Consider the following 288,358-nt stretch of genomic DNA (forward strand, 5'->3'; position numbering starts at 1 on the left):
ATAATGACCATAACTTGGTCTACTTAACTCGGATTGACCTGAAATTTTGCCCCGCGTGCAATAAGACATAGATCTACAAGTTTGTAGTTTTGATCGAAACCCGAAAACCGAGGGAACTAGGCCGTCCGGCTAGGTCAAACTAGTATCCCGAAATCCAGCAATTTACAATGAAATGCAAGAAAACGCAATATACATAGAAATGAGTTTGGTAACACGTACCAACCCTAAAATCCTATCGAATGTGACATATAAAGGACACTAAAACCTAATTTACCTAGAAAACGCATCGAGGGTCGGTATATTAGGTAATTAAGCAAATAAAGGTATTCAAAGGAATTGTTTATCGAACATTATCGTTAGAGGCAAATTAATTTAGCATCAAACACTTCAAATTGTGTTTCTCGATTAACAAGGACTCAAAGAAAAGGGAGAAATACCGAGTCAAGACCAGGAGACAATTATCGAGGTTTGTGAACAAATAGTTTTTAACTGATTTTACTTTGAATATTTCATATGATTAAATGACATATTTTTCTTATGTATTATGTTTAACAAGTATTGGATTTAATTCAATGATTATTGAAAATTGTTATAGTATGTATGAATTCAGCTTTGTGAAATGGTATTTCCACAAGTATTAAGCATTGTTATGGATTGAACAAATTATGTTTTGGAAAATTGTGACAGAACATGTTTTGAATTGTGAAGGTAATTTTCATGGAAAAATGCAAATTTATGATTTGAATTGTGATGAGCATAAAAATTATTGGATATTAGAATTGACTTTGAATCGAATTATATTGTGATTTATGCTCACTAAATAGATTGTAATATTGTTTTATATCTCACTATAGATGCTTGACTAGGTTATTACCCGTCTCTCTCATTTGTTGAGAAGACAATGGAGTTAGTTGTGTTTTGATTACCATGGTACGTGCACAGGCTTAGATTTTCCTCTGATTTGAGGTTAGATCTAAGTTTATTTTATCGTTATGGCCCTTGCAGAAGATTCATTATTGTGATGGTACTGTGCACGATGATTCGACCTCCCTGACCATAGGGAGTTAGAATCTGATTCGACCTCCCCGACCATATGGAGTTAGAATCACATCGAATATGGCCCTTTCGGATTAGTCTTGTGACACCCCTTACCCGTGTACAGTATACCCAAGTAAGTAATGCCACACGGTGTACTAGCACACTCTAATATACCTTACTTAATTTGTGTCATGCTTTTGAAGTTAATTTATGAAATTTGATTTATTTTAACCATTTATCAAAAGTATTATTCATTTGAGGTTCCGAAGATTTTAAAGAAAATCCGGTGGAGTACCGGCTAAAAATGGAGAAAACTGTTCTTCGGAACCTGTTAAAAACACTTCCAATAAACAAATTCATTCGTTCTCAACTTCGATGTCATCACAAAACTCAATATCAAGATTTCAACAATTTTTCAGTTTCAGGTTTCAACAACCTTTTCTCATATACAAGCAATAAATACATGCTCAAATCTTGCATTCATAGTCATAACTTTCATTATTTACATAAACATCAAAATATATTACATGAGTTCAAATACATATGAGAAAATACAAATCTGCTACAAAATATCAAAATGACAAAATGACACCTAGTGCCCTACCGATGCAATCGCAGTAGTGAGGTGACACGGACATCGAGCGTAATCCGATGGACTCACCCACCGTGGTCTACTGGGCTCACGATCGGGATCTCCAGTACCTACGCGTGGCAAAAGCAACGCGCTAAGCAATAATGCTTAGTGGTGCAATAATATAATAGAAGAAAATAGCAAGAATATAAATGTGTATACAATGTGTATGCTTTCTTTATTTGATCTTGGTATATTCATTAATTCATTAACTTTGTTCACTTTTATTCATTTGGTTGCCCCAAGTAACCTACACTAGACGCATCTGGATCGGATAACGTAAATCGGGCTGGGTACCTAGTACCTCGGGCCGTCACACCATCGGTCACATATGCATCTCCCGGTGTGCAACAGAACAGCTAACAAGCTGTAACTAATATCAGGCACAAGGCCAAGTCTCAATACAAAGTCAGAATAGCTAAAAGCCATGAAATCACAGAATGGCATTTTTGCCATGTGCAGTACTGCTAACTGAACCCTATTGGCATGCCAAACTATCCAAACCAATCTTGTTAGGTATACTAGGGCATTTGAAACTCTTAAATTTGTCAACTTGTGAATTTCAACTTTTTTGGTGTCACTATTCATCATTGGTCAACAAAAATGTTGACTTTTAGAATAAAAATGTGTACATCAACTTTGGCACTCCCAACATACCACATTTGGTGTTTAAAACTTGTTGGCATTAAGTGTTTTTACCATTTCTAAACATTAAACCAAAGGAGCAGATTTTTCAGATTTTGTACCATAACTTCACTGTTCCATTGGACACTGTTACTGTTGGAATTTGAAGAAATGTAAAACATAAAAGTTGTTCCTTATTTTGTCTAGTTGAATTTCCTTTTTTGAATCACTCCATTTGGAGTTTTGTAGCTCCAGATATGGCTCAAAAACCCAAGCTGTCCGGATATGCAGTCTGCAGAAATTTACCATATCTACAGTGCATGAACAGTGACTTGAGTCACTTAGTTGAATGGGTTCTGGCCATAATTTGGGGTAGGTTCCTTCATGAAAGTTGTTTGTCTATGTCTTAACTTGTTGCTGTAAAAATTTCAGACCAATTGACCAAATCTACAGTGACTTATGGCCAAATGAACAGTTACTGTTCATTTGGTCAAATTCTGCAGAGGCAGTTTTAGGGTTCCGGATTGTGGCTGAGTTTTGACCCTTTTGCTTTGGTCTTTTGGGCATGGTTTCTTCAGTAAAAATGTGCCATTATAAGCCTAGTTTCATGTCCAATTGGCCAAACATCAATTGGACAAGCACAGCCCAAGTTATGGCAGTGCAAAGGGACTGAAATTTCAGTCCCTACGCTGCTGTCCATAGGGCAGCTTGCAACCTCAATTTGCAACCTCATTTTTCAGTCCATTTGTTAGTCAAATTACCTAAAATGGTCACTAATTGACCATTACAATGTCCTCTAACAATTTCCTAAGCAAACCCTAATTTTTGTTCAAGTCTCCAAGTTCTCAAAATTCAATTTATACATTAACTTACAATTTCAACTTAAATCATGTCCTTAAACATAAATTGAGTGAGAGAGAGTATAAATTAGGCACTAACCTTGTTTGGGCAGATTTTTTCAAAGCCCTAAACCTCACTTTTCTTCCTTTCCTTGGCTGCCAAAAGACTATGCAAGGTACTAGAACAAATTTTAGTGAAAGGGTACTAGGGTTTTAGGGTGAAATGAAGGAGAAATTGAAGTTTTGGAGTGAACATCAATGGAGGGTGTTGAAGAGGGATTTCGGCTGCACTAAGGGGAGGAGGATGGCTGCTGGTTTCTTTGTTGAATTTGGTCTTCATTTGTCTTTTTAATTGTTAGTCAAAGGATGGCTTAAATGTGATTGGTCCACATTTTTAAATGATGTCATTTTTGCCTTATTTTTGCATTTTCTTTTCTTTTCTTTCACTACTCATTTCAATTTTCCTTTCTAGTAATATTTATTCATATTTTATGTCATATTAATTATTTACTCAACTGGACAAGTCGGCCAAAAATCACCTCGGAAGGCGAAATGACCAAAATGCCCTCCGTTTGGCTTAACGGGTCAAAATCGCCTGTACCGATTGAAAAATTTTTCTAGGTATTTTCTTGGCATTCTAATGCCATGGGAACCTCAATTACCCTTTCTGGAGTCCCAAAAATTATTTTATAATTTTTCCCCCGGGTCTAGGGCTCCTCGTTGCGAGAACCGCAACTTCCCTTCGGTTACCCATCGCTTGGGCACCTACTGCTTAACTCGGTTGTATTTTATTTCTAAAATTTTTACTAAATTTTTCTTGTTAATATTTGAGTTAATTATGGTTCCTGACTTTAGTTTGAATATTTTTCCGGACGTTCTAGCTGTCCGGACCGACACCGGTCACCGGAACAGTAGGATGTACGGAGTGATTACCGGGAGGGTGTTACAACTCTTCCCCTCTAATTTAAATTTCGTCCTCGAAATTTACCTGATGCAAACAGTTGAGGGAACTGTTGCCTCATCGTCTCTTCACTTTCCCAAGTTGCCTCCTCGTTGTTATGGTGCCTCCAAAGCACTTTCACCAATGGAATTTGCTTGTTCCTCAACTCTTTTACTTCTCGAGCCAGGATCCGTAGAGGTTCTTCTTCATATGTCAAATCCATTGTATTTCAATTTCTTCTCCGAGATGACATGTGAAGGATCCGAGCGGTATCTTACGAGCATAGACACGTGGAACACATTGTGGATCTTGTCCAGCTCTGGTGGTAAAGCTAGCCTATAGGCCACTGGACCCACACGTTCAATGACTTCATATGGGCCAATGAACCTAGGGCTTAACTTACCTTTCTTTCCAAACCTCAATACTTTCTTCCATGGTGACACCTTGAGGAACACTTTGTCGCCAACCACATATTCTATTTCTTTCCTCTTCAGGTCGGCATAAGATTTCTGTCTGTCCAAGGTAACCTTCAAGTTGGCTTTGATTAGTTTCACTTTCTCCTCACTGCTTTCACTGTGTCCGCCCTACCGCTTGTTCGCCAATTCAGTCCAAAGACACCTGGAGTTCTACATTTTCTCCCATACGATTGCTTCATATGGGGCCATTTGGATACTAGCTTGGTAGCTATTGTTGTATGCAAATTCGCCATCGGGAGGTATCTATCCCAACTTCCTCAAACTCAATGACACAACTCCTCAAAGATATCCTCAAGGACTCGACAAGTATTTCACGTTATTGTTATCATTTCAATTCAATATTTGTATCAATTTCATTGGTTTCAATTATTTACCGATTACTCTTTCGCATTGCCCATCCGTTCGAGGATGGAAAGTCAGGCTTTGAAATGGAGTTGTGTACCCAAGGATTCATGCAACTTCTTCCAAAATCTCGATGTAAACCTTGGGTCTCGATCAGATATGATGAAAAGTGGGATTCCACGCAGTCTAACTATCTCACTGATATACAATTCTGCTAACTTCTCCAAAGGAGTAGTCACCCTAATCGCGTAAAGTGTGCCGACTTTGTCAATCTATCAACTATCACCCATGCCGCATCATGCTTCTTCCGGTGAGAGGTAGACCACTTACAAAATCCATGGTGACCGATCCCATTTCCATTCGTATGCGATAGTCAGAGCAAACCCGATGGAACTTGATGTTCTGCCTTGACTTGCTGACATGTCAAGCATTTAGTCACATAGTCACCTATATCCCTCTTCATACCAGGCCACCAATACTGGAGTTTCAGATCATGGTACATCTTTGTACTTCCTGGATGCATAGCATATACACTAGTGTGTGCCTCTTTTAGAATACTGGCTTTCAATTCACCATTATCTGGTACACACGCCTTCCTTTGTAATACAGACACCCAGTTGTTTTCACCTCAAAGTCAGTTGCTTTTCCTTCTGGGATTTTGCTCATAATGGCCATTAGCTTTTCATCTGCCTTTTGCCCATCTAGAATCTGCTGTAGCAGGTTTGGCCTCACTTGCAACTCATCCAAAATAGCTCCATCTCGAATCAAAGATAGACGGGCATTCAATGATCTCAAGGCTGTCATGGATTTTCTGCTCAAGGCATCAAGAACTACATTTGCCTTCCTGTGGTGGTAGTCAACTACACACCATAATCCTTCAGAACTCAATCCATCGCCTCGCTCTAAGGTTGAGCTCTTTGCAGGTTAGCAAATATTTCGTGCTCTTGTGGTCCGTGTAAATGTAGCACTTTTCACCATACAAGTAATGCCTCCATATCTTGATCGAAGATAATTGCCGCAAGCTCTAGATCATGGGTAGGGTAGTTCGTTCGTGTGGCCTCAATCGCTCGGAGGCATAGGCGACCACTTTCCCCTCTTGCATCAATACACACCCTAACCCATTATGTGAGGCATCATCAGAGACCACAAAGTCCTTTCTCGACCTCGGGCCGTTAGCACACTGGTGCCTCTGTCAACATAGCCTTCAATTTCTCAAAACTGGTCTGACACTTGTCATTCCAGTTAAATCTGACATTCTTGTGTAACAACTTGGTCATTGGAGCAGCTATTAGGGAAAATCCCTTCACAAATCTCCTGTAATACCCAGCTAGCCCCAAGAAGCTTCTGACCTCAGTTGTATTTCTGGGAGGCTTCCATTCCATCACTGCTTCTATTTTCTTGGGATCCACCCTAATCCCATCAGCTGACACTATGTGTCCAAGGAATGCAATCTCATTCAGCCAAAAGTCACACTTGGACAACTTAGCATACAGCTTCTTTTCTCTCAGGGTTTGCAGAACAATCCTCAAATGCTCATCATGTTCTTCCCTGGTCTTGGAATATACCAAAATATCATCAATAAAGACCACTACGAACCGATCTAGGTGTGGGTGGAAGATACGGTTCATAAGGTCCATGAATGCCGCTGGTGCATTTGTTAAGCCAAAGGGCATCACCAGGAACTCATAATGCCCATACCGGGTCCTGAATGCAGTCTTGGGCACATCTACATCTTTCACCCTCAGCTGATGATACCCTGATCTGAGATCAATCTTAGAAAATACTCCTGCTCCCTTCAACTGATCAAACAGATCATCAATCCTGGGCAACGGATATTTGTTCTTCACAATCACTTTATTCAACTGCCGGTAATCAATACAAAGCCTCAAAGTCCCATCCTTCTTTTTCACAAACAGCACTGGAGCTCCCCATGGTGACACACTGGGGCGTATGAACCCCTTATCAAGCAACTCTTGCAACTGAGTTTTCAACTCTCTCAATTCAGTAGGTGCCATCCTATAAGGAGCAATGGAAATGGGTGTCAGACCGCAGTTGTCTCAATAGCAAATTCGACTTCCCTTTCTAGTGGCAAACTGTGCAACTCTTCAGAAATACTGGGAAGTCTCTCACTGTTGGTATGTCACTGTTGTTTTGCTTAGCCTGCCTAGTATCCACCACATGTGCTAGGTAGGCTTCACAGCCTTTTCTCATCATTCTTCTTGCAACTGTGGCTGAGATGACATTGGACAAGAAATCTGTCCTTTCCCCCACAACTGTAATTTCATTACCCTCAGGGGTTTTCAAAGAAATTCTCTTCAATTTGCAATCAACTATTACTTGATGACGTGACAACCAGTCCATTCCCAAAATCACGTCAAACTCATGGAAGGGCAACTCAATCAAGTCTGCCAAGAATTCATACCCCTGAATCCTCAACGGGCAACCTTTGTATACTTTGTTCACCACTACACTGTGGCCTAATGGATTAGTGACCAGAATGTCTTTGTCACTCTCCCCTACCAGTATCTCCCTTTCTACGGGTAGATTGATGCAAATGTATGAGTCAGTGGATCCTGGATCCACCAATGCATGCACAGGAGTAGTGTAGAGGGAGAACGTACCCCTGATGACGTCCGGGGCATCTTGCTCCTCCTGAGCTCTCAAGGCATAATTTCTGGCAGGTGGTCTATTATCTGGCCTCTCTGCTGGCTCAGATGCAGGCCTCTGAGATGGTCCCACAGCTGATTTACGGCACCTTCTACCCTTGGTGGTGCAGAGCAGTCCGCTCGCTTGTGTTGGAGCAGCTGTAGTAGTTCTGCGTGGGCAGTTCCTCAGTTGATGTTCTATTGACCCACACCTCAAGCAGGCACCAGTCACTCTCCAACACTCCCCCTTATGCCATTTCTGACAGTGTGGACATGCAGGAAATGCTGGGGCTGGTCCCCTGAACCCCATCCCTGGAGAGCTGCCCACTGATGGTGTGGACTGACCTCTCCTAGGGGTGAACTGTGGCCTGGGCCCCTGAGACTGACCCTGGCCCTGTGGCTGACCCGAACTCTGTGCTGGAGGACCCTTAAACTTCTTCCCAAATGCAGGGGCTGAACTAGACTGACCCGGTCCCCTCTTCTGCTGTCTCTCCCTTCTGGTCTGTTCATTGATTCTCACTTTTTCAACCCTTATTGCAGCTTCCACTAGCTTGCTAAATTCTGTGATTCCCAAGGCAGTGAGCTGTATCTTGATATTGTCATTCAGTCCCTCTTCAAATCTCTTGCATCTTTCAGCTTCATTTGGGACTATCTCCCTTCCGTAGCGACTTAATCGGACGAATTCTTTCTCATACTCAGCCACTGACAATTGTCTCTGCCTCAGGTTAATAAATTCTCTTCTTCTCTCTTCCCGATATCCAGGACCCACATACGTCGTCTTGAACTCAGAGAGAAAGAAATCCCAAGTTACACTTTCCGTCGCACTTCATCGGACACGTTGTCCCACCATCCATAGGCATCATCTTGCAAAGAAAGAGATGGCAGCTTCTGTGTTTGCTCGAGTACAGTGGAGCCGTTTTAGGACTCGCCTGCCTGCTCAACCAATTCTACCGCAATGCAGTCATCTTCTCTCTTGCCATAGAAATCCACTGCCCCAAATTTTCTTAGTCTCTCCAAGTGTGTTTTCTGCTGTGGAGCGGGTGGTGGTGGTGGTGCTGCTAGCATTACCCGAGCCATCTGTCTAAAGAAGTCGGCGATTTGTTGGAACATGGCTCGTGGAGGCCGAAAGGTGCTCGCTTGAGCCGGGAGTGCATTCTCTCATGCCCCAGCCTCATTTGCTGCAGTGGAGCATGACTCTCCACTTCCTCCTCAACGGCTCTCTGAGATGAAGGATCCATATCCTATTCAAAATAAGAAAGATAAACAGATCTGCGTTAGTGTCACCTCGACTCTTACAAATGCAATGCATGGTATGGACTCAATCTAGGCCCTAAACGCCTAAACCGTGCTCGATACCACTAAATGTGACACCCCTTACCCGTACAAGATACCCGAGTAAGTAATGCCACATGGTGTACTGGCACACTCTAATATACCTTACTTAATTTGTGTCAAGCTTTTGAAGTTAATTTATGAAATTTGATTTATTTTAACCATTTATCAAAAGTATTATTCATTTGAGGTTCCGAAGATTTTAAAGAAAATCCGGTGGAGTACCGGCTAAAAATGGAGAAAACCGTTCTTCGGAACCTGTTAAAAACACTTCCAATAAACAAATTCATTCATTCTCAACTTCAATGTCATCACAAAACTCAATATCAAGATTTCAACAATTTTTCAGTTTCAGGTTTCAACAACCTTTTCTCATATACAAGCAATAAATACATGCTCAAATCTTGCATTCATAGTCATAACTTTCATTATTTACATAAACATCAAAATATATTACATGAGTTCAAATACATATGAGAAAATACAAATCTGCTACAAAATATCAAAATGACAAAATGACACCTAGTGCCCTACCGATGCAATCGCAGTAGTGAGGTGACACGGACATCGAGCGTAATCGGATGGACTCACCCACCGTGGTCTACTGGGCTCACGATCGGGATCTCCAGTACCTCTGGCGTGGCAAAAGCAACGCGCTAAGCAATAATGCTTAGTGGTGCAATAATATAATAGAAGAAAATAGCAAGAATATAAATGTGTATACAATGTGTATGCTTTCTTTATTTGATCTTGGTATATTCATTAATTCATTAACTTTGTTCACTTTTATTCATTTGGTTGCCCCAAGTAACCTACACTAGACGACTGGACTGGATAACGGGTAAACTGGCGCTAGGTACCTAGTACCTCGGGCCGTCACACCATCGGTCACATATGCATCTCCCGGTGCAATGTAACAGCTAACAAGTCAGAATAATATCGTGCACAAGGCCAAGTCTCAATACAAAGTCGAATGGCTAAAAGCCATGAAATCACAGAATGGCATTTTTGCCATGTGCGATCGCTAATCGAACCCTATTGGCATGCCAAACTATCCAAACCAATCTTGTTAGGTATACTAGGGCATTTGAAACTCTTAAATTTGTCAACTTGTGAATTTCAACTTTTTTTGGTGTCACTATTCATCATTGGTCAACAAAAATGTTGACTTTTAGAATAAAAATGTGTACATCAACTTTGGCACTCCCAACATACCACATTTGGTGTTTAAAAATTGTTGGCATTAAGTGTTTTTACCATTTCTAAACATTAAACCAAAGGAGCAGATTTTTCAGATTTTGTACCATAACTTCACTGTTCCATTGGACACTGTTACTGTTGGAATTTGAAGAAATGTAAAACATAAAAGTTGTTCCTTATTTTGTCTAGTTGAATTTCCTTTTTTGAATCACTCCATTTGGAGTTTTGTAGCTCCAGATATGGCTCAAAAATCCAAGCTGTCCGGATATGCAGTCTGCAGAAATTTACCATATCTACAGTGCATGAACAGTGACTTGAGTCACTTAGTTGAATGGGTTCTGGCCATAATTTGGGGTAGGTTCCTTCATGAAAGTTGTTTGTCTATGTCTTAACTTGTTGCTGTAAAAATTTCAGACCAATTGACCAAATCTACAGTGACTTATGGCTAAATGAACAGTTACTGTTCATTTGGTCAAATTCTGCAGAGGCAGTTTCAGGGTTCCGGATTGTGGCTGAGTTTTGACCCTTTTGCTTTGGTCTTTTGGGCATGGTTTCTTCAGCAAAAATGTGCCATTATAAGCCTAGTTTCATGTCCAATTGGCCAAACATCAATTGGACAAGCACAGCCCAAGTTATGGCAGTGCAAAGGGACTGAAATTTCAGTCCCTACGCTGCTGTCCATAGGGCAGCTTGCAACCTCAATTTGTAACCTCATTTTTCAGTCCATTTGTTAGTCAAATTACCTAAAATGGTCACTAATTGACCATTACAATGTCCTCTAACAATTTCCTAAGCAAACCCTAATTTTTGTTCAAGTCTCCAAGTTCTCAAAATTCAATTTATACATTAACTTACAATTTCAACTTAAATCATGTCCTTAAACATAAATTGAGTGAGAGAGAGTATAAATTAGGCACTAACCTTGTTTGGGCAGATTTTTCCAAAGCCCTAAACCTCACTTTTCTTCCTTTCCTTGGCTGCCAAAAGACTATGCAAGGTACTAGAACAAATTTTAGTGAAAGGGTACTAGGGTTTTAGGGTGAAATGAAGGAGAAATTGAAGTTTTGGAGTGAACATCAATGGAGGGTGTTGAAGAGGGATTTCGGCTGCACTAAGGGGAGGAGGATGGCTGCTGGTTTCTTTGTTGAATTTGGTCTTCATTTGTCTTTTTAATTGTTAGTCAAAGGATGGCTTAAATGTGATTGGTCCACATTTTTAAATGATGTCATTTTTGCCTTATTTTTGCATTTTCTTTTCTTTTCTTTCACTACTCATTTCAATTTTCATTTCTAGTAATATTTATTCATATTTTATGTCATATTAATTATTTACTCAACTGGACAAGTCGGCCAAAAATCACCTCGGAAGGCGAAATGACCAAAATGCCCTCCGTTTGGCTTAACGGGTCAAAATCGTCTGTACCGATTGAAAATTTTTTCTATGTATTTTCTTGGCATTCTAATGCCATGGGAACCTCAATTACCCTTTTCTGGAGTCCCAAAAATTATTTTATAATTTTTCCCCCGGGTCTAGGGCTCCTCGTTGCGAGAACCGCAACTTCCCTTCGGTTACCCATCGCTTGGGCACCGGCTCGTTTAACTCGGTTGTATTTTATTTCTAAAATTTTTACTAAATTTTTCTTGTTAATATTTGAGTTAATTATGGTTCCTGACTTTAGTTTGAATATTTTTCCGGACGTTCTAGCTGTCCGGACCGACACCGGTCACCGGAACAGTAGGATGTACGGAGTGATTACCGGGAGGGTGTTACAAGTCTTGCATGGTTAGTGAGATAAAGAATGATTTTTGAGATAAAGAATGAGTTTTGAGATACAGTATGATTTTTGAAATACATAATGATTTTGAGATACAGAATGGCTTTTGAATGGTAAGAAATTGTGATTTCAATTATGGTTTATGTATAATTGATTTTGTGGAATTACTTAAATGGTTAGTCATGGTTTGATAAATTGAATTTTGTGATCAAAGTCATTTATACAAATGATTTACATTATTGGCAACGAATATTTTGAGTTTTGAAATTTGATGAGTATTCAGATTCCTAATTTATTTACTATAAATTTTGTCAATGTATATTGTACTATGTTTTAAATTATAGTTGTGCACCACTGAGTTCACCACTCAGCGATAGCTTTGTATGCTGTCGCAGGTAAGAAGAGCATAGAGCAGTAAGTAAATTTCCTTGAAGATATATTCAGATCGACTCGGGTATATCATAGGTATACCCATGTACATAGGTTTTGATGTATGCATGTAATAATATGTATGTAAATTATTTGAGCAGTTGTATAGAAACTCTTGTAAAATATTTTGGTATGTAATTAAATGTAAATTATTGTAAATGTAAATTTGAGATTTCATTTACTTGAATAGTTTTGTATTATATTTCTTGTATCTCAGTCTTTGAAAAATCACTGCGGATTTGAGTTGAGAAAAATGTTGGAGTTGAGATTTGCAAATACATATTGAAGTGCTTTTTTTTACAGGTTTTCTGAAGAACTGTTTTATCCAAAATACAGAGGGCACTCTGCCAAAATTTTTACAGAAATTCCAAATAATTCAAATGTGTCAATTCTATCACTTCAGTTCAAAAAGGTTTTAACACCTGTAAATAGTGCTCACCACTGTAAAAGAAGTAAGAAAAGTTTTGAAAATCCCTTGTAGTGTATTTAATGGGTTATCAGTAGACGGAGTTGGTAATTCATTAGGCATACTACGGGATCATGTTATGCCTTACAGAGGGGTAGGGTGTGACACCAGGAGTGTTACCAGGACCCCTACCTCTGCCTCTACCTCTACCAGTTGGCTGTGATCCTCTAGGTGCAGAGACTTGGGCTGATCCCTCAGATGTAGCAGAAGGTCTAGACTGGCGCGGATTAGTACAATCCTTAGTGAAATGTCCGCTCCCTCCACAGTTAAAACATGCACCGGTGGCCTTGAAATAAACCCCACCATGTGTTCTACCACAAGTTTCACACTGCCATATCGATAGAGCTCCTCGGGGTGCTTGCTGGGTCTGCTGACCAGACCAAGGTGGTCTTTGGCCAGAGAATCTGCCTCTGCCAGATCTGCGAGAGCTAGATCCTCCAAACTGTTTCCTTTTCCCAGTACCACTCTCAGATGCTTGTCCAGTAGTCTTTTCGGTCTTCTCTTTCTCTTGTGTACCCTTCTTCACTGCCCCTTCTGATTCTATCCTTTCCAATTTCAGGGCCTGTGAGATCAACTCAGAGAAATTCTGATTTCAAAAACCCACAACTTGCATTCTCAGATTCGGCCTTAACCAGGACTCAAACCTCTTACATCTATCTCTGGGGGTGGAGACTAAGCTTCCAGCATAGTGGCTCAGTCGAGAGAAGTCTCTTTCATATTATGCTATGGTTCTGTCCCCTTATTTCAAACTTAGGAATTCTTGTAACTTCATATCCACATATGCATCGGGGACCCACTTCTGTCGAAACTCCCTCAAAAAGTTTGACCATGTCAACACAGGTGGCTCGACTAGGTTGTGGGGGATGGTCTTCCGCCATTCATATGCATCCCCTTGGAGAAGAGATACTGAATATTCAAATTTTAATTCTTCAGTACGCTGCAGCTTTCTCAAAACCCATTCCATTCTTTCCAACCACTGTTCTGCCTCCAGTGGATCCACAGTGCCCTTAAACTCAGTGGCCCCAAATTTCATCAATTTTTTATATTGCCGAGCTGAGGGCTGTGGTTGTGCTATAGGTGCTTGCATCTAAGCTTGGGGTGGCACATTTCCCGCAATTTGCTAGAAAAACGTAGCAATCTGCTGTGCAAACTGATCAGGGAACTGCGGTGCTAGAGTAGGAGCTTGAGTGGCTGACCCACTCACGTTCTGGAGTGCTGGGGCTTCCCCTTGAACCTCAACCTCAACAGATTGTTCCACGGAATGATCTCTTTCTTCCATTACGTTTTCCCAAAATTTCTACTTCCTGAGATCAAACACAAAGAGGTTGACCTTCGTTAGTGCATATTCATGATGTAAATATGTTATATGTATCAATTAAAGACACTTGAGCAGTTGTACTTATCAAAGAAATATTCACATGCATAGTCAAAATTTATTGCAAAACCATGCTCTGATACCACTAAAACATGTCACACCTTACCCCTCTGTAAGGCATGACATGATCTCGTAGAATACCTAATGAACCACCGAACTTCACCTATCGATAATTCATTAAGTACACTACAAGGGATTTTAAAACCATTTTCTTACATTTTGGAAGTGGTGAGCGTTTTATTATGAATTAAAATCATTTATTCAAATCTTAAAAACTAATAAAAATTTTTGTCCATTTTTATTTTTTCACAAATTTTATAAAAATTTCAGTAGAGTGCCGTCTGTATTTGGAGAAAACAGTTCTTCAAAAACCTGTAAAAACACTTCCAATAATTGTTTTCTCAACTCCCAACCCAAATCAGCTCAAAATTCTCAATTCAACATAACTCAAATCAATTCCATTTCACAATTCAACCAAAAATTTATCAACTCAAAATATTTCATTACTTCATTCACAGTGTATATACTATGAAATTCACAAATACAAATCTTAATTTACAAAAAGAAAATCCAAAAAAAAAATATTATTATAATTTATTATACAATTGCTCAACTTTACATTGATACATAAAACATTACAATATTTACATCAAAATTAACTACAAGGGTATAAAATAAAACCCGTACAAAAAGATCAGTGTAGTTCTCGATATCAATAGCAGCGCACTCTGCTGCTTTCTCCTTGCTCTTATCTGCGACAGCAAAATAAGCTATCGCTCAGTATAAAAATACTCAGTGGTGTACAATAAAAATTTACAATACAATACATAAATCATTCATTGACATAACACAATTTAAATATTTCTCAATCACATTTCACAAATTATCAAAACTCATAATAACACAATTTGGTTAAATAATTTAATAAACACAGTGTTGCCAAATCATACACAACTTAAGCCATGACACAAAATTTTCGATCAATGCCGTGTTGTACACCAAGACAAAGCAATCTACAAGCCCACTAATCGAAATCAATGAGGGAGGTGGCTAGCTAGCTAATGAGTACTCATCCGATCTACAACCTCAACTGGTAAACTAGAGAGGGAGGAAAATAATCAATCTCACCCCATAAATGGAGGAGGAATAATAAGGCACTGTCATGCTAAGTGTAAACACAAAATCAATTTAAAACAATTTAATCAAATAATTTGTGAGAAATCTAATCAATTCCCAAAGTCATATTTGCGATCACAAAATGGCAACACAATACATAATTAACACAGAAGTCAAATTTTCAAGAATAAAATATTTAAACAAGAATTATTTTGCACAGACCTGACGTGAGTCGCCTCTAGGCCTTGACTCAGTCTTTTAGATTTTTCGAACCTTTTTCAGCTGAAACACACAGTTTCACAGTGTTTCAGTACCATAACTTAGCATAAATCCAAAAATAAATTCAAATTCACTTTTATCTAGCTTATATATGCTAAACTTGACGTTCTTTAAAATTTGTGCTTTGGGGTTACTATTCACTACACTATTCAAGTCAATTTGTTGACTTTATAAGGCTTAACAGGTATGGGAATTCCAACTTCACCCACATATCACATTTTGGTTACCAAACTTGTTGGTTTTGGTCATTTACTCAAATTCTAAGTCTTTTAGGCAAAATTGCCAATTTTCAGTTTTGGTGTCTTAGGTTTCACTATTCAATTGGTCATTTTATGTTAGAATTGGGCTATGGTTTCTTCATAGAAAATGTTCCCTATTGTCTTAAGTTTATTCTCCTTTTTGAATTACTCCAATTGGAGTTTCGTAGCTCAAGTTATAGACATTTGAACCATGGCTACCAGATTGGACTTAACCCAGAATTTCTGGGGAAATTTTGGTTCTGGCAGTTTTAGGTCACCAAATTTGGGTGGCCAAATGACTTGGTTAATGGCATAATTTGGGATTGTTTTCTTCATAAAAGTTTTAGGTCTATACCTCAACTATCCACTGGTAAAATTTCAGGTCATTTAGACCTGCCTAGCTCAAGTTATGGCCAAATGAACACTGTTCATTTGGTCAGTTTGTACAGGGCAGACTGAGATTTTCCGGATTTGGTGAATTTGCTCACTAGGTTTTGGTCACTTTTTGGGCATGCTTCCTAAATAAAAATTGTGTCATTTAGTGTCTATTTTCATTCCCAATTGGTCTCATACCAATTGGAGTTGTAAATTTTCAGTTTTGGTCCCTCAATGGGACCTTGGTCCTGCTGCCAGCAACATGACCACATTGAATCCGAATTTGCTTTTGGTTCAACCACTTCTAACACACTTCATTTGCTCACAAATGACCATTTTTCACTTCAAACTAGGTCAAAGACATCATTTTCCAATTTCTCACATTTTTGTCTCTAAACCCTAAATGTCCAAACCCTAGTTCACACTAATTGTTGTATTTAACCAATTCAATGCCTTTAACCATAATCATTTAACTAATTGAGGTTCATATACCCATCCAAATCAATCAAACCATGCAAATCACACTCCCTACCATGCTAGCCGAATTTCAGCTTGGCCTTCAATAATTTATTTCATTTCATTTGAAGTTTATTTCTAAGTTAATTAGGCTATAAACACAACTAATAAACTTATTTTGCAACTTAAATCACTAACCTCAATATTTGATGTCCAATTCTTCAATTCTCTTCTTTTTTCTTTTTCTTTGCTCTTTCAATCTTCTTCTTAGGTTGAGGTAACAAGCTTTGATGAACTGTTTATGGAAAATGTTTAGGTTAAGTGAGGAAATTCAAGCTTGAGTGCAAGCTTCAATGGAGGTTTAAAAATGGAGAGGGAGAGAGAGAGTGAGGGCGGCACTTAGGGAAGAAGAAGACCTTTGTTTAATTTTTTTTTTTCTTTTCTTTTCTTTTCCTTTTTTATGTCTTAGGAAGACCATAAATCAATTTAAGTAAATTTTTTAATTATAAACTTTATGGCAACATGCATGATGTCATCTTCCTTCACTTTTTCATTTTCCTTTTTTTTTATTTATTTTTCTATTAGTTCTTTAATTTAATTCTCGACTCCAAAATTTTCTTTTCTCTGATTTTATTTGACAGTTAGGTCAGGAGTCAGTTCTCGGGGTCAATTGACCAAATTGCCCCTTACCGGTTTAACCCGGTTTGCAAATAATTCAATATTTCTTCTGGCTCCCTGACCTAATTATTTGACTAGCTTAACAATTCTTTTTCATGATTTTCTCTTTTCCACTATATTTTTAATAGTCCTAAGGACCGCAGCGTCACATTTTACGATTCAAAATTTGAGTTTAAATCGACTTCACAGTCGTTCCCGAGAAGGTCATCCATCGCTGTGACTCTTGACTCGTTTAACTTCTTATGTTCTGTTTTTCTTATTTATACTTAACTAATTGGAAATTACTAATTATTTGTATTTATGGCTTCCCTAGTTGTCTTAAGTGTGGTTCTAATCCCCTTAATTGTCCAGACCGACTCCGATCACCGAAACAGTGAAATATACCAGGCTATGCAAATAGAGTTGTTACAAAGCTGGAGGGGCAGGCCTAACAGTTGATACCGGAGTAAATGTAGCAGTTCTGTGCGGACAATCTCAGATTAGGTGGTCTATAGACCCACACCATAAATAAGCACCTATCATTCTCCAACATTCCCCCTTATGCCATTTTTGGCAATGTGGGCAAGCAACAGATATTGTTCGGGTTGGTCCCCTGAACCCTGTCCCTAGAGAGCTAGCCATTAAAGGTGTGGACTAGCCTCTCCTCAGTGTAAACTGAGATTTAGGCCTTTGTGACTGACCCTGACTTAGTACTCTACTGAAACTCTGAGTAAGCGAACCTCTGAATTTCTTACTAGGGGTAGAAGATGTACTGGTCTGACCCTGAACTCTTTTTTGATGTCTGTCCCTTCTACTCTGCTCATTTATTCTAACTTTTTCGACCTTCAGTGCAGCTTCCACTAAATTGGCAAACTCTATAATCCCCAAGGCTATAATCATTACTTTAATGTTATCATTGAGTCCTTCCTCAAATCTCTTACATCTCTTGGCCTCATTAGGGACTATTTCCCGCCTATAGCAGCTTAGTCTGACAAATTCTCTTTCATATTCAGCCACTGTCAGCTGTCTCTGGCGTAGGGTAATAAATTCCCTTCTCCTTTCTTCCAGGTATACACTGCCCACATACTTCTTTCTGAACACAGTGAGAAAGAAATCCCAAGTTATTTGTTCTAGTGGCACCTCACTAGTCACTGTATCCCACCATTGGTATGCATCATCTTATAGTAATGATACAACAGCTTCCGAATTCTGCTCTGGAGTATAGTGAAGTTGTTTCAAGACTTTTCGGTTCTGTCCAACCAGTTTTCAGCCGTGACTGAATGATCTTCCCTTTTGCCCAGAAAATCCACTGCATCAAACTTTCTAAGTTTCTCCATATGAGATTTTTGATGTGCAGGAGGTGGTGGTGGCATAACTCTTGCCATTTGTCTAAATAACTCAGCCATTTACTGAAATGTGACTGGCGCCTCTAGTACAGGTGGAGCAGGTTCCCTCCTGTCTCCTGGCTCAGTCATAGATGGAGCATGACTCTCCACCTCCTCATCGACCACTCTCTACGATGTGGAGTCCATATTCTGATCAAAATAACAAATCAAAAGATCTGCATTAGAGTCATCTTAACACTTACAATGCAATGCATGATATGCAATCTATCTAGGTCCAGAAATGCCTAAACCGTGCTCTGATACCACTAAATGTAACACCCCTCACCCGTCTACAGTGTAGTCGAGCAAGGCGTGCTACACGGCATGCCGGAGCACCTAGTCTGTAATTATCTTATTTTCTGAACTCAATTTGATTTAAGAAGCCTTTATGTGATATTCATAACATACTGGTTCTATTTTCATATTTTAATAAAATTAGTGCTTCAAAAATGGTAACAAAAATTTGGTAAGGTATTGTCGGTATTTCGGACAAACTGTCCTTCTAAACCTGTTAAAAACAGTTCAATATGATAATCTCAACCTTGCAACTAATTTTTCAGTCTCAAAATTTCATAGTATCAAAATACAATCCATCATAATTTACATTCATCCAAATACTCTCCATAGGAGTTTAATATGTACAAATTATTACAAACCTAAAGTTTTATGATATACATATTACATAACAAAGTGTCAAAATATAACTGATAGTCATTGCACAAGATCCTAAGTCCTACCATGTATGCAGTGTAGTGCAGATGAGTCTGGACTCCTGTGCAGATCTGATGTCTCACCCGGTCGTAGGTCTGCTGGGCTCCCCAGCTGTGTCTCCAATATCTACGCATAGCGAAAGCAACGCGCTAAGCAGTTCTGCTTAGTGGTTCCAATTATAAAGAAATATACACTAAAATAAAATAAATGAATTGGTTATGAATTTATGACATCGATATTCTTTGCAGTTCCTTATTCTACTTTTATTTGCTAACCTTTTATTTTTGCTAATTTTAGTGGTGTTGTATGTCAATAAACTGAATTTAGCTATTTGAATTTAATAATGCTTAAATTAACTGCCCGTGTAGCCTATACACTGACTAAACTGGATAAACGGATATACTAGAACTGGGTACCTAGTACCTCGGGCCGTCACAACATCGATCACAAAGTATCTCCCGGTGTGCAAATAGTGTGGCTAAAAAGCCATATAGTCAATCAGGCGATAAGCCAAGTATAATAACACAATCTGTATAGTCGTAGGCTATTAAAATCACAATGCGGCATAATAAGCCGTAAAAACACAGTATGGCGTAAAGCCATTTACAGAACAGCTGTCAGAATCCTATTGCATGCCAACCTATCCAAACTAGTCAACTAGGCAAACTAGGGCACATTACAAATTAATTGTTTAATTCTTCATTTTTAGAGTTTACTAGTTATTATGTAATTCACTAGTCAATGCAAATGTTAACCTTTTTAGATATCATGGATAAGTTGATTCTAGTATCAACATGTTACAATTTGTAATTCAATATGCTGCCAATATAGTGCAATTTACCCTTTTCACAACTTGGCATTTATTGCCAAATTACTTCAAAGCTTTATTGTATGTTAATGTTAAATTTTCAGTTTTAGTTTGCTAGATTGGTCTAGCTTAATGTCCTATTTCTCTTGCTTTTTAACTTCTGGTCAAAGAAGCAAAATTGTAGCTCTATGTCTTATTGAACTTTTGGCATAAATTTCAGGTCATTCTGGGTTATATGGACCAAGATATGGTCAATTTACTAAAGCTGGATAGATTGCATTTTTAATGCAAATTTAGGTCATTTTTAAGTCAAGTTCAATTCTGGCAGTTTTTGTACCCTAACTTGGGCAATCAATTTGACTTGGTTCTGGTCATTTCTGGGCTTTGGTGTCTTCATAAGAGTTGTAGCTCTATGTCTAAGCTTTCCATGGTATAAATTTCAGGTCATTTGGACCTGTTTTGAGTGAGTTATGGTCATTTTAGTGACTACTATTCATGCAGTTAAAAATCTGAGTTTGCACATTACTAATTCCATATTAGGTCATTTTTAAGTCAGTTTCTAGGCTGAATTTTGGCAACATTTCTACATGAAAGTTGGCCTATTTTGTGTCTATTTTCACCTCCCATTGGCCTCATACCATTTGGGATCCTCAATTTTCACTTATGATTCAATTTACCTACTGCCTTCAACACACACAACCTGCACATAAACGAACACTCCCAATTGACATTTCTCCTCCTCCCAAAACTTACAATTATACATTCATAGCACTTCTATACCATTCATCATATCTCAATCATGTCCATTTGGGCAGGATATACAAGTGCTCTATGTACATTATACAACCCTAATTCACAAAGTTAAATTCAACATAACATATACATGAAATCACTTAATTATTGCATATACTTTCCAACCATTACTTTACATTCACTGCCCTCTATTCATCTTCACCATAATTCATTAAGAAAATTCATGAAACCAAACATTAATTCATGAATTTAAAGGCTACCAAAAGTGGCAGTTTGCTAAGGTATCCAATTTGCTTTCCAAACCCTTAAATTCAAGTACTCAATGTACATATACATGAAAATTAATTTACTACAACTTTAAAATGACTAAATCAACATTAATTTCCATCCATTAGAGGTAAGAAAAACTCAAGAAACTTAGGTTCTCATGGCTACCGAAATTGAATAATTTAATAACTCAATAAATTCTTCCATTCTCTTCACCATTCAACTCACCTCAACCTAAACATGAAGTTTACTAAAGAAAGGGAGGGAATTTGGACACTTACCCCTTGAGAGCTTTCCTAAAACTTCGCCAAATCTTCTTTTTCTTATTCTCAATATCTTCCTCAAGTTGATTCGGCAAGCTTTAATGAAGGAATTATGTGTGAAAGATGGCTTGAAGTGGAGTGCATGGAGCTTGAAGTGAGCTACGGCAATGGAGTTCTTCCATGGTGAGAGCTACGGCAATTGATGTCCAAATTTGTTCGTTTTTCACCATTAGCCTCCAAATACCATTAATAAGATACCCCCAAGCCTGTTTTGTCATTGGTTCACTCCTCATTAAAAATCACAGCTCCTTTGCCTTAAAATGCTTGATTTGTGTTTTGCTTCTTTTCGTACTCAATTCACCCTTTTATGCTTCATAAGCTCTTCCATGCTCTTATAAACACAAAAAAACATGAAAACAAGCATTAACAAGCTAATTAAACAAGAATAAAACTCAAAAGAATGAGAATGCAATGATAAAGATATGACATTTTATGTAACTATTAATCATACCCAATGAGGTATCTTTAACACCCCTATATTCGGTAGTGCGTTCTACTGTTTTGGTGACCGGTGTCTATCCGGACAACTAGAATGCCTGGAATTATACTTAAATATTAGTGAGGAGATATGAAATAATGAAATACAATAGAGGAAAATACAAGAAAAACAAAGGAAAAATAATAGCAATGAAATGTAACTAACTTAAATGAGCCAAAAATCGTAGCGATGGGTGACCGCACTAGGAAGTTACGGCGTCGATCGTTGACTAACCCTGGACCGCGGGGAACCCTAGGAAATATTTTTAAGACTTAAATAAATATTTATTGAGGTATAATTGACTTAGAAAATATCAAAGAAAATTTAATTAATTAGTACAAAGAAAAAGAGAAATCGAGAAACCGACAAAAATCGGTGTTAATGAAAAATCGAAAATACAAACTGAATAGGGGCATTTTGGTCAATTAACACCCCGAGTTGCCTTTTGACCTAAATTTTCATTAAAAATAAATGATATTAAACTTTAAAAATGTCATGAAAATTAAAATTGTAGTACATTATAGGAATAGTAAAAAAATTGAGATAAAATGTGTGAATTGTGAAACTTTGATTTATTAAATCTTAAAACTAAGTTAGTGCTCCACTAAAGGGAATTAATGGACATTAAAATACAACATTTGGGACAGAAGATACCATCATCTTCAACCTCTCACCATTCAGCCGAAACCAATCCTCCATGGAAGCTCCATAGCCAAACCTCACGCAAGCCACATGCACTCCCATTCCAAACTTCATTTCACCATAGTTCCTTCACTAAAAGTGATCACTACACCTTGGGTAGCATTTAGGGAGCAAGAAAGATAGGTTTTGATGAGTTTTTAACAAGCTTCAAATTGAGTAAGTGCTCATTTCCTCTCCCTTTCTTCATTAAAGTTTGTGTGGGTGTTGTGGTGAGTTGATTTATGGAAGAAATGTTGAGGTTTGATGAGTTAGGGTGATGTTCCATTTTTGACAGCCATGGAAGTTCAAAATGTTTAGCTTGTTTTTATATGTAAATCGTGATCTGAGGTGTTGAATTAAGTGCTTAAATATATAGGAGTGATTTACCATGTATATAGTTTGAATTGTAAGTTTGAAAATTGAAAATGGAAGTTTGGTGCTTTAAAAATATGTTAAGGGCAGTATGTGTTTCAGGCTATAAATGGAATTGTGTGACTCCAATTGATATGAGGCCAATTGGAGGTGAAACTAGGCACAAAATGTGCCAACTTTCATGTTCGAAGCCTACCTAAATTCTATCCAGAAAGTGACATGAAAATTGACCAAATCCGGATTGGTGACTTTGCAAACCTGAAAATTGACCATTTGAACAGCAGTTAGTATTTTGGCCATAACTCACTCAAAACAGGTCCAAATAACCTGAAATTTATATGGTTGGAAAGCTTAGACATAGGGCTACATCTTTTGTAGAGATCACAAAACCCAAAAATGACCGTAAGCAAGTTAAAATTCATGCACAATTTCGGGTATAAAAACTGCCAGAATCGAAAATGACCTAAAAATGACCTAAGTTTGCCATTTTAGTGCAATCTGTCTGGCAATAGTAACATGACCATAACATGGACTAGTAAACTACAAATGACCTAAAATTTGTGGCAAAAGTTCACTAAGACATATACTTATAAGTTTGTAATTCTGATCAGAACACGAAAATCGAGGGAACTAGGTCATCTGGCTAGGTCAAAACAACATACCAAAATCCGATAAATTGCAATAAAATGCAATACACTTGAAAATGAAATTGGTAACATATACCAATACTAAAGGACTATAAAATGTGACATATTGGTAACATTAAAATTTATTCCCCTGGAGTGCATCAAAGGTCAACATTATAGGTTGACTGATGAAAGCAATAGTATTAAATAAATTTAATTATTGAACCTTATTGTTAGAGATAATTTAATTGAGTACTGAAATACTTTAAATTGTGTGTTTCATTTAGCAAAGACTTAGAAAAGGGGAAAGAAACACTGAGTCAAGGTCAAGAGGCTACTCATCAGAGGTTTGTGCACAACAGTTATTTCTTTTGAATTTTCAATTAAAATAAATTATGACAATTTGTATATTATTGCCTAAATTGTGGAAAATTTGTTTGAATGGAATTTGATGGATACTTATTGGTTGAAAAGTATTGTAAATGGTTTGAAACCACAGCTATCATGTATTTTTGATTGAATTCCTCGCTAGCTTTTCTAGTGGGACGAATTGGCTTTGAATTCTCTCTCTAGCTGAAGTGTTGAGGTGTGTGTCAGTTGAGGACGAACAGGATGAGTACACATATAATTGCTAGCTAGCTATGTTATTCCTTATTAGCCATTAGCTTTTGGGATGAATTGGACTTTGGAATCATGATTAAGCTGTGTGTGATTTATTGATATTCATTGAGACATTGTGAAATGGAGTTTAATTCATTATGACAGTCTCTGTCTTTTGAATTTAACTATAATTTTAAGTACCCACAATTTATTTGATTTATGGTTTATAGTTTAAAATTGCATTTTCTTAATGTTGTGCACCACTGAGACATTAGCTCAGCGATAACATTTTCATTACCGTCGCAGGTTGACAAACAGACAGAGCAGCAGAATAGGCTGCTTGTACTACATTTTGAGATTCTGCCAGGTATAATGAGTATAACACTTTTTTGTAATTTTTGTTGTAATATATGTGCGCTGTATGTATTGTACTTGGCCTTGAGCAGTTGTAAACTAAAGTTATAATATATTTATTTTTTATCTCAGCTTTTGAACTGCTCAGTCATTTTGTAGTCTATCTTTGGAAATATTAAAAATTGATGTTGAATTGAGTTTGACAAATGTTGAGAAAATTGATTTGTGTTGAGCCATACTAGAGTTTGGGATTGAACAAATATATTGGAAGTGTTTTTTACAGGTTTTTGAAGAATTATTTTATTCAAAATACTGATGGCACTCTACCAAAATTTTTACAGAAATTACTGATACTTCATATTTGTTATTTGGGTTCACTTCAGTTAAAAAAAAAAAAAAATTCTAACACCTGTCTAAAGTGCTTACCACTGTAAAAAGAAATAAGAAAAAGGTTTAAAATCCTTTGTAGTATATTTAATGGGTTATCAGTAGACGAAGTTTGGTAATTCATTATATACTACGGAATCATGTTATGCCTTACGGAGGGGTAAGGTGTGACATGTTTTAGTGATATCAGAGCTAGTTTTCAAATTCTATTTTGACCTATAATTTGAATATTCTTTCTTCATAGTACAACTGCTCAATGTCATAGTTTGACACATACAGTACATTACATTATAAATATGCACTAACGGGAGGAAATCTCCTTGTGTTATTCGTTCAGGAGGTATAATATCCTCTAATTGACTATGGAAAAAGGGGACTGTTCAGTCGATCAATCAATAGAGGCTGAGGTACAAGGGGAAACCCCAGCCCTTCATAATGTGAGTGCATCAGCTACACCAGCTCGCTTAGTACCGTAGTTCCCTGCTTAATTTGCACAACAGATGGCTGTAATGTTCCAACAAATGGCTGGTAACATGCCTACTCAAGCCCCACTGTAGACACCAGTGATACAACCATAGCCTTCAGCTAGGCAATATGACAAGCTGATTAAATATAGGGCTACTGACTTCAAGGGGACAGTAGATCCACTATAAGCAGAACAATGATTAGAGAGAATGGATAGAGTGTTCAAGAAACTACACTGCACAGAAGAGCTAAGATTTGAGTATTCAGTGTCACTATTATAGGGGGATGCATATGACTGGTGGAAAACCATTCCCCATAGTTTGGTGGAACCTCCAGTGCTAACCTGGAATGATTTTCTTCGAGAGTTCAGATAAAAATATGTCCCAGATGCCTACGTGGACCAAAAGTTATAGAAGTTCTTAAGTCTGAAACAGGGAAGTAAATCAGTGGCAGAATATGAAAGGGAGTTTTCCCGCCTGAGCCACTATGCAGGAAGTCTCCTTTATACTAGCAGAGAAAGATGTAAAAGGTTTGAAATCGGCTTGAAGCCTAGTCTCAGACTACAAGTGGTTGGATTCAAACATAATAACTTCTCTGAGCTTATTTCTTAAGCACTTGAATTAGAAAGAATTAAGTCAGAAGCAGCCCCAGAGAAAAAGAAATCAGAGAAGACAAAAAAAAAGAAAGAGGGGAAGTCAGTAGATTAGAGTTCCAATGATCCTCCTGGAAAGAGAAAGAACTTTAGGGGACATAACAAGGGTGATAAAAAGTCTGGTAAGGGAACATATTCTGGACAGAGACCTCCTCTCTCTGGTCAGCAGACTACCAGAAGTTCCTACCCTCCCCGTCAATGTGAAACTTGTGGAAGAAATCATGGTGGGGTGTGCTACAAGGCCACAAGAGCCTGTTATAACTACGAGGGTATAGGACACTTTGCCAAAAACTGCACCAGTACCCGTAGAGTTAGGCTAACTCCTACTACTGTAGAAGGGTCAATTCAGAATCCTGCCACCAGACGTTCACAACCACCTAGCAGAGGTAGAGGCAGGGGTAGAGGTAGTTCATCTGGCAGCCAAGGCACAGTGAATCAGTTAGAACAAGGCAATGCTTCAGTCAGAGTCTACGCAATGAGACAGAGAAAAGAGGCTGAGACATCTGATATTATGGCTAGTACCTTCTCAACTTTAAATCAAGATGTGTTTTATTATTTGATCTGGGTTCTACCCACTTCTATGTGAGTGCTAGCATCATTGATTGCATAGTTGTTCCGTGTACAAAAATGAACTTTGAGGTGCCAGTAACAAGTCCGCTAGGACAAGAGGTCAGGGTCAATATAATGTATAGGGATTGTCCTTTGGTTATCCAAGGACATACTTTTTTGTCTGATCTCATTGAAATGCCCTTCAGAGATTATGATATCATCTTGGGCATGGATTGGTTAGCCAGGCATCACGCCATGATTGATTGTAGACTGAACACAATCACTTTTGGTCTCCCTCAGTACAGTGATGTGGTAATAATGGGGAGAGGCAGCTATTGCCATCAAACATCATTTCGGCTGCACTAGCCAGAAAAATGATTAGAAAGGGGCGTGAAGCACACTTGGCACATGTGGTAGACACCCAAGTGGGGAGCCCAACATTGAGGGACATACCTACAGTATGTGATTTTCCAGATGTGTTTCCTGATGAGTTGCCAAGATTACCTCCGAAAAGAGAAGTGCAGTTTGATATTGATGTTATGCCTGGTGTAAATTCAATCTCCATAACACCATACAGAATGGCACTAGCAGAATTGAAGGAGTTAAATGTACAGTTGCAAAAACTACTTGAAAAGGGCTTCATCCGCCCTAGTATGTCACCTTGGGGAGCACCAGTATTGTTTGTTAAGAAGAAAGATGGCACTTTCCGCTTATGTATTGACTACCGGCAGTTGAATAAGGTGATAACAAAGAATAGATATCCATTGCCTCGCATTGATGATCTGTTTGATCAGTTGAAGGGTGCAGCTGTGTTCTCTAAAATTAATTTACAATCTAGTTATTATCAGTTGAAAGTGCAAGAGCAGATTCCAAAAACTTCTTTCAGAACTCGATGTGGCCACTATGAGTTTCTGGTAATGCCATTCGGGTTAACTAATGCTCTAGCTACTTTTATGGATCTGATGAACACTATCTTCAGACCATACCTCGACCAATTTGTGGTGGTGTTTATTGATGATATTTTGATATATTCAAGGAATGTAAAGGAGAATGACAGACATCTGCAGATTGTACTACAGACCTTAAGGGAGAAACAGCTATGCGCTAAATTGCTGAAATGTGAATTTTGGCTGAAAGAAATCTCTTTCTTGGGACATGTTGTGTCAGCTGAAGGGATCAAGGTAGATTCTAGCAAGGTAGAAGCTATCCTTAATTGGAAGCCACCCAGGAATATCACAGAAATTCGCAGTTTTTTGGGTTTAGCTGGATACTATCGTCGATTTGTGAAAGGGTTTTCTATGTTAGCTTCTCCACTGACCAAGCTGCTTTGGAAAGATGTAAAATTTCAGTGGATGGATAAATGCTAGCAGAGTTTTGATGAGTTAAAGAGGTATTTGACTTAAGTTCCAGTCCTTACTTTACCTACACCGGGTAAAGAATACACAGTTTACAGTGATACTTCTCACAACGGGTTAGGCTGTGTACTGATGCAAGATCGGAATGTCATTGCTTATGCATCACGCTAGCTGAAACTGCATGAGAAGAACTATCTGACACATGACTTGGAGCTAGCAGTTATTGTATTTGGTCTGAAGATCTAGAGACATTACTTATATGGGGAGAAGTGTTATATATACATAGATCACAAGAGCTTGAAGTACTTGGGCACCCAGATGGAATTGAATTTAAGATAGAGGAGATGGTTAGAACTTATTAAAAATTATGATTGCTTAATAGACTATCAGCCAGGGAAAGTAAATGTGGTGGCTGATGCTTTAAGTCACAAAATTATAGCAAGTCTCAGAGTTTCTCCTTTGTCCATGGTACATGAGTTGAAAGCACAGCATGCCAGTTTGGAGATTGATGATGAGGGATAAATAGTAGTTGCATGGAATGTGCAGCCAGTGTTGATTGATCATATCAGAATGGCTACTCATAATGATGAAAAATATCAGAAGCTACTAAAAGAAGTCTGACAAGGCAAGAAACGTAAATTTTCTGTGAGAGATGATGGTTTACTACTACATCAATGAAGAATGTGCATTCCTAATGATGTGGAATTGAGAGAGATCATTATGAAGGAAGCACATGAGTCTCCTTTTGCTATGCACCCTAGTGGAACTAAAATGTACAAAGGGCTAAAAGAGCATTACTGGTGGATGGGTATGAAAAGGGATGTAGCTGATTTTGTCTCCAAATGCCTAACTTGTCAGCAAGTGAAGGCAGAACATCAAGTACCAGCTGGTTTGTTACATCCATTGCCAGTACCAAAGTGGAAATGGGAATGGATAACTATGGTTTTTGTTATGGGACTTCCGAGGACACAAAATAGTCATGATGCAGTATGGGTTATAGTTGATAGACTGACCAAGTCTGCTCACTTTCTGCCAGTCTGGATGGATTATAGCCTGGAAATATTGGCCAGATTGTACATAAATGAGATTGTAAGGCTGCATGGAGTGCCAGTATCGATTGTATCTAACAGAGATCCTAGGTTCACTTCTAGATTCTGGGGTAGTGTAACACCCCTCACCCGTCTACAGTATAGCCAAGCAAAGCATGCTACACGGCGTGCCGGAGCACCTAGTCTGTGATTATCTCATTTCCTGAACTCAATTTGATTTTAAGAAGTCTTTTATGTAAAATTCATATCATGCTGGTTCTATTTTCATACTTTAATAAAATCAGTATTTCAAAAATGGTAATAAAAATCCGGCAAGGTGCTGTCTGTATTTCGGATAAACTGTCCTTTTAAACCTGTTCAAAAGAGTTCAATATAATAATATCAACCTTCCAAATAATTTTTCAGTCTCAAAATTTCATAGTTTTAAAATACAATCCATCATAATTTACATTTATCCAAACACTCTCCAAAAGAGTTTAATATGTATAAATTATTACAAACCTTAAAGTTTTAGAATATACAAAATTACATAACAAAATGTCAAAATACAACTGATAATCATTACACAAGATCCTAAGTCCTACCATGTATGCAGTGTAGTGCAGATGACTTTAGACTCCTATGCAGATCTAATGTCTCACCCGGTCGTAGGTCTGCTGGGTTCCCCAACTATGTCTCCAGTACCTACGCGTAACAAAGGCAACGAGCTAAGCAATTCTGCTTAGTGGTGCCAAATATAAATAAATATACACTAAAATAAAATAAATGAAATGTTTATGAATTTATGACATCGATATTCTTTGCAGTTGTTGTTTCTACTTTTATTTGCTAACATTTCATTTTTGCTAATTTTTGGTGGTGCAATATGTCAATAGACTGGATTAGCTATTTGAATTTAATAGTAATTAAATTAACTGCCCGTGTAGCCTATACACTGACCAGACTGGATAAATGGATTTACTAGTACTGGGTACCTAATACCTCGGGCCATCATACAATCAGTCACAAAGTGTCTCTCAGTGTGTAAACAGTGTGGCTAAAAATCCAAATAGTCAATCCAGCGATAAGCCAAGTATAATAACACAATCCGTATAGCCGTAGGCTATTAAAGTCACAGCGCAGCATAATATGCCGTAAAAACACAGTATGGCATAAAGCCATTTACAGAACAGCTGTCAGAATCCTATTGGCATGCCAACCTATCCAAACTAGTCAACTAGGCAAACTAGGGCACATTACAAATTAATTATTTAATTCTTCATTTTTAGAGTTTACCAGCTATTATGTAATTTACAAGTTAATGCAAATGTTGACATTTTTAGATATCATGGATAAGTTGATTCTCATATCAACATGTCACAATTTGTAATTCAATATGCTGCCAATATAGTGCAATTTACCCTTTTTACAAGTTGGCATTCATTGCCAAATTACTTCAAGCTTCACTATATGTAAATGTCAAATTTTTAGTTTTAGTGTGCTAGATTGGTCTAGCTTAATGTCCTATTTCTCTTGGTTTTTAGCTTATGGTCAAAGAAGAAAAATTGTAGCTCTATGTCTTATTGAACTTTTGGCACAAATTTCAGGTCATTCTGAGTTGTATAGACCAAGATATGGTCAATTTACTAAAGCTGGACAGATTGCATTTTCAATGCAAATTTAAGTCATTTTTAGGTCAAGTTCAATTCTGGCAGTTTTGGTACCTAAACTTGGGCAAGTAATTTGACTTGGTTCTGGCCATTTTTGGGCTTTGGTATCTTTCATAAGAATTGTAGCTCTATGTCTAAGATTTTCATGGTAAAAATTTTAGGTCATTTAGACCTCTTTTGAGTGAGTTATGGTCATCTTAGTGACCACTGTTTATATGGTCAAAAATCTGGGCTGCACTTACCAATTCCAGATTAGGTCATTTTTAAGGTCAGTTTCTAGGCAGAATTTTGGCAATATTTCTACATGAAAGTTGGCCTATTTTGTGTCTAGTTTCACCTCTCATTGGCCTCATACCAATTGGGTTCAAAATTTTGTACTTATAACCTAATTTAGGCACTGCCAACAACACACAACCTGCATATGAAAATCACACTTTAAATTTGACAATCCTCCTCCTCCCAATACTTCAATATTCAATCATGGCACTTCTATATATATTGAACACAATTCCAGCTAAGCATTTTGGGCAAAACACTCAAGTGCTCAATGCACACAATACACCATTAAAGTTCAACATTTACTTCCACTGAAATTCAATATACCTCAACACCTATATTTCACATACACTTTCATGGCAATTACACATGCCGCCCACAATTCAACACCAACATATTTCATTAATAAATTTCATAAACTCACACAAATTCATGAGATTTAAGGCTGCCAAACATGGCAGTTTACTAAAGCATCAAAGTCCCATTTTTAAACCCTTAATTCAACCACTAACATATACATACTTGGACATTAACTTACTACAACTTCCATTTGAGTTAATCAACCTTAATTCCCATCCATTAGAGGTAAGAAAAACTCAAACACATCAAACTTTCATGGCTGCCAAAAATGAATAAATTCATAACTCAATAGTTTCTTCCATTCTCTTTACCAATTTACTCACCTCAGCCTAAATATAAAGTTTACTAAAGCAAGGGAGAGGATTTGGACACGTACTGTCACACCCTACCCCTCTGTAAGGCATAACACGATCATGTAGTATACCTAATGAATTATCAACTTCGTCTACTGATAACCCATTAAATACACTACAAGGGATTTTAAAACTTTTCTTACTTGTTTTTACAGTTGTGAGCACTATTTACACGTGTTAAAAAAAAATTTTGAACTGAAGTGAAACAGCTAACACATTTGAATTATTAGTAATTTTTGTAAAAATTTTGGTAGAGTGCCATCTGTATTTTGAATAAAACAATTCTTCAAAAACCTGTAAAAAGCACTTCAAATATATTTCTCAATCTCAAACTCCAACATTCAATCAATACAATATGTTTCTCAACTCAAATCCACAATAATTTTTCAGTATTTTCAAAGGCTGAGATAAAAGAAATATATCACAATATTTACAAACCAAAATAATTTACAATTTATTTTACAACTTCAATGTATAATTTTAATTTACAACTACTCAAAACCAAAAACACTATATACATACAGTGAACATACATTACAATACAAAATGCAAAATATGGTATACTCAATATACCCGATGATCTCTCAGTGTAGTACTAGCAGCCTAGTCTGCTGTCCTGTCAGTCTGTCTACCTGCGACAGCAATGAAAAGCTATCGCTGAGACAATGTCTCAGTGGTGCACAACATTAACCAAATACAACTTTAAATCACAAATCATAAGTCATATAAATAGTGGACACTTAAAACATAGATAAATTCAAAGACAGTGAATGTCAATAAGAATTTAAACTCCATTTCACAATATCACAATAATTATCAATAAATCACACACACACAGCTTAATCATGTTCCAAAGTTCAATTCGTCCCAAAAGCCGATGGCTAATGAGGATTTCAATTCATCCCAAAAGTAGATGGCTAATGAGGAATAACATAGCTAGCTAGCAATAATATGAGTACTCATTCTATTCGTCCTCAATAGGCACACACCTCAACACTTTAGCCAGAGAGGGAATTCAATTCGTCCCACTAGACAAGCTAGCGAGGAATTCAATCAATGTATATGATAGCTATGGTTTTAAACCGTTTACAATGCTTTTCAATCAATAAGTATCCATCAAATATCATTCAAACAATTTTTCATAATTTAAAATAATAATATATAAATAGTCATAATTTATTTCAATTGAAAAATTCAAAAGAAATAACTGTTGTGCACAAACCTCTGATAACTGTCTCTTGGCTCTGATTCAGTGTTTCGTTCCTTTTCCATGAGTCTTTGCTAACTAAAAAATACAATTTGAAGTGTTTTAGTACTCATTTAAACCGTCTCTAACAATAAGGCTTAATACTTAATTTATTGAATTATATTATTTTCTTAGTCAACCTAAGATGTTGACCCTCGAAGCAGTCTAGGTGAATTAGGTTTTAATGTTACCAATATGTCATATTTAATAGCCTTTTAGTATTGGTACATGTTACCAAATTCATTTCCATATATATTGCATTTATTGCAATTTGTTGGATTTCAGTATACTAATTTAACCTAACCGGATGACCTAGTTTCCTCGGTTTTCGAGTTTTGGTCAAAATTACAAACTTGTAGGTCTTTGTCTTATTGCACGTGGGGCAAAATTTCAGGTCATTCTGAGTTGTGTAGACCAAGTTATGGTCAATTTACCAATGCTGGTCAAAATGCATCAAAATGGTCACTTTAGGTCATTTTTAGGTCACTTTTCGTTTGGCCAGTTTTTGGACCCGAAATTATGCAAGCTATTTGACTTGCTTATGGTCATTTCTGGGCTTTGGTGTCTTCATAAGAATTGTAGATATATGTCTCAACTATTCATGGGAAAAATGTCAGGTCAATTGGACCTGTTTTGAGTGAGTTATGGCCAAAATACCAACTGCTGCCTAAATGGTCAATTTTCAGGTTTTAAATGTACTAATCCGGATTTGGTGATTTTTCAAGTCACCTTCCAAGCAGAATTTTGGTAAGCTTCCTTCATGAAATTTGGCACTTTTTGTGCCTAGTTTCACCTCCAATTGGTCTCATACCAATTGGAGTCACACACTTAAGGTTCTAAGTCAAAACACACACTACCCTGCAACATACTCTTCATCACATACCAAAGGACACATTCAACACTTACCAAGTCACTTCCTTCATGCCATTTTTGTTTCGTACCATAACATAAACACATTTAGCAACTCATTTTTGGTCATTTTGGCAGCTTATAACAACACTAAATATGCACATTATAGTTCAGAATTTTCCAAGTCCAATTACAAACAATTTAACCACATAACATAGCTCATTTACATGTCCATACTCAAACCTTTATACACATATACATGCTACTATAACAAGCACCATAATTCAGCAATATAATTCCATAAACCAAACCATGAAACAACACATTTTGGTTCACACTTCAAGTTTTCCGAATTGTACATCCCTTTCAATTAACTTCCAAGCTTCCAAAATCAAGTGTACTATCACATACATCTAGTATACATTATCCAATTTATTCCTACACACATAAATACTTACATCAACACTTTAATCTACCATTTACATGCAAGGATAAACTGCTCTCATTGAAGTTCCATGGCTGCCAAAAATGTACCTCTCCCTTAACTCATCAAACTTCAAAAATCCTTCCACAATTCAACTACCCATAACATCCATGCAAGGTTTACTGAAACAATAATAAAAAATACATACTTACCACTTTTGAAATTCTTCAAAACCTCACCAAAACTTGATTTCCTTGCTGCCTATCTACTGCTCATGTTGTGTAGAACAACTTTAGTGAAGGAATCAAGTGGAATGGAGGTGGAATTCATGGTTGCATGAAGGTTCTTCAAATTCGGCCATGGAGGAATTTCTTTGAGAAATTTCGGCTGGTTTTTGGGAGGTTGAAGAAGGTGAATTATTTGTCCAAAATGTGCTTAGTGGTCCACTTAAGTGGAGTTAGTGGAGCACCATCACCATTTTAATGTTTCTTTATTCTAGTAGTTTCCAAAATCCACATTTAACTCCTAATTTTTGCTATTTAAACTATGTACCACCAATTTAATTTTTCATGATATTTTCCAAGTGTAATATCATTTATTTTTAATGGAAAATCAAAAGACAACTCGGGATGCCAAATGACCACAATGCCCCAGTTCGGGTTGCATTCCCAATTTTTCGGTAACACCGAGTTTTGCCGTTTTCTCCATTTCTCGTTTTTCTTTGTACTAATTAATTAATTTTTCTTTGATATTTCTAATGATATTTATGCTTCAATAGGTCTTTAATTATGTCTTAAAAATATTTTCTAGGGTTCCCCACGGTTTAGGGCTAGTCAACGGTCCACGCCACAACTTCCCAGTGCGGTCACCCATCACTAGGGTTCTCGGCTCGTTTAACTTGGTTACTGTAACACTCCTATGTTCGGTAGTGCGTTCTACTGTTCTGGTGACCAGTGTTGTCCGGACAGCTATGATGCCTAGAACTACACTTCGATATGAGTGAGGAGACATAAAATAATGAAATACAAGAAAAGAAAATACAAGAAAAATAAAGGAAAAATAATAGCAAATAAATGTAACCAAGTTAAGCGAGCCGAGAACACTAGAGATGGGTGACCGCACCGGGAAGTCACGGCGTGGACCGTTGACTAGCCCTGGACCGTGGGGAACCTTGGAAAATATTTTTAGGACTTAAAGAGACATCAATTGAAGTATAAATACCACAAGAAATATTAAATAAAAATTAAATAGTTAGTACAGAGAAAAGTGAGAAATCGAAAAATGGACAAAACCCGATGTTACTGAAAAATCGAGAATGCAACCTGAACAGGGGCATTGTGGTCATTTGACACCCCGAGTTATCTTTTGACCTAAATGTCCATTAAAAAATAAATAATATTACACTTGAAAAATATAATGAAGAATTAAATTAGGGGTACCTAATGTAAATAGCAAAAATGGGATTCAAATTGAGTAATTAACACATTTAACATATAATATTAATTAAATAAAGTTTAGTGGAGAGTTAGTGGGAATTATCTACACCAAAGTGGACAGCCACATCATTCAGCACCTTCATCTTCCTCATTCACTCACCATTGCCGAAATTCAAAAGCTTTCAACTCTCCCATTGCCGCCCAAATGCATGGCTCACTCCACCCCATTTTCAAGCTGGTTTTCTTTACTTGTCTTAATTAAATTTGATCCCCACCTCACAAGGAAGAAGTAGATACCAAAATCAAGGGAGTTTAGTGAAGATTTGACAAAGCCCAACAATAGGTAAGTTGTGTTTTTTATTGTTGTTTTATTAAAGTTTGTAAGGATGTTATGGGTACTGGATTTATGGAGAAATTTTTGAGGTTTGATGTTTAAAGGGGATGTGTACTTTTGGCAGCCATGGAAACACTTTGAGGACAGCTTATTCTTGCTTCTAAATGGTAGATTAAAGGATTGATTAAATATATATGTGTGTAGGAAATTATTTGGGTGATGTATACTTAGTATATGTGGATGTGTATTTGAAATTTGAAGCTTGGGAATTAATGGAATGTAATGCATGAATTGGCAGCCTAGTTGGGTGAACCATAAGGATGTTATTTCATGTTTGGATGATGGAATATTAATGTTGAATTGTGTTAGTTGTGATGGCAGTTTGGGTATATGTGTGATGGTGTGAAGTTAGACATGTAAATGAGCATGAATAGGTAGTTAAATTATTATAATTGAATTTGACAAATTCTGCACTTTGTGGTGTATGTTGAATGTGATTGTAAGCTGCCAAAATGATCAACAATATGTGGTAAAATATGTTTAGGTTATGGTACAAACCAGATTGGGTAAGAATGTGTGAATTGGTAAATGCTAAAAGTGATATTTGATGAGTAATAAAGGAAGTGCAATAGGGCAGTATACATTTTGGCCTAGAACCTTAAGAGTGTGGTTCCAATTGGTATGAGACCAATTGGAGGCGAAACTAGGCACAAAATGTGCCAACTTTCATGGAGGAAGCTTGCCAAAATTCTGCTTGCAATGTAACTTGAAAAGTGACCAAATCCGGATTAAGTGCAAATAAGGCCTCAAAATTGACCATTTGGGCAGCAGTTAGTATTTAGGCCATAACTCACTCAAAACAGGTCCAATTGACCTGACATTTTGACCATGAATATTTAAGACCTATATCTACAAGTCTTATGAAGACACCAAAACCCAGAAATGACCATAAGCAAGTCAAACAGCTTGCACACGTTCGGGTCCAAAAACTGGCCGAACCAAAATTGACCTAAAATGACCTAAAGTGACCAATTTTGATGCATTTTGACCAGCAATAGTAAAATGACCATAACTTGGTCTACATCACTCAGAATGACCTGAAATTTTATCCCGCGTGCAATAAGACATAGATCTACAAGTTTGTAGTTTGACCAAAACCCAAAAACCAAGGAAACTAGGTCATCCGATTAGGTCAAACTAGTATCCCGGAATCCAGCAAATTGCAAGAAAATGCAAGATACATGGAAATGAGTTTGGTAACATGTACCAACCCTAAGAGACTATTGAATGTGACATATTAGTAACATTAAAACCTAATGTACCTAGAATGCATCGAGGGTGAACATATTAGGTTGACTAAGCAAGTAATAGAATTCAGTGAATTAATTATCAAGCATTATCGTTAGAGACAGTTTAAATGAGTACTGAAACACCTCAAATTGTATTTCTCAGTTAGCAAAGACTCAGGGAAAGGGAAGGAAACACCGAGTCAAGGCCAGAAGATAGTTATCAGAGGTTTGTGCACAATAGTTATTTCTTTTGAATTTTTCAATTGAAATAAATTATGATTATTTGTACGTTATTGTTTTAAATTGTGTTTGTCCACAATAATTTTGACTTCTTATTTTCTGCTTAAAAATTTATTTGAACATTATTGTTTAAATTGTGTCCGTGCACAATACTTTCATATTCACTACTTTTACTAGAAAATTTATTTGGACAAATGAGTTATGAATAATTTTTTATTATTTTGGCTTTAAGAATCTTATTTGGAAATTATTGTGTTGCCAACTGTGCAAATGGAAATTTTGAGATAAAATGTGATTTATGGTTTGTATGAAATGTTGTGATTTAAAATTGTTTTGATTCACACTTGGCATGACACTGTTACTATCTTCCTCCTTCATTTTATGGGGTGAGTGTGATATATTCCTCCTTCTTTGACTTATCAGTATGGGGTGAGTGTGATAATGTTCCTCCCTCTTTGACTTCCCAGTCTGAGGTGAGTGTGGATGAGTACTCATTATATAGCTAGCTTCCTCCCTCATTGATTTCAATTATTAGGGTGAGTGTGTCTTGTCGTGGTGTACAACACGGCATGTGTGGAAAAATTGTGTCGTGGCCTAAATTGTGATATTGATCGGCAACACTGTATTATTCAATTATTTGATCAAATTGTGTTATTGATTGGCAAAACTGCATTATTCAGTTACTTGATAAAATTGTGTAATTGATGGGCAAAACTGTGTTATTCAGTTATTTGATCAAATTGTGTTATTGATTGGCAAAACTGTGTTACTCAGTTATTGGATCAAATTTGTATTATATGAACTTTGTAAATTTTGTGAACTATTTGATTTGTGAATTGTCAATAAAAGATTTATATATTGCATTTCAAATTGTTATTGTGCACCACTGAGTAAATTTTACTCAGCGATAGCTTTTCATTCTTTGTCGCAGTGTAGATCGACTAGGCTGCTAGTACTACATTGAAAGATGATCGAGTATATTGAGTATACCATAGTTTGCATTTTGTATTGTAATGTATGTTCATTGTATGTATATAGTGTCCTTGGTTTTGAGCAGTTGTAAATTAAAATTGTACCTTAAAGTTGTAAAATAACATGTGAGTTATTTTGGCTTGTAAAATTTGTACTATATTTCTTTAATCTCAGCTTTGAAAATACTGAAAGATTACTGTGAATTGAGTTGAGGAACATATTGAGTTGTTCAAATATTGGAGTTGAGATTGAGAAATATATTGAAGTGCTTTTTTACAGGTTTTCTGAAGAACTGTTTTATCCAAAATACAGATGGCACTCTGCCAAAATTTTTACAGAAATTCCTAATAGTTCAAATGTGTTAGTTCTATCACTTCAGTTCAAAAAAAAGTTTTTTAACACCTGTAAATAGTGCTCACCACTGTAAAAAGAAGTAAGAAAAGTTTTAAAATCCCTTGTAGTGTATTTAATGGGTTATCAGTAGACGAAGTTGGTAATTCATTAGGTATACTACGGGATCATGTTATGCCTTACAGAGGGGTAGGGTGTGACATGTTTAAGTGGTATCAGAGCTAGTTTCTAAATTCTGTTTTCACATGTTATTTGAATATTCTTTCTTCATAGTACAACTGCTCAATATCATTGTTTGATACATACAGTACATTACATTATAAATATGCACTAACGGGAGGAAATCTCCTCATGTTATTTGTTTAGGAGGTTTAAAATCCTCGCATTGACTATGGAAGAGGGTGATCGTTTAGTCGATCAATCTATAGAGGCTGAGGTACAAGGGGATGCCCCAAACCTACACAATATCAGTGGATCAGCCACACCAGCCTCCTCAGTACCGCAGTTTCCTGCTCAGTTCGCTCAGTAGATGGCTGCAATGTTCTAACAAATGGCTGGTAATGTGCCTACTCAAGTCCCAATATAGACACCAGTGGTACAAGCACAGTCTCCTACTAGGCAGTATGACAAATTGATGAAATATGGGGCTATTGAGTTCAAGGGGACAGTAAATCCTCTAGAGGCAGAACAGTGGTTAGAGAGAATGGATAGGGTGTTCAAGAAGCTACATTGTCTGTAAGAGCTCAGTTTGAATATTGATATCTTTGCTCTGGGGATGCATATGACTGGTGGAAAACCATTCCCCATAGTCTGGTAGAACCTTCAGTGCTAACATGGAATGATTTCCTTCGGGAATTCAGACAAAAATATGTCCCCGATGCTTATGTAGACCAGAAGCTACAAGAGTTCCTAAGTCTGAAACAAGGGAGTAGATCGGTGGCTGAATATGAAAAGGAATTTTCCCGCCTAAGCCATTATGCAGTAAGTCTACTTTCTACCAGTAGGGAAAGATGTAAGAGGTTTGAAACTGGCTTGAAGTCTGGTATCAGATTACAAGTGGTCGGATTCAAACATAACAACTTTTCTGAACTTATTTCTCAAGCACTAGAATTAGAAAGAATTGAATCTGAAGTGGCCCCTAAGAAAAAGAAATCAGAGAAGACAGAAAAAGAGGGAAAGTCAGTAGAACAGAGTTCTAGTGGTCCTATTGGAAAGAGAAAAAACTTTGGGGGATACAACAGAGGTAGTAAGAAGTCCGGTAGAGATAGATCTTCTGGACAGAAACCACCTCGATCCGATTAGCAAACTCAACAGAAACCCAGAAATGCGCTGTTAGATCGACTTTGTGAAACTTGTGGTAAACCACATAGTGGGGTATGTTATAGAGCCATACGAGCATGTTTTAATTGTGGAGAGACTGGTCATTTTGCTAGGGATTGTGTAAATCCATGTTGTTTTGGATCATTTACTACACCAAGGGTATCAACCCAAGTTTCTACCCCAAAGAGTTCACCATCAATTAGTAGAGGCAGAGGTAGAGGTAGGGGTAGTACACCTAGAAGTCAGAGTACTGTGAATTACCCGGAACAGGGTGATGCTCCAGTTGGAATATACGCTATACGGCAGAGAGAAGAGGCTTAGACTTTTGACATTATTGCTAGTACTTTCTCAATTAGTAACTAAGATATATATATGTATTGTTTGACCTGGGGTCTGCATACTTTTATGTTAGTGTTAGAACTATATGTTCTATTGTTATTCCTTTACAGGGGGAATAAATTTTAATGCATTAGTGATTAGTCCTTTAAGATAAGGATTGTGATAATAAGTGAAATTAGTTTTGAAAGAGTTTAGCGGCGAAAAGTATCTTCTAACACACCATAAATTATAAAGCTAAATGGCAAGCCTACTTAATGTAAGGCAAAAGGACGTAAAAGTAAGATGCAGCAATGGAATTGCTCTAGATGAGGGCAAGGATGTTACTGTTAGTAATTGCTAATGGATATTGTAATCAGAATAAGATTTGAATATCAGTAAATTCGAAAAGGATAAAATATCAGAAAATTTGATCTATTGGGATGTATCGTAGTAACTATGCAATATTCTTGATGTTTATACTGTAAGCTGTAGATTACAGTACTGACTTGAGATTATTGTGTAGAGCTATGTACTACCCGATAGTACACCAAGATGAGAATAGTTGCCAACGGCATCTGTTTTGGTATAAATATGCCAGGACAGAATTTTGTTGTTGGAAATAAAATTGAAAATCCTACTTAGGGATTTAAAACTCAAAATTTAGAATATCAAAAGGTTATAGTTTAGTAGAAAAGGGAAGTAACTTATAGAATATTGACAGATAAAAAGAGTTAAGGAAGTAAAAATTCGAACAGTTGGTTCAGATATAACAAAGAAATGTTACGAATGTGAGGAAGACTATTGACTAGAATGATCAGAGGACCAACGACTAGATAAATCATTCTAACATGACCTCAAGGGTCATCCAAGAAGGAACATGAACTGAAATATTGGACAGCACAATAGCAAGAGAAGATTGGTGTTATACAAATAAATTAAATATTGTATTAGATTGTTAAAAGTCTTATATAAATTTGAGAGAAAGAAGATTATACGATCATATAGAAAGGAGAAAATAAACGTATGACTATTGTAAGATGGCTATTGGGTAAAATTTCTTGGATGAAATTTATTTAAGGGGGGGGGGGGTGGGAGAATTGTAACACCCTTATGTTCAGTAGTGCGTTCTACTATTCCAGTGACCAGTGTTATCCGGACAGCTAGGATGCCTAGAACTACACTTCGATATGAGTGAGGAGACATAAAATAATGAAATACAAGAAAAGAAAATACAAGAAAAACAAAGAAAAAATAATAGTAAAGAAATGTAACCAAGTTAAGCGAGCCGAGAACCCTAGCGATGGGTGACCGCATCGGGAAGTCACGGCGTGGACCGTTGACTAGCCCTGGACCGCAGGGAACCCTGAAAAATATTTTTAGGACTTAAAGAGACATCAATTGAAGTATAAATACCATAAAAAATATTAAATAAAAAATAAATAGTTAGTACAAAAAAAAAGTGAGAAATCGAAAAACGGACAAAACCCGGTGTTACCAAAAAATCGGGAATGCAACCCGAATAGGGGCATTATAGTCATTTGACACCTCGAGTTGTCTTTTGACCTGAATGTCCATTAAAAAATAAATAATATTACACTTGAAAAATATAATGAAGAATTAAATTAGGGGTACCTAATGTAAATAGCAAAAATGGGATTCAAATTGAGTGATTAACACATTTAACGTATAATACTAATTAAATAAAGTTTAGTGGAGAGTTAGTGGGAATTATCTACACCAAAGTGGACAGCCACATCATTTAGCACCTTCATCTTCCTCATTCACTCACCATTGCCAAAATTCAAAAGCTTTCAACTCTCCCATGGCCGCCCAAATGCATGGCTCACTCCACCCCATATTCAAGCTGATTTTCTTTACTTGTCTTAATTAAATTTGATCCCCACCTCACAAGAAGAAGTAGATACCAAAATCAAGGGAGTTTAGTGAAGATTTGACAAACACCAACAATAGGTAAGTTGTGTTTTTTATTGTTGTTTTATTAAAGTTTGTAAGGATGTTATGGGTACTCGATTTATGGAGAAATTTTTGAGGTTTAATGTTTAAAGGGGATGTGTACTTTTGGCAGCCATGGAAACACTTTGAGGACAGCTTATTCTTGCTTCTAAATGGTAGATTAAAGGATTGATTAAATGTATATGTGTGTAGGAAATTATTTGGGTGATGTATACTTAGTATATGTGGATCTGTATTTGAAATTTGAAGTTTGGGAATTAATGGAATGTAATGCATGAATTGGCAGCCTGGTTGGGTGAACCATAAGGATGTTATTTCATGTTTGGATGATGGAATATTAATGTTAAATTGTGTTAATTGTGATGGCAGTTTGGGTATATGTGTGACGGTGTGAAGTTGGACATGTAAATGAGCATGAATAGGTAGTTAAATTGTTGTAATTGAATTTGACAAATTCTGCACTTTGTGGTGTATGTTGAATGTGATTGTAAGCTGCCAAAATGATCAACAATATGTGGTAAAATATGTTTAGGTTATGGTACAAACTAGATTGGGTAAGAATGTGTGAATTGGTAAATGCTAAAAGTGATATTTGATGAGTAATAAAGGAAGTGCAATAGGGCAGTATGCATTTTGGCCTAGAACCTTAAGAGTGTGGCTCCAATTGGTATGAGACCAATTGGATGTGAAACTAGGCACAAAATGTGCCAACTTTCATGAAGGAAGCTTGCCAAAATTCTGCTTGCAAGGTAACTTGAAAAGTGATCAAATCCGGATTAAGTGCAAATAAGGCCTGAAAATTGACCATTTGGGCAGCAATTAGTGTTTAGGTCATAACTCACTCAAAAAAGGTCCAATTGACCTGAAATTTTGACCATGAATTTAAGACCTATATCTACAAGTCTTATGAAGACACCAAAACCCAGAAATGACCATAAGCAAGTCAAACAGCTTGCATAAGTTCGGGTCCAAAAACTGGCCGAACCAAAATTGACCTAAAATGACCTAAAGTGACCAATTTTGATGCATTTTGACCAGCAATAGTAAAATGACCATAACTTGGTCTACATAACTCATAATGACCTGAAATTTTTCCCCGCGTGCAATAAGACATAGATCTACAAGTTTGTAGTTTTGACCAAAACCCGAAAACCAAGGGAACTAGGTCATCCGGTTAGATCAAACTAGTATCCCGGAATCCAACAAATTGCAAGAAAATGCAAGATACATGGAAATGAGTTTGGTAACATGTACCAACCCTAAGAGACTATTGAATGTGACATATTAGTAACATTAAAACCTAATGTACCTAGAATGCATCGAGGGTCAACATATTAGGTTGACTAAGAAAGTAATAGAATTCAGTGAATTAATTATCAAGCATTATCGTTAGAGACAGTTTAAATGAGTACTAAAACACCTCAAATTGTATTTCTCAGTTAGCAAAGACTCAGGGACAGGGAAGGAAACACCGAGTCAAGGCCAGGAGACAGTTATCAGAGGTTTGTGCACAATAGTTATTTCTTTTGAATTTTTCAATTGAAATAAATTATGATTATTTGTACGTTATTGTTTTAAATTGTGTTTGTGCACAATAATTTTGACTTCTCATTTTCAGCTTAAAAATTTATTTGAACATTATAGTTTAAATTGTGTCCGTGCACAATACTTTCATATTCACTGCTTTTACTAGAAAATTTATTTGGAGAAATGAGTTATGAATAATTTTTTATTGTTTTGGCTTTAAGAATCTTATTTGGAAATTATTGTGTTGCCAACTTTGCAAATGGAAATTTTGAGATAAAATGTGATTTATGATTTGTATGAAATATTGTGATTTAAAATTGTTTTGATTCACACTTGGCATGACACTGTTACTATCTTCCTCCTCCATTTATGGGGTGAGTGTGATATATTCCTCCCTCTTTGACTTATCAGTCTGGGGTGAGTGTGATTATGTTCCTCCCTCTTTGACTTCCCAGTCTGAGGTGAGTGTGGATGAGTACTCATTATATAGCTAGCTTCCTCCCTCATTGATTTCGATTATTGGGGTGAGTGTGTCTTGTCGTGGTGTACAACACGGCATGTGTGGAAAAATTGTGTCATGGCCTAAATTGTGATATTGATCGGCAACACTGTATTATTCAATTATTTGATCAAATTGTGTTATTGATTGGCAAAACTGTATTGTTCAGCTACTTGATCAAATTGTGTTATTGATGGGCGAAACTGTGTTATTCAGTTATTTGATCAAATTGTGTTTTTGATTGGCAAAACTGTGTTACTCAGTTATTTGATCAAATTTGTATTATATGAACTTTGTAAATTTTGTGAACTATTTGATTTGTGAATTGTCAATAAAAGATTTATATATCGCATTTCAAATTGTTATTGTGCATCACTGAGTAAATTTTACTCAGCGATAGCTTTTCATTGCTGTCGCAGGTAGACTGACTGACAGGGCAGCACACTAGGCTACTAGTACTACACTAAAAGATCATCGGGTATATTGAGTATACCATAGTTTGCATTTTGTATTGTAATGTATGTTCATTGTATGTATATAGTGTCCTTGGTTTTGAGCAGTTGTAAATTAAAATTATACCTTGAAGTTGTAAAATAACATGTGAGTTATTTTGGCTTGTAAAATTTGTACTATATTTCTTTAATCTCAGCTTTGAAAATACTGAAAAATTACTGTGAATTGAGTTGAGGAACATATTGAGTTGTTCAAATATTGGAGTTGAGATTGAGAAATATATTGAAGTGCTTTTTTACAGGTTTTCTGAAGAACTGTTTTATCCAAAATATAGGTGGTACTCTGCCAAAATTTTTACAGAAATTCTTAATAGTTCAAATGTGTTAGTTCTATCACTTCAGTTCAAAAAAAAGTTTTTAACACCTGTAAATAGTGCTCACCACTGTAAAAAGAAGTAAGAAAAGTTTTAAAATCCCTTGTAATGTATTTAATGGGTTATCAGTAGACGAAGTTGGTAATTCATTAGGTATACTACGGGATCATGTTATGCCTTACAGAGGGGTAGGGTGTGATAGTTACATTTCATTACTATTATTTTTTCTTTGTTTTTCTTGTATTTTCTTTTCTTGTATTTCATTATTTTATGTCTTCTCACTCATATCTAAGTGTAGTTCTAGGCATCCTAGCTGTCCGGACAACACTGGCCACAGGAACAGTAAAACGCACTACCAAACATAGGGGTGTTGCACTTACCTCTTGAGAGCTTCCCTTAAACTTCACCAAATCTTCCTTTTCTTATTCCCAATATCTTCCCTAAGGTGAGTAGGCAAGCTTTAATGAAGGAATTATGTGTGAAAGATGGATTAAGGATGGAGAGAGAAAGCTTCATGCATGGGAGGCCATGGAGGTTTTGGTTGGGAGCTTCATTTTGGCAAGATGAAGATTGTAGAAGAAGAAGATGACAATGAGTGGAATTTTCTATCCCAAGGTCCCATATGTCTCCCAATTTAGGAGTTAGTGGAGCACTAAACTTATTTTTAATGTTTAATTATTCCAAGTTTCATTATTTGTACATTTATCTCCTTTCTTTCACTAGTTACATAATGTATCACAGTTTAATTTTTCATGACATTTTCAAAGTATAATATCATTTATTTTTAATGGACATTGAGGTCAAAAGGCAACTCTAGATGTCAAATGACCAAAATGCCCCACTTTCAGTTATATTCCTGATTTTTCGATAACACCGATTTTTGTCAGTTTCTTGATTTTTAATTTTTCTTTATTCTAATTTATTAATTTTTCTTTGATATTTCTAGTATCAATTATATTTCAATAAACATTTAATTATGTCTTAAAATTTAATTTTGAGGGTTACCCGCAGTCCTAGGGTCAACAGTTGCCTTCGCCTTAACTTCCCGGTGTGGTTAACTTATTTTCATTTTCTCTCTTTCATTTTTCTTTAATTTTTCTTTTATTTTCTTTTTATTTATTTCATTAATTTATATCTATTCACTATTACTGAAGTGTTGTTCCAGACATCCTAACTTGCCCGGACCGACATTAGGTCACCGGAGCAACAAAACGTACAGAACACGTACAGGGAGGATGTTACAACTCTTTCCATCTAAATAAAAATTTCGTCCTTGAAATTTACCTGATGTGAAGAGCTGAGGGAACTGTTGCCTCATTGTCTCCTCACTCTCCCATGTTGCCTCTTCCGTGTTGTGGTGCCTCTATAGGATTTTCACTAATGGAATTGTCTTGTTTCTGAGCTCTTTTACCTCTCGTGCCAAGATTTTAATCGGTTCTTCTTCATATATTAGGTCAGGTTGTACAGCAATTTCTTCTGCTGATATGACATGTGAAGTATCTGATCTATATCTTCTGAGCATTGAGACATGAAACACATTATGTATCTTGTCCAGCTTAGGTGGTAAGGCTAATCTGTAGGCTACTGGTCTCACACGTTCAATAACTTCATATGGGCCAATGAACCTAGGACTTAATTTTTCCTTTTTCCTGAATCTCGACACTTTCTTCCACAGTGATACTTTGAGAAATACCTTCTCACCAACTTCATACTCAATGTCCTTTCTTTTCAAGTTAGCATAAGATTTTTGTCAGTCTGAGGCAACTTTCAAATTGGTCTTTATCAGTTTCACCTTTTCCTCTGTCTATTTTACCAGGTCTAGCCCCACTAACTTATCTTAACCCAATTTAGTCCAACATGCAGGTGTTTTGCATTTTCTCCCATACAGTGCTTCATAAGGTGCCATTTGTATGCTAGCTTGATAGCTATTGTTGTATGCAAATTCTGCCAGTGGAAGATATCTGTCCCAGCTTCCCTCAAACTCAATGACATAACTCCTCAACATATCCTCGAGGACCTATCACATATATTTGGTTATTATTATCATTATCAGTTTATTGTTTGCAATAACTCAATGAGTTTCAAAATTTATCTAGATTATTCTTTCTAATTGTCCATCCGTCTGAGGATGAAAAGCCATACTAAAATGGAGTTGTGTGCCCAAGGATTCTTGTAATTTCTTCTAAAATCTAGATGTAAACCTCGGGTCTCTATCAGATATAATGGAAAGCGAAATTCCATGTAGTCTAACTATCTCACTGATATACAATTCTGCTAGCTTTTCCAGTGAGTAGCCAGTTCTGACTAGCAGAAAATGTGCTGATTTGATCAACCTATCCTGTAACATCCCCACTGTATGTATTCTGTACGTTCTATTGCTCCAGTGGCCAAATATCAGTCCAGGCAAGTCAGGATGTCTGGAACTACACTTCGGTGATAGTGAATAGACATATGATGATGAATTAACTAAAAGGAAAATATAAGAAAAATCAAAGAAAAGTGAAAGAGAGAAAATGAAGCTAAGTTAAATGAGTCGACACCGCAGCGATGGGTGACCGCACTGGGAAGGCTGTTGCCGACCCCAGGACCGCGGGGAACCCTCGGAATTTAATTTTGAGACATAAATAAAGGTTTATTGAAATCTAATTGACACTAGAAATGTCACACCCTACCCCTCTATAAGGCATGACATGATCCTGTAGTATACCTAATGAATTACCAACTTTGTCTACTAATAACTCATTAAATACACTACAAGGGATTTTAAAACTTTTCTTCCTTCTTTTTACAGTGGTGAGCACTATTTACAGGTGTTAAAAAAAATTTTGAACTGAAATGAAACAGCTAACACATTTGAAGAAATAATAATTTCTGTAAAAATTTTGGCAGAGTGCCATTTGTATTTTGAATAAAGTAGTTCTTCAAAAACCTATAAAAAGCACTTTAAATATATTTTTTAATCTCAAACTCCAACCTTTAATCAATGCAATATGTTTGACAACTCAAATCCACAATAATTTTTTAATATTTCCAAAGGCTGAGATAAAAGAAATATAGGTCAATTTTTACAAGCCAAAATAATTCACAATTTACTTTATAACTTCAATGTACAATTTTAATTTATAACTGCTCAAAACTAAGAATACTACATACATATAGTGAACATACATTATAATACAAAATGCAAAATATGGTATACTCAATATACCCGATGATCTCTCACTGAAGCACTAGTAGCCTAGCCTGCTACCCTGTCAGTCTTTCTACCTGCGACAGCAATGAAAAGCTATCGCTGAGTAAAATTTACTCAGTAGTGCACAATAACAATTTGAAATGCGATACATAAATCCTTTATTGACAATTCACAAATCAAATAGTTCACAATTCCATTTAACAATTTACAAAGTTCATATAACACAAATTTGATCAAATAACTGAATAATACAGTTTTGCCAATCAATAATACCATTTGATCAAATAACTGAATAATACAGTTTTGCCAATCAATAACACAATTTGATCAAATAACTAAATAATACCATTTTGCAAATCAAGAACACAATTTAAAAGCTGCACAATTACATTTCACAAATTATCAAAGCTCATTATAGAAAAATTTTGGGTCAAATAATTTAATAAACACAGTGTTGCCAATTCATACACAACTTAAGCTATGACACAAAATTTCCGATCAATGCCATGTTGTACACCACGACAAAGCAATCTACAACCCCCACTAATCGAAATCAGTGAGAGAGGTGGCTAGCTAGCTAATGAGTACTCATCCACACTCACCTCAGACTGGCAAGTCAAAGAGGGAGGAACATAATCACACTCACCCCAGACTGATAAGTCAAAGAGGGAGAAATATAATCACACTCACCCCATAAATGGAGGAGGAACATCGTAACAGTGTCATGCCAAGTGTGAATCAAAACAATTCCAAATCACAATATTTCATACAATTCCCAAATCATATTTTATCTCAAAATTTCCATTTGCAAAGTAGGCAACACAATAATTTCCAAATAAGATTCTTAAAGCCAAAATAATAAAAAATTATTCATAACTCATTTCTCCAAATAAATTTTCTAGTAAAAGCTATGAATATAAAAAATATTAAGCACAGACACAATTTAAAACTATAATGTTCAAATAAATTTTTAAGTAGAAAATAAGAAATCAAAATTATTGTGCACAAACACAATTTAAAACAATAACATACAAATAATCATAATTTATTTCAATTGAAAAATTCAAAAGAAATAACTATTGTGCACAAACCTCTGATAACTGTCTCTTGGCTCTAACTCAGTGTTTCCTTCCCTTTCCCTGAGTCTTTGCTAACTGAGAAACACAATTTGAAGTGTTTCAGTACTCATTTAAACTATTTCTAATGATAATGCTTAATAATTAATTCATTGAGTTCTATTATTTCCTTAGTCAACCTAAGATGTCAACCCTCGATGCATTCTAGGTGAATTAGGTTTTAATGTTACCAATATGTCACATTTGTAGCCTTTTAGAGTTGGTACATGTTACCCAATTCATTTCCATGTATATTGCATTTTATTGCAATTTGCCGGATCCCGGTATACTAATTTGACCTAGTCGGATGACCTAGTTTCCTCAGTTTTCGGGTTTTAGTCAAAACTAAAAACTTGTAGATCTATGTCTTATTGCACGCAGCGCAAAATTTCAGATCATTCTGAGTTTACTAGACCAAGTTATGGTCATTTTACTATTGCTGGTCAGAATGTACCAAAATTGGTCACTTTAAGTCATTTTAGGTCAATTTTGGTTCGGCCAATTTTTGGACCCTAACTTGTGCAAGCTATTTGACTTACTTATGGTCATTTTTGGGCTTTGGTATCTTCATAAGACTTGTAGATATATATCTCAACTATTCATGGTAAAACTTTTAGGTCAATTGGACCTTTTTTGAGTGAGTTATGGCCAAAACACTAACTACTGCACAAATGGTCAATTTTCAGGCCTTAAATGCACTAATCTGAATTTGGTCATTTTTCAAGTTATCTTACAAGCAGAATTTTGGTAAGCTTCCTTTATGAAAGTTGGCACATTTTGTGCCTAGTTTCACCTCCAATTGATTTCATACCAATTGGAGCCACACACTTAAAGTTCTAGGCCAAAATGCACACTGCCCTATTGCACATTGTCCATCATTCATCAAGGATACATTTAACACCTACCAAATTACACATTCATGCCATTTCTAGTTTGTAGCATAACCTAAACACATTTTACTTCACATTATTGGTCATTTTGGCAGCTTATAATCACACTCAATATGTACCTTATAGTACAAAATTTTTCAAGTTCAAATTACAAACAATTCAATCACCTAACCTAGCTCATTTACATGTCCAACCTCACATCTTCATACACATGCACAAGCTGCCATAACAAGTACCACAATTTAGCAATAATATTCCATAAACCAAACCATGAAACAACATTTTTATGGTCCACAATTCAAGCTGCCAATTTGTACCTCACTTTGAATAAAGTTCCAAGCTTCCAAATTCAAGTATACATTCACATATACTTAGTATACATCACCCAATTTATTCCTACACATATAAACACTTAATCAACCCTTTAATCTATCATTTACAAGCAAGAATAAACTACCTTTAAGGAGTTTCCATGGCTGCCAAAAATAAATATCTCCCTTTAAACATCAAACTCCAAAAATCTCTCCACAATTAAAGTACCCATAACATCCACACAATCTTTAATGAAGCAAGCATCAAAAACACCTACTTACCACTTTGGAAACTCTTCAAAATCTCACCAAAAATTTATCTTCTTGCTGCCTATCTACTGCACATGGTGTGAGGATTAACTTTAATGAAGACAACTTATGAAGATCATGGCTTGAAGGTGGTGCTTTTGCCCTTGCATGGTGGATGCCATGGATGTTTCCATGGAAGAAAGATTTTGGCTGGAATTTTGAGAGGTGAGGAAGAAGAAGATCTGCTGTCCAAATGAAGAGGTAGTGGTCCACTTAGGTGAGTGAGTGGAGCACTAAGTGAGGTTTAACATTTGTTTAATCTTAATTTCCAAATTCCCACATTTAACTCCCTATTTTTGCTATTTACATCAGGTACCACCAATTTAATTTTTCATGATATTTTCCAAGTGTAATATCATTTATTTTTAATGGAAATTTAGGTCAAAAGACAACTCGGGGTGTCAAATGACCACAATGCCCCTATTCGGGTTGCATTCCCAATTTTTCGGTAACACTGGGTTTTGTCATTTTCTCGATTTCTCATTTTTCTTTGTACTAATTAATAAATTTTTTTTTTATATTTCTAATGGTATTTATACTTCAATAGACATTTATTTAAGTCCTAAAAATATTTTTCAGGGTTCCTCGCGGTCCAGGGATAGTCAACGGTCCACACCGCAACTTTCCAGTGCGGTCACCCATCGCTAGGGTTCTCGGCTCGTTTAACTTGGTTACATTTCATTGCTATTATTTTTTTCTTTGTTTTTCTTGTATTTTCTTTTCTGGTATTTCATTATTTTATGTCTCCACATCAATATTTAAATGTAGTTCTAGGCATCCTAGCTGTCCAGACAACACTGGTCATCGAAATAGTAGAACGCACTACCAAACATAGGGGTGTTACAAGAAATATAAAAAAAAAATTAATAAATTAGTACAAAGAAAAATGAAAAATAGAGAAACAGACAAAAATCGGTGTTACCGAAAAATCGATAATATAAACCGAAGTGAAGCATTTTGGTCATTTGATACCTAGAGTTGCCTTTTGACCTCAATGTCCATTAAAAATAAATGATATTGCACTTAGGAAATATCATGAAAAATTAAAATGGGATACAATATGTAAATAGTAAAAGAATTTAGCTAAATGTGCAAATAGTAAAACTTTAACTAATTAACCATTAAGCTATTACCTAGTGCTCCACTAACTCCTAATTTGGAATAGCTGTACAAGTCATTTGTGGACAGAAACCATCATCTTCAACCTTGAGAAATAACCAGCTGAGAGAAATGAAGTTCACCATGGAAATCACCATTGCCGCCCCACATGCAACCTCCATGGGTGCATGATCAAGCCACCATTTCTACTTGGTTCCTTCATTCAAGCTTGCCTACTTACCTTGGGGAAGATATTGGCAACAAGAAAAACAAGATTTGGTGAAGTTTTGATAAGCTTCAAAAGTGGTAAGTGTCCAAAACCTCTCCCTTGCTTTAGTAAACCTTGTGTTTAGGTTGAGGTGAGTATTTTGGTGAAGAGAAATGAAGAGAATAGTGAGAAATGAAATGGTCCATTTTTGGCAGCCATGAATATGTGTTGTATTTGAGTTTTTCTTACCTCTAATGGATGGAAATTAAGGTTGATTAACTCAAATGGAGGATGTAGTAAGTTAAGATCTAAGTATGTGCATGTAATGCTTGAATTAAGGGTGTGAAATGGAACCTTAATGCTTTGGGCAAACTGCCATGTTTCGCAGCCTATTAAATCATGAATTTGTGTGTGAATATGTAGTTTATTAATGAAATATGCTAGTGTTAAATTGTGGGCAGCATGTGTAAGTGATATTGAAGTATGATTATGTTGAAGTGTATATGTAATATTGATATTGAGATATGTTGAATTTTGGTGGATGTGAATGTTGAACTTAATGGTGAATTGTGTGCATTAAGCACTTGAATGTTCTGCCCAAAATTATTGTTGGAATTGTGTACAATATATATATGGAAGTGTCATTCATTGAATATTGAAGTAATGAGGAGGAGAAGGAATATCAAATTGGAAGTGTATGTGCTTTGTGCAGGTTGTGTATTGAAGGCAGTACTTAAATTAGGTCATCAGTGCCAAACTGTGAACCCAATTGGTATAAGGCCAATGGAAGGTGAAACTAGACACCAAATAGGCCAACTTTCACGTAGAAATGTTGCCAAAATTTTGCATAGAAACTAACCTTAAAAATGACCAAATCCGGAATAGCAACCTTGCAACCCAGATTTTTGACCATATGAACTGTAATCATTAGGATTACCATAACTCACTCAAAATAGGTCCAATTGACTTGAAATTTTTACCATGGATTAGATATAGAGCTACATTTCTTATGAAGACACCAAAGCCCAGAAATGACCAGAACAAAGTCAAATAGCTTGCAGAAGTTCGTGTCACACCCTACCCCTCTGTAAGGCATAACATGATCCCGTAGTATGCCTAATGAATTACCAACTCCGTCTACTGATAACCCATTAAATATACTACAAGGGATTTTAAAAACTTTTCTTACTTCTTTTACAGTGGTGAGCACTATTTACAGGTGTTAAAAACCTTTTTGATCTGAAGTGATAGAACTAACACATTTGATTTATTTGGAATTACTGTAAAAATTTTGGCAGAATGCCATCTGTATTTTGGATAAAACAGTTCTTTAGAAAACCTGTAAAAAGCACTTCAATTATTTTCCAAATCTCAACTCCAACATTTTTCTCAATACAACATATTTCTCAACTCAAATCCACAGTGATTTTTCAAAAGCTAAGATATAGGAAATATAATACAATTTTTATACAAGTCAAAATAACTCATAATTATTTTACAACCTCAAGTTACAATTTGAATTTACAACTGCTCAAACCAAAACAATATGTACATACAGTGGTCATACATTACAGTACAAAATGCAAAAAGCGGTATACTCGTTATACCCGAAAAATCTCTCGCTGGAGGTACTAGCAGCTTACTCTGCTGCCCGGTCTGTCTGTCTACCTGCGACAGCAATAAAAAGCTATCGCTGAGACAATGTCTCAGTGGTGCACAACATTAACCAAATACAACTTTAAATCACAACTCATAAACCATATAAATAGTGGATACGTAAAACCATAGTTAAATTCAAGACAATGAATGTCATAAGGAATTTAAACTCCCATTCACAAATTATCAAAATTCATAATAACACAATTTAGTCAAATAGTTTAAGAATACCGTATTTCCAATTCATACACAATTTGATCAAATTACTGAATAACACAGTGTTGCCGATCAATATCACAATTTGATCAAATAACTGAATAATATCGTTTTGCAAATCAATAACACAATTCGATCAAATAACTGAATAATATCGTTTTGCAAATCAATAACACAATTCGATCAAATAACTGAATAATATCGTTTTGCAAATCAATAACAGAATTCGATCAAATAACTGAATAATATCGTTTTGCAAATCAATAACACAATTTGATCAAATAATTGAATAATATCGTTTTGCAAATCAATAATACAATTCGATCAAATAACTGAATAATACAGTGTTGCCAATTAATATCACAATTCGATCAAATAATTGAAGAATACAGTGTTGCCAATTAATATCACAATTTAAGCCATGACACAATTTTTCCGTACATGCCGTGTTGTACACCACGACAAGACATACTCACCCCAATAATCGAAATCAATGAGGGAGGAAGCTAGCTATATAATGAGAACTCATCCACACTCACCTCAGACTGGTAAGTCAAGGAGGGAGGAACATAATCATACTCACCCCAGACTGATAAGTCAAAGAGGGAGGAATAATCACACTCACCCCATTAATGGAGGAGGAACATAGTATCAGTGTCATGCCAATTGTGAGTCAAAACAATTCCAAACATTTTATTCAAATGATCCGTAAGAATTCAATAAATTTCCAAAGTTATAATTTCATTCACAAAGTGGCAACACAATTCGTAATTCACTTCAATTTCCACAAAAACCATTTACAGTGCTTTTCAATCAATAAGTATCCATCAATATCATTCAAACAATTTTTCACAGTTTCAAACCATTCACCATGTTTTTCAATCAATAAGTGTTCATCAAACACATTTCCACAATTTAAAACAATAATATACAAATAGTCAATATTTATTTCAATTGAAAAATTCAAGAGAAATAGTTGTTGTGCACAAACCTCTGATATTTGTCTCTGGTCGACTCGATTTCTTTCCCTTTTCTTTGAGTCCTTGTTAACTGAGAAACACAATTTGAAGTGTTTCAGTGCTAAATTAATTTGCCTCTAACGATAATGTTCGCTAAACAATTCACTGAATACCTTTATTTGCTAAATCACCTAATATACCGACCCTTAATGTTTTCTAGGTAAATTAGGTTTTAGTGTCATTAATATGTCACACTCGATAGGGTTTTAGGTTTGGTACGTTTTGCCAAACTCGTTTCCTTGTTTAGTGCATTTTAATGCAACTTGCTGGATTCCGGAAGACTAGTTTGACCTAGCCGGACGACCTAGTTCCCTCGATTTTCGGGTTTCGGTCAAAACTACAAACTTGTAGATCTTTGTCTTATGGACCGCGGTGCAAAAGTTTAGGTCAATTCGAGTTAAGTAGACCAAGTTATGGTCATTATACTATTGCTGGTCAAATGGTATCAAATTAGGTCATTTTTAGGTCAATTTGGTCAACTTTGGTTCGGCCAGTTTTTGGACCCGAACTTGTGCAAGCTTTTTGACTTGCTTATGGTCATTTCTGGGCTTTGATGTCTTCATAAGACTTGTAGGTATGGGTCTTAACTATTCATGGTTAAAATTTCAGGTCAATTGGACTTGTTTTGAGTGAGTTATGGCCTAAACACTCACTGCTGCCCAATTGGTCATTTTTCAGGTCCTAATTGCACCTAATCCGAATTGGTCATTTTCTTAGGTCACCTTGCAAGCAGAATTTTGGTATGCTTTCTCAATGAAAGTTGGCACATTTTGTGCCTAGTTCCACCTCCAATTGGTCTCATACCAATTGAGGTTACACATTTAAACTTATTGGCTAAAATGTACACTGCCCTTGGTTACTTTGCTTAACACACATCAATTACACACATTTACCTTGCAATATGTTTACTTCCCTACCAAATCTGTTTTGGTACATTACCAAAAACACATTCCCCTTTACATTAACATCATTTTGGGCAGATTACAATTATCCTCAATACACCAATTAACACTCAATTTACAAGTTCTAAGTACAATCACATACACACCTAACCATTACAAATTTTTGCATATACTTTACACAACAAGTTCATATACATATCCATCAATCCTTCTATGTCAATATTCTGCCAACACTTCCATGAATACATACATTTATTCAAGTGTCCCCAAGCTGCCGAAAATCTTCTTCAACACCAAATTGTCCTACAATTCATCAATTCCCATCCAAGTGCCAAAAATCACCATATAAATATGAAGTAATTCACTAGGTTTATTAAATCATCATAACTAACATAATTCTCATCAAATATATGTACAATTACTTCATCAATACATGATTACATGGCTGCCCAAAAATGGATATCTCAATACTCTTCAAACTTAAAAATTTCCTTCACAAAACCAACACCCATAACATGTATACAAAGTTTATCAAAGAAATCTTCAAAAATGCTAACTTACCTTATGGTTGGAGCTTGTTAAACCTTGCTTAAACTTCTTAAATTTGGTATCAAACTCTTCCTTGTGATGTGTAGACAAACTTTAATGAATAACCCTAGGTGATTGGAGTTGAAATGGAGGAGTGCATGGAGCTTGATTGAAAAATGGCCATGGAGGATTTTGGGGAGTTTTTCATTCACGGCAAATGGAGGTTTCAATGTTGAAGATGATCTTTTAGTGGAGCAATCTGCCCACTTATGCTTATTTTTAATTCATTTTATGATTCTTAGTGGTCCACTTACTTACTTTAAATCATATAATATGTTGAATTTCCACTTATTCCACATTAAACCCTTCATTTTTGCTATTTACTTTAGGTACCACTAAACTAATTTTTCATTTTATTTTCTAAGTGTAATATTATTTATTTTTAATGGACATTCAGGTCAAAAGACAATTCGGGATGTCAAATGACCATAATGCCCCTGTTCGGGTTGCATTCCCGATTTTTCGGTAATACCAGGTTTTGTCTGTTTTTCGATTTCTCACTTTTCTTTGTACTAATTATTTAATTTTTCTTTGATATTTCTAATGATATTTATTCTTCAACAAGGGCCTATTTAAGTCCCAAAAAATGTTTTCCAGGGTTCCCCGCAGTCCAGGGCTAGTCAACGATCCACGCCGTGGCTTCCCGGTGCGGTCACCCATAGCTAGGGTTTTCGGCTTGCTTAACTTGGTTACATTTCTTTGCTATGATTTTTCCTTTGTTTTTCTTGTATTTTCTTTTCTTGTATTTCATTATTTATGTCTCCTCATTCATATTGAAGTGTGGTTCTAGGCATCCTAGCTGTCCGGACAAAGATCGGTCACCTAATGAGCACTCATCGAACTTAGGGGTGTTACAGTTCGGGTACCAAAACTGCCAGAACTAAAAGTGACCTAAAATTGACCAAATTTTGCACTAAAGGTGCAATCTGTCCAGCTTTAGTAAATTGACCATATATTGGTCTATACAACTCAGAATAACCTGAAATTTTACCCCACATGCAATAAGACATAGGGCTACAATTTTTCTTCTTTGACCAGAAGCTAAAATCCAAGGGAAATAGAACTTTAAGCTAGACCAATCTAGCACACCAAAATTTGAGAATTTGACATTTACATACAATGATGCTTGAAGCACTTTGGCAATGAATGCCAACTTGTAAAAATGGTAAATTGCACTATATTGGCAACATATTGAATTACAATATGCGACATGTTAATGTTAGAAACAACTTATCCATAGTACCTAAAAAGGTCAACATATGCATTAACTTATGAATTACATAATAGTTAGTAAAATCTAAAAATTGAAGAATTAAACATTTAATTTATTATGTGCCCTAGTTTGCCTAGTTGACTAGTTTTGTAACACCCTCACTGTAACAATTCTGCATATTCTACTGTTCCTGTGACCGGTGACGGTCCGGACAGCTAGAACGTCTGGAAAAATAATTAGACTAGAGTGAGGAGTCTTAAATAACTCAAATATTAATAAGAAAAATTTAGTAAAAATTTTAGAAATAAAATACAACCAAGTCAAATGAGCCGGTGCCCAAGCGATGGGTAACCAGAGGGAAGTTGCGGTTCTCGCAACTAGGAGCCCTAAACCCGAGAGAAAATTCATAAAATAATTTTTGGGACTACAGAAAAGGGTCATTGAGGTTCCTATGGCATTAGAATGCCAAGAAAATATTTAGAAAAATTTTTCAATCGGTACGGACAATTTTGACCCGTTAAGCCAAACGGAGGGCATTTTGGTCATTTCGCCTTCAAAGACGATTTTTGGCCGACTTGTCCAGTTGAGTAAATAATTATTATGACATAAAATGTGAATAAATATTACTAAAAATTGAATTGAAAATGAGTAGCAAAGAAAAGAAAAGAAAATGAATTAAAATTGCAATTTTGACCTCATGCTTATGTCACTAAGCACTCTCACCAAATCACCTTGTGACACAAGTCCATAAACCAATTAAAATGAGTCAAATGGGTAGAAAATTGAAGTGAAAAAAACAGCAGCCCTTTTCCTTCTTCTTCAAAATGTTTTACACCTCCTCCCTCACTCCTCCATTAACAAACTTTCTAAAGCTTCAATTTCCATGCTTTCCTCACCCCAAAACCCTAAGTCACCTTCACTAAAACTTATCCACACACCCTAAGGAAGCTCTAGGCAGCCACAAAGAGGAGAAATTCTAAGGAGAATACAAGTCCAAGAAGTGCCACTTAAATGTTAGTGCACATATATACTTAGAACTCTTTATTTTCATGTTAAAGACTTAAAAGGGAATAAGAATTTGAAAGCAAAATGAATGAAATTTATGTGTATGCATGCCCTGAATTTTGGCAGCCCTAAGGAAGGGATAAGAGTGATTGTTTTAATGGACTTAAAGTGGACTAAAGATCATGATTAAAGAATATATACATGTGGATAATGAATTAGTGAGTTAAACTAAGGTAATATGGGTGAACCTTGAATTTGGGCTAGGGTTTGGGGGTGAAAATTTGACTTGGCTTATGAAATTGTTAAAGAACATTCTAATGGTCAATTAGTGACCATTTGAGGAAATTTGACCATAATTTGGACTGAAATATAGCATGGCAAAGTGAATGAGTATGCTGCCTAGTGAGTGCAGCAGGATGGCTGTGATTCCAGCCCACTTGGACTGCCATATCTTTGGCTGTGTTGGTCTAATTGGTGTTTGGCCAATTGGAAATGAAACTAGACTTATAATGGCACATTTTTGCTGAAGAAACCATGCCCAAAAGACCAAAGCAAGAGGACCAAAAATTGGCCCCAATCCGGGTACCCTGCAAGCCAATTCTGCAGAATGACCAAATGAACAGTAACTGTTCATTTGGCCATAACTCACTGTAGATATGGTCAATTGACCTGAAATTTTTACAGAAACAAGTTAAGACATAGAAAAACAACTTTTATGAAGAAACCTACCCCAAATTATGACCAGAACCTAACCCAAATGGCAGTCATAGTCACTGTTCATGGTACTGTAGATTTGGTAAATTCTGCAGATTTGCAATCCGGCCAGCTGTGGTTTTTGGACCATATCTGGAGCTACAAAACTCCAAATGGAGTGATTCAAAAAAGAAAATTCAACTAGACAGAATAAGGAACAACTTTCATACCATTTTCTCAAATTCCCACTGTAACAGTCACTAATGGAACAGTGAAGTTTAGGTACAAAAACTGAAAATTCTACTCCCTTTGTTTTAAACTTGGAAATGGTATTTGCAACCAATACCAACAAATTTTAAATGCAAAATGTGGTATCTTGGAGAACTTAGGTTCAATAAAATTATTATGTACTAAAAAGTCAACATTTTGGTTGACTAGTAAGGTGAATAGTAATCAAAATGATTAGCAAACTAAGATAAAGACTTAGAATCAATTCTAAGCTTAAATGCTTAGAATTGTATGACAAATGTGGACTATGCATCCTAGTCAAAATTGTTAAAAGGAAATTAAGGCCATAAATTTGAAATCCATGAAATATTCATGGATTACTTGAAACATAAAAAATAAGTCACCTAATTGATGTGAATAGATAGTTAGGGCTTATATGCCTATCATAAATGGAATTCATAAAATATTAGTAACTCAACTTGAAATATAAATTTGTAATTACATAAGTAGATTCTTGAATGTATAAATGAGAAAGGAAAAATGTTTTGAATACAATGGTAAATGTGAACCATTGTTTAGAATTGTGATCAATATGAATAACATAATGAATGAATAAATGAACCATATTAATGTATGAATGAGACATTAGTTCTCATTATTGTAGAGAGGAGAAGTATTTTGAGTACAATGGTATAAAAGGATAATTGATGTGAATTATAATCATATAAATGATCAAATGAATGTATGAATTATAATTGAAATTTATCACGAAATAATGAAGTCATAAAACACAATATATTAACATTTAATGATATTATGTGCCCTTGTATTGCCTAGACATGTGTGTCAGATTGGATAGTTTGGCATGCCAATAGGGTATTGTTTTAGCAGTACTGCGAAAGGCTTTATGCCTGTATTCATGGCTTTATGCCCGTATTCATGACTTTATGCCAACATTCATGGCTTTTATGCCCGATTATGTGTTATCATGGCTTTTTAGCCATACTGACTGCATACGTGGTTGACGTTCTGCGTCCCATGGTATGACGGCCCGATGCACTGCGGTGTCCAGTGCCAACGACCCGTTATCTAGTTTAGTCAGCCTGTCATAGGTTACTTGGGCAGTGAAATTTATTGAGATAAGTTAAGAATATTAGCAATTAAAAATATTAGAAAATAAATAAAATAAATGAGTAAGATGTGTCTTAAAATAAATTAGAATAGTTATTTATTTGAAAGAATCGAAATGAACTGGACCGATATCAAAATTTACTTATTATGAAACAATCTGAGACAACCTAACAAGTATAGAGGAAATGCTAAAAGATTAGCAAAGAAAATTATAACATAAATAAATATTGCAAATGTGACTTATATAATAATATAAGCATAAATTTATTATTTTTAGATCATTTTTCTTTGTACATTATTACTGTACATTGGTGAAATAAACACTTTCAAAGAAGATTAAATTAGGATAAAACATATTAAATTTTAGAAACCGTATGTGAAGTATAAATAAATCTTAATTATTTGAATTTTGTTTTATTTCTATCTTTATTTGTATATTATTTCCTTGTTATATTATTGCACCACTAAGCAGCAATGCTTAGCACGATGGAATTGTTTCCTCGCGCAGGTACTGAAGCTAGAAGCCAATGGACGTTTGACTGGGAATTTTGGGAGTTTTGATCTGCAGAGTGTCAAAGTTGGTCACCTCCTCAGCAATGCATGTAGATAGGGCCCATATAGATCATATTTTATATTTTGTATAAAATGCTTAGATATTATATTGTAATGTATATTATGAACAGGTAATTAATAGGAATGCGATGTAAATTAATTAATTAGCTTTTTCATATGTAATTAATTTATATATCATGTAAATTATGAAATTTTGTAATTATTTTGTAAATTATGTAAATTAAGGAAATTTGAAAATTTTGCTTATGTAATTTGAGAATGTTTACACATGAATTGAGTATGAATGGAAATGATTATGAAATTGAAATGTATGGATGAGATTTGAAATATGAGAAAATTATGAGAATGATTAATGAGATAATTATGATTAGCATGGATAAGATTGTATCTTAGAAATATTGTTGAATTTCAAACAGGTGAATATTGAAATACGCCAAACGATAATAAAATAGGGAAAACTCCGCTGGTTTCTCCATCGAAAACTAATTGATATTAAATTAAATGAATTCAAAATTATTTAAAAAAAAAATAAAGTAAGATAAGTTATGGTGCTCCGACACCGATTGTAGCATGCCTTGCTAGGCTACACTGTAGTCGGGTGAGGGGTGTTACAAGTTTGGATAGGTTGGCATGCCAATAGGATTTTGACAGCTGTTCTGTAAATGGCTTCATGCCATACTGTGTTTTTACAGCTTACTGTGCCACACTGTGACTTTAATAGCCTACGGCTATACATATTGTGTATTTATTATTGGCTTATCGCTAGATTGACTATATGGCTTTTTAGCCACGCTATTTGCACACTGGGAGACACTTTGTGACCGATAGTGTGACAACCCGAGGTACTAGGTACCCAGTGCCAGTATATCCGTTTATCTAGTCTGGTCAGTATATAGGCTACACGGGCAGTAATTTAAGTACTATTAAACTCAAATACCTAAATCCAGTCTACTGACATACAGCACTACCAAAAATTCGTAAACACTTTATTTACTTTATTTTAGTATATATTTCTTTACATTTGGCACCACTAAGCAAAATTGCTTAGCGCGTTGCTTTTGTAACGCGTAGTTATTGGAGACACAGCTGGGGAGCCTAGCAGACCTACGACCGGGTGAGACATCAGATCTGCACAAGAGTCCAGAGTCATCTGCACTACATTGCATATGTGGTAGGACTTAGGATATCTTGTATTTTGTACTTTTGTTGTATTTTTGAAATTCGGCCTTGCATTTGGTAATGTTATGAAACCTCTAAAGTTTGTAATATTTTGTACATATTAAATAAAATGGAGATTTTCTGGATATATTTGAATTATTATGGACTGTATTATGGAACTGTTTAATGACTGTAAAAGTCTATTGACTTTATTAAGGAATAGAGACTGTGAAATATTTAAGATTTTGATATTATCATACTAAACTGTTTTCAACAGGTTTGGAAGGACAGTTTGTCCGAAATACAGACGACACCTTGCCAAATTTTTATTACCATTTTTGAAACACTGATTTTATTCAAGTATGAAAATAGTATCAGCATAATATGAATATTACATAAAATACTTTTTAAAATCAAATTGAGCTTAGGAAATGAAATAATCATAGACTAGATGTTTCGGCACGCCGTGTAGCATGCCTTGCTCGGCTATTCTGTAGACGGGTGAGGGGTGTTATATATCCACAATCACCCATACTGCATCATGCTTCTTCTGAGTGAGAGGCAGACCATTGACAAAGTCCATAGTGACTCGGTCCCATTTCCATTCAGGTTGTTTATGGGCTGTAACAACCCAGATGGAACTTGATGTTTTGTTTTGACTTGCTAACATGTCAAGCATCTAATTACATAGTCAGCTATGTCCTTCATACCTGGCCACCAGTATCAAAGTTTCAGGTCATGGTACATTTTTGTGCTTCCTGGGTGAATAGCATACACATTGTTATGTGCCTCTCTCAGAATATTGATTTTCAACTCTTTATCATCTGGTACACATACTCTTTCTTTATAGTACAGGCACCCATTTTCTTTCACTTCATATTTAGTTTCCTTTCCCTCATTAATTTCTCATCTGTCTTCTGCCCATCCTGTATCTATTGTAATAGATTCGGCTTCACTAGCAACTCAACCAAAATAACTCCGTTATGAGTTAAGGACAGTTGGGCATTCAGAGATCTTAATGCTACAATAGATTTTTTGCTTAAGGCATCAGCGATTATGTTTGCCTTCCCAGGGTGGTAGTCAATCACAGAATCATAATCTTTCAGGAATTCAATCCATCGCATTTGTCTCAAATTAAGTTCCTTCTGGGTTGACAGATACTTCAGACTCTTATGGTCTGTGTATATGTAGCTTTTTTCTCCATATAAGTATTGCCTCCATAACTTCAATGCAAAGATAATTGCTGCTAACTCCAAATCATGAGTAGGGTAATTCCTTTCATGTGGCCTTAACTGCCTGGAAGTATATGCGACCAGTTCCCTTCTTGCATGAATACACACCCTAACCCATTATGTGAGGCATCACTGTAGACTACGAAGTCTTTTCTTGACACTGGCTGTGTTAACGCTGGTGCCTTTATCAACATAGCTTTTAGCCTTTTAAAACTGGCTTGACACTTGTTATTCCAGTCAAATTTCATATTCTTGTGTAGTAATTTGGTCATTGGAGCAGCTATCAGGGAAAATCCCTTTATAAATCTTCTATAATATCCAGCTAACCCCAAAAAACTTCTGATCTCAGTTGTATTTCTGGGAGGCTTCCATTCCATCACTGCTTCAATCTTCTTGGGATCCACTCTAATCCCTTCAGCTGATACTACATGTCTAAGGAATGCAATCTCATTCAACTAGAACTCACACTTGGACAATTTAGCATACAGTTTCTTCTCTTTTAGAGTCAGCAAAACATGAACAATTCTCAAATGCTCATCATGTTCTGCTTTATCCTTGGAATACACCAGGATGTCATCAATGAAGACCACTACGAACTGATCTAAGTATGGATGGAAGATACGGTTCATAAAGTCCATGAATACTGCTGGAGCATTTGTTAACCCAAATGGCATCACTAGGAATTTATAATGCCCATACTGGGTTCTGAATGCAGCCTTAGGCACATCTGCATCCCTAACCCTTAGCTGATGATACCCTAATCTGAGATCAATCTTAAAAAACACACCGGCTCCCTTCAACTGATCAAACAGATCATCAATTCTAGGCAACGGATACTTGTTTTTCACTGTTACTTTGTTTAACCGCCGGTAGTCAACACATAACTTCAGTGTCCCATCTTTCTTCTTAACAAACAGTACCAGAGCTCCTTATGGTGACACACTGGGGCATATGAACCCCTTGTTTAGTAATTTTTGCAGCTGGATTTTTAACTCTTTCAATTCAGCAGGTGCCATCCTATACGAAGTAATTGAAATCAGAGCTGTACTAGGCATAATCTCAATAGCGAATCCAACTTCCCTTTCTGGTGGCAAACTAGGCAATTCCTCAGGAAATACCTCAGAGAAATCCCTTACTGTGGGTATGTCAGACAAGTTAAGTTTACCCTACCTAGTGTCAACCACGTGTGCCATGTAATACCCCTCACCCGACTACAGTGTAGCCGAGCAAAGTGTGCTACATTCGGTGCCGGAGCACCCTATCTTATCTTACTTTATTCCTTTCATAATTTGATCTCATTATATTTTAATATTAATTATTTTTTTGACGGAGAAACCAGCGGAGTTTCCCCTATTTTATTACCAGTTGACGTGTTTTACTATTTACCTGTTTGAAAGTTTCGACAATATTTTAAGAATAAAGTCTTATCCATGCTAATCATAATTATCTCATCAATCATTCTCATAATTTTCTCATATTTCAAATCTCATTCATACATTTCAATTTCATAATCATTTCCATGCATACTCAATTCGTATGTAAACATTCTCAAATTACATAAGCAAAATTTTCAAATTTCCTTAATTTGCATAATTTACAAAATAATTACAAAATTTCATAATTTACATGATATACAAATTAATTACAATTTGCTAATTTATATTACAATGTAAGAAATAATTAACATACACAAAATACATGATATGCTCAATGTGAGCCCTATCTACATGCATTGCTGAGGAGGTGACAACCTTTGACACTCTGCAGATCTGAACTCTCAAAATTTCCAGTCAAACGTCCAGTGGGTTCTAGCTTTAGTACCTGCGCGAGGAAACAATTCCATCGCGCTAAGCATTGCTGCTTAGTGGTGCAACAATATAACAAGGAAATAATATACAAATAAAGATAGACATAAAACATAATTCAAATAATCAAGATTTATTTATACTTCACATGCGGTTTCTAAAATTTAATGTGTTATATCCTAATTTAGTCTTCTTTGAAAGTGTTTATTTGCTAATGTACAGTAATAATGTACAAAGAAAAATGATTTGAAAATAATAAATTTATGCTTATATTGTTATATAAGCACATTTGCAATATTTATTTATGTTATAATTTTCTTTGCTAATCTTTTAGCATTTTCTCTATACTTGCTAGGTTGTCTCAGATTATTTCATAATAAGTAAATTTTGATATCTGTCCAGTTCATTTCGATTCTTTCTAATAAATAACTATCCTAATTTATTTTAGTTCATCTTACTCATTTATTTTATTTAATTTCTAATATTTTTAATTGCTAATATTCTTAACTTATCGCAATAAATTACACTGCCCAAGTAACCTACGACAGGCTGACTAAACTGGATAACGGGTCGTTGGCACTGGACACCACGGTGCCTCGGGCCGTCATACCATAGGACGCAGAACGTCAACCACGTATGCAGTCAGTATGGCTAAAAAGCCATGATAACACATAATCGGGCATAAAAAGCCATGAATGTTGGCATAAAGCCATGAATACGGGCATAAAGCCATGAATACAGGCATAAAGCCTTTCGCAGTACTGCTAAAACAATACCCTATTGGCATGCCAATCTATCCAATCTGACACACGTGTCTAGGCAATACAAGGGCACATAATATCATTAAATATTAATATATTGTGTTTTATGAATTCATTATTTCATGAGAAATTTCAATTATAATTCATACATTCATTTGATCATTTATATGATCACAATTCACATCAATTATCCTTTTATACCATTGTACTCAAAATACTTCTCCTTTCTATAATAATGAGAACTAATGTCTCATTCATACATTAATATAGTTCATTTATTCATTCATTATGTTATTCATATTGATCACAATTCTAAACAATGGTTCACCTGTACCATTGTATTCAAAACATTTTCCTTTCTCATTTATACATTTAAGAATCTACTTATGTAATTACAAATTTTATATTTCAAGTTGAGTTACTAATATTTTATGAATTCCACTTGTGATGGGCATATAAGCCCTAATTATCTATTCACATCAATTAGGTGACTTATTTATCATGTTTCAAGTAATCCATGAAAATTTCATGGATTTCAAATTTATGCTCTTAATTTCCTTTTAACAGTTTTGACTAAGATGCATAATCCACATTTGTCATACAATTCTAAGCATTTAAGCTTAGAATTGGTTCTAGGTCTTCATCTTAGTTTGTTACTCATTTTGATTACTATTCACCTTACTAGTCAACTAAAATGTTGACTTTTTCATACTTAAGGGATATGTTAATTCTAATTACACCAAGATCCCACATTTTGAGTTTTACATTTGCTAGTATTAATTGCCAATTGCAATTTAAAGACCCTATATGCATTTCTAATTTCAAATTTTGAATTTCAAGTTTTGGTGTCACTATTCACTTCATTGGTCAACAAAAATGTTGACTTTTGGATAGAAAATAGGTGTATTGGTTTTAACACCCCAAACATACCACATTTTGTATTTAAAACTTATTGGAATTGATTGCCATTACCATTTCTATGCTTAAAACCAAAAGGGCAGAATTTTCAGTTTTTGAAGCCTAACTTTACTGTTCCATTAAGCCCTGTTGTAATGGGAATTTGAGGAAATGGTAAACATGAAAGTTGTTCCTTATTTTGTGTAGTTGAATTTACTTTTTTGAATCACTCCATTTGGAGTTTTGTACCTCCAGATATGGTCCAAAAACCATAGCTGGCCGGATTGCCAAAACTGCAGAATTACCAAATCTACAGTAACATGAACAGTGACTGTGACTGCCATTTGGGTTAGGTTCTGGCCATAATTTGGGGTAGGTTTCTTCATGAAAGTTGTATGTATATGTCTTAACTTGTTGCTGTAAAAATTTCAGGTCAATTGACCATTTCTACAGTAAGTTATGGCCAAATGAACAGTTATTGTTCATTTGGTCATTTCTGCAGGTGCTGTTGCAGGGTATCCGGATTGGGGCTAACTTTTGGTCCTCTTGCTTTGGTCTTTTGGGCATGGTTTCTTCAGAAAAAATGTGCCATTATAAGCCTAGTTGCATGTCCAATTGGCCAAACACCAATTGGACCTACACAGCCAAAGTTATGGCTGTCTAAGTGGACTGAAATTTCAGTCACCCTGCTACTGTCCCTAGGCAGCATACTCATTCACTTTGCCATGCTACATTTCGGTCCAAATTATGGTCAACTTACCTAAAATGGTCACTAATTGACCCTTAAAATGTTCTCTAACAATTTCCTAAGCCAAGTCAAATTTTCACTTCTCAAAACCCTAATTCCCATCTCCATTTCACACTAGTTACCCTAGTTAACTAGCTAAGTCATTATCCACATAATTATGTACTTCAAACATGATCTCTAGTCCACTTTAAGTCCATCAAAAACACTCAATCTTGTTCCTTCCTTAGGGCAGCCGAAATCCATGGTATGTATACACATGAATTTAGTCCATTTAGTTTACAAATTCCTAATAAATTCAAGTCCCTAACATGGAAATAAAGAAATCTTTGCATAAGTAAGCACTAACCTCTTGTAGGGCAGAATTTTCTAAGCTTCAACTCCACTTTCTTTGCTTTTCTAGGCTGCCAAACACTTCCCCAAGTTGTATGGACAAGTTTTAATGAAAGGTGTCTAGGGTTTTATAGTGGAAATTCATGGGAAATGGAGGAAATGAAAGAAAATTTTCATGGAGGGAGGAAGAAGAGAGGGTCACGTTTTGAGGAAGAAGACGAAGAAGATGACAAGAATTTTTGGTCTTTCTTTGTCTCTTTTAAGTGATTTAAGAAAGCTTGTTGAATGGTGATTGATTGCAAGAAAGTAAATGACATCATCATATGTCATAAATGGGCATTTTTCTCATTTTCTATTCTTTTCTTCTCTACTTATTTTCAATTTAATTTTTAGCAATATTTATTCATATTTTGAATCATAATAATTATTTACTTAACTGGACAAGTCGGCCAAAAATACCCCTGAAGGCGAAATGACCAAAATGCCCTCCGTTTGGCTTAACGGGTCAAAATTGTTTGTACCGATTGAAAAATTTTTCTAAATATTTTCTTAGCATTCTAATGCCATAGGAACCTCAATGACCCTTCTCTGGAGTTCCAAAAATTATTTTATGAATTTTTCCCCAGGTCTAGGGCTCCTCGTTGCAAGAACCGCAACTTCACTCTGGTTACCCATCGCTTGGGCACCGGCTCGTTTAACTTGGTTGTATTTTATTTCAAAAATTTTTCCTAAATTTTTCTTATTAATATTTGAGTTAATTATGGTTCCTGACTTTAGTTTAAATATTTTTCCAAACGTTCTAGCTGTCCGGACTGACACCGGTCACCGGAACAGTAGAATGTACGTAATTGCTACAATGAGGGTGTTACATGCCAGATAGGCTTCACACCCTTTTCTCAACCATATCTTTGCAACTGTAGCTGAGATGACATTGGATAAGAAATCTGTCCTTTCACCCACAACTAGTACTTCTTCGTTGTCAATAGTTTTCAGAGAGATTCCCTTTAATTTACAATCTACTATTGCCTGATGATGGGATAACTAATCCATTGCCAAAATCACATCAAACTCATAGAAAGGCAATTCAATTAAGTCTGCCAAGAACTCTTTCCCTTGAATCTTTAATGGACAGCCCTTATATACCCTGTTTACTACCACACTGTGGCCTAGCGGATTTGTGACCAAGATGTCTTGGCCACTTTCCTCTACTTGTATTCCCTTTTCTACGGGCAGCTTGATACAAATATATGAATGAGTAGATCCGGGATCCACTAATGCGTGGACAGAAGTATTATAGAGAAGGAACGTACCTTTGATGACATCTGGAGCATCCTGTTCCTCCTGTGCCCTTATAGCATAGGCTCTTGCTGGTTTTCTACCTTCTGCTCTCTCCACAGACTTTGATACTGGTTTTTGTGAAGTACTGGCCGCCTCAGCCTTACCTGGCTTTTTACCCCTTAGAGCTGGAGGGGCAGGCCTATCAGTTGATACCGGAGTAGATGTAGCAGTTCTACGCGAACAATCTCGGATTAGGTTCTCTGTAGACCCACACCATAAACAAGTACCTATCATCCTCCAACATTCCCTCTTATGCCATTTTTGGCAATGTGGGCAAGCAACAGATACTGTTGGGGCTGGTCCCGTGAACCTTGTCCCTAGAGCGCTAGCCACTAAAGGGGTGGACTGCCCTCTCCTTAGTGCAAACTGAGATTTGGGCCTCTGTGACTGACCCTGACTTAGTGCTCTACTGAAACTCTGTGTAGGCGAACCTCTGAATTTCTTACTAGGGGCAGAAGATGTACTGGTATAACCCTGACCTCTTTTTTGGTGTCTGTCCCTTCTGTTTTGCTCATTTATTCTAACTTTTTCGACCTTCAGTATGGCTTCTACTAACTTGGCAAACTTTGTAATTCCCAAGGCTATAATCATTACTTTAATGTTATCATTGAGTCCTTCCTAAAATCTCTTGCATCTCTCGGCCTCATTAGAGACTGTTTCCTGCCCATAGCGGCTCAGTCTGACAAATTCTCTTTCATATTCAGCCCCTGTCAGCTCTCTCTGGCGTAGGGTAATAAATTCCCTTCTCTTCTCTTCCAGGTATACACTGCCCACATACTTCTTTCTGAACTCAGTGAGAAAGAAATCCCAAGTATTTTGTTCTGGTGGCACCTCACTAGTTACTGTATCCCACCATTGGTATGCATCATCTTGCAGTAGTGATACAGCAGCTTCCAAATTCTGCTCTAGAGTACAATGAAGTTGTTTTAAGACTCTTCCAGTTCTATCCAATCAATTTTTAGCTATGATAGAATCATCTTCCTTTTTTCCTAGAAAATCCACTGCTCCGAACTTCCTGAGTTTCTCCATATGAGATTTTTGATCTAAAGGTGGTGGTGGTGGCATAACTCCTGCCATCTCTCTAAAGAACTCAGCCATTTGCTAAAATGTGGCTGTTGCATCTAGTACTGGTGGAGCAGGTGCCCTCCTGTCTCCTGGTTCAGTCATAGATGGAGCATGACTCTCTACCTCCTTATCGACTGCTCTCTGCGAAGTGAAGTCCATATTCTAATCAAAATAACAAATCAAAATATCTACATCAGAGTCATCTTAACACTTACAATACAATGCATGATATGCAAACTATCTAGGTCCAGAAACGCCTAAACCATGCTCTGACACCACTAAATGTAACACCCCTCACCCATCTACAATATAACCGAGCAAGGCGTGCTACACAGCGTGTCGGAGTACCTAGTCTGTGATTATCTCATTTCCTGAACTCAATTTGATTTTAAGAAGTCTTTTAAGTAAAATTCATATCATGTTGGTTCTATTTTCATACTTTAATAAAATCAGTATTTCAAAAATGATAATAAAAATCCAGCAAGGTGTCGTCTGTTTTTCGGATAAACTGTCCTTCTAAACCTGTTAAAAACAGTTCAATATAATAATATCAACCTTCCAAATAATTTTTCACTCTCAAAATTTCATAGTTTCAAAATACAATCCATCATAATTTACATTTATCCAAACACTCTCCATAAGAGTTTAATATGTACAAATTATTACAAACCTTAAAGTTTTAGAATATGTAAAATTACATAACAAAATGTCAAAATACAACTGATAATCATTACAAAAGATCCTAAGTCCTAACATGTATGCAGTGTAGTGTAGATGACTCTAGACTCCTTTGCAGATCTGATGTCTCACTCGGTCGTAGGTCTGCTAGGCTCCCCAGCTGTGTCTCCAGTACCTATGCGTAGCAAAAGCAACACGCTAAGCAATTCTGCTTAGTGGTGCCAAATATAAAGAAATATACACTAAAATAAAATAAATGAATTGTTTATGAATTTATGACATCGATCTTCTTTACAATTGGCTTTTCTACTTTTATTTGGTAACATTTCATTTTTGCTAATTTTTGGTGGTGCAGTATGTCAGTAAACTGGATTTAGCTATTTGAATTTAATAGTGCTTAAATTAACTGCCCGTGTAGCCTATACACTGACCAGACTAGATAAACGAATATACTAGCACTGGGTACCTAGTACCTAGGGCCGTCACACCATCGGTCACAAAGTGTCTCCCGGTGTGCAAACAGTGTGGCTAAAAATCCATATAGTCAATCCGACGATAAGCCAAGTATAATAACACAATCTGCATAGCCGTCGGCTATTAAAGTCATAGTGCGGCATAATATGCCATAAAAAAACAGTATGGCATAAAGCCATTTATAGAACAACTGTTAAAATCCTATTGGCATGCCAACCTATCCAAACTAGTCAACTAGGCAAACTAGAGCAACTTACAAATTAATTATTTAATTCTTCATTTTTAGAGTTTACTAGTTATTATGTAATTTACAAGTCAATGCAAATGTTGGCCTTTTTAGATATCATGGATAAGTTGATTCTTATATCAACATGTCACAATTTGTAATTCAATATGCTACCAATATAGTGCAATTTACCCTTTTCCCAAGTTGGCATTCATTACCAAATTACTTCAAGCTTCATTGTATGTAAATGTTAAATTTTCAGTTTTAGTGTGCTAGATTGGTCTAGCTTAATGTCCTATTTCTCTTGGTTTTTAGCTTCTGGTCAAAGAAGAAAAATTGTAGCTCTATGTCTTATTGAACTTTTGGCAGAAATTTCAGGTCATTCTTAGTTGTATAGACCAAGATATGGTCAATTTACTAAAGCTAGGCAGATTGCATCTTTAGTGCAAGATTTGTTCAATTTTAGGTCAAATTCAGTTCTGGAAGTTTTGGAACTCGAAATTAGGCAAGTAATTTGACTTGGTTCTGGCCATTTCTGGGCTTTGGTGTCTCCATAAGAATTGTAGCTCTATATCTAAGCTTTCCATGTAAAAATTTCAGGTCATTTGGACCAATTTTGAGTGAGTTATGGTCATCTTAGTGACTACTGTTCATATGGTCAAAAATCTGGGCCTGCACTTACCAATTCCGGATTAGGTCATTTTTAAGGTCAGTTTTTAGGCAGCATTTTGGCAACATTTCAGCATGAAAGTTGGCCTATTTTATGTCTAGTTTCACCTCCCATTGGCCTCATACCAATTGGGTTCACAATTTTACACTTATAACCTAATTTAAGTACTGCCAACAACACATAACCTGCACATGAAAATCACACTTCCAATTTGATAATCCTCCTCCTCCCAATACTTCAATATTCAATCATGGCACTTCTATATATATTGAACACAATTCCAGCAAAGCATTTTGGGCAAAACACTCAAGTGCTCAATGCACACAATATACCATTAAAGTTCAACATTTACTTCCACCGAAATTCAATATACCTCAACACCTATATTACACATACACTTCCATGGAAACTACACATACTGCCTATAATTCAACACCATCATATTTCATCAATAAATTTCATAAACTCACACACAAATTCATGAAATTTAAGGCTGCCAAACATGGCAATTTACTAAAGCATCAAAGTCCCATTTTTAAACCCTTAATTCAACCACTAACATACACATACTTGGACAATAACTTACTACTACTTCCATTTGAGTTAATCAACCTTAATTCCCATCCGTTAGAGGTAAGAAAAACTCAAACACATCAAACTTTCATGGATGCCAAAAATGAATAAATTCATAACTCAATATTTTCTTCCATTCTCTTCACCAATTTACTCATCTCAACCTAAACATAAAGTTTACTAAAGTAAGGGAGGGGATTTGGACACTTACCTCTTGAGAGCTTCCCTTAAACTTCACCAAATCTTCTTTTTCTTGTTCCCAATATCTTCCCCAAGGTGAGTAGGCAAGCTTTAATGAAGGAATTATGTGTGAAAGATGGCTTGATGATGGAGAGAGGAAGCTTCATGCATGGGTGGCCATGGAGGTTTTGGTTGGGAGCTTCATTTCAGCAAGATGAAGATTGTAGAAGAAGAAGATGACAATGAGTGGAATTTGCTATCCCAAGGTCCCATATGTCTCCCAATTTAGGAGTTAGTGGAGCACTAAACTTATTTTTAATGTTTAATTATTCCAAGTTTCATTATTTGTACATTTATCTCCTTTCTTCCACTAGTTACATAATGTATCACAGTTTAATTTTTCATTACATCTTCAAAGTATAATATCATTTATTTTTAATGGACATTGAGGTCAAAAGGTAACTCTAGATGTCAAATGACCAAAATGCCCCACTTCGGGTTATATTCTCGATTTTTCGGTAACACCGATTTTTGTCTGTTTCTTAATTTTTCGTTTTTTCTTTATACTAACTTATTAATTTTTCTTTGATATTTCTAGTGTCAATTACATTTCAATAAATATTTAATTATGTCTCAAAATTTAATTCCCAAGGTTCCCCACAGTCCTGGGGCCGGCAATTGCGTTCGCCATAACTTCCCGGTGCGGTTACCCATATCTACTGTGCCAGCTCGTTTAACTTAGTTTCATTTTCTCTCTTTCATTTTTCTTTAATTTTTCTTATATTTTCTTTTTATTTATTTCATCAATTTATGTCTGTTTACTATCACTGAAGTGTAGTTCTAGACATCTTGACTTGCCCGGACTGACATTAGGTCACCGAAGCAACAGAACGTACAGAACACATACAGGGAGGATGTTACAGGTAGTCTTCAGAGAGCCCTAGGAAGTAGATTGAACTTCAGCATGGCATTTCACCCACAGACAGATGGCCAATCTGAGAGGGTAATTCAGATCTTGGAGGATATGCTATGAGCTTGTGTGATTGAGTTTGAAGGTAGTTGGGAGACACACTTGCCTTTGATTGAGTTTGCTTATAACAACAACTACCAATCAAGCATTGGGATACCTCCATATGAAGCTTTGTATGGCAAAAAGTGCAAAACTCTCCAATGTTGGAATGAAGTAGGTGAAAGAAAGATGATTGGCCCAGAAATTATTCAGCAAACAGAGGAAAAGGTCAGATTGATCAGAGATCGACTCCAGGCTGCATCAGACTATCAGAAGTCCTATATTGATATGAAGAGAAGAGATATTGAATATGTAGTGGGTGATAAGGTATTCCTCAAAGTTTCTCCTTGGAAGAGGATTATGAGATTTGGCAGAAAGGGGAAATTGAGTCCTCGTTTCATCGGACCATATAAGGTTCTGGAAAGAGTGGGTCCTTTGGCATATCGATTGGCATTATCTCCAGAGCTAGAAAGGATACACAGTGTCTTCCATGTGTCTATGTTAAGGAGGTACAGATCTGACCCATCTCATGTTTTATCAGTTGAAGAGATTAAGGTAAATCCAGACCTTTCATATGAAGAAGAATAATTTGGCAAGGTACCGTCTGTATTTCGGAAATTTGGGCCTCTGTGACTGACCCTGACTTGGTGCTCTACTGAAACTCTGAGTAGGTGAACCTCTGAATTTCTTACTTAGGGTAGAAGATGTACCGGTCTGACCCTGACCTCTTTTCTGCTATCTGTCCCTTCTGTTCTGCTCATTCATTCTAACCTTTTCAACCTTCAGTGCAGCTTCCACTAGCTTGGCAAACTCTGTAATCCCCAAGGTTGTAAGCATTACTTTAATGTTATCATTGAGTCCTTCCTCAAATCTCTTGCATCTCTCTGCCTCATTAGGGACTGTTTCCCGCCCATAGCGGCTCAGTCTGACAAATTCTCTTTCATATTCATCCACTATCAGCTGTCTCTGGCGTAGGGTAATAAACTTCCTTCTCTTCTCTTCCAGGTATACACCGCCCACATACTTATTTCTAAACTCAGTGAGAAAGAAATCCCAAGTTATTTATTCTGGTGGCACCTCAATAGCTACTGTATCCCATCATTGGTATGCATCATCTTGCAGTAGTGATACAGCAGCTTCCAAATTCTGCTTTGGAGTATAATGAAGTTGTTTCAAGACTCTTCCAATTCTGTCCAACCAGTTTTCAGCTGTGACAGAATCATCTTCCCTTTTGCGCAGAAAATCCACTGCTCCAAACTTCCTGAGTCTCTCCATATGAGATTTTTGATGTGGAGGTGGTGGTGGTGGCATAACTCCTACCATCTGTCTAAAGAACTCAGCCATTTGCTGAAATGTGGCCGGTGCACCTGGTACTAGTGGAGCAGGTTCCCTCCTGTCTCCTAGTTCAGTCATAGATGGAGCATGACTTTTCACTTCCTCATCGACCACTCTCTGTGATGTGGAGTCCATATTTTGATCAAAATAACAAATCAAATCAAAAGATCTGCATTAGAGTCATCTTAACAGTTACAATTCAATGCATGATATTCAAACTATCTAGGTTCAGAAACGCCTAAACCGTGCTCTGATACCACTAAATGTAACACCCCTCACCCGTCTACAGAATAGCCGAGCAAGGCGTGCTACACGGCGTGCCAGAACACCTAGTCTATGATTATTTCATTTCCTGAACTCAATTTGATTTTAAGAAGTCTTTTATGTAATATTCATATCATGCTGATACTATTTTTATACTTTGATAAAATCAGTGTTTCAAGATTGGCAATAAAAAATTTGGCAAGGTGCCATCTGTATTTCAGACAATGTCTTTCCAAACCTGTTGAAAACAGTTTAATATGATAATATCAAAATCTTAGTAAAGTTAATAGACTTTTACAGTCATTAAACAGTTCCATAATACAGTCCATAATAATTCAAATATATCTAGAAAATCTCCATGTTATTTAATATGTACAAAATATGAAAAACTTTAGAGCTTTCATAACATTACCAAATACAAGGCCGAATTTCAAAAATACAACAAAAGTACAAAATACAAGATATCCTAAGTCCTACCATGTATGCAATGCAGTGCAGATGACTCTGGACTCCTATGCAGATCTGATGTCTCACCTAGTCGTAGGTCTGCTGGGCTCACCAACTGTGTCTCCAATACCTACGTGTTACAAAAGTAACGCACTAAGCAATTTTGCTTAGTGGTGCCAAATGTAAAGAAATATACACTAAAATAAAGTAAATAAAGTGTTTACGAATTTTTGGTGGTGCTGTATGTCAGTAGACTGACTTTAGCTATTTGAATTTAATAGTACTTGAATTACTGCCCGTGTAGCCTATCTCGATCGGTGCATAAGCGGATATCGCGGCTTTGGGTACCTAGTACCTCAGGCCGTCACACCATCGGTCACAAAGTGTCTCTCGGTGTGCAAATAGCATGGCTAAAAAGCCATAGTCAATCTGACGATAAGCCAATAATAAATACACAATATGCATAGCCGTAGGCTATTAAAGTCACAGTGCGGCATAAATAAGCCGTAAAAACACAGTATGGCATGAAGCCATTTACAGAACAGCTGTCAGAATCCTATTGGCATGCCAACCTATCCAAACTAGTCAACTAGGCAAACTTGGGCACATTATAAATTAATTGTTTAATTCTTCAATTTTTAGAGTTTACTAAATATTATGTAATTCATAAGTCAATGCATATGTTGACCTTTTTAGGTACTATGGATAAGTTGTTTCTAGCATCAACATGGCACATATTTTAATTCAATATGCTGCCAATATAGTGCAATTTACCATTTTTACAAGTTAGCATTCATTGCCAAATTGCTTCAAGCATCATTGTATGTAAATGTCAAATTCTTAATTTTTGGTGTGCTAGATTGGTCTAGCTTAAAGTCCTATTTCTCTTGGTTTTTAGCTTCTGGTCAAAGAAGAAAAATTGTAGCTCTATGTCTTATTGCAAGTGGAGAAAAATTTCAGGTTGTTCTGAGTTGTATAGACGAAGATATGATCAATTTACTAAAACTGGACAAATTGCACCTTTAGTGCAAAATTTGGTCACTTTTAGTTCTGGCAGTTTTGGTACTCGAACTTGTGCAAGCTATTTGACTTGGTTCTGGTCATTTCTGGGCTTTGGTGTCTTCATAAGAAATGTAGCTCTATATCTAATCCATGGTAAAAATTTCAGGTCAATTGGACCTGTTTTGAGTGAGTTATGGTCATCTTAATGATTACTATTCATATGGTCAAAAATCTGGGTTGCAAGGTTGCTATTCCGGATTTGGTCATTTTTAAGGTCAGTTTCTAGGCTGAATTTTGGCAACATTTCTACATGAAAGTTTGCCTATTTGGTGTCTAGTTTCACCCCCCATTGGCCTCATACCAATTGGGTTTACAGTTTGGCACTTATGACTTAATTTAGGCACTGCCATCAATACACAACCTGCACAAAACACTTACACTTCCAATTTGATATTCCTTCTCCTTCTCATTACTTCAATATTCAATCAATGGCACTTACATATTCATATTGTACACAATTCCAGTAAACAATTTTGCGCAGAACATTCAAGTGCTCAATGCACACAATTCATCATTAAGTTCAACATTCACTTCCACCAAAATTCAACATATCTCCATATCAATATTACACATACACTTCAATATACTCATACTTCAATATCAATTGCACATGCTGCCCACAATTTAACACTAGCATATTTCATTAATAAACTTCATATTTACACACAAATTCATGATTTAATAGGCTGCCAAACATGGCAGTTTGCTCAAAGCATTAAGGTTCCATTTCACACCCTTAATTCAAGCATTACATGCACATACTTAGATTTTAACTTACTATATCCTCCATTTGAGTTAATCATCCTTAATTTCCATCCATTAGAGGTAAAAAAAACTCAAATACAACACATATTCATGGCTGCCAAAAATGGACCATTTCATTTCTCACTATTCTCTTCATTTCTCTTCACCAAAATACTCACATCAACCTAAACACAAGGTTTACTAAAGCAAGGGAGAGGTTTTGGATACTTACCTCTTGAGAGCTTTCTCAAAACCTGATCAAATCATTCCTTTCTTGCTCCCAAAAGCTTCCTCAAGTTGAGTGTGCAAGCTTTAATGAAGAAATTATGGTGAAAGATGGCTTGAAGATGGTTGCATGGTGGTTGAACAAACTTCGGCTATGGAGGATTCATGGAGTTTTCCATTCAGCTGGTTCTTATCTTTGAGGTTGAAGATGGTAGTTTCAGTCCACTAAAGCTTAATATGGGTCCCTTAAGATGTTACTAGTAGAGCACTAACTTGGTTAAATAATTCATTAATATTAATTTCCTTAATTTTGCTCATTTGCCACTAATCTTTTACTATTTACATAATGTATTTCATTTTAATTTTTCATGATATTTCTAAAGTGTAATATCATTTATTTTTAATGGACATTGAGGTCAGAAGGTAGCTTTTGGTGTCAAATGACCAAAATACCCCACTTCGGGTTATTCCCGATTTTTCAGTAACACTAATTTTTTATCTGTTTCTCGATTTTTTATTTTTCTTTGTCCTAATTTATTAATTTTTATTTGATAATTCTAGTGTCAATTAAATTTCAATAAACCTTTATTTATGTCACAAAATTAAATTCTGAGGGTTCCCCGTGACCACAGTCGACAACGACCTTTAGGTCAGGTCACCAATCATGATCATGGCTTATTTAACTTAGCTTCATTTTCTCTCTTTCACTTTTCTTTGATTTTTCTTGTATTTTCTTTTTATTTATTTCATCATTATATGTCTATTCACTCTCATCGAAGTGTAGTTCCACACATCCTGACTTGCCTGGACTGTTATTTGGCCACTGGAACAACAGAACATACAGAATACATACGGTGGGGATGTTACAGTTTTGGTGACCGGTGTCTATCCGGACAGCTAGAATGCCTAGAAGTATACTTAATTATTAGTGAGGAGATATGAAATAATGAAATACAATAGAGGAAAATACAAGAAAAACAAAGGAAAAATAATTGCAATGAAATGTAACTAAGTTAAACGAGCCAAAAACCGTAGCGATGGGTGACCGCACTAGGAAGTTGCAGCGTGGACCGTTGACTAACCCTGGACCGCGGGGAACCTTGGAAAATATTTTTAAGACTTAAATAAACATTTATTGAGGTATAATTGACTTAGAAAATGTCAAAGAAAAATTAATTAATTAGTATAAAAAAAATGAGAAATCGAGAAACCGATAAAAATCGATGTTACCGAAAAATCAGAAATATAAACCGAATAGGGGCATTTTGATCAATTGATACTCCAAGTTACTTTTTGACCTAAATGTCCATTAAAAATAAATGATATTAAATTTTAAAAATGTCATGAAAATTAAAATTATAGTACATTATAGGAATGGTAAAAGAATTGAGGTAAAATGTGTGAATTGTGAAACTTTGATTTATTAAATCTCAAAACTAAGTTAGTGCTCCACTAAGGGAATTAATGGACATTAAAATACAACATTTGGGACAGAAGATATCATCATCTTCAACCTCTCAGCATTCAGTTGAAACCAATCCTCCATGGAAGCTCCATAGCCAAACCTCACGTAAGCCACATGCACTCCCATTCCAAGCTTCATTTCACCATAGTTCCTTCACTAAAAGTGATCACCACACCTTGGGCAGCAATTAGGGAGCAAGAAAGATAGGTTTTGATGAGTTTTTAATAAGCTTCAAATTGAGTAAGTGCTCATTTCCTCTCCCTTTCTTCATTAAAGTTTGTGTGGGTGTTGTGGTGAGTTGATTTATGAAAGAAATATTGAGGTTTGATGAGTTAGGGTGATGTTCCATTTTCGGTAGCCATGGAAGTTCAATATGTTTAGCTTGTTTTTACATGTAAATGGTGATTTGAGGTGTTGAATTAAGTGCTTAAATGTATAGGAGTGATTTACCATGTATATAGTTTGAATTGTAAGTTTTAAAATTGAAAATGAAAGTTTGGTGCTTTAAAAATGTGTTAAGGGCAGTATGTGTTTTAGGCTATAAATGGAATTGTGTGACTCCAATTGGTATGAGGCCAACTGGAGGTGAAACTAGGCATAAAATGTGCCAACTTTCATGTTGGAAGCCTACCTAAATTCTATCCATAAAGTGACATGAAAATTGACCAAATCTGGATTGGTGACTTTGTAAACCTGAAAATTGACCATTTGAACAGCAGTTAGTATTTTGGCCATTACTCACTCAAAACAGGTCCAAATGACCTGAAATTTATATGGTTGGAAAGCTTATACATAGGGCTACATCTTTTGTAGAGATCACAAAACCCAAAAATGAGCATAAGCAAGTCAAAATGCTTGCATAAGTTTGGGTATAAAAGCTGCCAGAATCGGAAATGACCTAAGTTTGCCATTTTAGTGCAATCTGTCCAGCAATAGTAAAATGACCATAACTTGGTCTAGTAAACTCCAAATGATCTAAAATTTGTGGCAAAAGTTCACTAAGACATAGACCTACAAGTTTGTAATTCTAACCAGAACCCGAAAACTGAGGAAACTAGGTCATCCGACTAGGTCAAAATAGCATACCAAAATCTGATAAATTCAATAAAATGCAATACACTTGAAAATGAAATTGGTAACACATACCAATACTAAAGGACTATAAAATGTGACATATTGGTAATAATAAAATTTATTCCCCTAGAGTGCATCAAAGGTCAACATTATAGATTGACTAATGAAAGCAATAGTATTAAATAAATTTAATTATTGAACCTTATTGTTAGAGACAATTTAACTGAGTACTGAAACACTTTAAATTGTGTGTTTTAGTTAGCAAAGACTTAGGGAAGGGGAAAAAAACACTGAGTCAAGGCCAAGAGGCTACTCATAAGAGGTTTGTGCACAACAGTTATTTCTTTTGAATTTTCAATTGAAATAAATTATGACAATTTGTATATTATTGCTTAAATTGTGGAAAATGTCACACCCTACCCTTCTGTAAGGCATAACATGATATCGTAGTATACCTAATGAATTACCAACTTCGTCTACTAATAACCCATTAAATACACTATAAGAGATTTTAAAACTTTTCTTACTTCTTTTTACAGTTGTGAGCACTATTTACAGGTGTTAAAAACTTTTTGAACCGAAGTGATAGAACTAACACATTTGAATTATCTGGAATTTCTGTAAAAATTTTGGCAGAGTGCCATCTATATTTTGGATAAAACAGTTCTTCAAGAAACCTGAAAAAAAACACTTCAATATATTTCTCAATCTCAACTCCAACAGTTAAACAACACAATATTTTCCTCAACTCAATTCCACAATAATTTTTCAAAGTCTGAGATTAAAGAGATACAGTACAAATTTTAAAAGTTAAAATAACTCATAATTTATTTTACAACTTCAAAGTACAATGAAATCAGATAGAAAAGTGTCCTTGGATCACCAAAGGACAATCTCTATATATTCTATTAACCCTGACCTCTTGTCCTAGCGGACTTGTTACTAGCACCTCAAAGTCCATTTTTGCACATGGAACAGCAATGCAATCGATGATGCTAGCACTCACATAAGAATGGGTATAACCCAGATCAAATAACACAAACACATCTTGATTAAAAGTTGAGAAGGCACCAACCACAACATCGGATATCTCGGCCTCTTCTCTCTGTCTCATTGCATAGATTCTGACTGGAGCACTATCTTGCTCTGAATGTTTCACTGTGCCTTGGCTGCCTGCTGGGCTACCTCTACCTCTGCTAGGTGGTTGTGAACTTCTAGTGACAGGGCTCTGAACTGACCCTTCTGCAGTAGTAGGAGGTGGTCCAACTCTGCGACTACTGGTGCAGTCCTTGGCAAAGTGTCCTGTGCCTCCACAGTTTTAACAGGCTCCAATAGCCTTATAGCATATCCCACCATGATTTCTTCCACAAGTTTCACATTGGCGGGGAGGGTAGGAACCTCTGGTACTCTGCTGACCAGATAGAGGAGGCTTCTGTCCTAAATATCTTCCTCTACCAGACTTCTTGCCACCTTTGCTGTGTCCCCCATGGTTCTTCCTCTTTCCAGTAGGACCACTGGAACTCTGTTCTACTGATTTTCCCTCTTTCTCTATCTTCTCTGATTTCTTTTTCTCAGAAGCTGCTTCAGACTCAATTCTTTCCAACTCTAGGGCTTGAGAAACAAGTTCAGAAAAGTTAGTGTGTTTGAATTCGAGTACTTGTAATTTGATACTGGGCTTCAAGCCGGTTTCAAACCTCTTGCATCTCTCCCTGCTGGTAGAAAGCAGACTTACTGCATAATGGCTTAGGCGGGAAAATTCTCTTTCATACTTAGCCACTGATTTGCTTCCCTGTTTCAGACTTAGGAACTCTTGTAGCTTCTGGTCTACATAAGCATCAGGGACATATTTTTGTCTGAATTCCCTGGGAAAGTCATTCCATGTTAGCACTGCAGGTTCTACCAGACTGTGGGGAATGGTTTTCCACTAGTCATAAGCATCCCCCTGTAACAAAGATACTGAGTATTCAAATCTGAGTTCCTTCGTGCAATGCAGTTTCTTGAATACCCTATCCATCCTCTCTAACCACTATTCAGCCTCTAAAGGATCTACTGTCCTCTTGAACTCTGCAGCCCCATATTTTATCAATTTTTCATGCTGCCTAGCAGGAGACTGTGGTTGTATCACTGGTGTCTGTATTGAGACTTGAGTAGGCACATTACCTGCCATTTGTTGGAACATTGCAGCCATCTGCTGAGCGAAGCGAGAAAGCTGCGATGCTGCGGGTGGTCTTCTTGAACCACGGACATTGTGTAGGGCTGGGGCATCCCCTTGCACCTTAGCCTCTATAGGTTGATCGACTGAACGATCACCCTCTTCCATAGTCAATGCGTGGATCTTAGATCTCCTGAACAAATAACACAAGGAGATTTCCTCCCGTTAGTGCATATTTATAATGTAATGTACTGTATGTATCAAATAATGATATTGAGCAGTTGTACTATGAAGAAAGAATATTCAAGTAACAGGTGAAAACAAAATTTAAAAACTAGCTCTGATACCGCTAAAACATGTCACACCCTGCCCTTCTGTAAGGCATAACATGATCCTGTAGTATACCTAATGAATTACCAACTTCGTCTACTAATAACCCATTAAATACACTACAAGGGATTTTAAAACTTTTTTACTTCTTTTTACAGTGGTGAGCACTATTTACAGGTGTTAAAAACTTTTTGAACTGAAGTGATAGAACTAACACATTGGAATTATTAGGAATTTCTGTAAAAATTTTGGCAGAGTGCCATCTGTATTTTGGATAAAATAGTTCTTCAGGGAACCTGAAAAAAAACACTTCAATATATTTCTAAATCTCAACTCCAACAGTTGAACAACACAATATTTTCCTCAACTCAATTCCACAATAATTTTTCAAAGACTGAGATTAAAGAGATACAGTACAAATTTTAAAAGTCAAAATAACTCATAATTTATTTTACAACTTCAAGGTATAATTTTATTTTACAACTGCTCAAATCAAGAACAAAATATACATACAGTGAATATACATTACAGTACAAAATGCAAAATGGAGTATACTCAATATACCTGATGCTCTCTCGCTGAATGCTCTAGCAACCTAGTCTACTGCCCTATCCGTCTGTCTACCTACGACAGCAATGAAAAGCTATCGCTGAGACAATATCTCAGTGGTGCACAACATTTACCAAATACAACTTAAAATCACAAACCATAAATTACATAAATAGTGGATACGTAAAACCATAGTTAGATTCAAGGCAATAAATGTCATAAGGAATTTAAACTCTATTTTACAATATCACAATAAATCTCAGAAATCAAAACATAGTTAAAATCAAAAGACACTGAATGTCAATAAGAATTTAAACTCCATTTCACAATCTTACAATACATATCAATAAATCACACACAGCTTAATCATGTTCCAAAGTTCAATTCGTCCTAAAAGCCGATGGCTAATGAGGTATTCAATTCGTCCCAAAAGCCGATGGCTAATGAGGAATAACATAGCTAGCTAGCAAAAATATGAGTACTCATTCTATTCATCCTCAACAGGTACACACCTCAACACTTCAGCCAGAGAGGGAATTCAATTCGTCCCACTAGACAAGCTAGCGAGGAATACAATCAATATACATGATAGCTGTGGTTTCAAACCATTTCAAATGCTTTTCAATCAATAAGTATCCATCAACATCATTCAAATAATTTTTCACAGTTTCAAACCATTTACAATACTTTTCAATCAGTAAGTATCCATTCAAACACATTTCCACAATTTAAAACAATAATGTACAAATAGTCATAATTCATTTCAATTGAAAAATTCAAAAGAAATAGTTGTTGTGCACAAACCTCGATAATCGCTCTCTGCCTTGACTCAGTGTTTCCTTCCCTTTCTCTGAGTCTTTGCTAACTGAGAAACACAATTTGAAGTGTTTCAGTATTCATTTAAACTGTCTCTAACGATAATGCTCAATAATTAATTCACTGAATTCTATTATTTGCTTAGTCAACCTAATATGTTGACCCTAAATGCATTCTAGGTAAATTAGGTTTTAATGTTACTAATTTGTCACATTCAATAGTCTTTTAGGGTTGGTACATGTTACCAAATTCATTTCCTTGTATATTGCATTTTCTTGCAATTTGCTGGATTCCGGGATACTAGTTTGACCTAGCCGGACAACCTAGTTCCTTCAGTTTTCGGGTTTCGGTCAAAACTACAAACTTGTAGATCTATGTCTTATTGCATGCGGGGCAAAATTTCAGGTTATTCTGAGTTATGTAGACCAAGTTATGGTCATTTTACTATTGCTGGTCAAAATGCATCAAAATTGGTCACTTTAGGTCATTTTAGGTCAATTTTGGTTCGGCCAGTTTTTGGACCCGAACTTGTGCAAGCTTTTTGACTTTCTTATGGTCATTTCTGGGTTTTGGTGTCTTCATAAGACTTGTAGATATGGGTCTTAACTATTCGTGGTCAAAATTTCAGGTCAATTGGACCTGTTTTGAGTGAGTTATGGCCTAAACACTAACTGCTGCCCAAATGGTAAATTTTCAGGCCTTAATTGCACTAATCCGGATTTGGTCATTTTTCAAGCTACCTTACAAGCAGAATTTTGGCAAGCTTCCTTCATGAAAGTTGCCACATTTTGTGTCTAGTTTCACCTCCAATTGGTCTCATACCAATTCGAGCCACACACTTAAAGTTCTAGGCCCAAAACACAAACTGCCTTATTGCATTTCTTTCATACACATCAAGGATCACTTTTAACACTTACCAACTCAACATTCAAGCCAATTCTGGTTGAACCATAACCTAAACATAATTCACAACATATTATAGGTCATTTTGGCAGCTTACAATTACATTCAATGTGCACCAGTTAGTACAGAATGTTTCAAACCCAATTTACAATAATTCAATCACCTAACCATAACACTTTTACATATCCAACCTCACACCATCATACATACACTCAAACTGCCATAACCACTATCACAATTCAACATTATTATTCCATAAACCAAGCATGAATTACAGCATTCTTCAAGAGTTAACAAACTTCCGCAATGGTATACCTCCATAATTGCCTTCAAACTCTAATTTTTTCACTTGGTCACCATTCCATATACATGAAGTTAACTTACCAAAACTTTGAATCACATTAGTCAAAGTTAATTCTCCACAATAAATATAATAATATTTCATTTAGTGTACAATCCCATGGCTGTCCATTTAGACAATCACGCATACAATTCCAAATTCAACAAAAATTTCCAATTCAAGTGTTCAATTTAACATACATCAATAATTAACCTACTAAATTTTGATTTACTTTAATCAACACTAATACCCATCAAATGCATGTGAAAATAATTCAAGCTCTTAAATTGCCATGGCTGCCTAAACTAGTGCATAATAACAATTCACCAAAATCTCAAAATTTCTTCATCAATTCAATGATCTCAAGCTTCCCATAAACTTTACTTAAGAAATAAATCAATTTAAACACTTACCTATTGTTGGGGCTTGTTAAATCTTCACCAAACTCCCTTGAATTTAGTATCTACTTCTTCCTTGTGAGGTGGGGATCAAAATTTGTGAAGTGACTTAGGTGTTTGGGTTGGAAATAGAGGAGATTAGGAAGCTTTCAACAATGCGGCCATGGAGGATTTTGGAATCTTTTCATTTCAGCAATGGTGGTTTTGAAAGGTTGAAGATGAAGTATAATGGGTATACATCTGCCCACTTAGTGAATATTTTAATCCATAGTGCTCCACTCACCCTAATTTAACTATATTATATGTTTTAAATGTTAATTACCCAATTTGAACTCCATTTTTGCTATTTACATTAGGTACCACTAAATTAATTTTTCATTATATTTTCCAGATGTAATATTATTTATTTTTAATGGAAATTTAGGTCAAAAGACAACTCGGGGTGTCAAATGACCACAATGCCCCTGTTCGGGTTGCATTCCCGATTTTTCGGTAACACCGGATTTTGTCCGTTTTTCGATTTCTCACTTTTCTTTGTACTAATTAATTAATTTTTGTTTGATATTTCTAATGGTATTTATACTTCAATTGATGTCTCTTTAAGTCCTAAAAATATTTTTCAGGGTTCCCCGCAGTCCAAGGCTAGTCAACGGTCCATGCCGTGACTTCCCGGTGCGGTCACCCATCGCTAAGGTTCTCGGCTCGCTTAACTTGGTTACATTTCTTTACTATTATTTTTCCTTTGTTTTTCTTATATTTCATTATTTTATGTCTCCTCACTCATATCGAAGTGTAGTTCTAGGCATCCTAGCAGTCCGGACAACATTGGTCACAGGAACAGTAGAACGCACTACTGAACTTAGGGGTGTTACAGAAAAATTGTTTGAATGGAATTTGATGGATACTTATTTCTTGAAAAATATTGTAAATGGTTTGAAACCACATTTATCATGTATATTTGATTGAATTCCTCGCTAGCTTGTCTAGTGGGACGAATTGGCTTTGAATTCTCTCTCTAGCTAAAGTGTTGAGGTGTGTGTCAATTGAAAACGAATAGGATGAGTACTCATATAATTGCTAGCTAGCTATGTTATTCCTCATTAGCCATTGGCTTTTGGGACAAATTGGACTTTGGAATCATGATTAAGCTGTGTGTGTGATTTATTGATATTCATTGAGACATTGTGAAATGGAGTTTAATTCTTTATGACATTCTCTGTCTTTTGAATTTAACTATGATTTTAAGTATCCATAGTTTATATGATTTATGATTTATGGTTTAAAATTGCATTTTCTTAATGTTGTGCACCACTGAGACATTGGCTCAGCGATAGCTTTTTCATTACTGTCGAGGTAGACAGACAGACAGAGCAGCAGAGTAGGCTGTTTGTACTATATTTTAAGATTCTACTGAGTATAATGAGTATACCACTTTTTTGTAATTTTTGTTGTAATGTTTCTATCTTTGGAAATATTGAAAATTAATGTTGAATTGAGTTTGACAAATGTTGAGAAAATTAATTTGTGTTGAGCCATACTGGAGTTTGGGATTGAACAAATATATTGGAAGTGCTTTTACAGGTTTTTGAAGAACTGTTTTATTCAAAATACAGATGGTACTCTGCCAAAATTTTTACAGAAATACTGATACTTCATATTTGTTATTTGGGTTCACTTCAATTAAAAAAAAAAAAATTCTAACACCTGTCTAAAGTGCTCACCACTGTAAAAAGGAATAAGAAAAGGTTTAAAATCCCTTGTAGTGTATTTAATGGGTTATCAGTAGACGAAGTTTGGTAATTTATTAGGTATACTATGGGATCATATTATGCCTTACGGAGAGGTAAGGTGTGACAATATCCTTGCCTGTGAATCAAAATTTATAGCACTTGTGCCAGATTGTTCTGTCACTCGTATTTTTAACATCTTAAGAATTGAACATCTAACAAGTTACTAAAGGATATTTTCAATTAAATTTAAACCATTTAAATTAAAAGGAAAAATATTTGCCATTAATTGGGAATTAATATTTACAAAATATAAATTATAAGCTATGCTCTAAGGCATACTACTAACATTAGGTTCTAGTTATAAGGAAAACTCTGCAACAATTTTGACACAATCCTAGGACTATGATATTGCTTCTTCAGTTATTTAAATATTCTTGTGTCAATTATTCATTAAGGTTAGTATCTCAATATAGATGAATAGAGCTAGCCATCTTCTTCCTTCCAACCAAACTAGCTATGATCGGCTCATCAGCTTTGTGAGCTGCATATTGATTGTTTTTATAATTTCAATGTCATTTATATTTTCTGGCATGTTCTTGTAATCACTTAAATGTATATATGTACTTAGTTATTACATTGTAGCACCCCCTAAGAGATGCATTATTATTTCTGTGTTGAGCGACCTTGGGATAAGTTAGAGCTTATATGCATGTATGTATGTATGTATTATGGATGTGAAATCTTAAGGTAGGTACGGCTTGAGTAATTCGTTGACTCCCATGGATATGGATACGCAGGGTAAGTACAACATTATATTTCATTGATTCTCGCAGAATGAAATAAAAGAACAAGTTAGATTTTAAAGAGGCAGGATATAGGTTTAGCTCCCAATATGTGTTTAGTGCATATGCAGCTCCAATTTATCCTCTTGTGCAAGGATTGGATGATTTATTTGTTTAGTGTTTTTTCATTCATAGGATTGCATTAACAATAGATAGTTATAAAAATTATAACTATAACTAATATCTAAACTTTCTTAGTTGAACGCTCATTCTTGTTCTATATTTTTCCCTAGCTTGTAGGAGAAGCAATTTTGTTTCGGCGTCAAACTTGCATTTTTCTCTATAGGTTGTGGTGCTACTTACTTGGTAGTTTTTACTATGTTTATTTATTTACTTTATTCTTAGAACTTCATTATGACACTAATAAAAATTGTATCGATTGATGTTAATAAATAAATTAAATATATTGGATATCAAGGTTGAGCTCGACTTTCCAAATTGCTGTGATAGGTGTTGGGTTGAGTTGGACTATTCAAATTGAATTATATTATCTCTAATATTTTATCTTGCATGTTGGGCATTGAGTTTGGGTTTGATTATCAGTTTGGGAATATGAGGTTTACTATGGGCTTTTGGGACTTTATGCTGGTCTAAGTTCTAGTACCGTTCCACCAATGGATTTGGGTTGTGACAAATCCAATCACATACCTAACTTTACCCTATCCGGAATCCTTGAGGTTTCTTCCCTCAGTTTATCTTTCTTGCTTTTTTTAGAGTAGCACTTTGTCTATGTCTCTCATTATTTTTTTGTGCTTTTTCTCTAACATGATATTCACACTAAAGAGGGGCGGAGCTAGAAAATTTTAATTGGAGTGCCAACACACACATATGTAATAGAGTGTATAAAATATATAATAAATAAAAATAACACAAATGATCATACTTTATGAATTATTTATCGATTCAAAAAAATTATAACAAAATCTCTATAATAAATATAAGTATTACCAAATTATAATTTTGATTATTACTTCATGATATAAATTATACTATTTAAACAAATAAAAATCATTTAGCATTAAAGTATTATATCAAATTCTTACAAAAAATTCATAGATTCAAAAGCCAAAAAATAAATATAAACCTTAAATAACTAGATTATATGATGTAATAGAATAAGATTTTAAAAAAAAAAAGATAATAGTAATCATTAAAATTAAAGAAACATGAAAAATTAGATATTAGTAAAACAATAAAGTGAATATATCATTTAAAAATAAATGTATATTTAAATTGATCAATCCAAAATTTGCATGAGAAATCACTAATTTTATATGCTTGTCCATATATAAATAAAATATTTTTTTTAATTAGAATGAAATAAAGGAGAGAAAGCAATATGAGAAGGAAGATTAAAAAAATTATATTTATAGGAAATTATTAGAGCAAAATCAAAATAGAAAAATTATGTTTGATTTTAAATTGTGTGATAGGAAATTATTACATTAACTTGTATTTAATTTTCATCAAATAATAATCACCAATCAAATTTTAATTTGTAAATATAAATATTTGAATAATTAATTTTAATTGAAATTTTGTATTTATTTAATGATAACTAAGTAATTTTAACGTTTCAATTTAAATCATAATATATAAATTATAAATTATTAGAGATCAATAGAAAATTTGAGTAGGCCAATTAATAAAAAAAAAATTATTACACTTATTTATAAAGGTTAATACAAATTTTTAGAGATTAATAATGGAAAATAAATTTTATCATATATATTAAAATATTTTTAAACATGTTTAGGCCAAGGCCACCCCAAGAGTACCCCTACATTTTAAGGGGGGAGAGAATTGTAACACTCCTAAATTTTAAGGAGGAGAGAATTGTAACACCCTTACATTCATCTATACATTGTACTGTTCCGTTGACCAATGTTGATCCGGATAATCAAGAGGCTTAGAACCATAACTAAGTCACCTAGAAAAGCCATGAATGAAAAATAGCAACAATTAAATGAAGATGAAATACAAATAAGAAAAATAAAGCATAAAAAGTTAAATGAGCCAATGCCACAGCCATGGGTGACCGTACCAGGAAGCAACTGCGAGATCAGTCGCTGCCCTATTTTTGAGTGGGACATTGTGACACCCCAGACCTAAGAATTATTGTGAAGCTAGGGGAAATGTGAAAACTGTCACACCCTACTCCTCGTAAGATGTAATATACTCCCGTAGCACACCTAATGAATTACCGTACTTCGCCTACCGGTAACCCATTAAATATACTACAAATGATTTTAAAACAATTTTTGTTCATTTTTAAATTGGTGGGTAAAATTTTTTCAAATTTTAAAAACCTTTATTTAAAGTCCAAACATAAATTAAATTCTTAGATATTTAAAATCTCCGCAATTTTTGTAAAAATTTCGGCAGAGTGCCGTCTATATTTTGAGAAAACAGTTCTTCAAAACCTAAAAATAAAGACACTCCTAATATATTTCTCAATCCCAACTCCATTATTCAGTCTCATTTCACAAATCCGCATAAACCACTCAATACATAGTGTAAATTGAATCAAATATTAAAACATCTCATTGAGGTAAACAAATTAATTTTCACATTCATGGGAGCATTAAAATTTAATAGTGCAAAACTTTATAATTATATAAAATCTCAAGATAATATTACAATAATTTGTATTTGATTACAATCGAAATATATATATTACAAAAGAGTTGGTACAACTGCTCAAAGTAAATTTTATACATATAATTACAGAATTACATCAAAATCTAAAGTATAAGGGTATACCTATGATATACCCGAAGATAGACTCACTATGTCTTTCAGTAATCTTGCTCAACTGTTTTATATTTTCTTTTACCTGCAACAGCATACAAAGCTATCGCTGAGTGGTGAACTCAGTGGTGCACAAACTAATAATTTAAAACTTAATACAAGTTATGCTTGAAAATTCATAACAAATAAAAATTTAAAATTTCTAAATTCTTCAAAATTTGTAGCATTCAGAAATCAATATTTTCATTCGTGCAAATTATTCATTTGAATAACATTTTGATCAAATAGTAACTATTTATCTACATTTCTTTTAAATCCTGAAACAATATAAAAATATTTTGAATCATAGATAAATTATTTATTTCAACCATAATTTATCAAACTATGCATAATTTAAAGGGCGTTGCCAACAATTCACATTGTTGAACCCATGACCCAAAATTCAAATAGATGTTGTGTTGTACACTACGACATTTCACACTCTTCCAATAACTGAGGCTAAAAGGGAGGAACAAAGACTAGCTAGTATATATGAGTACTCATTCAAACTCTTCCCCAATTGGCAAGCCAGAGAGGAAGGAACTCGCCCCATCTAGTGGAGGAGATATCTCACTAAACAAGCTAATGAGAATTCACAACAAATTTTACCATGTCAACTGTGGTTTCAAATCATATTCAAAACAATTTCTATTTACAAAGTATTTACAAATCATCAACATATTTAATCATCATAAATTCATGCTCAAGGTTGGCAACACATCAAACTTAAAATTTATGATTCTCAAAACCATGCAATAAATCCTTAAATGCATAAAAAAAATTATATTTAATTTATACAACTTCAATCAACAAATTAAAATCCTCAATACAACAAAATTATAAATCATAAAATAACTTGTTCAAATCAATTTAGAAGTGAAAAGTAACAAAATAATTAGTTGTGCATAAAACCTTACATGAGTCGCCTTTTGGCCTTGACTCGACGCCTCGGGTTCCTTCCTGATATTTTTTTCCATTGAAACACACAATTTCACAGTGTTTCAGTATTATAACTTATCATAAATTCAAAAATAAATTTAAATTCACTTTTGCCTAGCTCTAATGTGCTAAACTTGACGTTCTTTAAATTTTGTGTTTTGGGGTTACTATTCACTATACTATTCAAGTCAATTTGTTGACTTTCTAAGGCTTAATAGGTATGGGAATTCCAAATTCACCCACATACCACATTTTGGTCACAAAATTTGTTGGTTTTGGTTGTTTACTCAAATTCTAAGTCTTTTAGGCAAATTTGCAAATTTTCAGTTTTTGTGTCTTAAGTTGCACTATTCCATTGGTCATTTTTCTTTTAGAATTTGGCAGAACTTCCTTCATAGAAAATGTTCCTTATTATCTTATCTTAATTTTCCTCTTTGAATCACTCTATTTGGAGTTTTTTAGCTCAAGTTATAGCCATTTGAATCATGGCTGCCAGATTGGACTTAACCCAGATTTTTGGGCACCAAACTAGTTCTAGCAGTTTTAAGTCACCAACTTTGGGTGGCCAAATGACTTGGTTAATGGCATAATTTGTGTTTGTGTTCTTCATGAAAGTTTTAGGTCTATGCCTCAACTGTCCACTGGTAAAATTTCAGGTCATTTAGACTTGTCTAGCTCAAGTTATGGCCAAATGAACAAACACTATTCATTTAGTCATTTTTATACAGGTCAAACTGCAAAAATCCGGATTTGGTCAATTTTTTCACTAAGTTTTGGTCACTTTTTGGGCATGATTCCTAAATAAAAAATGTTCCATTTTGTTTCTATTTTCATTCCCAATTGGTCTCATACCAATTAGATTTGAAAATTTTCAGTTTTGGTCCCTCAAAGGGACCTTGGTCCTACTGCCTGCAACATGACCATTTTCAATCCGAATTTGAACTCACCTTTAACACTTTCAACACATCTCAATTGGTCACAAATGACCATTTCTCACCTCAAACTAGGTCAAACACATCATTTCATAATTTCTCACATTTTTGTCTTCCAAACCCTAGATGCCAAAACCCTAATTTTCATGCAATTCAAATCTAATGCATTCCAATCACCAATCCATAGTTTACATACATAATTCAACTTAAACACCCATTCAAATGCATCAAATTCACCCATTTCAAACCCTAACTAAGGCTGGACGAATTTCATGTTTGGTCTTCTAACAAATATTTTCTTTTGATTTTAAGTTAAACTCTATGCAATTCCTACTTATTCAATTTCATTCCTATGCAATTTATTAAAAGTAATTTAGAAAGAAGCACTTACTTGTTGAATAGAATTTTATCTTCAATTTCTCTCAATTTTCTTCAATTCTTCTCCTTCTAATCTTCCTCTTGAGGTTTAATTTGAGGTTTCTACTATTTTTCACAAAAGATTTATGGTGTAATTTGGGGTTTAAAGAGCTTGAAAATAAGCTTTAATGGAGGAAATTGGAAGAGAGGGTGAGGAGGAAGAGAAGTCACGGCAAGGAAGAAGAGAAAGATAAAAATTTCCTTTTTTACTTTGTCTTTTTATTAGTGTAATCATCCTCAAAATAATTAAATTAGAAATTAAATTAATTTTGGTGTCATGCATACATCACTTAAGTGATGTCATAATGCCTTTACTTTTTGAATTTTTCATTTATTTTTCCATTAGTTCTTTAATTCAAATCTCAATTCTGAAATTTTCTTTTCTCTGATTTTATTTGACAGTTAGGTCAGAAGTCAGCTCTTGGGGTCAATTGAACAAATTGTCCCTTGCCGGTTCAACCCGGTTTGTAAATAATTCAATATTTCTTCTGGCTCCCTGACCTAATTATTTGACTGGCTTAACAACCTTTTTCCATGATTTTCTCTTTTCCACTGTGTTTGTAATAGTGGAATTTGAGTTTAAATTGACTTCGCAGTCATTCCCAAGAAGGTCACCCATCGCTGTGACTCTCGGCTCGTTTAACTTCTTATGTTCTGTTTTTCTTTTTTATACTTAACTAATTGACAATTACTAATTATTTGTGTTCAAGGCTTAACTAGGTGTCTTAGGCATGGTTCTAATTCTCGTAATTGTCCGGACCGACACCGGTCACCAGAATAGTGAAATATACCAGGCTATGCAAATAGGGATGTTACAAAAACTATGAAAAAGAGTTGAGAACAAGGACAAATAATTGAACTAGAGTTTCGAAAGCGATTAAATGTTACTGGAAAAAACGGATCAGACCGGTTAGGGGAAACTTGGTCAATTCACCCTTAGAGGTGACTACTGGCCTAAATGTCCATTAAAAAATAGGAAATTAAATTTATGAAAAATATATTAGAAGTGAAGAGGTAATGGAAAGAAAAGAAAAGAAAATGAAAATAAAAACATTATGACATCATCAAGCTTATGCAATCATGACACCATTAACAAATTTAAATTCTAATTATTTAATTATGTGATAAGTATATAAGGAGACAAATAAAAATTTAAAAAGAAAAAATTTTATTTTCCTCTTCATCTTCTTGCCGTCACTCTTATCTCCCTCGTCTCTCTCATTTTCTCTCATTTTCCACCATGAAAGCTTCCCTCAAGCTACCCTAAATTTGACCATAAATTTCATAGTCCCTTAATTAAAAACTTTTCTTTGGGCCTTGATAGAAAGATTGGAAGCGGAAGAAAGGAAAAAAATTTGCAAAGCTTAGAAAGATTGTAAAAGCATCAAAGAGGTAGGAGAAATTTCAAGACTTCTCTGTTCTTCCTTCTTGAAATTGAGTATAATTGAGATGGGTTAAGATGAGGAATTGAAAAATTATGCATGTGGGTGAGGGATAAAAATTTGGCCAGCATTGCTAAGGTTAGGGTTGGTGTGTTTTGGCCTAATTGAAATGTGAAATCTAGTGTGGGTGAAGTGATATGCTTGTTTAATGTATTGAACTTGTATGAATTAAGGCAATTAGGAAACTAGGGTTATGGCCATTAGGGTTTTGGGGAAAAATTAAGGAATTTGAGTAATTGATGCCAATTGACCAAAATGATGTTTAAATTGGTCAACTAGTATGTTTGGGAGTTGATTGAATGCATGGAAATTGAGGTGGGATTCAAGGTGATGCTGCCCCAATCTAGACAGCTTGACCCTTGTCCTTTTAAATAGTTAGAACTAAAATTTTGTTGCTCCAATTGGTGTTAGGCCAATTGGAGATGAAAATTAATATCTAATGCAACAATTTTCATGCAAAAACCCTACCCTAAAACCGACCACAAGTGGGTGAAAAATTAGGTTAAATCCAGATTAGGTACCCTGCCACTGTACAGAATTGACCATATGAATAGTACTTGTTCAAATAGTCATAACTTGGTGTAGAAAGGTCCAAATAACTTTATTTTTATACCATTAGAAAGATATGACATATTAGAACAACTTTCATGAAGAAACCAACCCAAATTCGGACCAGAACCAAATCAAATTGGCAACCAAATTTGGTTCACTAAAATTGCCAGAACCCTAAACTTACCCAGAAATCTAGAATTTGGCCAATCTAGCCAGTTATGGTTAAATGGCCATAACTTGAGCTAAAAAACTCCATATGGAGTGATTCAAAAAGGGAATTAAAGTTAAGACATTAAGGAACAACTTTGGTGAAGGAAAGTTGGCCAAATTTCTAATGTAGAATAGGCCAATAGAATAGTAAACTTTAGAGACCAAAACTAAAAAATTGCAATTTCTCCTAAGGAGCTTAGAAATTCAATTGGCAATCAATGCCAACATAATTGTGACCCAAAATGTGGTATGTGGGGATAATTAAAATTAGCATATCTATTTAGTATGTAAAAGTCAATATTTTGACCAAATGGTCAAATGAATAGTAACCATAACATACCACATACAAAGAATTCAACTTTGAGGAGAAATTGTGAGAGAAATTTAGTATACATGCATTTAAGTGTTGGATTAATTATGGAAATGAGTTGAATGAATATTGAAACGCCTTAAATTTTGTATTTCAATGGAGAAAGAAACTGGGAAAGATAAGGAAAAAGTGAGTCAAGGCCAAGAGGCGACTCATTTGAGGTTTGTGCACAACAACTAGTTCATTTTCAAATTTCAATTTGGATTTTGATTTGAATGAATTGTGAAATTAAATTTTTTAATTTATGACCTCATTTATATCGAATATTTGAAATAATACAATTTATGTATTGTTGGCCCAAATGTTGGGAAGTTAGTTTGAATGTGAATTGATGGCTATTTTGATGTTTGAAAATTGGTTAAAATGGTTTGAAACCACAGCAATCGTGATTAATTGTTTGAATTCCTCACTAACTTGCTTAGTGGGATGAATTGGTTTTAAATTCCCTCTCTGGCTGAAGTGTTGAGGTGTATACCAGTTGAGGACGAATTGAATGAGTACTCATATATTGTGCTAGCTAGCCTTGGTATTCCTCATTAGCCTTTGGCTATTGGGATGAATTGGATATTTGGGTCTTGATTAAGCTGTGTGACATTTCAAAAGAAATTGTTCTATGATTTGATTTATTTTAAGAAATTTTCTAGCTTTAGAAATAAAGCGTGATTTTATATGTGTTAATATCTCAATTGATTTAATTTGAGCAGTTGTGATTTATGTGCTGTTTAATTTATTATTTTCTTAAAGTTGTGCACTAATGAGTCTTTGGCTCAGCGATAGCTTTTTATTTGCTGTCGTAGTTAGAGAGGTAGATAAAACAGCAGAGTAGGTTGCTTGTGACTTGAAGTGATCAACATTTTGGATATTTACCGGGTATATAGATTATACCCTTGTATATTTTTATTTTGATGTATATGTCACTGTATGTAAATGCATTAGACTTGAGCAGTTGTGTAATAAATTTTGTAATTTACATTTGATTTGTGTAAATGTTGTAATATAAACCTCTTATTTTATTTAATAAAATGCTCAGTTTATTTTGAAATATTTTTTTATGAATTGCTTGAAATGGTGCTGAATTGAGATTGATTTGTGTTGACACTATTGGAGGTAGGGATTGAAATATTTCATATTGAGAGTGTTTTCACAAGTTTTTGAAGAACTATTTTCCCAACTTATAGACGGCACTCTGCCAAATTTTCTGTAAAAATTACGAAGATTTTTAAATTAATTAAAATTTTTTATTATAACTTAATTTCAATTAAATGTTTTTAATACCTGTTCATAATTACCCACCACTTTAAAGAGGAATGGAAATTGGTTTAAAATCCCTTGTAGTGTATTTAATGGGTTATCGGTAGGTGAAGTTCAGTAATTCATTAGTTATACTACGGGGTCATGTTATGCCTTACAGAGGCGTAAGGAGTGATATGTTTTAGTGGTATCAGAGCAAGTTTTTAAGTATGTTTTAAACTGTGAATTTGAATATTTTTCTTTGATAGTACAACTGCTCAATGTCATTGTTTGATACATACGGTCCATTACATTATAAATATAGACTGATGGAGGAAAATCACCTTGTGTTGTTTGTTCAAGAGATAGAATACCCTCTAACTAACTATGGAAGAAGGGGATTGCTTAGTTGAGCAATCAATTGAAGCTAAAGCATAAGGGGAAGCCCTAGCTCTCCAGAATGTGAGTGGGTCAGCCACCCTAGCTCCTCAAATACCACAGTTTCCTACTTAGTTCACTCAGTAGATGGCTACACTATTTCAGCAAATGGCTGGAGCTATACCCACCCAAGCCCCAATTCAAACCCCAGCAGCATAACCACAACCTCCAGCCAGGCAGTATGACAAGTTGATCAAGTATGATGCTACTAAATTCAAGGGTACAATGGACCAATTAGAAGCAGAGCAGTGGTTAGAAAGAATGAAAAGAGTTTTTAAAAAGATACATTGCACAGAAGAATTGAAGTTTGAGTACTCAATTTCACTTCTACAAGGGGATGCATATGATTGGTGGAAAACCATCCCCCACAGTCTGGTGGAACCCCCAGTGCTGACTTGGGACAACTTCCTCAGAGAGTTCAGATAGAAATACGTCCCATATACTTATGTGAACATGAAGCTGCAAGAATTTTTAAGTCTGAAATAGGGGAGTAGAACAATGGCAGAGTATGAAAGGAAATTTTCCCGCCTAAGCCACTATACCGGGAGTCTACTTGCTACTAGTGGAGAAAGATGCAAAAGGTTTGAAGTCAGGTTGAAGCCCAGTTTGAGAATGCAAGTGGTGGGATTCCAGCATGATAACTTCTTTGAACTCATATCTCAAGCATTAGAGCTAGAGAGGATAGAAGTAGAAGGGGCACTTAAGAAAGAGAAAATAGAGAAAGAGAAAAGTGGGAAGCCAGTGGATTAGAGTTCCAGTGGTACTAGGAAGAGGAAAATTTTCAGAGGACAGAGTAGTAAAAAGTCTAGTAGGGAAAGATTTTCAAGACAGAGACCACCTAGATCTGGTTAGCAGACAATCAGAAGTTCCTTTCCTCCACGTCCCTGGGAAACTTGTGGTAGGAATCATGGTGGGGTATGCTATAAGGCGATTGGTGCTTGTTATAACTACAGCAGTACGGGACATTTTGCGAAGGATTGCACCAACCCCCTTAAATCTAGGCCACCCACTACCACAGTAGAAGGATTTGTTTAGAGTTTTGCCACTAGAGGTTCACAACCAGCTAGTAGAGGCAAAAGCAAAGGTAGGGGCAGTACCTCAGGCAGTCAGGGCACGGTTAATCAGTCAGAGCAGGGTAGTGCTCCAGCTAGAGTCTATACTATGAGATAGAGAGAAGAGGCAGAGACATTAAGTATTATGGCTGGTACTTTCTCAATCTTTAATTAGGATGTTTATGTCTTGTTTGACCCGGGGTCTACACACTCTTATGTTAGTGCCAACATTGCTTGCCTTATTGTTGTTCCTTATGTAAAAATGGATTTTGAGGTGCTAGTAACTAGTTCGCGAGGACAAGAGGTCAGGGTCAACATAATGTATAAGGATTGTCCTTTGGTGATCCAAGGACACACCTTCCTATCTGACTTAATTGAAATGCCCTTCAGAGATTATGATATCATCTTGGGCATGGATTGGTTAGCCACGCATCATGCAATGATTGACTGTAGATTGAAGATTGTCACTTATGGTCTCCCACAGTATGGTGATGTAGTAATACATGGGGAGAGGCAGCTACTACCATCAAACCTTATTTCTGCTACACTGGCCAGAAAAATGATCAGAAAGGGATGTGAAGCTTACCTAGCTCATGTGATGAACACCCAAGTAGAGAGTCCCACAGTGAGGGATATTCCTACAATATGCGACTTTCCAGATTTGTTTCCTAAAGAGTTGCTAGGGTTACCGCCAAAAGGAGAAGTGCAGTTTGAAATAGAGGTTATGCCTGGTGTGGACCCAATCTCCATTACACCTTACAGAATGGCACCTGCAGAGTTGAAAGAGTTGAAGGTGCAGTTACAAGAATTGTTTAATAAGGGCTTCATCCGCCCTAGTGTGTCACCTTGGGGAGCGCCACTGTTGTTTGTTAAGAAGAAAGATGGTACTCTCCATCTGTGTATCGACTACAGATAGTTGAACAAGGTAATAATAAAGAACAGATATTCGTTGCCCCGCATAGATGTTGTTTGATCAGTTGAAGGGTGCAGTTGTATTCTCCAAAATTGATTTGAGAACAGGGCATTACCAGTTAAGGGTGTAAGAGTAGAGTATTCCAAAAACTGCTTTTAGAACTTGATATGGCCACTATGAGTTTCTGGTTATGCCATTCAGGTTGACTAATGCTCCAACTGCTTTTATGGACCTGATGAACACTATCTTCAAGCCATACTATGATCACTTTGTTGTTATGTTTATTGATGACATATTAATGTATTCGAAGAGTGCAGAGGAGCATGATAGACATCTGCGAATTGTGCTACAGGCCTTAAGAAAGAAACAGCTGTATACTAAGTTATCGAAGTGCGAATTTTGGCTAGAAGAAATCTCTTTCTTGAGGCACATTGTATCAGCTGAAGGCATTAAGGTAGATCCCAGCAAGATTGAAGCTATCCTTAATTGGAAGCCACCCAGAAATGTCACTGAAGTTCGTAGTTTCCTGGGTTTAACTGGATACTACCGACGTTTTGTGAAGGGATTTTCTATATTGGCATCTCCACTGACCAAGCTACTCCGGAAGGATATAAAATTTTAGTGGACTGACAAATGTCAACAGAGTTTTGATAAATTGAAGAGATATTTGATTGAAGCTCCAGTCCTAACTTTACCTACTCAGGGTAAAGAATACACTATTTATAGCGATGCATCTCATAATGGGTTAGGTTGTGTACTGATGCAAGACTGAAATGTCATTGCTTATGCATCTCGTCAGCTAAAACCTCATGAGACAAACTATCATACACATGACTTAGAGCTAGCAGCTACTGTATTTGCTCTGAAGATCTGGAGACATTATCTGTATGGGAAAAAATGTTACATGTACACAGATCACAAGAGCCCGAAGTATTTGGGTACCCAGAAAGAGTTGAATTTGAGGCAAAGGAGGTGGTTAGAACTGATTAAGGACTATGATTGTCTGATAGACTACTAGCCAGGGAAGGCAAATGTGGTCACTGATGCTTTGAGCTGTAAAACCATGGTGAGTTTGAGAGTTTCCCCTTTGTCTATGGTATATGAGCTGAAAGCACTGCATGCTAGTTTAGAGATTGATGATGAGGCATAGATGGTAGCTGCATGGCATGTATAGCCAGTGTTGATTGATGAGGTAAAGATGGCTACACAGAATGATGAAAAGTATGCGAAATTGGTGGAGGAAGCTCGGGAAGGCAAGAAACCAGACTTTTCTATGAATAATGATGGCCTACTGCTGCACCAAGGCAAAATGTGCATTCCTAATGATGTGGAATTGAGACAAATCATTATGAAAGAAGTACATGAGTCTCCTTTTGCTATGCACCCTAATGGAACCAAGATGTATAGAATGGTCAAAGAGCACTATTGGTGGATGGGTATGAAGAGAGACATAGCTGATTTTGTATCCAAATGCCTAACTTATCAGCAAGTGAAGGCCAAACACCAAGTGCAAGCTTGTTTACTACATCCATTGCCAGTACCTGAGTGGAAATGGGAAAGAATCACGATGGATTTTGTGATGGGACTTCCGAGAACACAGAAGAATCATGTTGCAGTATGGGTCATTATGGATAGATTGACCAAATCTGCACACTTTCTGCCAGTGATAATAGATTATAGCCTGGACAGATTGGCTAAACTGTACCTTGATAAGATAGTGAAACTCCATGGAGTGCTAGTGTCAATTGTGTCAGACAGATATTCAAGGTTCACTTTTAGATTCTGGGGTAGTGTATAGAGAGCCTTAGGAACTAGATTGAACTTCAGTACAGCATTCCATCCATAGACAGATGGCCAATCTGAGAGGGTGATTCAGATATTGGAAGATATGTTACGAGCTAATGTAATTGAGTTTGAAGGTAGTTGGGATACACATTTGCCTTTGATTGAGTTTGCTTATAATAACAGCTACCAATCAAGCATTGGGATGCCTCCATATGAAGCTCTGTACGGCAAAAAATGTAGAACTCCTCTGTGTTAGGATGAAGTAGGTGAAAGGAAGCTGATTGGTCCAAAAATTTTTCAGCAGACAGAGGAGAAGATTAAACTTATCAGAGACAGACTTAAGGCTGCAGCAGACCAGCAAGAAGTCCTACATCAATTTAAAAAGGTGAGATATTGAGTATGAAGTGGGTGATAAGGTATTCCTCAAAGTTTCTTTTTGAAAGAAAATTATGAGATTTGGTAGAAAAGAAAAACTGAGTCATCGTTTCATTGGGCCGTATGAGGTTCTGGAAAGAGTGGGTCCTTTGGCATACCGATTGGCACTACCTCCAGAGTTGGAAAAGATACATAATGTCTTCTATATATCTATGTTGAGGAGGTGTAGATCAGACCCATCTCATATTCTACCTGTTGAGGAGATTGAGGTGAACCCAGACCTCACTTATGGGGAAGAGCCTATTGAGATTTTTATTAGTAGTATGCCCTAGAGCATATCATTTAGTATGTATTTTGTACATATTTTTATTAATAAAAGGCATTTCCACTTTTTGGTTTACATAATATATTTATGTGTAATAGAAAAGGTCCATTGATATTTTGTTACAATTATTATTCTTAAGTTGTTAAGAATATAAGTGACAATATTTCTAGCACAAAGTATCATAAATAAGTTCACAATCGAGGATACTTCATAATAAGGACATGACTTATCCAGAAAGATTGTATTCATGTTTGTTACCAAGTTATTTATATGAGATATAAATAAGATGGAATGGTGAGTCTCATGCCATATGACAAACATGATAGGCACTTATAAATGATAAGTAGGCCGAACCAGTGACACTTATGACAAGCACATGGAGTTTACTCTTGCCAATGTTTTGTCATAAATCATATCAGTGCATATAATCTTTAGACCTGAGATAGCACAGTTATCTTGTATATAGGTAGTTTGAGTTTGATACTGCTTTCATACTTGTACTATGTATGGGTATATGGGCATTTGTTGGCTCCTACTAGTTATATATGGAGGTAGGTGTTGATCAAGATGGAATCTATTCCTCTAAGTAAATAAAGATAAAATCCTATGTTCATTTAATTATTCTTGATGTTTCAAGTTCCTGGCCAGGACATATAGATTTATTCAGAAAAGAGTTTCTGATGAGAAAATCTTTTTAATCAAGAACTGGAATTAAAAGAGAACATAATATTCATAGCAAATGAAGTTTGACATAAACCATGACTCCAGCTTGAGTTGGGATTTTGTAACAGAGAGATTCTAGTGCATGGTAACATATGATTATAGGTTCATTTAAGGTAAACCTTATTACTAATTGGTGGCCATGGCATGCTATTCTAGGTGTTAACCATGGTCTATAAGGTTCATAAAATGATTTAGAGAAATCATTTATGGTAAGAAAGAGTTCTGATGATATTAAGAGTTGATATCATGTCTCATTGCCAATTAGTGATGAGCCTAGTAAGTCACACACATACACAAGTTATCACCTATTTAAATATGATTTAATTAATTAATTAAAGAGTTTAATTAATTAATTAAGTAGGTTTGGTTTGCAATTAAATTGCAAAGTCCCTAGCATTACTTGAAACCAAATCTAGATTGTTGGATGTATAGTATAAGTTAAATTTATATTTAAAGTGTTTAAATATGAATTTAATTAATGAAAAATTAATTTATAGAGATTAATTAATTAATTTATATTTGATATAAATTAGAAGAAGAAAAATAATTGTTTTGGGTTAAGAACTCAAAATTAAGACACAGGGGCATTTTGGTCATTTCACAGTGTGACACGTGGCACCATGAGTGGTGACACATGGGATTACACATAAGCTTGCCAAATGTTTTTTAATCATGTAAGATGATTAAAATCAAGATTAAATATAGGTTTGACACTTGGAACAATGTGATTGGGCCACTTAAACCTAGAGCTAATCAAAGGGTGACATGTGGCAAGGGTTTAATGTGTTAACCTAGCTATATAAGTGTTGTTATGAAAAAGAAAAATAACCAGCAGCCACTCCTCTCCTTTGTCACTCCATTTTGAGGCTCTCCATCTATTCTTCTTCATCTCTCATCAATTCAAAGAGATTAGCCATCAATCTCTGGAATTAAGAACACTAAAAATTGTTTCTAGTGTCCTGTTTACATGTCTAATCTCTTAAAAGGCAGAACTTGAATTTCTAATTAATAGAAAAAGCTTTAGAAGCTATTCAAGGGCTGCCATAGGTGTTCTTGGTGTGGACAAGCTAGAGGGACAACATTTGGTGTCCTGAAGACGAATCTCAAAGGCGCAGACACGCTGTAGTGTATCAAGAGGTTAGTGTAATCGTTCTTGATTTAATCTAGGGTTCTAAAATTAATCTGATTAATTTTAAAATCTTAAATGGCAAATACAGATCCAAAAACATATTAAAAGAGTTTTAATATATTGTTTATCATTAAAATCAAATAGATAAAAATAAATCTTGCATGATGCATGTGACCCTAGGTGAAAATTTTTGAATTTAATGGTATAAACTTGTGTTTTTCACTCTTCCGTTCCTTCAATTGGTATCAAAGCCACTATATTTGCCATTTAGATTGTTGATTATATGATTTATTTGGGTGATTTGATCATGAGATGATTGATCTATTGCTGGTTGCAATGGATGTGTGGCGGCACACATGGTGAAGCCACCATTAGTGGCGGTAACAATGGTTCTTCAAGGTGGTGCAAGGTTTGCTTTTTAATTTACAATTATTGTATGATCTAAAAGCTCATCCTATGTCTAATTAAATTGTTTAATTATAATTTTAATCACACAATTAAATTATGATTCAAATCTGAATTTTAAAAGTTGTTTGAATGTGATTCAAATCTGAATTTTAAAAGTTGTTTGAATGTGATTCAAATCTGAATTTTTAAAGTTGTTTGAATCATATTTAAATCTGATTTTTTAAAATTGATTGAATAAAATTCAGATCTGATTTTTTAAAAAATGTTTGAATGTGATTCAAATCTGATTTTTTTAAAAAAGTTTGAATGTGATTCAAATATGAATTTTTAAAGTTGTTTGAATGTGATTCAAATCTGAATTTTTAAATTTCTTTGAATGAGATTCAAATCTGAATTTTTAAATTTATTTGAATCATATTCAAATCTGGTTTTTTTAAATTGAATATGAGATATTCAATTTAATTTAAGTATGTATGTTTTATTTAATTGTTAAATAGTGATATGCATGATGGATGATCATGGACTATAAAAGACCAATGTGATTGGATTTATTTCTTTTATGTTTCTTTGGGATTGTAAATTAATTCATTTATTTTAATTTATTTTGGGCATGTATTATTAAGTTTGTAATAATTTTTGGGTTGTAATTTCATTTATTTAAGTTCTTGTAAATTCGCCTTGGTATGCCAAGGATTACCATGTAATATTGGATTGCAAGAAGTTCAAGGAGGTCAAGAGCGTTGGTGGGACCAATGGGAGGAATTCAAGATCAAGTGTTGATTATGTACTCCTTCAGCAACTCTTGTAAAATGAATGAATGAATGAAATGCACCTAAGAATGCCTTGATTCAATTCTTGGTGGCTCAGAATTGAATCCCTTAGAAAGTCCATGATCATACCATATTTATTGCTTATCCATGAATGCATGAGATGTATGGGAATGTATGCTATTATATGATATATGCATGCTAATTGGATAATGTGCAAAGTGAGACCTTAATAGTAATTAGAATGACCATAAAATCTTCCAAACAAATGATTAAGTTGGAAATGCTATAATTAAAGTAATTATAACATAGGCCCTCCATTAGGGCAATTATTTTAAGAAATTTTAAATAGTTGCATAAGATGCAATTAATTTAAGAGATTTTCTTAAGAATAATTGTTAAGCATGAGATGTTGTAAATATGTAAATGGTTTAGTGCCCAATATTAGATGTACCTGAGGACATTAAAATTATTTGCATAATTACTGGCTCAATGGGATCAACTTAACTAATGCAAGATAAGTCAATAATGGATGTACCTGAGATTTTGAGCATTAGGGGCTAGGTAAAGGATTGAACCTCACATGAGATGTGATGGGCAAGGAGTTGCTCACTTATAGTTTATTGTAATTCCAATAATGGATGTACCTGAGGATGATCAATAGAATTATAAGAATTCAATCACCCACTAGAAATCCATCCAACTAGGATTTCCGTTTTCTACTTTGGAAGTGTAGGATTCGCTAAGTTAGTGGGAGGATCAATTTGATTAAAAGACTATAATCATTTTGGTTAATTACATGATACATTTACTAATTAATCTGGTTATTTTCTGCAGTTAATTTTTTGATAAAAATGAGCACAAAACAACCACCACCATCCAATATCCTTGTAAGCATACTTGATCACAATAGGTTGACAGGACCTAATTTGTCTGATTGGCTAAGAAATTTGAAACTTGTCCTGAACCTTGAACATATAGGATATGTTCTAGATTCAAATGTTCCTGGTCCCTTACCTCCAGAGGCCACACAAGAGGAACATGAAACTTTGGACAAGTGGAAGGAGCATGATATGAGAGCTAAGTGTTACATGCTTGCTTCCATGAGTAATGACTTACAGAAGCAACATGAGAACATGCAGAGTGCGAGTGAGATCCTCCTTCACCTACAAGAGTTGTATGGTGAGCACAGCAGGAATGCTAAGTATGAGATATCTAGACAGCTATTCCGTATGAGGATGTCTGAGGGACAGAATGTTGGGGATCATGTCCACAAGATGATTCGGCTGATTGAGCAGTTGGAACATCTTTACTTCAACATGGATTTCCAACTACAGACGGATTTGATCCTTCAGTCCCTTCCTGAGTCTTTTGGGAATTTTGTGACAAATTTCCATATGATTAAACAGGAATGCACCTTAGCTGGTTTACTCAACATGCTGGTTATTGCCCAAAAGAATATGCCTGGCAATAAAGGAAAAGAGGTAGCTTTGGTTGCATCTTCTTCTGCTGGAAAGTCCAACAAGAAGAAGGGCAATAAGAAAAAGAAACCTGAGATTCCTGGTCCTTCCAAGAAAATAGATAAACAGAAAAGGAAGACTAAAGCTGATGGAGGCAAAGGAAAGTGTTTCCACTGCCAAAAGGATGGGCACTGGAAAAGGAATTGCCCAGAGTATCTTGCTTCTCTAAAGGACAAGAAGGATACATCTTCGGAAGGTATGTCCATATCTTGTTATTTAGATTTTGATGATACTCATAGTTCATCTACAGCTTGGGTTTTAGATACTGGTGCTAGTTCTCACATTTCTAATGATATGCAGGAACTAGCAAATAGTAGCAGCTTGCGTTCTTAAGATATTAGAGTTCGGATTGGCAATGGCTCAATTGTTGAAGCTTTAGCCATAGGATTTAAATCTTTTTACATGTTTGGACATGTTTTGTGTTTGGATAATATTTTATATGTACCTGATGCTTTTAAGAACATCATTTCTATATCTAGTTTAACTAGAAATGGCTATGAATTTCAGTTCACAGATGATGTTTGCAATATTTATTTTGGAAATAAATATGTTGGTTTGGGTTATATGAATGATGGTCTTTATTATTTGGATAATAATGAAAAATACAAATTGAATGCAAGTGATCTAAAAGAATGCAATGCCATGGTGAAAACCAACTCAATTTCAAAATATATTTGGCACTTAAGGTTATGTCATGTTGCAGAAGATAGGATTGCAAAACTGGAGAAAATGGGGATTTTATCCTCATTGGGCTCTGAGCCTACTCCAACTTGTGAATCTTGCCTTCAGGGCAAAATGACTAGATCACCCTTTGTTGGACAAGGGCTAAGAGCTGAAAATATTTTGGAGCTAATACATAGTGATGTATGTGGTCCATTTAAAGAAATGGCTAGAGGGGGTTCTCATTATTTTATTACCTTTACTGATGATAAATCAAGGTTTGGGTACTTGTATTTGATGAAATACAAACATGAATCTTTTGAAAAGTTCAAAGAATTTAAATCTGAAGTAGAAAATCAAACAGGAAAGAGTATTAAAGCTCTTCGATCAGATCGTGGAGGTGAATATTTGAGTACTGAATTTGATGAATACTTGAGAGAGCATGGCATTGTTTCTCAGCTGACTCCTCCAGGAACGCCACAGCTGAATGTGTATCTGAAAGGAGAAATCGTACCCTATTGGATATGTTACGTAGTATGATGAGCTATACTGATATGCCAATCTTCTTTTGGGGATTTGCATTAGAATCAGCTTTGTATATTCTGAATAGGATTCCATCAAAATCAGTTTCTTCCACACCTTATGAGATATGGCATGGAAGAAAACCAAGTCTTAAGCATGTTAAGATTTGGGGTTGTCCAGCTTATATCAAAAAGCTGAACACTGATAAATTGGAGACCAGATCAAAAAAAGATCGATTTGTTAGATATCCAAAAGATAGTTTTGGATATTATTTTTATTTGCCTACTTCACAAAAGGTTGTGATAAGTAGAGATGCCACATTTCTTGAACAACAGTTTGTTCAAGAAGGAGGCAAAGGAAGGCAAATAGAGTTAGAATTGGAGAATTCTGACCAACCAACAGATCCGATGGATATAGATCCATCTAGTCAACCTATACCCCTTGATGAAACATCTACAGCTGTTCCTCGTAGAACAACCAGGGTATCTCACCCACCAGTGAGATATGGTTTTCTTCATAAAGAAGAACAAGCGTTGTCTATTCATGAAGAAGTAGATCATGGAGATGATCCACTTACCTATGAAGAAGCTATATCAGATATAGACTCTTCAAAATGGATTGATGCTATGAAATCCGAGATTGATTCCATGTATAAGAATCAAGTTTGGGATCTTGTTGACCCACCTGAAGGTATTGTACCTATAGGGAACAAATGGATTTTCAAAAAGAAAATTGGTTCTGATGGAAAGGTGGAGACCTATAAGGCAAGGCTAGTAGCGAAAGGGTTTCGCCAAAGGCAAGGAGTCGACTATGAGGAGACTTTCTCGCCTGTTGCCATGCTTAAATCAATTAAGATTTTATTAGCAATAGCTGCATACTATGATTATGAGATTTGGCAGATGGATGTCAAAATAGCTTTTCTCAATGGATACATTGAAGAAAACATTTTCATGGAACAACCTAGGGGTTTTGAATCCCAAGATGGTTCCAAGGTATGCAAGCTAAAGCGATCCATTTATGGGTTGAAACAAGCTTCGAGGAGTTGGAACATCTGTTTTGATGAAGCCATTAAATCCTTTGTTTTTATCAAAAATGAGGATGAGGCATGTGTATATAAGAAGGTTAGTGACAGTGCTATCACTTTCCTTGTCTTATATATGGATGACATACTATTGATGGGTAATGACACAGGTATGTTGACAACTATAAAGGTATGGTTGTCAAATACATTCTCCATGAAAGACTTAGGGGAGGCAACTTATATTCTTGGGATTCGCATCTATAGAGATAGAGCAAAAAAAAATAATTGGTTTATCCCAAAGTCTATACTTGGAAAAGGTGTTAAAGAGGTTTAACATGCTTGATTCCAAGAGAGGATTGTTACCAGTGAGACATGGTATCCACCTTTCTAAAGAGATGTCTCCAAAGACACCTAAAGAAAGAGATAAGATGGCCAGGATTCCATATGCTTCGGCTATTGGAAGTTTAATGTATGCAATATTGTGTACTAGGCCGGATATCGCATATGCTGTTAGTTTGACTAGCAGGTATCAATCTAATCTAGGTTTGGAACACTGGATAGCTGTCAAGAATATCCTTAAGTACTTGAGAAGAACTAAGGATTTATTCTTGATTTATGGAGATGGAGACTTGCAATTGGATGGTTATACTGATTCTGATTTCCAATCAGATATCGATGATAGAAAGTCTACCTCTGGATATGTGTTCATTTGTAATGGAGGTGCAATCAGTTGGAAGAGTGCCAAACAGAGCACGACTGCAGATTCCACTATAGAGGCTGAGTATATTGCTACATCAGATGCTGCATAGGAAGCTGTTTGGATAAAAAAGTCTGTGACAGAACTTACAGTAGTTCCTTCCATTGAGTCAGTAGTTCCACTACACTGTGACAATAATGGAGCAGTCATACAGGCTAAGGAACCAAGGTCTCACCAAAAATCCAAACACATAGAAAGGCGCTACCACATTATCAGAGAAATAGTTGGGCGAGGAGATGTAGCCATGCAGAAAATAGCATCAGCTGAAAATCCAGCTGATCCATTCACTAAGCCTATGTCACAGACTCAGTTAGACTAACATCTTGAGAAGATAGGTCTAAGATATTGTAATGAATGGCTCTAGTGCTAGTGGGAGATTGTTAGTAGTATGCCCTAGAGCATATCATTTAGTATGTATCTTGTAAATATTTTTATTAATAAAAGGAATTTCCACTTTTCCGTTTACATAATATATTTATGTGTAATAGCAAAGGTCCATTACTATTTTGTTAGAAATATTATTCTTAAGTTGTTAAGAATATGAGTGACAATATTTCTAGCACAAAGTATCATAAATAGGTTCACAATCGAGGATACTTCATAATAAGGACATGACTTATCCAGAAAGATTGTATTCATGTTTGTTACCAAGTTATTTATATGAGATATAAATAAGATAGAATGGTGAGTCTCATGCCATATGACAAACATGATAGGCACTTATAAATGATAAGTAGGCCGAACCAGTGACACTTATGACAAGCACATGGAGTTTACTCTTGTCAATGTTTTGTCATAAATCATATCAGTGCATATAATCTTTAGACCTGAGATAGCACAGTTATCTTGTATATAGGTAGTTTGAGTTTGATACTGCTTTCATACTTGTACTATGTATGGGTATATGGGCATCTATTGGCTCCTACTAGTTATATATAGAGGTAGGTGTTGATCAAGATGGAATCTGTTCCTCTAAGTAAATAGAGATAAAATCCTATGTCCATTTAATTATTCTTGATGTTTCAAGTTCCTGGCCAGGACAGATAGATTTATTCAGAAAAGAGTTTCTGATGAGAAAATCTTTTAATCAAGAACTGGAATTAAAAGAGAACATAATATTCATAGCAAATGGAGTTTGACATAAACCATGACTCCAGCTTGAGTTGGGATTTTGTAACAGAGAGATTCTAGTGCATGGTAACATATGATTATAGGTTCATTTAAGGTAAATCTTATTACTAATTGGGTGGCCATGGAATGCTATGCTAGGTGTTAACCATGGTCTATGAGGTTCATAAAATGATTTAGAGAAATCATTTATGGTAAGAAAGAGTTCTGATGATATTAAGAGTTGATATCATGTCTCATTGCCAATTAGTGATGAGCCTAGTAAGTCACACACATACACAAGTTATCACCTATTTAAATATGATTTAATTAATTAATTAAAGAGTTTAATTAATTAATTAAGTAGGTTTGGTTTGCAATTAAATTGCAAAGTCCCTAGCATGACTTGAAACCAAATCTAGATTATTGGATGTATAGTATAAGTTAAATTTATATTTAAAGTGTTTCAATATGAATTTAATTAATGAGAAATTAATTTATAGAGATTAATTAATTAATTCTATTAATTAATTTATATTTGATATAAATTAGAAGAAGAAAAATAATTATTTTGGTTTAAGAACTGAAAATTAAGACACAGGGGCATTTTGGTCATTTCACAGTGTGACACGTGGCACCATGAGATGGTGACACATGGGATCACACATGAGCTTGCCAAATATTTTTTAATCATGTAAGATGATTAAAATCAAGATTAAAAATAGGTTTGACACTTAGCACAATGTGATTGGGTCACTTAAACCTAGAGTTAATCAAAGGGTGACATGTGGCAAGGGTTTAATGTGTTAACCTAGCTATATGAGTGTTGTTATGAAAAAGAAAAATAACCAGCAGCCAATCCTCTCCTTTGTCACGCCATTTTGAGGCTCTCCATCTATTCTTCTTCATCTCTCATCAATTCAAAGAGATTAGCCATCAATCTCTTGAATTAAGAACACTAGAAATTGTTTCTAGTGTCCTGTTTACATGTCTAATCTCTTAAAAGGCAGAACTTGAATTTCTAATTAATAGAAAAAGCTTTAGAAGCCATTCAACGGCTGCCATTGGTGTTCTTGGTGTGGACAAGCTAGAGGGACAACATTTGGTGTCCTGAAGATGAATCTCAAAGGCGCAGACACGCTGTAGTGCATCAAGAGGTTAGTGTAATCGTTCTTGATTTAATCTAAGGTTCTAAAATTAATCTGATTAATTTTAAAATCTTAAATGGCAAATACAGATCCAAAAACATATTAAAAGAGTTTTAATATATTGTTTATCATTGAAATCAAATAGATAAAAATAAATCTTGCATGATGCATGTGACCCTAGGTGAAAAATTTTGAATTCAATGGTATAAACTTGTGTTTTTCACGCTTCCGTTCCTTCAATTTTGGCATATGAGGTGAAGCAGCTAAGGAACAAGCAGATACCATTAGTGAAAGTGCTGTGGAACCATCATTCAGGCCAGGAGGCTACTTGGGAGCGTGAGGAGGATATGAGGAGATAGCACCCACTGCTGTTCAGAGACTAATATCAGGTAAAATTTTGAGATGAAATTTATTTCAAGGGGTGAGAGTTGTAAAACCCTACATTCACTAGTTCTATACATTGTATTGCTCCGGTGACCAATGCCGATCCGAACAATCAAGAGGCTTAGAACCATAACTAAGTCACCTAGAAAAGCAATGAATGAAAAATAACAACAACTAAATGAAGATGAAATACAAATAAGAAAAACAAAGCATAAAAGGTTAAATGAGCCAAGGCCACAGCGATGGGTGACCGTACCGGGAAGTTACTGTGAGATCAGTCACTGCCCTATTTTCGAGTGGGACATTGTGACACCCCAGGCCTAAGAATTATTGCGAAGTTAGGGGCAATGTGAAAACCATGGAAAAGAGTTGAAAACAAGGTCAAATAATTAAACCAGAGTTTCGGAAGTGATTAAATGTTACTAGAAAAAATGGATCAAACCAGTAAGAGGCAATTCAGTCAATTCACCCTTAGAGGTGATTACTGACCTAAATGTCCATTAAAAAGTAGGAAATTAAATTTATGAAAAATATATTAGAAGTGAAGAGGTAATGGAAAGAAAAGAAAAGAAAATGAAAATAAAAACATTATGACATCATCAAGCTTATGCAAGAATGACACCATTAACAAATTTAAATTCTAATTATTTAATTATGTGATAAGTATATAAGGAGACAAATAAAAATTTAAAAAGAAAAAATTTTATTTTCCTCTTCATCTTCTTGTGATGCCCCTCACCCGTCTACAATGTAGTCGAGCGACGAGTGCACATTCGGTGCCGGAGTACCCTATCTTATGTTGTCCTATTCACTGTTAATTTTAAACTTCACTTAAAAACATGTGGAAATATTTTTTTATATATATATATACTTGTTTTAAAGTCACAATTTATTTCTGTAGATACCAGGCCAGAACCTCCTCTGTTTAATTAACATCTAGCAAGTTCCACTAGTTACCTATTAAAAATAATTTCATATCTCTACATGTCATATAATGTCATTTTTGCTCATACAATTTCAAGTTCATTCATTCACTCATATAGAAATTCATATACAAAAACTCATAACTTTATTTATAATACAAAATATATAATTACAATTTTCATTTATATCACAAACTAGTAATTACATCATGTTTACACACAATGAACCAAAATACTAGTCTATACATGGGCCCTACCAAAATACTATAACTAATGAGGTGACTCTAGACTCTGGACTGTAGCAGATTTGGACAACTATAATCAAAGTACTACTATGGCGGCTGCTGCTATGGTGACTGCTGTGTCTGGTCTCCAGTACCTACGCGATGGAAAATCCAACGTGCTAAGCAAATTGCTTAGTGGTGCATAATGTTAAAGAAATTCAACTAAATTATTATAAATAATAATTCTGTGTAAACTTTTGAAATTCTAGGTCACTTGCATATTTTATTACACTTTGGGAATAAATTAATTAGCAGTATCTTTTCCGTGTATTTATTTCATTTTTAGTCTCCTTAAACTCATATTAGTGAAATTGTCATCAATTCTAAGACATTTATAAATTTTCTACACTTTGGGAACAGTTAGATTTAACAGTATCTTTTCCATTCATTGGTTTCATTCTCAGTCTTTTAAAATTATATCAATATCTTTTCTATATATTTATTTCATTCTCTGTCTTTTAAAATCATATCAATATCTTATCTGTATATGTATTTCTTATTCTATCTTTTTAAACTCATATCAGTCATTTCAGTGTTTCTAAAGTCATATCATTGTCTGTAAAGTCATATCAGTGTATTTGTGCCTAAGTAACCTATAACAGACTATAATGTTGGATGCATGGGAGTATACGGGTTAGACAACCGTATGTCTACCCTATATACATATATCATGTCAGGCACAAGGCCAGCGAACAGGCATATAGTATCCCGTATATAACTGTCATGTCATACATATTTTATTGATCAATGATTATCCATGTAGGCATATCCATGTATGCTTATCCATGTCCATGTAGGCTTATTCATGTAGACCTATCCATGTAGGCTTATTCATGTGGACCTATCTATGTAGGTTTATCCATGTAGGCTTATTCATGTGGGCTTATTCATGTAGGCCTATCTATGTAGGCGTATTCATGTAGGCCTATCTATGTAGGCATATTCATGTAGGCAATACTGCTATCTGTATTCCCTAATTGGTATACCAATCGATCCAACTATATATATATATGCCTAGGTTTACTGTGGGCAATTAAGCATTAATAATTATTTATCTAAATTTTCATGTTCATTTATTGTGGGAAAGTGGGTCACACATTTCGGTTTCATGTAATTTAGTGTATAGTGATAACAGAATTTTCATATCAATATATAGTGGGAAAGTAAATCCCACATACCCATTTCATGTAATTTAGCATGTAGTGACTTATTAGGGATAAGTCAATAAGTTATTTCAAGAACCTTTCTTTAGGTTCAGCTTTAATGTCTTGTCTTTGCATATCAAATTTTGCAATTTGTGGCTACTGTTTGACCACACTTCCTTAATGGAAGTTGTTCCTATATGTCTTGCCTTTATTTTCCTTCTTCAATCATGTCATTTGGATTTGTATAACTCAAGTTATGGTCAAATAACCATAACTAGGTCAATTCTAAATTTTGATTCTTCTAACTAGGTAGTTTTGGTTTTGGTCTTTATCAATTTATTTGAATAGCTTGTAGTAATATTTAGGCCTAGTGTTCTTCATAGGATTTGTTGCCATTTGTCGTATGGTCACTCAAAATTTATAGTTGTAATTTTTCAAGTCTTGTAGAATTTATTATAGCCACATTATTGGACTAGACTCAAATGCCGTATACTAACATAATCCTCAATTGGGTCAGCAAATTTGACCTATAATTTAAGCTTCTTACATTCATAAGTTGAGGATGATGTCTGAAACAAAGTTGAAGATCTATTTCTTAGGTTTCCAAAATGCTATGGCTCATTTCAATTGAAGATTTCTAGTGGGAGATATGCTTAAAAGACAATGCTGAAGTCAATGGTTACCAATGCACATTTCCAGAATTTATGCACTAATTTGGCCTAGCCAATTGACCTATTTCCCTTAATTTCTGGGTTCTGGTCAAAATACCAATCTTGTAGCTCTATGTCTTATTGAAATTTTGGTACTGGTTTCAAGGCATTTGAAGTTCTATGGACCAAGTTATGGCTTCTTTGCCAAAACTGGTCAAGTAGTCTTTATTTAGCAATTCTGGGCAGTTTCAATTCTGGATAGTTTTGATACCCCAACTTGGGCAAGCAATTTGGTTAGGTAAATGGCATTTATAGGCTTTTTATTCTTCATAAAAGTTGTAGTCCTATGTCTAAGCTTTCCAATGGTATAAATTTCAGGTCATTTGGACCTGTCTACAGTGAGTTATGCCCTAATTATTGAACACTGTTCATTTGGTAAATTTCTGGGTTCACATATTGGCATTCCGAATTAGGATAGTTTTTAGGTTACTTTCTAGGCAGAATTTTAGCATGACTTCTGCAAAAAAAATTGGTTCATTTTAGGTGTAATACCTCCAATTGGCCTCATACCAATTGGGGTCACACATATTCACTTATGGCTCAAAATGCACACTGTTTTCAACAAATTCCCAACTTGCATAGAAATTGTACTTCCAATATTCATTCCTCCTTCTCTCAAACTACAAATTTGCATTCATGGCACTTCTATTATCATCAAGCATCTCAATACAATCAATTTATAGCAACATAAATCAAGTCTCAATTGGTTAAATCAAACTCCTAATTCACATTGTCAAAATTAGCAACACACACATGAAAACAATATGCTAGTATTTGTAACTTTAACTATTAACATCTAATTCACTCCCATATATCCATGAACACCATTAACCACCATTTAATTCATGAAATTATCCATCTCCTAAGTTCCTCAAAGCTGCCAAATTGGGCAGTTTCACTAGTCCCTCACAATTTGTTCAAAGCCCTATTTCAAAGTGTCAAAGTCAACAATATACATACAATTAAATTCTAATACTCTTAATCCCCTTAATCAATATTATTAATCACCAATTATATGCATGAAATTTTCACTATCCCATGCTTCCCAAGGCTACTGAAATTGAAGAAATTATACAAGTCACCAATAATTTAAATCAAACCCTAATTCAATTGTCAACCCTAACATACACATGTAATTGAATTCTAATACATGCAATTGCCTTAATCAACATCACTAATCACCCTTTTTCATACATAATTTAATCAATATCCATGCTTATCAAGGCTTCCCAAAATTCAATAATTACACAAGCCTTGCAAAATTCAAGCAATTACACACAAAGTCTCCAAATTAATATCAAAACCCTAATTCAAATTTCTCAATCTCAATCAATTCAATTCCTATCACTTCCCATACATATACCCATTCCAAACATCATCTTTAAACTCATTTACATCATTTAAACACATCAAAATCCCATGAATTTCTTAGCTGCCAAATTGAAGACTTACACTTACTCATCAATTTCTTCAAACTTCACTTCATTTCAACTCATTACAACCCCACTTCAAAGTTTAACTAAGAAAGCAAGAGAAAACTAACACTAACCTTTTCTTGAGCTTGTTAAAACCTTAGAATTTCTTCTCCCTTTTGCTGCCTATGATCTGCCCAAGGTGTGAGGATCACGTTTCATGAAGAGAGTTGTAAGAAATATAGCATGGAAATGGTGAATTGGGAGCTTGGATGTGTGATGCCCATGGAGGAATTTGGAGAACAAGGAATTCGGCCAGCATGGAAATGGTGAATTGGGAGCTTGGATGTGTGATGCCCATGGAGGAATTTGGAGAACAAGGAATTCGGCCAATGAAAAAGATGAGTGAAGTGGTGGGATTTGGCACTTTGTGTGTTTAAATACCCCCACTAACCATTTAAATATTAATTATAATAATTAAACTTTAGTATTTCTAATTACACCCCCCATATTTCCTTTAATTGCATTTCATACTTAATTTCATTTTTAATGAGATTTTCCGTCACACCTTACCCCTCCGTAAGGCATAACATGATCCCGTAGTATACCTAATGAATTACCAAACTTCGTCTACTGATAACCCATTAAATACACTACAAGGAATTTTAAACATTTTCTTATTCCTTTTTACAGTGGTGAGCACTTTAGACAGGTGTTAGAAATTTTTTTTTTTTTAACTGAAGCGAACCCAAATAACAAATATGAAGTATCAGTAATTTCTGTAAAAATTTTGACAGAGTGCCATCTGTATTTTGAGTAAAACAGTTCTTCAAAAACCTATAAAAAGCACTTCCAATATATTTGTTCAATCCCAAACTCCAATAATAGTTCATCACAAATAAATTTCTCAACATTTGTCAAACTCAATTCAACATCAATTTTCAGTATCTCCAAGCTAGACTACAAAATGACTAAGTAGTTCAAAAGTTGAGATAAGAAATAAATATATTACAACTTTAGTTTATAACTGCTCAAGACCAAGTACAATATATACATACAGTGCACATACATTACAATAAAAATTACAAAAAGATGGTATACTCAATATAACCAGTAGAATCCCAAAATGTAGCACAAGCAGCCTACTCTGCTGCTCTATCTGTCTGTCTACCTGCGACAGCAATGAAAAAGCTATCGCTGAGCCAATATCTCAGTGGTGCACAACATTAAGAAAATGCAATTTAAAACCATAAACCATAAATCATATAAACTGTGGATACTTAAAATCATAGTTAAATTCAAAAGACAGAGAATGTCATAAAGAATTTAAACTCCATTTCACAATGTCTCAATGAATATCAATAAATCACACACACAGCTTAATCATGATTCCAAAGTCCAATTCGTCCCAAAAGCCAATAGCTAATGAGGAATAACATAGCTAGCTAGCAATTATATGAGTACTCATCCTATTCATCCTCAACTGACACACACCTCAACACTTCAGCCAGAGAGGGAATTCAAAGCCAATTTGTCCCACTAGACAAGCTAGCAAGGAATTCAATCAAATATACATGATAGCTGTGGTGTCAAACCATTTGCAATATTTTTCAAGAAATAAGTATCCATCAAATATCATTCAAACAAATTTTTTACAATTTAAGCAATAACGTACAAATTGTCATAATTTATTTAAATTGAAAATTCAAAAGAAATAACTGTTGTACATAAACCTCTGATGAATAGCCTCTTGGCCTTGAATCAGTGTTTCTTTCCCCTTCCCTGAGTCTTTCCTAACTGAAACACACAATTTAAAGTGTTTCAGTACTCAGTTAAATTGTCTCTAACAATAAGGTTCAATAATTAAATTTATTTAATACTATTGCTTTCATTAGTCAACCTATAATGTTGACCTTTGATGCACTCTAGGGGAATAAATTTTAATGTTACCAATATGTCACATTTTATAGTCCTTTAGTGTTGGTATATGTTACCAATTTCATTTTTAAGTGCATTGCATTTTATTGCAATTTATCGGATTTTGGTATGCTGTGTTGACCTAGCCGAATGACCTAGTTCCCTCAGTTTTTGGGTTCTGGTCCGAATTACAAACTTGTAGGTCTATGTCTTAGTGAACTTTTGTCACAAATTTTAGGTCATTTGGAGTTTACTAGACCAATTTATGGTCACTTTACCAATGCTGGACAGATTGGGCCAAAATGGCAAACTTAGGTCATTTTTAGGTCATTTCCGATTCTGGCAGTTTTTATACCCGAACTTGTACAAGCATTTTAACTTGCTTATGGTCATTTCTAGGTTTTGTGATCTCTACAAAAGATGTAGCCCTATGTCTAAGCTTTCCAACCATATAAATTGTCATTTGGACCTGTTTTGAGTGAGTTATGGCCAAAATAGTGGCTACTGTTCAAATGGTCAGTTTTCAGGTTTACAATGTCACCAATCCGGAATTGTTCAATTTTCATGTCACTTTCTGGATAAAATTTAGGTAGACTTTCTTCATGAAATTTGACACATTTTGTGCCTAGTTTCACTTCCAATTGGCCTCAAACTAATTGGAGTCACACAATTCCATTTATAGCCTAAAACACATACTGCCCTTAAGACATTTTTAAAGCACCAAAACAATCACACATTTAACTAGCTATAACTTCATGCCCAAAACAAATTCTGCATTTGTATCATACCATAATCATTTATCACTTCACATTATAGTCACTTTGGGCAGAATACAATGACCTTAAATACACCAATACAAATCCTAAATTACAAAGTCCATTTATAACAACATATACACATAATACTCCTAACCATTACACATAACTTCCATCATCAAATTATATATTTATTCTCTACTAAATCATATACATATGCTGCCACTTTTAGTACCATAATTCAACAACCTTTTCATGAATTTAAACTGTAACACCCTCACTGTAGCAATTCCGCACATTCTACTGTTTCGGTGACCGGTGTCAGTTCGGACAGCTAGAACTTCTGGAAAAATATTTAAACTAAAGTGAGAGTCATAAATAACTCAAATATTAATAAGAAAAATTTAGGAAAAATTTTAGAAATAAAATACAACCAAGTTAAATGAGCCGGTGCCCTAGCGATGGATAACCCAGTGGGAAGTTGCGGTTCTCGCAACTAAGAGCCCTAGACCCGAGAGAAAATTCATAAAATAATTTTTGGGACTCCAGAGAAGGGTCATTGAGGTTCCTATGGCATTAGAATGCCAAGAAAATACTTAGAAAAATTTTTCAATCGGTACAAACAATTTTAGTCTGTTAAGCCAAACGGAGGGCATTTTGGTCATTTCGTCTTCGGAGATGATTTTTGACCAACTTGTCCAATTGAGTAAATAATTATTATGACATAAAATAGGAATAAATATTGATGAAAATTAAATTAAAAATGAGTAAAAGAAAGAAGAAAGAAAGATAAACCGATAACTCGGTAAGAGCAAAATTTGGTCAATTAAATTTGAGGGTCCAATATTGACCAAAAATGATGATTATTAATTTAATAAAGCTAAATTAATTTAATTAATTGAAATTATGAAAATTAAAAATAATTATTGAAAAGTCAAATTATAATGATTATAAACTTCAAAATAATTTCAAATTTGCCATTCTACTTATTTACCATATTGCCATTAAATATTTAATTATTATATAGGTTAATTATTGAACAAAAATCTGCATTTTTTCCCTTCTTCTTCCCGTCCATTGCCTTCTTCCCTTCCACTCTAAAATTTTCCATTAAAACCTAAAATCCAAAGCTTAAAACCCTAAGTCAACCAAATTTTTTCTTGGAAAAATTATAGCCCACCCTAAACTAAAGCCTAATTAGTAGAAAGCACTCAAGAAAACAAAAAAAAAAATTGAGTTTGGGGCAAGAGGAATTTCAGCCAAGGTGGACCAAGAAGGAGCTTCAAGTTTTTGATTGATTAGAAGGTTGAATTGAAGTTGAGTGAAGCTAAGGAATAAGGTTAGTGCTATAAATTCTCTTGGAACTTAAATTTTATGCAAGTTGATTTAGGGTTTGCTCAAATATGGAATTTTGTGTTGTGACTTGAATTTAATGATGTTGAGGTTGATTATTGACTATTAGAAGTGTTATAAATGTGAATTGAAGTTTGAAAGTTGGGTGAAATTGAAAATTGGGAGTGCTTCTCTTATGCAGGAAATTCGGACCTATGAGTCCAGGGTATTTTTTGACCCATTACTGAAGGTGTGTGACTCCAATTTGTATGAGGCCAATTGGACGTGAAACTAGACACATAATGGCACAACTTTTGTGAAGAAACCATGCCCAAAAAACCAGACCAAATGGACCAAAAGTTTGCCCTAATCCGGGTGACCTGCAATCTGCCTGGGCAAAATGACTAAATGAACAGTATTTGGTCATTTGGCCATAACTCAATGTAGCAAGGTCAAATTGACCTGAACTTTTACCAGAAACAAGTTGAGATATAGACCAACAACTTTCATGAAGAAACCTGACCCTAATTATGACCATAACCTAGTCAAATTTCCAACCAAACTTGAGTTACCAAATCTGGCAGAAACAATTTTACCCAGAATTTTGGGTTCTGCCCAATCCGGCCAGTCATGGTTTTTAGGCTATAACATGAGCTACAAAACTCCAAATGGAGTGATTCAAAAAAGGAAATTCAACTAGACAAAATGAGGAACAACTTTCATGTTGATCAGTTTGCCAAATTCCCAATACAAAATTGACCAATGGAACAGTAAAGACAAGGCATGAAAACTGAAAATTCTGCCCAATTAACATTAAGCTTGGAAATGGTATTGGCAACCAATACCAACAAATTTTGAATGCAAAATGTGGTATCTTGGAGAACTTAGGTTCAATAAATTTATTATGTATTAAAAAGTCAACAATTTGAGTGAATAGTAATGTGAATAGTAATACAAAGACACAAAGTATAATAACTAAATTGGTAGAGGAAATTAAGGTATGAAATTTGGAATCCATGAAACATTCATGGATTACTTGGAATAGAAATAGTAATTTACCTAAATGACTTAATAAATATTTAAGTTATGTGAGTATATGATTAAGATTTGTATTCCCCTTACTAGTAGGTCTAATAAAACATAAGTAATACCACTTAAATATGAAATGAAATTAAACTAGATGGATTGTTGAGTATAAATAGGGCTTATATACCCATCACAAATGGAATTCATAAAATATTAGCAACTCAACTTGAAATATAAAATTTGTAATTACATAAGTAGATTTTTGAATGTATAAATGAGAAAGGAAAAAATGTTTTGAATACAATGGTACATGTGAACCATTGTTTAGAATTGTGATCATATAAATGATCAAATGAATGTAAGAATTATAATTGAAATTTATCATGAAATAATGAAGTCATAAAACACAATATATTAATATTTGATGATATTATGTGCCCTTGTATTGCCTAGACACGTGTGTCAGATTGGAAAGATTGGCATGCCAATAGGGTATTGTTTTAGCAGTACGGCGAAAGGCTTTATGCTTGTATTTATGGCTTTGTGCCCGTATTCATGGCTTTATGCCCGCATTTATGGCATTATGCCAACATTCATGGCTTTTATGCCCGATTCTGTGTTATCATGTCTTGTTAGCCATACTGACTGCATACGTGGTTGACATTCTGCGTCCCATGGTATGACGGCCCGAGGCACCGCGGTGTCCAGTGCCAACGACCCGTTATCCAGTTTAGTCAGCCTGTCATAGGTTACTTGGGCAGTGAAATTTATTGAGATAAGTTAAGAATATTAGCAATTTAAAATATTAGAAATTAAATAAAATAAATGAGTAAGATGACCTAAAATAAATTAGAATAGTTATTTATTAGAAAGAATCGAAATGAACTGGACCAATATCAAAATTTACTTATTATGAAACAATCTGAGACAACCTAGCAAGTATAAAGAAAATGCTAAAAGATTAGCAAAGAAAATGATAACATAAATAAATATTGCAAATGTGACTTATATAATAATATAAGCATAAATTTATTATTTTCAGATCATTTTTCTTTGTACATTATTACTGTACATTGGCGAAATAAACACTTTCAAAGAAGACTAAATTAGGATAAAACATATTAAATTTTAGAAACTGTATGTGAAGTATAAATAAATCTTAATTACTTGAATTATGTTCTATTTTTATCTTTATTTGTATATTATTTCCTTGTTATATTATTGCACCACTAAGTAGCAATGCTTAGCGCGATGGAATTGTTTCCTTCGCGCAGGTGCTGAAGCTAGAACCCAATGAACGTTTGACTGGGAATTTTGGGAGTTTTGATCTGCAGAGTGTCAAAGTTTATCACCTCCTCAGCAATGCATGTAGATAGGACCCATATAGATCATATTTTGTATTTTGTATAAAATGCTAGATATTGTATTATGATGTAAATTATGAAATTTTGTAATTATTTTGTAAATTTTGTAAATTAAGGAAATTTGAAAATTTTGCTTATGTAATTTGAGAATGTTTACATATGAATTGAGTATGAATGGAAATGATTATGAAATTGAAATGTATGGATGAGATTTGAAATATGAGATAATTATGATTAGCATGGATAAGATTTTATTTTAGAATTATTGTTGAGTTGAATTTCAAACAGGTGAATATTGAAATACGCCAAACGATAATAAAATAGGGGAAACTCCGCTGGTTTCTCCATCGAAAAATAATTGATATTAAATTAAATGAATTCAAAATTATTTTAAAAAAAAATAAAAATAAAGTAAGATAAGTTAGGGTGCTCCGGCACTGATTGTAGCATGCCTTACTCGGCTACACTGTAGTTGGGTGAGGGGTGTTACATTTATTGGTATCAGAGCGCAGTTTAGGCGTTCCTAGGCATAGATAGATAAAATAAGATTGTGTGCATGACATGCATTGCATTCATATGAGTCGAGGTGACACTAATGCAGATCTATTTTCTTGGTTATTTTAGGTTAAGGTATGGACTCAGAATCGCAGAGGGGAGTAGAAGAAGAAGTAGCAAGTCGTATTCCGACTGAGAGTGATATTGAAATTGGGGAAATCCTACTCCACCAGTGCAAGAGGTGCCTGTACAACCCCAACAGGCCTTGTTTGAGCAGATGACTGAATTCTTTCGACAGATGACTGGGGTTATTCCACCACCGCCTCAGCAGAAATCACCTCTAGGTAAAATTAGGAAGTATGGAGCTGTAGATTTCAATGGTAGAAAGGAAGACGATTCTTCAGCGGCTGAGTATTGCTTAGAAAGGACTGAAAGAGTCCTGCAGCAGCTCCATTGCACACCAGAACAGAGTTTGGAGTGTGCAGTTTTATTGTTACAAGAAGCTGCATATCGATGGTGGGATGTCGTAACCAAGGTAGTGCCACCAACTGACGTAACTTGGGAATTCTTTTTGATAAAGTTTAGAAAGAAATATATTAGCTGTGTTCATGAAGAGGAACAAAAGAGAAGTGGTGATCAGCAAAAGAGGAAATTTGGACAGTCTAGTAATAAGAGGCCGAGAGGAGAGTTAAGTCAGACATCTGATCAAAGTAGGAGATCCAGACCCAGGCCTATACCCAGAAGAGATCAACCAGAAACACTAATAGTGAGTGCGCCAGGACTAGCAAGAAAATGTGGACATTGTAACAAGTGGCATAAAGGTGAATGTAGGGGATCGACTGGAGCCTGTTATAGATGTAGGGCCATAGACCATCGTCTGAAAGATTGTCCTAAGAGGAATTTACCACGAACCCAGACAGAGGTCATGGAAGGACCAAGTACAATAGTAACACCACTTCCAAATGTCACCCAAGTCAAAGAAGAATAAGAAGCCCCAAATGTGAATTTGAGGTAAAGTACTTCCTTTATGATATGCCTAAGTGTATAATGATAGATTCGAAAAGACTAAATAGTACCATATATATAAAAGAAGTAGACAGAGGGAGTAATAGAAAGGTAAAGGAATTATCTCAGATACCTAAACCCTGTAAATTTCGAGGACGAAATTTAAATTAGAGGGGAAGAATTGTAACACCCTCACTGTAGCAATTCCGCACATTCTACTGTTTCGGTGACCGGTGTCGGACCGGGCAGCTAGAACTTTTGGAAAAATATTTAAACTAAAGTGAGGAGTCATAAATAACTCAAATATTAATAAGAAAAATTTAGGAAAAATTTTAGAAATAAAATACAATCAAGTTAAATGAGCTGGTGCCCTAGCGATGGGTAACCCAGTGGGAAGTTGCGGTTCTCACAACTAGGAGCCCTAGACCCGAGAGAAAATTCATAAAATAATTTTTGGGATTCCAGAGAAGGGTCATTGAGGTTCCTATGGCATTAGAATGCCAAGAAAATACTTAGAAAAATTTTTCAATCGATACAAACAATTTTAGTCTGTTAAGCCAAACGGAGGGCATTTTGGTCATTTCGTCTTCGGAGATGATTTTTGACCAACTTGTCCAATTGAGTAAATAATTATTATGACATAAAATAGGAATAAATATTGATGAAAATTAAATTAAAAATGAGTAAAAGAAAGAAGAAAGAAAGATAAACCGACAACTCGGTAAGAGCAAAATTTGGTCAATTAAATTTGAGGGTCCAATATTGACCAAAAATGATGATTATTAATTTAATAAAGATAAATTAATTTAATTAATTGAAATTATGAAAATTAAAAATAATTATTGAAAAGTCAAATTATAATGATTATAAACTTCAAAATAATTTCAAATTTGCCATTCTACTTATTTACCATATTGCCATTAAATATTTAATTATTATATAGGTTAATTATTGAACAAAAATCTGCATTTTTTTTCCCTTCTTCTTCCCGTCCATTGCCTTCTTCCCTTCCTCTCTAAAATTTTCCATTAAAACCTAAAATCCAAAGCTTAAAACCCTAAGTCACAACCAAATTTTTTCATGGAAAAATTATAGCCCACCCTAAACTAAGGCCTAATTAGTAGAAAGCACTCAAGAAAACCAAAAAAAAAATTGAGTTTGGGGCAAGAGGAATTGATTGATTAGAAGGTTGAATTGAAGTTGAGTGAAGCTAAGGAATAAGGTTAGTGCAAGAAATTCTCTTGGAACTTAAAATTTATGCAAGTAGATTTAGGGTTTGCTCAAATATGGAATTTTGTGTTGTGACTTGAATTTGATGATGTTGAGGTTGATTATTGACTATTAGAAGTGTTATAAATGTGAATTGAAGTTTGGAAGTTGGGTGAAATTTAAAATTGGGAGTGCTTCTCTTATGCAGGAAATTCGGACCTATGAGTCCAGGGTATTTTTTGACCCATAACTGAAGCTGTGTGACTCCAATTGGTATGAGGCCAATTGGAGGTGAAACTAGACACATAATGGCACAACTTTTGTGAAGAAACCATGCCCAGAAAACCAGACTAAATGGACCAAAAGTTTGCCCTAATCCGGGTGACCTGCAATCTGCCTGGGCAAAATGACCAAATGAACAGTATTTGGTCATTTGGCCATAACTCAATGTAGAAATATCCAATTGACCTGAAATTTTATGAAATATACGTTGAGATATAGACCAACAACTTTCATGAAGAAACCTGACCCAAATTATGATCATAACCTAGTCAAATTGCCAACCAAACTTGAGTTACCAAATCTGGCAGAAACAATTTTACCCAGAATTTTGGGTTCTTCCCAATCCGGCCAGTCATGGTTTTTAGGCCATAACTTGAGCTACAAAACTCCAAATGGAGTGATTCAAAAAAGGAAATTCAACTAGACAAAATGAGGAACAACTTTCATGTTGATCAGTTTGCCAAATTCCCACTACAAAATTGACCAATGGAACAGTAAAGACAAGGCATGAAAACTGAAAATTCTGTCCAATTAACATTAAGCTTGGAAATGGTATTGGAAACCAATATCAACAAATTTTGAATACAAAATGTGGTATCTTAGAGAACTTAGGTTCAATAAATTTATTATGTATTAAAAAGTCAACAATTTGAGTGAATAGTAATGTGAATAGTAATACAAAGACACAAAGTATAATAACTAAATTGGTAGAGGAAATTAAGGTATGAAATTTGAAATCCATGAAACATTCATGGATTACTTGGAATAGAAATAGTAATTTACCTAAATGACTCAATAAATATTTAAGTTATGTGAGTATATGATTAAGATTTGTATTCCCTTACTAGTAGGTCTAATGAAACATAAGTAATACCACTTGAATATGAAATGAAATTAAACTAGATGGATTGTTGAGTATAAATAGGGCTTATATACCCATCACAAATGGAATTCATAAAATATTAGTAACTCAACTTGAAATATAAAATTTGTAATTACATAAATAGATTTTCGAATGTATAAATGAGAAAGGAAAAAATGTTTTCAATACAATGGTACATGTGAACCATTGTTTAGAATTGTGATCATATAAATGATCAAATGAATGTAAGAATTATAATTGAAATTTATCATGAAATAATGAAGTCATAAAACACAATATATTAATATTTGATGATATTATGTGCCCTTGTATTGCCTAGATACGTGTGTCAGATTGGATAGATTGGCATGCCAATAGGGTATTGTTTTAGCAGTACTGCGAAAGGCTTTATGCCTGTATTTATGGCTTTGTGCCCGTATTCATGGCTTTATGCCCGCATTCATGGCATTATGCCAACATTCATGGCTTTTATGCCTGATTCTGTGTTATCATGTCTTTTTAGCCATACTGACTGCTTACATGGTTGACGTTCTGCGTCCCATGGTATGATGGCCCGAGGCACTGCGGTGTCCAGTGCCAACGACCCGTTATCCAGTTTAGTCAGCCTGTCATAGGTTACTTGGGCGGTGAAATTTATTGAGATAAGTTAAGAATATTAGCAATTTAAAATATTAGAAATTAAATAAAATAAATGAGTAAGATGACCTAAAATAAATTAGAATAGTTATTTATTAGAAAGAATCGAAATGAACTGGACCGATATCAAAATTTACTTATTATGAAACAATCTGAGACAACCTAGCAAGTATAAAGAAAATGCTAAAAGATTAGCAAAGAAAATGATAACATAAATAAATATTGCAAATGTGACTTATATAATAATATAAGCATAAATTTATTATTTTCAGATCATTTTTCTTTGTACATTATTACTGTACATTGGCAAAAGAAACACTTTCAAAGAAGACTAAATTAGGATAAAACATATTAAATTTTAGTAACTGTATATGAAGTATAAATAAATCTTAATTACTTGAATTATGTTCTATTTTTATCTTTATTTGTATATTATTTCCTTGTTATATTATTGCACCACTAAGTAGCAATGCTTAGCACGATGGAATTGTTTCTTTCGCGCAGGTACTGAAGCTAGAACCCAATGGGCGTTTGACTGGGAATTTTGGGAGTTTTGATCTGCAGAGTGTCAAAGTTTATCACCTCCTCAGCAATGCATGTAGATAGGGCCCATATAGATCATATTTTGTATTTTGTATAAAATGTTAGATATTGTATTATGATGTAAATTATGAAATTTTGTAATTATTTTGTAAATTTTGTAAATTAAGGAAATTTAAAAATTTTGCTTATGTAATTTGAGAATGTTTACATATGAATTGAGTATGAATGAAAATGATTATGAAATTGAAATGTATGGATGAGATTTGAAATATGAGATAATTATGATTAGCATGGATAAGATTTTATTTTTGAAATATTGTTGAGTTTAATTTCAAACAGGTGAATATTGAAATACGCCAAATGATAATAAAATAGGGGAAACTCCGCTGGTTTCTCCGTCGAAAAATAATTGATATTAAATTAAATGAATTCAAAATTATTTAAAAAAAATAAAAATAAAGTAAGATAAGTTAGGGTGCTCCAACACCGATTGTAGCATGCCTTGCTCGGCTACACTGTAGTCGGGAGAGGGGTGTTACATAAACACTTCTAATCTTCACCATGAGGCTGCCCAAGTAACACATATACATCAAGTTTCCATTTTAAATTTTCAAACTTACAATTCAAACTATATACATGGTAAATCATTCCTATACATTTAAACACTTGATTCAACACCTCAAATTACCATTTACATGTTAAAAAAAGCTAAGCATTTTAAATTTCCATGGCTACTGAAAATAGTACCTTCCAATAACTCATTAAAACCTCAAAGTTTCTTCATAAATCAACTCACCATAACACCCACACAAACTTTAACAAAGAAAGGAATAGGAAATGAGCACTTAGTCAATTTGAAGCTTATTAAAAACTCATCAAAACCTATCTTTCTTGCTCCCTAAATGCTACCCAAGGTGTGGTGATCACTTTTAGTGAAGGAACTATGGTGAAATGAAGCTTGGAATGCGAGTGCATGTGGCTTGCTTGAGGTTTGGCTATGGAGCTTCCATGGAGGATGAATTCGGCTGGTTTGTTAGTGAGGTTGAAGATGACAGATTTTTTGTCCCAAAATGTTGTATTTTAATGTCTCTTAATTCCCCTTAGTGGAGCACTAACTTAGTTTTAAGATTTAATAATCCAAAGTTTCACAATTCACACATTTTATCTCAATTCTTTTACTATTCCTACAATGTACCATAATTTTAATTTTCATGACATTTTCAAAGTTTAATATCATTTATTTTTAATGGAAATTTAGGTCAAAAGGCAACTCAAGGTGTCAATTGACCAAAATGCCCCTATTCGGTTTGTATTCCCGATTTTTCAGTAACACCGATTTTTGTCGATTTCTCGATTTCTCGTTTTTCTTTATACTAATTAATTAATTTTTCTTTGACATTTTCTAAGTCAATTATAACTTAATAAATGTTTATTCAAGTCTTAAAAATATTTCCTAGGGTTCCCCGCGGTCCAGGGCTAGTCAACGGTCCACGCCACAACATTCTGATGCGGTCACCCATCGCTATGATTTTTGGCTCGTTTAACTTATTTACATTTCATTAGTATTATTTTTCCTTTGTTTTTCTTGTATTTTCCTTTATTGTATTTCATTATTTCATATCTCCTCACCAATATTTAAGTATAATTTCAGGCATTTTAGCTGTCCGGACAGACACTGGTCATCGGAACAGTAGAACATACTACAGAATATAGTGGTGTTACAATTCTCCCCCCCCCCCCCCTTAAAATAAATTTCATCTCGAAATTTTACCTGGCATCAGTCTTTGAACAGCTGTGGGTGCTGTCTCCTCATGTCCTCTTCACGTTCCCAAATAGCTTCCTGGCCTGAATGATGGTTTCATAGCACTTTAACTAGAGGTATCTTATAACACCCTCACTGTAGCAATTCTGCACATTCTACGGTTTTGATGATCAGTGTCGGTCTAGACAGCTAGAACGTCTGGAAAAATATTTAGACTAAAGCGAAGAGTCATAAATAACTCAAATAATAATAAGAAAAATTTAGGCAAAATTTTTAAAATAAAATACAACCAAGTTAAATGAGCCGGTGCCCTAGCGATGGGTAACCGAATGGAAAGTTATGGTTCTCGCAACTAGAAGCCCTAGTGTAACACCCTCCCTGTAGCAACACCGTACATTCTACTGTTTCGGTGATCAGTGTCGGTTCAGACAGTTAGAATGTCCGGAAAAATATTTAAACTAAAGTGAGAAACCATAATTAACTCAAATATTAATAAGAAAAATTTAGGAAAAATTTTAGAAATAAAATACAACCAAGTTAAATGAGCCGATGCCCTAGCAATGGGGAACCTAGTGGAAAGTTGCGGTTCTAGCAACTAGGAGCCCTAAACCCGAGGGAAAATTCATAAAATAATTTTTAGGACTCCAGAGAAGGGTCATTGAGGTTCCTATAACATTTGAATGCCAAGAAAATGCTTGGAAAAATTTTTAATCGGTACAGACAATTTTAGTCTGTTAAGCCAAACGGAGAGCATTTTGGTCATTTTGCCTTCAGAGGTGATTTTTGGCCAACTTGTCCAGTTAAGTAAATAATTATTATGACACAAAATGCAAATAAATATTATTAAAAATTGAATTGAAATTGAGTAGAAAAGAAAAAGAAAAAAAAATGGAATAAATGGGAATTTTGACATCATTATGATGTCATTAAAACTCCAATGACCAATCACATTGTGACACCTATCTATAAACCTAATTAAAAGAGGGAAATGGGTAGAAAAATTAACCAAAATTTCTGTTTTCCCTTCTCTCCAACCAGTGGAAACCATTCCCCAAACCTTTTCCACCATTAAAGCTCCCTTAAGCTTCATTTCCCACTTCAATTCACCTCAAAACCTTATCCTCCCTTCACTAAAAATTATACCCACACCAAGGAGAAGTGTTTGGCAGCCAAGAAAGAGTAAGAAAGTAAAGAAAAATTAAAGTCTTGGTTGGCTTGGATTTGAGCTACAAGAGGTTAGTGCTTATTTATGCATATTTCTCTCTTTATTCCATGTAAGGGACTTAAAATGAGTATGAAATTGTAAGTCAAATGAAATAAAACTTATGTGTATGTACACCATGGAATTTGGCAGCCTTAAGGAAGGGATAACGTTGATGGTTTTGATGGATTTAAAATGGCTTAGAAATGGTGTTCATGTGTAGACATAAATTTGAAATGGATTAGTATGCCTAATTGACATGTGTTGTGTGAACCTTGTCTTGGTGAGTGTGTCTTGTCGTGGTGTACAACATGGCATGTGTGGAAAAATTGTGTCATGGCCTAAATTGTGTTATCGATTGGCAACACTGTATTCTTCAGTTATTTGATCAAATTGTGTTATTGATTTGCAAAACTGTATTATTTAGTTATTTGATCAAATGGTGTTATAGATTGGAAACACTGTATTCTTCAGTTATTTGATCGAATTGTGTTATTGATTTGCAAAACGGTACTATTTAGTTATTTGATCAAATTGTGTTATTGATTGGCAAAACTATATTATTCAGTTATTTGATCCAATGGTATTATTGATTGGCAAAACTGTATTATTTAGTTATTTAATCAAATTTGTGTTGTATGAACTTTGTAAATTGTAAAATGGAATTGTGAACTATTTGATTTGTGAATTGTCAATAAAATATTTATGTATCGCATTTCAAATTGTTATTGTGCACCACTGAGTAAATTTTACTCAGCGATAGCTTTTCATTGCTATTGCAGGTAGACAGACTGACAGGGTAGCAGACTAGGCTGGTAGTGCTTCAGTGAGAGATCATCGGGTATATTGAGTATACCATATTTTGCATTTTGTATTGTAATGTATGTTCACTGTATGTATATAGTGTTCTTGGTTTTGAGCAGTTGTAAATTAAAATTGTACATTAAAGTTGTCAACTAAATTTGTAAATTATTTTGGTTTGTAAATAGAGTGATATATTTCTTTTATCTCAACTTTGAAAATACTGAAAAATTACTGTGGATTTGAGTTGAGAAACATATTGAGTTGATTAAATGTTAGAGTTTGAGATTGAGAAATATATTTGAAGTGCTTTTTACATGTTTTTGAAGAACTGTTTTATTCAAAATACAGATGGCACTCCGCTAAAATTTTTATAGAAATTACTAATAATTCAAATGTGTTAGCTGTTTCACTTCAGTTCAAAAAAGTTTTTAACACCTGTAAATAGTTCTCACCACTGTAAAAAGAAGTAAGAAAAGTTTTAAAATCCCTTGTAGTATATTTAATGGCCTACCAATAGACGAAGTTGGTAATTCATTAGGTATACTACGGGATCATGTTATGCCTTACAGAGGGGTAGGGTGTGACATTCACAGGTTCTAAAGAACTGTTTTCTCCATTTTTAGCCAGTACTCTGCCGGATTTTCTATAAAATTTGCGGAACCTCAAATAAATTTATGATTTCAATAAATGACTGAAATGAATTATATTTCACAAATTGTACTCCATAACTATGAAAAAAAAATAGGAAGAATAAAAATGATTGAATTAAAATAGGGTGTTCCGGTACACTGTGTGGCATATCTTACTCGGCTACACTGTAGACTAGTAAGGGGTGTCACATTTAGTGGTATCAGAGCAAGGTTTAGGCATTTCTGGGCCTAGATTGAGTCCATACTATGCATTGTATTTATAAGAGTCGAGGTGACACTAATGCAGATTTGTTGTCTTTGTTAAATAGGATATGGACCCTTCATCTCCGAGGGCAGTTGAGGAGGAAGTGGAGAGTCATGCTCCACCTACAGCAGCTGAGATTGGGGGTAGGGGAGAACTTGCTCCGCCAGCTCAAGCAAAGCCTGCTCAGCCTCCACAGGCCATGTTCCAGCAAATGGCCGAATTCTTCAGACAAATGGCTGGGGTAATGCCACCACCACCACTACTTCCACAACAGAAATCACACCTGGAAAGACTGAGAAAATTTGGAGCAGTGGATTTCTTTGGCAAGAGAGAAGATGATTCTGTTGTAGCTGAAAATTGGTTGAACAGAACAGGAAGGGTTTTAAAACAACTCCACTGCACTCCAGAGCAAAACCTAGAAGCTGTTATATCTCTGTTGCAAAATGATGCATATGAATGGTGGGATACGGTGTCCAGTGAAGTATAGCCAGAGGTAATAACTTGGGACTTCTTCCTCTTAAAATTCAAGAAGAAATATATGGGTAGTGTATACTTGGAAGAGAGAAGAAGAGAGTTCATTAACCTGAGGCAGAGACAGCTGACAGTGACCGAGTATGAAAAGGAATTTGTCAGACTAAGCTGCTATGAAAGGGAGATAGTCCCTAATGAAGCTAAAAGGTGTAAGAGATTTGAAGAGGGATTAAATGACAACATAAAGATCTTGATCACTGCCTTGGGAATCATAGACTTCACCAAGTTAGTGGAAGCTGCTATAAAAGTTAAAAAGGTTAGAATAAGTGAGCAGACTAGAAGAGAAAGACAGCAGAAGAGGGGCCCAGGTTAGTCTAGTTTATCTCCTGCACCTGGGAAGAAGTTCAAAGGTCTACCTGCACAGAGTTCAGGTCAACCATAAGGTCAGGGGCCCAGGCCACAGGTCACCCCTAGGAGAGGTCAGTCCACACTATCAGTGGGCAGCTCTCTAGGGATGGGGTTTAGGGGACCAGCCCCAGCATCTTCTGCATGTCCACATTGCCTGAAGTGGCATAAGGGGGAGTGTTGGAGAGTGATTGGTGCCTACTTAAGGTGTGGGTCGACAGAGCATCAGTTGAGGAATAGTACATGCAGAACTACTACAACTGCTCTAATACAAGTAGACAGACCTGCTCCTGCACCATAAAGGGGTAGGAAATCTGGCAAATCTGAGGCAATGGGACCATCACAGAGGCCTGCATCTAAGTCAGCAGAGAGGCCTGAGGGCAGACCACCTGCCAGAGCCTATGCCATGAGAGCTCAGGAGGAGCAAGATGGCCCGGACGTCATCAGGGGTACATTTTCCCTCTACAATACATCTGTGCATGCATTGGTGGATCCAGGATTCACTCATTCATACATCTGCATCAACCTACCCATAGAAAGGGGGATACTAGTAAGGGAGAGTGACCAAGACATCCTGGTCACTAATCCATTGGGCAACAGTGTAGTGGTGAACAAAGTGTACAAGGGTTGCCCGTTAAGGATTCAGGGGTATGAATTCTTGGCAGACCTGATTGAGTTACCTTTCCATGAGTTTGATGTGTTTTTGGGAATGGACTGGTTATCACGTCATCAGGCAATGGTTGATTGTAAACTGAAGAGGATTTTTTTGAAAACTCCTAAGGGTAATGAGATTATAGTTGTGGGGGAAAGGACGGATTTCTTATCCAATGACCTTTCAGCCACAGTTGCAAGAAAACTGATGAGAAAAGGCTATAAAGCCTACCTAGCACATGTGGTGGATACTAGGCAGGCTAAGCCAGATTTGTGTGACATACCCACAGTAAAAGACTTCCCAGATGTGTTCCCTGAAGAATTTCCTGGCTTGCCACCAGAAAGGGAAGTCGAATTTGCTATTGAGATACTGCCGGGTATAGCACCAATCTCTATTGCTCCTTATAGGATGGCACCCACAGAATTGAAAGAACTGAAAATCCAGTTACAGGAGTTACTAGATAAGGGGTTCATATGCCCCAGTGTGTCACCATGGGGAGCTCCAGTACTGTTTGTGAAAAAGAAGGATGGGACTTTGAGGTTGTGCATCGATTACCGACAGTTGAATAAAGTGACAGTGAAGAACAAATATCTGTTGCCTGGAATTGATGATCTGTTTGATCAGTTAAAGGGAGCAGGAGTATTTTCTAAAATTGATCTCAGATCAGGGTATCATCAGTTGAGGTTGAACGATGCAGATGTGCCAAAGACTGCATTTAGGACCCAGTATGGGCATTATGAGTTTCTGGTGATGCCCTTTGGCCTAACAAATGCACCAGCGGCATTCATGGACCTTATGAACTGTATCTTCCATCCATACCTAGATCGGTTCGTAGTGGTCTTTATTGATGATATTTTGGTGTATTCCAAGACCAGGGAAAAACATGATAAACATTTGAGGATTGTTCTGCAAACCCTGAGAGAAAAGAAGCTGTATGCTAAGTTGTCAAAGTGTGACTTCTGGTTAAATGAAATTGCATTCCTTAGACACATAGTGTCAGCTGATGGGATTAGAGTGGATCCCAAGAAAATAGAAGCAGTGATGGAATGGAAGCCTCCCAGGAATACAACTAAGGTCAGAAGTTTCTTGGGGCTAGCTCGGTATTACAGAAGATTTGTGAAGGGATTTTCCTTAATAGCTGCTCCAATGACCAAGTTGTTACACAAAAATGTCAGATTTGATTGGAATGACAAGTGTCATACCAGTTTTGAGAAGTTGAAGGCTATGTTGACAGAGGCACCAGTGTTAACATAGCCAGTGTCGGGAAAGGACTTTGTGGTCTACAGTGATGCCTCTCATAATGGGTTAGGTTGTGTACTGATGCAAGAAGGGAAGGTGGTCGCTTATGCTTCCAAGCAACTAAGGCCACATGAATAGAATTACCCTACCCATAATCTAGAACTTGCAGCAATTATCTTCGCATTGAAGATATGGAGGCACTACTTATATGGTGAAAAGTGCTACATTTACACAGACCACAAAAGTCTGAAATACTTACCAACCCAAAAGGAGCTCAACCTTAGACAAAGGCAATGGATTGAATTCTTGAAGGACTATGATTGTGTGATTGACTACCATCCTGGGAAGTCAAATGTAGGTGCTGATGCTTTGAGCAGAAAATCCATCACAGCTTTGAGATCATTGAATGCCCGTCTATCTTTGGCTCGAGATGGAGCTATTTTGGCTGAGTTGCAAGTGAGGTCAAACCTACTGCAGCAGATTTTAGATGGGCAGAAGGTAGATGAGAAGCTAAAGGCTATTATGAGCAAAATCCTAAAAGGGAAAAAAACTAACAATGAAGTGAAAACAGATGGGTGTCTGTACTACAAAGGAAGAGTATGTGTACCAAATGATGGGGAATTGAAAGCCAGTATTCTAAAAGAGGCACACACCAGTGTTTATGCTATGCACCCAGAAAGTACAAAAATGTATCATGATCTGAAACTTCAGTATTGGTGGCCTGGAATGAAGAAGGACATAGCTGACTATGTGACCAAATGCTTGACATGTCAGCAAGTCAAAGCAGAACATCAAGTTCCATCGGGTTTGCTATAGCCTATGCGCATACTTGAATGGAAATGGGATCGGGTCACCATGGATTTTATAAGTGGTCTACCTCTCACCCAGAAGAAGCATGATGCAGTATGGGTGATAGTAGATAGATTGACGAAGTCAGCATATTTTCTGCCAGTTAGGACTGACTACTCACTGGAGAAGTTAGCAGAATTGTATATCAGTGATATAGTTAGACTGCATGGAATTCCACTTTCCATCATATCTGATCGAGACCCAAGATTTACATCAAGATTTTGAAAGAAGTTGCATGAATCCTTGGGTACACAACTTCACTTCAGCACAACTTTCCATCCTCAGACGGATGGGCAATCAGAAAGAGTAATCCATGTAAATAATTGAAACCAATTGAATTAATACAAATATTGAACTGAAATGATAATAATAACATGAAATATATGTCAGGTCCTTGAGGATATACTGAGGAGTTGTGTCATTGAATTTAAGGGAAGTTGGGATAGATACCTCCCACTGACAGAATTTGCATACAATAATAGCTACCAAGCTAGCATCCAAATGGCCCCGTATGAAGCACTGTATGGGAGGAAATGTAGAACTCCAGTGTGCTAGACTGAATTGGGCGAAAATAAATTGGTAGGGCTAGACCTAGTGAAACAGACTGAGGAGAAGGTAAAACTAATCAAAGCCAATCTGAAGGTTGTCTCAGATAGACAAAAATCTTATGCCGACCTAAAGAGAAAAGAAATAGAATATGCGGTTGGTGACAAAGTGTTCCTCAAAGTGTCACCGTGGAAAAAGGTACTAAGTTTTGAAAGAAAACGTAAGTTAAGCCCTAGGTTCATTGGTCCATATGAAGTCATTGAACGTGTGGGTCCAGTGGCCTATAGGCCAGCTTTACCACCAGAGCTAGACAAGATCCACAATATGTTTCACATTTCTATGCTAAGAAGATACCTCTCAGATCCTTCACATGTCATCTCCATGGAAGAAATTGAAGTACAACCGGATTTGACATATAAAGAAGAACCCATACAGATCCTGACTCGGGAAGTGAAAGAGTTGAGAAATAAGCAGATTCCACTGGTAAAAGTGATTTGGAGGCACCACAACACCGAGGAGGCAACTTGGGAAAGTGAAGAGACGATGAGGCAACAGTTCCCTCAACTGTTTGCATTAGGTAAATTTCGAGGACAAAATTTAAATTAGAGGGGAAGAGTTGTAACACCCTCCCTGTAGCAACTCCGTACATTCTACTGTTCTGGTGACTAGTGTCGGTCCGGACAGTTAGAACGTCCGAAAAAATATTTAAACTAAAGTGAGGAACCATAATTAACTCAAATATTAATAAGAAAAATTTAGAAATAAATTTTAGAAATAAAATACAACCAAGTTAAATGAGCCGGTGCCCTAGCGATGGGTAACCTAGTGGGAAGTTGCGGTTCTCGCAACTAGGAGCCCTAGACTAGGGGGAAAATTCATAAAATAATTTTTGAGACTCCAGAGAAGGGTCATTGAGGTTCCTATGACATTAGAATGCCAAGAAAATGCTTAGAAAATTTTTCAATTGGTACAGATAATTTTAGTCTGTTAAGCCAAATGGAAGGCATTTTGATCATTTCGCCTTCAAAGGTGATTTTTGGCTAACTTGTCCAGTTAAGTAAATAATTATTATGACACAAAATGTGAATAAATATTATTAAAAATTGAATTAAAATTGATTAGAAAAGAAAAAGAAAAAAAATGGAATAAATGGGAATTTTGACATCATTATGATGTCATTAAAACCCCAATGACCAATCACATTGTGACACCTATCTATAAACCTAATTAAAAGAATGAAATGGGCAGAAAAATTAACCAAAATTTCTGTCTTCCCTTATCTCCAACCAGCGGAAACATTCCCCAAACCCTTTCCACCATTAAAGCTCCCTTAAGCTTCATTTCCCACTTCAATTCACCTCAAAACCTTATCCTCCCTTCACTAAAAATTATACCCACACCAAGGAGAAGTGCTTGGCAGCCAAGAAAGAGTAAGAAAGTAAAGAAAAATTAAAGTCTTGGTTGGCTTGGATTTGAGCTACAAGAGGTATAGTGCTTATTTATGCATATTTCTCTTTTTATTCCATGTTAGGGACTTAAAATGAGTATGAAATTGTAAGTCAAATGAAATAAAACTCATGTGTATGTACACCATGGAATTTGGCAGCCTTAAGGAAGGGATAATGTTGATGGTTTTGATGGATTTAAAATGACTTAGAAATGGTGTTGACGTGTAGACATAAATTTGAAATGGATTAGTATGCCTAATTGACATGTGTTGTGTGAACCTTAAATTTGAGCTAGGGTTTGGATACAAAAACTTGGATCTTGTTCATGTGTTGGTGAATGAAAGTTTAAATAGTCAATTAGTAACCATTTGGCTATGTATGATGAAGAATTGAAGTGAGTTGTAGCTTGGGATTTGAGTTTGGCTAAGTTGCCTTGTGTGACCTGCAGGTCTGGATGTGAGTCCATCCTGTTTGGGAAGCTATAACTTGGGTTGTGTAAGTTCAATTAGTGCAAGGCTAATTGGAAATGACACTAGACACATAATGGCACAACTTTGGTGAAGAAACCCTGCCCAGAAAACCAAACCAAGTTGGCATAAAAATTACCCTAATCCGGGTGACTTGCATTCTGCCTTGGCAAAATGACCAAATGAATAGTATTTATTCATTTGGTCATAACTTAGTGTAGAAAGGTCCAATTGACTTGAAATTTTACCAGAAGAAAGCTGAGACATACACCTACAACTTTCATGAAGAACACAAATCCAAATTCTGACCATAACTTAGTCATATTTCCAACTAAACTTAGGTTACCAAATCTGGCAGAACCAGTTTTGCCTAGAATTTTGGATTCTATCCAATCCAGCCAATTATGGTTTTTAGGCCATAACTTGAGCTACAAAACTCCAAATGGAGTGATTCAATAAAGCAAATGTAACTAGACAAAATAAAGAAAAACTTTCATGAAGACAATTTTGCCAAATTCCTACTGTACAAATGACCAATGGAACAGTAAACATAAGGCTTCAAATCTGAAAATTGTGAATAATTAACACTAAGTTTAGAAATGGTATTGGCAACCAATACCAACAACTTTAGAATGCAAAATGTGGTATGCTGAGAGTATTATAACCAATGTACCTATTTTCTATGCAAAAGTCAACATTTTAGTTGACTAATGAAATGAATAGTAACACCTAAACTTAAATTTCAAGAAGTGTAACATGCCCTAGTACACTTAGCAAGATTGGTTTGGATAGGTTGGCATGCCAATAGGGTTCAGTTAGCAGTACTGCACATGGCATTATGCTATTCTGTGATTTTATAGCTTTTAGCCATTCTGACATTGTGTTGAGACTTGGCCTTGTGCCTAATGTTATTCTGACTTATTAGCTCATTACATTTGCCTGGGAGACACATATATGACCGATGGTGTGACGGCCCAAGGTACTTGATACTCAGTGCCAGTTTACCCGTTTATCCAGGTCAGTCGTCCAGTATAGGTTACTTGGGCAACAAAAAATGAAAATGGATAAATTTAATGAAATAATAAATATAACAAGTACAAAATAAGTAAGACTACAAATACTCATCGAAAATTTATTTGCAATGAGACATCAATACATTCACTGCATATTTATGTTCTGTTATTTCTTTTTATTTTATTATTGGCACCACTAAGCATTATTGCTTAGCGCGTTGCTTTTACCACGCATAGGTTCTGGAGAGACCGACCGAGAGCCCGATGAGACCAGTGGGTGAGACCTTCCTGACTCTGCATAGTGTCCGTGTCACCTCACTGACGTCAGTGCATTGGTAGGACACTAGGTTTCATTTTGGGTATTTTGTAATTAACTTTTATTTTCTCATATGTAATTGAAACTTATGTAATGTATTTTGGTATTAATGTAAATTGTGGAAATTGTGTTTATGAATGAAAAAAGTGAATATTTATTTATGACTTTTACATGATTATCATATGAGATAAATGATTGAGAAATGGAAATGTTGTTGAAAAAAATATTGAGATTTTGTTGATGAAATGGAGTTTAGGATTGATTGAAAATATTGGAAGTGTTTTTCACAAGTTCCGAAGAACTGTTTTCTCCATTTTTAGCCCGTACTCTGCCGGATTTTCTATAAAATTTGCGGAACCTCAAATAAATTTATGATTTCAATAGATGACTGAAATGAATTATATTTCAAAAATTATACTCCATAACTCTAAAAAAAAAAAATAAATTAGGAAGAATAAAAATAATTGAATTAAAATAGGGTATTTCGGTGCACTGTATGGCATATCTTACTCGACTACACTGTAGACAGGTAAGGGGTGTCACACCTAGACCCGGGAGAAAATTCATAAAATAATTTTTGGGACTCCAAAGAAGAGTCATTGAGGTTTCTATAACATTAGAATGCCAAGAAAAGGTTTAGAAAAATTTTTTGATCGGTACAGACAATTTTAGTCTGTTAAGCCAAACGGAGGGCATTTTGGTCATTTCATCTTCAGAGATTATTTTTGGCCGACTTGTCCAGTTAAGTAAACAATTATTATGACATAAAATGTGAATAAATATTGCTAAAAATTGAATTGAAAATGAGTAGAGAAAAGAATAAAAGAAAATGAAAGAAAATACTAATTATGACATCATATGATGTCATTAAAATTTCCTCCACCAATCACAATTTATTAAACTCATTAAAAGGGATAAGGAAGACAAAAACTTGACAAAATAATTCTGCTTCTCCCTCACCAAACCAGGCGTCACCCTTCTCCCTACCCATTCCTCCATATAAGCTTGAGCAGGCTCCCAAATCCCACCTCATCTCACCTTAAAACCACTACCTTGCTTCACAAAAAAGTGATCTTGCATCTTGAACAAGCTCTAGGTAGCAAAAAGAGGAAGGAAAAAGGAAGTTTTGGAGACTTGGAATAGTTAGCAAAAGAGGTTAGTGCCTATACTCACTTCCATATCTTTTAATCTTTGTTAGGAAGACAAGTTAAATGAGAATTCGTTGTAAAATTGAACAAAATAATTATATTGAATTGTCTATGAAAATTTGCAGCCATGGGAGAAGAATGAGATTTGTTAATTTGTATGATTTGAATTGTTTAGAAGTGGTTTGTGATGAGATAACTTGAGTTTGATGTTGAAATATGTGTGTTGGATGTGTTAGATGACATGAAAAGCATGAAATGGACATTTGGGAATTAGAGTTTGTGAAAAAATTTGAGTTTTGCTTATGAAATGGTATATTAACCTTGTAATGGTCAATTAGTGACCATTTGAATTTGTGTGAGGAGGGATTGAAGTAAGTAAGGATAATAGAGCTGAGTTTAGGCATGCTGCCCTTGGTGACCTGCAGGACTGGTTGTGAGTTCAGTAGGTTTGGGCAGCTATAAATGGAGTTATATAGGTGCAATTGGTGCATGGCCAATTGAACATGAAACTAGACACATAATGGCACAACTTTGGTGAAGAAATCCTGCCCAGAAAACCAAACCAAGTTAACCTAAAAATTTTCCTAATCCGGGTGACTTGCATTCTGCCTGTGCAAAATGACTAAATAAATAGTGTTTATTCATTTGGTCATAACTCAGTGTAGAAAGGTCCAATTGACCTAAAATTTTACCAGCAGAAAGTTGAGACATAGTCCTACAACTTTCATGAAGAACACAAATCCAAATTGTAACACCCCTAAGTTCAGTAGTGCGTTCTGCTGTTCTAGTGACCAATGTTGTCCGGAGAGCTAGGATGCCTAGAACCACACTTCAATATGAGTGAGGAGACATAAAATAATGAAATACAAGAAAAGAAAATACAAGAAAAACAAAGGAAAAATAATAGCAAAGAAATGTAACCAAGTTAAGCGAGCTGGAAACCCTAGCGATGGGTGGCCCTTAGGAAGTCACGGCGTGGACCGTTGACTAGCCCAGGACTGCGGGGAACCCTGGAAAACATTTTTAGGACTTAAATAGACCCTTATTGAAGAATAAATATCATTAGAAAGATCAAAGAAAAATTAAATAATTAGTACAAAGAAAAGAGAGAAATCGAAAAACAGACAAAATCCGGTGTTACCGAAAAATCGGGAATGCAACCCGAACAGGGGCATTCTGGTCATTTGACATCCCGAATTGTCTTTTGACCTAAATGTCCATTAAAAATAAATAATATTACACTTAGAAAATAAAATGAAAAATTAAATTGAGGGTACCTAATACAAATAGCCAAAATGGAGTGAAAAATGTGTAAATAAAACATGTAAGCTTATTATATAGTTATAATTGAGTGAGTGGGCCACTAAAGGAATATAATAGACACATAATGGGGCAGCTGTACTTCCATTATCCCAGTAGAAAGTTCATCTTCTCCATTTCCATAAAACCAGCCGAATTGAGAAGAAGAGAAGTCCACCATTGACGTTTCCTTCAAGCTTCATCTAACCCTTCCATTTCACCTTCAATCACTTAGGTCCCCTCATGAAAAATTGTCTACACATCACAAGGAAGAGTTTGATACCAAATTTAAGAAGTTTAATCAAGGTTTAGCAAGCTCCAACCATAAGGTAAGTTAGCATTTTTGAAGATAGCTTTTTTAAATTTTGTGTGCATGTTATGGGTGCTGGATTTGTGAAGAAAATTTTTGAGTTTGAAGAGTTATTGTTGTGTTCATTTTGGACAGCCATGTAGTCATGTATTTGATGAGATAATTGTGCATATATTTGATGGGAAATTATGTTGGTTATGGTGATTTAATATCCTAGTAAAATATTTCATATGTATAAGGTGATTTTTGCACTTGGATGAAAATTGATGATTGTAGGACACTTTGGTATTGAGGAATAAATTAGGCAGCTTGGGTATTCTTGAATAAATGTGTGTGTTCATGAAGGTGGTGGCAGAATATTGACATAGAAGTTTGATGGATATGTATATAGATTGATATTGTAAAGTGTATGTAAGATTTATAATGGTTAGGTGTGTATGTGATTGTACTTAGAACTTGTAAATGTGAATTATATTTGGTGTGTTGAGGATAATTGTAATCTACCCAAAGTAATGTTAATGTAAAGTGGAATATGTTTTTGGTAATGTACCAAAACAGATTTGGTAGGGAAGCAAACATATTGCAAGGTAAGTGTGTGATTGATGTGTGTTTAAGCAAGGTAACTAAGGGCAGTGTACATTTTAGCCAATAAGTTTAAATGTGTAACCTCAATTGGTATGAGACCAATTGGAGGTGGAACTAGGCACAAAATGTGCCAACTTTCATTGAGAAAGCATACCAAAATTCTGCTTGCAAGGTGACCTAAGAAAATGACCAATTCGGATTAGGTACAATTAGGACCTGAAAAATGACCAATTGGGCAGCAGTGAGTGTTTAGGCTATAACTCACTCAAAACAGGTCCAATTGACCTGAAATTTTAACCATGAATAGTTAATACCCATACCTACAAGTCTTATGAAGACACCAAAGCCCAGAAATGACCAGAAGTAAGTCAAAAAGCTTGCACAAGTTCGGGTCCAAAAACTGGCCGAACCAAAGTTGACCAAATTGACCTAAAATTGACCTAATTTGATGCCATTTGACCAGCAATAGTATAATGACCATAACTTGGTCTACTTAACTCGGATTGACCTGAAATTTTTCCCCGCGTGCAATAAGACATAAATCTACAAGTTTGTAGTTTTGACTGAAACCCGAAAACTGAGGGAACTAGATCGTCCGGCTAGGTTAAACTAGTATCCCGAAATCCAGTAATTTGCAATGAAATGCAAGAAAACGCAATATACATAGAATTGAGTTTGGTAACACGTACCAATCCTAAAACATTATCGAATGTGACATATTAATGACACTAAAACCTAATTTACCTAGAAAACATCGAGGGTCGGTATATTAGGTGATTAAGCAAACAAAGGTATTCAGTGAATTGTTTATTGAACATTATCGTTAGAGGCAAATTAATTTAGCACTGAAACACTTCAAATTGTGTTTCTCAGTTAACAAGGACTCAGCAAAAGGGAAAGAAATACTGAGTCAAGACCAGGAGACAAATATCAGAGGTTTGTGCACAACAACTATTTCTTTTGAATTATTTTCAATTGAAATAAATATTGACTATTTGTATATTATTGTTTTAAATTGTGGAAATGTATTTGAATGAATATTTATTGCTTGAAAAGCATTGTAAATGATTTGAAACTGTGAGAAATTATTTGAATGACGTTGATGGATACTTATTGATTTAAAAGCATTGGAAATGGTTTGAAACCACAGCTATCATGTATATTGATTGTATTCCTCATTAGCTTGTCTGGTGGGACGAATTGAATTCCCTCTCTGGCTGAAGTGTTGAGGTGTGTGCCTGTTGAGGACGAATTGGATGAGTACTCATATTTTTGCTAGCTAGCTATGTTATTCCTCATTAGCCATCGGCTTTTGGGACGAATTGAACTATGGATCATGATTAAGCTGTGTGTGATTTATTGATGTGTATTGTGAGATTGTGAAATGGATTTAAACTCTCATTGACATATACTGTCTTTTGAATTCAAACATGATCTAACTTATGGAAATCTATTGTGATATTGAGAAATGGAGTTTAAATTCTTGTTGACATTTATTGTCTTGAATTTAACTATGATTTTAAGTATCCACTATTTACATGACTTATAAATTGTGATTTAAATTGTATTTGGTTAATGTTGTGCACCACTGAGACATTGTCTCAGCGATAGCTTTATTCTTTGTCATGAGTAGACAGGCAGACTGAACTAGTGCTAGCTAGTACCTCCAGCGAGAGATTTTTTGGTATAGTGAGTATACCACATTCGGCATTTTGTACTGTAATGTATATTCACTGTATGTATATTTTGTTTTGGTTTTGAGCAGTTGTAAATTCAAATTGTACCTTGAAGTTGTAAATTAATTATGAGTTATTTGACTTGTAAAAATTGTATTATATTTCCTTATCTCAGACTTTGAAAAATTTCTATGGAATTGAGTTGATAAATTGTTGTGTTGAGAAATGTATTGGAGTTGAGATTTGGAAAATTATTGAAGTGTCTTTTACAGGTTTTCTGAAGAACTGTTTTATCCAAAATACAGATGGCACTCTGCCAAAATTTTTACAGAAATTCTAAATAAATCAAATGAGTTAATTGTTTCACTTCAGTTCACCAAAGTTTTTAATACCTGTAAATAGTGCTCACCACTGTAAAATAAGTAAGAAAAGTTTTTAAAATCCCTTGTAGTGTATTTAATGGGTTATCAGTAGACGGAGTTGGTAATTCATTAGGTATACTACGGGATCATGTTATGCCTTACAGAGGGGTAGGGTGTGACATGTTTTAGTGGTATCAGAGCAAAGATTTTAAATTCTGTTTTCACCTATTATTTGATTATTCTTTCTTCATAGTACAACTGCTCAATATCATTATTTGATACATACAGTACATTACATTATAAATATGCACTAACCGGAGGAAATCTCCTTGTGTTATTGGTTCAGGAGATTTAAAATCCTCGCATTGAATATGGAAGAGGGTGATCGTTCAGTCGATCAATCTATTGAGGCTGAGGTGCAAGGGGATGCCCCAGGCCTATATAATGTTAGTGGTTCAATAGCACCAGCCCCTACAGTACCGCCGTTTCCTGCTCAGTTCGCTCAGCAGATGGCTGCAATGTTTCAACAAATGGCTGGTAATGTACCTACTCAAGTCCCAATACAGACACCAGTGGTACAACCACAATCTCCTACTAGGCAGTATGATAAATTGATGAAGTATGGGGCTACAGAGTTTAAGGGGACAGTAGATCCTCTAGAAGCTGAACAATGGTTAGAGAGGATGGATAGGGTGTTCAAGAAGCTACATTGTACAGAAGAGCTCAAATTTGAATTCTCAGTGTCCTTACTACAGGGGGATGCTTATGACTGGTGGAAAACCATTCCCCACGATGCAGTAGAGCTGCAGTGCTAACATGGAATGACTTCCTCAGGGAATTTCAGCAGAAATATGTCCCTGATGCTTATGTAGACCAGAAGCTGCAAGAGTTCCTAAGTTTGAAACAGGGGAACAGATCAGTGGCTGAGTATGAAAGAGAATTTTCCACTTTGAGCCATTATGCAAGAAGTTTGCTTGCTACCAGAGGAGAGATGCAAGAGGTTTGAAAGCGGCTTGAAGCCCAGATGTCAGTACAAGTGATCGGCTTCAAACACACTAACTTCTCGAACTTGTTTCTCAAGCCCTAGAGTTGGAAAGAGTTGAGTTTGAGACTGCTCGGAGAAAAAGAGATCGGAGAAGACAGAGAAAGAGGAAAGTCGGTGAAACGAGTTCCAGTGGTCATACTGGGAAGAGGAAAAACTATGGGGGACATGGCAGAGGTGGCAAAAAATCTGGTAGGGGAAGATATTCAGGACAGAGACCTCCCCTATCTGGTCAGCAGAGTACCAGAGGTTCCTACCCTCCCCGCCAATGTGAGACATGTGGAAAAAATCATGGTGGGATCTGCTACAAGGCTATTGGAGCCTGTTATAACTGTGGAGGCACAGGACACTTTGCCAAGGATCGCACGATGGTCGCAGAGTTGGACCACCTCCTACTACTGCGAAGGGTCGATTGAGCCCTGTCACTAGAAGTTCACAACCACCCAGCAGAGGTAGAGGCAGGGGTAGAGGTAACCCAGTAGGCAGCCAAGGCACAGTAAAACATTCAGAGCAAAATAGTGCTCCAGTCAGAGTCTATGCCATGAGACAGAGGGAAGAGGCCGAGACATCTGATGTTGTGGCTGGTACCTTCTCAACTTTTAACCAAAATGTATTTGTGTTATTTGATCCGGGTTCTACCCATTCTTATGTGAGTGCTAGCATCATTGATTGCATTGCTGTTCCATGTACAAAAATGGACTTTGAGGTGCTAGTAACAAGTCCACTAGGACAGGAAGTCAGAGTTAATAGAATGTATAGAGATTGTCCTTTGGTGATCCTAGTACACACTTTCCTGTCTGATTTCATTGAAATGCCCTTTAGAGATTATGATATCATCTTGGGCATGGATTGGTTAGCTAGGCATCATGCCATGATTGACTGTAGGCTGAAGACAGTCACTTTTGGCCTTCCTCAGTACAGTGATGTGGTGATACAAGGGGAGAGCCAGTTATTGCCATCAAACATCATTTCGGCTGCACTAGCCAGAAAAATGATCAGAAAGGGGTGTGAAGCCTACTTGGCACATGTGATAGACACCCAAGTGGGGAGTCCAGTGTTGAAGGACATCCCTACAGTACATGACTTTCCAGATGTGTTTCCTGATGAATTGCTAGGATTACCTCTGGAAAGAGAAGTGCAGTTTGAAATTAATGTTATGCCTGGTGTGGATCCAATCTCCATAACGCCATACAGAATGGCACCAGCAGAGTTGAAGGAGTTGAAGATAAAATTGCAAGAACTGCTTGAAAAGGGCTTCATCCGCCCTAGAGTGTCACCTTGGGGAGCACCAGTGTTGTTTGTTAAGAAGAAGGATGGTACTCTCCGCTTATGCATTAACTACCGGCAGTTGAATAAGGTGACAATAAAGAACAGATATCCATTGCCTCGCATTGATGATCTGTTTGATCAGTTGAAGGGTGCAGCTGTATTCTCCAAAATTGATTTGCGATCTGGTTATTATCAGTTGAAGGTGCAAGAGCAGAGTATTCCAAAAGCGCTGAGAACTCGATATGGCCACTATGAGTTTCTAGTAATGCCATTCGGGTTAACAAATGCTCCAGCTACTTTCATGGATCTGATGAACACTATCTTTAGACCATATCTTGATCAATTTATGGTGGTGTTTATTGATGACATTTTGATATATTCAAGGAATGCAGAAGAGCATGACAGACATCTGCGGATTGTACTGCAGACTTTAAGGGAGAAACAACTATACGCCAAATTGTCGAAATGTGAATTTTGGCTGAAAGAAATCTCCTTTTTGGGACATGTTGTGTCAGCTGAAGGGATCAAGGTAGATTCCAGCAAGGTAGAAGCTATCCTTAATTGGAAGCTGCCAGAACATCACGAGAAATTCGCGATTTTAGGTCTAGCCGATATTACGTCGGTTTGTGAAGGGATTTTCTATGTTATCTTCTCCACTGACCAAACTGCTTCGGAAAGATGTAAAATTTCAGTGGACAGATAAATGTCAGCAAAGTTTTGATGAGTTGAAGAGATGTTTGACTAAAGCTCCAGTCCTCACTTTACCTACTCCGGGTAAAGAATACACAGTTTATAGTGATGCTTCTCACAATGGGTTAGGCTGTGTACTGATGCAAGATCGGAATGTCATTGCTTATGCATCACGCCAGCTGAAACCGCATGAGAGGAATTACCCAACACATGACCTGGAGTTAGCAGCTATTGTTTTTGCTCTGAAGATCTGGAGACACTATTTGTAAGGGGAGAAATGCTACATTTACACAGATCACAAGAGCTTGAAGTACTTAGGCACCCAGAAGGAATTGAATTTGAGGCAGAGGAGATGGTTGGAACTCATTAAAGACTATGATTGCTTAATAGACTATCAGCCAGGGAAAGCAAATGTAGTGGCTGACGCCTTAAGTCGCAAGACTATGGCAAATCTCAGAGTTTCTCCTTTGTCCATGGTATGTGAATTAAAAGCACAGCATGCCAGTTTAGAGATTGATGATGAGGGATAGACAGTAGTTGCATGGCATGTACAGCCAATGTTGATTGATCATATCAGAATGGCTGCTCAGAGTGATGAAAAATATCAGAAGCTACTGAAAGAAGTCCAACAGGGCAAGAAACCTGAATTCTCTGTAAGAGATGATGGTTTATTGCTACATCAGGGCAGAGTGTGCGTTCCTAGTGATGTGGAATTGAGACAAATCATTATGAAGGAAGCACATGAGTCTCCATTTGCTATGCACCCTGGTGGAACTAAAATGTACAGAGGGCTGAAAGAGCATTACTGGTGGATGGGTATGAAAAGAGATATAGCTGAATTTGTTTCCAAATGCCTAACTTGTCAACAAGTAAAGGCAGAACATCAAGTTCCAGCTGGTTTGTTACATCCTTTGTTAGTACCAGAGTGGAAATGGGAACGAATAACTATGGATTTTATTACAGGACTTCCAAGGACACAGAGTAGTCATGATGCAGTATGGGTTATAGTTGACAGATTGACCAAGTCTGTTCACTTTTTACCAGTTCTGATGGATTATAGCCTGGAAAGATTGGCCAGATTGTACATATATGAGATTGTAAAACTGCATGGAGTGCCAGTATCAATTGTGTCTAAAAGAAATCCTAGGTTCACTTCTAGATTCTGGGGTAGTCTTCAGAGAGCCCTAGGAACTAGATTGAACTTCAGCACAGCATTCCACCCACAGACAGATGGCCAGTCTGAAAGGGTCATTCAAATATTGGAGGATATGCTACGGGCTTGTGTGATTGAATTTGAAGGTAGTTGGGATACACACTTGCCTTTGATTGAGTTTGCTTATAACAACAGCTACCAATCAAGCATTGGGATGCCTCCAAATGAAGCATTGTATGGCAGGAAGTGCAGAACTCCTTTATGTTGGGATGAGGTAGGTGAAAGGAAGATGATTGGGCTAGAAATTGTCCAGCAGACAGAGGAAAAGATTAGATTGATTAGAGATAGACTCAAGGCTGCCAGACCGTCAGAAGTCCTATGTTGATTTAAAAAGAAGAGATATTGAATACGCAGTGGGTGATAAGGTATTCCTCAAAGTTTCTCCTTGGAAGAGGATTATGAAATTTGGCAGAAAGGGGAAACTGAGTCCTCGTTTCATCGGACCATATGAAGTTTTGGAAAGAGTGGGTCCTTTGGCATATCAGTTGGCATTACCTCTAGAGCTAGCAAGGATACACAGTGTCTTCCATGTGTCCATGTTAAGGAGGTACAGATCTGACCCATCTCATGTACTATCAGTTGAAGAGATTTAAGTAAATCCAGACCTCTCATATGAGGAAGAACCCATAAAAATTCTAGCTTATGAGATGAAGCAGCTGAGGAACAAACAGATACATCTGGTTAAAGTGCTATGGAACCATCATTCAGGCCAGGAAGCTACTTGGGAACGTGAAGAGGATATGAGGAGACAGCACCCACAGCTGTTCAGAGACTAATGCCAGGTAAAATTTTGAGATGAAATTTATTTAAGGGGGGGAGAATTGTAACACCCCTAAGTTCGGTAGTGCGTTCTGCTGTTCTGGTGACCAGTGTTGTCCGGACAGCTAAGATGCCTAGAACCACACTTCAATATGAGTGAGGAGACATAAAATAATGAAATACAAGAAAAGAAAATACAAGAAAAACTAAGGAAAAATAATAGCAAAGAAATGTAACCAAGTTAAGCGAGCTGGAAACCCTAGCGATGGGTGACCGCACCGGGAAGTCACGGCGTGGACCGTTGACTAATACAGGCTGCGGAACCCTGGAAAACATTTTTAGGACTTAAATAGACCCTTATTGAAGAATAAATATCATTATAAAGATCAAAGAAAAATTAAATAATTAGTACAAAGAAAAGTGAGAAATCGAAAAACAGACAAAATCCGGTGTTACCGAAAAATCGGGAATGCAACCCGAACAGGGGCATTATGGTCATTTGACATCCCGAATTGTCTTTTGACCTAAATGTCCATTAAAAATAAATAATATTACACTTAGAAAATAAAATGAAAAATTAAATTGAGGGTACCTAATACAAATAGCCAAAATGGAGTGAAAAATGTGTAAATAAAACATGTAAGCTTATTATATAGTTATAATTGAGTGAGTGGGCCACTAAAGGAATATAATAGACACATAATGGGGCAGCTGTACTTCCATTATCCCAGTAGAAAGTTCATCTTCTCCATTTCCATAAAACCAGCCGAATTGAGAAGAAGAGAAGTCCACCATTGACGTTTCCTTCAAGCTTCAACTAACCCTTCCATTTCACCTTCAATCACTTAGGTCCCCTCATGAAAAATTGTCTACACATCACAAGGAAGAGTTTGATACCAAATTTAAGAAGTTTAATCAAGGTTTAGCAAGCTCCAACCATAAGGTAAGTTAGCATTTTTGAAGATAGCTTTTTTAAATTTTGTGTGCATGTTATGGGTGCTGGATTTGTGAAGAAAATTTTTGAGTTTGAAGAGTTATTGTTGTGTTCATTTTGGACAGCCATGTAGTCATGTATTTGATGAGATAATTGTGCATATATTTGATGGGAAATTATGTTGGTTATGGTGATTTAATATCCTAGTAAAATATTTCATATGTATAAGGTGATTTTTGCACTTGGATGAAAATTGATGATTGTAGGACACTTTGGTATTGAGGAAGAATTTCGGCAGCTTGGGGATTCTTGAATAAATGTGTGTGTTCATGAAGGTGGTGGCAGAATATTGACATAGAAGTTTGATGGATATGTATATAGATTGATATTGTAAAGTGTATGTAAGATTTGTAATGGTTAGGTGTGTATGTGATTGTACTTAGAACTTGTAAATGTGAATTATATTTGGTGTGTTGAGGATAATTGTAATCTACCCAAAGTAATGTTAATGTAAAGTGGAATATGTTTTTGGTAATGTACCAAAACAGATTTGGTAGGGAAGTAAACATATTGCAAGGTAAGTGTGTGATTGATGTGTGTTTAAGCAAGGTAACTAAGGGCAGTGTACATTTTAGCCAATAAGTTTAAATGTGTAACCTCAATTGGTATGAGACCAATTGGAGGTGGAACTAGTCACAAAATGTGCCAACTTTCATTGAGAAAGCATACCAAAATTCTGCTTGCAAGGGGACCTAAGAAAATGACCAATTCGGATTAGGTACAATTAGGACCTGAAAAATGACCAATTGGGCAGAAGTGAGTGTTTAGGCCATAACTCACTCAAAACAGGTCCAATTGACCTGAAATTTTAACCATGAATAGTTAAGACCCATACCTACAAGTCTTATGGAGACACCAAAGCCCAGAAATGACCAGAAGTAAGTCAAAAAGCTTGCACAAGTTCAGGTCCAAAAACTGGCCGAACCAAAGTTGACCAAATTGACCTAAAATTGACCTAATTTGATGCCATTTGACCAGCAATAGTATAATGACCATAACTTGGTCTACTTAACTCGGATTGACCTGAAATTTTGCCCCGCGTGCAATAATACATAGATCTACAAGTTTGTAGTTTTGACCGAAACCCGAAAACTGAGGAAACTAGATTGTCCGGCTAGGTTAAACTAGTATCCCGAAATCTAGCAATTTGCAATGAAATGCGAGAAAACGCAATAAACATAGAATTGAGTTTGGTAACACGTACCAATCCTAAAACATTGTCGAATGTGACATATTAATGACACTAAAACCTAATTTACCTAGAAAACATCGAGGGTCGGTATATTAGGTGATTAAGCAAATAAAGGTATTCAGTGAATTGTTTATCGAACATTATCGTTAGAGGCAAATTAATTTAGCATTGAAACACTTCAAATTGTGTTTCTCAGTTAACAAGTACTCAGCAAAAGGGAAAGAAATACTGAGTCCAGACCAGGAGACAAATATAAGAGGTTTGTGCACAACAACTATTTCTTTTGAATTATTTTCAATTGAAATAAATATTGACTATTTGTATATTATTGTTTTAAATTGTGGAAATGTATTTGAATGAATATTTATTGCTTGAAAAGCATTGTAAATGATTTGAAACTGTGAGAAATTGTTTGAATGACATTGATGGATACTTATTGATTTAAAAGCATTGGAAATGGTTTGAAACCACAACTATCGTGTATATTGATTGTATTCCTCATTAGCTTGTCTAGTGGGACGAATTGAATTCCCTCTCTGGCTGAAGTGTTGAGGTGTGTGCCTGTTGAGGACGAATTGGATGAGTACTCATATTTTTGCTAGCTAGCTATGTTATTCCTCATTAGCCATCGGCTTTTGGGACGAATTGAACTATGGATCATGATTAAGCTGTGTGTGATTTATTGATGTGTATTGTGAGATTGTGAAATGGATTTAAACTCTCATTGACATATACTGTCTTTTGAATTCAAACATGATCTAACTTATGGAAATCTATTGTGATATTGAGAAATGGAGTTTAAATTCTTGTTGACATTTATTGTCTTGAATTTAACTATGATTTTAAGTATCCACTATTTACATGACTTATGAATTGTGATTTAAATTGTATTTGGTTAATGTTGTGCACCACTGAGACATTGTCTCAGCGATAGCTTTTTATTGCTGTCGCAGGTAGACAGACCGACAGGACAGCAGACTAGGCTGCTAGTACCTCCAGCGAGAGATTTTTGGGTATAGTGAGTATACTACATTTGGCATTTTGTACTGTAATGTATATTCACTGTATGTATATTTTGTTTTGGTTTTGAGCAGTTGTAAATTCAAATTGTACCTTGAAGTTGTAAATTAATTATGAGTTATTTGACTTGTAAAAATTGTATTATATTTCCTTATCTCAGACTTTGAAAAATTTCTATGGAATTGAGTTGATAAATTGTTGTGTTGAGAAATGTATTGGAGTTGAGATTTGAAAAATTATTGAAGTGTCTTTTTACAGGTTTTCTGAAGAACTGTTTTATCCAAAATACAGATGGCACTCTGCCAAAATTTTTACAGAAATTCCAAATAAATCAAATGAGTTAATTGTTTCACTTCAGTTCACCAAAGTTTTTAATACCTGTAAATAGTGCTCACCACTGTAAAATAAGTAAGAAAAGTTTTTAAAATCCCTTGTAGTGTATTTAATGGGTTATCAGTAGACAGAGTTGGTAATTCATTAGGTATACTACGGGATCATGTTATGCCTTACAGAGGGGTAGGGTGTGACACAAATTCTGACCATAACCTAGTCAAATTGCCAACCAAACTTAGGTCACCAAATTTGGTAGAACCAAATTGCTCAGAATTTCTGGGTATAGGTCAATCCGACTAGTTATGGTAAAATGACCATAACTTGAGCTACAAAATTACAAATGGAGTGATTCGAAAAAAGAAATATATCTAGACACAATAAGGAACAACTTTCATGAAGACAATTTTGCCAAATTCCTCCTGTACAAATGACCAATGAAACAGTAAACTTAGTGCTTGAAATCGGAAAATTGTGAATAACTAACACTAAGCTTTGAAATGGTATTGGCAACCAATACCAACAACTTTAGAATGCAAAATGTGGTATCTTGGTGAACTTAGATTCAATAAATTCATTATGTATTAAAAAGTCAACAATTTGAGTGAATAGTAATGTGAATAGTAATATAAAGACACAAAGTGTAAGAACTATATTGTCAAAGGGAAATTAAGGCCATAAATTTGAAATCCATGAAATGTTCATGGATTGCTTAAAACATGAAAAGTAAGTCACCTAATTGATGTGAATAGGTAGTTAGGGCTTATATGCCCATCACAAATAGAATTCATAAAATTTATAAATGAGAAAGAAAAAAAGTTTTGAATACACTGGTACATGTGAACCATTGTTTTGAATTGTAATCAATATGAATAACATAATGAATGAATAAATGAACCATATTAATGTATGAATGAGACATTTATTCTCATTATTATAGAAAGAAAAATTACTTTGAGTACAATGATATAAAAGGATAATTAATGTGAACTGTGATCATATATATGATCAAATGAATATATACATTATAATTGAAAATTTTTATGAAATAATGAAGTCATAAAACAATATATTAATATTTAATGATATTATGTGCCCTTGTATTACCTAGACATGTGTCAGATTGGATAGTTTGGCATGCCAACATGGTATTGTTTTAACAGTACTGCGAAAGGCTTTATGCCTGTATTCATGGCTTTATGCTCGTATTCATGGCTTTATGCCCGCATTCATGGCTTTATGCCTGCACTCATGGCTTAATGCCCGATTATGTGTTATCATGGCTTTTTAGTCATACTGACTGCATACGTGGTCGACGTTCTGCGTCACATGGTATGACGGCCTGAGGCACCGCAGTGTCCAGTGCTAACGATCCATTATCCAGTTTAGTCAGCCTGTCGTAGGTTACTTGGGCAGTCTAATTTATTAAAATAAGTTATGAATATTAGCAATTAAAAATACTAGAAAGTAAATAAATGAGAAGAAATTCTAAAATAAATTAGATTAGCTCAAAAAATTTATTCTTTAGAATGATTTGAAGTAAATTAAACTAGTTCTAAAAATTTTAAATATTACGAAATAATTGTAAACAACTTAGAAAGTATCAAGGAAGTAATGAAAAAACTAGTAGAAGAATTATAACTTAAATAACATTACAAATGTGACTTTCATAAGAATATAAGTATAAGTATAAATTCTAGATTTATTTGTACATTATATAAATGATTATTGTAAACTTATGAAAGAAGTGATTTTAGAGAGCAACATAAATAACAAAGATATATTATAGGGAAAATTTTATATGAACCCAGTAAAATTTTTTAGTAAAGAAAAAAATATGCTTCAATTATTTTTACTTGTTATATTATTTCCTTGTTATATTATTACACCACGAAGCAGGAATGCTTAGCACGATGGATTTGTTTCCTCGCACAAGTATTGAAGTTAAAGCCCAACGAATACCAAACAGAGATTTTGGAGTTCTGATCTGTTGAGTGTTCAAGGTTGTCACCTCCTCAGCAATGCATGTAGATAGGGCCCATATAGATCATATTATGTATTTTGTACATTATAATTAGTTATTATTTGTAATGTAAACTATGAATTGTATGTTGAAATATAGATTATGAAATTATAATTAATTTGTAGATCATGTAAATTATGAAATTATATAATTATTTTGTAAATTATGTAAATTAAGGAAATTTAAAAATTTTGCTTATATAATTTGAGAATGTTTACATATGAATTGAGTATAAATAAATTTGTACAAATGAGTATGAGAATTACAAGAATTGAATGTGAGATGAATATGATGAGCATGAATGATATTTTTATTGTAAAATATTATTGAAAATTTTAAGCAGGTAAATAGTGAAATACGTCAACTGATAATAAAATAGGAGAAACTCCGTTAGTTTCTCCGTAGAAAATTAATTGATATTAAAATATAATGAGATGAAATTATTAAAGGAATAAAGTAAGATGAGATAGGGTGCTCCAGCACCGAATGTAGCACACTTTGCTCGGCTACACTGTAGTCGGGTGAGGGGTATTATATATCTGTTTATTCCTTAGCTGCTTCACCTCATATGTCAAAATCTCTATGTGTTCCTCCTTGTAACACCCTCCCGATAGCAACTCCATACATTATACTGTTCCGGTGACCGGTGTCGGTTCGAACAGCTAGAACGTCCGGAAAAATATTTAAACTAAAGTCAGGAACCATAATTAACTCAAATATTAATAAGAAAAATTTAGTAAAAATTTTAGGAATAAAATACAACCAAGTTAAATGAGCCGGTGCCTAAGTGATGGGTAACCCAGTGGGAAGTTGCGGTTCTCGCAACTAGGAGCCCTAGACCAGGGGAAAAATTGATAAAATAATTTTTGGGACTCTAGAGAAGGGTCATTGAGATTCCTATGACATTAGAATGCCAAGAAAATATTTAGAAAATTTTTTCAATCGGTACAGACAATTTTGACCCGTTAAGCCGAACGGAGGGCATTTTGGTCATTTCGCCTTCAGAGACGATTTTTGGCCGACTTGTCCAGTTGAGTAAATAATTATTATGACATAAAATGTGAATAAATATTGCTAAAAATTAAATTGAAAATAAGTAGAGAAGAAAAGAATGGAAAATGAGAAAAATGTCTCATTTATGACATCATTATGATGTCATTTGAAGTTCCCTCCAATCACAATTAAACAACCAACTAATTAACTAATAAAAAGAGACAAATGTGACCTAAGGAATTAAAAAAATACAGCTGCCTTCTTCTTCCCCAAATGCAGCTGAAATTCATGCCCTAGACCCAACCTCCATTAAAACCTCAAGCAAGCTCCATTTCTCTCTTCTTTTCACCATAAATCTTCCTACTCTATTCACTAAAAACTTGTCTATACCTCTTGGGAAGTGTTTGGCAGCCTAGAAAAGGAAAGAAAGTGAAGATTAAACTTGGAAAATTCTGCCCTACAAGAGGTTAGTGCCTATTTATATTTATACTTCTTTTATTCCATATTAAGGACTTAAAATAAGTAAGGAATTGTGAATTAAATGAATAAAATTTATGTATATGTACTCCTTGAATTTCGGCAGCCCTAAGGAAGGGATAAGAGTGATTGTTTTGATGGACTTAGAGTGGACTAAAGATGATGTTTAAGGTGTATATACACATGTATAATGAATTGGTGTGCTAACTAGGGTAATTGGTGTAAACCTTGAATTTGAGCTAGGGTTTGGGAGTGAAAATGGGACTTGGCTTATGAAGTTGTTAAAGTACATTCTAATGGTCAATTAGTGACCATTTGGGGTAAGTTGACCATAATTTCGAGGGAGCTATAGCATGGCAAACTGAAATGGGTAGGCTGCCTAGTGACAGCAGCAGGGAGGCTGTGAGTCCAGCCTGTTTGGACTGCCATATCTTTAGCTGTGTAGGTTCAATTGGTGTTTGGCCAATTGGACATGAAACTAGACTTATAATGGCACAATTTTGCTGAAGAAACCATGCCCAAAAGACCAAAGCAAGTGGACCAAAAGTTGGCCCCAATCCGGATACCCTGCAAGCAAATTCTGCAGAATGACCAAATGAATAGTAACTGTTCATTTGGCCATAACTCACTGTAGAATGGTCAATTTGACCTGAAATGTTTACAGCAACAAGATACGATATAGACAAACAACTTTTATGGAGAAACCTACCCCAAATTATGACCAGAACCTATTCAACAAGGCAGTGGCAGTCACTGTTCATTGTACTGTAGATTTGGTAAATTTTGCAGATTGGAAATCCGGCCAGCTGTGGTTTTTGGACCATATCTAGAGCTACAAAACTCCAAATGGAGGGATTCAAAAAAATAAATTCAACTAGACAAAATAAGGAACAATTTTCATGTTTGCCATTTCCTCAAATTTCTAATGTAACAGTCCCTAATGGAATAGTAAACTTATGGTACAAAAACTGAAAATTCTGCCCCTTAGTGCTAAGCTTGGAAATGGATTTGGTGATTAATTCCAACAAGTTTTAAATGCAAAATGTGGTACATTGGGAGTGTTAAAACCAATGCACCTATTTTCTATCCAAAAGTCAACATTTTTTGACTAATGAAGTGAATAGTGACACCAAAACTTGAAATTCACAAATTGAAGAATTTTAAAGTATCAAATGCCCTAGTATACCTAACAAGATTGGTTTGGATAGTTTGGCATGCCAATAGGGTTCAGTTAGCGATCGCACATGGCATTATGCCATTCTGTGATTTTATGGCTTTTAGCCATTTTGATATTGTGTTGAGACTTGGCCTCGTGCCTAATATTATTTACAGCTTGTTAGCTATTCTGTTGCACACCGGGAGATACATATGTGACCGATGGTGTGACGACCCGAGGTACTTGATACCCAGTGCCAGTTTACCCATTTATCCAGTCCAGTCGTCCAGTATAGGTTACTTGGGCAACCAAATGAATGAAAGTGGATAAAGTTAACGAAATGAATGGATATACAAATACAAAACAAATAAGACATGTACATTCAATACATATTTATTTTCTGCTATTTTCTTTTATTTTATTATTGCACCACTAAGCATCATTGCTTAGCGCGTTGCTTTTGCCATGCGTAGGTTCTGGAGATACTGATCGTGAGCCCAGTAGACCGTAGACTGGGTAAGTCCCTCCTGCAGCTCTGCATAGTGTCCGTGTCACCTCACCACCTACAGTGCATTGGTAGGACACTGGGCTTCATTTTGGTATTTTGTAATTGATTTTTATTTTCCTTTGTGTAAATGAAACTTATGTAATGTATTTTGATTTTCATGTAAATAATGAAAATTGTGTTTGTGAATGGAAAAGAGAATTTTTATCTGTGATTATACATGATATCACACAAGATGAATGATTGAGAAATGAAATTGAAAAATGTTGAGATTCTGATATTGGAGTTTGAGAGTGATGAGATATGAATATTGGAAGTGTTTTTCACAGGTTCCGAAGAACTGTTTTCTCCATTTTTAGCCGGTACTCCGCCGGATTTTCTATAAAATTTTCGGAACCTCAAATAAATTATAATTTCAATAAATGACTTAAATAAATAATATTTCACAAGTTATATTCAAAACCATGATAAAAATTAATTAAGGTAAAATAGAGTGTACCGGTACACCGTGTGACATTGCTTACTCGGATATACTGTACACGGGTATGGGGTGTCACACTCCTCATATGAGAGGTCTTGATTTACCTCAATCTCTTCAATTGATAGAACATGAGATGGGTCAGATTTGTACCTCCTTAACATGGATACATGGAAGACACTGTGTATCCTTTCTAGCTCTAGAGGTAATGCCGACCGATATGCCAAAGGACCCACTCTTTCCAGAACCTCATATGGTCCGATAAAACGAGGACTCAGTTTCCCCTTTCAGCCAAATCTCATAATCCTCTTCCAAGGAGAAACTTTGAGGAATACCTTATCACCCACTGCATATTCAATATCTCTTCTTTTCAAATCAATATAGGACTTCTAACAGTCTAATGCAGCCTTTAGTCAATCTCTGATCAATCTGATGTTTTCCTCTATCTGTTGAACAATTTCTGGCCCAATCATCTTTCTTTCACCTACTTCATCCCAACATAAGGGAGTTTTGCACTTTCTGCCATACAAAGCTTCATATGGAGGCATCCCGATGCTTGATTGGTAGCTATTGTTATAAGCAAACTCAATCAAAGGCAAGTGTGTATCCCAACTACCTTTAAATTTTATCACACAAGCTCGTAGCATATCCTCCAAGATCTGAATTACCCTCTCAGACTGGCCATCTGTCTGTGGGTGGAATGTCGTGCTGAAGTTCAATCTAGTTCCTAGGGCTCTCTGAAGACTACCCCAGAATCTAGAAGTGAATTTAGGATCTCTATCTGATACAATCGATACTAGCACTCCATGCAGTCTTGCAATCTCATTTATGTACGATTTGGCCAATCTCTCTAGGCTATAGTCCATCCGAACTGACAGAAAATGAGCAGACTTGGTCAGTCTATCAACTATAACCCATACTACATCATGACTAATTTGTGTCCTCGGAAGTTCCATAACAAAATCCATAGTTATCTGCTCCCATTTCCACTCTGCTATTAGCAATGGATGCAATAAATCAGCTGGTACTTGATGTTTTGCCTTCACTTGCTGATAAGTTAGGCATTTAGAGACAAAATTAGCTACATCCCTTTTCATACCCATCCACTAGTAATGCTCTTTTAGCCCTCTGTACATTTTAGTTCCACTAGGGTGCATAGCAAAAGGAGACTCATGTGCTTCCTTCATAATGATCTGTCTCAATTCCACATCATTAGGAACGCATATTCTACCCTGATGTAGCAATAAACCATCATCTCTCATAGAGAATTCAGGTTTCTTGCCTTGCTGAACTTCTTTCAGTAGCTTCTAATATTTTTCATTATTCTGAGCAGTCATTCTGATCTGATCAATCAACACTGGCTGTACATGCCATGCAACTACTGTCTATCCCTCATCATCAATCTCCAAATTGGCGTGCTGTGCTTTCAACTCATGTACCATGGACAAAGGAGAAACTCTGAGACTTGCCATAGTCTTGCGACTTAAGGCGTCAGCCACCACATTTGCTTTCCCTAGCAGATAGTCTATTAAGCAATCATAGTCTTTAATCAGTTCTAACCATCTCCTCTGTTTCAAGTTCAATTCCTTCTGGGTGCTCAAGTACTCCAAGCTCTTATGATCTGTATAGATATAAAACTTCTCCCCATATATGTAATGTCTCCAGATCTTCAGAGCAAATAAAATAGCTGCTAGCTCTAAGTCATGTGTTGAATAGTTCCTCTTATGTGGTTTCAGCTGGCGTGATGAATAAGCAATGGCATTCCGATCTTGCATCAGTACACAGCCTAACCCATTGTGAGAAGCATCACTATAAACTGTGTATTCTTTACCAGGGGTAGGTAAAGTAAGGACTGGAGCTTCAGTCAAACACCTCTTCAACTCATCAAAACTCTACTGGAATTTATCCGTCCACTGAAATTTCACATCTTTCTGAAGCAGCTTGGTCAGTGGAAAAGCCAACATAGAAAATCCTTTCGCAAATTGGTGATAGTATCTAGCTAAACTCAGAAAATTGTGAATTTCTGTGATATTCCTGGGTGGCTTCCAATTAAGGATAGCTTCTACCTTGCTGGAATCTACCTTGATCGCTTCAGCTGATACAACATGTCCCAAGAAAGAGATTTCTTTCAGCCAAAATTCACATTTCGATAATTTGGCGTATAACTATTTCTCCCTTAAGGTCTGTAGTACAATCCGCAGATGTCTATCATGCTCCTTTGCATTCCTCGAATATATCAAAATATCATCAATAAACACCACCACAAACTGGTCGAGATATGGTCTGAAGATAGTGTTCATCATATCCACAAAAGCAATTGGAGCATTAGTTAACCTGAATGGCATTACCAGAAACTCATAGTGGCCATATCGAGTTTTGAAAGCAGTTTTTGGAATACTCTGCTCTTGCACTTTCAACTGATAATAACTAGATCGCAAATCAATTTTGGAGAACACAGCTGCACCTTTCAACTGATCTAACAGATCATCAATGCGAGGCAATGGATATCTATTCTTTATTGTCACCTTATTCAACTGCCGGTAATCAATACATAAACGGAGAGTGCCATCTTTCTTCTTAATAAACATTACTGGTGCTCTCCAAGGTGACACACTAGGGCGGATGAAGCCCTTTTCAAGTAGTTCTTGCAATTGTACCTTCAACTCCTTCAATTCTGCTGGATCCATTCTATATGGTGTTATGGAGATTGGATCCACACCAGGCATAACATCAATATCAAACTGCCCTTCTTTTTCCGGAGGTAATCCTGGCAACTCATCAAGAAACACATCTGGAAAATCACATACTGTGGGAATGTCCCTCAATGCTGGGCTCCCCACTTGGGTGTCTACCACAAGTACCAAGTATGCTTCATGCCCTTTTCTAATCATTTTTCTGGCTAGTGAAGCCGAAATAATGTTTGATGGCAATAGCTGACCCATAGGTTTCTCCCTCTTCTCTATTTCATGTTACCCTTTATGGGGGTTGGGTTTGTACTAGGGCTTAAGCTGACAGAGTATCAGCCATTTGTTGAAAGAAAATGGCTATTTGCTGGGCCATTTGTGCAGTAATTTGTACCGATAAAACTGGTATAGTTGGGCCTTCGACACTTTGTGGAGCTGAGGCCTCAACTTGTACTTCTACTATCACAAACTATTCTATTATCTCATTTTTCTCTTCCATATCTTTTCACAGGATTTTTTATTTCCTATACAACCAACACAAGGATATTTCCTCCTATTAGTGCATATTTATAATGTAATGTACTGTATGTATCAAACAATGACATTGAGCAGTTGTACTATGAAGAAAGAATATTCAAATTATAGGTGAAAACAGAATTTAAAAGCTTTGCTCTGATACCACTAAAACATGTCACACCCTACCCCTCTGTAAGGCATAACATGATCCCGTAGTATACCTAATGAATTACCAACTTCGTCTACTGATAACCCATTAAATACACTACAAGAGATTTTAAAACTTTTACTTCTTTTTACAGTGGTGATCACTATTTACAAGTGTTAAAAAATTTTTAACTGAACTGAAACAGCTAACACATTTGAATTATTAGTAATTTCTATAAAAATTTTGGCGGAGTGCCATCTGTATTTTGAATAAAACAGTTTTTCAAAAACATGTAAAAAGCACTTCAAATATATTTCTCAATCTCAAACTCCAACATTTAATCAACACAATATGTTTCTCAACATAAATCCACAATAATTTTTCAGTATTTTCAAAGGCTAAGATAAAAGAAATATATCACAAATTTTATAAGTCAAAATAATTTACAACTTATTTTACAACTTCAATTTACAATTTTAAATTTACAACTTGTACCCTCCCTGTAGCAACTCCATACATTCTACTGTTCCGGTGACCAGTGTCGGTCCGGACAGATAGAACATCCGGAAAAATATTAAAACTAAAGTGAGGAGCTATAATTAACTCAAATATTAATAAGAAAAATTTAGGAAAAATTTTAGAAATAAAATACAATCAAGTTAAATGAGCCGGTGCCCTAGCGATGGGTAACCTAGTAGGAAGTTGCGGTTCTTGCAACTAGGAGCCCTAGACGCGGGAGAAAATTCATAAAATTATTTTTGGGACTCCAGAGAAGGGTCATTGGGGTTTTTATGGCATTAGAATGCCAAGAAAATACTTAGAAAAATTTTTCAATCGGTACAGACAATTTCGGTCTGTTAAGCCAAACAGAGGGCATTTTGGTCATTTCACCTTCAAAGGTGATTTTTGGCCAACTTGTCCAATTAAATAAATAATTTATATAACATGAAATATGAAAAAAAAATGTTGTTAAAAATTTAATTGAAATTAATTAGACAAGAAATGGAAAGAAAATGACATTATGACATCATAATGATGTCATTAAAGTTCTCCCAACCTATCCCATATGGACACATGGCATAACTTTATTTAAAATAAACTTAATGGGCTGGAAATAGAAGAAATATCAGAATTCTCTTCCTTCTTCATTTCCTTGCCGTAAACCATTCCTTCCCTAACCTCCATGAATAAGCTTTTTCAAGCTTGATTTTCCCTAGCTTCCACACCATAAAAGCCTTAGTTGTCTTCACAAAAAATTCACTCCAAACCTTGAGGAAGCTTTGGGCAGCAAAATTTTGAAGAAAAACTGAAGTTTTGCAAGACCCAAACTTAGTTCCAAAAAGGTTAGTGACCAATCCTTGCTTTCTTTTTGAAATGCATGTTTAGGGACAAAAATTGAGCTAGAAAATGAGAGAAACTTAAATGAAATTGATGATTATGTAAACCTCCATTTTTAGTAGCTATGTGAAGGATACGGTTTTGATTGTTTTCCTTGAATAAATTTGATATTGTGGCTGCCCATAACACTAACCTATTGTTTAGAATGGTGAAAGGTAAGTGAATGCATGAATTGAGATGGAATGGGTTTGGGTTTGGGTATAAAATGGAGACTTTGATCATGTAATGGTTAAAGTGAGTTTTAATAGTCAATTAGTGACCATTTAGTTCTGTTTAAACCAAAAATGAAGTGTGTTGAGTGGTGGAGTTTGGGTTTGGTGTGGCTACCCTAGGTGACCTGCAAAATTGGACATGAGTCCAGCAGGTTTGGGCAGCCATAACTTGAATTGTAGAGGTTCAATTGGTATAAGACCAATTGGACATGAAACTAGACACATAATGGCACAACTTTGGTGAAGAAACCATGTCCATAAGACCAAACCAAGTGGACCAAAAGCTTGCCCCAATCTGGGTGACCTGCAGTCTGTTTCTGCAGAATGACTAAATGAACAGTATTTGGTCATTTGGCCATAACTCAGTGTAGAATGGTCCAATTGACCTGAAATTTTACCAGCAACAAGGTAAGATATAGACCAACAACTTTCATGAAGAAACCTACCCCAAATTATGACCAAAACCTATCCAACAAGGGAGTTACAGTCACTGTTCATTGCACTGTAGATATGGTCAGTCCAGAAAAATTCCAATCCGGCCAGTTGTGGTTTTTGGACCATAACTTGAGCTACAAAACTCCAAATGGAGTGATTCAGAAAAGGAAATTCAACTAGACAAAATAAGGAACAACTTTCATGTTGATCATTTTGCCAAATTCCCACTGCAAAAATAACTAATGGAACAGTAAATATAAGGTATGAAAACTGAAAATTCTGCTCAATTAACTTTAAGCTTAGAAATGGTATTGGCAACCAATACCAACAAATTTTGAATGCAAAATGTGGTATGTTGGGAGTATTAAAGCCAATGTACCTATTGTCTATGCAAAAGTCAGCATTTTGGTTGACTAATGAAGTGAATAGTAACACCAAAACTTGAAATTCAAAAATTATAAAACTCAAAAGTGTAAAATGCCCTAGTATACCTAACAAGATTGGTTTAGATAGCTTGGCATGCCAATAGGGTTCAGTTAGCAGTACTACACATGGAATTATGCCATTCTGTGATTTCATGGCTTTTAGCCATTCTGACATTATGTTGATACTTGGCCTTGTGCCTAATGTTATTACAGCTTATTAGCTATTCTGTTGCACACCGGGAGACACATATGTGACCAATGGTGTGACAGCCCGAAGTACTTGATACCTAGTGCCAGTTTACCCGTTTATCCAGTCCAGTCGTCCAGTATAGGTTACTTGGGCACCAAAAAATGAAAGTGAACAAATTTAATGAAATAATGAATATAACTAGTACATAATAAATAAGATTACCAATAATGATAAAAAAAAAAAATTTGTCTGCATAAGACATCAAAATATGCACTGCATATTTACTTCATGTTATTTCTTTTTATTTTATTATTGGCACCACTAAGCATTATTGCTTAGCGCATTGCTTTTGCCACGCGTAGGTTTTGGAGATACTGACCGAGAGCCCAGTAGACCACAGACTGGGTGAGACCTCCTGCAGCTCTGCATAGTGTCCGTGTCACCTCACCATCCTCAGTGCATTGGTAGGACACTAGGTTTCCTTTTGGTATTTTGTAACTAACTTTTATTTTCTCTTGTGTAATTGAGACTTATGTAATTTATTTTGATGTTAATGTAAATAGTGAAAATTGTGTTTATGAATGGAAAATTGAGTATTTATTTATTGCTTGTATATGAATACCATGAGAAATGAATGATTGAGAAATGGAAATGTTGTTCAAAAATATTGAGATTTTGATGATGAAATGGAGTTTGGGATTGGTTGAAAAATTTGGAAGTGTTTTTCACAGGTTCCGAAGAACTGTTTTCTCCATTTTTAGCCGGTACTCTACCGGATTTTCTATAAAATTTTCGAAACCTCAAATAAATTATAATTTCAATAAATGACTTAAATGAATTATATTTCATAAATTTTACTTCATAACTATGAAAATAACAATAATAATAATAATAATAAATTAGGAAAAAAAAATAATTGAATTAAAATAGGGTGTTTCGATACATTGTGTGGCATATCTTGCTTGGCTACACTGTAGACGCGTAAGGGGTGTCACACTACTACTCAAAACTAAGAACACTATATACATACAGTGAACATACATTACAATATAAAATGCAAAATATGGCATACTCATTATACCCGATGAACTTTTAATATAGCATTAGCAGCCTAGTCTGCTGCCCTGTCAGTCTGTCTACCTGCGACAGCAATGAAAAGCTATCGCTGAGTAAAATTTACTCAGTGGTGTACAATAACAATTTGAAATGCGATATATAAATTTTTTATTGATAATTCGCAAATCAAATAATTCACAATTTATAAAGTTCATATAACACAAATTTGATCAAATAACTGAGTAACACAGTTTTGCCAATCAATAACACAATTTGATCAAATAACTGAATAACACAGTTTTGCCCATCAATAACAATATTTGATCAAATAACTGAATAATACAGTTTTGCCAATAAATAACACCATTTGATCAAATAACTGAATAACACAGTTTTTCCAATCAATAACACCATTTGATCAAATAATTGAATAATACAGTGTTGCCAATCAATAACACCATTTGATCAAATAACTGAATAATACAGTTTTGCCAATCAATAACACCATTTGATCAAATAACTGTATAATACAGTGTTGCCAATCAATAACACCATTTGATCAAATAACTGAATAACACAGTTTTGCAAATCAATAACACCATTTGATCAAATAATTAAATAATACAGTGTTGCCAATCAATAACACAATTTAGGTCATGACACAATTTTTCCGCACATGCCGTGTTGTACACCACGACAAGACAAACTCACCCCAATAATCGAAATCAATGAGGGAGGAAGCTAGCTAAATAATGAGTACTCATCCACACTCACCTCAGACTGGCAAGTCAATGATGGAGGAATATAATCACACTCACCCCAGACTGATAAGTCAAAGAGGGAGAAATATAATAACAGTGTCATGCCAAGTTTGAATCAAAACAATTCCAAATTACAATATATCATACAATTCCCAAATCACATTTTATCTCAAAATTTCCATTTGCAAAATAGGCAACACAATAATTTCTAGATAAGATTCTCAAAGCCAAGACAATAAAAAATTATTCATAACTCATTTCTCCAAATAAATTTTTTAGTAAAAGCAGTGAATATAAAAAGTATTGTGCACAGACACAATTTAAAACTATAATGTTCAAATAAAATTTTAAGTAGAAAATAAGAAATCGAAATTATTGTACACAAACATAATTTAAAACAATAGCATAAAAAATCATAATTTATTTCAATTGAAAAATTCAAAAGAAATAACTATTGTGCACAAACACAATTTAAAACAATAACATACAAATAATCATAATTTATTTCAAATGAAAAATTCAAAAGAAATAACTATTATGCACAAACCTCTAATAACTGTCTCTTGCCTCTGACTCAGTGTTTCCTTCCCTTTCCCTGAGTCTTTGCTAACTGAAACATACAATTTGAAGTGTTTCAGTACTCATTTAAACCGTCTCTAATAATAAGGCTTAATACTTAATTTATTGAATTCTATTATTTTCTTAATCAACCTAAGATGTTGACCCTCGATGCAGTCTAAGTGAATTAGGTTTTAATATTACCAATATGTCACATTTATAGCCTTTTAGGGTTGGTACATGTTACCCAATTCATTTCTATGTATATTGCATTTTATTGCAATTTACCGGATTTCGGTATACTAATTTGACCTAGCCGGATGACCTAGTTCCCTCGATTTTCGGGTTTTGGTCAAAACTAAAAACTTGTAGGTCTATGTCTTATTGCATGCGGGGCAAAATTTCAGGTCATTCTGAGTTATGTAGACCAAGTTATGGTCATTTTACTATTGCTGGTCAAAATGTATCAAAATGGTCACTTTAGGTCACTTTTGGTTCGGCCAGTTTTTGGACCCGAATTTGTGCAAGCTATTTGACTTGATTATGGTCATTTATGGGCTTCGGTGTCTTCATAAGACTTGTAGATATATCTCTCAAATATTCATGGTAAAAATTTTAGGTCAATTGGACCTGTTTTGAGTGAGTTATGGCCAAAACACTAACTGCTGCCCAAATGGTCAATTTTCAGGCCTTAAATGCACTAATCCGGATTTGGTCATTTTTCAAGTTACCTTCCAAGCAGAATTTTGGTAAGCTTCCTTCATGAAAGTTGGCACTTTTTGTGCCTACTTTCACCTCCAATTGATCTCATACCAATTGGAGCCATACACTTAAGGTTCTAAGCTAAAATACACACTGCCCTGCAACGTACTCTTCCTCACATACCAAGGACAAATTCAACACTTACCAAGTTACACATTCATGCCAATTCTAGTTTGTACCATAACCTAAACACATTTTACTTCACATTGTTGGTCATTTTAGCAGCTTGTAATCACACTCAATATGCACATTATAGTCCAGAATTTACCAAGTTCAAATTACAAACAATTTAATCACATAACCTAGCTCATTTACATGTCCAAACTCAAACTCTTATACGTATATACATGCTTCCATAACAAGTACCATAATTCAACAATAATATTCCATAAACCAAACCATAAAGCAACATATTTTGGTCCACACTTCACATTGCCGAATTGTAATCTTCTTCAATCAGCTTTCCAAGCTTCCAAAGCCAAGTGTACATTCACATATACATTTAGTATACATCACCCAATTTATTCCTACACACATAAACACTTCATCAACACTTTAATCTACCATTCACATGCAAAGATAAACTATTCTTATGGAGTTTCCATGGCTTCCAAAAATATACATCTCCCTTAAAACATCCACACAAACTTTAATGAAGCAAGCATAAAAAATACCTACTTACCACTTTGGAAACTCTTTAAAACCTTGACTAAACTTGATCTTCTTGCTGCCTATCTACTGCCCAAGTGATGTAGAGCAATTTTAGTGAAAGAAGCTTGAGGTTTCCATGGTTGGATCATGGGTGGATGAAGGTTCAAGGTGGGTTGGCAATGGAGGTTCCTTCGTCACCATTTTCGGCTGGATTTTGAAAGGTGAGGAAGAAGATGAACAATCTGTCCAAATGAAGGTGTAGTGGTCCACTTAGGTGAGTTAGTGGAGCACTATGTGAAAATTTAATGTTAGTTTAATCTTAAATTCCCAATTTCTCACATTAAGCTCCCAATTTTTGCTATTTAAACTATGTACCACCTATTTAATTTTTCATGATATTTTTCAAGTGTAATATCATGTATTTTTAATCGACATTTAGGTGAAAAGATAACTCGGGGTGTCAAATGACCACAATGCCCCTGTTCGGGTTACATTCCCGATTTTTTGGTAACACCGAGTTTTATCGTTTTCCATTTCTCACTTTTCTTTGTACTAATTAATTAATTTTTCTTTGATATTTCTAATGGTATTTATACTTCAATAGACATTTATTTACGTCTTAAAAATATCTTGCAAGGTTTCCTGTGGTCCAGGGCTAGTCAACGATCTACGCCGCAACTTTCCGGTGCGGTCACCCATCGTTAGGGTTCTCGGCTCGTTTAACTTGGTTACATTTCATTGCTATTATTTTTCCTTTATTTTTCTTGTATTTTCTTTTCTTGTATTTCATTATTTTATGTCTCCTCATCTATATCTAAGTGCAGTTCTAGGCATTCTAGCTGTCCGGACAGACACTGGTCACCGGAACAGTTGAATGCACTACCGAACATAGGGGTCTTACAATTCTCCCCCCCTTAAAATAAATTTCGTCCATGAAATTTTACCTAATAGCCATCTTACAATAGTCATACGTTTATTTTATCCTTTCTATATGATCGTATAATCTTCTTTCCCTCGAATTTGTATAAGACTTTTAACAATCTAATACAATATTTAATTTGTTTGTATAACACCAATCTTCTCTTACTATTGTGCTGTCTAATATTTTAGTTCATGTTCCTTCTTGAATGACCCTTTAGGTCATGTTAGAATGATTTATCTAGTCATTGGTCCTCTGACCATTCTAGTCAATAGTCTTCCTCACATTCGTAACATTTCTTTGTTATATCTGAACCAACTGTTCAAATTTTTTACTTCCATAATTCTTTTTATCTATTAATATTCTATAACTTACTTCCTTTTGTATTAAACTATAACCTTTCGATTTTCTAACTTTTGAGTTTTAAATCCCTAAGTAGGATTTTCAAACTTATTTTTAACAATTAAATTCTGTTCTGGCATAACTATACCAAAACAGATGCCGTTGGCAACTATTCTCATCTTGGTGTACTATCGAGTAGTACGTAGCTTTACACAATAATCTCAAGTCAGTACTGTAATCTACAACTTACAGTATAAACATCAAGAACATTGCATAGTTACTAGGATACATCCCAATAGATCAAATTTTTTGATATTTTATCCTTTTCGAATTTACTGATATTCGAATCTTATTCTGATTATAATATCCATTAACAATTACTAACAGTAACATCCTTCCCTCATCTAGAGCAATTCTATTATTGTAACTTACTTTTACGTCCTCTTGCCTTACATTAAGTAGGCTTGCCATTTAGCTTTATAATTTATGGTGTCTTAGAAAATACTTTTCGTCGATAAACTCTTTCAAAACTAATTTCACTTATTATCACAATCCTTATCTTAAAGGACTAATCACTAATGCATCAAAATTTATTCCCCTGTAAAGGAATAACAATAGAACATATAGTTCTAACACTAACATAAAAGTATGCAGACCCCAGGTCAAACAATACATAAATGAAGAGTGCCATCCTTCTTCTTAACAAACAATACTGGCACTCCCCATGGTGACACACTAGGGCGGATGAAGCCCTTTTCAAGTAGTTCTTGCAACTGTACCTTTAACTCCTTCAACTCTGCTGGTGCCATTCTGTATGGTGTTATGGAGATTGGATCCACACCAGGTATAACATTAATTTCAAAATGCACCTCTCTTTTTGGACGTAATCCTAGCAATTCATCAGGAAACACATCTGGAAAGTCATATACTGTAGGGATGTCCCTCAATTCTGGACTCCCCACTTGGGTGTCTACCACATGTGCCAAGTATGCTTCACACTCCTTTCTGATCATTTTTCTGGCTAGTGCAACCAAAATGATGTTTGATGGCAATAGCTGCCTTTCCCCGTATATTACCACTTCACTGTACTGAGGGAGACCAAAAGTGACTATCTTCAGTCTACAGTCAATCATGGCGTGATGCCTGGCTAACCAATCTATGCCCAAGATGATATCATAATCTCTGAAGGGCATTTCAATGAGATCAGATAGAAAAGTGTGTCCTTAGATTACCAAAGGACAATCCCTATACATTCTATTAACCCTGAACTCTTGTCCTAATGAACTTGTTACTAGCACCTCAAAGTCCATTTTTGTATATGGAACAATAATGCAATCAAAGATGCTAGCACTCACATAAGAATGGGTAGAACCCGGATCAAATAACACAAACACATCTTGATTAAAAATTGAGAAGGTACTAGCCACAACATCAAATGTTTCGGCCTCTTCCCTCTGTCTCATTGCATAGACTCTGATCAGAGCACTGCCTTGTTCTGATTGATTCACTGTGCTTTGGCTACCTGCTGGGTTACCTCTACCCCTGCCTCTACCTCTGCTGGGTGGTTGTGAACCTCTGGTGACAGGGCTCTGAACTGACCTTTCAGCAGTAGTAGGAGGTGGTCCAACTCTACTGGCACTGGTGCAGTCCTTGGCAAAGTGTCCTATGCCTCCACAGTTATAACAGGCTCCTATGGCCTTGTAGCATACCCCACCATGATTTCTACCACAAGTTTCACATTGGCGGGGAGGGTAGGAACTTCTAGTTGTTCGACGACTGGACCTTGGTAGTCTCTGCCTTGATGATCTACCTCTGTTATATCCCTGAGGTCGGGGCTCCTCAAATTCTTTTCTCTTCCCCAAATTACTGCTTGAGCTCTGACCCATAGGTTTCTCCCTCTTCTCTATTTCATGTTGCCCTTGTGGGGGTTGGGTTTGTACTTGGGCTTGAGCTGACAGAGTATCAGCCATTTGTTGAAAGAAAGTGGCTATTTGCTGGGTCATTTGGCAGTAATTTGTATCGGTAAAACTGGTACAGTTGGGCCTTCGACACTTTGTGGAGCTGGGGCCCCAACTTGCACTTCTACTATTACAACCTGTTCTATTGTCTCATTTTTCTCTTCCATATCTTTTCACAAGATTTTTAATTTCCTATACAACCAACACAAGGAGATTTCCTCCAGTTAGTGCATATTTATAATGTAATGTACTGTATGTATCAAACAATGACATTGAGCAGTTGTACTATGAAGAAAGAATATTCAAATTATAGGTGAAAATAGAATTTAAAAACTTTTCTCTGATACCACTAAAACATGTCACACCCTATCCCTCTGTAAGGCATAACATGATCTCGTAGTATACCTAATGAATTACCAACTTTGTTTACTGATAACCCATTAAATACACTACAAGGGATTTTAAAACTTTTCTTACTTCTTTTTACAGTGGTGAGCACTATTTGCAGGTATTAAAAATTTTTCAACTGAAGTGAAACAGCTAACACTTTTGAATTATTAGTAATTTCTGTAAAAATTTTGGCGGAGTGCCATCTGTATTTTGAATAAAATAATTTTTCAAAAACCTGTAAAAAGTACTTCAAATATATTTCTCAATCTCAAACTCTAACATTTAATCAACACAATATGTTTCTCAACTCAAATCCACAATAATGTTTCAGTATTTTCAAAGGCTAAGATAAAAGAAATATATCACAAATTTTACAAGTCAAAATAATTTACAACTTATTTTACAACTTCAATGCATAATTTTAAATTTACAACTGCTCAAAACCAAGAACACTATATACATACAGTGAACATACATTACAATACATAATGCAAAATATGGTATACTTATTATACTCGATGAACTCTTAATATAGCATTAGCAGCCTAGTTTGCTGCCCTGTCAATCTGTCTACCTGCGACAGCAATGAAAAGCTATCGCTGAGTAAAATTTACTCAGTGGTGCACAATAACAATTTGAAATGCGATATATAAATCTTTTATTGACAATTCACAAATCAAATAATTCACAATTTACAAAGTTCATATAACACAAATTTGATCAAATAACTGAGTAACACAGTTTTGCCAATCATTAACACAATTTGATCAAATAATTGAATAACACAGTTTTGCCAATCAATAACACCATTTGATCAAATAACTGAATAACACAGTTTTGCCAATCAATAACACCATTTGATTAAATAATTGAATAATACAGTGTTGCCAATCAATGACACCATTTGGTCAAATAACTGAATAATACAGTGTTGCCAATTAATAACACCATTTGATCAAATAACTGAATAATACAGTTTTGCCAATCAATAAGACCATTTGATCAAATAACTGAATAACACAGTTTTGCCAATCAATAACACCATTTGATCAAATAATTGAATAATACAGTGTTGCCAATCAATAACACAATTTAGGCCATGACACAATTTTTCCGCACATGCCGTGTTGTACACCACGACAAGACACACTCACCCCAATAATCGAAATCAATGAGGGAGGAAGCTAGCTAAATAATGAGTACTCATCCATACTCACCTCAGACTGGCAAGTCAATGAGGGAGGAACATAATCACACTCACCCCAGACTAATAAGTCAAAGAGGGAGGAATATAATAATAGTGTCATGCCAAGTGTGAATCAAAACAATTCCAAATCACAATATTTCATACAATTCCCAAATCACATTTTATCTCAAAATTTCCATTTGCAAAATAGGCAACACAATAATTTCCAAATAAGATTCTCAAAGCCAAAACATTTAAAAATTATTCATAACTCATTTCTCCAAATAAATTTTCTAGTAAAAACAGTGAATATAAAAAGTATTGTGCACAGACACAATTTAAAACTATAATGTTCAAATAACTTTTTAAGTAGAAAATATGAAATTGAAATTATTGTGCACAAACACAATTTAAAACAATAGCATACAAATAATCATAATTTATTTCAATTGAAAAATTCAAAAGAAATAACTATTGTGCACAAACACAATTTAAAATAATAACATACAAATAATCATAATTTATTTCAATTGAAAAATTCAAAAGAAATAACTATTGTGCACAAACCTCTGATAACTATCTCTTGTCTCTGACTCTGTGTTTCCTTCCCTTTCCCTGAGTCTTTGCTAACTGAAACATACAATTTGAAGTATTTCAATACTCATTTAAACTGTCTCTAACAATAAGGCTTAATGCTTAATTTATTGAACTCTATTATTTCCTTAGTCAACCTAAGATGTTGACCCTCAATGCAGTTTAGGTGAATTAGGTTTTAATGTTACCAATATGTCACATTTGTGGCCTTTTAGGGTTGGTACATGTTACCTAATTCATTTCCATGTATATTGCGTTTTATTGCAGTTTACCGGATTTCGGTATACTACTTTAACCTAGCCGAATGACCTAGTTCCCTCCGTTTTCGGGTTTCAATCAAAACTAAAAACTTGTAGGTCTATGTCTTATTGCACGTGGGGCAAAATTTCAGGTCATTCTGAGTTATGTAGACCAAGTTATGGTCATTTTACTATTGCTGGTCAAAATGTATCAAAATGGTCACTTTAGGTCACTTTTGGTTCGGCCAGTTTTTGGACCTGAATTTGTGCAAACTATTTGACTTACTTATGGTCATTTCTGGACTTTGGTGTCTTCATAATACTTGTAGATATATGTCTCAACTATTCATGGTAAAACTTTCAGGTCAATTGGAACTGTTTTGAGTGAGTTATGGCCAAAACACTAACTACTGCCCAAATGGTCAATTTTCAAGCCTTAAATGCACTAATCCGGATTTGGTCATTTTTCAAGTTACCTTCCAAGCGGAATTTTGGTAAGCTTCCTTCATGAAAGTTGGCACTTTTTGTGCCTACTTTCACCTCCAATTGGTCTCATACCAATTGGAGCCACACACTTAAGATTCTAAGCTAAAATACACACTGCCCTGCAACGTACTCTTCCTCACATACCAAGGACACATTTAACACTTACCAAGTTACACATTCATGCCAATTCTGGTTTGTACCATAACCTAAACACATTTTACTTCACATTGTTGGTCATTTTGGCGGCTTGTAATCACACTCAATATGCACATTATAGTCCAGAATTTACCAAGTTCAAATTACAAACAATTTAATCACATAACCTAGCTCATTTACATGTCCAAACTCAAACTCTTATACGTATATACATGCTGCCATAACAAGTACCATAAGTCAACAATAATATTCCATAAACCAAACCATAAAGCAACATATCTTGGTCCACACTTCACATTGCCGAATTGTAATCTTCTTCAGTTAGCTTTCCAAGCTTCCAAAGTCAAGTGTACATTCACATATGCATTTAGTATACATCGTCCAATTTATTCCTACACACATAAACACTTCATCAACACTTTAATCTACCATTCACATGCAAAGATAAACTGTTCTTATGGAGTTTCCATGGCTACCAAAACTATACATCTCCCTTAAAATATCAAACTCCACAAATCTTTCTACAATTCAACTACCCATAACATCCACACAAACTTTAATGAAGCAAGCATCAAAAATACCTACTTACCACTTTGGAAACTCTTCAAAACCTTGACTAAACTTGATCTTCTTGCTGCCTATCTACTACCTAAGTGGTGTAGAGCAATTTTAGTGAAAGAAGCTTGAGGTTTCCATGGTTGGATCATGGGTGGATGAAGGTTCAAGGTGGGACGGCAATGGAGGTTCCTTCTTCACTATTTTCGGCTGGATTTTGAGAGGTGTCACACCCTACTCCTCTGTAAGGCATAACATGATCCCGTAGTATGCCTAATGAATTACCAACTCCGTCCACTGATAATCCATTAAATACACTACAACGGATTTTAAAAACTTTTCTTACTTCTTTTACAGTGGTGAGCACTATTTACAAGTGTTTAAAACTTTTGTGAACTGAAGTGATAGAACTAACACATTTGAATGATTTGGAGTTTCTGTAAAAATTTTGGCAGAGTGCCATCTGTATTTTGGATAAAACAGTTCTTCAGAAAACCTGTAAAAAGCACTTCAATAGATTTCCAAATTTCAACTTCGACATTTTTCTCAACCCAACAGAGTTCTCAAGTCAAATTCACAGTAATTTTTCAAGGACTGAGATAGAGAAAATATAATACAATTTTTACAAGTCAAAATATCTCATAATTTGCTTTACAACTCCAATGTACAATTTTAATTTACAACTGCTCAAAACCAACAACAATATGTACATACAGTGAACATACATTACATTACAAAATACAAAATATTGGTATACTCATTATACCCGGTAGTCTCTCGCTGGAGGTACTAGCAGCCTAGTCTGCTGCACTGTCTGTCTACTGCGGCAATAAAAGCTATCGCTGAGACAATGTCTCAGTGGTGCACAACATTAACCAAATACAATTTAAATCACAATTCATAAGTCATGTAAATAGTGGATACTTAAAACTGTAGTTAATTTCAAGACAATAATTGTCAACCAGAATTTAAACTCCATTTCTCAATATCACAATAAATTTCAATAAGTCAAATCATGGTTGAATTCAAAAGACAGTATATGTCCATAAGAGTTTAAATTCATTTCACAATCTCACAATAAATCTCAAAAATCAGAACACAGTTAAATTTGAAAGACAGTAAATGTCAATAAGAATTTAACTTCATTTCACAAATTATCAAATCGCATAACAACACAATTTAGTCGAATAAGTTAAGAATACAGTGTTGCCAATTCATTCACAACTTAAGCCATGACACAAATTTCCGATCAATGCCGCATTGTACACCATGACAAAGCAATCACAACCCCACTAATCAAAATCAATGAGGAAGGGAGCTAGCTATATAATGAGTACTCATCCGATCACCTCAACTGGTAAACCAGAGAGGGAGAAAAATAAACGATCACGACTCCATAAATGGAGAAGGAAAATAAACGACCACAACCCCATAAAAGGAGAAGGAATGATATGATACTGTCATGCTAAGTGTGAATACAAAATCAATTCCAAACATTTTATTCAAATGATTCGTGAGAATCCAATAAATTTCCAAAGTTATAATTTCATTCACAAAATGGCAACACAATTCATAATTATCTTTAATTTCCACAAAAACCATTTACAGTGTTTTTCAATCAATAGTATCCATCAATCATTTACAATGCTTTTCAAGCAATAAATATCCATTCAAACACATTTCCACAATTTAAAACAATAATGTACAAATAGTCATAATTCATTTCAATTGAAAAATTCAAAAGAAATACTATTGTGCACAAACACAATTTAAATCAATAACATACAATTAATCATATGAAATCTTATTCAGAGTAAAATCAGTTGAAAACTAGTTGTGCACAAACCTCGATGGTATCTCGGTCTGGACTCAGTGTTTCCTTCCCTTTTCCTGAGTCTTTGGTAACTGAGAAACACAATTTGAAGTGTTTCAGTACTAAATTAAACTGTCTCTAACGATAATGTTCGATAAGTAATTCATTGAAGGCTATTATTTGCTCAATTACCTAATATACCGACCCTCGATGCGTTTAAGGTAAATTAGGTTTTGGTGTCCTTAATATGTCACATTCGATAGGGTTTTAGGGTTGGTACGTGTTACCAAACTCAATTCTATGTATATTGCGTTTTCTTGCATTTCATTGCAAATTGCTGGATTTCGGGATACTAGTTTGACCTAGCCGGAAGACTTAGTTCCCTCGGTTTTCGGGTTTCGGTCAAAACTATAAACTTGTAGATCTATGTCTTATTGCACGCGGGGCAAAATTTCAGGTCAATCTGAGTTATGTAGACCAAGTTATGGTCATTATACTATTGCTGGTCAAATGGCATCAAATTAGGTCAATTTTAGGTCAATTTGGTCAACTTTGGTTCGGCCAGTTTTTGGACCCGAACTTGTGCAAGCTTTTTGACTTGCTTCTGGTCATTTCTGGGCTTTGGTGTCTTCATAAGACTTGTAGGTATGGGTCTTAACTATTCGTGGTTAAAATTGCAGGTCAATTGGACCTGTTTTGAGTGAGTTATGGCCTAAACACTAACTGCTGCCCAATTGGTCAAATTTCAGGCCTCAAATGTACTCAATCCGAATTGGTCATTTTTCATATCACCTTGCAAGCAGAATTTTGGTATGCTTTCTCAATGAAAGTTGGCACATTTTGTGCCTAATTCCACCTCCAATTGGTCTCATACCAATTGAGGTCACACATCTAAAGTTATTGACTAAAATGCATACTGCCCTTAACTACCATGCTTAAACACACATCAATTACACATGTACCTTACTATATGTTCACTTCCCTTACCATTTCTGTTTTGGTTCATTACCAAAACCATATCCCACTTTACATTAAATGTCACTTTGGGCAGATTACAAACATCCTTAATACACCAATTAAAGGTCACATTTACAATGTCTAAATACAATCACATACACACCTAAACATCACTAATTCTTACATACACTTACACAATCAATCTATACACATCTCCATCAATTCTCAAGGTCAATATTCTGCCAATACTTTCATGAACATATACATTTATTCAAGAATCTCAAGGCTGCCGCAAACTTCCTCAACACCAAAGTATTCCACAATTCATCAATTTCCATCCAAATGCAAAAATCACCATATATATATATGGAATAATTTACTAGGATATTACATCACCATAACCAACATAATTCTCATCAAATATATGTACAAATACTTCATCAATACATGACTACATGGCTGCCCAAAAATGGATATCTCAATAACTCTTCAAACTTAAAAATTTCCTTCACAAAACCAACACCCATAATATGTACACAAAGTTTAACAAAGAAATCTTCAAAAATGTAAACTTACCTTATGGTTGGAACTTGCCAAACCTTGATTAAACTTCTTAAATTTGGTATCAAGCTCTTCCTTATGATGTGTAGACAATTTTTCATGAAGGGACCTAAGTGTTTGGGGATGAAATGGAGGGATGGATCAAGCTTTACATAAAACGGCCTTGGAGGTTTCTAGGTTCTTCAATTCGGCTGGTTTGGTACAATGAAGAAGATGAACATTCTGATGGGTATAGTGGACTTACATCAGTATTTTTATGTTTAATTAAATCCCTAGTGGTCCACTAACTAATATTAAATCATATAATACGTTAATTGTTCATTTATCCCACATTAACCCATGATTTTAGCTATTTACTTTAGGTACCACCAAATTAATTTTTCATTTCATTTTCTAAGTGTAATATTATTTATTTTTAATCGAAATTTAGGTCAAAAGACAATTCGGGATGTCAAATGACCATAATGCCCCTGTTCGGGTTGCATTCCCGATTTTTCGGTAACACCGGGTTTTGTCTGTTTTTCGATTTCTCACTTTTCTTTGTACTAATTATTTAATTTTTCTTTGATCTTTCTAATGATATTTAGTCTTCAATAAGGGTCTATTTAAGTCCTAAAAATATTTTCTAGGGTTCCCCGCAGTCCAGGGCTAGTCAACGGTCCACGCCGTGACTTCCCGGTGCGGTCACCCATCGTTAGGTTTCCCGGCTCGCTTAACTTGATCACATTTCTTTGCTATTATTTTTCTTTTGTTTTTCTTGTATTTTCTTTTCTTGTATTTCATTATTTTATGTCTCCTCACTCATATTGAAGTGTAGTTCTAGAAATCCTAGCTGTCCGGACAACACTGGTCACCGGAGCAGTAGAACGCACTACCGAACTTAGGGGAGTTACAAGAGGTGAGGAAGAAGATGAACAATCTATCCAAATGAAGGTGTAGTGGTCCACTTAGGTGAGTTAGTGGAGCACTATGTGAAAATTTAATGTTAGTTTAATCTTAAATTCCCAATTTCTCACATTAAGCTCCCAATTTTTGCTATTTAAACTATGTACCACCCATTTAATTTTTCATGACATTTTCTAAGTGTAATTTCATGTATTTTTAATAGACATTTAGGTCAAAAGACAACTCGGGGTGTCAAATGACCACAATGCCCCTGTTCGGGTTGCATTCCTGATTTTTCGGTGACACCGAGTTTTGTCGTTTTCTATTTCTCACTTTTCTTTGTACTAATTAATTAATTTTTCTTTGATATTTCTAATGGTATTTATACTTCAATAGAAATTTATTTAAGTCCTAAAAATATTTTCTAGGGTTCCCCGTGGTCTAGGGCTAGTCAACAGTCCACGCTGCAATTTCCCAATGCGGTCACCCATCGTTAGGGTTCTTGGCTCGTTTAACTTTGTTACATTTCATTGCTATTATTTTTTCTTTGTTTTTCTTGTATTTTCTTTTCTTGTATTTCATTATTTTATATCTCCTCATCTATATCTAAGTCTAGTTCTAGGCATTCTAGCTTTCCGGACAGACAACGGTCACCGGAATAGTAGAACGCACTATCGAACATAGGGGTGTTACACGCGGAGCGACTCTGATACCACAAATGTAATGGCCTGGCCCACTAGTGATATTGTCTACTATGGGCCGAAGCCCTCATGGTTTTAAAATGCATCACTAGAGGTTACGAACCACCAACTTATAAACCCAGCATCTCTCCCGTGTTTTGCCGATGTGGGATTTGCCTAGGGTGTTACATCACTGTACTGAGGGAGACCAAAAGTGACTGTCTTCAGTCTACAGTCAATCATGGCGTCATGCCTGGCAAACCAATCCATGCCCAAGATGATATCATAAACTCTGAAGGGCATTTCAATGAGATCAGACGAAAAAGTATGTCCTTGGATCACCAAAGGACAATCCCTATACAGTCTATTGACCCTGACCTCTTGCCCTGGCAAACTTGTTACTAGCACCTCAAAGTTAATTTTTGTACACGGAACAACAATGCAATCAATGATGCTAGCACTCACATAGGAGTGGGTAGAACCCGAATCAAATAACACAAACACATCTTAGTTAAAAGTTGAGAAGGTACCAGCCACAATATCAGATGTCTCAGCCTCTTCTCTCTGTCTCATTGCGTAGACTCTTACTGAAGCACTGCCTTACTCTGACTGAAGCACTGCCTTACTCTGACTGATTCACTGTGCCTTGGCTGCCTACTGGACTACCTTTACCCCTGCCTTTACCTCTGCTAAGTGGTTGTGAACCTCTGATGGCAGGATTCTGAACTAACCCTTCCGTAGTAGTAGGAGGTGGCCTAACTCTATGGGCACTGGTGCAGTCTTTGGCAAAGTGTATTGTGCATCGGCAGTTATAACAGGCTCCTGTGGCCTTGTAGCATACCCCACCATGATTTCTACCACAAGTTTCACATTGACGGGGAGGGTAGGAACTTCTGGTAGTTTGCTGACCAGATAGAGGAGGTTTCTGTCCCAAATACCTTCCCCTACCCAACTTTTTACCACCCCTGTTGTGTCCCCCAAAGTTCTTTCTCTTTCCAGGAGGACCACTAGAACTCTAGTCTACTGACTTCCCCTCTTTCTCTTTTTCTGTCTTCTCTAATTTTTTTTTCTCTGGGGTCGCTTCTGACTCAATTCTTTCTAATTCAAGTGCTTGAGAAATAAGCTCAGAGAAGTTATTATGTTTGAATCCGACCACTTGTAGTCTGAGACTGGGCTTCAAACCAATTTCAAACCTTTTACATCTTTCTCTACTGGTAGAAAGGAGACTTCCTGCATAGTGGCTCAGGCAGGAAAAATCCCTTTCATATTCTGCCACTGATCTACTTCCCTGTTTCAGACTTAAGAACTCCTGTAACTTCTAGTCCATATAGGCATCTGGGATATATTTTGTCTGAACTCTCGAAGAAAGTCATCCCATGTTAGCACTGGAGGTTCCACCAAACTATGAGGAATAGTTTTCCACCAGTCATATGCATCCCCTTGTAGTAGTGACACTGAATACTCAAATCTTAGCTCCTCTGTGCAGTGTAGTTTCTTGAACACCCTATCCATTCTCTCTAACCATTGTTCTGCCTCTAGTGGATCTACCATCCCCTTGAACTCAGTAGCCCCATATTTAATCAGCTTGTCATACTGCCTAGTTGAAGGCTGTGGTTGAACCACTGGTGTCTGCAGTGGGGCTTGAGTAGGTATGTTACCAGCCATCAGTTGGAACATTGCAGCCATCTACTGAGCAAACTGAGTAGGAAAATGCGATACTGAGGGGGCTGGTGCAGCTGATCCACTCACATTATGAAGGGCTGGGGCTTCCCCTTGTACCTGAGCCTCTATTGATTGATCGACTGAATGGTCCCCTTCTTCCATAGTCAATTAGAGGATATTACACCTCCTAAACAAATAACACAAGGAGATTTCTTCCTGTTAGTGCATATTTATAAAGTAACGTACTGTATGTATCAAACCATGACATTGAGCAGTTATACTACGAAGAAAGAATATTCAAATTATAGGTGAAAACAGAATTTAAAAACTAGCTCTGATACCACTAAAACATGTCACACCTTACCCATCCATAAGGCATAACATGATCCCGTAGTTTACTTAATGAATTACCAAACTTCGTCTACTGATAACCCATTAAATACACTACAAGGGATTTAAAAACTTTTCTTATTCCTTTTTACAGTGGTGAGCACTTTAGACAGGTGTTAGAATTTTTTTTTTTTTTTAACTGAAGTGAACCCAAATAACAAATATGAAGTATCAGTAATTTTTGTAAAAATTTTAGCAGAGTGTCATCTATATTTTGAATAAAACAGTTCTTCAAAAACCTATAAAAGGCACTTCCAATATATTTGTTCAATCCCAAACTCCAATAATAGTTCAACATAAATAAATTTCTCAACATTTGTCAAACTCAATTCAACATCAATTTTCAGTATTTCCAAAGATAGACTACAAAATGATTGAGTAGTTCAAAAGCTGAGATAAGAAATAAATATATTACAACTTTAGTTTACAACTGCTCAAGACAAAGTACAATATATACATACAGTGCACATACATTACAACAAAAATTACAAAAGGATGGTATACTCAATATACCCGACAGAATCCCAAAATGTAGCACAAGTAGCCTACTCTGCTGCTCTATCTGTCTATCTACTTGCGACAGCAATGAAAAAGCTATTGCTGAGCCAATGTCTCAGTGGTGCATAACATTAAGAAAATGCAATTTAAAACCATAAACCATAAATCATATAAACTGTGGATACTTAAAATCATAGTTAAATTCAAAAGATAAAGAGTGTCATAAAGAATTTAAACCCCATTTCACAATGTCTCAATGAATATCAATAAATCACACACACAACTTAATTATGATTCCAAAGTCCAATTCGTCCCAAAAGCAAATAGCTAATGAGGAATAACATAGCTAGCTAGCAATTATATGAGTACTCATCCTATTCGTCCTCAACTGACACACACCTCAACACTTTAGCCAGAGAGGGAATTCAAAGCCAATTCATCCCACTAGACAAGCTAGCGAGGAACTCAATCAAATATACATGATAGCTATGGTTTCAAACCATTTGCAATATTTTTCAAGCAATAAGTATCCATCAAATATCATTCAAACAAATTTTCCACAATTTAAGCAATAACATACAAATTGTCATAATTTATTTCAATTGACAATTCAAAAGAAATAACTGTTGTGCACAAACCTCTGATGAGTAGCCTCTTGGCCTTGACTCAGTGTTTCTTTCCCCTTACCTGAGTCTTTGCTAACTGAAACACACAATTTAAAGTGTTTTAGTACTCAGTTAAATTATCTCTAACAATAAGGTTCAATAATTAAATTTATTTAATACTATTGCTTTCATTAGTCAGCCTATAATGTTGACCTTTAATGCACTCTAGGGGAATAAATTTTAATGTTATTGTCGACACCATATTTTGACTGATCCCCGAAATCAACAGACTTTGAGATCGATCCCCAGCACCAATTCTCCATTACCGATCTCTCTTCAAAGAGACCAAACCAACACCAAGTCTCCAGGTTGCTTAATCCATTACCGATTTCTCAAACCAATTATCGAGTCACCTCGCCAGCCGATCACATTTCCGACCTCCATTTATAAATATGATGGATAATCATTAAATGAAGTTAAGGTTTCAATCCGGTCCGATCTCCGTTGTGGATAATTGTTTAATGAAATTAAGGTTTTAATCCGGCTTGATGTTGCTTCCGATCTTAAGTGTTCAAATCAGGTTTCCAATTTTAATAATCTTAAGTCCCGTGCGGTGTATGCTCTCAACCAATCTCGTGCTTACAATGTTTTTCTGACCTCTTATACTTAGATTAATAATCACTTTTAAGTTTAATGCTCTAATTGGTTCAGACAGTCAGGCGCTTGTACAAGTTAGATACTTTCCGATCTCATCAACTTATTGAACAAAAGAAAGAACTTCATTTCATTCCAAAATAAAAAATACAAGTCATTCGGCTGGAAGATCACCCCCAGCCTGTTCTACATTTTGTTCACCCTCTCTATCACCCTCAGCCTCCTCCTCGCTATCCTCTTCGTGTTGGGGAGCCAGGTCCACCATCCAGGAAAAGTCCTCCTCGGGATAACGCTTCTTGAGCTTGGCCAAAAGGTCCCCATGGGCGTTCACATAAGCACCCATTTCCCTCGTCACTGCCTCTTCTTCTTTTGCTCTGAGTTCTTTAGTGAGGTGAGCGACGTCAGCAGCTCAGAGTGCCCAAGCTTCTTCAAGAACATGATCCTGCTCGGCCAATTTATCTTCATAAAATTTCATCGTCCCTCAATTTCAGCTATATATTCTCAGGCGGATGAAAGTTGAGCTCGGGCGGAGCCGCTTCATCCAATGATGCAGTTCGGCCGTCACCACATCTAGATAGGAGAACTTCTGATTGGCTGCCTGATCCTTTAACTCCATGACCATTGCACCCTCTTCTCTACTCAGGGCGATGTTCTTCGGGAGTGATGGGCCCAGATGCAACCAGCTACGTGGGAAACCCTCAAAACCGTTCGGGATCTTGCTCCTCAGAATAAAAAAGCGATTCTTCCAATTCTTCAATGAGGAGGGCAGATCGGTAAAGAGCCCACAATGTGGTTTCGCCTAAAAGAACCATTATTCATCGTCCTTTCGACGAGTTAGCCTGTGTAGCTCGGCGAATACCTTCACTGTAGGACTGAGTCCCTTAGCTCTGCTGAGGCCTCTGAAGGCTACTAGGATCCGCCATGAGTTCGGATGTACTTGGGCTATACATACTTGGTGGAATTTTAGAACTTCCTTGAAGAAGTCATCAAGAGGAAACCGCAGCTCGGCTTTTAATTGCTCTTCGTATACCATGATCATATCATTTTCTTCGAAGAAGTGATTGGCTCGGAGATCTCCATGGCATCTGATAAGCTCGTATGAGTCGGTCCGAAGATTGTATTCTTGGCTAATCGTCTGCAGATCAGTTTCTTGAAGGATTGACGGTAGCTCATCCACGGGGAAGCTCTCTCTCCCTGAGGAATGCGTTCGTCTTGAGGATACCGCTTGACCATGGGCTAAAACGGAGGTCGTAGGAGGTTCAGATCGCCCACTTGGTTTGACCACCTCAACCTCATCTAACGACCACAAGACATGAACGGAAGGGGGGCTCGTCCATTTCTGACCCTTAGCGCCGCTCATTTTCAAAGAAAAGAGAAAATTTAACTAAAAGAAAGATCAAAACCCTTACCGGAGTGTGATCGGTGTCGGAAGAACTTGAAGAAATGAGAGAATTTTGGAATCGCTCACAAGATGCTGAAAATGACATAAGGGAGCAATTGACTGACCCATCCCCTATTTATACCCGTCTGAGCATTTAATGCTCACAATATCCCAAGCGGCGCATTAGTTAGAGGGATTCGCCAGCTTTTTTGACACGTCGCAAGAACATTCCAGAAACTCCATAAATAAATAAGGGGAGATCGGCTAGTTAAAGATCGGTGAATTAAGGTAGATGTTCAGAATTACAGATCGGCTAAGGGCTATTCAGTTAGGAATCAGATCAGATAAACACATTTAGAGATCGAAAAATAATCGATGCAATAATAATAAAATGATAATTGGCAAAATGAAATCTCATTTCCAAAAGGTCAGATTACATCATTTGGGCGATCTCAAGAGATCGGATTACATTAAAGTTCAGATTACATCATTTGGACGATCTCTAGAGATCGGCGGTACATCCTACCTAATAAAGACCTATGTCAAAGCCTAGTCTCGTGGCTGAATCAAAAGATATATTTGACCAGGAAACCAGCCATTGACATCGGATAGATGTACAGCTCAGATGGGGTGACTATGACTCTCATGAGGATAGGAGAGGTCATCGTCAATGTTATCACTCGGAACCGAGCCGCTGTCGGGACACCCAATGTGGTAAGGAGCCAAGTGAGCTTTGAAGGGCAGTCACCAATGATAAGAGGGAAATTAGCAGTCTCCTCGCCCGAAATCGGTTCGCCGATTATATCGATCGACCGACTCGAGATGAACACGATCGATATTCTCGATCTGGATCGGTAAATTAGTCCGGTTCTCTCACTGTCATCAGAGGCAGCCATTGTGATTTTCTAATCACCGGGGTCATAAATTTTCAGTCGATGAACAAAGTGAACAATCAGAAAAAGATCAAAAGCAACTGCCATGGCCGGGATTGTTGCCGGAGCGGTTAGAACAAGAAAAGCAAGAAGCAGAAAGTGGAGAAAATGAAATGAGAAAAGGAGGTCCCGTTGAAGGTATATATATATATATATATATATATATATATATATATATATATATAGAGAGAGAGAGAGAGAGAGAGAGAGAGAGAGAGAAGGTCTGAGCATTTATTGCTAGCGAAAAACAAAGCGGATGCCTCGGTAACCAAAGGAATAAATGCTTTGACTGAACTAGCTCGGATAGAAGAGAAGATTCTGGAATGGGAGAGATCGGGAGAGGGGCCCAGCATGAGAGATCGGAAAAAGATCGTATTAAGAAGATCAGAAGGGATGGGAGATTTGAAAGCAAAGAGAGAATAAGACAACTTCCAATAACTGTCGTTATAATCAGAGCCGAGGTAGTTAAAGCATTGCAGAGGAGATCAAATCTCCACCGCACGATTCATTTGTAGAACCGCCCACATTGCTGGCAAGTGCCAGGATATGTCATGACAGTTCTGTACATCTCGATCTCCACCATTGATCTTACATGTAAGGACAAGCCCAGAGCCCTTGGATCAAAGAGAAGATAACAAGACCGGCGCCTTTTATTCCCGGCCCTCAGATCTCCCTTGATAAGAGGATTTTAAGCCGTTGGATTAGAAAAGAAAAAGGACAAATGTTTGAAATAGGATCTCAACCATTCATTTTGATTCTCTTCAATTCTCAGGCGTCAGATCATGTCCTTTAAAATCCAAACCCTCCATCTCCCTCCAAGGAAATCCTGACCCTTCATCGGGAGCCCCCAGTCCCTATAAATACGTACATGAAAACTGTTGAAAAGGAAGAAGAACAAAAAGGGTGGTGATTATAGTGGAAAGGCTCTGAAAATTGATTCAATTTTGCTACTATGCTATTTTTAATCTTTCAACATAGAAAAAACTTTAGAAAACAATTTTCTAAAGTATTTTCTTTGAAGGAGTGTTGGACACTGAAAACTTTCATTTTTAATTTATTTATTACTCCACGATACCCTCTCTTAGCTTCAGTTCTGTTTTCATCATATTTATATCCACTCTTACTTTTTAAGCTCAATCTCATTCGAGCCCGATTATTGTCATTTCTATTCGACTACATTTTAACTTGGTACTCTTCATTACAAGGCAAGCATTAGTTCCCAGGCTATTAGCAAGCAGCTCTACCATATTTGTGACTCCATAGTTAGCTCGATAGATTCAACTCCCCACAGGTGAGCGTCTGAACTGTTGTTTTATCAAGATTCTTTATTTGTTTTCATGTTAAAGAGTTTCACGAGGGTGTTTATCTTCTTGAGTTTACCTTTATTACATCAGTTCATGTTATTTGTTTGTTCTTAGCCTTATTATCTTTCAAATATGGGTATTCTGGTAACGTATAGGTAGTTTAATAAAGGTTGATAGCCATATTTTGGTACAAGAGTTTCTTTAGAATAATAAAAGTTTGGATATTAAATCGGAGAAGTCATGGAGCCGAACTATTAAACAAGCTCAGGATTTAGCCTGGCATAATGAGGGATCAAGGTAAGATCGGATCCAGGCCAGTAGGCGAAAAAAGATTGGACATCGCATACCAAAAGTACTAATAAAGCGATCACAAAGGAGGTCGGAAGAGATTCAGTCTGGCATCCTTTCCTTAGCTATAAGGTACCAATGGGTTAAAAGAAAGCCTTGTTCGGGTCCCCAGCGTCTTCAGATGCCAGAACCCTTAGTCTTAGGTTCTCATGATATGTAATTGTAATCAAATTTTAAGTGGTCGGGGAGAGTTCTTACCCAATTCTCACTTAAACGAAAAAGGAGATCGGAGGAGAGTTCTTATCCGATTTCTCAACCAAAAATTTTAAAGAGATCGGAGAAGAGTTCTTATCCGATTCTCGATCAAAATTTTTAATAAATATTTAAGAGATCGGAGGAGAGTTCTTATCCGGTTCTCAATAAAAAATTTTCATAAATATTTAAGAGATCGGAGGAGAGTTCTTATCCAATTCTCAAATCAAATTTTAATAAATATGCGAAGATCGGAGGAGAGTTCTTATTTGAGATTCCCTGCTCAAACTTTAAGCAAATTATTCCTAGAGATCGGGAGAGGTTTTTACCCTGGGTTCCCTCAAATACAAACTGAAATAACACAATACGCAAAGTGATCCCCTAAATCAAACTTCTACACAACATCAACTCACTAAGGGTCGTCTCATGTATTTATGTATCTAGGTAACCCAAACTAGTGAAAAATCAAATTTTCTCTTTTATCTAAGGGATTAACATCATCATTCTAACCCCCCTAACTTCCGATTTTAATTTGTAAAATGTTAAATCTGTTTACCCTCATACAGGGACGAGGCGGGGTGCTAACACCTTCCCCGCCGGTATATGAACCCCAAACCTAGAATCTCTGCTTCAAAGTGGTTTCTTTTAATTTACTTTTTGTGCAAATGGTTTCCTTTAATTTCCCTCAAAATTAAAGTGGCGACTCCTCACTCTTTCCCACTTCAGTGAGTGTTTGTCCAGGCGACTGCAAAATACCTTACAACAGCTTGGCGACTCCACTGGGGACCTTTTTTTTAACCCCGGTCCAATGGTCCAAAAGCAGATTTAATTTTACGATCAAACCGTAGTTAGGTGGGCTTAGTTTACAAAATTCCATATGTTAATTATTGTTATTTTTGCTAACCGTTTTGCTTGTCTTGATTGTCTTATCCCCCACAGCACTTTCTGTCTAAAAAAGGAAAAAGGAAAAATTCCCCCATACTGGGAAGAGGTAAAGGTGTCCCTTCACACACTGAACACTCACACAATGTCCTCACACACTCTAGCCCTATACCCTGGCTTTCTTACCCTTTTAAGAAATAGGAGGGAGTTATGTAGCGGTACCAGTGGGTTTTACCCCGTTAGTATCCGTGAAGGCTTCTACTCAGATTGAAACTAATTCTATTTAGTGTGATACCCGTGGAACTCTCCTGTTAGTGTCATGGGGATAGAATGGGGTTCTACTATTTGCAGTAGGGGCAATCTGGGAACCTGTGGCTTTTAGAAAATTAGACCTTGAGCTAAACTATCACAATAGCTGAAAGCTGTAGCAAACTACCTCATGAGATAAAACTATGTCACACCTTACCCCTCTGTAAGGCATAACATGATCCCGTATACCTAATGAACTACCGAACTTCACCTACCGATAACTCATTAAGTACCCTATAAGGGATTTTAAACAATTTTCTTACTTTTGACAAATGGTGAGCATTTTCTAATAGGTATTTAAAACATATGATTAAAAGTAAATCTAGTTAATATTTTTGGTCCATTTTGTTTTTCCGCAAATTTTATAAAAATTTTGATAGAGTTCTGTCTGTATTTTGAAAAACCAGTTCTTCAAATACCTGTAAAAAGCACTTCTAAAAATTTTTCTCAACAACTACTTCAATTTCACAATCAAACTCAATCCATTTCAATCAATTTCTCAAGTTCAAAATTCAATAATCCTCAAAATACTAGCAATACATTTCATTCAAATTAAATAAAATAGTTCTACTCATATTTCATTAAAGACAAAACAATTTATACACATCCTTACAAATTTATATCAAAATTATTAGTAGTATGCCCTAGAGCATATCATTTAGTATGTATCTTGTATATATTTTTATTAATAAAAGGCATTTCCACTTTTCCGTTTACATAATATATTTATGTGTAATAGAAAAGGTCTATTGATATTTTGTTAGAAATATTATTCTTAAGTTGTTAAGAATATGAGTGACAATATTTCTAGCACAAAGTATCATAAATAGGTTCACAATCGAGGATACTTCATAATAAGGACATGACTTATCCAGAAAGATTGTATTCATGTTTGTTACCAAGTTATTTATATGAGATATAAATAAGATAGAATGGTGAGTCTCATGCCATATGATAAACATGATAGGCACTTATAAATGATAAGTAGGCCGAATCAGTGACACTTATGACAAGCACATGGAGATTACTCTTGTCAATATTTTGTCATAAATCATATCAGTGCATATAATCTTTAGACCTGAGATAGCACAGTTATCTTGTATATAGGTAGTTTGAGTTTGATACTGCTTTCATACTTGTACTGTGTATGGGTATATGGGCATGTGTTAGCTCCTACTAGTTATATATGGAGGTAGGTGTTGATCAAGATGGAATCTGTTCCTCTAAGTAAATAGAGATAAAATCCTATGTTCATTTAATTGTTCTTGATGTTTCAAGTTCCTGGCCAGGACAAATAGATTTATTCAGAAAAGAGTTTCTAATGAGAAAATCTTTTAATCAAGAACTGGAATTAAAAGAGAACATAATATTCATAGCAAATGGAGTTTGACATAAACCATGACTCCAGCATGAGTTGGGATTTTGTAATAGAGAGATTCTAGTGCATGGTAACATATGATTATAGGTTCATTTAAGGTAAACCTTATTATTAATTGGGTGGCCATGGCATGCTATGCTAGGTGTTAACCATGGTCTATGAGGTTCATAAAATGATTTAGAGAAATCATTTATGGTAAAAAAGAGTTCTGATGATATTAAGAGTTGATATCATGTCTCATTGCCAATTAGTGATGAGCCTAGTAAGTCACACACATACACAAGTTATCACCTATTTAAATATGATTTAATTAATTAATTAAAGAGTTTAATTAATTAATTAAATAGGTTTGGTTTGCAATTAAATTGCAAAGTCTCTAGCATGACTTGAAACCAAATCTAGATTATTGGATGTGTAGTATAAATTAAATTTATATTTAAAGTGTTTAAATATTAATTTAATTAATGAGAAATTAATTAATAGAGATTAATTAATTAATTTATATTTGATATAAATTAATTAAAATAAGAAAAATAATTATTTTGGGTTAAGAACTCAAAATTATGACACATGGGCATTTTGGTCATTTCACAGTGTGACACATGGCACCATGAGATGGTGACACATGGGATTACACATAAGCTTGCCAAATGTTTTTTAATCATGTAAGATGATTAAAATCAAGATTAAATATAGGTTTGACACTTGGCACAATGTGATTCGGTCACTTAAACCTAGATCTAATCAAAGGGTGACATGTGGCAAGGATTTAATGTGTTAACCTAGCTATTTAAGTGTGGTTATGAAAAGAAAAATAACCAGCAGCCACTCCTCTCCTTTGTCACGCCACTTTGAGGCTTTTCATCTATTCTTCTTCATCTCTCATCAATTCAAAGAGATTAGCCATCAATCTCTTGAATTAAGAACACTAAAAATTGTTTCTAGTGTCCTGTTTACATCTCTAATCTCTTAAAAAGCAGAACTTGAATTTCTAATTAATAGAAAAAGCTTTAGAAACTATTCAAGGGCTTCCATAGGTGTTCTTGGTGTGGACAAGCTAGAGGGACAACATCTGGTGTCCTGAAGATGAATCTCAAAGGCGCAGACACGCTGCAGTGCATCAAGAGGTTAGTGTAATCGTTCTTGATTTAATCTAGGGTTCTAAAATTAATCTGATTAATTTTAAAATCTTAAATGGCAAATACAGATCCAAAAACATATTAAAAGAGTTTTAATATGTTGTTTATCATTGAAATCAAATAGATAAAAATATATCTTGCATGATGCATGTGACCCTAGGTGAAAATTTTTGAATTTTATGGTATAAACTTGTGTTTTTCACGCTTCCGTTCCTTCAGTTGGTATCAGAGCCACTATATTTGCCATTTAGATTGTTGATTATATGATTTAATTGTGTGATTTGATCATGAGATGACTGAGCCATTGTTGTTGCAATGGATGTGTGGCGGCACACATGGTGAAGCCACCATTGGTGGCGGCAACAATGGTTCTTCAAGGTGGCGTAAGGTTTGCTTTTTAATTTACAATTGTTGTATGATCTAAAAGCTCATCCTATGTCTAATTAAATTGTTTAATTAAAATTTTAATCACACAATTAAATTGTGATTCAAATCAGAATTTTAAAAATTGTTTGAATGTGATTCAAATCTGAATTTTAAAAGTTGTTTGAATGTGATTCAAATCTGAATTTTTAAAGTTGTTTGAATCATATTTAAATCTGATTTTTTAAAATTGATTGAATAAAATTCAGATCTGATTTTTTAAAAAATGTTTGAATGTGATTCAAATCTGATTTTTTAAAAAATGTTTGAATGTGATTCAAATCTAAATTTTTAAAGTTGTTTGAATGTAATTCAAATCTGAATTTTTAAATTTGTATGAATGAGATTCAAATCTGAATTTTTAAATTTATTTGAATCATATTCAAATCTAGATTTTTAAGTTGAATATGAGATATTCAATTTAATTTAAGTATGTATTTTTTATTTAATTATTAAATAGTGATATGCATGATGGATGATCATGGACTATAAAAGACCAATGTGATTGGATTTATTTCTTTTATGTTTCTTTGGGATTGTAAATTAATTAATTTATTTTAATTTATTTTGGGCATGTATTATTAAGTTTGTAATAATTTTTGGGTTGTAATTTCATTTATTTAAGTTCTTGTAAATTTGCCTTGGTATGCCAAGGATTACCATGTAATATTGGATTGCAAGAAGTTCAAGGAGGTCAAGAGCATTGGTGGGACCAGTGAGAGGAATTCAAGATCAAGTGTTGATTATGTACTCCTTCAGCAACTCTTGTAAAATGAATGAATGAATGAAATGCACCTAGGAATGCCCTGTTTCAATTCTTGGTAGCTTAGAATTGAATCCCTTAGAAAGTCCATGATCATACCATATTTATTGCTTATCCATGAATACATGATATGTATGGGAATGTATGCTATTATATGATATATGCATGCTAATTGGATAATGTGCAAAGTGAGACCTTAATAGTAATTAAAATGACCATAAAATCTTCAAACCAAATGATTAAGTTGGAAATGCTATAATTAAAGTAATATAACATAGGCCCTCCATTGGGGCAATTATTTTAAGAAATTTTAAATAGTTGCATAAGATGAAATTAATTTAAGAGATTTTCTTAAGAATAATTGTTAAGCATGAGATGTTGTAAATATGTAAATGTTTTAGTGGCCAATATTGGATGTACCTGAGGACATTAAAATTATTTGCATAATTACTGGCTCAATGGGATCAACTTAACTAATACAAGATAAGTCAATAATGGATGTACCTGAGATTTTGAGCATTAGGGGCTAGGTAAAGGATTGAACCTCACATGAGATGTGATGGGCAAGGAGTTGCTCACTTATAGTTTATTGTAATTCCAATAATGGATGTACCTGAGGATAATCAATAGAATTATAAGAATTCAATCACCCACTAGAAATCCATCCAACTAGGATTTCCGTTTTCTACTTTGGAAGTGTAGGATTCGCTAAGTTAGTGAGAGGACCAATTTGATTAAAAGACCATAATCATTTTGGTTAATTACATGATACATTTACTAATTAATCTGGTTATTTTCTGCAGTTAATTTTCTGATAAAAATGAGCACAAAACAACCACCACCATCCAATATCCTTGCAAGCATACTTGATCACAATAGGTTGACAGGACCTAATCATACGATTGGCTAAGAAATTTGAAACTTGTCATGAACCTTGAACATATAGGATATGTTCTAGATTCAAATGTTCCTGGTCCCTTACCTCCAGAGGCCACACAAGAGGAACATGAAACTTTGGACAAGTGGAAGGAGCATGTTATGAGAGCTAAGTGTTACATGCTTGCTTCCATGAGTAATGAGTTACAGAAGCAACATGAGAACATGCAGAGTGTGAGTGAGATCCTCCTTCACCTACAAAAGTTGTATGGTGAGCACAGTAGGAATGCTAGGTATGAGATATCTAGACAGCTATTCTGTATGAGGATGTCTGAGGGACAGAATGTTGGGGATCATGTCCACAAGATGATTCATTGTCGAAAGCGGTTGGAACATCTTGACTTCAACATGGATTTCCAACTACAAACGGATTTGATCCTTCAGTCCCTTCCTCAGTCTTTTGGGAATTTTGTGACAAATTTCCATATGACTAAACAGGAACGCACCTTAGCTGGTTTACTCAACATGCTGGTTATTGCCCAAAAGAATATGCCAGGCAATAAAGGAAAAGAGGTAGCTTTGGTTGCATCTTCTTCTGCTGGAAAGTCCAACAAGAAGAAGGGCAATAAGAAAAAGAAACCTCAGATTCCTGGTCCTTCCAAGAAAATAGCAAAACAGAAAAGGAAGACTAAAGCTGATGGAGGCAAAGGAAAGTGTTTCCCTTGCCAAAAGGATGGGCACGAGAAAGGAACCGCCTGAGTATCTTGCTTCTCTGAAGGACAAGAAGGATACACCTTCGGAAGGTATATCCATATCTTGTTATTTAGATTCTGATGATACTCATAGTTCATCTACAGCTTGGGTTTTAGATACTGGTGCCAGTTCTCACATTTCTAATGATATGCAGGAACTAGCAAACAGTAGCAGCTTGCGTTCTCAAGATATTAGAGTCTGGATTGGCAATGGCTCAACTATTGAAGCTTTAGCCATAGGATCTAAATCCTTTTACATGTTTGGACATGTTTTTTGTTTAGATAATATTTTATATGTACCTGATGCTTTTAAGAACATCATTTCTATATCTAGTTTGACTAGAAATGGCTATGAATTTCAGTTCACAGATGATGTTTGCAATATTTATTTTGGAAATAAATATGTTGGTTCGGGTTATATGAATGATGGTCTTTATTATTTGGATAATAATGACAAACACAAATTGAATGCAAGTGATCTAAAAGAATGCAATGCCATGGTGAAAACCAACTCAAGTTCAAAATATATTTGGCACTTAAGGTTATGTCATGTTGCAGAAGATAGGATTGCAAAACTGGAGAAAATGGGGATTCTATCCTCATTGGGCTCTGAGCCTACTCCAGCTTGTGAATCTTGCCTTCAGGGCAAAATGACTAGATCACCCTTTGTTGGACAAGGGCTAAGAGCTGAAAATATTTTGGAGCTAATACATAGTGATGTATGCGATCCATTTAAAGAAATGGCTAGAGGGGGTTTTCATTATTTTATTACCTTTACTGATGATAAATCAAGATTTGGGTATTTGTATTTAATGAAATACAAACATGAATCTTTTGAAAAGTTCAAAGAATTTAAATCTGAAGTAGAAAATCAAACAGGAAATAGTATTAAAGCTCTTCGATCAGATCGTTGAGGTGAATATTTGAGTACTGAATTTGATGAACACTTGAGAGAGCATGGCATTGTTTCTCAGCTGACTCCTCCAGGAACGCCACAACTGAATGGTGTATCTAAAAGGAGAAATCGTACCCTATTGGATATGGTACGTAGTATGATGAGCTATAATGATATGCCAATCTTCTTTTGGGGATTTGCATTAGAATTAGCTTTGTATATTCTGAATAGGATTCCATCAAAATCAGTTTCTTCCACACCTTATGAGATATGGCATGGAAGAAAACCAAGTCTTAAGCATGTTAAGATTTGGGGTTGTCCAGCTTATATCAAAAAGCTGAACACTGATAAATTGGAGACCAGATCAGAAAAAGGTCGATTTGTTGGATATCCAAAAGATAGTTTTGGATATTATTTTTATTTGCCTACTTCACAAAAGATTGTGATAAGTAGAGATGCCACATTTCTTGAACAACAGTTTGTTCAAGAAGGAGGCAAAGGAAGACAAATAGAGTTAGAATTGGAGAATTCTGACCAATCAACAGATCAGATGGATATAGATCCATCTAGTCAACCTATACCCGTTGATGAAACATCTACAGCTGTTCCTCGTAGAACAACCAGGGTATCTCACCCACCAGTGAGATATGGTTTTCTTCATGAAGAAGAACAAGAGTTGTCTACTCATGAAGAAGTAGATCATGGAGATGATCCACTTACTTATGAAGAAGCTATATCAGATATAGACTCTTCAAAATGGATTGATGCGATGAAATTCGAGATTGATTCCATTTATAAGAATCAAGTTTGGAATCTTGTTGACCCACCTGAAGGTATTGTACCTATAGGGAACAAATGGGTTTTCAAGAAGAAAATTTGTTCTGATGGAAAGGTAGAGACCTATAAGGCAAGGCTAGTAGCGAAAGGGTTTCGCCAAAGGCAAGGAATCGACTATGAGGAGACTTTCTCGCCTGTTGCCATGCTTAAATCAATTAGGATTTTATTAGCAATAGCTGCATACTATGATTATGAGATTTGGCAGATGGATGTCAAAACAGCTTTTCTCAATGGATACATTGAAGAAAACATTTTCATGGAACAACCTAGGGGTTTTGAATCCCAAGATGGTTCTAAGGTATGCAAGCTAAAGCGATCCATTTATGGGTTGAAACAAGCTTCGAGGAGTTGGGACATCCGTTTTGATGAAGCCATTAAATCCTTTGGTTTTATCAAAAATGAGGATGAGCCATGTGTATATAAGAAGGTTAGTGACAGTGCTATCACTTTCCTTGTCTTATATGTGGATGACATACTGTTGATGGGTAATGACACAGGTATGTTGACAACTATAAAGGTATGGTTATCAAATACATTCTCCATGAAAGACTTAGGGGAGGCAACCTATATTCTTGGGATTCGCATCTATAGAGATAGAGCGAAAAGAATAATTGGCTTATCCCAAAGTCTATACTTGGAAAAGGTGTTAAAGAGGTTTAACATGCTTGATTCCAAGAGAGGATTGTTACCAGTGAGACATGGTATCCACCTTTCTAAAGAGATGTCTCCAAAGACACCTGAAGAAAGAGATAAGATGGCCAGGATTCCATATGCTTCAGCTATTGGAAGTTTAATGTATGCAATGTTGTGTACTAGGCCGGATATCGCATATGCTGTTAGTTTGACTAGCAGGTATCAATCCAATCCAAGTTTGGAACACTGGATAGCTATCAAGAATATCCTTAAGTACTTGAGAAGAACTAAGGATTTATTCTTAATTTATGGAAGTGGAGACTTGCAATTGGATGGTTATACTGATTCTGATTTCCAATCAGATATCGATGATAGAAAGTCTACCTCTGGATATGTGTTCATTTGTAATGGAGGTGCAGTCAGTTGGAAGAGTTCCAAACAGAGCACGACTGCATATTTCACTACAGAGGCTGAGTATATTGCTGCATCAGATGCTGCAAAGGAAGCTGTTTGGATAAAGAAGTTCGTGACAGAACTTATAGTAGTTCCTTCCATTGAGTCAGCAGTTCCATTACACTGTGACAACAATGGAGCAGTCATACAGGCTAAGGAACCAAGGTCTCACCAGAAATCCAAACACACAGAAAGGCGCTACCACATTATCAGAGAAATAATTGGGCGAGGCGATTTAGCCATGCAGAAAATAGCATCAGCTGAAAATCCAGTTGATCCATTCACTAAGCCTATGTCACAGACTCAGTTAGATCGACATCTTGAGAAGATAGGTCTAAGATATTGTAATGAATGGCTCTAGTGCTAGTGGGAGATTGTTAGTAGTATGCCCTAGAGAATATCATTTAGTATGTATCTTGTACATATTTTTATTAATAAAAGGCATTTCCACTTTTTCGTTTACATAATATATTTATGTGTAATAGAAAAGGTCCATTGATATTTTGTTAGAAATATTATTCTTAAGTTGTTAAGAATATGAGTGACAATATTTCTAGCACAAAGTATCATAAATAGGTTTACAATCGAGGATACTTCATAATAAGGACATGACTTATCCAGAAAGATTGTATTCATGTTTGTTACTAAGTTATTTATATGAGATATAAATAAGATGGAATGGTGAGTCTCATGCCATATGATAAACATGATAGGCACTTATAAATGATAAGTAAGCCGAACCAGTGACACTTATAACAAGCACATGGAGTTTACTCTTGTCAATGTTTTGTCATAAATCATATCAGTGCATATAATCTTTAGACCTAAGATAGCACAGTTATCTTGTATATAGGTAGTTTGAGTTTGATACTACTTTCATACTTGTACTGTGTATGGGTATATGGGCATGTGTTGGCTCCTACTAGTTATATATGGAGGTAGGTGTTGATCAAGATGGAATCTGTTCCTCTAAGTAAATAGAGATAAAATCCTATGTTCATTTAATTATTCTTGATGTTTCAAGTTCCTGGCCAGGACAGATAGATTTATTCAGAAAAAAGTTTCTGATAAGAAAATCTTTTAATCAAGAATTGGAATTAAAAGAGAACATAATATTCATAGCAAATGGAGTTTGACATAAACCATGACTCCAGCTTGAGTTGGGATTTTGTGACAGAGAGATTCTAGTGCATGGTAACATATGATTATAGGTTCATTTAAGGTAAACCTTATTACTAATTGGGTGGCCATGGCATGCTATGCTAGGTGTTAACCATGGTCTATAAGGTTCATAAAATGATTTAGAGAAATCATTTATGGTAAGAAAGAGTTCTGATGATATTAAGAGTTGATATCATGTCTCATTGCCAATTAGTGATGAGCCTAGTAAGTCACACGCATACACAAGTTATCACCTATTTAAATATGATTTAATTAATTAATTAAAGAGTTTAATTGATTAATTAAATAGGTTTGGTTTGCAATTAAATTGCAAAGTTCCTAGCATGACTTAAAATCAAATCTAGATTATTGCATGTGTAGTATAAATTAAATTTATATTTAAATGTTTAAATATGAATTTAATTAATAAGAAATTAATTAATCGAGATTAATTAATTAATTTATATTTGATATAAATTAATTAAAAGAAGAAAAATAATTATTTTGGGTTAAGAACTCAAAATTAAGACACAGGGGCATTTTGGTCATTTCACAGAGTGACACGTGGCACCATGAGATGAGTACTAGGACTCAGTGGTGCACAACATACTAAAATAATCTTTATGCAAAACTTAAATCACATTTATTCAAAAATTTGGCTGAGCATGAGAATTAAGTACAAATCATGCATTATGAGATTTTAAATGCAAACCAAGTTCATTTCAAAGCATCAAATCACATTTCATAAAACCCACAGTTAAATCATGTCATTCGAAATAAATAAAATCTCAATAGCCAGAGGCTAAAGAGAAATCACATCACAAGGCTAGCTAGCTCAAATATATGGATATCCATTCACATCCTCTTCTACTGGCACACCTCAACACTTCTCCAGAGAAGGAATCAAAATTCGAAACTAATTACCCACACTAGTCATGCTAGTGAGGTGTTCAAATATTATATGGTCATAACACTGTGGTTTCAAAACTTATCTTAACAATTTGCTAAACATTGTCATTTCAAATATACACAATAACTTTCAACAATTTAAGTCAAAACATCATAACTAATGTCACAAATAAATTTTCAACAATTCAAAGCAAATGTAAAATACATATTTCATTCACTTTATCACTACATTTTAAAGCATAGTGATGTTGTGCACAAACCTCAAGCGAGTCGCCCCTTAACCTCGACTCGGTTCCTCGGGTTCCTTCCCGATATTCTTTTCAACTGAAACACACAATTTTACAATGTTTCAATACTAGAACTTAACATAAATCCAAAATAAATTTAGCCTCATTTTTACCTAGCTCTAACGTGCTAAACTCGACATTCTTGAAATTTTATGCTTCGAGTTACTATTCACTACACTATTCAAGTCAATTTGTTAACTTTCTAAGGCTTAATAGGTATGGGAATTCCAACTTCACCCACATACCACATTTTGGTCACTAAACTTGTTGGTTTTGGTCATTTTCTCAAAACTTAGGTCTTTTAGGCAAAATTGCCAAATTTTTAGTTTTAGTGTCCCTAATTGTACTGTTTCATTGGTCAGTTTACTGTTAGAATTTAGCAAAACTTTCTTCATAGAAAATGTTCCCTATTGTCTCAAGTTTATTCTCCTTTTTGAATCACCCCAATTGGAGTTTTGTAAATCAAATCATAAGCAAATTACGTTTACTGTTTATGCTGCAGAATTTGGTTCTACAGATTTGTTGATCCAACTTCATTCAGTAATTTGATCAAGTTAGGTCCATAATTTGGTCTAACTTTCTTCATATGAAATGTTTTACTATGCCTTAGGTTTCCATCGGTTCAAGAATCACCTAAATCGGAGTTTTCTAGAGAGAGTTATAGCCATTGAAACTTTACTGTTTAAATGGCAAATCTGCAGTCTGCAGATTCAGGTCACCAACTTTGCTCAGTAATTTGATTGGGTTAATGGCATAATTTGAGTTGGTGTTCTTCATGAAAGTTTTAGGTCTATATCTCATCTAACCACTGGTAAAATTTCAGGTCATTTTGACCTGCCTAGCTCGAGTTATGACCAAATGAACAAACACTGTTCATTTGGTCAGCTTGTGCAGAGGTAGCCTGCGATTTTCCGACTTCGGTCACTATGTTCACTAGGTTTTAGTCACTTTTTGGGCAGGCTTCCCAAATGAAAATTGTGTCATTTAGTGCCTATTTTCATCCTTAATTGGTCCCATATCAATTGGACTTGTAAAATTTCATTTTTGGTCCCTCAAATTTGACTTTTGGTCATGGTGCATACCCAATCTGAATTTGACTTTGATTCAAACACTTCTAACACACTTAATTAGGTCACAAATGGTCATTTCTTTCCTTAAACTAAGTCAAAGACATCATTTACCAATTTCTTAAATTTTCTCCCAAAACCCTAAGGGTCAAGAACCCAAATTCCTCAATTTCCTCAATTCATGAATTCTAAGTGTACAAGTCTCACTTACTTACTCAATCAAGCATGAGTACCTCTTTAATTCTAACAATTTCTATCAAACCCTAATTAATTTCATGCTAAACAACTTTCATAAAGCTTTATACATGAGTGATTTCTTGAGTTTCTATGTAATTTGCTACTTATTCAAGCTCATTTCTATGCATTTTACTCAAATTAAGTTAGAAAGAGGGACTTACTTGTTGAGCAGAATTTGTAATTCCAAATCTTCACTTCTTTTTGATCCTTCTTATTTCAAATCTCTCTATCAAAGCCAAAGAGCAAGACCTTACTTTGGTGAGTATGAAATTTGTGAAGAAATAATAGGGTTTAAGAAGCTTAAATGACCATTAATGGAGGAAATTGAAAAGAAAAAGAAAGAAAAAAGAATGGGAGCCGGCTGAATTTTTTTAGGGAAGAAGAAATGACTTTTCCTTCTAATTTTTTAGGTATTTTAAGTGAAATTTTATGTATTTGACTTGGTCCAAAAAGTTGGGAAATTAAAATTGATTTTTGACATCACAATGATATCATCCACATGATGCAATAAACCTTTTTCTTTTCTTTTTCAATTTTCTTAAATTTTTCATTAGTTCTTTAATCTAATCTTGATTCAAAAGTTTTTATTTTCTCTGATTTTATTGGACAATTAGGTCAGAAGTCAGCTCTCAGGGTCAATTGACCAAATTACCCCTCGCCGGTTCATCCCGGTTTGCAAATAATTCAATATTTCTTCCGGCTCCCTGACCTAATTATTTGACTGACTTAACAATTCTTTTTCGTGATTTTCTCTTTTCCACTGTGTTCGTAATGGTCCTAAGGACTGCAGTGTCACATTTTACGGTTCGAAATTTGAGTTTAAATTGACTTCGCAGTCCTTCCCGAGAAGGTCACCCATCCCTGTGACTCTCGGCTCGTTTAACTTCTTATGTTCTATTTTTCTTGTTTATACTTAACTAATTGGACATTACTAATTATTTGTGTTTATAGCTTCTCTAGTTGTCTTAAGTGTGGTTCTAATTCCCTTAATTGTGCGGACCGACACCAGTCACCGGAACAGTGAAATCTACCAGGCTATGCAAATGGGGGTGTTACAATTCTCCCTCCCTTAAAATAAATTTTGTCTCGAAATTTTACCTGGTACTAATCTCTGAATAGCTGTGGGTGCTGTCTCCTCATGTCCTCTTCTCGTTCCCAAGTAGCCTCCTGGCCTGAATGATGGTTCCACAGCACCTTTACCAACGGTATCTGCTTGTTCCGTAGCTGCTTCACCTCATAAGCCAAAATCTCTATGGGTTCTTCTTCATATGTGACGTCTGGATTCACTTTAATTTCCTCTACTGGTAGTACATGAGATGGGTCTAATCGATACCTCCTCAACATAGACACATGGAAGACATTATGTATCTTCTCTAACTCTGGAGGTAGTGGCAAACGATATGCCAAAGGACCCACTATTTCCAGAACCTCATATGGCCCAATGAAGCGAGGACTCAGTTTCCCCTTTCTGCCGAATCTCATAATTCTCTTCCAAGGAGAAACTTTGAGGAAAATTTTCTCACCCACTGCATACTCAATATCTCTTCTCTTCAAATCAATATAGGACTTCTGACGGTCTGATGCAGTCTTAAGTCGATCTCGAATGACCCTGATTTTCTCTTCAGTGTGCTGAACAATTTTAAGTCCAATCATCTTTCTTGCACCCACGTCATCCCAAAACAACGGGGTTCTACATTTTCTGCCACACAAAGCTTCATATGGAGGCATTCCAATGCTTGATTGGTAGCTGTTGTTGTAAGCAAACTCAATCAAAGGCAAGTGTGTATCCCAACTGCCCTCAAACTCAATCACACAAGCCCGTAGCATGTCCTCCAAGATCTGAATTACCCTCTCAGACTGGCCATCTGTCTGTGGGTGAAATGTCGTACTGAAGTTCAATCTAGTTTCTAGGGCTCTCTGAAGACTACCCCAGAATCTAGAAGTGAACCTAGGATCTCTGTCTGACATGATGGATACTGGTACTCCATGCAGTCTCACAATCTCATCGATGTATAACTTGGCCAATCTTTCTAAACTGTAGTCCATCCGGACTGGCAGAAAATGAGCAGACTTAGTTAGTCTGTTGACAATGACCCATACTGCATCATGACTCTTCTGTGTCCTTAGAAGTCCCATCACAAAATCCATTGTTATTCTTTTCTATTTCCATTCTGGTACTGGTAGTGGATGTAACAACCCAGTGGGTACTTGATGCTCTGCCTTCACTTGCTGACAAGTTAGGCATTTGGATACAAACTCTGCCACATATCTTTTCATACCCATCCACCAGTAATGCTCCTTTAGCCCCCTATACATTTTTGTGCCACCAGGGTGCATGGCAAAAGGAGACTCATGTGCTTCCTTCAAAATGATCTGCCTCAAATCAACATCATTAGGAACACACATTCTACCCTGGTGTAGCAATAGACCATCATCTCTGATTGAGAATTCTGGTTTCTTGCCCTGTCGGACTTCTTCCATCAACCCGATACTTCGATCATTACGGCGACCATTCTAATCTGACCAATCAACACTGGCTGTACATGCCATGCAACTGCTGTCTGCCCATCATCATTAATCTCTAAGCTGGCATGCAATGATCTTAACTCATGTACCAAAGACAAAGGAGTAACTCGTAGACTTGCTATAGTCTTGCGACTTAAGGCATCAGCCACAACAATAGCTTTCCCTGGCTGATAGTCTATCAGACAATCATAGTCTTTTATCAACTCTAACCATATTCTCTGTCTCAAATTCAGCTCTTTCTAGGCGCCCAAATACTTCAAACTCTTATGATCTGTATAGATGTAACACTTTTCCCCCTACAAATAGTGTCTCCAGATCTTAAGAGCAAACACAATAGCTGCAAGCTCCAAATCACGTGGTGGATAGTTCATCTCATGCGGTTTCAGCTGGTGTGATGCATAGGCAATGACATTTCGATCTTGCATCAATACACAGCCTAACCCATTGTGAGAAGCATCACTATAAACTGTGTATTCTTTACCCGGAATAGGTAAAGTCAGGACTGGAGCTTCAGTCAAACATTTCTTCAATTCATCAAAACTCTATTGGCATTTATCCGTCCACTGAAATTTTACATCTTTTCTAAGCAGCTTGGTCAATGGAGATGCCAACATGGAGAATCCCTTCACAAATCTACGGTAGTATCCAGCTAAACCCAGAAAACTATGAATTTCTGTGACATTTCTGGGTGGCCTCCAATTTAGGACAGCTTCAATCTTACTTGGATCTACCTTGATGCCCTCTTCTGATACTACATGCCCCAAGAAAGATATTTCTTTCAACCAAAATTCACACTTCGACAATTTGGCATATAGTTGTTTCTCCCTCAAAGTCTGCAGTACAATCCGCAGATGTCTATCATGCTCTTCTGCATTCCTCGAATAGACCAATATATCATCTATGAATACCACAACAAACTGGTCGAGGTATGGTCTGAAGATAGTGTTCATCAGATCCATAAAAGCAGCCGGAGCATTAGTTAACCCGAATGGCATAACCAAAAACTCATAATGGCCATAGCGGGTGCGGAAGGCAGTTGTCGGAATACTCTGCTCTTGTACTTTCAGCTGATAATAACCTGATCTCAGGTCAATTTTGGAGAACACAGCTGCACCCCTCAACTGATCAAACAAGTCATCAATGCGGGGCAATGGATATCTGTTCTTTATAGTCACCTTATTCAACTGTAGATAATCAATACACAAGCGGAGAGTGCCATCCTTCTTCTTTACAAACAATACTGGAACTCCCCAAGGTGACACACTAGGGTGGATAAAGCCCTTGTCAAGCAGTTCTTGCAACTGCACTTTCAACTCTTTCAATTCTGCAGGTGCCATTCTATATGGCGTTATGGAGATTGGATCCACACTAGGCATAACATCAATCTCAAACTGCACCTCTCATTCTGGAGGTAATCCTGGCAATTCATCAGGAAACACATCCGGAAAATCACATACAGTAGGGATGTCCCTTAGTGCTAGGCTCCCTACTTGGGTGTCCATCACATGTGCTAAGTATGCTTCACACCCCTTTCTGATCATTCTTCTAGCTAGTGCAGCCGAAATGATATTTGATGGCAGTAAATGCCTCTCCCCATATATTACCATATCACCGTACAGAGGGAGACCAAAAGTGACTGTCTTTAGTCTACAGTCAATCATGGCATGATGCCTGGCTAACCAATCCATGCCCAAGATAATATCATAATCTCTGAAGGGCATTTCAATCAAGTCTGACAGGAAAACATGTCCTTGGATCACCAAAGGACAGTCTCTATAAATTCTGTTGACTCGGACCTCTTGTCCTAACGGACTAGTTACTAGCACTTCAAAACCCATTTGCACACATGGAACAGCAAGTGAACAGACTATGCTAGCACTAACATATGAATGGGTTGAACCCGGATCAAACAATACAAATACTTCTTGATCAGAGATAGAGATATATACCGGCTACAACATCAGAAGTCTCAGCCTCTTCTCGCTGTCTCATTGAATAAACCCTGACTGAAGCACTCCTTGTGCCGACTGACCAACTGTGCCCAGACTACCAGAAGCAGTGCCTCTACCTCTGCCTCTTCCTCTGCCAACTGACTGTGAACCTCTGGGAGCAGGACTCTGAATAGATCCCTCGGCAGTAGTAGGAGCTAGACCATATCTCGGAGCACTAGTACAGTCTTTAGCCATATGGCCCTTGCCTCCGCAGTTAAAGCAGGCTCTAGTGGCCCAATAACACTCCCCATGAATCTTGCCACAAGTCTCACAGTGGGGCGTAATGTGAACCCTCGCCGATCACGACTGCACCTAGGGGGTCTCTGTCCAGAAAATCTGCCCCTACCAAATCTTCCACCTCGACCCCTGCTGGGTCCATTAAATTTCTTCTTTTTCCCAGAAGTCCCACCAGAACTCGGCTCTACTGACTTTTCCCCCTTGTCTTTCTCTGATTTCTCAGCTTTCTCTAATTTTTCTTTCACTGGGGTTACTTCTAATTCTATTCTTTCCAACTCAAGTGCTTGAGACATGAGCTCTGAGAAGTTGCTATGTCGGAATCCCACAACTTGCATCCTTATGCTGGGCTTCAAACCCGTCTCAAATCTCTTGCACCTTGCCTTGCTGGTAGTAAGGAGACTCCCAGCATAATGACTTAAACGGGAGAACTCCCTCTCATATGCTGCCACTGTTCTGTTGCCTTGTTTTAGACTCAGAAACTCTTGTAACTTCTGATCAACATATGCATCTGGGATGTATTTCTGTCTAAACTCTCTGATGAAGTCATCCTGTGTCAAGATCGTGGTTCACTAAGCCGTGGGGATGGTCTTCCACCAATCATACGCATCCCCTTGCAGTAGAGACACGGAATACTCAAACTTAAGTTCATCTTGGCAGTGCAGCTTCTTAAATACTCTGTCTATTCTTTCAAGCCATTGCTCTGCCTCTAAAGGGTCCACTGTACCCTTAAATTCTGCAGCCCCATACTTCAGTAATTTATCATATTATCTGGCTGGAGGCAGTGGTTGTGCCACAGGTGTTTGGGGTGGAGCTTGAGTAGGCATACCCCCAGCCATTTGTTGAAACATCGCAACCATCTGCTGTGCGAACTATGCAGGAAACTGCGGCATTTATGGGGCTGGTGCTGCTGACCCACTAACATTCGGTAAAGCAGGGGCTTCCCCTTATGCCTCAGCTTCAACAGACTGCTCTACTGAGCGATCCCCTTCTTCCATTTCAGGCTGAAGTTAGGGTATCTCCTGAACAAGTAACAAAAGGAGATTTCCCTCCGTTAGTTCATATTCATGATGTAATGCACTGTATGTAACAATTATGGACATTGAGCAGTTGTACTTAACAAAGAAAAACACAAAGTGACAAGTTAAAACATACTTCAAAAATTTGCTCTGATACCACTAAAATATGTCACACCTTACCCCTCTGTAAGGCATAACATGATCCCGTAGAATACCTAATGAACTACTGAACTTCACCTACCGATAACTCATTAAATACCCTACAAGGGATTTTAAACAATTTTCTTACTTTTGACAAGTGGTGAGCATTTTCTAATGGGTATTTAAAACGTATGATTAAAACTAAATCTAGTTAATATTTTTGGTCCATTTTGTTTTTCCATAAATTTTATAAAAAATTTTGACAGAGTTCTGTCTGTATTTTGAAAAATCAGTTCTTCAAATACCTGTAAAAAGCACTTTTAAAAATTTTTCTCAACAACTACTTCAATTTCACAATCACACTCAATCCATTTCAATCAATTTCTCAAGTTCAAAATTCAATAATCCTCAAAATACTAGCAATACATTTCATTCAAATTAAATAAAATAGTTCTACTCATATTTCATTAAAGACAAAACAATTTATACACATCCTTACAAATTTATATCAAAAGAAATACAAACTAAACTTTATTACAAACTTCATACAAATTTTTGTACAAGCTGCTCAAGACCCATTTACATGTCCATACATTTATATGCAATACATACATCAAAAGAAATATTTATAATTAGGGTATAAATTATACCCGATAGCTTCAAAACAGGAAGATCCTCAATCCTTAGCAACTGATCACGCTTCTTCTAGTCTCTCAGATTCATGACAAAGAATAGAAGCTATCGCTGAGTACTAGGACTCAGTGGTGCACAACATACTAAAATAATCTTTATGCAAAACTTAAACCACATTTATTCAAAAATTTGGCTGAACATGAGAATTAAGTACAAATCACGCATTATGAGATTTTAAATGCAAACCAAGTTCATTTCAAAGTATCAAAACATATTTCATAAAACTCACAGTTAAATCATGCCATTCGAAACAAATAAAATCTCAATAGCCAGAGGCTAAAGAGAAATCACATCACAAGGCTAGCTAGCTCAAATATATGGATATCCATTCACATCCTCTTCTACTGGCACACCTCAACACTTCTCCAGAGAAGGAATCAAAATTCGAAACTAATTACCCCCACTAGTCATGCTAGTGAGGTGTTCAAATATATGGTCATGACACTGTGGTTTCAAAACTTATCTTAACAATTTGCTAAACATTGTCATTTCAAATATACACAATAACTTTCAACAATTTAAGTCAAAACATCATAACTAATATCACAAATAAATTTTCAACAATTCAAAGCAAATGTAAAATACATATTTCATTCACTTTATCACTACATTTTAAAGCATAGTGATGTTGTGCACAAACCTCAAGCGAGTTGCCCCTTAGCCTCGACTTGGTTCCTCGGGTTCCTTCCCGATATTCTTTTCAACTGAAACACACAATTTTACAATGTTTCAGTACTAGAACTTAACATAAATCCAAAATAAATTTAGCCTCATTTTTACCTAGCTCTAACGTGCTAAACTCGACATTCTTGAAATTTTGTGCTTCGAGTTACTATTCACTACACTATTCAAGTCAATTTGTTGACTTTCTAAGGCTTAATGGGTATGGGAATTCAAACTTCACCCACATACCACATTTTGGTCACTAAACTTGTTGGTTTTGGTCATTTTCTCAAAACTTAGGTCTTTTAGGCAAAAGTGCCAAATTTTTAGTTTTGGTGTCCCTAATTGTACTATTTCATTGGTCAGTTTACTATTAGAATTTAGCAAAAATTTCAACATAGAAAATTTTCCCTATTGTCTCAAGTTTATTTTCCTTTTTGAATCACCCCAATTGGAGTTTTGTAGCTCAAGTTATAAGCAAATTACGTTTACTGTTCATGCTACAGAATTTGGTTCTGCAGATTTGTTGATCCAACTTCATTCAGTAATTTGATCAAGTTAGGTCCATAATTTGGTCTAACTTTCTTCATATGAAATGTTTTACTAACCTTAGGTTTCCATCGGTTCAAGAATCACCTAAATATGAGTTTTCTAGAGAGAGTTATAGCCATTGAAACTTTACTGTTCAAATGGCAAATCTGCAGTCTGCAGATTCAGGTCACCAAATTTGCTCAGTAATTTGATTGGGTTAATGGCATAATTTGGATTGGTGTTCTTCATGAAAGTTTTAGGTCTATATCTCATCTAACCACTGGTAAAATTTCAGGTCATTTTGACCTGCCTAGCTCGAGTTATGACCAAATGAACAAACACACTGTTCATTTGGTCAGCTTGTGCAGAGGTAGCCTGCGATTTTCCGACTTCGGTCACTCTGTTCACTAGGTTTTAGTCACTTTTTGGGCAGGCTTCCCAAATGAAAATTGTGTCATTTAGTGCCTATTTTAATCCCCAATTGGTCCCATATCAATTGGACTTGTAAAATTTCATTTTTGGTCCCTCAAAGTTGACTTTTGGTCATGGTGCATACCCAATCTGAATTTGACTTTGATTCAAACACTTCTAACACACTTAATTAGGTCACAAATGGTCATTTCTTTCCTTAAACTAAGTCAAAGACATCATTTACCAATTTCTTAAATTTTCTCCCAAAACCCTAAGGGTCAAGAACCCAAATTCCTCAATTTCCTCAATTCATGAATTCTAAGTGTACAAGTCTCACTTACTTACTCAATCAAGCATGAGTACCTCTTTAATTCTAACAATTTCTATCAAACCCTAATTAATTTCATGCTGACCAACTTTCATAAAGATTCATACATGAGTGATTTCTTGAGTTTCTATGTAATTTGCTACTTATTCAAGCTCATTTCTATGCATTTTACTCAAATTAACTTAGAAAGAGGGACTTACTTGTTGAGCAAAATTTGTAATTCCAAATCTTCACTTCTTTTTGATCCTTCTTATTTCAAATCTCTCTATCAAAGCCAAAGAGCAAGACCTTACTTTGGTGAGTATGAAATTTGTGAAGAAATAATAGGGTTTAAGAAGCTTAAATGACCATTAATGGAGGAAATTGAAAAGAAAAAGAAAGAGAAAAGAATAGGAGCCGGCTGAATTTTTTTAGGGAAGAAGAAATGACTTTTCCTTCTAATTTTTTTGGTATTTTAAGTGAAATTTTATGTATTTGACTTGGTCAAAAAAGTTGGGAAATTAAAATTGATTTTTGACATCACAATGATGTCATCCACATGATGCAATAAAACTTTTTCTTTTACTTTTCAATTTTCTTAAATTTTTCATTAGTTCTTTAATCTAATCTTGATTCAAAAATTTTTATTTTCTCCGATTTTATTGGACAGTTAGGTCAGGAGTCAGCTCTCGGGGTCAATTGACCAAATTACCGCTCGCCGGTTCATCCCGGTTTGCAAATAATTCAATATTTCTTCCGGCTCCCTGACCTAATTATTTGACTGACTTAATAATTCTTTTTCGTGATTTTCTCTTTTCCACTGTGTTCGTAATGGTCCTAAGGACTGCAGTGTCACATTTTACGGTTCGAAATTTGAGTTTAAAATGACTTCGCAGTCTTTCCCGAGAAGGTCACCCATCTCTGTGACTCTCGGCTCGTTTAACTTCTTATGTTCTATTTTTCTTGTTTATACTTAACTAATTGGACATTACTAATTATTTGTGTTTATAGCTTCTCTAGTTGTCTTAAGTGTGGTTCTAATCCCCTTAATTGTCCAGACCGACACTGGTCACCGGAATAGTGAAATCTACCAGGCTATGCAAACGGGGGTGTTACAAACTATCCAATTAGGTAGCACCTATCCGGTATCAGTACTCTCTTTTTTTTAGGACAAAAGGGACATACTTGCTCTCGCCCTATTCTGTTTGTGTTTTCTTATGTTCTTATTTTTTAGGGTAATCTTGGATCATACTGTTAGGGGGACCTACACACTTTCCTACTTTGATAAATGTGTAGGTGTCACCCTGCCAACAGTATAATTCAAAATTACATGAATTTATCCTGCTAACAAGTTTTCCCTACTGGCATCCCTGAATTAAGGTCTGTAAAAGAATAAGCATCATTTTTAACATGGCATCCTCGAGTCAGTCGACGAAAGAAGTTCCTAGACAAGAACAAAATGGTAAATCGTGGTCCAGATCGCCTCATAGTTTAGTGCCCCCACAAAGTGATGTCACCAAGGCAGATACTAGCCCGCTACCTCCATTGGACCTAAGCATGGTTGAGGTCAGAATTACCGGTCTTGAGGGTTTATCTAGTAGTTGGAGATCGCTTCCCGATCACATCAAGGCGAAGTTCGAGGAAAAATACGAGAGGATTGCGACCCTGATACGAGTCAAAGTCCAAGTTTCGGCATTAAAAGCCATGCTGACAGTTTGGAACGCCAAGTATGGAGTATTCTCCTTCAATGACATCTATACAACCCCCACTATGGAAGAATATCAGGCACTGCTAAAAATTCCTTATGTGGCGCAGAATCAGATCTACCTACACCTCAAGCACAGGCAGACCTGGAAACGGTTCGCACATATATTGGGGATTCCCCCGGAAGAAGCAAAAGCAAGAGAAACTGTTAAAGGAAACACACATGGATGGTATTGGACTTAACCTCAAGAAGTGGTTGGATCAATATATGCTGGATAAAAAATGGGAGCAAGCTTCATTGGCACTAGCTTTGGGGATCTATGGCCTGATCCTGTTCCCTGGGCCTTCGGGAATTATAACCTGCAGTGTAATAGAAATGTTTTGGACTGTAGAAAAATAAAAGATCAACCCAATACCGGCAATCCTTGCAGAGACTTTATTGACCCTTACTTACTGCAGACAACAAGGCAAGGGATCCCTTAAGTGCTGTTCTCAATTATTGCACCTCTGGATCATTAGTCACATGTGTCCTATGGAGACAAAGGGGTTAACTTAGTATCTTGACCAGCCTCTTATTGAGAAAATGACCAAATTAGTAATCAGCCCAAAGGACGAGCTGCAGTGGCAAGAATGGATTCTGAGCTTCAACAGCCATGATTACTGTTGGAAGAAATTGTGGACATCGGGTCAACCAATTTTGTTCAGCACAAGGGGTAATCAATTGGTTTCTCTAATCGGAGTGACCGGGTACACAAGTTACGTCCCAGCATTAGTGATGAGGCAGTTCGGTTGCAATCAGTATTGAAGAATACCATCAGGGTCACTACTATCATGAGCTCGATAATGAAGAAGAATTGAAAATAGCTTGCAAATCCTGGGAAAATATCACTATAACGGAAAGGTTGTCTAAAGGTCCGAGCGCCACGGGCGACTATCTTAAATGGAGAACCAGCAGGGATCAAGGTAACCTAACTGCCGATTCAACCAAACCCGAAGGCAGTGGCCCCCGTCAAGACATCCTTTCAGAAGAAGCTAGCGCTCGTTTGGCCGACTCTCTACAAAAGGCGAATATCGAAAATTCGCAATTACAAGAATGAATAAAACAATTAGAGGACCAATAGAAGATCCTCAAAAGAAAAGTAAGAAGGCTCAGGGAAGAGGCAATGACCAAAAAGATGGGGTTTGAAGAGCAAGAAACACGATGGGAAAGGGAAAAGAGCTCTCTCCAAGCTACAATGAGAGAGGCAGAAGTCTGGAATAGCAGGCTCCAAGAGAAAGTAGAATACCAAGAGATACTCATGGAAGAATACAAACAAGAGGGGAAAAAAGACGAAGCTTGAACAAAAGGAGCAAGCACGGCTTATCAATGATATTTTAAAAGAATGTGCTAAGGAAAGAAAGGAAAAAGAAAGACAAGCTACTCTCTATCAAGAGCTAAGAGAAAATATTGACCAGCTGGAGAGAATCATAGCACAAGGGAAATAAGAACTCTTGCTGGAATCCGAGTATGCCCTGAAGACATTCAACCCCGCCAAACAAGAAGAAAGGCTTTATGAGTATCTCAAAAAGTGTCATTACATTATAAAGAGTCTCCCTGAGCCTAGGCCAATGTAAAGAGTGCTATGTATGAACTATTCGATTAATGAAATGACTTTGGGCCATTGTTTAGCAAAATTGTGAATGAATAGTATGACTCCCGTAGGAACCACCCTCGCTAGGGTTATGCAAAAAGTTGGATGCGCCATATGGACAAGTATCATAGATACGCATTCAATCCAGTCATTCACCGTCAGACTATTGAATGATGCCATGACAAAATTGATGCAATTATTCTTCTGCAGATATCATTCTCGGCTCTTAGATGCCACCGTATCCTTTGTCCAAACCAGGACCCTTTTAATTCTTAACAAAATTCAAAATTCACTAAAAGATTTTTTTTACTCCCCACAGAAAATCAATATTGTTTCAAGCAAAGCAAGCCTGACCAGACACACAGTTCAACCAAGACGAGTGTACTTAACAAGGTCACGAACAAGAAGGTTAATGGAAGACCAGGAATAAGTCCAAAACCTACAAGGACAAGTGTCTGAGTTGAAAGACCAGGTCTCAGAGCTCATGAGACTAATGAGGGAGATGTCCCAAAATAAGCCTGCATCAGAGCCCAAGTTACCACTCCCACACCTCCTACAACGATTGATTCTCATCATGCTTCAACCTCTTTCACCTTTCAGCCACCTATCCCGGATCCGATAATCACTGTCAATCCGGCTCCCTTGAATAATGACCCACCCTTCTCCTATTACCCGGCTGTCCCAAATGCTGAGCCACACTCATCAATCCTGATCTCTCCGGTTCATTCTGCCCCTCATTTCCCAACTGGGGGAATATCTCATGCAGTAGGAGGAGAAAATAAGACAAGAGAAAATAAGAAGCTGTCCACTCTAGAAGAGAGATTAAGAGCAATAGAGGGCCTAAACATGTATGGTTTAGTTGATGTAGCATCATTAAGATTGGTGCCAGATGTGGTGGTGCCACCCAAGTTCAAAGTCCCGGACTTTGACAAATACACCAGGAATTCAGATCCCTGCATGCATTTAGCCACTTATATTGCAAAAATGTCAGCCCTGACAGAGGACGATCGACTCCTAGTTCACTTCTTCCACAAGAGTCTCTCCGGGGTAGTCCTGAGGTGGTGTATTCAGTTGGACAGGAGCAAATTGCGCTCTTGGAAAGATTTGGTTGACGCTTTCCTAAAATAGTATAAGTTCAACTGTGATGTTGCCCCCAGAAGGAGAGACCTCCAAAACCTGGTGCAGAGAAACAGGGAAAGTTTCAAAGAATATGCTCAGAGGTGGAGGGAGAAAGCAACAGAAGTATATCCTCTAATGACTGACAATGAGCTTTGCTCCCTGTTCATTGAAATAGTGAAGGCTCCTTATTTCAATCTAATGATTCGAAATACCTCCAACAGCTTCTCGGACATCATCCAAGCTGGTGAAAGAATCGAAGCTAACCTCAGGTTAGGACGGTTGCAGGAGATGATTGAGAATCCTACGAAGAAGACTACCAATTTTGTCAAAAAGAAAGAGGGTGATGTGCATTCCATCACCCGACAGAACAACCACTCCCCATTTCCCCAAAATAATTACCGGCCATATCCTCCCCCTCATAGCCCAACAATTGCCAATATTCTGCCCCCTTTCCCAAATTATCCTCATCCACGCCTACAGTATCCACCACGAACAACTTACTAGCCTAAACCACCTCCTCAACCTACTCAAACAAAACCTCCCCAAAATAACCCAAGACCACAGAGAAATCCTGATCCACCCCTTCCCCTCCCACTCAGCGAAATATACCGATACCTTGTCGGTATAAATCAGATAGTGCCGATCCCCCTTGACCCAATTCAGCCACCATATCCCAGGTGGTATGATGCCAGTGCCCGGTACGAGTATCATGGAGGGGTACAAGGGCACTCAACCGATAATTGCGAGGCATTCAAGGGAAGGGTGCACGCTCTAATCAGAAATGGGTGGTTAAAAATCAAAGAGAATGGCTCCCTTCCCAATGTCACCTCAAACCCATTGCCCAATCATGGTACGGGCAATGGCGTGAATATGATAGACTCAGGAGAAGAAGGGTCAGCTTTGAAGGTAGATCAACTGATTCCTCACTTTGAGAAGATTTTTACCATGGTAGTGAGGGAAGGTTACCTCTACCCTCAAACACCAGAGCCTGAAAATAATGTGGGATGCCCCTATCACGGAAGAGCAGTAAACCATGAGCTGCAAAATTGTGGGGAGTTCAAACAAGAGGTCCAAAACTTACTGTCCCTCAAAGTTTTAAGATGTCAAGAAAGGTCAAAAATGGAGGGTGGAGTAAATACAGCCCGGTTCGGCCAAAATGCCTCCACTTCTAATCATAGAATCACCTTCTCTGCACCAGCATCATCACCACCAGTAACAATCATTCGAACCCCACCCCAGCTCCCAGTCACAAACACTCGTGCTGTGCCCTGGAACTACGATTTTCAAGTCTTCACCCAAGGAGCATCGAACAGTACACCAGCTCCTAGCCTTGCCTCACCCTCAGCACCTCCTAAACCATGCTTCGCCCCTCATGAACACTTCAAAATAACTTACGCTGGACCTTCTGGTAATGCTACTCCCCAATCAAAACCCCAGCTCGTCACTACCACAAAATCCTCCCCACTTGAGCAAATGGTTGAGTTTATAACCCGAAGTGGGAGATGTTACGGGAGTGAAGAGAAAGAAAAGAAGAGAGGGAAAGTAAAAATGGGAGAGCCACGAGAGAATGCGGAAGAGGAGGTTGAAGAAGTGGAGAGGAAAGAACCTATGGAACCAAAAAAAGAGGAGGAGCTTTTGCTTCAAATAAAGAAGCAAAGTGAGTACGACGTTATTGAGCAGTTAAGGAAGACACCTGCTTGAATTTCACTACTGTCACTAATTTTGAGCTCAGAAGTGCATCGCCAAGCCTTGCAGAAGATTCTGGGTCAGGCCTTCGTTAACCCCGATATCACACTGGGGCCATTCGAGAAGATAGTGGGATAAATTCAGGCATCCAGTTTTGTCATTTTTTCAGAAGAAGAGATAGACCCTGCAGGCTTAAAGCACACTAAAGCTCTGCATGTGACAGTAAAATGTAAAGGTTGCATAGTTGCCAAGGTCCTCATTGATAATGGATCTACGCTCAACGTCTTGCCTAATGCCACCTTGGCTAGGTTACTAGTCGACCGGTCAAACATATGTCAAAGTGCTATGGTGGTAAGAGCTTTTGACGGCACAAGGAAAGAGGTGCTGGGAGACATTGACTTGCCACTCCAAATCGGCGCATGCACTTTCAACGTCACATTCCAAGTGATGAACATTGAACCAGCATACACTATGTTGCTAGGGAGGCCTTGGATCCATTCAGCAAATGCCATAACTTCAACCCTGCATCAGAAAGTTAAGTACATCATGGATGGCAGGATCATCACTGTGAAGGGGGAGGAGGCCATGCTGGTCACCAAGCCGCAGTCACTTTCTTATGTGGAAGCAGCTGAGGAATCATTGGAAAGCTCTTTCTAGGCTCTTGAATTACAAGAAACCACCTTAAGAAATGAAGGGGCTACGGCTATGGTAGCGAAGGTGATGCTGAAGAACGGGCATGAGATGGGCAAGGGTTTAGGCACTACATTACAGGGGATTGTCGAACCTATACCAACTATCCAAAAGGTTGGCTGTTGCGGTTTGGGTTATGAGGAAGACGCCCTCATGGATGGACGCTTCTGGATGAGAAGTATGCTTCGGGATCAGAGATTTGATCAGAAAATCGAGAAAATGAAAGTAGTTCCGAAAATCACAGAGGTCTTCACCATGCCGATCATTGAAAATCCAGTGAAAGCTGAAGAATCACCCGATGAACCATCCATTGATGTCATCCATCTCGACTCCTTGTATAAAGCCCTGATCTTGCCAATAGCTGAAGGGCAAGAACTGGACAATTGGACAGTAGAGGACATTCCTATACTCAATTTCGAGTAAAGTACTTTTGGTTATCTACACTTGATCATTTCGTCCATGGTGACAAGTGTAATATTGTAAATGGACCCTTTTCTTATGATGCAAATATTAATGGATTAATAGCGCATTTTACATTCAATTCTCTTTTCCTTGTTTCTTTTGCCATTTTCATAATATATTCCACTTTCGTTTCTTCAGGACCATCCATCAATTAACATCTAATAATTCAATAGACTCAGAAATTCCTCTGGTTAATTTTGAAATCCCCATAACTGCCATTACTTCCAGTGATTCTGAGGAGGAACTCATAGAAGAAAGGGATGAGAGAGATGAACCTTCCCTAGTGCCTTGTGGGGATGAAACGTACACCATAAATCTAGGCACGAAAGAAATAAAAAAAGGAACTTAAGGTTGTGGGGAGTGGAGAATTAGAAGATATGGTCAGTTTGCTCAAAGAATTCTTGGATGTATTTTTGTGGAACTATGATGATATGACCGGCTTAGACCCCCAGATTGTGACTTATAAAATTCCCTTAATTCCCGGGACGATCCCAGTAAAGTAGAAACTAAGAAGAATGAACCCTGACACGCTACTCAAAGTTAGGGATGAAGTCAAAAAGCAGTATGATGCTAGGTTTCTGGAAGTAGTCAAATATCCTCAATGGATAGCTAACGTTGTCCTGGTTATAAAGAAGGACGAAAGAGTCAGGGTGTGTGTTGATTACAGAGATCTCAATAAAGCAAGCTTGAAAGATGATTTTCCTCTCCCACACATAGACGTGCTAGTACACAATGCTACAGGATTAGGCAGATGTTCTTGTATCGATGGGGCATCCGGGTACAACCAAATCCCCATGGATGAACAAGATAAGGAGAAAACTGCTTTTATCACTCAGTAGGGTGTATTCTGTTATCGGGTCATGCCATTGGGCTTAAAGAATGCAGGCGCTACCTACCAATGCGCTATGGCCACATTATTCCACGATATGATGCACAAAGAAGTGGAAGTCTACGTGGATGATATGATAATCAAATCCAGAAAAGGAGAAAGCCATGTACAAGTGCTAAGGAAAGTGTTCGAAAGGTCAGAAAGTATAAGCTGAAGTTGAACCCCGCCAAATGCGTGTTCGGAGCTAGATCTGGGAAGTTGTTGGGATTCATAGTGAGTGAGAAGGGAATAGAAGTAGATCCAGACATAGTTCGAGCCATTCAAGAGATGCCATCTCCAAAAACAAAAAGGGCGGTGCGCAGTTTCCTGGGGAAGCTGAACTACATCTCGAGATTTATTTCCAACCTCACTACTAAAGCTGAGCCTATCTTTAGACTACTCTGAAAGAACAACACCACCCAATGGGATTCAGTTTGTCAAGAGGCTTTCGAGAAAATTAAGCAGTACCTGTCAAATCCGCCGATACTGGTTCCTCCGGTGGCAGGAAAATCGTTGATTCTATACATGGCTGTCCAACATAATTCAATGGGATGAGTTTTGGGCAGCATGATGATACCGGTCGAAGAGAGAGGGCTATTTATTACCTGAGCATAAATTTCAATGATTGCGAGTCAAGGTATTCTTTCCTAGAGAAAACTTATTGCACGTTAGCTTGTGTGGCAAATCGGCTTAAACACTATATGTTAAATCATAAGACATGGCTCATATCAAGGATGGATCCTATCAAGTACGTATTCGAAAGCCCATTTGTGCTGAGAAGGATAGCAAAATGGCAGGTCATACTCTCTCAATATGACATTGTCTATATGACTCAGAAAGCTGTGAAAGGCAGCGTAATCGCCAATCTTCTAGCAGAGAATCCTATCTAAGATTATGAAGCCTTGGATTTTGAGTTCCCCGATGAGCATGTTAATGAAGTCGACGGTGTGGAAAAAGAACCAACTGATGTATGGGAAATGTATTTTGACGGAGCTGTTAATTTGTCTGGTAATGGAATTGGAGCAGTGCTGGTATCCCCTGACGGGAAACACTTCCCGATAGCTATCAAATTAAGGTTTGAATGCACCAACAATGTCGCAGAATACGAAGCCTGTGTGATGGGTTTACAAGCTGCCATTGAAATGAAAGTCAGGAAGTTGGAAGTATATGGTGATTCAGCCTTGATCACCTATCAAGTCAAGGGAGAATGGCAAACTAAGGATCCGAAATTAATCCCATACCAGAAGTACCTATTGGAGTTTATTAAGAAATTTGAAGAAATCTATTTCACTCACCTCAGTCGAGACAAGAATCAATTTGCAGATGCCTTAGCCACCCTGGCTGTAATGGCTCAAATGGAAGAAGGGCAGACAACTCAGGTATTGCGAATCAAAGCAAGGAGTGAGCCGGCATACTGCTTCATGATCGAGGAAGAAACAGATAGTAAACCTTGGTATCATGACATCCAGGTCTACATCAAGACCAGAGAATTCCCCCCTGGGGCAATTAGAAACGAAAGGAGAATGATCCAGAGATTAGCTTTGGGATACTTCCCCAGTGGCAAAATTCTATACAAAAGGAGTTCCAACGGTGAATTATTGAGATGCGTAGACGCAAAAGAAGCAAGGAGGATCATTTTCGAGACTCATGAGTAGAATTGTGCAACTCATGCTAATGGGCATATGATGGCTAAGCAAATCATGAGACAGGGATACTTCTGGACTACTATGGAGAAAGACTGCATTGAGTACTTTCGAAAGTGTCATAAATGTCAAATCTATGTAGATCCGATAAATGTGCCTCCTCATAAACTGTTCAACCTCGTCTCGCCATGGCCTTTCGCAATGTGGGGAATCGACGTGATTGGTCCCATCAATCCCAAGGCATCCAACGGGCATAGATTTATCCTGGTAGCTATTGACTATTTTTCTAAATGGGTTGAAGCGACATCATATGCTCACATCACACAGAACACATTTCTGAAATTCCTCAAAAATAATATTATCTGCCGATACGGCCTCCCCAGCAAAATCGTCACTGATAAAGCCAAGAATTTGAATGGTCCAAAGATCCAGAGATTATGTGATCAATACAAGATTCGACATCTCAATTCCTCACCATACCATCCCCAGATGAATGGAGCGGTAGAAGCTGCAAACAAAAATCTCAAGAGAATAATCTTGAAAATGACGGTCACCTATAGAGACTGGCATGATATGCTTCCCTACGCCCTTCATGCATACCGGACCTCTGTGAGAACATCAACTGGGGCAACTCCATACTCACTGGTATATGGGATGGAAGCTGTTCTACCTATTAAAGTAAAAATCCCTTCCCTAAGGATTCTGAAGGAATCAAGGATTGATGAGTCAAAATGGATCCAATCAAGGATGGACCAATTGAATTTGCTAGATGAGAAAAGGTTAGCAGCGGCATGTTATGGGCAGTTGTACCAGAGAAGAATGGCTAGGGCATTTAATAAAGGCGTCTGCCCACGCGAATTTCAACCAGGAGATCTCGTCCTGAAAATGGTGCTCCCAAATTAAAACGATGTCCGGGGTAAATGGTCGCCAACCTATGAGGGACCCTATGTGGTTAAAAAGGCGTTTTCTGGTGGAGCCCTAATCTTGACCCACATGGATGGTAAAGAATTTCCAAAACCTGTGAATGTCGACACTCTCAAAAAGTATTATGCCTAAAAAAAAAAAAGGGTGAAAATCCGAAAGGACGCCCTAACAAAATGTGGGAAAGAAGGCGAAAACCCGGAAGGGCGCTTTCTATAAAATGAGTGAAGGGTGAAAACCCAAAAAGGCACCCTGAAAAAGAAAAGGAAAGAAAAATCAAATCTAAGGGCGAAAACCCGAAAGTGCGTCCTTAAGACCAGAAAATGAAGAAATAAGGGAGGCAACAAGGGACCAGGAACGGAAATGAATCGCCACGGCATGAATCTTCATCAATAGAATACTTGAAATAACGGCAGTTAAGAGACTTCAGAGTCAACTACAAGGAATCTGTGAGATCTATCCTTGTACCCTTTTTCTTTGAAACTGTACTTTTATCCCTCGAGCCATAATAAAGTCATCCTTTCACTTTGATCTATCTTCTTCGAACATTTGCGTACTAATTTATCTTTTGCCTTTGTCTTTCCCGTATACTCACACTCTAATATTGTTTTTTTTTCCACCTCTTTATTTTATGTGCTATTGATCTATTAGAATTTTGTCATAAGTTTAGGATTTGGATATTGATAACCATTATGTACTTTCCTGTGAGATTTGCAGGGAATGGCCAAAAAAAAAAAAAAAAAAACTAGAGGTGAAAACCTAGAAAGGCGCTTTTAGTCAGATGGGCGAAAGGGAAAGTGAAAACCCGCAAGGGCGCTTTTCGCAAATAAGAAAGTTAAGAACAGAAAAAGAAGTCCTGGGGAGTGAGTAAGGAATGGAAAATGATGGGTTAAGTCTTACAACTCGTCTTCCATTAATCGTTCATCTTCAGGATCCTGTTAAGTACACTTCATCGAGAAAGAGCTTCTCGTGTCAGGTTAAGCTTGCTTTGTAAGTTGATTTTTAATTTTTTAGCATTTAAATTTCCAGCATCAACCTCTGGTTCCTTGATCTAAGTTGATTTTAATTTTCCAGCATTTAAATTTCTGTTATTAACCTCTGGTTCCTTGATCTAAGTTAATTTTAATTTTTCGCGTTTAAATTTCTATTATTAACCTCTGGTTCCTTAATCAAAGTTGATTTTAATTTCCAGCATTTAAATTTCTGTCATCAACCTTTGGTTCCTTGATCTAAGTTGATTTTTAATTTTTCAGCATTTTAATTTCTGTTATCAACCTCTGGTTCCTTGATCTAAGTTGATTTTAATTTTCCAGCATTTAAATTTCTGTTATCAAACTCTGGTTCCTTGATCTAAGTTGATTTTTTTTTAATTTTTCGGCATTTAAGTTTCTATTATCAACCTCTGGTTCCTTGATCTAAGTTGATTTTAATTTTCCAGCATTTAAATTTTTGTTATCAACCTCTGGTTCTTTGATCTAAGTTGATTTTAATTTTCAGCATTTGAATTTCTGTCATCAACCTCTGGTTCCTTAATCTAAGTTGATTTTTTTTAATTTTTCGGCATTTCAATTTCTGTTACCAACCTCTAGTTCTTTGATCTAAGTTGATTTTAATTTTCCAGCATTTAAATTTCTGTTATCAACCTCTGGTTCCTTGATCTAAGTTGATTTTAATTTCCCGTATTTAAATTTCTGTTATCAAACTCTGGTTCCTTGATCTAAGTTGATTTTTAATTTCCCCCATTTAAATTTCTGTCATCAACCTCTGGGTCTTTGACCTAAGTTGGTTTTAGTTTCCTAACCTTAATTTTGAGTTCCAAAGTTTTAATACCCAATCGCCCAAAATATAGGTCTGGATCTTTACATAATTCCTACAAGGGAAAATTTTTCCCTTCAATAGAAATTATGTAAAGAGAGGCAGCTGTCAACACTATATTTTGACCGATCCCCGAAATCAAAAGACTTTGAAATCGATCCCCAGCACCAAGTCTCCATTAACTATCTCTCTTCAAAGAGACCAAACCAACACCAAGTCTCTAGGTTGCTTAATCCATTACCAATCTCTCAAACCAATTATCGAGTCACCTCGCCAGCCGATCACATTTCCGACCTCAATTTATAAATATGATGGATAATCGTTAAATGAAGTTAAGGTTTCAATCCGGTCCGATCTCCGTTGTGGATAATTGTTTAATGAAATTAAGGTTTTAATCCGGCTTGATGTTGCTTCCGATCTTAAGTGTTCAAATCAGGTTTCCAATTTTAATAATCTTAAGTCCTGTGCGGCATTTGCTCTCAACCGATCTCGTGCTTACAATGTTTTTTCGACCTCTTATACTTAGATTAATAATCACTTTTAAGTTTGATGTTCTAATTGGTTCAGACAGTCAGGCGCTTGTACAAGTTAGATACTTTCCGATCTCATCAAGTTATTGAACAAAAGAAGGAACTTCATTTCATTCCAAAATAAAAAATACAAGTCATTCGGCTGGAGGATCACCCTAGCCTGTTCTACATTTTGTTCACCCTCTCTATCACCCTCAGCCTCCTCCTCGCTATCCTTTTCGTCTTGGGGAGCCAGGTCCACCATCCTGGAAATGTCCTCCTCGGGATAACACTTCTTGAGCTCGGCCAAAAGGTCCCCATAGGCATTCACATAAGCACTCGCTTCCCTCGTCACTGCCTCTTCTTCTTTTGCTCTGAGTTCTTCAATGAGGCGAGCGACGTCAGCAGCTCAAAGCGCCCGAGCTTCTTCAAGAACATGAGCCTGCTCGGCCAATTTATCTTCATAGAGTTTCATCCGCCCCTTTAATTTCAGCTATATATTCTCAGGCGGATGAAAGTTGAGCTCAGGCGAAAGCCTCTTCTGGACCCACCTTTTGGATCACCTGCTTTAAATGATGAGCCTTTTCTCGGACGATATGTTGGTTCACCAAACTCTCCACGCTCAGGCTCATAGTCTGGGTCAGGATATCATCGAGACTATTCGGGTCAGCCTATTCCGATCCTCCTGAAGGTAGATGGAGGCCCCCAAAACCTTAGCCAAACCCGGATTCTCTCGAACAGTTCGGTTCTTCTCCAGGGAGTGAATCAGGACTTGAGCGCCGTGGGAAAGGGTCCTTGTAGGAGGTTGGGAAGGACCCCCTTTTGCACTCGGAGCAACCATTAGAGGTGGTAATTCTTCTTATCGAGGAGGAGACCGGATCACTTCTACCTCAAGGATCGGCGGTCCTGAGGGTCGGGACGAGCCTCCCTGCATCTCCCCTGGATCGTGCCTTTGCGTCTGAGAGGCCTCGGCACGCTTCATCTCTCTCACTTTTCTGGAGATCTCTCTCTTCCGTGTTCGGCTCTCTTTGGAGGCCTTACCGCTCGCCATGCCTGCACAAAGAAAAGTCAGTGAGTTCGCTAAGACTCAGAGATCAGAGATATAGAAAGTACCGAAGCCGAGGTCAGAGAGCTGAAGCCCGCGTTCTTCCCCGGTAACCAGCCGCATCATCCAATGATGCAGTACGGCCATCACCGCATCTAGACAGGAGAACTTCTGATTGGCCGCCTGATCCTTTAACTCCATCACCATTGCACCCTCTTCTCTACTCAGGGCGATGTGCTTCGAGAGTGATGGGCCCAGATGCAACTAGCTACGTGGGAAACCCTCAAAACCGTTCGGGATCTTGCTCCTCAGAATAAAAAAGCGATTCTTCCAATTCTTCGGCGAGGAGGGCAGATCGGTAAAGAGCCCACAATGCGGTTTCACCTGAAAGAACCAGTACTCGTCGTCCTTTTGACGAGTTAGCCTATGTAGCTCGACGAATACCTTCGCTGTAAGACTGAGTCCCTTAGCTCTGCAGAGGCCTCTGATGGCTACCTGGATCCGCCATGAGTTTGGATGTACTTGGGCTATACATACTTGGTGGAATTTCAAAACTTCCTTGAAGAAGTCATCAAGAGGAAACCGCAGCCCGACTTTTAATTGCTCTTCGTATACCATGATCATATCATTTTCTTCGAAGAAGTGATCAGCTCGGAGATCACCATGGCATCTGATAAGCTCGTATGAGTCGGTCCGAAGATTGTATTCTTGGCTAATCGTCTGCAGATCGATTTCTTGAAGGATGGACGGCAGCTCATCCACGGGGAGGCTCTCTCTCCCTGAGGAATGCGTTCGTCTTGAGGATGCCGCTTAACCATGGGCTGAAACGGAGGTCGTAGGAGGTTCAGATCGCCCGCTTGGTCCGACCACCTCAACCTCATCTGACGACCACGAGACATGAACGGAAGGGGGGCTCGTCGCTCTCTCACCCTCGACGCTGCTCATTTTCAAAGAAAAGAGAAAATTTAACTAAAAGAAAGATCAAAACCCTTACCGGAGTGTGATCGGTGTCGGAAGAACTTGAAGAAACGAGAGAATTTTGGAATCGCTTGTGAGATGCTGAAAATGACATAAGGGAGCAACTGACTGACCCATCCCCTATTTATACCCGTCTGAGCATTTAATGCTCACAGTATCCCAAGCAGCGCATCGGTTAGCAGGATTCGCCAGCTTTTCTGACATGTCGCAAGAACATTCCAGAAACTCCATAAATAAATAAGGGGAGATCAGCTAGTTAAAGATCAGCGAATTAAGGTAGATGTTCAGAATTATAGATCGGCTAAGGGCTATTCAGTTAGGAATCGGATCGGATAAACACATTTAGAGATCAGAAAATAATCAATGCAATAATAATAAAATGATAATTGGCAAAATGAAATCTCATTTCCAAAAGGTCAGATTACATCATTTGGGTGATCTCAAGAGATCGGATTACATTAAAGGTCAGATTACATCATTTGGGCAATCTCTAGAGATCAGCGGTACATCCTACCTAATAAAGACCTATGTCAAAGCCTAGTCTCGTGGCTGAATTAAAAGATATATTTGACCAGGAAACCAGCCATCGACATTGGATAGATGTACAGCTCATATGGGGTGACTATGACTCTCATAAGGATAGGAGAGGTCATCGTCAATGTTATCACTCGGAACCGAGCCGCTGTCGGGACACCCAATGTGGTGAGGAGCCAAGTGAACTTCGAAGGGTAGTCACTAATGATAAGAGGGAAATTAGCTGTCTCCTCGCCCGAAATCGGTTCTCCGATTATATCGGTCGACCGACTCGAGATGAACACTATCGATATTCTCGATCTGGATCGGTAAATTAGTCCAGCTCTCTCACTGTCATCAGAGGTAGCCATCGTGATTTTCTGATCACCGGGGTCATAAATTTCCAGTCGATGAACAAAGTGAACAATCGAAAAAAGATCAAAAGTAGCTACCATTGTGACACCCCTTACCCATCTACAGTGTAGCCGAGCAAGATATGCCACGCAATGTATCGGAACACCCTATTTTAATTCAATCATTTTTTTTTCCTAATTTATTATTATTTTTTTTTGTTTTTTTTTTCATAGTTATGAAGTAAAATTTATGAATTATAATTTATTTAAGTCATTTATTAAAATTATAATTTATTTAAGGTTCCGCAAATTTTATAGAAAATTCGGCAGAGTGCCGGCTAAAAATGGAGAAAACAATTCTTCGGAACTTGTGAAAAACACTTCCAATAATCATTTACAATCATTCTCAAACTCCAATAACCATCAACATGGTCTCAATATTTTTCAACAATATTTCCATTTCTCACTCATTCATTTCACATAATATTCATATACAAGTCATAAATAAATACTCAATGTTCCATTCATAAACACAATTTCCACTTTTTACATTAATATCAAAATACATTACAAAAGTCTTATTATACATGAGAAAATAAAAGTTTGATTACATAATACCAAAATGAAACCTAGTGTCCTACCAATGCACTGAAGATAGTGAGGTGACACGGACACTATGCAGAGTTGTAGGAGGTCTCACCCAGTCTGTGATCTACTGGGCTCTCGGTCAGTATCTCCAGAACCTACGCGTGGCAAAAGCAATGCGCTAAGCAATGATGCTTAGTGGTGCCAATAATAAAATAAAAAGAAATAACATAAAATAAATATGCAGTGAATGTATTGATGTCTCATTGCAAATAAATTTTCGATGAGTATTTGTAGTCGTACTTATTTTGTACTGGTTATATTCATTATTTCATTAAATTTATCCACTTTCATTTTTTGGTTGCCCAAGTAACCTATACTGGACGACTGGACTGGATAAACGGGTAAACTAGCACTGGGTGTCAAGTACCTCGGGCCGTCACACCATCGGTCACATATGTGTCTCCCGGTGTGCAACAGAACAGCTAATAAGCTATAATAACATTAGGCACAAGGCCAAGTATCAACATAATGTCAGAATGGCTAAAAGCCATGAAATCACAGAATGACATAATGCCATGTGCAGTACTGCTAACTGAACCCTATTGGCATGCCAAGCTATCCAAACCAATCTTGTTAGGTATACTAGGGCATTTCACACTTTTAAGTTTTACAATTTTTGAATTTCAAGTTTTGGTGTTACTATTCACTTCATTAGTCAACCAAAATGTTGACTTTTGCATAGACAATAGGTATATTGGTTTTAATACTCCTAACATACCACATTTTGCATTCAAAATTTGTTGGTATTGGTTGCCAATACCATTTCTAAGCTTAAAGTTTATTGAGCAGAATTTTCAGTTTTCATACCTTATCTCTACTGTTCCAATAGTGTTTTTTGCAGTGGGAATTTGGCAAAATGATCAACATGAAAGTTGTTCCTTATTTTCTCTAGTTTAATATCTTTTTTTGAATCACTCCATTTGGAGTTTCGTAGCTCAAGTTATGGTCCAAAAACCACAACTGGCCGGATTGAAATTTTTTTAGACAGACCATATCTACAGTGCAGTGAACAGTGACTACAACTCACTTGTTGGATAGGTTCTAGTTATAATTTGGGTTAGGATTCTTCGTGAAAGTTGTTGTCTATATCTCAACTTGTTGTTGGTAAAATTTCAGGTCAATTGGACCATTCTACACTGAGTTATGGCCAAATGAACAATCTTGGTCATTCTGCAGAAATAGACTGCTGGTCACCCGGATTGGGGCAAGCTTTTAGTGCACTTGGTTTGGTCTTATGGGCATGGTTTCTTCACCAAAGTTGTGCCATTATGTGTCTAGTTTCATGTCTAATTGGCCTTACACCAATTAAACCTCTACAATTCAAGTTATGGCTGCCCAAACCTGCTGGACTCATGTCTAATTCTGCAGGTCACCTAGGGCAGCCACACTAAACCTAAATCCCATCACTAAAATCACTTCATTTCTTGTTTACCAATAACCAAATGGTCACTAATTGACTATTAAAATGTTCCTACACCATTATAGGATTAATACCTCAATTTGGTCAAAACCCTAAATTCTCAATTCCTCTATTCTTCCATTAACTTACAATATAAGGTGCTAAGTGTTAATTTCATATCAAAGGACAGCTTATATACTCTTTTAATCTTAAAAAAATCATCAAAACTCTCATAAGTCCATGGCTACCAAAAATGGTAAAAATTCATCATGCAACTTTTGTTTAATTTCACTTAATTTTCACACTTAATTCCTACTCCACATGTGATATACATAAAATTTCTAGAAGGAATTGGCACTAACCTCTTTTTGGAGATAACTTGAGCTTATAAATCTCCTTAATTTCTTCTTCTAATTGCTGCCTAGAGGATGTTCAAGTTGCTAGGTTAATTTTTTGTGAAGCAAGTTTCTGGTTTCAAGGTGAAATAAGGTGAGGTTTGGGAGCTTTAGTGAGCTTTCATGGTGGAATGGCTTTGGGAGAAAAAGTGACGCCTGGTTTGGGTCAGGAAGAGCAGATGGCTTTTGTTTTTTTTTTTTTGTCTCAATTATCCTCTTTAATAGGTTAATTTAAGTGGTGCTTAATTGTGATTGGTGGATAGGTTTTTAATGACATCATATGATATCATAATTAGGTATTTTCTTTCATTTTCTTTTCTTCTCTTCTCTACTCATTTCTAATTTAATTTTTAGCAATATTTATTCACATTTTATGTTATAATAATTATTTACTTAACTGGACAAGTCGGCCAAAAATCACCTCTGAAGGAGAAATGACCAAAATGCCCTCCGTTTGGCTTAACAGACTAAAATTGTTTATACCGATTGAAAAATTTTTCTAAGTATTTTCTTGGCATTCTAATGCCATAGAAACCTCAATGACCCTTCTCTGGAGTCCCAAAAATTATTTTATGAATTTTCCCCCAGGTCTAGGGCTCCTAGTTGCGAGAACCGCAACTTCCTACTAGGTTACCCATCGCTTGGGCATCGGCTCATTTAACTTGGTTATATTTTATTTCTAAATTTTTTCCTAAATTTTTCTTATTAATATTTGAGTTAATTACGGTTCCTCACTTTAGTTTAAATATTTTTTCGGACGTTCTAGCTATCCATCGACATCGGTCACCGAATAAAGAGAATGTACGGAGTTGCTACAGGGAGGGTGTTACAACTCTTCCCCTCTAATTTAAATTTTGTCCTCGAAATTTACCTGATGCAAACAATTGAGAGAACTATTGCCTCATCGTCTCTTCACTTTCCCAAGTTGCCTCCTCGGTGTTGTGGTGCCTCCAAAACACTTTCACCAGTGGAATCTGCTTATTCCTCAACTCTTTCACTTCCCGAGCCAGAATCCTTGTGGGTTCTTCTTCATATGTCAAATCCGATTGTACTTCAATTTCTTCCATGGAGATGACATGTGAAGGATCTGAGCGGTATCTTCTTAGCATAGATACGTGGAACACATTGTGGATCTTATCTAGCTCTGGTGGTAAAGCTAGCCTATAGGCTACTGGACCCACACGTTCAATGACTTCATATGGACCAATGAACCTAGGGGTTAACTTACCTTTTCTTCCAAACCTCAGTACTTTCTTCCACGGTGACACCTTGAGGAACACTTTGTCGCTAACTGTGTATTCTATTTCTTTTCTCTTCAGATCAGCATAGGATTTCTGTCTATCTGAGGCAACCTTCAGATTGGCTTTGATTAGTTTTACTTTCTCCTCAGTCTGTTTCACTAGGTCTGGCCCTACTAGATTGTCTTCACCCAATTCAGTCCAGCACACTGGAGTTCTACATTTCCTCCCATACAGTGCTTCATACAGGGCCATTTGGATGCTAGCTTGGTAGCTATTGTTTTATGCAAATTCTGCCAGTGGAAGATATCTATCCCAACTTCCCTCAAACTCAATGATACAACTCCTCAGCATATCCTCAAGGACCTAACATATATTTCACATTATTATTACCATTTCAGTTCAATATGTGTATTAGTTTAATTGGTTTCAATTGTTTACCTGGATTACTCTTTCTGATTGCCCATCCGTCTGAGGATGGAAAGTCATCTTTGAAGTGGAGTTGTGTACCCAAGGACTCATGCAACTTCTTCCAATCTCGATGTAAACCTTGGGTCTCGATCGATATGATGGAAAGTGGAATTCCATGCGATCTAACTATCTCACTTATATACAATCGCTAACTTCTCCAAAGGAGTAGTCACCCTAATCGCGTAAAGTGTCTCGACTTCATCAATCTATCTACTATCACCCATACTGCATCATGCTTCTTTTGGGTGAGAGGTAGACCACTTACAAAATCCATGGTGACTCGATCCCATTTCCATTCAGGTATGCGTATAGGCTGTAGCAAACCTGATGGAACTTGATGTTCTTCCTTAACTTGCTGACATGTCAAGCATTTAGTCACATAGTCAGCTATGTCCATCTTCATACCAGGCCACCAATACTGAAGCTTCAGATCATGATACATTTTTGTACTTCCTGGGTGCATAGCATATGCACTGGTGTGTGCCTCTTTTAGAATACTGGCCTTCAATTCCCCATCATCTGGTACAGAAAGTCTTCCTTTGTAGTATAGACACCCATCTGTTTTCACTTCATAGTCAGTTTCTTTCCCTTCTAGGATTTTTCTCATAATAGCCTTTAGCTTCTCATCTACCTTCTGCCCATCTAAAATCTGCTGTAACAGGTTTGGCCTCACTTGCAACTCAGCCAAAATAGCTCCATCTTGAACCAAAGATAGACGGGCATTCAATGATCTCAAAGCTGTGATGGATTTTCTGCTCAAAGCATCAGCAACTACATTTGCCTTCCCAGGATGGTAGTCAATTACACAATCATAGTCCTTCAGGAACTCAATCCATCTCCTCTGTCTAACGTTGAGCTCCTTCTGGGTTGGTAAGTATTTCAGGCTTTTGTGGTCTCTGTAAATGTAGCACTTTTCACCATACAAGTAATGCCTCCATATCTTCAGTGCGAAGATAATTACTGCAAGTTCTAAATCATGGGTAGGGTAATTATGTTCATGTGGCCTTAGCTGCCTGGAAGCATAAGCGACCACCTTCCCCTCTTGCATCAATACACACCCTAACCCATTATGAGAGGCATCACTGTAGACCACAAAGTCCTTTCCCGACACTGGCTGTGTTAACACTGGTGCCTCTGTCAACGTAGCCTTTAACTTCTCAAAACTAATCTGGCACTTGTCATTCCAGTCAAATCTGACATTCTTATGTAACAACTTGGTCATTGGAGCAGCTATTAAGGAAAATCCCTTCACAAATCTCCTGTAATACCCAGCTAGCCCCAAGAAGCTTCTGACCTCAGTTGTATTTCTGGGAGGCTTCCATTCCATCACTGCTTCTATTTTCTTGGGATCCACTCTAATCCCATCAGCTGACACTATGTGTCCAAGGAATGCAATTTCATTTAACCAGAAGTCACACTTGGACAACTTAGCATACAGCTTCTTTTCTCTCAGGGTTTGCAGAACAATCCTCAAATGTTCATCATGTTCTTCCCTGGTCTTCGAATACACTAAAATATCATCAATAAAGACCACTATGAACCGATCTAGGTATGGATGGAAGATACGGTTCATAAGGTCCATCAATGCTGCTGGTGCATTTGTTAGTCCAAAGGGCATCACCAGAAACTCATAATACCCATACCGGGTCCTGAATGCAGTCTTTGGCACATCTACATCCTTCACCCTCAGCTAATGATACCTTGATCTGAGATCAATTTTTGAAAATACTCCTGCTCCCTTCAACTGATCAAACAGATCATCAATTCTAGGCAACGGATACTTATTCTTCACTGTCACTTTATTAAACTGCCGGTAATCAATGCATAACCTCAAAGTCCCATCTTTCTTCTTTACAAACAAAGACCGAGCTCCCCATGGTGACACATTTGGGCGTATAAACCCCTTATCCAAGAACTCAGAATCGATTTTCGCCTTCAATTCTGTGGGCGCCATCCTATAAGGAGCAATAGAGATTGGTGCTGTACCCGGTAGTGTATCAATAGCAAATTCAACTTCCCTTTCTGGTGGCAAACCAGGCAATTCTTCAGGGAACACATCTGGGAAGTCTTTTACTATGGGTATGTCACACAGATCTGGCTTAGCCTGCCTAGTATCCACCACATGTGCTAGGTAAAGCTATGCTGAAGTGGAGTTGTGTACCCAAGGACTCATGCAACTTCTTTTAGAATCTCGATGTAAACCTTGGGTCTCGATCAGAAATGATGGAAAGTGGAATTCCATGCAGTCTAACTATCTCACTGATATACAATTCTGCTAACTTCTCCAGTGAGTAGTTAGTTCTAACTGGCAGAAAGTGTGCTGACTTCGTCAATTTATCTACTATCACCCATACTGCATCATGCTTCTTTTGGGTGAGAGGTAGACCAATTACAAAATCCATGGTGACTCGATCCCATTTCCATTCAGGTATGCGTATAGGCTGTAGCAAACCCGATGGAACTTGATGTTCTGCCTTAACTTGCTGACACGTCAAGCATTTAGTCACATAGTCAGCTATGTCCTTCTTCATACCAGGCCACCAATACTGAAGCTTCAGATTATGATACATTTTTGTACTTCCTGGGTGCATAGCATATACAGTGGTGTGTGCCTCTTTTAGAATACTGGCCTTTAATTCCCCATCATCTGGTACACACAGTCTTTCTTTATAGTATAAACACCCATTTGTTTCCACTTCATAGTCAGTTTCTTTCCCTTCTAGGATTTTTCTCATAGTAGCCTTTTGCTTCTCATCTACCTTCTGCCCATCTAAAATCTGTTGTAACAGGTTTGGCCTCACTTGCAACTCAGCTAAAATAGCTCCATCTCGAACCAAAGATAGACGGGCATTCAATGATCTTAAAGCTATGATGGATTTTCAGCTCAAAGCATCAGTAACTACATTTGCCTTCCCAGGATGGTAGTCAATTACACAATCATAGTCCTTCAGGAACTCAATCCATTGCCTCTGTCTAAGGTCGAGCTCCTTCTAGGTTGGCAAGTATTTCAGGCTTTTGTGGTCTCTGTAACTGTAGCACTTTTCACCATACAAGTAATGCCTCCATATCTTCAGTGCGAAGATAATTGCTGCAAGTTCTAAATCATGGGTAGGGTAATTCTATTCATGTGGCCTTAGCTGCCTGGAAGCATAAGCGACCACCTTCCCCTCTTGCATCAATACACACCCTAACCCATTATGAGAGACATAACTGTAGACCACAAAGTCCTTTCCCGACACTGGCTGTGTTAACACTGGTGCCTCTGTCAACATAGCCTTTAACTTCTCAAAACTAGTCTGACACTTGTCATTCCAGTCAAATCTGACATTCTTATGTAACAACTTGGTCATTGGAGCAGCTATTAAGGAAAATCCCTTCATAAATCTCTTGTAATACCCAGCTAGCCCCAAGAAGCTTCTGACCTCAGTTGTATTTCTGGGAGGCTTCCATTCCATCACTGCTTCTATTTTCTTGGGATCCACTCTAATCCCATCAGCTGACACTATGTGCCCAAGGAATGCAATTTCATTTAACCAGAAGTCACACTTGGACAACTTAGCATATAGCTTCTTTTCTCTCAGGTTTTGCAGAACAATCCTCAAATGTTCATCATGTTCTTCCCTGGTCTTGGAATACACTAAAATATCATCAATAAAGACCACTATGAACTGATCTAAGTATGGATGGAAGATGCGGTTCATAAGGTCCATGAATGCTGCTGGTGCATTTGTTAGGCCAAAGGGCATCACCAGAAACTCATAATGCCCATACCGGGTCCTGAATGCAGTCTTTGGCACATCTACATCCTTCACCCTCAACTAATGATACCCTGATCTGAGATCAATTTTTGAAAATACTCCTGCTCCCTTCAACTGATCAAACAGATCATCAATTCTAGGCAACGGATACTTATTCTTCACTGTCACTTTATTAAACTGCCGGTAATCAATGCATAACCTCAAAGTGCCATCTTTCTTCTTTACAAACAGCACTGGAGCTCCCCATGGTGACACACTGGGGCATATAAACCCCTTATCCAGTAACTCCTGTAACTAGATTTTCAGTTCCTTCAATTCTGTGGGCGCCATCCTATAAGGAGCAATAGAGATTGGTGCTGTATCTGGTAGTGTATCAATAGCAAATTCAACTTCCCTTTCTGGTGGCAAACCAGGCAATTCTTTAGGGAACACATCTGGGAAGTCTTTTACTATGGGTATGTCACACAGATCTAGCTTAGCCTGCCTAGTATCCACCACATGTGCTAGGTAGGCTTCACAGCCTTTTCTCATCAGTTTTCTTGCAACTGTGGCTGAGATGACATTGGACAAGAAATCTGTCCTTTCCCCCATTACTGTAATCTCATTACCCTCAGGAGTTTTCAAAGAAATCCTCTTGACATAATCAACCATTGCCTGATGACGTGATAACCAGTCCATTCCCAAAATCACGTCAAACTCATGGAAAGGCAACTCAATCAGGTCTGCCAAGAATTCATACCCCTGAATCCTTAACGGGCAACCCTTGTACACTTTGTTCACCACTACACTGTGGCCTAATGGATTAGTAACCAAAATGTCTTGGTCACTCTCCCCTACTAGTATCCCCCTTTCTACGGGTAGGTTGATGCAGATGTATGAATGAGTGGATCCTGGATCCACCAATGCATGTACAGATGTATTGTAGAGGGAGAACGTACCCCTGATGACGTCCAGGGCATCTTGCTCCTCCTGAGCTCTCATGGCATAGGCTTTGACAGGTGGTCTGCCCTCAGGCCTCTCTGCTGGCTTAGATGCAGGCCTCTGTGATGGTCCCACTGCCTCAGATTTTGTAGATTTCCTACCCCTTTGTGGTGCAGGAGCAAGTCTATCTGCTTGTGTTGGAGTAGCTGTAGCAGTTCTGCGTGGACAATTCCTCAACTGATGCTCTATTGACCCACACCTTACGCAGGCACCAGTCACTCTCCAACACTCCCCCTTATGCCACTTCAGGCAATGTGGACATGCAGAAGATGTTGGGGCTGGTCCCCTGAACCCCATCCCTGGAGAGCTGCCCACTAATGGTGTGGACTGACCTCTCCTAGGGGTAACCGTGGCCCGGCCCCGAGACCGACTCGACCTTGTGGTTGACCTGAACTCTGTGCAGGTGGACCTTTGAACTTCTTCCCAGGTGCAAGAGATGAACTAGACTGACCCGGGCCCCTCTTTTGCTGTCTCTCTCTTCTGGTCTGCTCACTTATTCTTACCTTTTCAACTTTTATTGCAGCTTCCACTAACTTGGTGAAGTCGGTGATTTCCAAGGCAGTAATCATGATCTTTATGTTGTCATTTAATCTCTCTTCAAATCTCTTACACCTTTCGGCCTCATTAGGGACTATCTCCCTTCCGTAGCCGCTCAATCTGACAAATTCCTTTTCATACTCGGCCACTGTCAGCTGTCTCTGCCTTAGGTTAATAAACTCTCTTCTTCTCTCTTCCAGGTATACACTACCCACATATTTCTTCTTGAATTCTGAGAGGAAGAAATCCCAAGTTATTACTTCTGGTTGCACTTCACTAGACACCGTATCCCACCATTCATATGCATCATCTTGCAACAGTGATATGGCAGCTTCTAGGTTTTGCTCTGGAGTGCAGTGGAGTTGTTTTAAAACCCTTCCTGTTCTGTTCAACCAATTTTCAGCTGCAACAGAATCATCTTCTCTCTTGCCAAAGAAATCCACTGCTCCAAATTTTCTTAGTCTTTCCAGGTGTGATTTCTGCTGTGGAGGTGGTGGTGGTGGTGGTGGCATTACCCCAACCATTTGTTTGAAGAATTCGGCCATTTGCTGGAACACGACCTGTGGAGGCTGAGCAGGCTCTGCTGGAGCTGGTGGAGCAGGTTCTTCCCTACCCCTAGTCTCAGCTACTGCAGGTGGAGCATGACTCTCCACTTCCTCCTCAACTGCCCTCTGAGATGTGGGGTCCATATCCTAATCAAATTAACAAAGACAAACAAATATGCATTAGTGTCACCTCGACTCTTACAAATGTAATACATGGTATGGACTCAATCTAGGCCCAGAAACGCCTAAACCGTGCTCTGATACCAGTAAATGTGACAACCCTTACCCGTCTACAGCGTAGCCGAGCAAGATAAGCCACGCCGTGTATCGGAACACCCTATTTTAATTCAATCATTTTTTTTCCTAATTTATTTTTTTTTTGTTTTTTTTTCATATTTATGAAATAAAATTTATGAAATATAATTCATTTAAGTCATTTATTAAAATTATAATTTATTTGAGGTTCCGCAAATTTTATAGAAAATTCAGCAGAGTGCCGGCTAAAAATGGAGAAAACAGTTCTTCGGAACCTGTGAAAAACACTTCTAATAATCATTTCCAATCATTCTCAAACTCCAATAACCATCAACATGGTTTCAATATTTTTCAACAATATTTCCATTTCTCATTCATTCATTTCACATAATATTCATATACAAGTCATAAATAAATACTCAATGTTTCATTCATAAACACAATTTCCACTATTTACATTAATATCAAAATACATTACAAAAGTCTTATTATACATGAGAAAATAAAAGTTTTATTACATAATACCAAAATGAAACCTAGTGTCCTACCAATGCACTGAAGACGGTGAGGTGACACGGACACTATGCAGAGCTGCAGGAGGTCTCACCTAGTCTGTGGTCTACTGAGCTCTCAGTCAGTATCTCCAAAACGTACGCGTGGCAAAAGCAACGCGCTAAGTAATAATGCTTAGTGATGCCAATAATAAAATAAAAAGAAATAACAGAAAATAAATATGCACTGAATGTATTAATGTCTCATTGCAAATAAATTTTCGATGAGTATTTGTAGTCGTACTTATTTTGTACTGGTTATATTCATTATTTCATTAAATTTATCCACTTTCATTTTTTGGTTGCCCAAGTAACCTATACTGGACGATTGGACTGGATAAACGGGTAAACTAGCACTGGGTGTCAAGTACCTCGAGCCGTCATACCATCGGTCACATATGTGTCTCCCGGTTTGCAACAGAACAGCTAATAAGCTATAATAACATTAGGCACAAGGCCAAGTATCAACATAATGTCAGAATAGCTAAAAGCCATGAAATCACAGAATGACATAATGCCATGTGCAGTACTGCTAACTGAACCCTATTGGCATGCCAAGCTATCCAAACCAATCTTGTGAGGTATACTAGGGCATTTCACACTTTTAAGTTTTATAATTTTTGAATTTCAAGTTTTGGTGTTACTATTCACTTCATTAGTCAACCAAAATGTTGACTTTTGCATAGACAATAAGTACATTAGTTTTAATACTCCCAACATACCACATTTTGTATTCAAAATTTGTTGGTATTAGTTGCCAATACCATTTCTAAGCTTAAAGTTAATTGAGCAGAATTTTCAGTTTTTATACCTTATATTTTCTATTCCATTAGTCATTTTTGCAGTAGGAATTTGGCAAAATGATCAACATGAAAGTTGTTCCTTATTTTGTCTAGTTGAATTTCTTTTTTTGAATCACTCCATTTGGAGTTTTGTAGCTCAAGTTATGGTCCAAAAACCACAACTGGCCGGATTGGAATTTTTCTGGACTGACCATATCTACAGTGCAGTGAATAGTGACTGCAACTCACTTGTTGGATAGGTTCTGGTCATAATTTGGGTTAGGTTTCATCATGAAAGTTGTTGGTCTATATCTTAGATTGTTGATGGTAAAAGTTCAGGTCAATTGGACCATTCTACACTGAGTTATGGCCAAATGAACAATCTTGGTCATTCTACAGAAACAGACTGTAGGTCACTCGGATTGGGGCAAGCTTTTGGTCCACTTAGTTTGGTCTTATGGGCATGGTTTCTTCACTAAAGTTGTGTCATTATGTGTCTAGTTTCATGTCTAATTGGCCTTACACTAATTGAACCTCTACAATTCAGGTTATGGCTGCCCAAACCTGCTAGACTCATGTCCAATTCTGCAGGTCACCTAGGGCAGCCACACTAAACCTAAATCCCATCACTAAACACACATCATTTCTTATTTACCAATAACCAAATGGTCACTAATTGACTATTAAAATGTTCCTACACTATTATAGGATTAAAACCTCAATTTGGTCAAAACCCTAAATTCTCAATTCCTCTATTCTTCCATTAACTTACAATATAAGGTGCTAAGTGTTAATTTCATATCAAAGGACAGCTTATATACTCTTTTAATCTAAAAAAAAATCATCAAAACTCTCATAAGTCCATGGCTGCAAAAAAATGGTAAAAATTCATCATGCAACTTTTGTTTAATTTCACTTAATTTTCACACTTAATTCCTACTCCACATGTGATATACATAAAATTTCTAGAAGGAATTGGCACTAACTGGGAGATAACTTGAGCTTATAAATCTCCTTAATTTCTTCTTCTAATTGCTGCCTAGAGGATGTTCAAGTTGCTAGGTTAATTTTTTGTGAAGCAAGTTTGTGGTTTCAAGGTGAAATAAGGTGAGGTTTGGGAGCTTTAGTAAGCTTTCACGGTGGAATGGCTTTGGGAGAAAAAGTGACGCCTGGTTTGGGTGAGGAAGAGCAGATGGCTTTTGTTTTTTTTTTTTTTTTGTCTCAATTATCCTCTTTAATAGGTTAATTTATGTGGTGCTTAATTGTGATTGGTGGATAGGTTTTTAATGACATCATATGATGTCATAATTAGGTATTTTCTTTCATTTTCTTTTCTTCTCTTCTCTACTCATTTCCAATTTAATTTTTAACAATATTTATTCACATTTTATGTTATAATAATTATTTACTTAACTGGACAAGTCGGCCAAAAATCACCTCTTAAGGCGAAATGACTAAAATGCCCTCCGTTTGGCTTAACAAACGAAAATTGTCTGTACCGATTGAAAAATTTTTCTAAGTATTTTCTTGGCATTCTAATGCCATAGAAACCTCAATGACCCTTCTCTGGAGTCCAAAAATTATTTTATGAATTTTTCCCCAGGTCTAGGGGTCCTAGTTGCGAGAACCGCAACTTCCAACTAGGTTACCCATCGCTTGGGCACTGGCTCATTTAACTTGGTTGTATTTTATTTCTAAATTTTTTCCTAAATTTTTCTTATAAATATTTGAGTTAATTATGGTTCTTTACTTTAGTTTAAATATTTTTCCGGATGTTCTAGCTGTCCGGTCCGACACTGGTCACCGGAACAGTAGAATGTACGGAGTTACTACAGGAGGGTGTTACAGCCATGGCCGGGATTGTTGCCGGAGCGGTTAGAAAAGGAAAAGCGAGAAGCAGAAAGTGGAGAAAATGAAATGCGAAAAGGAGGTCCCGTTGAAGGTATATATATATAGAGAAGGTCTGAGCATTTATTGCTAGCGGAAAACGAAGCGGATGCCTCGGTAACCGAAGGAATAAATGCTTTGACTCAACCAGCTCGGATAGAAGAGAAGATTCAGGAATGGGAGAGATCGGGAAAGGGGCCCAGCATGAGTGATCGGAAAAAGATCGTATTAAGAAGATCAGAAGGGATGGGAGATCGGAAAGCAAGGAGAGAATAAGACAACTTCCAATAACTGTCGTCATAATCAGAGCCGGGGTAGTTAAAGCGTTGCAGATGAGATCAAATCTCCACCACACGCCTCATTTGCAGAACCACCCACATTGCTAACAGGTGCCAGGATATGTCATGACAGCTCTGTACATCTCGATCTCCACCGTTGATCTTACTTGTAAGGATAAGCCCAGAGCCCTTGGATCAAAGAGAAGACAACAAGGCCGGCGCCTTTTATTCTTGGCCCTCAAATCTCCCTTGATAAGAGGATTTTGAGCCGTTGGATTAGAAAAGAAAAAGGACAAATGTTCGGAATAGGATCTCAACCCTTCATTTTGATTCTCTTCAATTCTCAGGCATCAGATCGTGTCCTTTAAAATCCAAACCCTCCATCTCCCTCAAAGGAAATCCTAACCCTTCATCGGGAGCTCCCCGGTCCCTATAAATACCTTCATGAAAACTTTTGAAAAGGAAGAAGAACAAAAAGGGTGGTGATTATAGTGGAAAGGCTCTGAAAATTGATTCAGTTTTGCTACTCTACTATTTTTAATTTTTCAACATAGAAAAAACTTCAGAAAACAGTTTTCTAAAGTATTTTCTTTGAAGGAGTGTTGGACACTGAAACTCTTCATTTTCAGTTTGTTTATTACTCCGTGATACCCTCTCTTAGCATCAGTTCTGTTTTCATCATCTTTATATCCACTCTTACTTTTCAAGCTCAATCTCATTCGAGCTCGGTTATTGTCATTTCTGTTCGATTGCATTTTAACTTGGTACTCTTCATTACAAGGCAAGCATTAGTCCCCAGGCTATTAGCAAGAAGCTCTACCATATTTGTGACTCCATAGTTAGCTCGATAGATTCAACTCCCCACAGGTGAGCGTCTGAACCGTTGTTTTATCAAGCTTCTTTATTTATTTTCATGTCAAAAAGTTTCACGAGGGTGTTTATCTTCTTCAGTTTACCTTTATTACATCAGTTCATGTTATTTGTTTGTTCTTAGCCTTATTATCTTTCAAATATGGGTATTCTGGTAACGTATAAGTAGTTTAATAAAGGTTGATAGCCGTATTTTGATACGAGAGTTTCTTTAGAATAATAAAAGTTTGGATATTAAATCGGAGGAGAAGTCATGGATTCAAACTATTAAACAAGCTCAAGATTTATCCTGGCATAATGGGGGATCGACGTAAGATTGGATCCAGGCCAGTAGGCGAAAAAAGATCGGACATTGCATACCAAAAGTACTAATAAAGCGATCACAAAGGAGGTCGGAAGAGATTTAGTCTGGCATCCTTTCCTTAGCTATAAGGTACCAATGGGCTAAAAGAAAGCCTTGTTCGGGTCCCCGGCGTCTTCGGATGCCAAAACCCTTAGTCTTAGGTTCTTATGATATGTAATTGTAATCAAATTTTAAGAGGTCAGGGAGAGTTCTTACCCGATCCTCACTTAAACGAAAAAGGAGATCGGAGTAGAGTTCTTATCCGATTTCTCAACCAAAAATTTTAAAGAGATCGGAGGAGAGTTCTTATCCGATTCTTGATCAAAAATTTTAATAAATATTTAAGAGATCGAAGGAGAGTTCTTATCCGATTCTCAAAACAAATTTTAATAAATATGCGAAGATCGGAGGAGAGTTCTTATCCGAGACTTCCTACTCAAACTTTAAGCAAATTATTCCTAGAGATCGGGAGAAGTTTTTACCCTAGGTTCCCTCGAATACAAACTGAAATAACACAATACGCAAAGTGATCCCCTAAATCAAAACCGCTACGGAACATCAAATTTTCTCTTTTATCTAAGGGATTAACATCATCATTCTAACCCCCCTAACTTTCGATTTTAATTTGTAAAATGTTAAATCTGTTTACCCTCATACAGGGATGAGGCAGGGTGCCTAACACCTTCCCCGCCCATATATGGACCCCGAACCTAGAATCTCTGCTTCGAAGTGGTTTCTTTTGATTTACTTTTTGTGCAAATGGTTTCCTTTAATTTCCCTCAAAATTAAAGTGGCGATTCCTCACTCTTTCCCACTTCGGTGAGTGTTCGTCCAAGCGATCACAAAATACCTTGCGACAGTTGTCAATATGTCACATTTTATAGTCCTTTAGTATTGGTATATGTTACCAATTTCATTTTCAAGTGTATTGCATTTTATTGTAATTTATCAAATTTTGGTATGTTGTTTTGATCTAGCCAAATGACCTAGTTCCCCCAGTTTTCGGGTTCTAGTCTGAATTATAAACTTGTAGGTCTATGTCTTAGTGAACTTTTGCCACAAATTTTAGGTCATTTGGAGTTTACTAAACGAAGTTATGGTCATTTTACCAATGGTGGACAGATTGCACTAAAATGGCAAACTTTGGTCATTTCCGATTCTGGCAGTTTTTATACCCGAAATTATGCAAGCATTTTGACTTGCTTATGGTCATTTCTGGGTTTTGTGATCTCTATAAAAGATGTAGCCCTATGTCTAAGATTTCCAACCATTTAAATTTCAGGTCATTTGGACCTATTTTGAGTGAGTTATGGCCAAAAAACTGGCTAATGTTCAAATGGTCAGTTTTCAAGTTTGTAATGTCACCAATCCAGATTTGGTCAATTTTCATGTCACTTGCTGGATAGAATTTAGGTAGGCTTTCTTCACAAAAGTTGGCACATTTTGTGCCTAGTTTCATCTCCAATTGGAGTCATACCAATTGGAGTCACACAATTCCATTTATAGCCTAAAACACATACTGCCCTTAAGATATTTTTAAAGCACCAAACCAATCACACATTCAACTAGCTATAACTTCATGCCCAAAGCAAATTCTGCATTTGTATTATGCCACAACCATTTATCACTTCACATTATAGTCACTTTGGGTAGAATACAATGGCATTAAATACACCAATACAAATCCTAAATTACAAAGTCCATTTATAACAACATATACACATAATACTCCTAACCATTACACTTCCATCATCAAGTTACATATTTATTCTCTACTAAATCATATACATATGCTGCCACTTTTAGTACCATAATTCAACAACCTTTTCATGAATTTAAACATTTCCAATCTTCACCATGAGGCTGCCCAAGTAACACATATACATCAAGCTTCCATTTTAAATTTTCAAACTTACAATTCAAACCATATACATGGTAAATCATTCCTATACATTTAAACACTTGATTCAACACCTCAAATTACCATTTACATGTAAAAACAAGCTAAATATTTTGAATTTCCATGGCTGCTGAAAATAGTACCTTCCAATAACTCATTAAAACCTCAAAGTTTCTTCATAAATCATCTCACCACAACAACCACACAAACTTTAACAAAGAAAGGAAGAGGAATTGAGCACTTACTCAATTTGAAGCTTATTAAAAACTCATCAAAACCTATCTTTCTTGCTCCCTAAATGCTGCCCAAGGTGTGGTGATCACTTTTAGTGAAGGAACTATGGTGAAATGAAGCTTGGAATGGGAGTGCATGTGGTTTGCGTGAGGTTTGGCTATGGAGCTTCCATGGAGGATGAATTCGGCTGGTTTGAGGTTGAAGATGAAAAATTTTCTATCCCAAAATGTTTTATTTTAATGTCCCTTATTTCCCCTTAGTGGAGCACTAACTTAGTTTTAAGATTTAATAATCCAAAGTTTCACAATTCACACATTTTACCTCAATTCTTTTACTATTCCTACAATGTACCATAATTTTAATTTTCATGACATTTTCAAAGTTTAATATCATTTATTTTTAATGGAAATTTAGATCAAAAGGAAACTCGGATGTTAATTGACCAAAATACCCCTATTCGGTTTGTATTCCCGATTTTTCGATAACACCGATTTTTGTCAGTTTCTCGATTTCTCGTTTTTCTTTGTACTAATTTTCTTTGACATTTTCAAAGTCAATTATACCTTAATAAATGTTTATTTAAGTCTTAAAAATATTTCCCAGGGTTTCCCGCGGTCCAGGGCTAGTCAACGGTCCACGCTGCAACTTCCCAGTGCAGTCACCCATCACTACGGTTTTTTACTCTTTTAACTTAGTTATATTTCATTGCTATTATTTTTTCTTTATTTTTCTTGTATTTTCCTCTATTGTATTTCATTATTTCATATCTCCTAACCAATATTTAAGTATAATTCTAGGCATTCTTGCTGTCCGGACAGACACTGGTCACTAGAACAGTAGAATGCACTACAGAATATAGGGGTGTTACATTTTCAAAGTTTAATACCATTTATTTTTAATGGAAATTTAGGTGAAAAGTCAACTCTAGGTGTTAAATGATCAAAATGCCCCTCTTCGGGTTGTAGTCCCACTTTTCAGTAATACCAATTTAATTCATGATCTTCCAATTTCTTGAATTTTCATTTTTATCTGTACTGATTCACTAAATTTTCTTTGAAATTTCCAATGTCATTTATACCTCTGTAGACCTTTAATTAGGTCTCAAAAATTATTTCTCGGGGTTCCCCGCAGTCCTGGGGCCGTCAATCATTCACACAGTGACTTTCCAATGCAGTCACCCATCATTACGGTTCTGGCTCATTTAACCTAGTTGCATTTCCTTTTTTTTATTTTCTCTTAATTTTTTTTTTGTAATTTCTTATCATGTATTTCATCATTTTATATCTCCTCACTATCATTTAAGTGTAGTTCCAAACATTCTAGCTGTCCGGACAGACATTAGTCATCGGAATAATAGAATGTACAGACTACCTACGGTGAGGGCATTACAATTCTTCCCCTCTAAATAAAATTTCATCCTCGAAATTTACCTAATGTAATAAATCGAGGAACCGCTATCTCCTTGTCTCTTCACTTTTTCGTGTTATAATACTTTACTTTCTCTTTAGTCTGATTTACTGGTCCTAGTTTTAAAATCTTATCCTTAACTCGATTTACTATCGGAAATACGTAGCTCTACACAATAGTTGTAACATCCTCCCGGTAGGAATTCCGCACAGTCTACTATTCCGGTGATCGGTGTCGGTCCGGACAGCTAGAACTTCTGGAAAAAAAATATTTAAACTAAAGTGAAGAACCATAATTAACTCAAATATTAATAAGAAAAATTTAGTAAAAATTTTAGAAATAAAATACAACCAAGTTAAATGAGCCGGTGCCTAAGCGAATGGTAACCAGAGGGAAGTTGCGGTTCTCGCAACGAGGAGCCCTAGACCCGGGGAAAAATTCATAAAATAATTTTTGGGACTCCAGAGAAGGGTCATTGAGGTTCCTATGGCATTAGAATGCCAAGAAAATATTAAGAAAAATTTTTCAATCGGTACAGACAATTTTGACCCGTTAAGCCAAACGGAGGGCATTTTGGTCATTTCGCCTTCAGAGGTGATTTTTGGCCGACTTGTCCAGTTGAGTAAATAATTATTATGATCTAAAATATGAATAAACATTACTAAAAATGAAATTGGAAATGAGTAGTGGATAAAAGAAAAGGAAAATGAAATAAAAAGCAATTTATGACATCTTGATGATGTCATTTAAAAGCCATAACCAATCATAATTAAGTAACCATTTGACTAATTAATAAAAGAGATAAATAAAGACCAAGGAAGACCAAAAACAAGCAGCCATCTTATTCTTCAAAACGTGATCCTCTCCTCCATAACCCTCCATGGAAGTTTTCTTTAATTACTTCCATTTTCCCATGAATTTGCACTATAAAACCCTAAGTCCCTTCACTAAAAACTTGTCTCTACCTCTTGGGAAGTGTTTGGTAGCCTAGAAAAGGAAGGAAAGTGAAGTTTTAGCTTGGAGAAATCTGCCCTACAAGAGGTTAAAGTGAGGTTAGTGCCTATTTATATATATACTTCTTTGATTCCATGTTAGAAGCTTGAAATAAGTGAGAAATTGTAAATTAAATGAATAAAAGTTAAGTGTATGCATCCCTTGAATTTTCAGCAGCCCTAGGAAGGAATGAGTTTGATTGTATTAATGGACTTAGAGTGAATTGGAGATTATGTTTAAAGTATATACATATATATATACAAAGAATGAAAGAGTTAACTAAAGAAATTGTGAAAATCATGAATTTGAACTAGGGTTTTGGAGAGTGAAATTTGGTTTTGGCTTATGAAGTGGTAAGTGAACATTATAAGGGTCAATTAGTGACCATTTGAGGTAAGTTTACCATAATTTGAAGAGATTTAGAGTGATGCAAACTGAATTGGTAGGCTGCCTAGGGTAACCAGTAGGGAGGCTGTGATTCCAGCCCACTTGAACAGCCATAACTTTGGCTGTGTAAGTCCAATTGGTGTTTGGCCAATTGGACATGAAATTAGGCTTATAATGGCAAATTTTTTCTGAAGAAACCATGCCCAAAAGACCAAAGCAAGTGGACCAAAAGTTGGCCCCATTCCGGATACCCTGCAACCAACACCTGCAGAAATGACCAAATGAACAATAACTGTTCATTTGGCCATAACTCACTGTAGAATGGTCAAATTGACCTGAAATGTTTACAGAAACAAGATAAGATATATACAAACAACTTTCATGAAGAACATCACCCCAAATTATGCCATTAACCCATTCAAATTATTGAGCAAAGTTAAGTTATCAAACCTGCAACTCTGCAGATTTTCACTTGAGCAGTAATGTTTGGATGGCTATAACTCTCTCTAGAAAACTCAGATTTAGGCGATTCTTGAACCAATGGAAACCTAAGGCATGGTAGAACATTTCATATGAAGAAAGTTAGACCAAATTATGAACTTAACTTGATCAAATTACTGACCAAAATTGGATCAAAATCTGCCAGAACCCAAAATCTCAGCATGAACAGTACACATGAACAGTAAACTTATTTTAGCCATAACTTGAGCTAAAAAACTCCAAATGGAGTGATTCAAAAAAATAAATTCAACTAGACAAAATAAGGAACAACTTTCATGTTTACCATTTCCTCAAATTTCCACTGTAACAGTCCCTAATGGAATAGTAAAGTTATGGTACAAATTCTGAAATTTCTGCCCCTTAGTGCTAAGCTTGGAAATGGATTTGGTGACTTATTCCAACAAGTTTTAAATGTAAAATGTGGTATGTTTGGAGTGCCAAAGTCGATGTACCTACTTTCTATGCAAAAGTCAACTTTTTTGTTGACCAATGAAATGAATAGTGACACCAAAAGTTGAAATTCAAAGATTGAAGAATTTTAAAGTATCAAATGCCCTAGTATACCTAACAAGATTTGTTTGGATAGTTTGGCATGCCAATAGGGTATTGTTTTAGCAGTACTGTGAAAGGCTTTATGCCTGTATTCATGGCTTTATGCCCGTATTCATGGCTTTTATGCCCGTATTCATGGCTTTTATGCCCGATTATGTGATATCATGGCTTTTTAGCCATCTCGATCGCATACATGGTTGACGTTCTGCGTCCCATGGTATGACGGCCCGAGGCACCGCGGTGTCCAGTGCCAACGACCCGTTATCCAGTCCAGTCGTCCAATATAGGTTACTTGGGCATGGAAAAGTATAACTGTGATTGAACTGATTATTAAAGAAAATACGAAAATTAAGTATCAGGAATGATTATAAAAATACAAAGAAGCTCAAGATCATGAAGAAAATAATTAAAGAAATGCATGAAGAAGTTAATATCATAAAACATGAATAGCCCTCGACTAAACAATAAGTTAGTAATTATTCATTTATTATAAACACAATAGCAAGGAAATTATTATCTTTATTTGCATATTATATTTTCTTGTATTATTGGCACCACTAAGCTTTATGCTTAGCGCGTCGCTTTTGCAACGCGTAGGTACTGAAGATTTGGACAGAGGGCCCAGTAGACCACGCAGTTCGGTAAGGCAGTTCCACGATTACGCATAGCGTCCGTGTCACCTCACAAAGCTCTGATTGCATTGGTAGGACACTAGGTTTCATTTTGGTATTTTGTAACTAATGTTTATTTTCTCATATGTAATTGAACGTATGTAACATATTTTGATGTTCATGTCAATAATGAAAATTGTATTTGTGAATGGAAGAGTGAATGTCTATTTATGACTTGTACATGATTAATAAATGAGATGAATGATTGAGAAATGAATGTGAACTGAAAAATATTGAGATTTTGATAAATGGAGTTGAGATGAATGAATAAGAATATAGGAAGTGTTTTTCACAGGTTCCGAAGAACGGTTTTCTCTATTTTTAGCCGGTACTTTGCCGAATTTTCTATAAAATTTTCGGAACTTCAAATAAATTACAATTTCAATAAATGAATTATATTTCATAAATTATTTTCATAAATATGACAAAAAAATTGATTAAGGTAAAATTAGAGTGTGCCGATGCACCGTGTGACATTGCTTACTCGGATGTACTGTACACGGGTAAAGGGGTGTCACAATAGTCCCAAGCCGGTACTGTAATCTGTAGCTTACAGCACATATATCGAGAACATTGCATAATTACCACGGTATATCCCAATAGATCAGATTTTTCCTATACTTATCCTTTTCGAATCTATGACTTTCTGTGGACCGAGATCCATACCTTAACCTAAAATAACCAGAGGAAATAGATATGCATTAGTGTCACCTCGACTCTATTTAAAGGCCCATGTATGTTATGCAAACTATTTCTTTCTATCTATCTAAGTTTAGAATTGCCTAAACCTTTACTCTAATACCACTTAATGTAACGCCCCTCAACTATCTATAGTGTAGCCAAGCAAGAAGTGCACATTCAGTGCCGGAGCACCCTATCTTATGTTGTCCTGTTCACTGTTAATTTTAAACTTCACTTAAAAACATGTGAAAATATTATTTTTTATATATATACTTGTTTTAAAGTCAAATTTATTTCTGTGGATACCCGAGCAGAACCTCCTCCATTTAATTAACATCTGGCGGGTTCCACTAGTTACCTGTTAAAAATAATTTCATATCTCTACATGTCATATCATGTCATTTCTGCTCATACAATTTCAAGTTTAGTCATTCACTCATATAGAAATTTATATAAAAAAATTCATAACTTTATTTACAATCCGAAATATATAATTACAATTTTCATTTACATAAAAAACTAGTAATTACATCATGTTTATACACAATGAACCAAAATCTAGTCTATACATGGGCCCTACCAAAATACTATAACTGATGAGGTGACTCTGGACTCTGGACTGTAGCATATTTGGTCTCCAGTACCTACGCGATGAAAAATCCAACGTGCTAAGCAAATTGCTTAGTGATGCATAATGTTAAAGAAATTCAACTAAATAATTATAAATAATAATTATGTGTAAACTTTTGCAATTCTAGGTCACTTGCATATTTTATTGCACTTTGGGAATAAATTAATTAGCAGTATCTTTTCTATGTATTTATTTCATTTTCAGTCTCCTTAAACTCATATCAGTGAAATTGTCATCAATTCTAAGACATTTATAAATTTTTTACACTTTGGGAACAGTTAGATTTAATAGTATCTTTTTCATTCATTGGTTTCATTCTCAGTCTTTTAAAATTATATCAATATCTTTTCTGTAACACCCCTAAGTTCGGTACTGCGTTTTGCTGCTCCGGTGACCAGTGTTGTCCGGATAGCTAGGATGCCTAGAACTACACTTCGATATGAGTGAGGAGACATAAAATAATGAAATACAAGAAAAGAAAATACAAGAAAAACAAAGAAAAAATAATAGCAAAGAAATGTAACCAAGTTAAGCGAGCCGGGAACCCTAGCGATGGGGGACCGCACCGGGAAGTCACGGCGTGGACCGTTGACTAGCCCTGGACTGCGGGGAACCCTGAAAAATATTTTTTGGACTTAAATAGACCCTTATTGAAGAATAAATATCATTAGAAAGATTAAAGAAAAATTAAATAATTAGTACAAAGAAAAGTGAGAAATCGAAAAACAGACAAAACCCGGTGTTACCGAAAAATCGGGAATGCATCCCGAACAGGGGCATTATGGTCATTTGACATCCCGAATTGTCTTTTGACCTAAATGTCCACTAAAAATAAATAATATTACATTTAGAAAATAAAATGAAAAATTAAATTGAGGGTACCTAATACAAATAGCCAAAAATGGAGTGAAAAATGTGTAAATAACACATGTAAGCTTATTATATAGTTAAATTTGAGTGAGTGGGCCACTTGTAACACCCTAGGCAAATCCCACATCGACAAAACACGGGAGAGATGCTGGGTATATAAGTTGATGGTTTGTAACCCCTATTGACGCGTTTTAAAACCGTGAGGGCTTCGGCCCAGAGCGGACAATATCACTAGTGGGCCGGGCCATTACATTTGTGGTATCAGAGCCGCTCCGCATGCAACCTTGAACGATGGTGGGGCAAACCTCAGCGAGGACACTGAGTCCCATAAGGGGGGTGGATTGTAACACCCTAGGCAAATCCCACATCGACAAAACACGGGAGAGATGCTGGGTTCATAAGATGGAGGTTCCTAACCCCTATTGACGCGTTTTAAAACCGTGAGGGCTTCGGCTCAGAGCGGACAATATCACTAGTGGGCCGGGCCATTACATTTGTGGTATCAGAGCCGCTCCGTGTGCAACCTTGAACGATGGTGGGGCAAACCTCAGCGAGGACGCTGAGTCCCATAAGGGGGGTGGATTGTAACACCCTAGGAAAATCCCACATCGACAAAACACGGGAGAGATGCTGGGTATATAAGTTGATGGTTTGTAACCCCTATTGACGCATTTTAAAACCGTGAGGGCTTCGGCCCAGAGCGGACAATATCACTAGTGGGCCGGGCCATTACATTTGTGGTATCAGAGCCGCTCCGCGTGCAACCTTGAACGATGGTGGGGCAAACCTCAGCGAGGACGCTGAGTCCCATAAAGGGGGTGGATTGTAACACCCTAGGCAAATCCCACATCGACAAAACATGGGAGAGATGCTGGGTTTATAAGTTGTTGGTTCGTAACCCCTAGCGGCGCGTTTTAAAATCGTGAGGGCTTCGGCTCAGAGCGGACAATATCACTAGTGGGCCGGGCCATTACATTTGTGGTATCAGAGCCGCTCCGTGTGCAACCTTGAACGATGGTGGAGCAAACCTCAGCGAGGACGCTGAGTCCCATAAGGGGGGTGGATTGTAACACCCTAGGCAAATCCCACATCGACAAAACACGGGAGAGATGCTGGGTTTATAAGTTGATAGTTTGTAACCCCTATTGACGAGTTTTAAAACCGTGAGGGCTTCGGCCCAGAGCGGACAATATCACTAGTGGGCCGGGCCATTACACCACTAAAGGAATAAACTAAGGATAATGGGGCAGGTGTACACCCATTATACCATCTGCATTTCATCTTCCTCATTTGGATTCAAAGTTGCCGAAATGGAGAGCTAAGGAAGAACTCCATGGCCATTTTCTTCAAGCTCTCTTAACTCCTCCATTTTAACTCCAATCACTTAGGGTTCTTCATTAAAGTTTGTCTACACATCATAAGGAAGAACTTGATACCAAAATCAAGAAGTTTAATCAAGGTTTAACAAGTTCCAACCATAAGGTAAGTTAACATTTTTGAAGATAGCTTTGTTAAACTTTGTATTCATGTTATGGGTGTTGGTTTTGTGAAGAAAATTTTTAAGTTTGAAGAGTTATTGAGATGTTCATTTTGGACAGCCATGAAGTTATGTATTTGATGAAATATTTGTGCATATATTTGATGAGAAATGATGTTGGTTATGGTGATTTAATATCCTAGTAAATTACTTCATATGTATATGGTGATTTTTGCACTTGGATGGAAATTGATGAATTGTAGGACACTTTGGTATTGAGAAACATTTTCGGCAGCCTTGGGACACTTGGATAAATGTGTGTGTTCATGAAGGTGTTGGCAGAATATTGACATAGAAGGTTGATGGACATGTATATAGATTGATTGTGTAAAGTGTATGTAAGAACTAGTAAGGTTTAGGTGTGTATGTGATTGTATTTAGACTTTGTAAATGTAAATTTTAATTGGTGTATTAAGGATGTTTGTAATCTGCCAAAGTGATGTTAATGTAAAGTGGAATATGGTTTTGGTAATGAACCAAAACAGAAATGGTAAGGGAAGTGGACATATAGTAATGTAAGTGTGTAATTGATGTATGTTTAAGTAAGGTAGTTAAGGGCAGAATGCATTTTAGTCAATAACCTTAAATGTGTAACCTCAATTGGTATGAGACCAATTGGAGGTGGAACTAGGCAGAAAATGTGCTAACTTTCATTGAGAAAGCATACCAAAATTCTGCTTGCAAGGTGACATAAAAAAATGACCAATTCGGATTAGGTGCAATTGAGACCTGAAAATGTACCAATTGGGCAGCAGTTAGTGTTTAGGCCATAACTCATTCAAAACAGGTCCAATTGACCTGAAATTTTAACCATGAATAGTTAAGACCCATACCTACAAGTCTTATGAAGACACCAAAACCCAGAAATGACCAGAAGCAAGTCAAAAAGCTTGCACAAGTTCGGGTCCAAAAACTGGCCGAACCAAAGTTGACCAAATTGACTTAAAATTGACCTAATTTGATGCCATTTGACCAGCAATAGTATAATGACCATAACTTGGTCTACTTAACTCGGATTGACCTAAAATTTTGCCCTGCGTTCCATAAGACATAGATCTACAAGTTTGTAGTTTTGACCGAAACCCGAAAACCGAGGGAAATAGGTCGTCCGGCTAGATCAAACTAGTATCCCGGAATCCAGCAAGTTGCATTAAAATGCACTAAACAAGGAAATGAGTTTGGTAAAACGTACCAACCCTAAAACCCTATCGAATGTGACATATTAATGACACTAAAACCTAATTTACCTAAAACGCATCGAGGGTCGGTATATTAGGTGATTGAGCAAATAATAGCCTTCAGTGAATTACTTATCGAGCATTATCGTTAGAGACAATTTAATTTAGTACTGAAACACTTCAAATTGTGTTTCTTAGTTACCAAAGACTCAGGAAAAGGGAAGGAAATACTGAGTCCAGACCCGGAGACAGTTATCAAAGGTTTGTGCACAACAACTATTTCTTTTGAATTATTTTCAAATGAAATAAATTATGACTATTTGCATATTATTGTTTTAAGTTGTGAAATTGTGAAAAATGGTTTGAATGATATTTGATGGATACTTATGGATTGAAAAGCACTGTAATTGGTTTGAAACCACAGCTATCATGTACATTGATTGTATTCCTCGCTAGCTTGTCTAGTGGGATGAATTGAATTCCCTCTCTGGCTGAAGTGTTGAGGTGTGTGCCTGTTGAGGACGAATAGAATGAGTACTCATGTTTTTGCTAGCTAGCTATGTTATTGCTCATTAGTCATTGACTTTTGGGATGAATTGAATACCTCATTAGCCATCGGCTTTTGGGATGAATTGAACTTGGGAACATGATTAAGCTGTGTGTGATTTATTGATATGCATTGTGAGATTGTGAAATGAATTTAAACTCTTGTTGACATATACTATCTTTTGAATTCAACCATGATCTGACTTATTGAATTTTATTGTGATATTGAGAAATGGAGTTTAAATTCTGGTTGACAATTATTGTCTTGAAATTAACTATGGTTTTAAGTATCCACTATTTACATGACTTATGAATTGTGATTTAAATTGTATTTGGTTAATGTTGTGCACCACTGAGAAATTGTCTCAAATGATAGCTTTTATTCTTTGTCGCAGTAGACAGATGTGAGCAGCAACAGACTAGGCTGCTAGTACCTCCAGTGAGAGACTACCGGGTATAATGAGTATACCAATATTTTGTATTTTGTAATGTAATGTATGTTCACTGTATGTACATATTGTTGTTGGTTTTGAGCAGTTGTAAATAAAAATTGTACATTGAAGTTGTAAAATAATTATGAGTTATTTTGGCTTGTAAAAATTGTATTATATTTCTTTTATCTCAGTCTTTGAAAAATCACTGTGGATTTGAGTGGAGAAATGTATTGTGTTGAGAAAAATGTTGAAGTTGAGATTTGGAAATTTATTGAAGTGTTTTTCACAGGTTTTCTGAAGAACTGTTTTATCCAAAATACAGATGGCACTCTGCCAAAATTTTTACAGAAATTCCAAATAATTCAAATGTGTTAGTTTTATCACTTCAGTTCACAAAAGTTTTTAACGCCTGTAAATAGTGCTCACCACTGTAAAAGAAGTAAGAAAAGTTTTTTTTAAAATCCCTTGTAGTGTATTTAATGGGTTATCAGTAGACGGAGTTGGTAATTCATTAGGTATACTACGGGATCATGTTATGCCTTACAGAGGGATAGGGTGTGACATGTTTTAGTGGTATCAGAGCAAAAGTTTTAAATTCTGTTTTCACCTGTTATTTGATTATTCTTTCTTCATAGTACAACTGCTCAATATCATTGTTTGATACATACAGTACATTACATTATAAATATGCACTAACGGGAGGAAATCTCCTTGTGTTATTGGTTCAGGAGATCTAAAATCCTCGCATTGAATATGGAAGAGGGTGATCGTTTAGTCGATCAATCTATTGAGGCTGAGGTGCAAGGGGATGCCCCAGGCCTACATAATGTTAGTGGTTCAAGACACGGCCCCTACTGATCAGTAGCTGCTCAGTTCGCTCAGCAGATGGCTGCAATATTCCAACAAATGGCTGGTAATGTGCCTACTCAAGTCCCAATGCAGACACTAGTGGTACAACCACAGTCTCCTACTAGGCAGTATGACAAATTGATGAAATATGGGGCTACAGAGTTCAAAGGGACAGTAGATCTTCGAGAAGCTGAACAGTGGTTAGAGAGGATGGATAGGGTATTCAAGAAACTGCATTGCACAGAGGAGCTCAGATTTGAATACTCAGTGTCTTTGTTACAGGGGGATGCTTATGATTGGTGGAAAACCATTCCCCACAGTTTGGTAGAACCTGCAGTGCTGATCTGGAATGACTTTCTCAGGGAATTCAGACAAAAATATGTCCCTGATGCTTATGTAGACCAAAAGCTGCAAGAGTTCCTATGTCTGAAACAGGGGGGCAGATCAGTGGCTGAGTATGAAAGGGAATTTTCCCGCCTTAGTCATTATGCAGTGAGTCTACTCTCTACCAGCAGGGAGAGATGCAAGAGGTTTGAAACTGGCTTGAAGCCTAGTATCAGAGTATAAGTAATCGGCTTCAAACACACTAACTTCTCTGAAATTATTTCTCAAGCCTTAGAGTTGGAAAGAATTGAGATTGAGACTGCTCCTGAGAGAAAGAAATCAGAGAAGACAGAGAAAGAGGGAAAATCAGTAGAACAGAGTTCCAGTGGTCATACTGGGAAGAGGAAGAACTATGGGGGACATGGCAGAGGTGGCAAGAAATCTGGTAGGGGAAGATATTCAGGACAGAGACCTCCCCTATCTGGTCAGCAGAGTACCAGAAGTTCCTACCCTCCCCGCCAATGTGAAACTTGTGGAAAAAATCATGGTGGGATATGCTATGAGGCTATTGGAGCCTGTTATAACTGTGGAGGCACAGGACACTTTGCCAAGGACTGCACCAGTAGTCGCAGAGTTGGACCACCTCCTACTACTGCAGAAGGGTCAGTTCAAAGCCCTGTCACTAGAAGTTCACAACCACCTAGCAGAGGTAGAGGCAGGGGTAGAGGTAACCCAGCAGGCAGCCAAGGCATAGTGAAACATTCAGAGCAAGACAGTGCTCCGGTCAGAGTCTATGCAATGTGGCAGAGGGAAGAGGCTGAGACATCTGATGTTGTGGCTGGTACCTTCTCAACTTTTAACCAAAATGTGTTTTTGTTATTTGATCCGGGCTCTACCCATTCTTATGTGAGTGCTAGCATCATTGATTGCATTGTTGTTCCATGTACAAAAATGGACTTTGAGGTACTAGTAACAAGTCCACTAGGACAGGAAGTCAGGGTTAATATAATGTATAGAGATTGTCCTTTGGTGATCCAAGGACACACTTTTCTGTCCGATCTCATTGAAATGCCCTTCAGAGATTATGATATCATCTTGGGCATGGATTGGTTAGCTAGGCATCATGCCATGATTGACTGTAGGCTGAAGACAGTCACTTTTAGCCTTCCTCAGTATAGTGATGTGGTAATACATGGGGAAAGACAGTTATTGCCATCAAACATCATTTCGGCTGCACTAGCCAGAAAAATGATCAGAAAGGGGTGTGAAGCCTACTTGACACATGTGGTAGACACCCAAGGGGGGAGTCCAGCATTGAAGGACATCCCTACAGTACATGACTTTCCAGATGTGTTTCCTGATGAATTGCCAGGATTACCTCCGGAAAGAGAAGTGCAGTTTGAAATTAATGTTATGCCTGGTGTGGATCCAATCTCCATAACGCCATACAGAATGGCACCAGCAGAGTTGAAGGAGTTGAAGATACAATTGCAAGAACTACTTGAAAAGGGCTTCATCCGCCCTAGTGTGTCACCTTGGGGAGCACCAGTGATGTTTGTTAAGAAGAAGGATGGTACTCTCCACTTATGCATTGACTACCGGCAGTTGAATAAGGTGACAATAAAGAACAGATATCCATTGCCTCGCATTGATGATCTGTTTGATCAGTTGAAGGGTGCAGCTGTATTCTCCAAAATTGATTTGTGATCTGGTTATTATTAGTTGAAGGTGCAAGAGCAGAGTATTTCAAAAACTACCTTCAGAACTCGATATGGCCACTATGAGTTTCTAGTAATGCCATTCGGGTTAACAAATGCTCCAGCTGCTTTCATGGATCTGATGAACACTATCTTCAGACCATATCTTGATCAATTTGTGGTGGTGTTTATTAATGACATTTTGATATATTCAAGGAATGCAGAAGAGCATGACAGACATCTGCGGATTGTACTACAGACTTTAAGGGAGAAACAGCTATATGCCAAATTGTCGAAGTGTGAATTTTGGCTGAAAGAAATCTCCTTTTTGGGACATGTTGTGTCCGCTGAAGGGATCAAGGTAGATTCCAGCAAGATAAATCTATATAGGTTTATCCATGTAGGTTTATTCATGTAGGCTTATTCATGTAGGCCTATCTATATAGGCATATTCATGTAAGCCTATCTGTGTTGGCGTATTCATGTAGACAGTACTGCTATCTATATTCCCTAATTGGTATACCAATCAATCCAACTATATATATATGCCTAGGATTACTGTGGGCAATCAAGCATTAATAATTATTTATCTAAATTTTCATGTTCATGTATTGTGGGAAAATGGGTCACACATTTCTATTTCATGTAATTTAGTGTATAGTGATAACAGAATTTTCATGTCAATATATAGTGGGAAAGTGAATCCCACATACCCATTTCATATAATTTAGCATGTAGTGACTTATTAGGGATAAGTCAATAAGTTATTTCAAGAACCTTTCTTTAGGTTCAGCTTTAATGTCTTATCTTTGCATATCAAATTGAGCAATTTGTGGCTACTGTTTGGCCACACTTCCTTAATGTAAGTTGTTCCTCTATGTCTTGTCTTTATTTTCCTTTTTCAATCATGTCATTTGGATTTGTATAACTCAAGCTATGGTCAAATAACCATAACTAGGTCAATTTTGAATATTGGTTCTTTTAACTAGGCAGTTTTGGTTCTAGTCTTTATCAATTTATTTGAACAACTTGTAGTAATATTTAGGCCTAGTGTTCTTTATAGGATTTGTTGTCCTATGTCTTTTGGTCACTCAGAATTTCTAGTTGCAATTTTTCAAGTCTTGTAGAATTTATTATAGCCACATTATTGGACTGGACTCAAATGTCCTATACTAATATAATCCTCAATTAGGTCAGTAAATTTGACCTATAATTTAAGCTTCTTACATTCATAAGTTGAGGATGATGTCTGAAACAAAGTTGAAGATCTGTTTCTTAGGTTTCCAGAATGATATGGCTCATTTTAATTGAAGATTTCTAGTGGGAGATATGCTTAAAAGACTATGCTGGAGTCAATGGTTACCTATGCACATTTCTAGAATTTATGCACTAATTTGGCCTAGCCAATTGACCTATATCTTTTGATTTTTAGGTTCTGGTCAAAATACCATTCTTGTAGGTCTATGTCTTATTTAAATTTTGGCACTAGTTTCAGGGCATTTGAAGTTCTATGGACCAAGTTATGGCTTCTTTTCCAAAACTGGTCAAGTAGTCTTTATTTAGCAATTCTGGGCAATTTCAATTCTGGACAGTTTTGATACCCCAAATTAGGCAAGCAATTTGGTTAGGTAAATGGCATTTCTGGGCTTTGTGTTCTTCACCAAAGTTGTAGCCCTATATCTAAGCTTTCCAATGGTATAAATTTCAAGTTATTTGGACCTGTCTATAGTTAGTTATGCCCTAATGATTGAACACTATTCATTTGGTAAATTTCTAGGTCACATATTGGCATTCCGGATTAGATCAGTTTTTAGGTCACTTTTTAGGTAGAATTTTGGCACGACTACTGCATAAAAATTGGTCCATTTTAGGTCTAATTTGACCTCCAATTGGCCTCATATCAATTGGGGTCACACATATTCACTTATGGCTCAAAATGCACACTGTTTTCAACAAATTCCCAACCTGCATAGAAATTGCACTTCCAATGTTCATTCCTCCTTCTCCCAAACTACAAATTTGCATTCATGGCACTTTTATTATCATCAAACATCTCAATACAATCAATTTCCAGCAACATAAATCAAGTCTCAATTGGTTAAATCAAACTCCTAATTCACATTTTCAAAATCAATAACACACACATGAAAACAATATGCTAGTATTTGTAACTTCAACTATTAACATCTAATTCACTCCCATATATCCATGAACACCATTAACCACCATTTAATTCATTAAATTATCCATTTCCTAAGTTCCTCAAGGCTGCCAAATTGAGCAGTTTCACTAGTCCCTCACAATTTGTTCAAAGCCCTAATTCAAAGTGTCAAAGTCAACAATATACATACAATTAAATTCTAATACTCTTAATCCCCTTAATCAATATTATTAATCACTAATTATATGCATGAAATTTTCACTGTCCCATGCTTCCCAAGGCTTCCGAAATTGAAGAAATTATACAAGTCTCCAATAATTTAAATCAAACCCTAATTCAATTGTCAACCCTAACATACACGTGCAATTGAATTCTAATACATGAAATTACCTTAATCAACATCACTAATCACCCTTTTTCATACATAATTTAGTCAATATCCATGCTTATCAAGGCTGCCCAAAATTCAACAATTACACAAGCCTTGCCAAATTCAAGCAATTACACATAAAGTCTCCAAATTAAAAATCAAAACCCTAATTCAAATTTCTCAATCTCAATCAATTCAATTCCTATTACTTCCCATACATATACCCCTACTAAACATCATCTTTAAACTCATTTACATCATTTAAACACATCAAAATCCCATGAATTTCTTGGCTGCCAAATTGAAGACTTACACTTACTCATCAATTTCTTCAAAGTTCACTTCATTTCAACTCATTACAACCCCACTTCAAAGTTTAACTAAGAAAGGAAGAGAAAACTAGCACTAACCTTTTCTTGACCTTGTTAAAACCTTAGAATTTCTTCTTCCTTTAGCTGCCTATGATCTGCCCAAGATATGAGGATCACTTTTCATGAAGAGAGTTGTAAGAAATATGGCATGGAAGTGGTGAATTGGGAGCTTGCATGTGGGACGCCCATGGAGGAATTTGGAGAACAAGGAATTCGGCCATGAAAGAAATAAAAGGAAGAAGATGAGTGAAGTGGTGGGATTTGGCACTTTGTGTGTTTCAATACCCCCACTAACCATTTAAATATTCATTATAATAATCAAACTTTAGTATTTCTAATTGCACCCCCCATATTTCCTTTAATTGCATTTCATAATTAATTTCATTTTTCAAGAGATTTTCAAAATTCAATACCATTTATTTTTAATAGACATTTAGGTGAAAAGCCAACTCTAGGTGTCAAATGACGAAAATGCCCCTCTTCGGGTTGTAGTCCCACTTTTTCGATAATACCGATTTAATTCCTGATCTGCTGATTGCTCAAATTTTCGTTTTTATCTGTACCGATTCACTAAATTTTCTTTGACATTTCCAATGTCATTTATAAAAGCTTGTAAAAGATTGTAAAAGCTTCAAAGAGGTAGGTGAAATTTCAAGACTTCTCTGTTCTTCCTTCTTGAAATTAAATATAATTGTGATGGGTTAAGATGAGGAATTGAAAAATTATGCATGTGGGTGAGGGATAAAAATTCGGCCAGCATTGCTAGGGTTAGGGTTGGTGTGTTTTGACCTAATTGAAATGTGAAATCTAGTGTGGGTGAAGTGATATGCATGCTTAATGTATTGAACTTATATGAATTAAGGCAATTAGGAAACTAGGGTTATGGCCATTAGGGTTTTGGGGGAAAATTGGGGAATTTGAGTAATTGATGCTAATTGACCAAATTGATGGTTAAAATGGTCAATTGGTATGTTTGGGAGTTGATTGAATATATGGAAATTGAAGTGGGATTGAAGGTGATGCTACCCCAATCTGGACAACTTGACCCTTATCCCTTTAAATGGTTAGAACTGAAATTCTGTTGCTCCAATTGGTATAAGGCCAATTGGAGATGAAAATTAAGATCTAATGCAACAATTTTCATGCAGAAACCCTGCCCTAAAACTAACCACAAGTGGGTGAAAAATTAGATTAAATCCGGATTAGGTACCCTGCCACTGTACAGAATTGATCATATGAACAGTACTTGTTTAAATGGTCATAACTTGATATAGAAAGGTCCAAATGACCTGATTTTTATACCATTAGAAATCTATGACATAGTAAAACAACTTTCATGAAGAAATCAAACCCAAATTCTAACTAGAACTAAATCAAATTACCAACCAAAATTTGTTTACTAAAATTGCCAGAACCCTAAACTTACCCAAAAATCTGGAATTTGGCCAATCGGGCCAGTTATAGTTAAATGGCCATAACTTGAGCTACAAAACTCCAAATGGAGTGATTCAAAAAGAGAATTAAGTTTAAGATATTAAGGAACAACTTTGATAGAGGAAAGTTAGCCAAATTTCAACTGTAGAATAGGCCAATGGAACAGTAAACTTTAGAGACCAAAACTGAAAAATTGCAATTTCTCCTAAGGAGCTTAGAAATTCAATTGGCAATCAATGCCAACATAATTGTGACCCAAAATGTGGTATGTGGGGATAATTAAAATTAGCATATCTATTTAGTATGAAAAAGTCAACATTTTAATCAAATTGTCAAATGAATAGTAATCATAACATACCACATACAAAGAATTCAACTTTGAGGGGGAAATTGTGATAGAAATTTAGTATGCATGCATTTAAGTATTGGATTAATTATGGAAATGAGTTGAATAAATAATGAAACGCCTTAAATTGTGTATTTCAGTGGAGAAAGAAACTAGGAAAGATAAGGAAAAAGTGAGTCAAGGCCAAGAGGCGACTTATTTGAGGTTTGTGCACAACAACTAGTTCATTTTCAAATTTCAATTTGGATTTTGATTTGAATGAATTGTGAAATTAAATTATTTAATTTATGACCTCATTTATATCGAATATTTGAAATAATACAATTTATGTGTTGTTGGCCCAAATGTTGGGAAATTAGTTTGAATGTGAATTGATGGCTATTTTGGTGTTTGAAAATTGATTAAAATGGTTTGAAACCACAGCAATCGTGATTAATTGTTTGAATTCCTCACTAGCTTGCTTAGTGGGATGAATTAGTTTTGAATTCCCTCTCTGGCTGAAGTGTTAAGGTGTGTGCTAGTTGAAGACGAATTGAATGATTTCTCATATATTGTGCTAGCTAGCCTTAGTATTCGTCATTAGCCTTTGGCTATTCGGATGAATTGGATATTTGTGTCATGATTAAGTTGTGTGACATTTCAAAAGAAATTGTTATGTGATTTGATTTATTTTAGAAATTTTCTGGCTTTAAAAATAAAGTGTGATTTTATATGTGTTAATATCTCAATTGATTTAATTTGAGCAATTGTGATTTATGTGCTGTTTAATTTATTATTTTCTTAAAATTGTGCACCACTGAGTCTTTGGCTCAGCGATAGCTTTTTATTACTGTCGTAGGTAGAGAGGTAGATAAAGTAATAGAGTAGGCTGCTTGTGTCACACCCTACCACTCTGTAAGACATAATATGATCCCGTAGTATACCTAATGAATTACCAACTTCGTCTACTAATAACCCGTTAAATATACTACAAGAGATTTTAAAACTTTTCTTACTTTTTTTCACAGTGGTGAGCGCTATTTACAGGTGTTAAATTTTTTTTTTTTCTTTAACTGAAGTGAAATAGCTAACACATTTGAAGAAATAATAATTTCTGTAAAAATTTTGGCAGAGTGCCATTTGTATTTTGAATAAAACAGTTCTTCAAAAACCTATAAAAAAAAGCACTTCAATTATATTTCTCAATCTGAAACTCCAACATTTCATTAACACAATGTGTTTCTCAACTCAAATCCATAAAAAATTTTCAGTATTTTCAAAGGCTGAGATAAAAGAAATATATCACAACATTTACAAGCCAAAATAATTTACAATTTATTTTACAACTTCAATGCACAATTTTAATTTACAACTGCTCAAAACCAAGAACATTATGTACATACAGTGAACATACATTACAATACAAAATGCAAAATATGGTATACTTAATATACCCGATGATCTCTCACTGAAGCACTAGCAGCCTAGTATACTGCCCTGTCAGTCTATCTACCTGCGACAGCAATGAAAAGCTATTGCTGAGTAAAATTTACTCAGTGGTGCACAATAACAATTTGAAATGTGATACATAAATCTTTTATTGACAATTCACAGATCAAATAGTTCACAATTCCATTTCACAATTTACAAAGTTCATATAACACAAATTTGATCAAATAACTAAATAATACAGTTTTGCCAATCAATAATACCATTTGATCAAATAACTGAATAATACAGTTTTGCCAATCAATAACACAATTTGATCAAATAACTGAATAATATCGTTTTGCAAATCAATAACACAATTTAAATACTGCATAATTACATTTCACAAATTATCAAAGCTCATTATAGAAAAATTTTGAGTCAAATAATTTAATAAACACAGTGCTGGTAATTCCTACACAACTTAAGCCATGACACAAAATTTCTGATCAATGCCGTGTTGTACACCACGACAAAGCAATCTATAACCCCACTAATCGAAATCAATAAGGGAGGTGGCTAGCTAGCTAATGAGTACTCACCCGATCTACAACCTCAACTGGTAAACCAGAGAGGGAGGAAAATAATCACACTCACCCCAGACTGACAAGTCAAAGAGGTAGGAATATAATCACACTCACCTCATAAATGAAGGAGAAACATAGTAACAGTGTCATGCCAAGTGTGAATCAAAACAATTCCAAATCACAATATTTAAATATTTAATACAAACCACAAATCATATTTATCTCAAAATTTCCATTTGCAAAGTAGGCAACACAATAATTTCCAAATAAGATTCCCAAAGCCAAAACAATCAAATATTATTCATAACTCATTTCTCCAAATAAATTTTCTGATAAAAGCAGTGAATATAAAAAGTATTGTGCACAGACACAATTTAAAACTATAATGTTCAAATAAATTTTTAAGTAGAAAAAAAGAAATCAAAATTATTGTGCACAAACACAATTTAAAACAATAACATACAAATAATCATAATTTATTTCAATTGAAAAATTCAAAAGAAATAACTATTGTGCACAAACCTCTGATAACTATCTCTTGGCTCTGACTCGGTGTTTCCTTCCCTTTCCCTCAGTTTTTGCTAACTGAAACACACAATTTGAAGTGTTTCAGTACTCATTTAAACTGTCTCTAACGATAAGGTTCAATAATTAATTTATCGAATTCTATTATTTCCTTAGTCAACCTAAGATGTCGACCCTCGATGCAGTCTAGGTGAATTAGGTTTCAATGTTACCAATATGTCACATTTTATAGCCTTTTAGTGTTGGTACATGTTACCCAATTCATTTCCATGTATAGTGCACTTTAGTGCAATTTGTCGGATTCTGGTATACAAATTTGACCTAACCGGATGACCTAGTTCCCTCGGTTTTCGAGTTTCGATCAAAACTACAAACTTGTAGATCTATGTCTTATTGCATACGAGGCAAAATTTTAGGTCATTCTGAGTTATGTAGACCAAGTTATGGTCATTTTACTGTTGCTGGTCAAAATGCATCAAAATTGGTCACTTTAGGTCATTTTATGTCACTTTTGGTTCAGCCAGTTTTTGGACGCGAATTTATGCAAGCTATGTGACTTGCTTATGGTCATTTCTGGGCTTTCGTGTCTCATAAGACTTGTAGATATATGTCTCAACTATTCATGGTAAAAATTTCAGGTCAATTGGACCTGTTTTGAGTGAGTTATGGCCAAAACACTAACTGCTGCCCAAATGGTCAATTTTCAGGCCTTAAATGCACTAATCCGAATTTGGTCATTTTTCAAGTTAACTTACAAGCAGAATTTTGGTAAGCTTCCTTCATGAAAGTTGGCACATTTTATGCCTAGTTTCACCTCCAATTGGTCTCATACCAATTGGAGCCACACACTTAAAGTTCTTGGCCAAAATGCACACTGCCTTATTGCAACACTCTTCATCACATACCAAATACACTTTTAACACTTATCAAGTTACACATTCATGCCATTTCTGTTTTGTACCATAACATGAACATATTTCACAACACATTTTTGGTCACTTTGGCAGCTTATAACCACACTCAATATGCACATTATAGTCCAGAATTTACCAAGTTCAATTTACACACAATTTAACTACACAACCAAGCTCATTTACATGTCCAAACTCAAACCCTCATACACACACACAAGCTGCCATAACAAGTACCACAATTCAACAATAATATTCCATAAACCAAACCATGAAACAACATTTTTATGGTTCACAATTCAAGCTGCCGATTTGTACCTCACTTTGAATAAAATTCCAAGCTTCCAAATTCAAGTATACATTCACATATACTTAGTATACATCACCCAATTTATTCCTACACATATAAATACATAATCAACCCTTTAATCTACCATTTACAAGCAAGGATAAACTGCCCTTAAGGAGTTTCCATGGCTGCCAAAAATAAACATCTCCCTTAGAACATCAAACTCCAAAATTCTTTCCACAATTCAAGTACCCATAACATCCTCACAAACTTTAATGAAACAATAATAAAAAACACATACTTACCACTTTGGAAACTCTTCAAAACCTCTCCAAAACTTGGTCTTCTTGCTGCCTATCTACTGCCCAAGGTATATAGACAACTTTTAATGAAGGGAGCTAGTGAAAACATGGCTTGGATCATTCTTGCATGGAGCTCCAAAGTGGACGACAATGGTGGACTCCTCTTCACCATTTTCGGCTGAGTTTTGAGAACTTGAAGAAAATGTGTTTCTGTTGTCCAAGATGAAGAATAAGTGGTCCACTTTGGTGAGTTAGTGGAGCACTATGGGTGATTTAATGTTTATTTAATCTAAAGTTTCATTTTCCCACATTTAACTCCTAATTTTTGCTATTTAATTTATGTACCACCAATTTAATTTTTCATGACATTTTTCAAGTGTAATATCATGTATTTTTAATGGAAATTTAAGTCAAAAGACAACTTGGGGTGTCAAATGACCACAATGCCCCTGTTCGGGTTGCATTCCCTATTTTTCGGTAACACCGGGTTTTATCCTTTTCTCGATTTCTCACTTTTCTTTGTACTAATTAATTAATTTTTCTTTGATATTTCTAATGATATTTATACTTCAATAGGTCTTTATTTAAGTCATTAAAATATTTTCCAGGGTTCCCCGCGGTCCAGGGCTAGTCAATAGTCCACGCCACAACTTCCCGGTGCGGTCACCCATCGCTAGGGTTCTCGATTCATTTAACTTGGTTACATTTCATTGCTATTATTTTTTCTTTGTTTTTCTTGTATTTTCTTTTCTTGTATTTCATTATTTTATGTCTCCTCACTCATATCTAAGTGTAGTTCTAGGCATCCTATCTGTCCGGACAACACTAGTCATAGGAACAGTAGAACGCACTACCGAACTTAAGGGTGTTACAATTCTCCCCCCTTAAAATAAATTTCGTCCACGAAATTTTACCCAATAATCTTCTTTCCCTCGAATTTGTATAAGACTTTTAACAATCTAATACAACATTTAATTTGTTTATATAACACCAATCTTCTCTTACTATTGTGCTGTCTAATATTTTGATTCATGTTCCTTCTTGAATGACCCTTGAGGTCATGTTAGAATGATTTATCTAGTCATTGGTCCTCTGACTATTCTAGTCAATAGTCTTCCTCACATTCGTAACATTTCTTTGTTATATCTGAACCAACTGTTCAAATTTTTACTTCCATAACTCTTTTTATCTATTAATATTCTAATACTTACTTCCTTTTGTACTAAACTATAACCTTTCAATTTTCTAACTTTTGAGTTTTAAATCCCTAAGTAGGATTTTCAAAACTCATTTCCCATAATAAAATTCTGTCCTGGCATAACTATACCAATACAGATGCCGTTGGCAACTATTCTTATCTTGGTGTACTATCAGGTAGTACGTAGCTCTACACAATAATCTCAAGTCAGTACTGTAATCTGTAGCTTACAGTATAAACATCAAGAACATTGCATAGTTACTACGATACATCCCAATAGATCAAATTTTTTGATATTTTATCCTTTTCGAATTTACTGATATTCGAATCTTATTCTGATTACAATATCCATTAACAATTACTAACAGTAACATCCTTGCCCTCATCTAGAGCAATTCTATTACTGTAACTTACTTTTATATCCTCTTGCCTTACATTAAGTAGGCTCACCAATTAGCTTTATAATTTATGGTGTGTTAGAAAATACTTTTCGTTGATAAACTCTTTCAAAACCTATTTCACTTATTATCACAATCCTTATCTTAAAGGACTAATCACTAATGCATCAAAATTTATTCCCCTGTAAAGGAATAACAACAGAACATATGGTTCTAACACTATCATAAAAGTATGCAGACTCCAGGTCAAACAATACATAAACGAAGAGTGCCATCCTTCTTCTTAACAAACAATACTGGCGCTCCCCATGGTGACACACTAGGGCGGATGAAGCCCTTTTCAAGTAGTTCTTGCAACTGTACCTTCAATTCCTTCAATTCTACTGGTGCCATTCTGTATGGTGTTATGGAGATTGGATCCACACCAGGCATAACATTAATTTCAAACTGCACCTCTCTTTCCAGAGGTAATCCTGGCAATTCATCAGGAAACACATCTGGAAAGTTATATACTGTAAGGATGTCCCTCAATGCTGGACTCCCCACTTGGGTGTCTACCACATGCGCCAAGTATGCTTCACACTCCTTTCTGATCATTTTTCTGGCTAGTGCAGCCAAAATGACGTTTGATGGCAATAACTGCCTCTCCCCGTATATTACCACTTCACTGTACTGAGGGAGACCAAAAGTGATTGTCTTCAGTCTACAGTTAATCATGGCGTGATGCCTGGCTAACCAATCTATGCCCAAGATGATATCATAATCTCTGAAGGGCATTTCAATAAGATCAGATAGAAAAGTGTGTCCTTGGATCACCAAAGGACAATTCCTATACATTCTATTAACCCTGACCTCTTGTCCTAACGGACTAGTTATTAGCACCTCAAAGTTCATTTTTTTATGTATGGAACAACAATGCAATCAATGATGCTAGCACTCACATAAGAATGGGTAGAACCCGGATCAAATAACACAAACACATCTTGATTAAAAGTTGAGAAGGTACCAGCCACAACATCAGTTGTCTCGACTTCTTCTCTCTATCTCTTTGCGTAGACTCTGACTGGAGCACTGTCTTACTCTGATTGTTTCACTGTGCCTTGGCTGCCTACTGGGTTACCTCTACCCCTGCCTCTACCTCTACTGGGTGGTTGTGAACTTCTGGTGACAGGGCTCTGAACTGACCCTTCTGCAGTAGTAGGAGGTGGTCCAACTCTGCGACTACTGGTGCAGTCCTTGGCAAAGTGTCCTGTGCCTCCACAGTTATAACATGCTCCAATAGCCTTGTAGCATACCCCACCATGAATTCTTCCACAAGTTTCACATTGGCGGGAAGGGTAGGAACTTCTAGTTGTTCGACGATTGGACCTTGGTGGTCTCTGCATTGATGATCCACCTATGTTATATCCCTGAGCTTAGGGCTCCTCAAATTCTTTTTTCTTTCTCAAATTATTGCTTGAGCTCTAACCCATAGGTTTCTCCCTCTTCTCTATTTCATGTTGCCCTTGTGGGGGTTGTGTCACACCCCGGCTTAGTGGGCCCCAGCTCAAGCCCCTCTATGGGTGGCCATCTTGCCAGCGTACCCCTTTAGAGGCCGGCGATGCAACTCAAATCGGTACTGTCCGCTTTGGTGGAGTTCAATCCCTTCGCCCTGCAGAGCTAGGATTCGAACCCATATCACCTCACGGATTTTTATGGGTTCGAATCCTAGCTCTGCTGCGGCGATTGAACTCCACCAAAGCGAACGATCTCCATTGAGTTGCATCGCCTACCTAGAGGGTACTGGCAAGATGGCCACCCATAGAGGGCTTGAGAGTCACCCACTAAGAAGTGTGACTTTGGCTTGGTGTGATTGGATTATCAGCCATTTGTTGAAAGAAAGTGGCCATTTGCTGGGCCATTTGTGCAATAATTTATACTGGTAAAACTGGTACAGTTGGGCTTTCGACACTTTGTGGAGCTGGGGCCTCAACTTGTACCTCAACCTCTATCGGTTGATCGACTGAACGATCACCCTCTTCCATAGTCAATTCGAGGACTTAGACCTCCTGAACAATTAACACAAGGAGATTTCCTCCCGTTAGTGCATATTTATAATGTAATGTACTGTAAGTATCAAACAATGAAATTTAGCAGTTGTACTATGAAGAAAGAATATTCAAATTATAGGTGAAAACAGAATTTAAAAACTAGCTCTGATACCACTAAAACATGTCACACCCTACCCCTCAGTAAGGCATAACATGATCCCGTAGTATACCTAATGAATTATTAACTTCGTCTACTAATAACCCATTAAATATACTACAAGGGATTTTAAAACTTTTCTTACTTCTTTTTACAGTGGTGAGCGCTATTTACAGGTGTTAAATTTTTTTTTTTTTTTGAACTGAAGTGAAACAGCTAACACATTTGAAGAAATAATAATTTCTGTAAAAATTTTGGCAGAGTGTCATTTGTATTTTGAATAAAGCAGTTCTTCAAAAACCTGTAAAAAAAAGCACTTCAATTATATTTCTCAATCTGAAACTCCAACATTTAATTAACACAATGTGTTTCTCAACTCAAATCCACAAAAATTTTACAGTATTTTCAAAGGCTGAGATAAAAGAAATATATCACAATATTTACAAGCCAAAATAATTTATAATTTATTTTACAACTTCAATGTATAATTTTAATTTACAACTGCTCAAAACCAAGAACATTATATACATACAGTGAACATACATTACAATACAAAATGCAAAATATGGTATACTCAATATACCCGATGATCTCTCACTGAAGCACTAGCAGCCTAGTCTACTGCCCTGTCCGTCTGTCTACCTGCGACAACAATGAAAAGCTATCGCTCAGTAAAATTTACTCAGTGGTGCACAATAATAATTTGAAATGCAATACATAAATCTTTTATTGACAATTCACAAATCAAATAGTTCACAATTTCATTTCACAATTTAGAAAGTTCATATAACACAAATTTGATCAAATAACTGAATAATATAGTTTTGCCAATCAATAACACAATTTGATCAAATAACTGAATAATACCGTTTTGCAAATCAATAACACAATTTAAATGCTGCACAATTACATTTCACAAATTATCAAAGCTCATTATAGAAAAATTTTGAGTCAAATAATTTAATAAACATAGTGTTGCCAATTCCTACACAACTTAAGCCATGACACAAAATTTCCGATCAATGCCGTGTTGTACACCACGACAAAGCAATCTACAACCCCACTAATCGAAATCAATGAGGGAGGTGGCTAGCTAGCTAAGTACTCACCCGATCTACAACCTCAACTGGTAAACCAGAGAGGGAGGAAAATAATCACACTCACCCCAGACTAATAAGTCAAAGAGGAAGGAATATAATCACACTCACCCCATAAATGAAGGAGAAACATAGTAACAGTGTCATGCCAAGTGTGAATCAAAGCAATTCTAAATCACAATATTTAAATATTTCATACAAACCACAAATCATATTTATCTCAAAATTTCCATTTACAAAGTAGGCAACACAATAATTTCCAAATAAGATTCCCAAAGCCAAAACAATCAAATATTATTCATAACTCATTTCTCCAAATAAATTTTCTGGTAAAAGCAGTGAATATAAAAAGTATTGTGCACAGACACAATTTAAAACTATAATGTTCAAATAAATTTTTAAGTAGAAAATAAGAAATCAAAATTATTGTGCATAAATACAATTTAAAACAATAACATACAAATAATCATAATTTATTTCAATTAAAAAATTCAAAAGAAATAACTATTGTGCACAAACCTCTGATAACTATCTCTTGGCTCTGACTCAGTGTTTCCTTCCCTTTCCCTCAGTTTTTGCTAACTAAAACACACAATTTGAAGTGGTTCAGTACTTATTTAAATTGTCTCTAACGATAAGGTTCAATAATTAATTTATCGAATTCTATTATTTCCTTAGTCAACCTAAGATGTCGACCCTCGATGCAGTCTAGGTGAATTAGGTTTTAATGTTATTAATATGTCACATTTTATAGCCTTTTAGTATTGGTACATGTTACCCAATTCATTTCCATGTATAGTGCACTTTAGTATAATTTGTCGGATTCTGGTATACCAATTTGACCTAACTGGATGACCTAGTTCCCTCTGTTTTCAAGTTTCGGTCAAAACTACAAACTTGTAGATCTATGTCTTATTGCACGCGGGGCAAAATTTTAGATCATTCTGAGTTACGTAGACCAAGTTATGGTCATTTTACTATTGCTGGTCAAAATGCATCAAAATTGGTCACTTTAGGTCATTTTAGGTCACTTTTGGTTCGGCCAGTTTTTGGACCCAAACTTGTGCAAGCTATTTGACTTGCTTATGGTCATTTCTAGGCTTTGGTGTCTTCATAAGACTTATAGATATATGTCTCAACTATTCATGGTAAAAATTTTAGGTCAATTGGACCTGTTTTGAGTGAGTAATGGCCAAAATACTAACTACTGCCCACATGATCAATTTTCAGGCCTTAAATGCACTAATCCGGATTTGGTCATTTTTCAAGTTACCTTACAAGCAGAATTTTGGTAAGCTTCCTTCATGAAAGTTGGCACATTTTATGTCTAGTTTCACCTCCAATTGGTCTCATACCAATTGGAGCCACACACTTAAAGTTCTTGGCCAAAATGTACACTGCCTTATTGCAACACTCTTCATCACATACCAAATACACTTTTAAAACTTATCAAGTTACACATTCATGCCATTTCTGTTTTGTACCATAATATGAACATATTTCACAACACATTTTTGGTCACTTTGGCAGCTTATAACCACACTCAATATGCACATTATAGTCCAGAATTTACCAAGTTCAATTTACACACAATTTAACTACACAACCAAGCTCATTTACATGTCCAAACTCAAACCCTCATACACATACACAAGCTGCCATAACAAGTACCACAATTCAACAATAATATTCCATAAACCAAAGCATGAAACAACATTTTTATGGTTCACAATTCAAGCTGCCGATTTGTACCTCACTTTGAATAAAATTCCAAGCTTCCAAATTTAAGTATACATTCACATATACTTAGTATACATCACCCAATTTGTTCCTACACATATAAATACATAATCAACCCTTTAATCTACCATTTACAAGCAAGGATAAACTACCCTTAAGGAGTTTCCATGGCTGTCAAAAATAACATCTCCCTTAGAACATCAAACTCCAAAATTCTTTTCATAATTCAAGTACCCATAACATCCTCACAAACTTTAATGAAGCAATAATCAAAAACACATACTTACCGCTTTGGAAACTCTTCAAAACCTCTCCAAAACTTGGTCTTCTTGCTGCCTATCTACTGCCCAAGGTGTATGGACAACTTTTAATAAAGGGAGCTAATGAAAACATGGCTTGGATCATGCTTGCATGGAGCTCCAAGGTGGACAGCAATGGTGGACTCCTCTTCACCATTTTCGGCTGAGTTTTGAGAACTTGAAGAAAATGGGTTTCTGCTGTCCATGATGAAGAATAAGTGGTCCACTTTGGTGAGTTAGTGGAGCACTATGGGTGATTTAATGTTTATTTAATCTAAAGTTTCATTTTCCCACATTTAACTCCTAATTTTTGCTATTTAATTTATGTACCACTCTACCGAATTTTCTGTAAAAATTACGAAAATTTTTAAATTAATTATAAATTTTGATTATGACTTAACTTCAATTAAATGTTTTTAATACCTGTTCAAAATTATCCACTACTTTAAAAAGAAATGGACATTGGTTTAAAATCCCTTATAGTGTATTTAATCGGTTATCGGTTGGTGAAGTTCGGTAATTCATTAAGTATACTAGGCGATCATGTTATATCTTACAGAGGGGTAAGATGTGACAATGATGTAGGTTACCCATACCACCCTCTCCGTTTCTTCAAATTTGCAAAAAACCAAGCAAAAAAAAAAAAGGATGTTTACAATCTTAGCCCATTGAGGGGAGGGTGTAAAACCCACAAGCCAGCTAAGAGGAAACCCCCCTGCCTGGAAGGTGTGGGAGAAGCCAAAATGAACAACAGTAGAAAGGAGATTGGCGCCTAGAAGGAAAATCCAAAAAGCAGTGAAAAGTCTTTCTTTAGACGACTAGAGAGAAAAAAAAAATGGATAGCATGTCCAAGAAATAAATTATATCAATAATATTATCACATACTGCCATTTTTAATTGATGTTAAAAATTTAACATGGATGGCACAAATAGCTTGGTAAAAGAAAAAAAAAAAGAGTTAATTTAAAAATATATAATGAGGATAATATGGATAATATAAACCTCCAAAACCCACTAATTTGATAGGTTGAAAAAATAAGGATTTTAGAGATTTTGAAATTTTCCAAAAACCTTCATGAACGTTACCTTAAAAAAAAAAAAAAAAAAAAAACAACCTTATTCCCAAGCATATTTATTATGCATATTACCTTCAAATCTATACCTTACCTATAAAAATCTTCTTCCAAATATATTGTTAGGGATTAATTAATTAATATATTTTTTAAAATATAAAAATCAGGTCATAATTCTGTTGATAAAGGTTAAATAATAATTTTTTCTTAAAATTTATAAACTTAATTAGACCCAAAAGAAATATAATGATTTAATTGAATTTAACTAAAACTATAAGAACTAAATAGTACTTTTTTCCAAAAATTCTTTATAAGGAAAAGAAAGAAAACTCTGGGGGGTTTTGCTATGTGGAAAGTGACAGTCCAACAACTGGCGCTAAAAAGTGTACTAAAAGAGAATTGTTAATCTAACCACAATTGACCGAGTGCAACCGACACCTTGCATTGCTCTTAAACTCGTCTTAGAGCTTGGCTCGGAAAATGGAACGACTTGGCTTAGTGATTTAATTAGCATGCTAATAATTCAAATAATAAGTTATTAAAAAATTAATTATATATATGAATTAATTAAAATTAATTACTTATGATACATATTAACATAAATAAATAAATAAATACATTTAATTAAATTTATTGTTTAAAATTAAATTTTTAATATTTATTAAATTATATTTACATAAATTTTAATATTGCTCTTAAATTTTATATAGAAGTATTTGAGTAATATAATGTATAAAAAGTTTCTATAAATGTGCAACTATTTTTTTTAATATTTATTAACTATTAAGTATATATTAAAAAATAAATATTCTCTTATAAAATTTATTATATTATTATAGAATAAAAGATACATTTTGAAATAATAAACATGTGACTAGCAAACTAGCTCAATTCATTTTTTATTTTAAAGACCTTTCATAAGATTTTGAGTTTAATTTCATTGCCAAGATAATAATAATAATAATAATAATAATAATAATAATAATAATAATAATAATAATAATAATAACCTCCTTTTGATTAGTTGAATCAGTTGAGTCAATCAAATTACATTGGTTCGATCACCTAATTAACTAGTTTCATATGAGCATTTTTTTAATAAATTAAAATAGTAGTTCTTTTGAGCATAATTTTAAGAGTGTTTAATAAATGAGATTGTAAATTTTTGAAAAAACATTTGAGAGATATTTTTCATAGTTTTTCAATGACTTGCTGTTCAATTTTATCTAGAATGAAGATGAAAATTGTGGTATATAGAATCAATGAGTGAATGATACTTTACACATGAAGCAGTAATGATTGATTAGTTTTTTAAAGGGATATTATGATACACTATATATGTATATGATTATTTAATATATATATATATATATATATATATATATATATATATATATATATATATATATATATATATATAACTAAAAAAATATTTTAATTTAATAATTATATAATTATATTAAAGAAATTAATATATTTATATAGATAGAGATATAAATTTAACTCTATTTTAATTGAGTAGGGATCGAACTTAAAAAGGTTCTAGAGGAATGGAAAACGATCAATGGAATGAGTTTATTTCACTAAATTTAAATTTCATTTTCTTAAAGTGAAATCAAATTGAATATTTTAATTTACGAATTAATTTAGATTATTCAGTATGTTGTTTTGTGTAAAAAGATTCCAAATCAAATTCAATCTAATTTGAGAGCTATAAATTATTTTGAAAGAAAATATTCATTTTTATTAATTTATTTTCAGGTTAAAATGTGATTTAGTCGAGTCAATCTAAATGAGTTAATTTCAAAATGAACTATACGAATCGTTGGGTTGACCTTTTAAATTTGTAAATTTTTTGAATTCGAATATAAATTAAAAGCTGATTTGGGTTGGATGGATTTGGTTTGGATGAAATTGGTGAACTAAATCAAAATTTATCACCTCTAAATAACAAATTAACTCAAATTTAAGTATATTTAAAGGTGAACAAACAAAGACATAAAATAATTCTTGTAAAAATTCAAATTTTTTTGTCATGAAGCTCAATTTTTTTAGTCAACTTAAATTCAAATAATACATTTAATTAATAGATAAATTTTAATAGTTGTCTTTAAATTTTAAAAGTCTTTAAACTTAAAAATGTAATACAAAACTTTTTATTTTTGATATTTTGTATAATAAAATCTTTTTGACTCTAAATAACCGGTTTATACAATTTAGAGTGATGGTGATGTGGAAGTTTTCTTTTCTAAATGTGATTATGGCAAAATTGACTATAATTTTCTTCACACATCAATCATGAAAAAATATCAATCATATGAGATATATAATTATGTACTAGATGTATAATAGCTAATTAGAGTAACTTTACCTTCAAAAAATAACAATTATTATTATGTTATTGCCACTCTATATTGCCACATTAGCGTGTTACTTATAAGCTAACAATTGAGGGCGAAAAGAATTTTATTATGCAAAACATCAAAATTTAGAGGATTTGATGTTATATTTTTAAGTTCAACAACATTATTATTATTACAAACCTTAAAGTTTAGGAATAATTCTTGAAATTTATCTCTCAATTAATTTTGTTTGACTAATAAAAACGGATAACATAAAACTCAATTATTGTAAAAATTCTTGGAAAGTATATATTCGGTTTGCTTTCATTGCAATTTTTTCAAGTGAAGGCAAGTGAGTTTTGAGGGCTTTTTAAAAGTGAGTTTTGAGAGCTTTTTAAAGGAATCTTTATCTTGCTTCCTTAGGAATTTAGTCAAAAGAAAGCAACTTCTTTTGAGAAGGAATTTTGAAGCAAAAGCAAAATACATACAAAAGAAAACGAAGTTTTGGATTAAAGAGAAGAATATAGAAAATGAGAAACATGGGAAGCATGGGAAGCAGTGCAAGGCTATCAATGGAAGAAAATGAAGAAAATGAAGAAAAGAGTTCAAAATTTAACATAGCCACATTTCAAGCTAGAGAAGAGGAGGTTGAGCGGAAGAAGATGGAAGTGAAGGAAAAAGTTGAAGTTCAGTTAGGTCGAGCCGAAGAAGAAGCTAAGCGCTTGACTCAGATTTGGGAAGTAAGTCGAAACTTCATAATTTTAGAGAATTTCAATATCACTGAATCAAAACGGATTTATTTCTTTAATGGGATTTTTAATAATTGATCAGATAAATTTTTCTTTCCAAAATTTTATTTATTATGTAAAATATAATAATGAATAAAAATTTATTGAAAAAGGTTTAATCAATACTATATTCTATTCACTTTTTTTTTTGTCTATTAGAACTATATGAAGAGTATTTTTTTTTTTTTACCATTAGGTTTTTTTCTTGTCTCATTTTCAGTGAATTGCAATTTGAGAACTGTTTATATAGAGATTTTAACTGTTGAAAGATTTTTAAGTGAGAAGAATTAAAAAAGGAAAAAAATGAAACTTTATTTATAGAATTAAAAAAATTGAATAATTTGGTTAGGATTAAGCATTGTTTATTTACTTTTATTTATTCATGTATCTATTTGATGAATATTGTAACAGGAGCTTGAAGTAATGGCTGATCCTATGAGAAAAGAAGTTGGATATATACGTAAGAAGATTGACATGATTAATAGAGACCTGAAGCCACTGGGTCTGAGCTGCCAAAAGAAGGTGAATTTTCTTTTCTTTTCTTTTCTTTTCTTTCTATTTTTACTGATATACAATACAATTTGGTACCAGGAGAAAGAATTCAAAGAAGCATTGGAATCTTTTAATGAAAAGAACAAAGAGAAAGCTCAACTAGTTGCCACATTAATGGAGGTATTTATATTTATATTGAAATAGATTCATTTTCCCCCTTTCCTTAAAATTAATTTTCTTTTTAATGGAGCCTTATTTTTTTCTTCTCACTTTTACCCTATGATCTTATCAGCTGCTGACTGAGAGTGAAAGATTGAGGATAAAAAAACTGGAAGAACTGAGCAAGAATGTGGAATCCATACCCTGAGATGCCTCTTCAATCAGGCCACTTGTTTTTATATCCATTTATCGTAATTTTTGTTTAATATTGTGTGTTTTGCCATTTTTTATTTTTTAATTCAATAGAGGTCCATGAACTGATTATTAACCGGTAGATAATATAACAAAAAATAACTTCTTTCTTATTTCATCATAAAGGCAAATTATCTTATCTTTAAAATAAATAGATAAAAACTAATCAGACTATCTCTAGTTGAGTGTATTTCACCTATAATAAATTTCTATAGATTTTCACCGAATTTTAATTTTTCCCAACTTTTTTAAAATGAAAAAAAATTCAATTTCCATTCATTCAAAGTTCAATTCAACTCCACTTTGGGTGATTTCAATTCTGACCTAGCCCTCGCCAGGCGCAGTATTGACATTGACAAAAAAAAAAAAGAAAATTGTATGTTTTCAAGTTCTTACGGTTAAAACATAAGGCCCCTCTAATTATTATATTCAACATATTCATTGTTTATTTTATTTTTATTTTTATTTTTAATATCAAGCAAGCTTAAGTCATTAAAGCTAGCAAAGGAGTTTAACATATGGCCATACATAAGAATTTCACATGAGATATTTCTTCAGTCCTGGCAATTACGTATAATTACAGTATTCTCTATCAAAAACAATTTCCCATTACAGTATTGATAAACGTACACGTGAATAGCACATGTAAAAGTCATAAAGCATATATCACAATCAGTTCATAGATATGTTGTGAACAGTTGAGAGTTTAAGCCAGATAGGAATGAGATGTAATGTATAGCAAGTGTTTCGCCAAAAACGGAGATCCCCAAATTGTTCTTCAATCAGATGACAGCTGCTTGTACTCTGCCAGCAGGCTTGGGATGTCATCCATTCGTAGCTAAAATCCAAGAGTGTATATGAGAAAGAGATGAAAACGCAGATTATGAAATTAGATAGGAATTGCAAGCTGAAATTTTCTTCAAAAAATTAAAAATTAAAAAAGAATGCAAGCTGAAAGAAGGTGAAGGGTGAAGATGCCAAACAGATATTGACAAATGACAATGTGCCAAATAGTTTTGATCATTCAATCAAGCTAGCTAGCTACCTGCCAATGAGTTTTAGCTCAATGGTATTAGAGTTGTCTCTAAGGCTGTGAGGTCACAAGTTCACGCCCCAGTCAACGCCATTTGTAAAAAAAAAAATTAAAAAAAAAAAAAAACTAGCTATCTAAAGGGCCTTCATGTTTTGATTCTGGAGTCTTGATTATTAGAAAGGAAAAAAGAAAGAAATTAAACATGTTCTAGCACATAACAACATTTAATACATATCACTTTAATTGTTTGGTTATAACTTTTATCCAGCACATTTCTTATGATGATACTATAGATCATTTGTAGCCACGCTCTTTCCTCCTAAGGTGCAGAACAAAAGCATGGTGGTAAGTAATTTTTATTTTCTGCTGTGAAAGTTACTTCAAGAAGAATCAGTTGTTTAGCCAAAAAAATTATGATAGTAGCAATGAAAATTGTCCAAATCCTGCAAATTTTATATATATATATGGCTAAAACAACAAAAGGAGATGTATTGCACCGCAGGCACATACCTGAGAAGCATTTTTAATATGATAAAACCGATGAGCATATTTCCCAGGAAAACCAGACTCCATGGAATGTAAATCAGCTCCACCTTTTGCTCTGTCACACACAACCACCATGAATGATGATAATTATTGTCAAATAATAATAATGATAATAATAATTTGACTGGCACATCTCAGAATGAAAAACTCAACAAGAGAAAAAACATGGTTTTAGTCAATAAATGACAGAAAATTTTAATTTAACATTTTATAAATATGTTTCTGGCCTTATAAAAACAAAATGAACAAACACCAAATAAGGTAAAATAAAAAAGCCATAGCAGCAAATCATTACAAACCCAAGATTGAGACCAGGGATGTGTGGTTCCGGTTCAGTTCGATGTTTGTCTAGAAATCGAAACCGAACCAAAATTTCGGTATAGTTCCAGTTCGGTTCTTTGTTGTTTTAGTTCCGTTTTCTCGGTTCTTCAGTTTCAGTTTCTCGGTTCGGTTATCAATTCTTGAATCAATTTTATATAATTATTTCCTTAAAAAATTCATATTTGAATTAGTATTTAATTTTTGAATTGGATTATTAATACATAATATATCTTTTAGCTATTTCTAAATGCATAATCCTTAATTATAAAATGCATATATAATTTAGGATTAAGTATATTATATAATATAATAGTATATCATATAATATACATTTTGGTTATTTATTAATTATGTAATATTTAATTATAAGATAGCAATATAATTATGAATTAACATATATGTAGTATAATAGTACATTTATAATTAAAAATTATAAGATAATTTAATGTATTTATAACTAAAATTGTTAAGGAAATATAAAGAGATGAAATATAATATTAGGTTATATTTAGTTCATAATTAAATATAAATATAAATACATATATATAATATTATATTAAAAGTATATAATACATATAAAAAAATAGAAAAACACATCTATAAATTCGGTTTTTGGTTCGATTCCGGTTCAGTACAGTTTCAGCACGATTCCAGTTAGGTTTTTAGTAAAGAACCAGCACCGAACCAAAGTATCAAAATAACTTTGGTTCGGTGCAGTTCTTCGGTTCGGTTCGGTTCGGGACCCCCCAGAACCATGCACAGCCCTAATTGAGACAATACAGCCCAAAGATAATCTGGAACTGACAGCAGGTGGCAACTTAAAATTAAGTTGGCTATAGTTCTAATTCCAAACATAACTATTGCTACTTTTTGCAATTAGTGAACTGCAACAAGAGATGGCAAGTAATTATTGTCCTTACAAAAAACGACGAGTAATCAGTCGTTGGTAGTCACGAAGCAACGGTCCGAGCTCCTTTAGTGGTGTAGACCTGGGTATAGACTTTCTCCAGTGATTACGAAGTGCCTGAATTTTCTTTTTATTTTTTATTTTTAATTTTTTTGACCACACAAAATATTGTCAGTGGAATATATATATATACACAAATATGCATTAAACCAATTTGGATGGCTATGCAAAACCTGTTCATTGTTATCTCCCATAAATCCTGATGCAAGTTCAAGAAGTTCTCCATCTTCCAACTCATCTACAATTTGGAGCCCAGAATTTGATAGTGAAACTGAAACTTCTAACCTCCTTTGTAATTCTGAGACAGCATATTCTTCCCTTTGGCTTTCCTGGGAAAGAGACGCTGGGTCATTCAAAAATTTTTTTGGGAAAAAGATGAACTCTAATATTGTACAGAGTAAAAAAATAATAAATTAGTAAAAATGAAGTCCACATAATAGTTCAATACCATCCAACTGAAAATTCTAAAGGGCACTCACCCTCGACTTCAAACTTTAAATCAAACACATATTGGTTAAAATAATAAATGCAATCTCTTAACAGAACTTTTATTGATGTTCAGTCTTGCATGCTTGATCCCATTAGATTGATTAGCTGTTCAGTTTGTGGCTCATATGTCAGATACAGCACTGCAATCTAAAAGCTCCAAGCAATTTGGGGGCTGGGGGAAATCAAAGAGGGGGTGCAGTTTAGATAGCCTAGATAGATTCTAATGATGGGGGTTATTGATGTACTCATGAATTTTTCCTTTCCCAGCTTGTAAAAGCAAAACAATAATATATGTAAAAATAAGCACTTGTAATCTTCTCCTTCATAGTGGAAATTGCATGCGGCTCTATACAGGCAACTTGCCAAACCATTTTAAAATTTCTCGCTTAGTGTTTTTATTTCTCTGATCATTATTCTACTCTCTGTGTGTGTTGCATGGATAATTTTTAAACATTATGCATGCTAAAAGGTTACACAATCATAGTATGAAATGTATATTCCCACCAAAGAGAATGCGTAAAGTTAATCAAGGAACTTGATTCTTGTACATGCACCATATTTTGACAAAATGTTTCCACGCAAATATGTTAGTTTCTCAAAATAATGACAAATGTCAGTACTATTAAAGTAGAGGGAGATAGTAATGAGCTCCCTGACCAATTGGCTAACTAGATAGAATAGGCTGCGAAAGTACTGTGAAAGTTGCCTTGATACCACCTTGAGTGCAGATTGAACCCCATCTTTTGCCATGCTCAAATGCTTATTTTCGTGAAGACTTTTTTGAGGAGATGCAGCCAACCACTTTGCAATAGGGTCCCCTTGAAATATGCAAAAATTGGAAACATATTATAGTGCATGTTTATTGACTACATGAAAAATCTAATTTGGCTTCCTGCAACAGAAGAAGTGGGGCAAAATGCTTTTTTATGCAAATCCAATGAACAACTTGATTCTCTTGATGGTTCTTCAGTTTAATTACATATTAAAAGGTTTCAGTAAATGAGGCCTCCTGATTTGCAGCCCAAAATTAGATGCACAGAAACATACCCTTACATTGTTGTTTCCATGGTTTGAACCAGTGATTTCAAGGTCACAATGGAGCACTTCTACTGTTACACTAAGATTCACTCCTAGGATAACAGAGTAATTCAAAAGAAGAAGATACAATTGATTTCAAAAGGTTTAAGTAAACAGAACATTATCTTCTGCCATTAGTCAACATACTCCCTTAGTTTCTTCATAGAGTTAAGGGTTATGAATAGAATCCGGATAACAACATCATAGTTTTTTTCATCTTTCAGCACATGATAACAAAACACAATTCTCGTAGAAATGGTGAGTTATATTTAGAAAAATTTGTACATAAGATTTGCAGAAGAACAATCTGTGCTCATAAGATAAATCATTAACTCACGCCAGAGTAAATCCAAAAAGGAAAAGACAGCAATCAGAAGTAGATGAGTACGTCACAAGGGCAGTGAAGACTTGGGATCTCCATCAGGAGGTCTCAAGTTTGAATCCCACTGGGTGAAGTGCGGGGCTTTATGAGAAGAGAAGAGATACCCCTTGTGTGCAGCTAATTTAGTTTTGCAAGTTTCCAATGCATTAAAAAAAGAAAAAAGAAAAGAAAATAGAGAAGCACATAGAGGAGTACAGATTATATTGAAAAGCAAATCTAGCACCTTCTGGAACCAACCACCATATATCACCAAATGTTGACTTCCCATCAAAACCACCAAACAATAGATATCGTGAACCAATACATGTAATTGTGTGGTATGCTCGAGCAAGAGGGGGATCACCACTGGTAGGTAACCGTTTCCACTGTGCAGACACTTAAAAATTAAACCAATGGTTAGAATATGAAAAGCACATAGGAGATAGAAAAGATGCAAAATTGGCCAAGATAAAATTGTGTTGGATAATAATTATTAACCTAGCAACCAATTTATTGTCTTATGTAACTGTATCTGCTAGCAGTAGCATGCATGTTGCTCATCCAATCATTAGGCTTGGTCTATGGAAGGTTAACAAGGTGAAATAATCCATTTAAGATTAATCCCTTTGATTTTAACTAGTAATTATGAGAAGTACATACCCCTGTCTAAAACAATGCAGTCATTGTAATAGATGTCATAACGACTCAACCAACCACCTGTCCCATGCCCACCAAACAGCAAGAGCTGAAAAGAAATAATTTTAGTAGTCAGCACCACTTACTACAAAAGGAAGCAGGAGTTTTGACTTGAAATTATTCAAGTATCAACAATGGACGATTCTTTTCTTTGTATCAATAATATATACCCACTTCAACTGTGATCAACCTAGAGTAGGCATCCAAGGGCTGGCATAAAGCTGTAAACCAGGGGTGGCAATTTTAGACACAACCCGTAGACACAAAACGAATATGACATGAAAATAGAGAGTTAGGGTTGAGCTTATTTATGTTCACGTCGAAATCGTTTTAACCCATTTATGACACACTTTATTATTCCTATCACGAGTCAACCCATTTTGACCTGCTAATTTGCAAAAAACATTATCAAAAAATGATAAATTAGTAAATATAAACCTAATTATTTATTATATGAGACTTGTTACTTTATTATATTTGGTTTTTACTTCCTTTTCTAAACTTATTTAATTTGTGAATTTATATAAAAGTTAAAAATTACATTGTTTTACAATTTTTTTAAAATTTTTTAGTTAAAATATTAATTAGCTAAATGTTGAAATATGACGTGCTTGTTTAGTGTTAGATTCTATATTTTTGTATATTATTAAATTTATGTGTGATTAAAATTAATGTACAAATTTCATGTAATATATTATCTTATAAAGATTAAAACTGTTGAATCATGTCAAAACGTGGCAAATGCATTATGTTCAGTCATGTCAAATTGTGTTAAATAGATATACAACAATTATTCATCTTTAATTCTCTCCTTCTCTCTCTATTTCTTTCTCTCTCCCTCTTTTCTTCATTCTCGATCTTCTATTTTTCTATTATGTTTCTCCCCTTTATTCCTCTTTCTTCCATTCTTCTTCATTGTTGGAACCTTGGATCATTGAGGAGCCAATCACTACTTTCTCTCTCTCTTTCTCTCTCTCTCCCTCTTTTGTTCATTCTCAATCTTCTGTTTTTTTATTATGCTTCTCCCCTCTGTTCCTCTGTCTTCCATTCTTCTTCATTGATGGAGCCTTGGACCATTAAGAAGCCTCTCTTTGCTTCTTTCTCTCTCTTCCTCTTTTCTTTCTTCTTGATCATCTAGTTTCTATTCTGCTTCCCCCCTCTCCTCCTCTTTCTTCGATTCTTCTTTATTGCCAAAGCCTTGGACCATTGAGAATCTAGCTACATAATAGTTGGTATTAGAACTTTGAGTTCTAGGGTTGGCTTTGCTTCCAAATCAATTTGTTGGTCTGCCTCTTCTTCCTCTATCCTTTTGATTTTCCCTCAAAATTAAGTTCTTGAATCTATAAGTCTCACATTCCTTTCTCTTTCTCTTTTCTTAACTAATCTCATTCTCATATTCATTTACAATCTTGAATTGAAGTGGGACAAGAAATTGATTTTTATTCGGACTTCAATAAATCCAACTCCTACAATTCAATTTGAAATTCATGGTTACATGGCTATCAAGCTCACTAACTCCTAGTCAAAACACAAGGGTAGGAGGAGATCAAATGCTTCTAGCTCACAGTAATCTGTGTGAGCTCATCTGTAAGCTTGGGTGGGTTTTAATCGACCAGCTTGTAACTCAATGTAGGAACATCAGATTTGAGCCTCGATTGTGGCAGCTATGTCACCAAGGGGCGACAAGCTTCCAACCTATCGGGTTGTTACATATTATAGAAGAAGGAAGAAGAGTGTTAATTAGTAGTTGCTGTTAGCAGTTAGTTAGCTGGGGAATTTGGAGGGAATTGCTTGTAACAGCTTGAAACTGCTGCAACAGCTTTTTGGAGGGAATTACTTGTATTAGCTAAATTAGCTTTAGCTAACTGATTCTATTAGAGTTGTTAGGAGGCAATTACTACTTTGTCTATAAAAGTAGTAGGCAGATCTGTAATGATTCATTCAAGAATGCACATCAATCATATCTCTCTCTTCTCTCAATTCTTTTCTCTTCCCATCTGATTCTGTTTCTTTTCTCACCCACTCTTTTCTTTTGTTTCTCTCAAAACTCTGTTCCAATCTCTACTGTAGGGATTGATTCAGATCTGTTATCTTACATTTGGCATCAGAGCTATTAGATCAGTGGGCAACTGCTGAAAATTGTTTCCATCTATGGCAGATTACTCTTCCTAAAATACCAGGTTTCTTTCTTCTTCTTCTTCTTCTTCTTCTTCTTCTTCTTCTTCTTCTTCTTCTACTACTACTTCTCCTTCTCCTTGTATTTCTAATCCCTTTATTCAGATTTCTTTTCTGTTTTTCTTTCTTTCATGAAATTCCCTCAAAATTTCCTTTCCTTGAGTTCTTATTCTGTTTTCCGATAATCAGATTTCTATCCTTGATTGATTTTCTTTGCTTCTTGAAGTTCTTCACGTGTGAGTTTTACTTCCAATCCATTTCACTGGCATCACAAGAATGACAAGATCTGGGATAGTTACTCAAGACTCAAGAATCTATGAGTTGGAAGAATTAATTAGGGTTTTGTAGACTGAATGCAAGAAGGATGGGGATGATTTGAGGGAGGAAGTGAAGCGGCATGCCTTGCAGAGTGCAATAGAGATTAGAAGGATGATCAAGGAGGAGTTGCAAGCCATTTTTGGGGATTCTTGGGCTGATAAAAGTAAAGGAAGTGGTCTTGGAGTAAATGCAGAAGTAGGAATCTCTGTTGCTGTCCTCGGGAGTAAGGGTATTCTCCCTAATCCAAAGGAGAAAGTCAACCAGCAGCAAACAGGAATTGTTAGCAATGGATCATCAACTGAGAATGAAGATAAACATATAATTGATGAAGATAAACTCCTTGGAAATTATGACAAATCAAATGAAGACCAAAATGCTTCCAGTGAAAATTTTAAGAATGACAAGGACAGTGAGCAGGAGTAGGATTTTCTTGCTGATATATTTGGTATGAATGAAGATTCTAAGGAGGAAAATTATGGAGAAGAGGATCATGGATAATCAAAGTTTACAATGGGAAAATAAGAGTGAATTTGAAGAGACTTTTGAAGGAAAAAAAAATTCAAAATCTCTTGAACATGTCTTTGTTGTGAAGACAGACCATAGATTCCTTTTTAGTTTTAGCAAGATTTTTCCAGAGAAATATGTAGCTGGATATTATGAAGAAGATACATGTGGAAAGGAGTATTGCAATTTTTGAAATAACAAAATTAAGTTGACATCATGTAGTTATATAATTCTTAAAGAGAATGAATTTGAAATTTGAAGTAGACAGAGGAAGAAAATGTGTCCTTTAAGATACTACAATCATTTACTGCTCAAAGAAAATGAATTTCAAATTTGGAGGAGAAAGAGGAAGAAAATACAATCCATTCAATGGACGAGATAATTTGTATACAACTTCCTCAGTTCAGCAGTAGTTCTGATCACAGTTTTGCTCCATCCACTTCTACTTCAACTGATTTACCAGGGATAACTTGCAAGTTCTTCAGGACCTTACAAGTGGCTTCATCTTCCAGCAGAAGAAGCTACTTGGGGGGATCAATCATTCGTCCTAGCTCAATTTTCAGAATTTTCATCTTCTTGGGGGCAAGAAGATTCTCTTGGGGAGAGCATTGTTACATATTATAGAAGAAGGAAGAAGAATGTTAATCAGTAGTTGTTGTTAGTAGTTAGTTAGCTGGGGAATTTGGAGGGAATTGCTTGTAATGGCTGTAATAGCTTTTTGGAGGGAATTACTTGCATTAGTTAAACCAGTTTTAGCTAACTGATTATGTTAAAGTTGTTAGGAGGCAGTTACTACTTTGTCTATAAAAGTAGTAAGCAGATATGTAATGATTCATTCAAGAATGAACGTCAATCATATCTCTCTCTTCTCTAGATTCTTTTCTCTTCTCATCTAATTTTGTTTCTCTTCTCACCCACTCTTTCTTCTGTTTCCGAAACTCTGTTCCAATCTCTACTCTAGGGATTGATTTTGGAGCATTGGTTGAACTTCC

General features: G+C 35.9%; 2 protein-coding genes across 3 annotated transcripts in view; one reads left to right on the forward strand and one right to left on the reverse strand.

Moving 5' to 3' along the window:
* The first annotated feature begins 277,567 nt into the window (after positions 1-277,567).
* On the forward strand, positions 277,568-278,955 carry LOC110657146 (uncharacterized). Its single transcript, XM_021814233.2, has 4 exons — positions 277,568-277,928; positions 278,388-278,498; positions 278,568-278,648; positions 278,761-278,955. The coding sequence occupies exons 1-4, from the start codon at positions 277,719-277,721 to the stop codon at positions 278,833-278,835; spliced, it is 477 nt and encodes a 158-aa protein (XP_021669925.1). The 5' UTR covers positions 277,568-277,718; the 3' UTR covers positions 278,836-278,955.
* A 449-nt stretch (positions 278,956-279,404) lies between these two features.
* LOC110657155 (protein GLUTELIN PRECURSOR ACCUMULATION 3) overlaps positions 279,405-288,358 on the reverse strand; it is a 15,626-nt gene continuing 6,672 nt past the window's right edge. For both annotated transcript variants that reach the window (XM_021814249.2, XM_021814251.2), the window contains exons 10-16: positions 284,334-284,418; positions 283,918-284,070; positions 282,953-283,053; positions 281,920-282,075; positions 281,700-281,812; positions 280,423-280,513; positions 279,405-279,717 (exon numbers count right to left, since the gene is read on the reverse strand). In XM_021814249.2, the coding sequence (XP_021669941.1) occupies positions 279,658-279,717; positions 280,423-280,513; positions 281,700-281,812; positions 281,920-282,075; positions 282,953-283,053; positions 283,918-284,070; positions 284,334-284,418 (759 nt within the window). In that variant the 3' untranslated portion in view covers positions 279,405-279,657. The remainder of the gene's footprint in view (positions 279,718-280,422; positions 280,514-281,699; positions 281,813-281,919; positions 282,076-282,952; positions 283,054-283,917; positions 284,071-284,333; positions 284,419-288,358) is intronic.

The sequence above is a fragment of the Hevea brasiliensis genome, chromosome 8 (genome assembly GCF_030052815.1).
Source record: "Hevea brasiliensis isolate MT/VB/25A 57/8 chromosome 8, ASM3005281v1, whole genome shotgun sequence".
Classification (NCBI taxonomy): domain Eukaryota; kingdom Viridiplantae; phylum Streptophyta; class Magnoliopsida; order Malpighiales; family Euphorbiaceae; genus Hevea; species Hevea brasiliensis.

What these genes read in the sequence shown, in the direction of transcription:
- LOC110657146 (XM_021814233.2), top strand. Translation starts at nt 277,719, where the DNA reads ATGAGAAACATGGGAAGCATGGGAAGCAGTGCAAGGCTATCAATGGAA. An exon ending in GTCTGAGCTGCCAAAAGAAG is followed by an intron (nt 278,499 to 278,567) that starts GTGAATTTTCTT and finishes ATTTGGTACCAG; the next exon opens with GAGAAAGAATTCAAAGAAGC. An exon ending in TAGTTGCCACATTAATGGAG is followed by an intron (nt 278,649 to 278,760) that starts GTATTTATATTT and finishes TGATCTTATCAG; the next exon opens with CTGCTGACTGAGAGTGAAAG.